At 33.6% G+C, this 288,358-nt stretch overlaps 2 protein-coding genes across 3 annotated transcripts; one reads left to right on the forward strand and one right to left on the reverse strand.

Annotated features, from left to right (window-relative positions):
- Positions 1–36,609: 36,609 nt before the first annotated feature.
- LOC129218236 (protein jagged-1-like) lies at positions 36,610–176,923 on the forward strand. Its single transcript, XM_054852461.1, has 21 exons — positions 36,610–36,963; positions 108,430–108,484; positions 113,912–114,160; positions 130,949–131,009; positions 133,577–133,710; positions 135,877–135,996; positions 140,355–140,468; positions 140,699–140,812; positions 140,890–141,224; positions 143,937–144,087; positions 146,324–146,482; positions 148,752–148,865; positions 150,285–150,398; positions 151,303–151,416; positions 153,287–153,403; positions 158,227–158,454; positions 158,894–159,003; positions 160,416–160,679; positions 162,701–162,829; positions 164,266–164,425; positions 174,558–176,923. The coding sequence occupies exons 1-21, from the start codon at positions 36,610–36,612 to the stop codon at positions 174,992–174,994; spliced, it is 3,633 nt and encodes a 1,210-aa protein (XP_054708436.1). The 3' UTR covers positions 174,995–176,923.
- Positions 176,924–185,219: 8,296 nt separating this feature from the next.
- Positions 185,220–214,682, reverse strand: LOC129218101 (5'-AMP-activated protein kinase subunit beta-1-like). Of its 2 annotated transcripts, none has more exons than XM_054852296.1 (8): positions 214,399–214,682; positions 212,348–212,536; positions 205,818–205,978; positions 194,146–194,239; positions 192,891–193,008; positions 187,253–187,386; positions 185,443–185,511; positions 185,220–185,364 (listed from the first exon to the last, which is right to left on the reverse strand). In XM_054852296.1, exons 2-8 carry the CDS (start codon positions 212,507–212,509, stop codon positions 185,287–185,289), a joined length of 816 nt encoding a protein of 271 aa, XP_054708271.1. In that variant the 5' UTR covers positions 212,510–212,536; positions 214,399–214,682; the 3' UTR covers positions 185,220–185,286. The 2 variants fall into 2 exon arrangements, with proteins under 2 accessions (XP_054708271.1, XP_054708272.1); XM_054852297.1 differs by lacking the exon at positions 214,399–214,682 and adding an exon at positions 211,857–211,892 and having other exon boundaries at positions 212,348–212,456.
- Between the last annotated feature and the right edge of the window lie 73,676 nt (positions 214,683–288,358).

The following is a 288,358-nucleotide window of genomic DNA, read 5'->3' on the forward strand; positions in this document are numbered from 1 at the left end:
TTTCCTATTCTCATAAAATTCGGTAAAAAGGACACATATCATAAGTAATCCTTCCAAATTTTAGATTTCTATTTTGAAAATTGTTCAAAATATAAACCTGTAAAAAACTCAAAATGTGAAAAAAAAGAAGAATAAATTAATAAAAAATAAAAATAAATAAAAAATTTAAAAAAAGTATGTTTTTTTAAACGACTGTAACTTCTCTTCTAACTATAGTAGAATAAAAATTCAAAACCAATTGTAAAGCGAAGAAATAGAGCTTTCCAAGGGTGCCCATATGGGGGGGCAAGGGGGGCTCGGGCGCCCCCTTTGAAATTAGAACTTCCTTGCTTTTAGTACTTTTTTCATTGCAAAAATGTAAAAACATTTCTTCTCCAGTCATTAATGAATAAGTTATTAGAAATGTCAAATTTTGATGACTATAATCCGTCCTGACATCAGTTCCCACGGGGAAAATATCCAGCTAAACCACAGGGAAAATATTTGAGTCCCCCCCTTGCAACTTTGCATATGGGCGCCCATGGAGCTTTCTATTACTTTTGGACATGATTTGCTTATGACAGATATAAGTTTCAAGGTCATTCACTATGACTTTTAACCTTGAATATCTCAACCCCCCCCCCCCCCACCCCTAGAAATCTTTTAAGAAATATATTTCATCGCCCCATCACTATTCTTCCTCTGTACTGAAAATTAGGCTGGCACCGTAACGGCAAGGCACTGCGAAAAAAAGGGAATGTTTATATGTTGTCTGTAGATGGTTTTACATAATCGCTGTTATACAACAATTATTTTTATTTTTCGGTTGCAATTTTCATGAAATATTCATATTTTGATAAATTGACAGATTTTTTTTTAATGTGATAGCAATTTTATTTAATAAGCAAAATTCTTATAACAGAAAGAGTATGTAATGAGTTTTCAAGATTTGGTTTTTCTTTTTTGTTCAGTTATTGTAATTAGTGTTTCTGGTGGGCATCATTCCAAATTTTTATTTATTTTTTCAAAAGAAAATTCTGAGTTTTTTATGAGAGTTATTGTAAGAGTTTTTGAGTGTTGTTGGGACAAATTTCAAGTTAAATAAAAGATTCCTGACAAAATAAGTCTAACTGCCTGTCAGCCTAGTTTTTGGTACAGAGGAAGAATAGTTTTAGAGCAATAAACTATATCATTTTCGAAAATTTCTGAGAGAAGGGGAGTGTTTTAAGATATTCAAGGTCAAAAATTATGGCGAACGACCTTGAAAATTAAACCTGTCGCAAGAAAGTCATGTAGCTCTACAATGGTTTTGAATTTTTATTCTACTGTAATTAGGAGAGATGTTACAGTCATTTAAAAGAACACATTTTTCCTTTTTTTGCACATTTTGAGTTTTTTTACAGGCCTATATTTTGAATAAAATTTCAAAATAGAGATCTAAAACTTGGCAGAATAACTATGTGCCCTTCATGCCAAATGTTATTAAAATTGGAAATGGTGAGGTCTAGAAGGTGATTGATCTGACGTGGAATTACTCAGCTCTTACTCGGTTACCTAATATTTGGACCTAATCATGGCATATGTGCCTGCTATGTGCTATCTCCCGAAGCATTTACTTTCCAGTTCTAATCTGGAGGAAAAAAAAAAACCTTTTTACCCACAATAGAACAGTGGTTTCCAACTTTTTGCACGTCGCGACTCCTTTTTCGCCAATTGAACAACCCGCGACTCCATATATGTACCCATAGGCATACATTTACCATGTTTTAGAAGACGATGATTCGAGGTATTTCAGATATTTTATTTATGCGTAATAATGCGTGTGAATACAATGGCTGTATGAATAAGAAAAAGATAACCACTATAATTTGAAACATATATTTTGACACTTTCAAAATTCTTCCTCTCAAATACATTAATTCTCGAATTTAACAGGCAATACATTTGTGGTAAAGACGAATCATGAAAAATCAAATTTCTGGAATTATTGAAAAGAAACACATATGCAATTAACTTGAATAAAATATGAACTCAATGACAACTTTTAAACGAACCACAATGTAGGGGAATGTGGGGCAAAGTGAAATGGTTAAGATGACTGAGGTTTTTCAAAATGAACAAATCCGAAATTTATTTTGAAAATTACCGTACGCAAAGAAAGAACATTGTATTTTATAGTAAAGCTTACGTTGAAACAGTATTTTTTATTTTTGGCAGATTTGAGTCTTCAAAAAAAAAAAAAAAAAAAGAAAGAAATATTCTTCTAATGAAATATTTTTTTATTCAATTATAAAACATATTTTTTATAAAAAGAATCGGTAAATAAAAAGGTTTTAATGAATAAATGAAGAGATAATGATAAAATAAAAAAAATAGTTAACTGAATAAGTCAATTAATATATGAAGAAAAATAAATGAGTGGATAAAAGATTGAATGAATAAAAAATAAGTGAATGAATGAGTTAACAAGTGAATAATTAAATAAAGGAATGTAAATGAATGAACTAATACACTCGGGAACACTGAAAATAGGGCCCCAAGAAAGAAAAAAGGCACAATTGTGATATTTTGCATATAAGAAGAGTAACATCTGATATGCAAATGATCCAAGTTTGGTGTCAATGCGCATGACCGTTTACCCTACAGGGCAGTAAGAACGCAGTAAGAAGCAAAGGGATGTAAGTGGACATTTTCAAGTTTTGAGTAAAACGCGTTTAAAGATAAGGTCCTGGTAGGCTTTCAGTGAAAAGTTTTTCTAAATTATGCTGTATAACAGCACCTACCAGGGCTACCAGTACTATCTTACCCCAAGACAGAGGAGAGGTTCAACCACCATTTGTGCTGATTATCTCAATTTTTAATTTTGCCACGTACATCCCTTTGCTTCTCACTGCCTCAATTGTTCTAGAAGCATTTGTTTCATGGAGTAGACGGCAACCAGTCATTTGTATTTTTCCCCCACCTTATCACAATAATTAAGAGCGCCATTAATCTTCGAAACCAGTTTCATACCGAGTTTCTCAAACACTCTTCAATAGCGGGAAATCAATTTCTCAAGTTCTCTGATACCGCAGAGAGATTTAGGATTTTCGTGAGAAACACTGTAAAAAGCTGTGAAAGAGGATGCCTGTAATCATTAGCGGAACAAAACTGAATTACTGAAAGATAGAAAAATGGAGATAAGTGTTGGTAAACGAATCCTTTGACGCAGCTCTTTAACCTTCACATTTTGAAAAGGTATCCTAACACTGATCTCGTCAAGAATTAGACTTCAGCAACGAGGATACAAACAATTTGGGGCCTTTTACCAAAACAATAAAATTACACCGCCTCCGCTTCGATGATTGATGATATCATTCTTTGTGAAACAAAAACTCAAAATTTCCATCTTTATGACTTATGGCTGAGACAATTTGACTTATGAGAGTAGCGCGGATAGTATGAAAAAACGAATACGTTTTGTGGGTTGTCGATTACCTTGGGATAGTTACGATTCCTTTAAAATTGACAATGGTTGAAACGTTTTGCGTTTAATGACCACTAACTGGAATGAAATACATATTAACTTGTTTCAGTCAGATTGATGATCGATATAGGAAATGTTTCTCTTAGTGACATCACTGCGAGTGAATGGAATACTTAAATATATGAAATAAATTTCTTCAAAAAATATGCAAAATATTTTTTTTTATGTCAAACATATTCATGAATGAGTAGAAAAGTTTAAAATTCTATAGATTCAATTGAGTTTTTTAAGTTTCAGTTTTCTTAAAATTTCTATTTTTTTCGTTGAGACAAGTTGACTTATGAGACAACCGCGAATAATATAAAAAGGCGAATGCGTTTAGGGAAGGGGGGGGGGAGTCAATTACCTTGTGATGGTTACTGTTTCTTTAAAACTGACAACAGCTGAAACGTGTTGAATTTAATGACCACTAATGTAACTGGAATGAAGTACATATTAACTTGTTTCAGTCATATTGATTGTAGATATGAGAAATGTTTTTCTTTCAATAAGTGACAATACTGCGAGTGAAAGAAATGCTTAAATGACAAACAATAAATAAATGTCTGTAAAAAATGTACCTAATACTTTTTTCCCCTGTTAAAGACATTCATGAATGAAGCTCTCCAAGAAGATTTTGGAATTCTATAAATTTCGATCACACAGTTTTATGAAAGTTTCAGTTTTATTAAAATGACAAGGTGAGACAAGTTGACTTATGAGACAACCACGGATAGCAAAAAACGCGAATGCGTTTCTTGGGTTGTCGATTACCTTGGGATTGTTGCTATTTCTTTAAAATTGATAATGGCTGAAACGTTTTGCGATTAATGACGGCTAACTTGAATTAAATACACATCAACTTGTTTTAGTATGATTGATTATCGATATGAGTAATGTTTATCTTTCAACAAGAGACATTACTGCGAGTGAAAGAAGTTAATGACAAATTATGAATAAATTTCTATGAAAGATGTAGTACTTTTTTTTCCTGCCAAACACATTCATGAATAAATTTCACCAAGAAGATTGTAGAATTCTATAAATTTAGATACGTCTTTTTTTTTTAAGTTTCAATTTTCTTAAAATTTCCATCTTTTCGACTTATAGTCGAGACAAGTTGACTTATGAGAACACTGAATTGTGCAAAAAGGGTGAATGCGTTTCGTTGGTTATCGATTACCTTGGGATAGTTACGATTTACAGTCAGGGCCCGATCAAGACAAACTGGTGCCCAGGTCCTGAGAAGATGGTGCCCTCCCCCCCCCCCATGAGAAAATCAGCACAATTTTAAAGTCAATGTTTTATACTATAAATCTAATATACTAGAAACCTACACATTACGACAGAAACCTAGGAATTGAATATCAAACACTTGATAGTCACCATACTAATCATAGTTAAAATTGCTTTACCTTAAGGTGAAAATGAGTTAAAAAACAATTTAACACTGCAAAAATAGCAAAAAAAAATCTAACTAATTCTGACAGCAAACTTTAAAAAGGCTCCTTTCTGGCGTAAACAGAGGCAAATGTGTCGATCAAATCATTGAAATCTAATTTTGATGTCACAGAATTTTCAATGGTCAATAAGGAAAACGCTTAAATTATCCTGAGAAATGCAGCTTCTCAAATGATTTTTGATTCTTTTAAAAGCTGAAAAGGAATGTTCACTGGAACAGAAAAAAAGGAAGGAAGTTAATTTAGGCTATTTTAGTGCCCCTAAATTTGTGGTGCCCAGGTCCGCGGACCCACTGGACCATGCGTTAATCAGGCCCTGTTTACAGTCGAGTCCCGACTTACGCGAGGGATGCGTTCCAAGACACCTCGCGTAAGTTGAAATTTCGCGTTGTAGAAAAGGGTATCTGTAAAAACTTTTATAAACATATCCAATTATTTTAGACACTTGTAAACACCACCTCAAACTCATAAAAACCATTTCTTAACTATACATTACCGTTTCTTACATAAAAAACTGAATTTTTATTAAAAAAAAACGTTTTATTCCGCAGAAAATACTGCTACGATGCACAAAATCAATGATCAATGAGAAAAAAAGATATAAATTAAACCAGGTACGCAAAGTATGTAGTAAAAAAAGCAAATGCACTATAGTTGTAATGTACAGTAGATCCAGTAATGATATTTGTAACTTAAAGTGAAGATGATGATGATTTATGTTGTGTGATCAAAAGGTTATTCTTATATATTGTTAAACACACAATACAGTTGCTTCACTTGTTTTTTTTAATAACGTTTCCATCTGTGGCAACACCCCACTTCCTGGTTTCTTAAATTCACAATACAAGAGCAGCTTCCATTTTCATAATTTTTGCATTTTGTTTAGATACTGCTCTGTGAACTTTTACGAATTTCCTTTTTTTTTTTTTTTTTTTTGACTTTTAATTGCATTCATATGGAAGATACACTCTTACCTAATTGTTGTGCTATCTTCGACGCATTTTAAAGTTGTTCAAGCACATAAAATCTTTAGCTTTTCTTTAATTGTCGGAATTTTTATCTTTTTCTATATTCACAAACTTTATATGAAAAAGTGCTCATAGGTGTTATTACACGAATTATATTTCATGAACTTTTACAATTAGAATGAAAAAAATAAATGGAAAATGAGGAGTAGAGTTATTTGTGTAAGCGATGTTCAGAAAAGTACGGTGTGGGAACATCTGCTGCGAGTGATGATAAAGGGATGAAGGTGCATTCACTAAAAGTGCATTTTTAGTAACCAATAACAAAGTCGATACTTACACACCGCGATTCTCTTTCGAAAAGTTTCGTGTTGCGGACGAGGAATTCGCGTTAGGTCTAAAATTTTTTACTAGTGGGAAAATCGCGTTATAGCCATTTCGCGTAAGTCGGATCGCGTTGTAGCGGGAGTCGACTGTATTCAAAATTGACAATGGTTGAGACGCTGTGTAATTAATGACGCCTGACTGAAATGAAATACGTATTAACTCGCTTTAGTTTGATTGTTGTATTGTTGATGTTAATAATGTTTTTCTTTTAAGAAGTAAGATTACTACGAGTGAAAGAAATTCTTAAATAAAAAAAAAATGAATGAATTTCATTTAAGGATGTAACATTTTTTTTTTCTGTCAAAATGAACCTCAACGAGAATATTTTACAATTTTATGCACTTAGATCAGTTTTTTTAAAGTTTAGGTAAATTACATTTTTAGCGATTTATTCTTGTCTCTATTTTAAAAAAAAATTAAAAAGGAAAACATTTGATAAAAAAAATTACAAATCGGTGCTGAATGTACCCAACCTCTAATGTCAGGGTTTTTTTTTTTTTTTTTCAAATTTTACAAACGTGATTTTATTGCACTTTTGCGTCAGTTTTCCAACTTCCTGTAGCATTTCTTCTGATTAAAAATTTCTAAATAATGAGTTGTGGTACTGTATGACCATTCTATTAACAAGAAATGAAGTTAGAAAAAAGTATTAATGCTCCCCTGTAAATTTTCCATTTTGACATTAGAGGTTGAATACATTCATCATCGATCATTGTTCAAGAAATAGTATTAATTAGTTTAAAATTTTTTAATCTATTTCATAAAAATATGTAGTATGTTTTATATACTTTTGCAGACATACAATAGCAATTGTAAGAGAAAAGTAATACATGTTTCTGGACGCATGTATTATTTGCCATCGTGTCCTCTTTATCGAAATATGAGGACTTAAAGTCTGCCGAAATTTGAAAAAAAAATTGCCAAGAGTTACGGTGTGAAATGGATGACATCTTTCACACGCAACTTAGATTAAAGTTGTATAAAACTACTGCATATCAATAGATAGCTAGAAAAGTGACTAAAGCACTTTTAAAATTCATTTCCCTCAAAACTGGAGGTTAAAATCCAAAAAATTCCAAAATCTTCAAACTTTACTTTTAAGGTGCAGTATCATGTAACATTGAATTTCTTGAAAACCACTGACAATTCTGAAATGGTTTCTCCCTGCAAAATACTGTTGTGAAACTGGTCAATCAATAATATGACAAAAAGTTTTCCTGAATAGCCATTTCATGGGAAAATTCATCATGGGTCAAACCTCCATGGTTTCCGCTGAGCTAGACCTCATCAATTTAGGAAATCATTGCTACACACACATCAAAAATGTAGGAAAATCCTTCTTCCCCCTTGCTCTCATTAAAATTCACAGCTACTCACGAAATGGAATCTCCTGCCGATGTAAATCAAAAACCGCGCCCGATTTTGCTGCCGAACAACTCCGATATCATGGAAAATTGCTTCTTAAGAAGCCAAGGCTTTAAAACCGATGTATTCTACCAACCTTTGTTCAAATCTTGCACGACTTACAGATAAGATGCTTTTACTGAAATAAGTTTCTGCTATGTAGGTAACGGGCACGTGAGAAAAGGAAATTTCCAGACCACGTTTCATATATGCCGTTCTTGTTGGCTTTTTTTTTTTTTTTTAATAACTCATGATCCAGTAAAAATATTTCAAAAATGTTTATATTATAAGCGTTAACTAATTAAGTCTTGATAATTAGGTTGATACGAAAGTGTTATTTTTCCGTTTCTTGGCTAAAATTATTTCCCCTTTATCTTTCCCGTTTACTGTAGAAGCCCTATTCGTGACTCGTTATTTTCTTGAAAATGAAATATCATTGATTTTGCTACCCGAAAATTTCGCGAATTTAATCTAAACAAAACCGTGTATTTTACAGAAGTGTGTCACAAAATGCTCATGGGTGCCCCAATGAGCGATACCTGTTGACCTCATAGAAAATTTCTTATTCGGTAAATCTTGTTTAACGATTCGGAAAATTTGGAGATGTTATTGCAATATTGCAATCGGTTTATCATTATCATTACTTTTAAAATGAACCTAATATCTTTTCTCATGAGGTTTAGATTTGGTTGCATGCTCCTATTTCGGTAAATTGAGAATTTTCACTTTCCAAAAAATCTAAATTTGGGGCGCCTTTTTTTGTGCTGCATTATATTCTGCTGTGCTCAAGTACTTTCTACACTTTATAATTATTATTTCCCTTAAGATACGATTTCGCTATAATTTAGGTGCAACGGTTCATGTGTTTACTTAGCTGTGTTCGACACATCTTCAAAAAGTATGACATTGTTAATGTAGGACGATTACTGAAAAAAATAAATGAAATCAAGAACAAAGCGACGTTGGTTTACATACTATTAGAACAAAAACGTTTCTGATAATGATTCATATCATTTCAGGTTTAATTTGCTTTTACCTTTAACCAGTTGAACCCATAAGCATTTGTACTAGAAATGTTTTATGATCCGAAGAAGGAGGATAGCATCGTTCTCAGCACTCAAAACAGACAATTTCACAGAATTTTTCGATACAAATTCCAGGGCTGTGGAGTCGGAGTCGGACTGATTTTGGGGTAAATGAGTCGGAGTCGTTAGAAAACATGCCGACTCCGGGTTTCTTTTTTTCTTTCCTTTTCACTGACTCTCCTTGCATTTTTTAAAAACTGACTATCAATTGGTTCGATTACATGTATAAAAAGATACTAATGAGAAAATAACTGCCATTATGGCAATCAGTTAGCTTGAATTCTTTCCAAACTTTCTGTAGCCGTCTCCTAGTTTGCTTACTTTTGAACTTCACTAATAGCAGCTGTCAGCAAACGGTTTTGTTGCCTAACATTTTCAAGTAATCACTTTCAAATAAAAATTGAAATATAGTGTTTTGTTCGATCTCAGTTATAAAATAGTAAAAGAAACGAAACAAATTAGTAAGTCGAGGCCCGTAGCTAAGGTTGAAACGTTTAAGGGTGATCGGTAAATTCAAAGAAGTTCTGGCGCGAAAGCACGAATCCAAAAAATTCGATGAAATAATCGAATGTTTTTTTTTCTTTATTAAGACTATTTCTATAAGCTTGGTTCTCACTAAAAAGTATGGAACAAAATAAGTGTAATTGATTTCTTGATTACAACAATAAATAATTGCAGTTAATCTTAAAATCTTCATATTAAGGTTAATTCTAAAGCAGTCAATAAAATTTAAATTAAAAATTTAGCGAAGAAGAAATATAGGTATAGTAAAAGCTATTCGTACAAATTTGTATATCGCCGCATTTTGTGTTAAATTAGCTCCTGACGTATATGTGCCCTATTTTTGTTGAAATTTTATTGATGAAATATAATTTAAAATATATTCGCGAAAATTTTCGGAATTAAAGTATTTATATTTTTTATAAGCTGAAATTAACTTTGGGTGTCATCTACCAGATGAGTGTCACCCGGGGCAAACCACCCCCTCTCAAGGACTTGGATTTAGAAAAAAAAGCTTTTTTTCTCTCAAGTTACAGCTTTCAAAAATTGAAAGCACACGATTTGATCAATATCTATTTGTTAAACATTAAAGGGGGGCAAATTACAGATAATACTTTTCAAATTTTTTAAAAGGGATTTTTAAGTCATCTCCCTTTTTAACTCGTAACTATTGGAAAATTTGATTTTTAAATTGAATTTCAAACGTTGTATGCGTCTTAGGTTTACAATAAAAAATAAAATGCGAAATTTTCATAAAAAGGAATCAATATTTCAATCTCTGTTTAGAGGTTTTCCCCCTTCTCCTAAAGGGAGAGAGGGAGTTAAAAAAATACAATTAAAATTTTTTTAAAAAATCCGGAGTCGGAGTCGAGGTCGGGCGTTTCAAAATCCAGGAGTCGGAGTCGGGGTCGAAGTCGGTCATTTTCCCTCCGACTCCGCACCCCTGACAAATTCTGGAAAAATCCGTGGATTCGAAGGCATACCATCAAGTTTCAAATTCCGCCTTCTGAATATGAAATGCTTCTGCTACAAATTATGTAGCCTTCCAACTCCAGCTGATTTCAATGGTCTAAATCCCCCCCCCCTCTTCTTAATAGACACTATGAAATTTCTACAACGTTGTACGGTATACGGTATAACGTTATACGATGACGTTAAGTTAAATTAGTGTTTAATTCAGGATTCGGTGGGTTGTCAGTTACGTTATGTAGTTGTTTATAGGAGGCCCCGACTTCAAAAGGTTATTAAAAATTAAGAGATCGTATGTAATTAGTTAGGTATTTAAAATAATTCATCGTATAGTAATTTAAATCAGTGTTTATTTTATAATTCGGTGTTCAGTTTAGTTGATTTTTGTACTGAAATTGTAAAGTAAATTTCATTTCTATGTTTGGGTAGGAAATAGAATGTAAGTGTAATAAGTTATTTTTTGCTTTTTAGTTCCTGGGTATTATTTGAAGGCGGTTATTTTTTTATTTAAAAGTAATTTTTTGTTCAAATTGTTAAACGACTTTTCTTTAATTTGTTGAAATTAATAATCTCCGAATGCGTTAATCAATGTAATACATTTTTTACAAGTTAGTCTCAATTAATCTCGATTTTGAATAAATTAGTGTGCATCTTGGTGAAAAAGATTTACCAATTACATATCATCTTAGATTTTTCTTTTCCCTCTAAAGATATTGGATTTTCAATCGATCGCTTTATAAAAAGATTGCATCGGGGAAAAAAACGAAAAAAAAAAAAACTTTTTTTCTCTTTCCCTGGATGTTATTTCTTCTTACTATCCTTATAATTGAATCAAAACATTAATCAAACCCTTTTTTCTTTTTCTAACAGACGATTATTTTCACCATTTTTAAAGACACTCTTCGGTAAAAGTTACTGAAAGATCAATTTTAGTATCATATGTTTTTACTTTATCAATTTTAAGATTAATAATTGATTAGCTACAAAGTAACAATTACAAAAGAAGTGATTTTTTTTAAAAAAAACTATTAGTTGTACGGTATTGGGTTCTGGACAAGAAAACCCAATTCCATGTAACTAATAGTTTGGAATTTGGAATATTATGGAGACCAACATTCGGTTTTGTGAAAAGTCCTAATGGCTGCCCTGCAAATCACTAACGGAGAGGAGGATATATAAAACCTCCTCTTTCCTTTTTTTTTCAGAGGCTCAATATATCGACAAACGGAAAAATTCAGATTTCACATGCGAAGTAATTTTGACATGAGACAAAGACGATTAAGTCCCTCCCTCAGAAACCGACCTAAATGAATAAACGGTATTAACTTTTATGTTTAATATTGTTTTTGTATCCTTTCTGGATGACTATAGAAACCGTACCAGCTTAAAACTCAAATGATTTCGCTACTTATTTCACGTGTTCCCCACAAATCTTCTAACATCCTCCCTTTTCCCATTAACCCTTTCAAGACCATGGGACATATGATGTCTCACAAAACAAATTCAAAATTTATTTTACAAATCATCTCATGGATATAACTTTTGAATTATATTTTTCCACGCTCAGAATCGTAATATTAGCAACGAATAAAATAATAATCCTCATATATATATAATAGCGAATGATCGAGTAATGCTCGGTACGTCATCAACAATGAAACTCGCTCCACGGCATGATAATTTGATGATAATTTTTGGTGATGTTTGACATGCAGGAAAATGCTTTATTTTGACGAGGCTGAACTGGATCCGGTATTTTAACTGTTTTACTGGTAAGACTGCCATTTTAGAAGAATGAAAAAACGAAAAAGTGGTCAACAATGAAAGCTATCTACTGGAGTTAAGCGTTAATCCACCAGCGTTAGAGTTTAAATTTCAACTGTCAAAACATCACCAAATAGGCAACTGCTTCGTTCAAATATAGAAGCAATTTTCATCCGTCATACATTGACGGGAGATTTCCTAGTATATTAATAATAACAATAGCTTTTTGCTTTAATTTTTTGAGCAATCACGATTGCTTATTGCTTTCATTTGACTGTTTTTGGCGTGCTATCATTTTATTTTCCAACCGCTACCCTCCGCACCATCACCGTCGACCGGCTCCTCACGATGCTGCTCCTATAGCGAAAGCCGTCTCCAGGTTGCATCCATGTCCTACACACACGCGCATACATACACAACTACACACACACACGCACACATACACCTACACACACATACACAAACACATACATACACACACACACAAACACATACACACACACAAAAACATACACATACACACAACTACCCACACATTCATGCCTGCACACAGACACAAACACATATGCCTACACACACACATACCCCGCCCCCACGCACACACATTCATACACACAACTACCCACACACTTATGCCTGCACACAGACACAAACACACATGCCTACACACACATAACATACCCCTACACACACATAGCATACCCCTACACACAAACACACATACCCCCACACACAAACACACACGCCTACATACACACACTCGTGATTGCGAAAAACATAATTTGAATTCAAAATGTCAAAATTCAAATCAATTTTTTTTTCTTTTTTTGGAAAAGAAGTCATCGCTAATTTTCATACTCAATCACAAAGCTTAAGGTCTTCAAAAGGTTAATTGGTTGCCAGCGGTCCAGTGGATGGTCTTGTTTATCATAACTGAAATCATTTGTTGACATTCTAGCCACGGGGGGGGGGGGATTAATGGTCTAAGTACATAACAAGGAAATAAAAAAAAGACATCAGTACTCATATAGCTGACTCGTTGAGGAAAGCAAAAACAAACTGCATAATATGACTACAGGTCAAGGCCATCGCGGATACAGGCGGTGGGTCATGAAGGGGGGGGGGGGGGGTGCATACCCCACCTGCCGTAAAAACTACCAAAAAGAGCCAAAACCTTCAAGCTGTATAAATTACCGGAGATGAATCCTAGACTCTGTAATTGTGCCTAAAAAAGAAAAAACACCTCCCCTTCTGATTTGTGTGCTTATATTTTAAAAATAACCCCTTTTAAAACCAGAAGCTGAGTCTGCTATTGGCGAAAGCATTAATGTACGCAGAGCAATCAAGAAAATTTTAAACGAGCTCGAAATTTCGTTTTCAAAGAAATCCCAGTTTCTCAAATAAATAACAGTAATTAATCTTGCGGGAAAAAAGAAGTTCACTTGACCGAAACGACCGAGTGATACGATCTCCAGAGGGTCTTCAGTTCCTTTTCCTACGCATCCTCCTTAGAATACTATTTAATGCGATAAATATAAAATCGCCAACTTTTCCCCTGAAAAGAAGAAAACCAACAGAAGTCGTGAGATAGCAACCATTGCCGAACACGAGTTTCATTGAATAATAATAGTTCATTAACGTATTTCCGAGACAAGTAAGAAGAAAATATTTAAAATAGCTGTTTTCAGTTTTCCAACATCCTAAGGTGAAGTCAGAAAGAAAAAGGATTTTTCAGTGGTTGTATAGATTTTACAAGCAGAAAAACTACATTTTTTGCTAGAGATTTGTCACTTTGGAAGTTTCAACGCATTGCTTCTATATTTTTCTTTTCCTACTGAATGTTTTTCAAACTGCTCCAAATGACACTCGCAATAATTTACTGATTAAATGGAAAATTTGATTTGTAGTATTAGAAGCAAGATTTCGTTCGCTTTTCCAACACTTGTAAGTGCAGGGTGGAATACGACCCGATGTTCCCAATTAGTTATTGGTCGTTTGAACGGGTATTCTCACTCCTATTAATTTGTAAAAGCAATTTAGAATCACCCTGTATGGTTTTATATGTACATTGTACAATGTACAGTAGGGGGGGTTCAAAAAAAAAATTTTTTTTTTCAGCTATAGTCCAGGACCCCCCCCCCTTTTTTTATACTCACTAATGGTATTATGCTGTAAAAGTTTTAGCTTCTTACTCAAATTTTAAGTAGATGCTCAATGACCCCTTAATTTAACATTAGCCATAGCATAGAAAATGCCACAAGTTTAGAAGCATTTAATTTCCCCAGCTGTTTTTTTTTTTAAATAATTATTTTATTGCGATGTATATGCATATTACTAGACTATATTATATTGTGCAGCAATTTTTTTTTAGTTCAATGTATTTTTTTAACTCCCTTCCCCATATTTATGAAGTTTGGGGGAAGGGGTTGAGCACCCTCTTTCAGTTGAAATAAGAAGCTAAAATTCTTCCAGTACATTACTATCCACAAGTCTAAAAATATTGAGGGTGTCCAGCTATCCAGGAGAAACTTTTTCTTTTTTACATTTATTTTTGAACCACCGTACAGTCACGGGAAAAAACGAGTCTCTCGCTCGTATTCAAAGACTATTACTACCAGAAACACGTGTAAGGTGTTGTTTTTTCTGAAATAATGTAATCTACATAATTATGTGACTTAATTGTTGTTAAGAGGTAACCTTCATAATAAAATATGCATCAACTTTCAAGTTTTATAGGCGAAATCATCTTTTTTTATCAGATAATTGTGATCAGCATCATTATTGAACTTTCTACACCAAGTTTGTTAATTTTGCTCCAGCCGTTGCTTCACAATTAAATTGAGAAAAACCGTCTCGTAATGTTAAAAAATTTCTGACATTTTTACATATAATACCTAAACCACCATGAGTATGGCAAAGACGTTTTTATATCAAAGAATGCGTCACCCCTCAAAAAAAAAAAAAAAAATCACTTACTATATTAAAAACGAAATTTTGATTATTTATGAATTATGCAATTAATGTCTGAAAAAAATATGACCTGGAACCATGCTTTATTTTGACAGAAAAAAAACCTAAAACAGATTATATACGAATATTCAAAACTTGAGCTCAAAATATTCATTAGTTTTTGCTAAAAATTCAATTTTGCTCTCGTTCGAGAATCCGTATAATTTTGCAAATTGAAACAGTTTAAGTTGATTTCTATGTAAAGAAAGAGGAAAATTGGTCAACAGAAGAATGTTATCACTTGTAATATTGCACCTTTGCACAAGAGATATTTTTATGTCATACGTTCCCGGCCCAGACAGATTGGTTTGATCCGGGAGAAGAAAATAGGATGCATGCAGTTCGAAGGCCTAGTAACATATCAGACTTAAATCGTGTATAAAATGTGTTGGCATCATAAATGAGGCAAACTTTACTCCCAGCAACTGCTAATGCAGATAAACCATGGATGTAGTATGACTAGATGCGCAACAGAGTCGTAACGGGGGGGGGGGGGGGGCTTGTACCCCGAGCGTAAGATTTTAGGCGTGCCAGAAAGACGAAGTATGTGCACAAATATATTTTCCCAGGGAAAAACTGAGGAAAAGACAACTTATGCGAAGTCTGCCAAAAAAAAAACTAAATGTAGAATGAAACTTAGCATGGGTTTAACGAAAAAAGGAATGGGATGAACTGGCATAGAGAGAAAAAAAGGGACTGGGCGTAGTTGTTGTTGTTGTGTCCGTAATAAACAACGACGGAAAGATTGGTGGCATTGCCTCGAAAGGTTGGACTTGATTAACAGATAATACAACACAAGAAAGAGTTACAGCGCATAGAGAGAAAATAACACCTAGGGCACCGGCAGGGGAATCGAACCAGTGACCTCTGGCATATGAAGCGAAGCTTCTACCTCACAGCCACGTAGGCCCCCGGGGAGCAGTAAATGGCATAATGTATTTTGACCAATACTTATCTAATTACCCCTTGCGAAGATGACTTCCTCAGCTTCCAATGCGGAGAGTATTCTCCACCCATAAGGGAATATCGCTAGAGCTTTCATTGCAGTCAACCCTGTCCTGTCAACTAGTGGGGGTTAGGCACTACCTTTAGCTAATCAAAATTTAAATCATTCCCCCTCCCCCCCCCCAAATTGCTCTTCATCGTAGTATCCTTCATTAGTTTTGTCTTTTTTGTTTCATCCTCTGTATTTACAATTCGATTTTAAACGTAAAAAAATATCAAAATGAATTTCTAGAAATGAAATTAGAAGAGCTAAAGAGACAGAAAAGAAGCTCCTTAGTCTTCACTTGACTATTTAGCTTCATTAAATGTTAAAGGTTCAAAAGGAGTCAGGTAAGACTTGTCTATGGGTGAATATACGGTAAATGAATTTTTTGCGTTCCCAAAGAAAAATTTTCTGTTTAATTTAACATTGCTTCACTAGTTGTCGTTATTTTTGTATTTGCAAAGATGAAGGCCAGATCATGTTTAAACGTTTTTTAGTTTTATTGGCACCAGGAGAAAATATGCCTTTAGGTGGTTAGACTATTGGCTTTCAAACTGCCAGAGGAATGACGCCAGAGAAGTGACAAATTCACATATATTCTATAGAAGCAATATCACGCGTTCTTTTAACCAGAACTTAAACGTAATCCGTGAAGTCTTCACACAATAGGCATTGCATCGTACAAACGTACATTTAGGTAACGATAAAATTAAAAAATATATACTAATCAGAGGAAATACTGAAACGACTGGCACAAGCACGCTTTGTTCAGTGCAAAGGAAATTGATGCAATATTATGTATTTGAGTTTTATTCGAACTCATTAGCTTTCTTCTAACTTTAGTCTGTATTTCGCTGGTCATTCGAGGTCAAGGACATTTTTTAGCAATTTTAAAGCTGAATTAGAATTTTTGAATTTCGCTTGGTGAGGGCGACATAATTATTATGTAACATGAAAATGAATAATTTTGTGTACGTTAATAAAAGTTTTTACAATGTTTTTTGATAAAATATGTTTTGATGTTTATTTCGGTGTATGATTATTGTAAAATACATTAAAAAGTAGAAAAAAAGGAGGCCAGGGGAGTATACATTTTAAACAATTTTCAGCTATAAATGCTAAAATAAAACAGTTATCGAGAATTGACTGTGTGAACCACATAAAAGACAATATTCTTCGTCAATAAAGCGTACGATAACAATAATATAATTTGTTTAACATAAAAAATTTCTATACGCCCTTGAAATTCAAACAGCGTATATTCACCCATATCTAATTTGAATAAAGCAAGACAAATTTCTTATATTTTACTCTTACTTAATTTTTCTTAGAGAAAAGTATTGAACAATAGTTATACTGATTCAAAGCTCGGAAGACAGTCGGCTTTTCCAGGGAAAACAGCAAGTTTTTTTTTTTTTTTTTTTTTTAAATGCAATAAATAAAACTGTCGGCAGTTTTGGGATTAGTATCGATCTACTCTTCTCACAGAAAATTTTAAATATGTTTTAAACACCAACGTTAATGCGTCACATATACATATTACAACCGCTGTCAATGCAAGTCAAATATTGTGTTCTTGAATAGAATTTCTTGGATTATTTTTAGATAGTGCTTAGAGCTAACTTCAACATTTCTTGAATTTATTTCCGAACACATCAATTGCATCGAACGATTTCAGCATTTGACTGAATAGGGAAAATAAATATTTAGTAGTTTTATTAAATACACATGCAAATGTTGAATACAATAAAAGTGATTAGTAAAAATTTAAAATATTTCTGTAATGTTCAGATAAATGCTTTATTATTATTATTATTATTATTATTATTATTATTATTAGTATTATTATCATGTATTATTATGGTTTTTTCTTTTCTTTTTTTTTAAATTTATGTTTTGGAAAAATGAAAAATATATATAGTCATTTTTTTTTTCGCAGAAAGTGGCCAGAAAACATTTTTAACTCAGTTATATAGCGAAACTTTCATTTTGAGTCGCCATTTTTTCCAGGATATTGAATTTAGTGAGAACAAGATGGCATTGGCGCTGTGTAACTTAATTAAAAGTGTTCTCTGGCCACTATGTTGCGAATTTTTTTTTTTTTTTTTTTTGAATTTTCAGGTCTGCCATTACGTAAAGAGTTCCTAAAAACTCTCATTTTTTTCAAATGCCTCTAAAATCTGTTAAACGAAAAAGTGGAAGCTCTCCTTTTCAGGGAATGTAGTGCTCAGAAAAATAAAATCTTCAAAAATGAAAATTTTTGAAATTGACATTCTTGAGAAAAATCAAAAAAACAATATTTTATACTTTTTTTCAAAAGACTGTGGAAAAAAAAACTAAAGCACATATTTCAAAATCTTGCATATGTTTTTAAACAAGAAAAAATATCCTTTTAAATAAAACAAACCGCCACAAAATATGTTCTACCGTTGATGAGATAATGGACTTTAAAAATTTAAGTTAAATTTTTTATTAAAATAAGTGAGAAATCATGACAGGACCGCCATCTTTGGCGGCCTGTATCACGGCCCAGGAATTTTTTGGGCAAAACAAAAAAAAACGTATTTCTTAATTTTTTATGAATTTTAACATACGTATGTGACATTCAAAAAAATCTGAGACCATCATGTTACGCCCTTGTTGAATTAACATGGATTCTAACATATATAAAAATTTAACCGACTTTAAAACAGTTGAGGAGAATCAATTTTGTTTTGCTCAGTCAATCTTCAAATCGAGCTTTTGTTCCTGTAACTGTAAATTGCGGGAAAAAGTGGAAGTGAAAATTAAAAAAAAATCTATGTCCTATCAATTTTTACTTTCAAGCATAGTTTTTAAAGTATTGGCGCAAAATTTATGAACGAAGTGTAGCGGTCATTACTCTGATATGTTGTTAGAAATAAAATAATACTTTTATTGTTTAACCGAACGAAAAATCGTTGAAAACTCTGGGTCCATTTAGACTTGTAATTGTAATTAATTTACTGTTACACATGGTGTTATGTACAATTTTTGTGCTGGTTTTAAAATACAGCGAATGAATTTAGTTTTTAATTGACAACTGCATTTTACAATAACATGAATTTAAGGGTGAGTTTCGGTGCAAATTATCTACAAGTAAAAGAATTTAAGAGTAAAATTAAACCTAAATTAATTTGTAATATTTGCTAATATTAACTGCTCTGTCAAAATTAAATACCCTGTTCCAAAGCAATAACACATAATCAATAGGATGGAGTGAAAAAAAATCAAAATCTGATAAACGTTAAGTAATAGCGTGGAAAAGTTACCTTTTGTAGAGATATTTAGTCATGCAAATGAATTTCGACAGAAAAAAGTGCCTTGAGGGGTCGCACGCGCCTTGAAGTTGACCATTATTGCATAAAACCTAGAAAAAGATAAATAATTTAATTCAAAAATAAAAAAAATGATAAATTTGATGTAATATCACTTAAGAGTAGGCTTTTGTGTGTAGATTACACACCGCATGTGATCATTTTATAAATTAACAATATTTTAAAGTTCCACACGTGCTTTGAATTTGACCAATATAGCAGGGCTGTGGAGTCGGAGTCGGAGTCGGAGTCGAAGAGTCGGAGTCGGACTGATTTTGGGGTGAAGGAGTCGGAGTCGGAGTCGTTAGAACACATGCCGACTCCGACTCCGACTCCGGGCTTCTTTTTTTCTTTCCATTTTATTAACTCTCCTTGCATTTTTTAAAAATTGACTACCAATTGGTTCGGTTACGTGTGTAAGAAGATACTAATGAGAAAATAACTGCCATTATGGCAATCAGCTAGCTTGGGTGCTTACCGAACTTTCTGTAGCCGTCCCCTAGTTTGCTTGCTTTTTAACTTAACTAATAGCAACTGTCAGCGAACGGTTTTGTTGCCTAACATTTTCAAGTAATCACTTTCATATAAAAATAGAAATATATATTGTTTTGTTCGATCTCAGTTATAAAGTAGTAAAGGAAACGTAACAAATTAGTAAGTCAAAGCCGGTAGCTAAGGTTGAAACTTTTAAGAGTGATCGGCAAATTCAAAGAAGTTTTGGAGCGAAAGCACGAATCCAAAAGATTTGATGAAATAATTTAATGTTTTTTTCTTCTATAAGACTATTTCTATAAATTTGTTTCTCACTAAAAAGTATAGAACAAAATAAGTGTAAATGATTTCTTGATTACAACACTCAATAATTGCAGTTAATCTTAAAATCTTCATATTAAGGTTAATTCTAAAGCAGCCAATAAAATTTAAATTAAAAATTTAGCGAAGAAGAAATATAGGTATAGTAAAAGCTATTCGTACAAATTTGTATACCGCCGCATTTTGTGTAAAATAAGCTCCTGATGTATACAAGCCCTATTTTCGTTGAAATTTTATTGATAAAATATAATTTAAAATATATTTACGAAAATTTTTAAAATTAAAATATTTATATTTTTTATAAACTCTGAAATTAACTTTGAGTGTCATCTACCAGATGGGTGCCACCCGGGGCAAACCACCCCCTCTCAAGAACTTGGATTTAGAAAAAAAGCTTTTTTTTTCTCTCAAGTTACAGCTTTTAAAAATTGAAAGAACACGATTTGGTTAATATCTATTTGTTAGACATTAAAGGGGGGGGGGGGGGCAAATTACAGGCAATCCTTTTCAATTTTTTTAAAAGGGATTTTTATGTCATCTTACTTTTTAACTCGTAACTATTGGAAAATTTGATTTTTAAATTGAATTTCTAACGTTGTATGCGTCTTGGGTTTCATAAAAAGGAATTAATATTTCAATCTCTGTTTAGAGGTTTTCCCCCTTCCCCTGAAGGGAGAGAGGGAGTTGAAAAAAATACAATAAAAAAAAATTTAAAAAGTCCGGAGTCGGAGTCGGAGTTGGAGTCGGAGTCGGACGTTTCAAAATCCAGGAGTCGGAGTCGGGGTCGGAGTCGGCCATTTTCCTTCCGACTCCGCAGCCCTGCAATATAGCCTCAAAATTGACCACAACATCGTAAGGGCTTCTTACTTTAAGAAAAAGTATCAGACGTCATTATTTGCAAAAAAAGTGCTTTCGTATTAATTAATCCTTACATAGATATCGAAAAATACTCATAAAAGTATTTTTGCTCCATTTAAAATTAAAAAAAAAAGATGATTCTTTACTTAGTTAATAACTTTAGCTCAAAAAGCAAAATTTGCCTACACTGTGAAAAATCTCGGAAAAAACTCAATATACAAAAAAGTTTTCCGTAATACACAGATTCGTACGCCCTCCGCAGTTTTCTGCTATAATCAAAAAGCTTTCCCATTTAGCAAGAAAGTAAGAGTCGACGCATGCGCAGCTCACACGGCAATTTTATAGTCCAGCAGCAAATTCAAACTGAAACTTTCGAAAGCACGCAATGAAAACAAGTGCTGACTCATGTATGCGAAGTAACACTTATCAAGGGGATTAGTAGAAGTTTTGTTCCTCGCATGAATTCACTGAAGATAATTTTAAAGTCTTATATTTTCTTGCTTATGTATCGTCATGAGATTGAATTTGAAGCTATGTCACTTATTTTTAAGTACGAAGTGCAAATTCTCGACGCATGCTCGCGGAAGAAATACAAACTGAAATTAAAAACCAAAGAACTGCCGAGAGGACGCCAAGTAAATTCATTGCGTCGCATAACTTGTGTAGGTAATTTACTTTTTTCTTGGATACTTTTCTTTTTTCTATACCAAATGGGTAATTTTTGTTGGCAGAATTTTATTCTGTCATAAAAATCACCTTTTTGGTGACCAAAGCCTGCAAAAGATCACCACCGACGAATAGGTAAGTCGCTTTGCAACTCTATTACTTTAAAGAGATTTAGTTCATATAAATCTCGTTAAAAAAAACTATTTTCTTCAGTATCATTTTTTCGTTGTGAACTATTGCAATTTGAAAATATTTTACATTACATAGAACACATATTTAAAGTGCAAGTGTGTCTAGTTTTATTCCGTAAAATTTATGAATTGAAGATTATAAAAAACTTTAAATAAGTGTTATTGTGTACTTTGTTTTTATGTGTCAATCTCAGTTAATATTTGGCTGAATATTTATGTATCAAGCATTATGAATTAAATGTTATAATATGCAAATTGTCAGGTTTGATAGTTCGTCTTTAAGGTTGCATGTTTTCATTCTCTTGTAAACAGTGTAGCTAGATTGTATGAAGTAAAAAAAAACTATCTCTTGTAATTAGGAACATTGTGCTTCAGTATTATCTAAATGACGATATCTCTTTAAATATTTGCATTAGCGAAACGCTTTAAATTAGTTAAATGTGTATTAATTTCTTTAACAAATAGATACCTATATGTATTTAAAAGTGTCTTCATTTTTATGGTGGGGGGGGGATTCTCGTATATATGAAATGGAATAATCATGTAATAGAGTTCAATGTTTTAATAAATAAAATATATAATGCATTTTGCGCACACTGTAAAAATAAAATCAGTAACCTATTTTGAATAAGTATTTATATTTGTGATGAGCTGGAAAAGGGCAAGAACAGAAGAATCAACCCGAATGGTTCCAGCAGGGGGACTTGGTGTCATATTTAAATTCATCAATTTCTCTGTTGGTACTTTTCGGTACACTTTGTTCGTCAGAGAAATTGACTTGAGGTGAACAAATTCCGGAACGCGAAGGGTAGGTAAGTCCTGTCAAATTTTATCCGTAGATAAAAGCTATCAAGTTTGATACAAGATATGTTTTTAAGTTCTGCATTAAAAATACAATATGTTGATAGTTTTGTCTTGAAAATATTGAGAGAAAAACTGAAGTTTAAGATTGTTTAACAAACAATCCCCACTTTTCAGAAGGTACCCCCACTCCAATTCCCCGACGATTTTGTGATTAGGAATGAAACTACTAGATTATTTCACAATTTTTCAAAAATTTATAACTGCGCATATGTTATGCTGTTAACCATGCTATTTGTCATTAGAAATTCCAAAAAAAAAAAAAAAAAAATCCACGAATGATTCTAAAATTGCTTGTATTATTGCTCTTAGATATGAAAGAATTGAAACTGATATGGTATGCAATACTATAATAAAGAATTATATTTTAGAAAAAATCACCGAAATTCTCGGAAACGTTTTTGAAAATTGTTTGGAGAATTCCGAAATACTCGGAAACGTTTTCGAAACTTTCATGAACCACAGCTGCACAGAATACTCAAACTTTTCTGGAAATTACGGAAAGAGGATTCCGAATTACTCAGAAACGTTTCTGAAAATTACAGAAAGAGGATTCCGAAATACTCAGACACGTTTCTGGACATTACAGAAAGAGGATTCCGAAATACTCAGAAACGTTTCTGAAAATTACAGAAAGAGGATTCCGAAATACTCACACACGTTTCTGGACATTACAGAAAGAGGATTCCGAAATACTCAGAAACGTTTTTGAAACTTTCATGAACCACAGCTGCACGATATACTCAGAAACGTTTCCGGATTTTTTTTACAGTGTACCACAGGGAACAATGGTTAAGTGTAAAAATTTGAAGATGTAAATGTAGCTTTAAACAGCCGACATAATCCACACCTCGAGACAAAAGAAGTTGCTAAATAAATTTTAATATTTTTGAGCCCTCAAACTGTAATCACATTACTATAAAATATAATTTGGCGTGCGAGTTGAACTATTTGACTTCTGCCAATTTTCGGTCTTAGTGTTATATTGTGGCGTATTTCTGAATTCTAATTTGACTCGAATAAAGCCATTTCTTGGTTATACAGGGTGCGAAAAAAAAAAAAAAAAAAAAAACCTCGGACAAAGTTTGCATCATCGAATGGAGCTAAACTAATTTCTTTTAAATGAGTGTCTTTATTAATTTTTGTCTCTCACTTTATTAGAAAATAATTTTAAATGTATCTCCTAGTTTATGTATAGTGTTTCGATTTTCTTACACTTTTAAGCAAAAGACCTGCTATTTTAAAGTTGTTTCACCAAGGAGAACGACAGTTCGTTTGCTTGTTGTGCCTCAGCAAACAGTATTTGATGCAATGTGCCGTTTGAAGTAGATTGGAAATGATAGTCGACGTCCAAGAAGTGTACAAAAATGAACAGTGAACATTTTTGTTAATCGTCAGGCCATCCAAAAGTGATTTTAATGAAATCGTTCGAGAGACGGGAATTTGTGACCAATAAGTGCAACTAGGGGCAAAAACAGAGCACGGACAGAAGCTTTACGAGTTCCAAAAAGTTCAACCTTTTTCTGAAGCAAACAAATTCGTATGACTCCAAAGATATAAGAAACATTTCAGACGTGCCGCAAGTCCGAAGTCGGGCTTCGTCTGTGATAGATTCAGCACAAGCGACAAAAAATCTGATTTCTTATGGATGAGGGTCGTAAAATGAATCAAGAAATGAACCAGAAAGACATTTTAGAAGTTTATTGTACTTTTGTGGGCCTAAAAGCACTTCAGCATGTAGAGACTGGATATTTTCCTTTAACTCCACACCGATTCATATGGCCAAAAAGACAAGAGTGGTCTAAGGCGCATTGTTTTTGACATGATATTTGTCGAGTGGACGCTCTACTCGATAGACCTCAATCCCATTTTTTCTCTGTATGGCCTATTTTAGAGTCAAAGGTATACGCTAAATTACATAAAAGTTTGGACTTTTGGACTATCTAAACCAATTGCTTCAGAGGGAATACTATTGATCAGAGGTAAAAGACTTGCGACCTTTTGCTGAAAATTTCAATAAGCAGTTGCAGCTCTCTATATCACTGCAAAAAGCGGCCAGTTTGAAACCAATGAAATTTATTGATTTCTGAAGGTCTACTTATATTATTATTATTTGCGTTTCGATAATTCCTTTACCTTTAATAAAGTAACATGGGAAATTGTTTGTCCGGGTTTTTTGCCGCACCCTGCAAAACACACTATAGCTAGAGCTTCTTTATCTAATTTTACCTATCGTCTCACTCTTTAGTATCACATATAATGTTTTGAAAACCATAAAATTCAATGCCTAACGTATATGACAACCCACCTATCCTGAGTTCAACACTAATTTAACAAAACGCGAAAGTCTTGAAAGCTAAACCTACTCAGTTACGTTATGTAGTAGAGTTTATAGCAGGCCCCGGTTATTAAAAAGTAAGAGATCGTATATAATTAGTTAGGTATTAAAATAATTCATCGCATAGTAATTAGAATCGATGCTTATTTTATAATTGGGTGTTTAGTTTAGTTGATTTTTGTACAGGGATTATAAAATAAATTTGATTTATACGTTTGGGTAGGAAATCGTATGTAAGTATGAGCAATTATTTTTTTTACTTTTTAGTTCCTCTTTGTTTTTCGAAGTAGGTTCTTTTTTTATTTGAAAATATTTTATAAATTCAACATTTAAAAATTCAGCCAAATACTACATCTAAGTAGAAAATTAGGAATCATCGTAGCTTATATGGCCCCCAATGGATAATCTACCTTACACTTCCGGTTTTTTTTTCTTTTCTTTTCTTTTCTCAATAAATATTAATTGAATTTTTAAGTTGTTTAAATACTGAACATTTTAGAGTTCATTTAATGGTGTTTTTTTTTCTTTTTTTCGTAATTAAAAAAGCTAGAACGTAAAAACCGTCAAAAAAAAAAAGTCCTGTTTTATGATCGTTTTAGAGTGGCAGCAATGAATGGGACACATTTTAACAAAAATAAAGTGTCTTTGTTGGGTTTATGCATATTTAATGATACACGAAAAAGGTTGAGAACCGCAAGGCTAATAAACCTCGGAAATTTTGTTTCTTTGTCTAGTTATACGGGACGATAGTTTTGTTTTGAGAAAGCAGTTTCTCGCGTAAATAGTTTAGTTTTTATAGCCTAATTTTACTACGAATAGATAGTTAAAAGCGTCTCTTTAGTCGAGTGGTCAAAATACTTCATGAGCAGTCAACTGTTTCTTTTCCAGCTAAAGTATCTGATTTCAAAACAACACAGGGTGTTGACACTGAATATTGTTATAAGGGGTCATTCTCAGCTGAATTAAATCAAACCAAAAAGGTGACGAGCATGGTGAGTAATGTGTTGAAAATGCGAAAATACGACAGTGGTTATTTACAAAAGGATGTTTATTTTACTGCCCAAGCGTGAAAACTTTAACGTTTATTTCTTTACTTTTTTTTTTTCCTTTTTTTTTTTGGAATCTGATACGAAGTTTTTGTTAACAAAACTTCAAAATAATTACTTCTTCGTAAACACAGTGAAACAAAACATCCTCCGCACAGGGATAATTTTGTCGAGTATCTATACTATTAAAACCTATGCGCGTCTGTCTGTGTGTGCCTAACCCTATCTCCTCCGGACTGGCATTGACTTCGAACCTGCTAATAACGAGCCCTGGTTTAATAAAAACCCGGATTTAACGAGGAAATAAGAATTATTGGTTGGGGGTACAATCTACAATGTTAAGTCTACGGGAGCTTAACTCGCTTTTAACGAGCAAACCCTGCTTAAAGCGAGCAGTATTTTGTGATTCCTAAAATTTCTGTTGACAGCCGGATTAACGTCTCCGAACATCTTCATCCTCTAACATTACAAAAGATCATTTAGAATGCAATTTTTAAGACGAAAAAGTAGAAACATTTCTAGGGATAGGACTCAGAATATTTGCTTCCAGTAACGTCACCAAAGATCGTCTAAAACTGCGTTTTTAGAGAAACAATTTCGAAAAATATTCGCGCTAGGTATCCAAAACCCCCTCTTCTTCTCATAATTAGAGCTACAAAGTTTGCGTTTTTAAAGTTTCAATGTCTAAAAATGGCCGGAACGGCTCCCCCTAATCTCTTATCTCCCTAACATTAGCGAAGATCATCCAAAATGTATTTTTAGAACTAAACTAATTAAAAATATTTCCATGGATCTTCCTTCGATTCTATCCTTCTCTTAGCATACCCGAAGATGTAGTCTAAAACTGTGTCTTAGAGTTATGATTTTGAAAGACTGATGAAGGAACACCTCAGAACTAATTCTTCTCATAACATTATAAACGATTGTCTAAAATGCATTTATAAGACTGGTTCGAATATTTTCCGGATGAGAAACCCCCTAAAGTAAAGGGTACTTCTGAGTAAATATTATACTAACGATTAGGTTTATATTGCCAATAGTACTTTGATCTAGTAATAAGTCCCTCTTGAAGCCAAAAAAAAAAAAAAAAAAAGGAAAAACTGAACCCATTCTCTCACTCTGTATTTAAAAGATACGTTTGAAATAATTATAATGGGCTGCCAATTTTTTGAACCCTACTTTTTTGACCCCGCGATGGCCCTGGGTTCCGGTTCTGTTAAATATACGAGTTCAGCAGCGGTAAAAGGTATAATATTGTACTTCTTCTATCCTGCCAGCTTCAAGTGCTTAAAATCATCCGGTAATTTATTGTTTCTTTGAATAGCAATTTTGTATTTGAAAAGTATTCTTCTAAACCCGACTATAATTGATTCGTTTCCCATTTTTATTTTTCTTGACCTAAAGGCAATGCCGTTTCATTCATGTAATAGAACCTACAATGTGCGTCTACACTTCCGTTATTTTCATTACCACATTTCGCCGGAGGGGGTGAAAAAGAAAATCATTGAAAAAATACCCCTCGATCCTCATAGGTGAAGCTTTCACGCACTCTCATTGAGGGTTTGCTACACCAAATGCTGTATCGCTCCTCTTTTGGCGAGCGAATTAATGATTTCGGAAATTCTTCGCATTTTTGATACATTGATTGCAAATTTTGAAGTGCTACCGTGTCCAGGGGCGTGCACAGGAGGGGGGAGAAGGGACACCTGCTGGCTCGAACCCGAGGAAGAAGGGGGCCCAATATTTTTAAAATTAGACGTGTAATATAGGAGTAAACAAAATGGAGGGAGACCTGGAAAAGTCATTTGTGACGGGCCCCAAAATTTCTGTGCACGCCCCTGGCCGTGAATAAAATGTTAAAGAAATTAAACTACTTTTTATGATGTTATATTTAAACTAGTACAAGCTTGTGGAAGAATTTTCAATGTGTGTGGCGAGTTTAAATGCTAATTGTTTAGAAATGCTATAGGGCTACGAAAAAAACGTAGTTTCTACGTACTACAGCCTTGAACTCCGATGTTACAAAAAGGAAAACATGTCCGAAACGAACAACTTCTTTTTTTTCTTTTTTTTTCTTTTTTTTTTTTTTTTTGTAATCCAAAGAAACTTTTCAATTATTAAATATAGTATCCCTATTATTAATCAATTCGATAATATTTTTCTTGTTCTTAATAGGGCTCCAAATTTTTGCTTAAATATAAACAAAAGGAATTTATCTTAAAAAATAATTTAAAAAAAATAAGAAATTAAATGTTTTTCTAAACTAAACTGTTACTTACCCTTTAGTAAATTTAAGAGTAAATTATTCACTGCGTCTATTACGTTTGTTATTAAACGGACCGCGCAAAACTCTGCTACTAATTTCGATTTTCAAAAGTTGGTAGCTTCAAGAGTGCCCCTATGGGTGGTTACGGGAGGTGACTGTGATCTAGCAAAAAATTATCTTATTCGGTAAATTTTGTCTGACGATTTGGGTTCATTCCATACGAAATGAGCAAAAACGGCAAAAAAGTGGTGACCACATGATAACAGATTTTTATGAAATATGGTATACAGGTTCCTTTTACGCATACATAAAAATATTTAAAATATTTTGGTTTACTATTTTTTATTTTAGTAGTTACATGTGATTGAAAATTGGTCAAATTAAACAGCATTCCTACAAATGCTCAATGTAGTATTTTATCAGTCGCTATAGAGGGGGAGGGGCGGTCCGCCCCGGGTGTCACCCTCTGAGGGGAGGGGTGACACCCCAAGTCTTTTTTCTTTTTTTTTTTTTTTTTGCTCTCCACAAAAGTTCTTTCGATCTGGCTAAAAATTTGAGGCTCAATTTTTGTAGGAAAATCCAATTGAAGACATTAATATATTTCAAGTATTGTCCGTTTCCCACGAGAAGGCACTTGACTCCGCCTTCCTTACGTGGTATCCGATGATTCTATTTCGCTGTTTTCAGCAGAAGGCATATTCGGTTTATAGCATTTTGCCGAATAAAAGCAGCAGTTTTTAAAATGTAAGAATAACGAAAATAGTATCAGACAAGTGAAGCAAGTGATGTAAAGGACACTATGACTGTTTTGCACATTGAAATGCGCGCCCAAGTAAAGGGCATATGGTTGTCTCATTTAGAAGCACGTGGATCTGTTAGATTTACCAATCACCTCCGCGAAAATGGAACTCTGCGTTCGAAAAGGCGGGGCGAAGTGCCTTCTCGTGAAAAACGGACAATAGTTCCAGAATCCAGACAAGCATCATCTTTAATAGGTCATGTGTACATCAATGACTGTTCATGTGAGTTCACTAACTTACGAAGAAATTCACTTATCTGAAAAAATATACAGGCATAAAATCAATGTGTAGAAAAACATTACCTAGCCACAAATAGATGCTATATGTATAACAAACAAATGAAATTATTGATATTGGATTTAGGCCTGATTTCTAAACTCTTTTTCTTCAAACATATGCTCCTTTCACTGATGAGTATGACTGAGATAAATGTGAGACAAGGAATTTAGGTGTTCAATTGTTAATGGAGATGAAACTAATGATAATTTCATGTTCTCCAAAATAGCTACTGGTACTTCATTCAATTGTTATTGAACCTATTTTTCAAGATTAATAAGTTTTACTGATCAGACAAAAAAATCGTAATTTTTGAGGTTGTAGTAGGCAGAAAGAAAGTATCGTTTAAGACATGCATTTATGACCGCGTTTTATCAACATTTTTTGGCCGGGGCGGACCGGTAAAAAAATTGCCAAACGTTTCGTGAGCGAACAGCTGTTTTTTTCCACAAAAACTTCATTTGGTGTTAACAAACCGCTACATAAATTTGTACATTTTGAGTGAGTTGCAACATTTTAATTATCATACTCCTGACAATAATATTTAAACATAAAGATAAATTACTATTGTAATTATTATACAAATAAATAAATCTTTGAGAAAAATCACCGAAGCTTATCAAAATAATCACAAATCCAATCTGTAAAAAAATAGACGTAACAAGAGACAACTGCCAATTTTCCTAGTAGAGCTGCGAAGTCGGAGGTGATAAAAAGTATTTTTTTTTTTTTTTTTTTTTTTTTTTTTGTGATATAAGATTTTTTATATGGAAAAGCCTTTTCCGAAAAAGGAACTAATGTTAAAAAAAAAGGAAAAAATAAAAAAAATAAAAGAAACCAAATCAAAGAAAAGATTTTGTGTTTTGTATATATTCTACATCAATAGATGTTTCCAAGAAAGTTTACTCAACGCAAATCCATAGTTCCTGGATTTATGCATGCTTCGACTTTCCCTGAGGGTGCTATTGTTCAGTTATTGTGAGCAGCTAAATAGAGAAAAAAAAAAAAAAAACGGTTAAAATAACTGTCTTTTTTTTTCTTTTTTTACTTTTAATTAGCCACAGTTATTTTCTGTATTATTGATGTTATTGTTAAAAATTGGGTTCGAAAGATGTTTATCTTTTGTATGGAAAGCAATATTTTGTTTTTCTAAAGTTGAAAATTTTAAGAGAAAGTCTGTGCAATCTCATTACACATTTAAAGTATGAATTGAAATTCACTCATGACGTAAACATGCGACTTCAGTAAACTGTTTTTCTCAAAATGTATCAAAGCTGTGATTTCTTTATATCTGTTCATTTTTCAATATGCCACTAACCCACCACCATCGTTAACATCACATTGTTCCTTGTGAAAGCTTTCAAAACGTTAATTTTGTTGTGTATAATTTTGTTGTCAATATTACTACGTTTTACTAAAATGTACAGGGTCCGGCATCCTAACCTCCCGTATTTAGGAAAAGCGTGAGTGAATAGGGAAGTTGCAACCGATTAAATGTTCATATTTTGGATATTGTTAATTGACCCTCAAAACTAAAAAATTCACCATCGCCGAATTTTAAAACACCGTGGTTGATTTTTAATGAATTTTTAAAACATCTACGCGCAAAAGTGCGCTCTTCTGAAACGTCACGAGCCTACGTCACAGGGCGCGAATGGGCAGCCTTCCGCCGAAGATTCCTTGTTTTCGCTACGGACATTTTGAGCGCGCTGATATTTTTATTTTTTAGAAATTCAATAATCCTTTTGAACACACTATGGAGACCGGATTCGTTAAAGCACAATCTAAATAATCTTCCTCAAGTAACATCAATGATGATATTCGAATATTTCCGAGAGGATGAGAGGTTTAATGTTCCAGAAACGCGAGGAGTTAAATGCGAGGAGATAAGCCTTTTACGTTTCGTCTTCGAAGTCGAATGCGTGACCTTCGGCTTCTCTCCTATCGGAAGAGCGCATGACGTCATTTCCTATGCCATTTGACGTCACAAGTGCTTGAACTTTAAAAATTAATTCAAAAAAAACTACTTATCGTATCGCAAAATTTTTTTCACCTATGATGTTCATACATGTTACTCTATCATATAAAAATAAAATTGAAAAATCGAAAACTTCCCAATTGTGGTGGGGATACGGTGATGCAAGTGGAAGTGGTGCCGATAGACAGCAGTATATGTACCATTTGCAGTAGTGGCAATGGCATGGCGCAATGAGCATCATCATGTGCTATTGAGGAGCGTATTCGAAATGGTATAGTTTTAGAAATGACTTAGCAAGAATTACCTAACATGATCCTGTTCCAAATAGAAAAAAAAATGATGTTCGGGTATCAAACTTTAGAGCCACAGGTAGGGTAACGGCACCTGTAACAGACAAAGGTTCAGTAACAGACAGTCGTAAGTTTGAATTTAAATAATAAGAATTTTAGAAAGGTAAAACTGGTGTTGCTACGACCCATGAATACGGTGCAACCATCTAGTGTTTATCAGGGCCGGATTAACATCTATTTACGCTCTAGGCTAAACTTAGACACATGTGTGACTCACACCCACCTCACATGTGTGAACTCTACCGAAATCGTACCCCCCCCCCCCCCAAGCCATTCCCAGAGGAGTAGCAAGTGACAAGTGAAGATTTCGCCCTCCCCCCTGTTTGACAAAATTAGGTATGGGTTTCTTTCTCTGCTTTCCATTGGTGACGTCCAAAAGTGGGGGTTCGGGGGTGCTTCCCCGGGAAATTTTTGAAGTTGAAGTCTTAGAAAAGTAATTTTTCACCATATAAGGCGATTTAGCGGGAAGTACTGGCATTTGGAACTCGCCTCGGAAAGTTTTTGAAACTGAAGTCCTTAAGTTATCTTTGATGATGTTAAAGAAAGGATGAGTTCGGGGATTCTTCTCCCCCCCCCCCCCGTAGAAATTATAGTCTTGAAAACGAAATTTTTGATTTACTTATGATTCTGGGGAATGGTGGGTGTCTGAAGAGCTCCCCTGGAAATATTTTGAAATTGAAGTCCTAAAGCGCAAGTTTAAACAATCTTTTTCTTTTATGCGGGTACGATTTGGTGACTCTAGCGAGAAAACTTTTCGAAATTGAAGACAAAAAATTGTAAGACATCTTTTATGACGTCCGGGAAATGGATGGGGTGTAAGCCCTTCTTGATCTTTGATGACTTTATATGGGAAGGGATGGGTAGATGGGTTTCTCGTTGAGTCTTACTCGGAAACTTTTTGAAATTGACGTTCCAAAAACATTTGACTGTTTTAGTTTTTCCATAATGGAATTTTCAAATTTTCACCTCAAATTTATGTCTGTTTGAAAAACCAACATTTTTAGTCCAAGAAAATAAAAACTTTTGACTTTGGGGATGAGGTGATACTTAGCAGTCATATCCTATGTAATTGTTCCCTTTTGATTTAAACTTAAACATCATGGCTCTTGAGTTTCTTGATGCACTTTTGTTTTCCCTTCATTTTTTTTTTTTTTTTAAACCTTAAAAGGATTTAGAACTGCTGGTGTTTTTTTCTTGCAATGTTCTAAATCTTTCTTTTGGTCCCTATTTTAATTTTTCTTCTATTTAAAACATGTTTCGGGCTTTCGGGGCACCCATGTATTTTTATCAACTTCGTTGTGATCTTCGTCATGAAATTTTGAATAGAAATATTGAAAAAATATAATACGTTGGAAGCAAACCCCGATAACCGACATAATTAAAAATAAAAACACATAAACTTGTGTATAATTACTTATTTATTAGGAACTTTCATGCAATGCATGTTTGTGTAGAGAATTAAAGCTGTCTTTGTTGAATATTTTGTGTAAAGGTGATAGAATTGGCAAAGGCGCCCCAATAGGGGACGGGGGGGGTCATGAGGTATCACTGTAACATCCCCAATATTTCCTTATTTCACAAGAAATGTCTGACAGTCCGGAAAATTTGGAGACAACATTATAATATTTCTTTTGTAAGGATGTTTAATTGCTTTTTTTTTTAGATGTTGGTCGTGTGCATTATCGTATTTTGTCATTCGGTAAGATTTGAAGTTTCAGACATTGTGAAGGTTACGCAGATCCTAATCACAGCATTACGACGCTGCCCGGATAGTTTTTCCCCAACTATAGTGTATTTCATATGCAATGAAAAAAAAAGTAGTTTTTCAAATATTTACTTTTAAAAAGAATTAATGAATTGAAAACATTACTGAAAAAATTTACATTTTGTTTATAAAATGTTTTAACATGCACCCGTTTAGAAAATAATTTTGTATGCATATTTTTTTCTAGTTGTTATCTCATTTTAAAACAGTTATTGAAACTTGTAAACGCATTTGGGGGAAGAAAATTAAAAATTACATTCCCCCCCCCCTAAATATTTTGCAGACTAATTAACATTCTCGTACTTTAATTACAAGTAATATAATTGCATATATTCAAAAGTTAATGTTTTAAAAACATTAGCTTTCTCTCACTCACTTTTTCTAGGACTAAATGACACTGGATTCTCGGTAATATTCCTAAAATAATGCGGTATATAGGATTTTACAACGAAAAAGTGTTTTTTTTTTAAATTTTAATTGGGAAATAAACGAGAATAAATTATTTTAAAATGCATTAATCAGAGATCGTACATTGTATTTAAAATTAGAATAATCTGTTTAAATTTCATTGGCATTTTTCTCTTATAACATGAGGATCCCACAAATATAAATCGCTCAGGGCCTCACAAGAACTAGAGCCGCCAAGATAAGAGCTCGAGTCCCAACTTTTCTACGCAACACCCAAACGTTTTTTCGCTCTTCTGAAAAGTAGTGATTATGTTACTTACGTTAGTTTGCTTTTGAGGTACAGAAATGTTCGTTTAGATCAGAAGTTTAGACTGTGGATTAATTAGCTATTAGTATTCAAATAGTTTATGTACTTTATCAAAATTTAAGGAAGGGGCAGGTCCGTCATTTCGAATTTTTCCATGGGAGGAGGGGAGGGGTTGTAAGGTACATACTCAATGCATATTAATTGAAAAACACCAAAACTCACACCCACATATAAGTATACGTTGATTTCACAATGCTTAGAAAAGGTTCTGTGAATAAACTTTTATGTTATTCCACTGATATTACAATAAATATTAATTTTTCAAAATATAAAACATAATTTAAAACTTCGATTGATATAGTTGGGTCAAAAAGAAAATCCATATTCTTTTATGTCATTTCAATTTCATGACACTTTAAGTCTTCCAACGGGATAAGTAAAAGACATAAAATTCTGGGAACGCTTTCTGGTAATGAAATGAGTATTATTAACATTATCAAGATACTATAATTGGAAGATTATAGTTTTGTCACTATTGAATGAACTCATATAAATCCATTGCAACACGTGAAAAATACCCTTTTCCCATTTGTTGTGTATGTAATGTGCCTGCTGCAGGGAATGTAAAACTTATGATTAATGCAGGATGTAAATAAATTCAAAAAAGATTTCGAATAAAAATGTGTTTCAAATGATTGTAAGAGTGAGTCTAAAAATTCAAAGAAAGAAGTAAGACCCCTCGTCCCCCATCACATGAAGAACTTGATTTCATCATTAACTCACACGTTTGTGCAAGCGATGGCTGAAAAATTTTAAATTAGAACCAGGTCTGTCATTTTGAATTTTCCCCGGAGGGGGGGGGAGCAAAGGGTGAACATTCGATGCTAATTTTAACGAAAAGACAGCAAAAGCCACGCCCACTTATGTGTAAACACATTTTTTTTCATAGCCAAGGGGGCTGCCCCGCTCCCCCCCCCAAATGAAAGAACATTTAAATCACCAACGAGCTTTTTGCAAAACTTTTCAAAAACGAGCTGATGTGTGCATCACATGACTTCCTTTTACTCCAATTTAATGTCATTTTGACATTATTGGCAGTTTTAATGTGATTCAATAGTTTACTCTCTAAATATCACCAACAGTGGCCAAATTAAAACCAGATTTAACAAAAAAATTTAAAAAATCACCAAATTTGTCGCCAAGTTGGCGAAAAACCTTGGCGACCAAAAGACTGGCGATATATCGCCAAGTGTCCGATAACACCACTTGAGTTTACATCGAAATGAACAATGATTTCCGCCCAAAAAGGGGCAAAAGACCCCTTTAGAAACACCCGAATGCAACCAAAAGTGGAGGTGCACAACTAGATCCCACTAGATATATACGTACCAAATTTCAACTTTCTAGGACACACCGTTCTTGAGTTATGCGACATACACACACACACACATACGCACGTACATACGTACATACAGACGTCACGAGAAAACGCGTTGTAATTAACTCGGGAAACTTCAAAATGGATATTTCGTGCGTCTATACGTTCTTAAGTACATATGTACGTGTGGTCGAGTCGAAAAAAAAAACTCAACATTCATTTGGGGTTGAGCAAAATGGAAATTAAGGCCGATTTTTGAGGAAAATTTTTTCCGCGAATACAGTACTTCCTTTTTTGTAAAAGGAAGCAAAAAGAGCAGAGAACTTGAATCAAGAAAAAGGCCTTTTAAATCATTGTTAGAAAGCGTCTTAATATTGTAAGAAAAAAATAAGAGCATTAAGACCCCTCCTCCCTTCACATGAAAGACTTACGCACACGTTTATGCAAGCGATAACTGAAAATCATAATTACAAATAGCGAAGCGAACAATTCTTTCCCCGTTTCAACAACGCGGCTTTTTCCCAACTCGGACTTCTCAACATCGCCAAGGAAAGGTATTTGGCGCCTCTCTGGGTTCGTGACTTCAGCAACCCTCACGCACTTGATGCGCGAGAGATCAATCCGCTTATTCCGCTTTCCGAAATCCCCGCGTTGGAGGGGAAGTTTTCACTGAGGAATTTTACTTTCGGATCCGCTAGTCGCATACGCGAGTTTTCCGTTTTCAGTTTGACAAATCGTGATGACACGTGCGTCTACCTGAACCGTGGTTGCCCACAAACTGATGTGTGTTTAAATTTTTCAATATCAACTTTCAAATGAGCGTTTGAAAATGAAAATGTATATTTGTGATTGCTGGTTTTAAATCGGTGCAGAAGAGATGTGTTTCAAGTTACGTAATTCTTAAACATTTTGGACCGCTCAAGTTTTAAGGATCTGTCAATGAGGTTATGAATAAACATGTATTCTTCAATTCGGTTTGTTGCTGTGTGCGTGCTGCTGTTATCAGTTTGTGCTGTGTTATCGAAATCAACCGGGTTATTTCAACTCCAGGTTCTTTCCATACATAATTATAGAGGTGAACTGATGGATGGCTCTTGTTGCGGAGGCTACCGTTCTGCTGGTGGTGGTTGTCCTTTGCAATGCAATACCGCCTTCGTGCTTTGTTTGAAGGAATATCAATCGCATATAACAACTGGAATGTGCACTTATGGTAATCTGTCAACTGCTGTAGTAACCGGCAATTCATTTTCCGTTCAGAATGAACCCAATAAAGAAATTCTTCTGAGTTTACCTTTTTCGTTTAGTTGGACGGTAAGTGCTTGTTTATTTACTTCTGATTTTCCGATCAAAACATGTCCGGAAAATCAGATCGACAATGTTACTGAGGTGTGTAACCAACACTATTGTGTATCTTATTTTCCGGACAGGTTTGTATTTTTTTTTTTCGGGATTCTTAGAGGGGCTGTCCGCAAATGATGTCATGCTTTGAGGGGGGGGGGTCGTGAAATTGTGACAGTTTGTGACAATGGGGAGAGAGGGGTAATATGAAGTGCAACATCACGTTTTTTTTAAAAGATTGTTTCACAAAATATCGTGACGTGTGTCAATGGAAGGGGGAGGGGACACGTTAAGTGTGTGACACTTTGTGAAAATTGGGGACGGGGTCAAATATGTTGAAGAAAAGTGAGACATCATTGATCGACAGCCCTAGATATAAAGTATGATTCTTAGAAGTTATGCATTAAAAAAAAAAAAAATAATAAAAATAAAGTTGCAATTACCCTTGTTTGAGAGTTAATTAAATATTGCATTAAGTTTTATTTAACTTTCGAGATGGCTCTAAAAGAAATTATAAAGTATGCTTTGCTTTAAAAAAATTTTTTTAACATAAAATTTAAATCAACCTGCATGTAAATTTAAATTTTGTGTACAATTGTTTTCCATTTCATAGCTTAATGTTACTGGCCTTTTGTGGATCGTTTTTCATTAGATTCATCCTCCATGTAAAATCTGATAGTTTATGTATGTTATATTCTGAATTCTTAGTTTCATTGAAGTAACATATTTATAAAGTTATAACTGCCGATTTTGAAAGCAAAATATTGTTTAAAATGTTGTTAAACTCTAAAGATGGGTCTTAAGAGAAATCTTAAAGTATGTTTTGAATTTAAAAGACATGCTTTTCAAATTGTATGTTCAAAGTCTCATAACATGCGTATTGATTTAAATTTTAGACACAGTTGAATGTATTTCATTCAATCAATTCTAGTTTGATTAAATTTTAAGGGCTTGTTATAAAACTTTTGGTTAAATTCATTTTTCATGTAAAAACTGATGGTATTTTAAATTTTAATTTACTAATTTCCTTCTTTTAAAAAAAAAAAAGTGAAATAAGTGATAGATTTTGTTGCTTACTCTATATTTTAGTGTATGAACATTTTGTATAGTTGCACCTAGTAGCTTTCTTACGGTAATGAATGATTTTTCTGATTAATTTTCATTTTAATTTGATAAACATGACGCAATAGAACCTGGAAAATCGAAGCTCTTTGTACGGGATTCTCGTTTAATCGACGTCAGTTTCCTAAAATTTTAGTGCATCGGCAAGTTAACATCTCTTCAAGGTCTCTGAATGGCAGACACTGAATTATTCGTGATCTTTTATCGCTGCTAACTTTTTTTTTTTTTTTTTTTGAATTCAAATTCAGCAGTTTAATTTTACAACGCTAAATAGTTCTAGTTAAAAAATGCAATTAAATGGGGTGGTTTCCTTCAGTCAAAGGTACTACTTTTAGTCATTGAAATGGATAGAATTAGCAAAAAAAATTACATGGACCCAGAAAATACTTTGATTTCCCCAACAGTTTTTTTTAAATAAATTTTTTAAAATGTCCGATTTTTCAAACAAGGCGTGGTCTTTATGACGTCACAAATGATGCAATTAGGCGCATCTTTCTACTACGTTTCCACGTTATGATAATCAAGCAGCGAATTAAAATTGCGCTCTACGCTTGCTATCAACCATATCGTTGCCAATACACGTGAGTAAAGATGCGAATTAAATATTTTGCGAAGAGAATGGCAACATTGAATGGCATACCATCATTTGTGATGTCACACGACAGAACTGTAAACAATGAAAGTCACCGATTTAAGTTTTTTTTTTTTTTAATATTAAACTTAAACAAATTATTTAAAAAATGGTCAGATCCTATGTTTTTAAGCATGCTCTTTCAGAAAAAAAAAATACTTTTAAAATATTGGAAACGACCCCATTCGAAAACTATCAAATTTGAAAGTATTGTACATTTTTATTAAGTAGTTATTTTTTTAACAACGCATTTTTGTGCTTAAAATTGAAGGACAAAAATTTTTCTTCGTTGTTAAAAGCGTAAATAAATTAAAATTTGCGGCATGTTTCATTAAGCTTTTATTGCATTTTTTGATAAGTGTGATATTTGACGAACAAATTTGTTAGTAATTAATATAAAGAGCTGTCCATAAATTATGTCACACTTTTTTTTTCAACATTTTTGACCCACTCCCCCCCCCTTTCGTCACACGTCACGCCATCTTTCTTAAACGTATTCTTATATTAAAAGAAATGCTTGGTGTCACACGTTTTCCTACAACTCCTTCCCCTTGTCACAAATTAACCATTTCACGAAGACCCCCCCCCCCGCAAAGCGTAACATTGTTTGTGGATAGCTCCTAGTGTAGAAAACACATGGCATATGCAGGGGCGTGCACAGAAATTTTGGGGCCCGTCACACTTCTCCGGGCCCCTATTCATATTGTTACCCTTATATTTCACCCCCAGTTTTAAAAATACTGGGCCCCCTTTCTCCCCCCCCCCTCCCCCTGTGCACGCCCCTGGGCATATAGCAGTCCTTTTGTAAATGTGTACACGTTTAAATTCAGAGTTTTCGTTTCTAAGTCAACCTAACAGCTACAATTCCGATTTACCGAAGATATTCGACCCCGAAACACTTCGGTTAATTAAGGTTCTACTCTATTAATATTATAAAATGAATAAGATGTTTAACATATCACACGTAAAAATATCAGGATCAGTAGTAGCAGGTAAATCAGGCCCGTCATTTCAAAGTTTTCCGTTGGGAGGGGGGGGGGGGAGGTGCAAAAGGTATATACTTAATGCATATTACTGGGAAAATTCATGCAAAATGCATAATTTCATTATGTTTCTTGAATCTATACCTGATCACCCAAATGGCGGGCTTGAAGCAAAATTAGTAGTACGTAGCTACGTATAACTTTCTAGTAAATACACATTTGGTTTAGAAATACGATATACGAAAGAAAATTTTTAGTCTTCTTAATGTGATATTTTCTCACCCATTCTTTGCTGCGTAGAGGGCTATATGAAGTAAAGGCACCTCTAAAATCAAACATTTCTCGACGTTTCTAATCAGTGTGGTTTAACATTACTTATTTTTCGATTTTCTTCTTTTTCTGGAATTTAATCTTGAGAGTGAAATCACGGTCTGTCTCGTGTAGAGGAGAAAAAGTAATTGGACACAAATTAATAGTGGCCCGTATTTCAAAAAAGTAGCTACTAATGAAACTGTTACTATTGGCAGTGCCTGATTAGTGAATAGGATAACTAGGTCGTGGTCTAGTGACCCCTCTCTTTAGGGCCCCGCAAATGGCTAAACTTGTTTTAGCTAATGGATAAAACTAAGGTTTGCTGACAAGGGCTCCCGAAAAAGTGTCTGGCTTAGTGCCCCTCGATATCTTAATCAGCCTTGACTATTGGTCACTGGTAAACAACGAATTTCCAAAGTTTTGTCCTTTGGACCTGTCCATATAAATGATGTCACACTTTTTTTTTCAACATGTTTGACACCCCCTCCTCTTTGTCACTTGTCACATTTCACCTTACCGCCTCTCCTTCTCTTGTCATAGTAACGCTTTTTTTTCACTCACATTCTGTTTTAACCGCATGATGTTACAGTTATTGTTGCCTCTTTCCTCCCCTTTATGACAGACTTACAATTTCGCACCCCCCTCCCGTCCCCTTCCAAAGCGTGACATCATTTTGGACGACTCTTTTACAGTCGACTCCCGCTACATCACGATCCGACTTACGCGAAATGGCTATAACGCGAGTTTTTCAGAGCAACGAATTTTAGAGCTAGAGCGATTTTCTCACTCTCAACACGAAAATATTTGGAAAGGAATCGTGATGCTAAGTTTCAGCTTTGTTGTTGACTACTAAGCATTAGTTCGTGAATGTACTTTCATCCTTTCAGTATCACTGACTGCGCAAGTTCCCACATATCGCACTATAAACATAGCATTGTTAGTGTGTATGTATCACCACTCCTCATTTTTCATTCATTTATTCTAAATATGAAAGGTGATGAAATATTGTGGCACTCATGCACGCGGTTTCATCTAAAATTTGAAGATGGAAACAAAAAGCGAAAATTTGCGGCAATATAAGAAAAGGTAAATTCTTGATAAGCTCGAACAACTAGAAAGTGGGTCGAAGGTAGCACAATTAGGTATGGCGAATCTTTCATACGTATAATTAAGTCAAGAGAAGGCTATCCGTATAAGTCCAGAGGGTCCCAGGACCATAGATGTAAATGTTATAAAAGTAAATGCGAAACTACTGTATTTAAAAATATATTAGAATGACGATCAGACTGCGCAGGATAAATCATCTTCAATTTTTAAGTTATAAATGTAACTTATTGTATCTACTGTATAGTACAAGTGCAATGCTTTATTATTACTACGTACTGTACGTACCGTACTGTTTTATTTTTATATATCTCTCTCCCATTGATCATTTATTTTGTGCATCGTAACATTATTTTATATTGAATAATACAACTTTTTAAAAAATACGGTAAAAATTCAGCTGTTAATGTAGGAAACGGTAATATATAGTTAACAAATGGTCAAAAACAGTTTAAAAGGTCTTAAATGTCTAAAATGATTGGGTATGTTAATAAAAAAGTCATATATGCAACACTTTTCAACAACGCGAAATTACGACTTACGCGAGGAGTCTTGGAACGCATCTCTCGCGTAAGCCGGGATCTGACACTCATATTACGATGACTTGTTTTTGCAATTAAGTATTAGCCGTTGACTGCAAAATTTTATGCCATCACTTCAATGGACACACGTGTGTTGCATGTTGCTTAGGCTGTCCCCTCCCCCCTCCATATACTATTGTGCCCCCTTCAAGAATGAATCCCCCTCTCCCCTCCCCCCAAAAAAAGAGAAAACACGACAAAAATACCCCAAAAAAATCAACCCCTAAAAATTCAAACTAGATGAAAATTCAATTATTTACATTTTTTTTCTTCTTTTTTTCAGTTTGCAACCCTGCCCCCTGTATCCTCCATACCGGGGAGGAGCAATCCTGTGTTGCTCTCTCAATAGCTTCAAAAGAAGTTCAACAAAATTTAAGGATCGTGTCCAACGTCCTAAAAATCCCTAAAAAAAGACATAATATAAAGTATTCTTACCCTTTAAAAAGTCCTTAAAAAGGGGACCTCAAAAAGGCAATGCTTTAAAAAGTAACTGGTCCTGCGCACCCACTTAATACAAAATGTCGTTTTACATGAAATATGTTTCTTCATAAATTTATATGTATATAATTTATATCTTATTTTATTGTTTTAAATTTAATCTGCCTTATGTGGCATTATGTAGCTGATTGGCTTTAATTCCGAGTTTAAAACATTAAACTGACTGCGCATATCTACGATAAAAATTTATCTAAATGTAAGTACACAAAATTACTGTAAATGTTTTGGAAAAAGTTAATCGACCTTTGGTCCTGTGGACTACAGAATTCTATTAATAGTTTGAAGCAGTTTTCAGTGGTCTCAGGCGAGCGAACCATTAACTATTTCGAACACTGAATCGTGAATCCAGCATTTCTTTTTGAAATGAAAAATCAAGTCATCTCGGTATCAGTGCACTTGTTTTATTTTATAGGCCTTCTACTTTTTCTTTCTGTTGTGAATAAAAGATTAAAAAACCATCCTACAGTGAACTGCAAAAACAGGTGGTCTATTTTGTTTCAACAAAAACTAATTGGGCCGTTCACTCATGCCTAAATCTAAACATTATATTTTGATCCACTAGAGTACTTCACGCAATGAAAATCCCACGCTTTGAATACGCCTCGAGAAATGTGGTCAAGCGTATTTTCACGCTTTGTATTTTAAATAAAAATTTAAATTGGCAGGAAAAAGCGATTGGAATTTTAACAAGAACACATTTGAATGTTTTATTTATTTTTATACCCAAAATGTCAATGGCTCCAAAAGTTAAACCGCAAAATGGTACACATTCATTCCAGTCCTTCCCCTTTCCTTTTCATTCTTGGGAAATATTTTTTTTTTTAATGACATTTATCTCTTTTATGGATTTGATTGTTTTCGTTCATACTTACGTTTCGTTCATTGTACATTTTTCCAAAACGAATATCACTCCTCAAAAAAATGTCAATGTGTATTTACGACCGGGTTGACATTTACAGTCCGGAGGAGATAGGGTTACAGGCACACACAGGTTTTAATACAGTGGTGGACAAAATTATAGACTCATTTTTTTTTCTTTTGTTTCAATTATAACATGACTCAGTTTAAATTATTTTCATTGAAGTTAAGATGAATAGTTGAAGAAATAGTTCTAAAATCAGTACATCTTATCACCTAAATTAAAAAATTCATGAAATTAGAAAATTTGCAAATTTAATATTTTATCATTACGTGAAACCTGGACAAAAGTATAAACTCAAAAGTAAAAAATCCAGGATTACAAGAAAGTTTTGTTCGAAAATGTTAATTTAACGCCATAGAATGAATAAATGTTGCCATCAGTGATTGCTAAAAGTTTTATTTTTGGAAATTAATGAGAAACATATAAATGCACCGCTGGACAAAATTATAAACTCATTTTTTTTTAAATTCTCTGTAATGGTTTGGGCTGGTTTCTCTCAACATGGTAAAGCAGGATTGGCTTTTCTCAATGGAAGACAGAACGCTGAAGATTACCAATTAATACTGGACGATCATCTCTTAACTTTTGCGCATCTGATTCCTAGAAGTAACTGGTTATTTCAGCAAGATACCGCGAGTGTACACACAACGAAAAGTACAAAAGAATGGTTCAAGCTCTGGGATATCAAAGTTATCAAATGGCCAGCTCGTAGTCCGGATCTCAATCCGATTGAAAATCTTTGTTAGACCATGTTTCGCAAAGTTTATCATGATGGGCACCAGTACCAAACCGCAGAGGAATTAAAAGGGCAATACTTTCAGTATAGAACCACATGCCACTGCAGCTGTTGGAAACTCTTGTGAAATCTATTCCCAGCCGCATATTCGAGGTAATTCAGAAAAATGGTGGCCCAACTCGTTTATAAAAGTTTGTAGTTTACACTGATGGCTAGATTTAAAGCAGTGTTAATTTATAAAACTTTTCAAAAATTGATTTTTTTTTTTTTCAATTTATCCATGTTAATAGCAAAATTACATTTTCCTAAATCTTTGCTTTTGTTTTACTAAAGTAATTGCAAATGTAAATTAATTAAACTCAAAACAAAAATAATTAAAATTTTATCAGCTTATAATTGTGTCTATGCAGTATCGTAAGTTTGTAATTTTGTAATTCATATTGGTTAATTTTTGGATATTAACTGATTAAGTATTTGAATACAACTCTACCAAACTTCAGAGTTTCTTAGTTTTGGGTTGATACTTTTGTCCAGGTTTCATGTGTTATTAAGACAAAAAAGTTGAGAATTTTTTTTAATGAAATTATTTATTCTATAAAGTTTATGAGTTATACTGAATTTAGGACTATTTTAGTGATTATTACCTTTACTGGAACATTTTTTTTTACTGAGTTAAATTATGATTGATAAAATGAAAAAAAAAATGAGTTTATAATTTTGTCCAGCGATTCATTTATATGTTTCTCATTAATTTCCAAAAACAAAACTTTTAGCAATCACTGATGGCAACATTTATTCATTCTATGGCGTTAAATTAACATTTTCGAACGAAACTTTCTCGTAATCCTGGATTTTTTACTTTTGAGTTTATACTTTTGTCCAGGTTTTACGTAATGATAAAATATTAAATTTGCAAATTTTCTAATTTCATGAATTTTTTAATTTAGGTGATAAGATGTACTAATTTTAGAACTATTTCTTCAACTATTCATCTTAACTTCAATGAAAATAATTTAAACTGAGTCATGTTATAATTGAAACAAAAGAAAAAAAAATTGAGTCTATAATTTTGTCCACCACTGTAGTATAGATGACGTTTTGAAATGATGCCCTTCTGTAATTTTCATCAGAGAAAGATGGGTGCGTCTCCCCCTTCACCTCTTCCCCCAAAAAACCTCAAAAACCTTTCTTTTTGATCAGAGAAAAGGTTAAAAAATTAAAATAGAATGGGTTTAAAAGGATTAAAAGAAGAATTTACCTTCCCCCCCCTCCCCCTAAATTATCAGAGATCTCTCCTTTTTTTGTGGCTATACGATTGATTTTCACAACATGTAGAATCGTACGTTTCTCTCGCGATCTTATTCTGACAAGATACATTGTGGAGTAACTCCATCGCGGTTTCAAGCTGGCTTTAATTAAGCTACCGGTGTTGGTGTGGAAGCAAAGAGCAGTTTCGAAACAAGGTTTCTGATTTTCGCAGGAAGCGATAACATGAATCTATTACTCGGTTGGATATCCGTCTTTCCTTCTACTTCTAGAGTTCTTAATTAGAAGATTTAGAAGCCACATACATTCCAGTCTCCTGCTGTTGCCCTTTGTGAGCTGGAAGTTGATTTCTTCTTTTGGGACCCGGATATATGATGTACTTACTTAGAAATCTCTTCATCTTTATCAGTCATGCTCTTAATTAAAAGTGTAGGTAGATTGTCCTTGAGAAAACCTGCAAAGAGCCTTTTTTGCTCGGAAAGGTGTTTCCAAGCAATTCTATTCACAGGTGACTGATAAATGTCGATAATAATAGCTTACTTTTTTTTAAATCGGAATTAATAATCACTTTCCTTATTGTCGTGAAGTGGGGAGAAAGTGTTCAATTAATTAGCTTATCAAACATTTTATTTAATGCGCTAATTCACATAATAAGCTGTAAATTCTTCTTCTGGTGCTTTTGTAGCTTATTTATTTTAGTTCATGGCATTGTTTTTATACAGCTCCATTTCTGAAAATTTCTGCGTTGAGGCACAAAAATAGCTCTTTCGGATTTTTTTTTTTCTGCTACTTTCTGAATCCATTTCTTCTCACATACCATGTAGATGACATAAAAGCAATTCGTTATTTCAAATTGTTTATTTGTTACAAACATTTTACCTAACTCCAATGAGTGCTACAGGGCACTAATAGTACAAGTTAGAATGAAGTTTACATCTCCAAAGAGAAGCAAATAACACACAAGGTGATGACGGGAATCGAACCTCCGGCCACCTTTACCGCGTGTAGGCAGCTGCCAAAGCTGTTACTTATGTCCACGTGGAGTCCCCCCCCCCCTTCTCTCAATTGTTCATTAATGGTAACATTTCTCTTTTCAATCTCTCAGTTTACCCATTTTTTCTCTTTCTTTTACAGCTGTTAGATTAACTAATTTCGTTAGTTTCACAAACTCTAATGATGTGACGTAATTGCGGAGTCAAATAAAACAGAAAAGCGACGTAGTTGTGAATCCAAATATTAGAGAATATCGATGTAATTGCAAAGCCAACCAATATATATTAGCGAATGGAAATGTTATGTGTGAGTTTAGTTAATAGTATGTAAAGTAACAGGTACTTGAAATTCATTTTTCCCCTTCTATTTTCAACCATAACAAAAGCATACATGTTTTTTGGTTAGATACTTTTAAAATTGGTCTCCAATGAAAGTGCCATTTAATAGAAGACCCTCCAAAGATGAATAAAATGATGAAAATTTTGAGTGTAAAACCACAATTACAAAGAATTCTAAATCGGAAATTAAGCAGTTCGTTAAAATCTGTCTATAAATTGTGACAAATTAAAGCACAGGTTTACAACATAGAAGAGTTGATTGTGATAAACTAAGTTGATGAACGAGTTTTCAATTACAAAGAGCTATTTGTATTTAGTTTCAGATGGTAAACAATTATTTGACCAATAAACTAGTTTAAAACGCCAGAAACCGGGACTGTGCATGGCTATTGTGAACAGATTAACAGCTTTAAAACGCAAAAGTAAACGTGGTTACTGGGCGAAACATTAACATTTAATTAATTTGACAGTCCGTTCAATAAAATTGAATTGCTTTTGAACAGAACTAGCAGCGCTCTAGATAGTATATGGACCGCAATTTTCGCGCGAAAAATAAATTATTTCCTACAAAAAATAATTTTAAAAGCAAGCAAGGAATATTGACCGCATGTTAAAGCTTTTGCAAAAGTTTTATGTTTACAAAAAATATTCATTGTTTCATAAATAACTAAACGAGATGTTTATATTTTCTCTTCAAATTTTGTAAGTTTTAATTTTGTAAATTTTTTTCAGTGGAATCAAACTAATGAGAAAATCTAACTGTGATTGTGTGTTTGTTTACCCTTTATAAATTACAGTCCCTCAAAAATCAGAAAATTTACAAAAAATGACATTTTTAGACTCTTGTAATTCAAAAGAGGATGGAATTAAAATTAAAATTTCTTAGTCAACTGAATATTCCATTCAAGTACTATGCATGTTATATATATATATATATATATATATATATATATATATATATATATATATATATATATATATATATATATATATATATATATATATTGTTTCGTGTATTTGGTTTGTAAAAAAATTACAGGCCTTTAAAATTGAGTAATTTTGCTAGTTAATTCACACACTAAAACAGAAATAAAAAGTGAAAACTTCATTACACCTTAAATTACGTATATTGTGCTCTATATAATATATTATACTGAAAATAAACATATAGTAAGTATAAAAATAATTATTTTTTATTGGATAACTTAGAAATATTTGGACATTTCCCCACCCAATTGCTACCGAGTTTTTTAAGGCGACGAACTCGGAAAATACACCGTTTTTTTTTTTTTTTTTCTCTTCCTTTTACAAAAAAGGAAGTATTGTATTCGCGAAAAAATTTCCACTCAAAAATCGACCGTATTATCCATTTTGCTTACCCCCGAATGAATGTTCAGTTTGTTTTTTCGACTCGACCACACGTGGATAAGTGCCTGAGAACGTATAGACACGCGAAATATCCATTTTGATGATTCCCGAGTGAGTTACAACGAGTTTTCTCGTGACGTCTGTATGTACGTATGTATGTCACATAACTCAAGAACGGTATGTCCTAGAAAGTTGAAATTTGGTACGTAGACTCCTAGTGGGGTCTAGTTGAGCACCTCCCTTTTTGATTGCATTCGGGTGTTTCTAAGGGGGTCTTTTGCCCTGTTTTGGGGGAAAATCATTGTTAATTTCGATGTAAACTCAAGTGGTGTTACAATTTGGCGGATACTTGGCGATATATCGCCAGTCTTTTGGTCGCCAAATTTAGCGATTTTTTTAAAATCTGGTTTCAATTTGGCCACTGTTGGTGATATTTAGAGAGTAAACTATTGAATCACATTAAAATGACCAATAATGGGAAAATGACATTAAATTGGAGTAAAAGAAAGTCATGTGAGGCACACATAAGCTCGTTCGTTATATGAATGTAACTGATCTTTTAAATAAAAAGGGAGGGGGGGAGGGGATTTCTCTTCAAAAATTGCATTTTAGCTTCACATATGAGGCGGTGCGAAGAAACGTGAAGTAAGTGGACGTTTTAAAATTCAGAATAAAATGCGTATAAAGTTCAGATATTAGGTAGACTTTCATTGAAAAAAATTTCTATTGCTGTACAGCAATAAATTTCTCCTGCTGAACAGCAGCCCGTACCAGGGCTACTAGTACTATCTCTTGCCCGAAAACTAGGAGGGGTTCTCAAATCATTTGTACTAGTTATCTTCATTTTTTAAATTTTAGCCCCTAATCTCTTTGTTTCTCTCTGCCACATACATGGGATTAGATTTTAAATTCAAGCCCCAAAAAGAAAATTGAATGCCCTATTCCAAGCCTAGTTTTTTTCATCGGGAGGTTTTCGTTATAAAACCTGTTTTTAAAATGAACTTAGCTAGATTTAAACCAGCAGAAAGTGCCATAGTGCAGAGTCATCAAGAGCCCCCCCCCCCCCTTCTTTGATGAGTAATCGTATTAAAGACAGGTGCCCCCCCCCTCTTTCCGCTGAAACAAAACCAATTTCTCCCGCGAACCTGATATCTCGGCTACTTCATCTCTCTAGAAATAACAAATGGGTTGAAAGATATTTTGTTTAAAAAACAAGATCCGCAGGAGGTTTTTGAGATGTTCTGCCCTGCGTCCTGTCCCTGACAGGCTGATGTTCAAATTTGTTTACAATGGGAAGTCAAGAATAAGTAACTATGGCGGGAGAAAAAAAAAAGTCTGGTAGCTTCATATTAGTTACTGCAGCAACCTCGGGCAACTTCACTCTGTGCTGTAGAGAACAGAGGGCGGAGAAGGAGAAGAGCAAATGGATATTTTCCTCTCAAGACAGATTCGACATGCTTTTACAGACAGATACATAAGGTAAATTGTAGGAGGCGTTTCGAATGCGTTAACGGAAGCATTGGAGGTGCGAAGACAATGGGTGACAGATGGCTTTCGAACTTAAGGCTTGTTAGGAAAGGGACGCACAGGGGAACTGGGTGCATGGGCGTTCGGTAGCTTTCGAAAGGAATGTTTTCTTTTTGGAAACTACAATCATCAAGTTGGAAATTTTCGAATTGTGGAGAGGAATATTTTGGAGATAATTAGATCAGGCATACAGATTGGACGACGAATTTTGTTTGGTGGCATTTCATGTGAAGTAAGTTTTGGTCTTTACGGAAATATGGTACAGTAAACTCCCGATTTTCCGTGAGCGGATTATCTGCGAGTCATTCAACAATCAGGACATGTATTTTCGCAGCAGAAAGCCAATACCAATACAGTAAAACCTGTGAAGTTGACCACCTGTCTAAGTTGAACGCTATTTTTAGGCACGGAATTTGCCCTTATCATATAAATCAACCTCTGTAAGTTGACCACCTGTTTAAGTTGACCACAAAAGTATGCACCGTGAGTGGTCAACTTACACAGGTTTTTCTGCAGCTGTTTTTTGTCGAAAAGTGGCAAATTTTAACTCAGAGTTGTGTTTATTTATTTATTCATTATTATTATTATTATTTCTTTTTGTGCTTTCTTCATCGTATATACTCGTACACGTGTTTTACATTGATGTTAAGTTTCGTTGTGCAATAATATAAAACATTTTTACCGTACTGTATATATTTTCATTGTTTGCAGAAAGTATTATGCATCAATACAGCTAAATTTTTGAGGAAGGACAGTTTTTACTTTATTTGTTCTTCATTTTAGTCTCTTTGCGGTTAATCCGCGATTTTTATTAGCCGCGGCACCCAATTCCACAGATAATCGGGAGTTTACTGCCCTCTTAAAAACCTCTTCTTCCATCAAATGGAGTAGAAATGTTTTTAATCCATGTTAGAGTCTAGCTTTGATAAAAAGACGCTTGACCTTAGACGAGCTCTTTTATATTCGGGTTGAAAGAGGGAACTCGTGCACTAGGCCAATAAACGTTATCAATAACGGCAGCCGTCTTTTCTGACCCCAATGTTAAAAAATGGAATCGTTTACACTTCAGTCCATCGGAAGGGAACTTATTAGTACATGTTAATGTTGAATAATCATGTGCGTTCGTCACTGGCTCGTCTGAGGATTTAGAATATGTGATTTGTTAATCACTTAGAACCTGTGATTCCAGCTGGGTATTTTATTCAAATAAGAGTATCTATTGACTTAGGAGTGCAGTGTCATTTTAACTACTACATTCATGGGACTAGTTCATCAAATATTGAAGGGATGTTATCATTTTCTTTCAGGCATACAAAATTTTACAATACGGTTAAAATGCTTCGTTACATCTCATACTTTGAGCTGTTCAAAGGGTTGCTAGTTACAACACGTCATTTTTTAGATTCTAAAAAAATACTAATTTTGCACTTTCTGATTGCTTGAAACTGTTTTGAAAACACTTATTGCGTCTCATATGAAAAGTTTGTGTCACGATTTGAATTCTACTTTTATAAATAATGTTTAATCTTTCAAATACAGTCTCTCCGTATATATGAACCGTTGAGAGCAAAAGTGGTGTAAGGGGCTCATTCAACTCTATTTTGTTCGATGCGATCGAATTATATCGACTATCAGCGTAGCGAGAAATTTTCTTCTGGATGGGAAAAAGGAAATTTTTGCTTGTGAGATTGGTAGACACGATTGATCGTATTCGATTCGATCGAGTCTGTTGAGTTGAATGAGCCCCTAAGTCAATAGCACAAAGCGAACCGACTTTGTGCTAGTTTCGTGGCATGAAAAATTAAGATTTAAAATTATTAATCAGTTCACTGTTTCGAAATTTTTAGTTGTCAATTCTGTTGCCGGGGAACGATCAAGGGTTGACATGAGCTAAGTGAATATGAGATAAAAATAAACTGACAAGAAGTAACAGAAATTATTTGACTTCAGTAGTGAAAAGCTGCTGATACTAACCCTTTATGAGAAAGTATTTCAATTAAAAAAAATCGCATTCCCGTGGTTAGTTAACAAAGTATTGTTCTTTTAGCGTAAATAGCATTGTTTTCTTAAATGAAGTCTATGCAGTTTTGCGTCGGCGAAAGCGTGCATCAACGGCAATATTACACAACATTCTCGAAATACTTAACGAAAGAAGTATTTGATAAATACAATAGAACCTCGTTTATGTGGATCAAATTTGTAGAGTTAAAAAAGCATATATTCCTTTAAAAAACGATTCTGAATTGTGATAGCAAGAACGAAACTATAAATGCTCCAAATATTCGCTCTTTAATTTCACTGAAAGCTGTTTTTGATATTTACTTTATACAACTGTGAGAAATATTTTAAAATCTACGAAGTTCGCTGTGAACTTACTCAACTAACATTTTATTTCTTTCCTTCATCCAAGCATATCCCATTATGATAAAACTGAGCTCCACATTTGCGTCCGATGACAAGATGACGAAAGTGATAACTGATTCAGCTGTCATCACTTTTTCATTTTCTGTCAAAGCTTAAACTGCAAAAAAACGTGTTTATTCCTCTGACACTGGTGATTGTTTTTTCTCTCTGCGTGTTGAACCAGAGCACTCCAACCATTGTGTTCTATTGTAAAAACTGCTCGACACGTTACATTATTAGACTTATTGTCAGAACAATTAACTGTTATCCAGGAAAAGTTTTCCCAATCTTTGCTATATTAACAAGTTCCTCTCTTACGTTTAGATATTTGCAGGAGGACAGGGAACTGTGTGAAAACTACGTACGTGGGTACCGGGATAACGCCTATCTGTTCATCGTACTATACTAAACAGCAAAAAATACCAAACACAATCAACAAATTATTATGTTGTAAATAAATATGTGCACTATTTTTACGAGAAAAAGAAAATAGTAATATGCTAAAATTAGTGAGCAACTCACTCAGATAATGAACGTATGGCAACCCTAAAAGCATATAGGTTAAAAGATACATGCATAGATGAATTTCTAAGTTTTCAAATACTTTAAGTTGAATTAAATTCAAGATTTTTCAGTAATTTCAACGTTGAATAGTGTTTCTAGGTATTTCAAGATATTCACGAATCATTTCTTTAAAAAAATGTAAAAAAACTTTTATTTTACTTATATTACATTGCAGAATGAATTCGTAACACAACTGCTAGGAAAAAATAGTCGGTTCAAAAGTGATAACATAAAACCAAATATGAGCGAATCAAAATGGCACTCAGCCTATTTGAAGAAGATTATTTTAAGTCATTCAAGAATCACCTGCTGCCAATAAAGTTACTTGAATTTCTTAACATATTCTTAGTTTAACTGAATTAGCAATAGGCTTTTCTTTCTGTCTCTCCTCTCTCTTTCTTTCTTTTGTGAGCGTTCTTGTATTTTTTTCACTATATATATATATATATATATATATATATATTAGGGTGGTCCTTATTTTTGAAGTTGTAGATATTTTGTACGACGCCCCCTCAATTTGTTCCATTATACAAATAAATGATTCATGCAAAGTTTTAAGTCAATCCATGAATATTAACACGTGCCCCTAGGGCCCCCTTTTTTGAGTTTTGAAGAAAAAATTGCGGATTTTCTCATTTTTATGTAAAAATATTCCTAGGTTTCATATTTAAAGTAATTTTGAACATCAATAGATGTTGTTACTTCCAGACCAACCATTCTCTCACTTTCATTCTGTAAAATTTTACATATTACATAGGGTACAAGTACACCAATGGCCTTGGGACAGGCATACCGCTATTCGCGCTCGTTTCAAACCAAGAGGCAGGGGAACATTTCTTTCCACCAAGATGGACACAAGGGATTCTAAAGGCCATTAATGAATGGCCTAGGCCATTTATGAATGATTTTTGACAACAACAAATTGCCTCCTCCAGGCTTTGGGTGTGTTGATTTAGAAAGTTTTCTGTGTATGTAATAGGTGTGGCAAATAGGGTCAGTAGGTTTCCATGCTATAAATATAAGTAATGACAATTATATTTTAATTCGCTGTTTTTTAGTTATATACTTAAATGTTTATACATTCTTATAATTTAAACTTTGAAAAATCCTCGATTACCCTACCATAAAAATAAACTCTATTTTCCATATCTAAAATATAAATTTAAAAACATTCCAGATCGGAACAATGTAAAAATCTATACTTTAAACTGTCTTCTATTTCAGTACACAATCCTTTATTATCATCAAATTCCTCTTGCATTTCACAAGATCTAGAAACCGAAATGGGTATCTATCCTAACATGTTGAACCATTTTTTCTATATCTGGTGTACCACAACGCAAAAAAGCTTGACAACTATTGAGATCTGCTCGCATTTCATCAATGTTAGACAAACGCCATATTAGGGACAAAGATGCTGCTCATTTATTAACAGCCTATGTAGATGCAGTAAATTTAAATCCAAATAACCTTATGATCAATCGTACATCCTTATGAGAGCAAGAGAAAATCTTCCAGAGGTAAAATCAGATTTCATTAATTTAAATTTAGGTTTTTTTATTTATTCCCTATGTGTTACAAAGCTACATCCAGATGTAACTGGAAAAAAACGCCCGATAGGCTTACCATGATAGCTTCAGGTTCCAATGTTGAACAGCTACTCAGAATTTCTGAGATATTTCTTCAGTTGTATATGTGTGATATCTTAGATGATTGCTTTTTATTGCTAACTGTTCAAGCTGTAGTGTTTTATACAGCGGCTTACAATACCGGCCGTATAAATTGTACATGTAATTTTTTAGAGCAAAAGCTGAACGGTGATATATCGCATTTGTATTGCTATCATCATGCACCTGAAATCATACTGCAGAGTTAAAGAAGTTCTTGCCTTTCTTAGTTCTAGACTCGATATTCCATTATTTAAGCGCTTCAAAATTCAAAATTACACATATCACTTAAATTCTAAAAGAAGAATTTGATGACATATTATTGTTCAGAGAAAGCGGAATTAAGAAATATTACAGAGAATTCTCATAACGTGTAATAATATTTCTTGGTAAAATCCTCGCTCCTACAGGGATATGTTTTCGGCAACCTGGAGCTTATCTGTGAGCCAGATGGGTGGCAAAAGGAATTTATTGTTTGAATATTTATATATTTAGGAAACAATTTAAATTGACCTTACATGAAGAGATTGCCCGTAAATGCTGTTTTACAGTTAAATGTTGTATAAAGATATAGTTTTTCGCAGCAACCCTTTCTAGGCCTTTTAAATTAATATAAAGTCTAGTGTCTAAAAAACCTGCAGCGTACAAAATGATGACAAACGTGCAGCAGAAGCAGTGATTGAAAAATTCGTAAATTACTTATGGTACTTAGTTGATGAACTAGTAGCTTTGTCCGTATTGAATGAAGGAATTAACTTTGAAGATAGGAAAAGACTACTTCAAAAAAATGCTTGCTGAATAGGAATACGTGTCTGATGACTGTATAAAAAATTTCAAATAACAGTAGATGATTTGGAATACTTTCTTAGTAAAGATCTTCTTCTTTATAGAATCAATTACAAGTCAATAAAACTTTGATAAGTTACAAACACCAAAAGATGTTTTCCTATTTGATCCTGATTCATGGCAAAATGAAGGAAGCTATTTAAAGGGAAGAGATATCTTTAAAATGCTGAAAATTGTGAATGATACAACTGAAAGAGGAGCACAATTAATCGAAGAATTTCACAATCAATTTACCAAATATGAGTCACAAACGTAATTTAGTATTTTACAAACACTCTAAGACTATCAGAAAAAAATGCACACGATTAAGATACATTGAGAAAAGCGTACGATTAAGGTAAAGTTTCTAAAGCAATATTTCATTCTTATTCAATGTAAAAATCTTTAAACAATATAAAGTAATTAAAAAGATTAATTTTAGTGCTACCTCGCTGTAAAATCATTTTGCAAACATAGGAGAAACGATGTATGGGATCTGAAGTAAAAACTCGAAGATTTGTGGGAAAATTATCAAAAGTGTTAAAATTCAACGTCGTAGGGGCACGTGTTATTATTGACCGATCGAGTTCAAATTTTGCACCGGTTACTTTTTATTATAGTGTCACAAAACTAGGGGGCGTCACTTATTGAATTCCGAAAAAAAAATTTCCCATATAAATAAGGACCACCCTAATATATATATATATATATGTATGTGTGTGTGTGTGCGTGCGTAGCGTGATAGAGAAACAATAAAAGTGCAAATAGCAAATTGATAACAACAATACATTGTAAAATGAAAACTAAAATTAAAATGATGGAGTTCGTCTCATCGGCAATGGAAATCTATAAGCTTGCGCATCCATAGGCTTTACGTAATTGGTACGTATTGGTCTTTTCGTAACTTTCAATATTTTATGTATTTATATATACATGTATATTGTATATACACTGTAAAAAAAAAATCCGGAAACGTTTCTGAGTATATCGTGCAGCTGTGGTTCATGAAAGTTTCAAAAACGTTTCTGAGTATTTCGGAATCCTCTTTCTGTAATGTCCAGAAACGTGTCTGAGTATTTCGGAATCCTCTTTCTGTAATGTCCAGAAACGTGTCTGAGTATTTCGGAATCCTCTTTCTGTAATTTTCAGAAACGTTTCTGAGTATTTCGGAATCTTCTTTCCGTAATTTCCAGAAATGTTTCTGAGTATTCTGTGCAGCTGTGGTTCATGAAAGTTTCGAAAACGTTTCCGAGTATTTCGGAATTCTCCAAACAATTTTCAAAAACGTTTCCGAGAATTTCGGAATCCTTTTTCCGTGATTTTTTTAAAAATATAATTCTTTATTACACGGTAAAAAATCTCGGAAAACTCACTGAATATACAAAAAAGTTTTCCGTAATACACAGATTCGTACGCCCTCCGCAGTTTTCTGCTATAATCAAAAACGTTTCCCGTTTAGCAAGAAAGTAAGAGTCGACGCATGCGCAGCTCACACGGCAATTTTATAGTCCAGCAGTAAATCTAAACTGAAACTTTCGAAAGCACGCAATGAAAACAAGTGCTGACTCATGTATGCGAAGTAACACTCATCAAGGGGATTAGTAGAAGTTTTGTTCCTCGCATGAATTCACTGAAGATAATTTTAAAGTCTTATATTTTCTTGCATATGTATCGTCATGAGATTGAATTTGAAGCTATGTCACTTATTTTTAAGTACGAAGTGCAAATTCTCGACGCATGCTCGCGGAAGGAATACAAACTGAAATTCTGCCGAGAGGACGCCATCTAAATTCATTGCGTCGCATAACTTGTGTAGGTAATTTACTTTTTTCTTGGATACTTTTCTTCTTTCTATACCAAATGGGTAATTTTTGTTGGCAGAATTTTATTCTGTCATAAAAATCACCTTTTTGGTGACCAAAGCCTGCAAAAGATCACCACCGACGAACAGGTAAGTCGCTTTGCAACTCTATTACTTTAAAGAGATTTAGTTCATATAAATCTCGTTAAAAAAAAAACTATTTTCTTCAGTATCATTTTTTCGTTGTGAATTATTGCAATTTGAAAATATTTTACATTACATAGAACACATATTTAAAGTGCAAGTGTGTCTAGTTTTATTCTGTAAAATTTATGAATTGAAGATTATAAAAAAATTTAAATAAGTGTTATTGTGTACTTTGTTTTTATGTGTCAATCTCAGTTAATATTTGGCTGAACATTTATGTATCAAGCATTATGAATTAAATGTTATAATATGCAAATTGTCAGGTTTGATAGTTCGTCTTTAAGGTTGCATGTTTTCATTCTCTTGTAAACAGTGTAGTTAGATTGTATGAAGTAAAAAAAACTATCTCTTGTAATTAGGAACATAGTGCTTCAGTATTATCTAAATGACGATATCTCTTTAAATATTTGCATTAGCGAAACGCTTTAAATTAGTTAAATGTGTATTAATTTTTTTAACAAATAGATACATACATGTACTAGTCGACCCGTGCGGAACTCCGCACTGTGCTTCGAATCGTTTCATAAGGCATTTCGCTCTTTAAAAATTTCAAAGGAAGAACATTATGAAGAAGAACCGAAAAAAGTAAGCGCAGAAGAGAAGGCATGTAATTTAAAGACATCAGCAACAAAACCTCGTTAAATACAACGTTATACGTAGTGACTCGTGAAAAAGCAATAATTGTGCATGTGAAAAAACACGTTGTGGCAAATACAGTCCTGCCCATGTGAGCATCTGACGGGAAAAAAAGGAACATTAAAGAGATATTTATTGGCACGGATTAGAATTGGCGCCATTCTGATTAACAGCCCGACACCCCGACAAACCCAGCAACTGCGTCTTCTTTTTCGAAAGCTATTCATTGAAGGAATGCGTAGTAAAAAACGCAAAAAAGCTTTTTGCTGAAAAAAAAATAAATAAGATCATGCTTCTATGTTTTGTCATTAACCAGCATGATACGATTTAAAATTATTCGTAAAGCATGGAATTTGATAAAGAATGACGAAGATTTCACGTAGCGATTGAAACAAACATTCTAGAGAAGTAATAAATTAGATTGAAAATAAGTGTTTTTACCTTTGAATATTGAACTATTTCGCATAGAAGGTTGCTTTAACCGTTACGGCTTAAATTCCCGCACATGTTTCTCTTTTAATCGAACACTTAAAATTCAAAACCAAAACCAGTTGAACTGAGTCCGTTTTTTAAGTGTCATTTTTCGAACGTAGACAAAATGTATTTTTTTTTTTTTTCAGCAGAAAGCAGAGGAGTAGAAAATGATTTCTTACTAATGAAGTTGATAATAATTTTAATGTTTTATAGCGTATTCGCGCGAATAAAAAAAAAATAAAGGTTTACTGGGTGAAACTCGTAGTTTTAATTTGGCGTAGTATTTTTTCATTTGTACAAAAGGTCGAACACTGCTATTAGAAACATCTATATTTCAGCATGCAATGAAAATGTTTTTCTGCAGAAAAAGGATTTCCTTGAGGTAAATCTAATATTTTTTTATGCTTACATTATGCTGAGTGGTCTGGATGTAGTTAAAACTTAAAAAAAAAAGGCAGATCACCCTTCGATTAACAGTCAACTTATCCGAATGATAACTGTAGCCTGCATAAAGGAGTCGAAACACCAAGTAGCATTCTCACTGCATTTATTTTATTACGTGTGTATGTTATGAGTGCATATAATGCGTAATATTAATGTAAATTTGATATTTACATTAATATCACGGATTTTGTCTGATAACCCAAGCTTGCTCGAAGTTCAGATAGTTTATTGCCGAACGCTCTACCGAAAAAAACATATCAATTTAACCGAACAACAAAGTTCAGTGCTTTTAAGCTTTATTAAAATACAAACACACACACACATGCACGCACGCACAGGCTATTATTATTTTTTTTATTTTTTATTTATTTATTTATTTTTTTTTTGCCAAAAGCGACGTAAAAAATTGGAAAATTGTATTAGAACTTTGCTTTAAAAAAAAATTGCATAAGAACTTCAAGCTGCATCAAGGTTTTGAAACAGCAAGACGCGTTTCCAAAAATTAATTTTTCGACCGTAAGTCTATTTTTCGTCATTAGTCAGCCTGACAAGTTTTAAGAGGGGAATAATATATGAGAAGGGAATAATATATAAGATTAGATATTAAAGAGAAATGTTTTAATTTTTGCAAAATTTTTACAATTTGATTCTGCAGGCTTCTTGAAGAGTTATAACATAAATGGCAGCACGTGTTCATCATTTAACAGCACGGTTAAAATACAAAATAATTTGAAATAAGCTCTTTTTTAAGCGTAGCTTTTCGAATACAGTAGAAATGTGATAGGCTATTTGTTTTTTACAAAAAGAAAAAAAATTAGTTTACCCTTCAAATTGAGGTAGTATTTTTTTTTATTTGTACAAAGAGTCAAAAACTCATTAGAAGAATCTTTATTTCAATATACGATTTTTTATTTTTTATGAACAAAAAACAATTCCATTGTTGTCTGAAATCTTAAACTTGTTACTTATATTTTCGCTTACATTATGCTTTAATTTTCTTACCAGAGCCGAAGCTTAAAACGAAAAAAAAAAAAAAAAACAAAAAACGTACAATTCAGAAGTAATTTAGCATAAAGTCACTTCAAGTTTTCATATCAGCAAGGAGGGTTTCCTTCTCATTTCTTCATAGTTGTTATTCACTTAAGCAAGTGCTCATGTAATGCGCGATATTTCTCTAATTTTTTTGTTGCAGAGTGTCCGGACGTGGGCCCGAACACGCATTCTCCTGGTTACGAAGAGAACGCTCTGCCGATCAAGCTATTCAGCTCTGTCGGTCATAGCGCAAATTAAAGTTATAAGTTTAACCGAAAACCTCATTCTGGTTCTTTAAAACAGGTTTTTCGGCTGAAAAAAACAGTTTTTAGACCGTGGGTCTATTTTTCGTCAGTAGCCAGCACCATAAGCTTTAAAATAAGGCGTAAATCAAAGAAATCGATCAAGAATTGAGGAAAATCTGGCGTAGAAACCAAAAACAGGCTACAGAAATAATATACAAGGATTTAAAAGTGTCTTCATTTTTTTCGTTTTACGAGCCTCAATTTTACCAAAAGCAAAAAAAAAAAAAGACTTAATAAAATAATTTTGTATTTTTACACCATATTAAAGTATTTGACTTATAATTTATATGATACTTTGATTTATAATGTATATGATGTTGCTTTTTCAAGGGGGGGGTGGGCGCTTCATAGCATTTTATGGGTGCACCATCACTCTTATGGTGGGGGGGGGGGTATTCTCGTATATATGAAATGGAATAATCATGTAATAGAGTTCAATGTTTTAATAAATAAAATATATAATGCATTTTGCGCACACTGTAAAAATAAAATCAGTACCCTATTTTGAATAAGTATTTATATTTGTGATGAGCTGGAAAAGGGCAAGAACAGAAGAATCAACCCGAATGGTTCCAGCAGGGGGACTTGGTGTCATATTTAAATTCATCCATTTCTCTGTTGGTACTTTTCGGTACACTTTTTTCGTCAGAGAAATTGATTTGAGGTGAACGAATTTAGGAACGCGAAGGGTAGGTAAGTCCTGTCAAATTTTATCCGAAGATAAAAGCTATCAAGTACAAGATATGTTTTTAAGTTCTGCATTAAAAATACAATATGTTGATAGTTTTGTCTTGAAAATATTGAGAGAAAAACTGAAGTTTAAAATTGTTTAACAAACAATCCCCACTTTTCAGAAGGTACCCCCACTCCAATTCCCCGACGATTTTGTGATTAGGAATGAAACTACTAGATTATTTCATAATTTTTCAAAAATTTATAACTGTGCATATGTTATGCAGTTAACCATGCTATTTGTCATTAGAAATTCCAAAAAAAAAAAAATCCACGAATGATTCTAAAATTGCTTGTATTATTGCTCTTAGATATGAAAGAATTGAAACTGATAAGGTATGCAATACTATAATAAAGAATTATATTTTAGAAAAAATCACGGAAAAAGGATTCCGAAATACTCGGAAACGTTTTCGAAACTTTCATGAACCACAGCTGCACAGAATACTCAGAAACATTTCTGGAAATTACGGAAAGAGGATTCCGAAATACTCAATAACGTTTCTGAAAATTACAGAAACAGGATTTCGAAATACTCAGACACGTTTCTGGACATTACAGAAAGAGGATTCCGAAATACTCAGAAACGTTTCTGAAAATTACAGAAAGAGGATTCCGAAATACTCAGACACGTTTCTGGACATTACAGAAAGAGGATTCCGAAATACTCAGAAACGTTTTTGAAACTTCCATGAACCACAGCTGCACGATATACTCAGAAACGTTTCCGGATTTTTTTTACAGTGTATAGTATTGCATACCATATCAGTTTCAATTCTTTCATATCTAAGAGCAATAATACAAGCAATTTTAGAATCATTCGTGGATTTTTTTTTTTTTTTTTTTTTTTGAATTTCTAATGACAAACAGCATGGTTAACAGCATAACATATGCACAGTTATAAATTTTTGAAAAATTATGAAACAATCTAGTAGTTTCATTCCTAATCATAAAATCGTCGGGGAATTGGAGGTGGGGTACCTTCTGAAAAGTGGGGATTGTTTGTTAAATAATCTTAAACTTCAGTTTTTCTCTCAATATTTTCGAGACAAAACTATCAACATATTGTATTTTTAATGCAGAACTTAAAAACATATCTTGTATCAAACTTGATAGCTTTTATCTTCGGATAAAATTTGACAGGATTTACCTACCCTTCGCGTTCCGGAATTCGTTCACCTCAAGTCAATTTCTCTGACGAACAAAGTGTACCGAAAAGTACCAACAGAGAAAGTGATGAATTTAAATATGACACCAAGTCCCCCTGCTGGAACCATTCGGGTTGATTCTTCTGTTCTTGCCCTTTTTCAGCTCATCACAAATATAAATACTTATTCAAAATAGGTTACTGATTTTATTTTTACAGTGTGCGCAAAATGCAATATATATTTTATTTATTAAAACATTGAACTCTATTACATGATTATTCCATTTCATATATACGAGAATCCCCCCCCCCACACCAAAAGAGTGATGGTGCACCCATAAAATGCTATAAAGCGCCCCCCCCCCCCCCCCTTAAAAAAGCTACACCCTGAAAATGTCAATGGCACAGTCTGCGTGGTGAACGCCCCTCGTCTTCTCCCCATATGTACATTGTATATTAATAACATAGTTTTTTAAAAATGATCACTTTTAAAACAATGACATGAAATAATATTACTTTTTATTTTGGCATGTAAATGCAGCTGTTCCATTTTTGCTACTGACTCATTCCTCCTGACTGTCCTACATTAAACTAGTATGCATGCAGTAGGTACTGTCGTGAGGAAGACAAATTATATAGACTTGTTTCTTAATTTAGCCGAGGTAAAAACCCCTACTTTTAATTTTAGGTTTAAGCTCTTGTTTATTGCATATAGTTTAGCATATGGTGCGTTTGGCTCAATGTAACGCATATATTAGAGCTTAAACACTCTCTATTTAGTAAGTAGTGTAATATCTTTTGGTCTTTTGACCATATTTATCGAATCTTCCACGGCTGATGAGCTCCGAATTCAACCTTTCAACTTTATTCTAATAATTGCTACTTTTAATTTTCTTTTTCTCATTGCTATTCATTGCTTGTGTTTTTCATATATATACAAAAATATATTATTGAGAAATAATTCTTGTTTGTTATATTTGCAGCTTCTTTCCCTTAAGGGCAGGTACATTGCAGCTAAAATAAATCGTACTAATGAAGCTCTGCTGAGATAAATAATATTTCATGTATAATATAAATTATAAATCAAAGTATCATATACATTATAAATCAAAGTATCATATAAATTATAAGTCAAATACTTTAATATGGTGTAAAAATACAAAATTATTTATTTTATTAAGTCTTTTTTTTTTTTTCCTTTTGGTAAAATTGAGGCTTGTAAAACGAAAAAAAAATGAAGACACTTTTAAATACATATATGAATCTATTTGTTAAAGAAATTAATGCACATTTAACTAATTTAAAGCGTTTCGCTAATGCAAATATTTAAAGAGATATCGTCATTTAGATAATACTGAAGCACTATGTTCCTAATTACAAGAGATAGTTTTTTTTTTTTTACTTCATACAATCTAGCTGCACTGTTTACAAGAGAATGAAAACATGCAATCTTAAAGACGAACTATCAAACCTGACAATTTGCATCTTATAACATTTAATTCATAATGCTTGATACATAAATGTTCAGCCAAATATTAACTGAGATTGACACATAAAAACAAAGTACACAATAACACTTATTTAAAGTTTTTTATAATCTTCAATTCATAAATTTTACAGAATAAAACTAAACACACTTGCACTTTAAATATGTGTTCTATGTAATGTAAAATATTTTCAAATTGCAATAGTTCACAACGAAAAAATGATACTGAGGAAAATAGTTTTTTTAACGAGATTTATATGAACTATATCACTTTAAAGTAATAGAGTTGCAAAGCGACTTACCTATTCGTCGGTGGTGGTCTTTTGCAGGCTTTGGTCACCAAAAAGGTGATTTTTATGACAGAATAAAATTCTGCCTACAAAAATTACCCATTTGGTAGAAAGAAGAAAAGTATCTAAGAAAAAAGTAAATTACCTACACAAGTTATGCGACGCAACGAATTTACATGGCGTCCTCTCGGCAGGTTTTTGGTTTTTGATTTCAGTTTGTATTCCTCCGCGAGCATGCGTCGAGAAGTTGCACTTCGTACTTAAAAATAAGTGACATAGCTTCAAATTCAATCTCATGACGATACATAAGCAAGAAAATATAAGACTTTAAAATTATCTTCAGTGAATTCATGCGAGGAACAAAACTTCTACTAATCCCCTTGATGAGTATTCGCACATGAGTCAGCACTTGTTTTCATTGCTTGCTTTCACGAGTTTCAGTTTGGATTTGCTGCTGGACTATAAAATTGCCGTGTGAGCTGCGCATGCGTCGACTCTTACTTTCTTGTTAAACGGGAAAGGTTTTTGATAATAGCAGAAAACTGCTGAGGGCGTACGAATCTGTGTATTACGGAAAGCTTTTTTTGTATATTCAAAGAGTTTTCCGAGATTTTTTACAGTGTATATACATATACAGCTGGTACATGAGAATTGACAGTCTAGTATATATGTAATCATATATAATATATATGATGTATCATATATATATATATATATATATATATATCATATATGATACATCATATATGATAATAGATGTGATATATGATGATAATATATCGTATATACGGGGTTGGCGAGCGAAGCGAGCAGTAGAATCCCCTAGTAAAAGAAAGTGCAAGAAACTAAAATGGGAAAGTAATATTATCACACGATTCTTGATCACGAAACAGACGCGGACTGGGTTCCCCCCAAGAGGGCGCAAAACTTAACTCCCAAATGGAACAAAAAAAAAAAAAAAACCGCACAGGTTTGAGGGCGCAAAAAGAAAAAAAAAGAAAGAAGGGGGAAAAAGCACAGGTTTGAGGTCGCAAATAAATGAATAAATAAAAAACAAAAGTGCACAGGGTTAAGAGCGCTAGAAGAAGCATAGGCCCACAGGTTCGAGGGCACAAAAAAAAAAAAAAAAAGCGAAGACTCACACGTTCGATGGCCACAAATAAGATAAAATTAAATGAAAAAAAAAATCAGAAATCAAGAAAAACAGAGGTCCACATGTTCGAGGACGCAAATGTAGTATAATGAAATAGAATTTAAAAAAAAAAAGGTTACAGGGCGGGAAGGGGGGAAACCAAGGCGCTCAAGCTCGAGGGAGCAAAAGAAAAGACGGAGCTTAAAAAAAGGGAAAAAACGAAGGCGCACAGGTTCAGATTAAATCGGTTCTAATCTAACATTCGTTTTAGCTGATATTTTTACGTTGCGAAGATCTCACATGTCTCACTCATTGAAACAAAAGTTTTGACAAAAAGTGCCATTTTTTATCTAATCCTATTCTTTTTGTGCTCGATTTGATTCATCCCACATGGCGATTTCCACCTCTGATGGTCTTGTTTGAAAACCAATAGTTGTTATTTTAACACATGGAATATGTGTCATTTTTTATGAAAGAAATGGTTTCCTTCTGTAGGATTTATTGGTATTACTATAAATTTTTAAAGATTAATGGAAAACAAAATGAAAACTTTAACAACTGTGTAAAAGTAAAAAAATGACAGCTGGGTTGGGTTGGTGGATATTGGATACGTTAGAAACTTAACATGTGAAGTGTATAGTAAATCAAAAAACTACGTCCTTCATATGCAACCACACTTCATGTGTAAACTTAGCGTGTGAAGTGTATAGTTAATCAAAGTGTAAAAAGGAAATTTATTTTTCCTGAAAAGCAGTATCAGAACGGTGTTCCGGCACTAAATCAAGTCTGATATACATATACAAAAGCAACATGCGTAATTTATTATTATTATTTTTTTTAAGGATTCAATAACATTTATTCTCTAATATTTTTAATATTCTCGTTTTATCTCATATGTACCATACTTGTAGATACGAGGTGTTTGTTTTTTCTTGTTTTTTTTTTTTCTTTACTTTTAAGTCTTAACTTCACACTTTTGGAAAACTGGTCCATTTTATCGTTTCGACTTATTTCGTCACTACTGCTATAATTGCAAAAACGTCATTTTCTCGTGAAATGCCAATTGTGATGCCAAACAAATCAAACATCAAACGTATTTTGATGGAACTTGCATTGTTAGTTAATGTTAATCCGGACGACGATCTTTAGGTGGCTGTACCTGGTGCATGCATAGCTAGCACCTGACGTTTGCGACCTTCGACCCGAAGTGAGTGACTGCTTCAGACAGCACTGATGGTAGCCACTCCACATGAATAGTATGCAATAGCATCAGCAGGGAGGGAATTCATGGCTACTAGTTCAGTCACCTTATTCCCAAATCTCAGCCCCCAACCACTTAGGGTTGCTTTCCCCCTGCGCCAAAATTAATGAGACTCGCCGCCAAACTGTCTGCTATTGTAATGCTTAGTTTCACTTCCTTCATGCCGTTCTGATTTTAAAAGAATATCTGTTATAAGGTATTACTAGTGTTTTGTTTGTCACAGAGATTTATTCGGATAGAGCTTTATGATATCCTTTTCAAAGTTTTCTTTTTGAAATTACTTTTCTCTTTTGAGATAAAATTATTGATATACAGGGCCTGATTACTGAATGGACCAACTAGGTCGTGGACTAGGGCTCCGCTTTTCAGGGGTTCCTAAATGGCTAAATTTGTTTTGGGCAATCGTTAAAATTGTAATATTTGACTACAGGGGGCCCCCCGATGTCTTGCCCTGTATACATCTGGCCCTGTATACATCTGGTAAACTTTATAGAAGTTCATTGTTTAATTTTATTTATTATTTTATTTTATTTTACTAAATGCTATTATATTTCAAAAAACTATTTAGAAAGATTAAATCATTATATTTAACTTTTTTTTCGAAGTTTGATTTTATGATTTAATTTCGAAGAAATTAATATGAATCATCTTGGAAGTTTTATTAAAGTTTTAAAAAGTCCCAAAAAAACACGCAACACTACAATTAGGGTTGATAGTTGCAAATCGTTACTTAAGAGCTATCTTTTTTAGATTTCATTAAAAGAAAAAAAACTTGGATATTACGAAAAGGTCACATTATCTTCAGATGCATCATTCTGTTGCATTTTTCATCAATTTAATTCCACAAAATTTAGTGGAATGCAATACCTTTCCATCTTTTGATTGAAAGAAAAAGGGTTCCCAAATTAAATTTATAGTCCTACTTTTCTTTATTAAAAATTTTTCTTGCAGTATTTTCTGTATATATTTGTAAGTGGGTATAGAACTCTCAAATATGACTCTTATGAGTAAAGGAACTTGATTATAAATGGTACCTTAACAATTCCTGTGGTTTTACTTACTACCAAATTTAAATACATATAGGGACCACTTTCCTGAGATCTGGATTAGATGGTACCTTTTAAGGGTTGAGAGAAAGTGCATTCTCAAAAGTTTTAAAATTTGGAACCCTGCAGTTTATTAGTGTTCCTTATAAGGCGGATGATTCACTGCGCAAAATCCTCAGACTGTGCCTACATGTTTGAATGAGAACGATAAGTGCGTACGAATAAAGCATTGCGAATGAATTTTAATGTAAACATATTAATACTAATTTTTATTTTATATGCTTTTTGTAATTACTTGATGCCATTTCGAAGAAAGAACGTTGAAAACTACTTTTGACTGTTTAATATATATATATATATATATATATATATATATATATATATATATATATATATATATATATATATATATATATATATATATATATATATATATATATATATATATATATAATACAAAAATGGAAAAAAAAAAACAAGATTTAATACATAGCTTTATTTTAATTTAGGGTAAAGAGGTTCATATACATTTCATAATAACAATATTCTTGTACAAAGTGGTTGTGTCAACATGGAAAATCAAACTATGTAAAATTAAAAATGAGCGATCCATAATAAGTTAAAAACTGAAGTTCAAAAAACATGTGCACATAAAACGTTATTACGTAAGGTACAAGTAACAATTCCTCGTACTATCGTAGCAGGCGATCTACCACTCTAATTATCTCTTTACTCAATAGATGAAGTCACTTGAACTATATATAACAAACAATTGATTTTATTGACGCTTTATAAGGAGTAACTAGAGCGGTAGATTGCTTGTTAACACTGACACCAAGTTATTTATTATAAAAATTATTTTGTAATTACTAGATATTTTTAAAAAAATCTCATTTCTTTGAAATGTATCCAAGTCTTATACCATTTTTCTAGGTCTATGCTATTGTTTAGAAATAAATAGGATTTCGTTCTTAACAGAAAATTAAAATGCTTTTTTTTATGTTATTTCGTGTTTTTTTATTTAATAAGAAATTCGAAACAATACTCTTGTCTCTTAATTTGCATGTTCATAAGAAAACAAAATTCAAATTGAAATGAACAATATGTTATAAGTTAAAAATTAGCAATTTTTAAAAAATCATATGCACATGAAAACTTATCAATGTACTGGTAAAATACAATTTATTGCTTAACTACTTCTATTTAAAGCCCTATGAATTCAAAAAATATCTCGTCGTTCTTTAAAATGTAATCAATATGTATAATTTTCCTAGATCTATTTTATTACCCAAAAGAAAATACGATGCTCATACGAACAGAAAACCTAAATGCGTTTTCAGAAATGTATTACTTGTTCTTAATATTATAACAAGTTGAAAACAGTTTTCAAGTTAATATAAATTAGGTGGTAATCAAAGGAAAAGAAAAATCGAATTAAAATTAAACGCACAATCTGTGAAAATTTTAAAACTAACCATATTAAAACACAATTATAGTAAGAAACGAAATTTATTTATATAGTCAGTGTCGTACCTAGCATGGGTGACAACTGGGGTGGTAATTTGTGGTGTCACCCCCCCCCCCCCGGAATTTTTAAAATATTTTAAGTCTTGGAAAATGCATTTTAACTTCATATTTTTCAAAAACTTGCAATTTCACTTTGGCTGTCACCCGGGGCGGACCGCCCTCCTCCTCTCCCCTCCGTAGTGACGCCACTGATATAGTGTATAAGTAAGTTGCAATTCATTTCAATGTGCTTTTTTGTAAAGTTAAAAAGTTAAAACTTCTTTCGTTTTTTATAATTTTTCAAAGCTGTATACACTTTTTCCATTTTCCATCCATTCTCTTTTTTTTTTACCATTGTCAAAGAGAAAATGATTTTATTCGTAACAGTAAATCAAACTGCTTAATTTCCAATTTATTGCGTGCTTTTGAGTTTATAACAAATTAAAAATAATACTTCTAAATGGGAGGGGGGATGCTAGATGGGAAATTGATCACCAAATTGGCATGTTCCAAGTTCTGATAATTACCTAAGAAATTGCTTTAAAATGTATATTATCCTCCAAAAAGTAAATTAGGTCTCAAGAAGAATTCTATTTTATTCAACTTGTATTGAGGATAGTTGTTATCAATTTTTCACTTTTGCACTCATCATGAAATCAAGATCATGCTTTTGATTTTTTTTAACTCTCAATATTTTTGATTAAACTGTGCATATTTTGCTTAAAAACTTTTAAATTCTACAATTTTGTCTGTTAATTAATGTCTGCATATGTACACATTAATTAAAATATTCAATGGTTTTTATTATTTAAATGTCGAAAACCCAAACTAGCGGTAAGTCAAACTTCTGATAAGTCGAAGTTTTTCGTCGGTCCCTTTAGATTCGAGTTATTGCGAACTGACTGTATATAAGTATAATTGTAAATAAAACGAATAAAAAATATGAAGTTCGTTTAGCGTTATAACTTTTAGAAACAAAGTGAGCACCTGGCTGAAATCCTTGATTGCAAAAACTTTTCATTTGTCAGAAACGAATGAAAGTTTTTTACCCCCCTCCCCTTGCTAAAATATAGTATGCACCCTCCCTCAAGAATCTGTGCACGTTGCAGCGACGCACTGTTTTTACTTATGGGTTATTCAATTTATTTTTTGATCAATTTTATATACACTGTTTATGTCTATTTTGCGAAACCGAAAATCACGAGCGATCCGCAAGAGATGCGCGCCGCTTCGAGAGAGCTGCTCTCCATCCTCTTCCTCGAAAAGGAGGAACTTAAAATTATTTTTTTTTTTTTGTAATTGAACAAATAAACTTGTGTTCATGAATCAATCATACGTTGTTTAATTATCTTGTATATTTTAGTACAAGATATTTATTTCAGATTTCTTTTCTTTACTTAAAAAAAAAAAAAAAATGCATTTTACGAAGTTAATAATATTTTCTTTGAAAAGAATATTCAGTAAACTCCCGATTATCAGCGGTCGGATTATCCGTGGTTCTTTTCACATTTTGTTTAACAACGATGACTTAAAACTAACCGACTGTTTCATAAAAAATTAAGATATGAACTAATATTATCATTAAATGTTTCTTAAAGTTATGACTGTGCTTTGTTTTTAGCTTTTTTATATATTTTTTACATTCAATGCTATCGTTTAAGCTATACTTTAAATGTATGTGTGAGTGCCATACATTTTTTAGCCATTATACACACTAGTACCGTTTGTTATCTATTATTACGATTGTCCGCGATTTTCGGTCATCCGCTTCTACCGTGCCACCATATTCTGCGGGTAATCGGGAGTTTACTGTAGTTAATAAATACTCCGATTCTTGTTAGTTCTCATCAGGGCCGCAGAGAGCTAAGGCGGGCCCCTTGTCAGTTTTGTCGCCGGGCCCCTTCCGCCCCCCACCCTCAAAAAAGAAAAGAAAAGAAAAGGGGGAAAGAAGAAAAAAAGAGGGAAAAGAAAAGAAAATGTGGAAAAAGAAAAAAAGGGGGGGGGGGAGGAAACAAAGAAAAGAAAATCAAAACTGCTTACAGGAAAACAATTAGCTCTATTTTAAGTGCCACAGCAAAAAATACCAAAAGAGTAAATTCGACTTAATCTTTACGGTTTCTCTTATTCTGAGTCCCCCCCTGCCTTCTTTTTTTCTTTTTTTGTGTCAATGTCGCCGGGTCCCTAGTTTCCGACGAGCCTGGCTCTCATCCGCTGAAATAGTTGTTCATTGCGAGACTCACTCCACCATTCATAAAATATTTTTTTTCTATGGACATCTTCGCCAAGCGGCGAAAACTGCCAAATCTGGATCCACCTCTTCACAGTCTCATCCCTGAGTTTCGGCAAGGTATTACGGTTGTACATCTTTGGAAGAAACCGGTCACGAAGTTTTTTAATTACATTTGCCAACCTAATAGCGTCTTTTGCCTTCTTCATCTTGACGAGCCTTCGGTGATTCGCTCCCACGGTCTCTCTCTTCTTGAAACAGCAATTCATTTTCCAAATGCACCTGTTGCTGGAGGTGTCCGCTACCGTATATGCTGTTGCGGTGCCCTGTAGACCTCTTCAGCATCTGCAAACATATCTTTCTTAGAACCGGGAAATGTTTACTTCAGAAAGTGTAACATTCCCCTGTTGAGCGGTACTTTATTACTGGGAGATGGATGACAAGTTAGGGGTTAAAATGATTATTTTCCATTAATATATAGACTATAATCCATTATATGTTTCAAATAAAAAAAAGTTTAGCGTTTTGTTTATGTGTTTAGTCGAGAAAAATAAAGAAGAACCTGATGTGTGAAGATCGTTTCTTGTTTTAGCATGAAGAGGTAGTTTGCGTGATAAGGAAATTATTTGTATCTTTTGCACATTGCGTCATTGGTCATAATTTTACCCCTTTCAGAATCACGATGATGTAATCTATTGACTTAGTTTTTCCTTTTCTTTTTTTATTTTTTTCTGCTCGCTTTTCAGGTGTTGCTTATTGTGTTTAAAAATTATATATATAACGTTTTTACTAGTAGACTAAAATCAAAATCCATTACGTTTTTTAAATAAAAGTGATAATTAAGAATTCTGAATATTGTTTTACAGTTTTTAATTGGCAGAAAATATAAGAAATCTCATGCAATAGCTTTTGCTCATTGTATCACTGAGCACTATTAAATATATATATATATATATATATATATATATATATATATATATATATATATGTCTTAGAAGAAAATTATAATAAAGAACTCACACACACACACATGTTTACGTATATTTGGGGAAAAACTTTTGAAACACTCTTTCTTTTTAACAGTGCGCTGGAGAAAATGTTAACTTTTCTGCAATACAAGTCTAGTTCTATAGACAGAGCTGCCAACTGCTGCAAAAACATCGCAGTTTCTACGAATTACAGCTTTAAACTACGACGTTACGAAAGCGGGTCCAAAAATTACGATTTTTTGTTTTTACTTCCTTTTACAAAAAAGGAAGTATTATATTCGCGAAACAATTTTCACTCAAAAATCGACCTTAATTTCCATTTTGCTCACCTTCGAATGAATGTTTAGTTTTTTTTTCAACTCGACCACACGTGGATACATGCCTAAGAACGTTCAGACACCCTAAATATCCATTTTGACGATCCCCGAGTTAATTACAACGAATTTTCTCGTGACGTCTGTATGTACGTATGTATGTGCGTATGTGTGTCGCATAACTCAAGGACGGAATGTCCTAGAAAGTTAAAATTTGATACGTAGACTCCTAGTTGGATCTAGTTGTGCACTATCCTTTTTGGTTGCATTCGGTTGCTCTAAGGGTGGTCTTTTGCCCCTTTTTTTGGGGGGGGGGGGGAGGGGAAATCATTGTTAATTTCGATGTAAACTCAAGTGGTATAATTTGGCGGAAATTGCTGATATATCACCAGTCTTTTGGTCGCCAAGTTTTGTCGCCAAGTTTCCGATTTTTTTAAATATATGTATATTTTTTTAATCTGGTTTTAATTTGGCCACTGTTGGGTATATTTAGAGATTAAACTATTGAATCACATTAAAACTGCCAATAATGAGAAAATGACATTAAATTGGAGTAAAAGGAAGACATGTGATGCACACATCAGCTCGTTTTAATTTCTAATCCCAAGAAAGAAAGAAAAAAAACTATAAACTGCATAAAAATTAAACCGTTGAATTCAGAAAATCAAATTTCTACACGTGTGCTGACGGTCCTATTTGTGATAGCGATTTTTCAGTTAAACATGGTGGTAGTGATTGCTGCAAGCATGTTTTACTTCAAAAAGATATGTGCCGATCGGGTGAAAGGCTAATGAGCTAGAAGTGAGTTTTTAAAATTAATATTTTATCATCTTAAAATATTCTGTAGTATAAAATTGTTTATTGCGTATTACTATTTTCTTCATCATATTTAAAATTTAGTAAGAATCATTGTTTTGTTCTTTATATTGTTGCCAGTTCGTTACTGTTTAAAACTGCGGCAGCGCCCCCCCCCCCCCCAACCCGCCGCAAAATGCTGCTACGATTTTGGATTTTCAAAAGTTGGCAGCTCTGTCTATAGACAATTAAAAATAGGAACTATTTCCAATGTGACAGATATCGCAATAACTTAATAATAATGTGTTCATCATAGCTGTAAACATTATTCATATTTTTAAGGATATTTTTCGTTCAAATATGAAGCATCGACATCGAAAATACATCGATCCTCAAACACCGATGGTAAAGTCATCGATGTTTTAACGAAAACATCGATGTCGCACCACTATTAGAAAGACTAGAACCCGATCGCGTTTCTTTTTCAAAGAAGTAGCTTTGAATAATTGATAGGGATGTGTCGTTCATGAACGAACGGGTCTAAAAGAACTAATCCTTAAAATGAACGGGTCAGCACGATTTCCTAAAATATGAACAACCATTCTTTTTGAACGGTGAATAGTTTGGAACAATGTACTGGTGCACTTGCGGGTGATAAAAATCGCGTTTTTTTTTTTTTTTTTTTTTTTTTTTTAAATTAGAAAGAACTATATTCAATTTTTAACTTTCAATTAATCGCAAACTTCCTTTTTCTCAATATAATATAATTTATTCATTTCGGACCATATACTTTTACTTTCTGCTTAATTCATTATTTTTCATTAACCGTTGTAGCTCATTTGCATGTTTTCAATGTATCCATTATTTGTATTATTATGTATAACTTGTTTAGGCTGTTAACAAAATATTTGGACTTTCCACTTCCTATCCTGCGCACCTGTTAAAATACTTCTCACGATTTCTGTCGCCAAAACTATTTCTAAAAATTCTTTTTTTCTCTTTTTGGTGATCCTTTTGTCTACTATCTATAACTAGGCTTGCTAGATTTCTGAAATGTTCAACCGGGACACCAGTACGCCCCCTCAGTTTCGCGAGTTCTCAAAAAGTTGCACATTCGTGGCTGGTTTTCAGAGTGTTTTAGAGGTTAGTTCATACTCAATGATATGAATAAATGATTGCTAATAATAAGCCTAAACCAGGGGTAATAATAAATGACACAAGCAGATAAAGTTAAACATTTTATTTCTTACATGTTAATATTTCTAAGTTACTTAAGTAAGAGAAACACTTCGAATGAGGGATAAAAATTTGAACAATATTTTGGTTTTAATCTTCGTGTAATAATCCTCACAAGGTTATATGATAAGTCATTTTACGAGTAAATGTTCAAATAACAAAGAATTATTCTAAGCAATCCTTCACGGTCAATAATTTTTAAACTTTTTTGGTCATTTGTAATCAAAATTATCTTTTATCGGGACGTGAAATAAACCGGCCGAGACGTCGGGAATTTGTCTGAAAACTGGGACTGCTCTGATCGGACCTAGACGTCTGGCCCTAAACATATTCTGTTAACTACCATCTACAGTCGGACCTCCATATATCGAAGTAGCAAATTGCCGGAAAAAAATTCGATATATAGAAATTTCGATATTTAGAAACAATCTTATTTTATCCTAAAAATCTCCTAAAACATTAAAATTAAAGCTAATTTTCGTGTATGAAACCTAATTTCTAATTGATACGAGCATCGAGTTAAACGAAAGTTAGTAATTAAAAATAGAACAGAAATTACATTTTTGCGCCTTCATACATCTTCATTCTTCGGCAGTTCAACTTGATCCGCAACATGAGGGGATTTTCGTTTTGACAAATCGAGAGAAAAGTAAAAAATTAATCTACTTAACTTGAATGATTTTTACTGCATCTAAAACGATTACTAACGATAATCAACAGACAAAAGGGATGACTTGAAACTGATTTTACTATGTTACTGGTTACAACTAAGATATTTGAAATAAACTTGTGGGAATTTAAGAATTCTAGAACGAAACAACGACCTATCTACACACCCCTGAACCCCAGATTTCTTATGAGTTTCGCAGCAACCTTTAGTGAACATAATTTGCTCCCTTAAATTTTATTTTTCATGAGACAAACAGTCTAAAGAGAGAAAAAAAATCTACGAATGCCTCGAAATTTTTTTTCGATATATAGAGATTTTTTCGATATATAGAAACAATTTTTCTATGTAATGAACATAGGAATTTGCAGGGATTTCGATATATAGAAAATTTCGATATGTGGAAGTTCGAAATATGGAGGTCCGACTCAATTTGACTTTCTTTCTAAGTAGCTGGGGGACTTTTAAATCTCAAATTTACATCAATCTTGAGAATTTCGATATATATATATATATATATATATAATATATATATTCCCCTTCTTTCAATACTAGCTGTGTTTTTTTTAAATATTTTTGTTATCCCATGGGTACACTGTAAAAAATATCGGAAAAAAACTCTGAATATACAAAAAAGTTTTCCGTAATACACAGATTCGTACGCCCTCCGCAGTTTTCTGCTATAATCAAAAAGCTTTCCCGTTTAGCAAGAAAGTAAGAGTCGACGCATACGCAGCTCACACGGCAATTTTATAGTCCAGCAGTAAATCTAAACTGAAACTTTCGAAAGCACGCAATGAAAACAAGTGCTGACTCATGTATGCGAAGTAACACTCATCAAGGGGATTAGTAGAAGTTTTGTTCCTCGCATGAATTCACTGAAGATAATTTTAAAGTCTTATATTTTCTTGCTTATGTATCGTCATGAGATTGACTTTGAAGCTATGTCACTTATTTTTAAGTACGAAGTGCAAATTCTCGACGCATGCTCGCGGAAGGAATACAAACTGAAATTAAAAACCAAATAACTGCCGAGAGGACGCCATCTAAATTCATTGCGTCGCATAACTTGTGTAGGTAATTTACTTTTTTCTTGGATACTTTTCTTCTTTCTACCAAATGGGTAATTTTTGTTGGCAGAATTTTATTCTGTCATAAAAATCACCTTTTTGGTGACCAAAGCCTGCAAAAGACCACCACCGACGAATAGGTAAGTCGCTTTGCAACTCTATTACTTTAAAGAGATTTAGTTCATATAAATCTCGTTAAAAAAAACTATTTTCTTCAGTATCATTTTTTCGTTGTGAACTATTGCAATTTGAAAATATTTTACATTACATAGAACACATATTTAAAGTGCAAGTGTGTCTAGTTTTATTCCGTAAAATTTATGAATTGAAGATTATAAAAAACTTTAAATAAGTGTTATTGTGTACCTTGTTTTTATGTGTCAATCTCAGTTAATATTTGGCTGAACATTTATGTATCAAGCATTATAAATTAAATGTTATAATATGCAAATTGTCAGGTTTGATACTTCGTCTTTAAGGTTGCATGTTTTCATTCTCTTGTAAACAGTGTAGCTAGATTGTATGAAGTAAAAAAAAAACTATCTCTTGTAATTAGGAACATTGTGCTTCAGTATTATCTAAATGACGATATCTCTTTAAATATTTGCATTAGCGAAACGCTTTAAATTAGTTAAATGTGTATTATTTTTTTTAACAAATAGATACATACATGTATTTAAAAGTGTCTTCATTTTTATGGGGGGGGGGGGGGATTCTCGTATATATGAAATGGAATAATCATGTAATAGAGTTCAATGTTTTAATAAATAAAATATATAATGCATTTTGCGCACACTGTAAAAATAAAATCAGTAACCTATTTTGAATAAGTATTTATATTTGTGATGAGCTGGAAAAGGGCAAGAACAGAAGAATCAACCCGAATGGTTCCAGCAGGGGGACTTGGTGTCATATTTAAATTCATCAATTTCTCTGTTGGTACTTTTCGGTATACTTTGTTCGTCAGAGAAATTGACTTGAGGTGAACGAATTCCGGAACGCGAAGGGTAGGTAAGTCCTGTCAAATTTTATCCGAAGATAAAAGCTATCAAGTTTGATACAAGATATGTTTTTAAGTTCTGCATTAAAAATACAATATGTTGATAGTTTTGTCTTGAAAATATTGAGAGAAAAACTGAAGTTTAAGATTGTTTAACAAACAATCCCCACTTTTCAGAAGGTACCCCCCACTCCAATTCCCCGACGATTTTGTGATTAGGAATGAAACTATTAGATTATTTCACAATTTTTCAAAAATTTATAACTGTGCATATGTTATGCTGTTAACCATGCTATTTGTCATTAGAAGTTCAAAAAAAAAAAAAAAAAAAAATCCACGAATGATTCTAAAATTGCTTGTATTATTGCTCTTAGATATGAAAGAATTGAAACTGATATGGTATGCAATACTATAATAAAGAATTATATTTTAGAAAAAATCACGGAAAAAGGATTCCGAAATTCTCGGAAACGTTTTTGAAAATTGTTTGGAGAATTCCGAAATACTCGGAAACGTTTTCGAAACTTTCATGAACCACAGCTGCACAGAATACTCAGAAACTTTTCTGGAAATTACGGAAAGAGGATTCCGAATTACTCAGAAACGTTTCTGAAAATTATAGAAAGAGGATTCCGAAATACTCAGAAACGTTTTTGAAACTTTCATGAACCACAGCTGCACGATATACTCAGAAACGTTTCCGGATTTTTTTTACAGTGTACTATGGAACAATTTTGAAGCTCCGTAATCTTCAGGTGAGTCCTGTTTTTAAAATTAAAATATCCTGTACCCCGGCTGAGTTGCTGATATTTTTGTTGTTTCTTTTTTCGTTATGTATGAACTATTTACAAAATATTTGGACTTTCCACTTCCTATCTCTAATGGATCACTGCTGTCTAATGAGACTGTAATGGAACATCTGAGCTTTCTACATCTGGACCCAAATAAAATGATTTTTGATTAATTTTTTATACCCATGTTTTCTTACGTTTAGGTACTTTTAGTTCTTTTTTAATAAATGTACACAAAATCTACTGAACCAAATTTCAAAATAACGTCTTCGTTTAATTGTTTTATGTATAAATACATTTCATATTCCACCACAAAGTTTATGGTCTTTAAAGGTTAAAAGAAAAATCTGGAAACTGGAATCAAATTCTCGCGATCAACAAGCACAACAAAGTTTATAAATTATTTGTATCCTCTTTTTTTTAAAACAAACTTGAACTTAGGGGACATATATGTCCCATACTGGTCTTTGAAGGGGTTAACAAGAACCACCAAGTACTCTTTAAACATTTTTTTTACATATTGTTTTCCTTTGGTATTTCCTTGCTTAAAATTCCCAAGAGGTGCATCTTTGTCTACGATGCCACAATGCAAAAACAGGTGACTTTTTTTCTCGGCTGGTTTTTGAGGTAAGTCATGAAGGTCGAAGATGATTTGCATATTAGTTCCATTTTCAGATCATTATTATTCGATTTCACTTCATGTTTTAGAGTTCGCATGAGTAGTTAACATTCTTTTAACTCGTCACCTCTTAACCTTTCCTTTTCTCTCATGGAAATAAACTAAGAGAGCATTTCCCGCTTACTATAATTACTTTCATTTTGGCGAATTTGATTTTGTTATGAGGTAGTCTTTTGGAAACGGGGGAGGGGGGGCTTTGAAATATGGATTCATTTTAATATAACGCATGTATATCATTCAGGATTACTCTGAGCAATGTCGGTTAACTTTGCACCGCTTTAAATTTGTTTTTAGTACACTGACTTTAAAAAAATGAAAACCCAGTACTGCACTCTCCCAGCAGGGTTATAAAATAAGTATTCTACTCGGTACTTTACGAAAAGAAAGTTGTCAATACTGTGCACAGTTCATTGCATCATTCAATAATTCTAAAGTAACTGTTTGGAAGCTGTTTTCTGATGTTGTTAAAATTGCTCCTACTATATGGTAATATGCTATGCAATATTATCAGTAGCGCACACAAGGGGGGGGGGAGGGTCCAGGGGGTCCAATACCCCTATATCAACCTCAATATTTTGTTGATAGTCTATAATCCTGATTATATAGCAATTATCTCATTACGTACACTCGTAATTTTCACGTGACAACCAAGTTAAAAAGTCTTTCGTCACTTGTATTTCATTATTCTACATGACTATCTATGCAACGCGAATATTCTTTCAATATAGCACAAATCCATTTAGATTTTTAGTTGTGAAATATTATTTTCAAATTATGTTGTAAAAAGGAGTGATCAAAATCATAAAAGAAATCAAGTCACATTGTTGTCTTTTGTGAAAAACGTGCGAGAAGACGAGAAACAAAATATTCTTGAAGTGAAAGAAGATTCTCGGTCTACCGCAAATGGTTTACCTTTTCTGTTTTTCAATTATAAAAAAAAGTAAATATGTGAATTATTGTGTTTTTTGGTAATTTAATTAAGTATTTGTTATCAACGATTCATCTGGTTAATTGATTTTGAAGAACTAAACAGTACTTAAAAAGTTTTTCTTCCGCTTTGTACCAAAAAACGCAGGGCTTCCGAATTGTCTTTGACACCATTGAAAAATTCATAGAAAAGCAACAAATGGACGTATTAATGTGCGGTTTGCGCCATACTACTAAAAAAAAAGAAATAATAAGAAAAACAAATTCTTTCTGTGACGATTAACCGTCAATGTAGATTACTTACAATCTTTTTTTTTTACGTTGTCGTACATTCTTGAACCTATGCATTACTATGACTGACTAATGAAGCTAGAAAGAATTGTTTGGTAAGTGTCCTATTTTTTCTTTTGAATATTTGTGTTTGGGGGCGAGGGTGGGTGGTAATATGCTCTTCACTATTTAATTGAGCTACAAAAGTATTAAATTATAAAAGGGATATAAAAAGGCAGTTGCGGTGCTAGGCATGTGTAAACAGTGCTGTAGCAGTGGGCTTGCACTACGAAGACTCATAAAATAAGTCTTTAGAGACTTGAACTTACTTATAGTTAGATTGGCCTTGGGCGTTACACATTTGTTAAGTTTTTACCGTAACCTACAATCGTGCAAAAACAGTTTTTTGTTACAAAGATTATTCTTGGCTCATACTTTTCCCAATATTTGAATGAAACCTGTTCATAAAAAAATCTTCTTTAAGAAGAAAAACAAGTTCAAGCAATGATAATCGACGATAAAGGAATAATGCATTAAGATGCTGTCTGTCATTCGTTTATTTATCATGAAAGAATGAATGGTTTCTGAAATGTGCTGTCCAATCTGATTAATATGATTGAATGCTTCAACTAAAAGTTTTGATTTTTAATTTATCGCTTGGGGGGGGGCTTCAAAAGTTTTATTTCTCTTTCTATCATCACAGGCTTGAGTTCCTTCAGAAATAATTCTTTTAACTGAACTGATGCTCTATTATGAAGTTATATTTTTTGTGACTTGTTATCAAATGAGGTCAAATTTTTGAGAAGTTTAATTTTTGTGGAAATATTAATAAACATTTTTGTTGCGAAGAAAATTGTAAATTCTCTTTTCTATTAATTTTATTCTTTCTATCTAACACCATCTAGTGATCTTTTGCTGTCATAAAACTAGTATCCAAGTAAGCAAAATTAAAAAAAAAAAGAAATAAAGTGAAAAGGAACAAATAATATTACTCGGAAACCTTTTAAATATGGCGCAAATATGGTGGCAAAAAGTTTCATTTTAGTTTTCAGAATTCCCTCGGCTGCTCTTCATAAATTTAGATTTTTTCACCCTCGGTTTTAAAATGTTCTCCACACTTCTCCGATTTTACCTCGCCATCTTCGTGTTTCGTAAAATTATTATCCACGTATATGCAATCTCAAAACGAAATGAAAAGAACAAATGAAAATAATAATTAATAATTAATAATAATTAATTTCAAAAGATAATAATTAAATAACATAAATAATAACTAATTAAAATTAACAATAATTAAGTTAAAGTTTTAGTTTAGTTTTAGAATTCGCTCGACTGCACTTAATCAAATTCAACCTTTTCCCCATTTGTCTCCGAATTTTCTCCTATTCTTCTCTAATTCTCACCATCTTTGACTTCCGGAAAATTATTATCCATACAAATGTAATTTTCTAAAAGAAAATAAGAGAACGATTAAAAAATAAATAATAATTACAATAAAATATAAATAAAATGGAACATTTGATAAAATTTTGTTCGTAGGGAAACAAAGTCTCCTTTAAGATTCATAAACCTTTCTGCACTCATCACCGATGGTGCTGCATCTGTGAATTGAGTAATAACCCTCTTCAATTCTCGGTGAGCCTACTACAATTGAAATCTAGATTAAGTTATTTTCAATCGAGTACCACAAAACACTCGTCAAAGATTATGAACAGACGCGTATACCTTATCCCCCCTCCTCCCGAAGGACTGAAATAATATCTGGATCGAGTGGGGGAAGTGGCTATTATTAGGTATCAATAGAAAAGTGAGGTCCCTTTCATGTTTTACGGTTCTGTTGGATTAAGAGAACGATCTATTACAGCCAGAAAAAAAAAAAAAGTTCCGATGTTTCCCATTTTTCTATTTTAACTCGATTTTTTAGGGGTTGACAAATGAAACCAGAATTGCAACCACATCGATTCAAAACGCGACAGACTTTGAGGAGGAGGAAATTGAAAAGAGTTTGATGGATAATACCCCTGGTAATACTTCAGAGGTTCAAAAACTATCCATGATCTAACCAAAGATGACAAACTGTTGTATAACACAAAGAACTGATGCATCGTCTCATCATTTCCAATGTATTATTTTATTTTGTTTAGAGCAATATTTAAAAAGGATTTATTTGAATCAAATTCCGTCACTTTCATTATTATTTTTTTTATTTACATACTCCACGCCCCCCTAATTTTTACTTATCTATTTATATATTATTATCATTATTATAGTTTATATTATTATTCTTGTTAATATTATTAATATTGCATTTTTAAAGTAATTGAACTTATAGTCACAATATCTGTTGCACATTTTGATTATATTTTCCACATTTTTCGAAATTGTTTGTAAAATAAACTTATTTCAATGTCAAATAATCGAACATAGTAAGGGAATAGTAAATTATGCTTTTAGGTATGATGGGTTTTTTTTTTTTGAATAAAAATAAGAGTATTTTTGTTCAAAATAAGAAATGCGTTTAATTGTAAAATGTGGAAAATCCTGAATACATAAGCTGACTTTAAATATGTGCTAATTAATTTTATTATACACAGTTAAAATGATCAAGAGAAGAGGCGGCATAAATATGTTCCATTTACCCATCTTTCTCTTTGATAACGTTGTAACACTTTGTTTCTCGTCTTTCTTTCTTTCTTTTTTTTCTTTCAATGTAAAGGAGTTTTTCTGACCTTGAAACAGAAATTTACATTTCGAAGAGTTTAATTGTGAACCACTACTATTGTTAGATGTTTAAGGATTTAAAAAAGCAATTTGATGAAAGACGTATCATAGTAATTTATTTATACTGTTTTCACATTCAAAATGCTGTCCGGATTAAGCAAAGTCCGGTTTAATAAGGTCCCCATTAATGAAGGTTTAGTGTATTCATTTCTTAGAAAATAAAACTAAGATATAGGGAATCCGAAATGTATAAGCTAACATTAATTATATACAAATTAAGTTTCTTTACACTGTTAAAATGAAAAAGAGAAAAAAAATGACATATATTTAAATGTTTCTTTACTCATCCTTCCCTTTGGTTACTTAGTAGAATTTTGTTACTTGTTTTCTTTTTCTTTCTTTATTCACTCACGTACACAGACGCAGTTTCATTTTGCTGGTAAAAGCATTCAATTAAAAAGTTAAATGATTTATTTTGATGTAATAGGTCATCTTGCTCAAAATTCGTAAACATGCGTTTTAGCTACAGACCTGAAACAATGTCGTGTTTTTTTAATAAATAAATAAATATAAAAGTGACATATTTTATCCTTGAATGTGAATCTGTTCTATTCGAAACAATAATTTCACAACATTTTAAAAATGTACTAAAATTTATATGTTTTTGCTATCTTTCCTCCAACTGCAGGAGTCCTTTGTACGCTATTAAAGCTGCCGTTATAGTTTTTCTCTCCTAACTAGGGCCAACCACTTTAAAGTAACGAAGATCAATGAAGATGAGTGAGAAACATTTTCAAACCATTGATGAGTTTATCAAAGATAAAATGTTAAGCCTATTTACCTATTTTGGAAAAAATATCACTGTAATTGAATATGTTTTATGCGAAATAATAATTTCACAACATTTCGAAAATATACTGCATATTTGTTTTTTTCTCTTTTCTTAAATGTATGAGTACTTAGCAGCACTGTGAGCTATTAAAGTTGCACCCCTTTCTTAATTCTTGCCGACTTTTTAAAGCAATGAAGATGAATCAGAAATATTTTCAAACCATCAGGGGGTGCCCACAAGGGGGAATTATGGCGCTAGTTGCGCCACCAAAATTTTTACGGGGGCGGGGTTAAATTTATTTATTGATTTATTTTTAATTTAAATTACTCATTTTATTTTATTGTATCTTGTTTATATTTCATTTCATTTATTTATTTAGTTTGTGTGTGTGTTTCTCATTGGCGTAGCACTGAACTTTTCTAATAAAATAATAATAACAATAGTAGTAGTAATAATAATAATAAATAAGTGAATAAATTTTTTAAAAAGTAAATGAAATAAAAAAAGAGAACTAAAAAATAAAAAATAAATAAATAACATTTAAAAAAAGTAAATAAAATTAAAAAAAGAGCTAAAAATAAAAAAGGAAAAGAGTGTTGAGATTTTTTTGGGGGGGGGGGGGATTTGCGCCATTGAACTTGGGGCTGATGGGCACCCCTGCAAAACCACTGACGATTTTATCCGTAAAAAGTTCAGCGTATCTATACCTATTTTGGAAAAACATCACTGGATGTGAATATATTCTATGTGAAATAATAAATTCACCACTGTATTTAGAAAATATACTACAGTTTGTTTCTGTTCTCTTTCCTCAAAATATGAGTTCTTATTAGCAGTGCAAATTATTTAAAGCTGCGTCCCCCCCCCCCCTCTTCTCTTAATTCCTGCGAGCCACATTTTAAAGCAATGAAGATGAATGAGAAACATTTTCAAACCATTGATGACTATCGTTACTTCTGTATTACGTCAAAAATTTCACCCTTACTGCCAAACAAGCGATAAGAGGGAAAATCTGGTTCTTGTATTTGTAATGATTACACAGGTTAGAGGGAAAATTTCCTCTCAGGTCAAATCAGTGGTTGACTGACTGACACTTAGGTCCGGGTAGGGACCTGCTTCTGGTTACCGAAGGGTGGGGCCAACTTGTAAAAGGTCTCATGCTCTATTGCGCAGATAATGGTGATAAATGTTACGGAATTTGATTCATTGCAATTTTTGTTGAACATTTTTGAAGTTCTTGACGATTGCTCCTCATGATGCTCTTCGATAAAAGAGCAAATAATAAGAAAGCAACTATGTGTGTAGGACAGCATCGCACTAAACTAGACTTGAAAGATTAATGCGGAATGCAGTTTTTCCCTATACATTCGCTGACTACTGAAAAGTAAACCCTTGCGGTTATTAGATGCTTTTTTGTTATTTATTTATTTTTTACATAATCTTGTGAAGAGAACGTTCAGAAGTGCCAATTCTCTTTAAAATCCTATCATGACCCAGTTATAAAAAAATAAGAACTACATATCGATTTACCACATAGGCGATTGTTGCACCGAAAAAGGAAGGAGTCAGAAGAAGGGGGACTGGAACGGGGCCCCTGACGTTGATTTTCTTTTCTTTTTGGGAAAATTGATTTATATTTTTGGTATTAACGTTACTGATTAAATTGATGCTAAAAATGTGGAATAAGACATCGAAAATCGGGACGAATAGCCGCTGCAGACTTCCTCTTTTCAATTCAAAGTTCCATTCTTATGAAATGACGTGAGAAAAATCTTATTTATATGGAATTTTTAGTTTTTTTTTTTTTTTTTTCGTGAAATAAATTTGATTCACCCTGTAAAAATAATTTTTAATAGATCATTAATTTTGAAAAGTAAGGGGGCAGTTGCCCCCCCCCCATGCGAGCCACCTATGATACACTATTTATTGTCATTTAATTGATATAAATAGCATTGTTAATCATAGCTTTTTTTAGTTTTCTACCTTTTCAACGAGCTTTATATAAAGTGCAAAATATATTATTATTATTATTATTATTATTATTATTTTTTTTTTTTTTTTACGAAATCTACTTTGATGAAAATTACATTAAAATCGGATAAACTGCTCGGTTTTTTTTCCCCAAGGCTTGAAAATACCCCTTACTATTTTTAGAGGAGTGAAATAGATGAAAACAATAAAGACCGTAATATTAATCAATTTCATAAAAATACTTAATTTGCCTTTTAGCGTTTAGAATGTTAGATTATCTAAATTAAAAAAAATATATATTGAAATGTGCTATTTTGAAATTTCCAACTGCTTTTTCCCCCAATTTTCATAAATAAATGTTTATTGAGCAGTCCAAATAATAAGCCAATTTTTCTTCTCATACACATCGCATCATTAGATCGACTTGCAAGTATTGGCATCCTGGCGCCATTCAAGAGTAATTCTTATCATTTTAAGGCTTCATATGTGTTTTACATGAATAAATAGTGTCACTGAAAAAAAAAAAACGCTACTTTTCGGTATTTTAAAATGAAAGTACCGCTGTTTGAATTAAAAGCCTCATTTTGAGGTTCATTGTGAAACTTTTTGTACCTCAACTTATTATGATAGTACTCAATTTACCCTTTTCATTAATAAGTTATGTAGCATTTCCCAAACGCAGGGCTTAATTCACACAGCTGCACTTCCTTTCATTTATATAAGAATTTTTACAAATTTGACGGAGTTGAAGTTATTCACGTATCAAAATACGTTCTGAGGACTATACAGCTCCTGCAGTTCATTTGTTACACATTTGGTTCTGCCCAAACATATTTCTTACAAAAATGGCACATATCGAATAAAATTTGAAAAGTAAATTTATCAAGACTTGATACCACAAAAAAAAAAAAAAAAAGCCACTGAAATGTTTTCTGTTAAGTGTGGCTATAAATTAAATTTTCATCCGCATTCGAAGTTTGAAAATGTAAAATGGAACATAATTCAACTAGTCTTTTGTAATTTTGATGTCGACGCTGAAGAGATTTGAATTTTCAAATCATCATAAGCTTGTTAGGCAGTCAGTAAGAAATTATTTTTACTTGGTTGACATTTCCCAGTTTGCGAAATGCGAAGCATCATAATCTTTCAAATTATTTTCACGCATTGTTTTTCTGTGCAACTTTAAAAAGAAATTGAAAATAAATTATTACAGCTTTACCGTTTTCATTAATGATGTTTGTTTCTAGTGATCGGTGGTCTTCCAACCACATTAAGCTTATCAGTGAACAGCAAGTCAAAATAAAATTTAAATACACGTGCAGTATTTAAAAAAAAATGAACCAATGCTCATCTTTGAAAATTCCAGAGCTAATTCAACTGGACATAAAAAATGATTTGCAAAAAGTGCCGCATACTACTTAAAAAATCCAAATCTTTAAGTATGATCAGAATTCTTTCCGAATGCTAATCTACTTAGAGAAAAAATTACAACAACCTGTCTCAATATTTTACCTGAAACAGGTTCCTTATTTGAAAAATGTGCGAGGTGGATTAGTGAGGGATAGTCCCCCCCCCCTTTTTTTTTCGAGCTTTGGAAAAGATTCAGCGGCTTCTGTGAATATACTCATCGATAACGGCTGTCTGCAATTCGTTTTGTTCTGCTCCTTCTTTAAAGGTGTGACTGGGGATTCAAAATTTTGCTCCCGGAATAGCAACATCTGCAGTTTGGTTGGGCTGATGGATTCATTCTCCCCCTTCCTAAGTCTTTGTTCTGGGGGATGGGCAGGGGGTTAGTTGATACCGTATACAACATTTTCTGGAGAGTTTCGCCCCTCAATCTTTTGTCACAGGTTGCGCTTCCATTCGAAGTTTTATGGTTTCCATTAATGGTGTTTCTGTGATCCTGCAAGTTTGTGGTCCCCAGAGGAATGCTGCGAAACCAAAATCTGGATGTTCAGTTTTTCATTTCTATTTCTTTCTTTTTCAGTACAATGCGAGTGAGGATTTGATAATTTTTGTGAATTGTACTTGCTCGACGTCAGTCGTCCTGTTTAAAAGCTTTTGATGACTTTATTCCTATTCTTAGGGAGCTTGCTGTTTGTTAAATTGCAGTTTCGAAATGATGCCTTTTGAACCAAACTAAGGCAGAACATTTTACAGTTTTAAACAGTTGTTTCCGCAAAGTTTAAATAGGTTTAAATTTGGACTTCAAAAGGCAGTGACTTTTCTTTTTTAATTGGATTCGGCCACATGTGTAATACATGAAATCCTTTTCCTTACTCAAAAACTGGAAGGCTAAAAGTTACGAGTATGTGTTTTAATGTAATTTATAATAATTTTTGATAAAAAATCCAAGTTTCTATAAAAATCTTTTTTTTTTTTTTAAATAAATGTCAGTAACAATTTCCTTCAATCTTTCTGCAAGCTTTTTTAAGAGAGTTTTCTGCAAATTTTGTGTTTCAAATACCTTTAAGGATTTTTTTTTTTTTTTTTTTTCAGATATGTTTTTGCCGAAATTGTAAAAACCGTTTCACAAAAGAGTCACAAAATGGTTCATCTTTTATTCCCATGCTTTAAAATTGGCTTCTTTATTTTCTAACCATACGATTTTTTAAATTTTCTTTCATGCAATCAAATGTACAAACGGAAGAGGAGTTTTTGAACTTTTAAATTATTCTTTGTTTATTCATGAGGAATGCAAAAGAATATGAGTATTTCAAATTCAATATGTTTTAACGTTAATTTCATTGCGTAAATATAAGTCGAAAAGCTTATGCACAAACCGCTGCACACAATCGAACACACCAAGAAATTCCGTTCAGAACTAAACGAGCCTACTTTCCCGTGCACCAATATCGACTTTCTAATATCTGATCAGTATTCTCAAAATTTGCTAAAATCGCAAATTATTTTATAAACATAACTTTTTAAAATTTTAACCTGCTTTCTAGAAACTAAATATGCCTTGCTCATCTGAAGAAAAAGATGCGTAAACAACAAATAAATAAATAAATTAATTAATAAAAGAATAAATTAAGTATTAGCACCAGCACCTTTTAAACAAAGCAGCTAATATATTTTTATCCATTACAAAAAAAAAAAAAAATCTTAACTCGCTTTCAAAGAGAAAAAAAAAATGAAAAATAATATGTTCATTAAAATAAATACATTATGACAAAAAAAAATAGTTTGTTTTTGCACTGTTGCCAAACAATGATTTTTTAAATGAATAAGTGTACCTTCAAAATAAACAAAAAACAATAAAATACCAACTTAAAGAAATAATTTTCATTGTCAAAAAAAAAAAAAAAAAAAAAGAAAGAAAGAAAGAAAGAAAGAAATCATCTGCGCATATCTTTATGTAGAAAAATAAAAGACTGAATTTCTCCGCCAAGCACGGAATGCATAAACTTTGGCGTGAAAATAAAAAGAAATATCAACAATAATTGTTTCCGAGTGAAACCCATGGCTGCCGAATCGGAATCAATCTCAATTTGCTGTAAAAGAGTTAGATTCAGGAGTCGAAGGTTTTTAATTCAAAGACTCAGAGTCGGAATCGGTCATTTTCCCTTACAATTCGCGACTCTGTTAATATTTGCGGAGTCGGAGTCGAAGACTTTAAATTTCCAAGAGTCGGAGTCTGTCATTTTCCCTCCGTGTCTCAATTTTTGCTAAAGCTATGGAGTCAGACTCGAAGTTGGAAATTCGGGGTCCGACTAACTTCGGGTGCAGGAGTCGGAGTTGACTTCCCTAAAATTCTATGAGTCGGAGTCGGGAGTTAGTCATCAAGAACTATTTCCAACAAAATTTGTTTGAAGTAAATCCGCCTTTAACTTCGGGATCGATATTGAATTTTAGTTTCTTCGTAGGTGCTAATGTTAAAGGATTTGAACTGTTCAAAATTGAACGGAAAATTATTCAAATCAAAAAGACATTTTCTATACATGTTCGTCATTAACAGCTATTTCCTACAAAGTTTGTTTGACGCTAAGAGCGGGATTTATATTTGCCTTGAATTTCCCAGTAGACACTAATGTTAAGTTCTTTTGAACTGTTCAAAATTGAACGAAAAATTGTTCAAATCCAAAAATGAAATATGGAAATGAAGTGTCCTAGCCGAGATCTTTTGAAAATTTGAAACGTTTTTGTTAGAAAGATGAACAAAAAATTTTTGTTCAGATCGAACTATTCTCTCAAAAGTTATTGGGGGGGGGGGGAGCAGACAGACCGACAGACATGTTTCCTCATCTTAATACCCTACTTTCCAATTTTTAATTTTTTGATATTTATTTAATTATTTTACTTATTTTTGACATTTTTAGTTTTTCGTGATATTTTTAAGATTTATTAAGCCTTCTTTCACCCTTTTTTCTTCCTTCTCTGAATTTTACTGGGAAAGTAGGCTAAGAAACCAACGTGGCCAATCTAAAAATAAAAGCTTCTACATGGAAGTAAACAGTTGTTTCAAGGTTTCGGACACTTTCAGTGCTGGACTTGATATTAGAATAATAAAATAAAAAAATAATAATAACTAAAAAACAGAAAGAAATGTAAATGAACAAAATTACATTACTTTTCTTTTTGTTTATTTGCTGGTATAGTTCAAAATTCTCATTTTATCTCAAAAACTTCTGTTCATTTTCGTTTATTGCTGGATTTTACGGCTATTTGAGCATCAGTGGAAAAAGGAGCTTCTGAACGTTTTGCAATTGTTTTTCGTTACAATATATGTTTGCATTTGATTCTCCATTTTTCAATATTTGAATAAAGTAACGTGTTAGTAGTTTTGAAATCCCAGCAAAAACAAATCTGCAAAAAATTATTTAAAAAAAAAATAAAATAAAATAAAGATATTTCGAACACAATTTTCGGAAGACCCTCTTCAAAGAGACTGCAGAAATTTTTAAGGTAACCGTTAAAGAAAGTGGACCTTGGGACACTTTTCATATTTTAATTTTTAACGTCAATTATTTAAATCAAATCTAAAATCTAAAAGCCACATTAAAATACTGCAACATATTTCTCTGCAATATATTTTTTAAAATTTACACAGTTTGAAAATAAAATATTGCCAGCCATTTAAAGTAAGAGTTCCAAACTGTCCCAAGGTACAACATCCTATTGTACCTTGGGACACATCCTGTTGTACCATAGAAAACTCGTGATGCAGGAAACATCCATATATTTGAACCAATTTTGCACCAAAAAAGAAAAAATGATTTTTTTTCATGGTAATGAATTAAATCATGAATAATGAATTATACAGGGTGTCCGAAAAGTCCTTGACACATTTAAAAAAATCACAGAAAACTAAAAATTGTCGTATGAATTTGTGGTTTGCTCCATAGTACTTCACAGGTTCAAGAGTTTTTATGACATCGGAAAAAAAAATGAAAAGGGGAAAAAAAGAAGAAAAAATGCATTTCGCAGGCAGGGTGTCAGTATATGCTATGCTTGTAATTCTTCGTTTAGTAATTTTCATTCCTTTTTGCGTTTTCCCTTGTCAACAAAAACGATTTAAAAGTTCTTTTAAATCGTTTTTGTTGACATTCTTCTTTTAGTAATTTTCATTTCTTTTTGCGTTTTCCCATGTCAACAAAAACGATTTAAAAGTTCTTTTAAATCGTTTTTGTTGACATTCTTCTTTTAGTAATTTTCATTCCTTTTTGCGTTTTTCCATGTCAACAAAAACGATTTAAAAGTTACTCTTAAATCGTTTTTGTTGACATAGGAAAACTCAAAAAGGAATGAAAATTACTAAACGAAGAATTACAACCATAGCATATACTGAAACCCTGACTGCGAAATGCCTTTTTTCTTCTTCTTTTTTCCCCTTTTCATTTTTTTCTTTGGATGTCATAAAAACTCCTGAACCTGTGAAGTATTATGGCGCAAACCGCAAATTCATACGACAATTTGTTGATTTTCTATGAATTTTTTAAATGTGTCAAGGACTTTTCGGACACCCTGTATTTTAACATTAAATGTGTTTAAAAGACTACATCAGATTAGAACTTTTTTCCATGTTCCTAACATATCTTAATTTTTAAGAACCATGCATATGTTGTACCTTGGGACATGTTCTAAGGTACAATATGTTTGGTTGTCCCCAATGTACAATCACCACGTGGTTTAAGAAAAACCAAAATAGTGGTCAATCTAGATGCACTATCATTATTTTCTCATAACCAAAACATTTCAGGTATTTCTCTTTTATAACAAAATAAAATTCGGTTGATTAGTTTTACAAATACAAAGATAAAAAATGAAATGAAAATGAAGAACATATTTACTTTGGAGTCATGAACTTTTCTTTCTCTCACAAAATCATCAATTTAACTTATTTGATGGTGAGTGTTGCTATGACATCAATTAGTGGTGAAGCTTACTATTAGGGTTCAAGCGATGGCATTTTTTGGCCGATGCCGATTGTTCAAAGATGGCCGATTGTTTTTCTCCAAATAGTCGATGGCAAAAAGAAAAAAAAATCAAACGGAAATAGATTAAGATTGTCAGGTATTTAAAAGATCATTTATTCATTTCACTTTTCTTCCTTTCTACGAATAGGGTATTGTAAGCACAAAAAAAAATCAGATTTCGACCTAAATTTCTATTTAACGATCACCCAATTTCAAGTTCACTAGTTTTTTCGGCACATCTGTACATGCATATGTACCTAAGAACATATAGATGACTGAAATATCCATTTTGGACTCCTCCTCAGTTAATTATCGCAAGTTCTCGTGTGATGTCTTCATACGTGTAAACTTGCGTCACTCAAAAACATTATGAACTAGTAAGTTGAAAACTCATACGTACGTAGTATGATCTAAAAGGTCGAGGAGGTGCGGAAGAAAGTTTTGACCATTAGAAAACATTTGCGAATATTCATTAGTATTAAGAGAAAGTATTTTTGAATCAAAAGTATTTTTACTGTTGTAGTATTTCATATTTTATTTTTTTTTAAATAATTTTAATGTTTACAATTGTTACAAAACTTTAAGAGCATCAATCAAAAAGAGTCGTCATCCTTGTGATTTCAATTTTATAAATGTATTTTTGTTTAAAGATTATCTTATGCATTCTAAATTTTATAGTTACTAAGTCACCGTTGATAAAAAAATAATCTTTCGCTAATAGGAAAGTTTTCAATTGTTCTATTTATATTTGAATAAAGTCAACAAATGAGTCTTACTCTGAAAAAAATGTTTGGCATTTTGACCTCAATGATTCATTTTTCGTTTTGGACAACTATTAAATAATGCAGTTTATTAAATAGTATTTTGGGGTGAGGGAGTCGAAATCGGGAGTGGATGGTTTTAAAATTCCAAGAGTCGGAGTTGGTCATTTCTCCACCAAGTCCTCAACTCTTCATGGGCTATAGAGTGGGAATGGAATGATTTTGAGGTGAAGGAGTAGGATTCGAAGACTCTAAAACTCCTGCAGTCGGTGTTGGTCATTTTCCCTCCGACACCGCTGCAGCCGAAAGCCAAGGAGGGTCCCTGTGCCAGTTTGGTCACCGAGCCCCCCCCCCCCCCCCATAACACATATAAAACATAAAGTACACCGATTCCAACCAGGGCCCCTAGTTTCTGACTAGGCTGGCATGACTTCTCGGCAGTCCTGTTTTCCCTCCTTCCTGTCTTTTTTATAGTATGATAAATGATAGAAATTAAACATATGTTATAGTGAACTCTCTGTTTTTAAAGCGATAACAAACTAAACTTCCATCATAAGGCGCATTTATTTTTGCAGAAAAGAAGAAAAAAAAATCCTTTCTATTGAGATCACAAGCAAAAGTTATATTTTATTTTAATGCCGTTCCGATTGATTACTTTCTACATCAGAATGAAGAATTGAGCTGTTGAGCAATACAACAGGTCTCAACAAAAGATTCGCACTCAAAGCCAGATTATAACATGTTCTGAATCTTCTTCAGTTTATTCTTCTCTGTTGTGAGAGACATAAACCACGTGCCCGGAGCTGTCAGTTGTTGAAAAGATAATACTTTCTACATACAAGAATGACTCCATCTGTCTCTATTACAGCATATATTTTCAGTGACTGGCAGTTATCTTGGGATTACCCAAGTTGTAGCATATGCTTCTTAAGTGGCATGTCTGAATCGTTTTATAGATAAATCTACAAAGCTGTGCTATGGGATAAATTCTGTCAAGATTTCTCTCTACGTGGGAGATCTTGGCAAACTCACTTGATGCTTCGCTTTGACTTTCTCTTTTCCTTTGTTTTTTTTTTTTGCTATCCGAAGTCGAAACTGGTTTTGATAGATCCTGAAAAAGTACGAGGGCGGTAAGTGATTTAATTTCAATGAGAACTGTCAGGGCATTTCGTTTTCGTACGTCTAAATTGATTTTAGGTCATCGATCTTTACATTTAGTGCTGAAAACTTGTTACTAGTGCACTTCTTCTACTTCACCTTGTTACTAGTGCCTTGTCACTAATGTTTAGTCGATTGCAGTGCTAAACACTGCTGTGCTTCTGTTTTTTTTTTTTTTTTTTTTTTTGGAATAATAATGTATACCCACTGCTTTTCAATGAATTTGATGTTTTAAATTTTAATTCAATCATTTTATTTTAAATATTAACTTAAAAATAAAAAAGAAAAGAAACGTTCCTCAGCAATATGACAGACGTCTGTATGTTTTTAAAATTTAATTATCATCATTCATTTCTCATTACATGTTGTTAGTTTATCGTAGTTTGTAGATGAATATGCATTGCGCTTTGCTGTACGAGTGGTATTTTTAGAAGAAGAAAAGGTAGGATAATATGTAATAAAAACTTTTATTAGCTATTATCTGTATTTTAGTCTGTTACTCATCCCTGCTCAAAATATTAACTCTTAACAACAAGTTTAATTAACGCGCTTTCAGCTACTGAGCCAGAAACGTATGTCTAATGATCTGTATAATTCATATAATCTTTCCTTTATTTTTTCTATTTTTATCTTGAGTTCTACATTTAAATTAATTATTTTTCACCTAAGTAAAATCAATTCGTGTGTTACATAACGTGACTGACATATCGGCTACGTATTAGTAGACTGATTCAATTTTAGTCACACCTTTTCTATTGCAACAAATTATTTCACGATTCTTCGACACCCTCAGTTGGTTGAAAGGCGCTTATTCAATTACGTCCCTTTTGAGGGCGTTTAATGGAGGGTTGTGGATGTTAACGATGGAGCCAATTTTTTACCCTCCTGGTCACGGAAATGTTAGGCGTCCGGTTGTTTCAAGTTCAGATTTTAGCCGACTTTTTCAGTAAAAGTCATCAAATTAAAACTACGAATTTTGAATCTGTTTCTGAGGTATGAAATTCTTATTTGAAGCATTTGTATTACACCTTTAAAACGTTCTTGTTTTGAAATTTTATGTTCTATGTACGTATATATATATATATATATATGTATGTCTATATATATATATATATATATATATATATATATATATATGTATATATTCCTAATGTTTCTAACAATTATAGTTTTGCATAAAGTATTTATTTATTTTAAACATTAAAATCACATTTTTTAAAAACGTAAATGCAATTGAGAATAGAATCTTGGGAAAACGTCCGTATTAATTTTCAAAATTCTCCTGCTGCAATATTCGTACATGCTAAACATTTTAATTAAATAACCAATGAGTTATCAAGAAATCAATAGAAAATATTCTGCTTATTTTATGATACAATCTGAAATGGATGTGATGTATGTCTGTGGGTGTGTATGTTAATCACACAAATCCAGTTTACGGCGGATCTTTGCCAAATTTGGCACAGAAGTCCTATGATGCCCAGGAATACACATAGGCGGATTTTCGCCAGAAAATTCGTGAAATGTAATGTTTACATCTATTAACATTCAACAATAACTGAATTTTTAGAATTAAAAAAATTCCAAAAAGGTGAAAATAGAAATTTTGAGTCATAAAACTGCTCATTTCAACACGTTGACAGGAAGTTTTCCACTCTTTGTATTTTAACTAAACCTGATTGATGAACATGCGCCAATTGAAGCAACTTTAATTTTCGAGGTAGACCGTGCAAATAGCTAGTGTTATATAATGGCTGAATATTTTAGTCTTATTTATCGTATGACAGCAGTAGATAATTATATATGTAGAAAATGAAGAATGTATTATTTGTAATGGTTTTTATTTTTCTATAAAAAAAATCACAGTGCAGTTTTTACTTAGTATCAGAGTTGAGAGTTTTTCTTCATGCCGGCAAGTTTCAATGCGTTGTCGTAGTCAGTCGATTGCAGTTAAAGCTCTTCATGTAGTAGATGGTCAAGCTATCCCTTCTTAACATGCACCCAAGTAAAAACTTTTGCACCAATCCACAGGAGACTGTTGAATAGCTCATCTTAATAAAAAAAGAAAGTCATAGCACAGGCGGTTCGTACGGGGGGGGGGGGGGGGCAGGGGCAGTTGGCCCCTTACTTACAAAAGTAAAGGGGCCTTGCCCCCTAATTTTTTAGAGTCGAAAATTAATAATCGATTGAAAAAATATTTTTTTATTGGGTGGATTAATTAATTTCACCAAAGTAAAAACTAAAAATTCTAAAAAAAAGTGGATTTGGCTTATTTCATAAGAATAGAACTTTGAAATGGAAGTTGAAAGTCTACGGTGGCCATCCGTCCCGATTTTGATGCCACATCAGTTTCTCAATCAGTGATATTAAAAACCTATTTTAATTTGCCCAATTTTAAAAAAAAAAAAAAAAAAAAAAACTTCAGGGATAACGTCCCCTGACCCCCACACTTCTTTTGATTCCCCACTTTTTTTTGGTGCACCAGCGCCTATGAACGATAGAATAGATAAATTTTAAACAAGTCGTTCATGACCACAGGTATTATATCTCGAGAATATTTTCTTTTTGCGAATTAGGTTCGGTTCGTTTTACAAAAGCGATGTGGTGATCCAAATTGCTTGTTTTTATTTCACAGAAAGCTTTAACATTGTATTGGTTATCGCGTCATTTATTTCTTTTTGAACTAGTGTAAACAGCTTCGGAAGTAGTAAAAGTATATAGAATGAATCAAATCTAAAGCTTTTCATGCATAAATTGCTACCTTGTTACATTGAATGAAACAAATTTTAACTAGGGCTGCGGAGTCGGAAGGAAACTGCTCATCTCCGGGAAAGTTCTACTCCGACTCCGAAGCACAAGGCAGAGTTGCGGACTCTGAAGGTGAATGACAGACTCCGAATCCTTTACCCCCAAATAAATCCGAGATTGACTCCGACTCTGTGGCCCTGACTACAACCCTGCGTTTTTCGTATATTTACTACAATAGATCATTTTTTGATATAATTCGACATTCTATTATTGGGCTGTCCAAAAATGTCACGTTTTGATGGGGAGGAGATTCGTGAAATGTCAAGTTTTGACGGGGGGAGGGGGGGGTAACAAGAAGTGTGACCACAAAGTTTTCATAAGAATATGTCGAGGAAAAATATCGTGACAAGGGGGGAAGTATGACACATTGTGAAAAAGGGGGGAGAGGGGCTCAAATATGCTGAAAAAATGACATTTATGGACCGTCCCTATGGTATTTCATAGCACATCAAAACTAAACTTGCTTCAAACTTGCCTCAAACCTGCCTCAAATTTGGCCTTCTTGTTTATATTTTGCACTAACAATGTGGGTTATTCTTGAAAATTTTTTACTGCTGCTGTTTAGCATCGTGTATTTACAATCTATTCTACATTCTAACTTTATTCTGAAACCATGCGCAAGTAAGTTAAGAATGGGCTGAATCTGAATGGAGTGCTTATAAATATATCTGACATGTTCACGTGTTTGTTTATGATTTCATCAAATGAAAGAGTTCAAGTAGCTTTATTAAATCAACCAACCCTGTTTTTTGATACAGCGAGTACATAAATTGGAAAGGCCGAGACGATTATAAAACTATTCACATATATACACTCAGGAATATTGAAAATAGCGCCCCAAGATAGAAGAAAGGTACAATCGCGAAACTTTGCATATAAGAAGGGTTACATCTGATATGCAAATGATCCAAGTTTGGTGTCAATGCGCATGACCGTTTACCCACAGTATTGGTGCAATAGGTACTATATAAACCAGTGGATAATGTAAGATTTATAAATGTTACGATTACATCCCGATTGTTGCAGAACCTTAATGAGTGAAGGATGTCAGGTAGGCGAGTTAGAAAACGTTCCTCACAGTTAAGCGAGTTTGAGAGAGGTTTGATCATCGGAATGAAAATTGCGGCCTGATCTATACGAGACGTGTTGCAACCTAGGTAGATCGTTCGCAGTGTTCCGTTAGAAACTCTTGGAGGCAGTGGACACGAAATGGTTCTTACGTGCGAAAAAACGGATCCGGAGCGACCTGGACGACGACGAGGAGAGATGATCGAAGGATCGTCCGGCAAGCACTCGTAGATCCCACAGTGACTCGTTCCACCATACAAGCAGGCGCAAGGGTAGCAGTTGTTCCACGAACCATTTCTAGACGTCTAGCGGAAGTGAATCTGCAGTCCAAGCGTCCTTTTCGTGTACTCCCTTTAACACCAAATCATAGGCATCTTCGTCTACAATGATGCGAAGCCAGAGCGATGTAGAATGTCATTGACTGGCAAAAGGTGGTGTTCAGTGATGAATCCCGGTTCGTTTTGGGGTAAGATGATTACCGCGCACGAATGTAGAGATGCCCTGGAGAAGGGTACCATTCCACCTATCCTATCGCACGACACACTGATCGAACCGCGGGTATAATGGTCTGGGGGGCCCATAACTTGTGATAGCCGGTCTACTCTAGTTGTGGTACGTAGAACCTTAACGGCCCAGCGTTATGTTTACGAAATTCTGAAACCACATTTAGGACCGTTCCTAAATGATCTCCCAGGAGCTATTTTCCAGCAAGATAATGCTCGTCCACATACAGTTAGAGTTGCTCAAGACTTCTTAGGTCCTTTTGAGATTCTTCCATGGCCAGCCCGCTCCCCCGACTTGTGCCTTATGGAGCATGTATGGAATCAGCTGAAACGCCAGATGCCACCGTGCTACTCTGTGCAAGATTCGGAAGTGACTGCTCAAAATTTGTGGGTCCATCTACCTCAGAACAACATCCGACAATGCCGGACTGTATTGCGACTTGTATTGCCGCAAAGGGGGGGGGGTCTAACGCGCTATTGAAGTAGCACTGTTTTTATCTCATTTCTTTGCCTGTATTTGTTTAATTGTCTTGATTTTGGGATCAAGTGTATCTCTTGCCTATATTATTCTGTATATTAAATTTCACTTTAATTCCGATGTTTCTTTCTTGGGGCGCTATTTTCAATGTTCCTGAGTGTGTTTGCTGTGAATTATTTCTCATACACACTCATTAATGTATACACCATTAAAATTGAGCATTCGCCTACATACAAAGAATCTATAACCGCAATTAAAAAATATAATCAACGCTGCCTACGTTGCATAAAGAAACATCATTTAATGTCTCGGAATCGAGACGCCTCTTCTTTCACAATATAATTGGTTGTATCACCATCGTTTCTATGTTAGTATCAACTTATAATTCAATGGCATAATGTATCAGCTTCAGATTCATTTGCTTCTTCCACGAGTACGCATTCTGTTAATGATGGCTTATATACAGGACACAATGTCTCTAAGTGTTTGAAGATATAAAAGCAAACTACACTAAGTGATTTGAAAAAACATACTGCCTTCTATTCTCCGTTTTTAGTTGCATTGACCACGCTGTCAGTAATTGAGCATAGCATGTTATCGGCCTGGTAGCAGAAACAGCGTGCTGACTATTTCTAAGTTTGGAGAGAAAAAACACTAACATTTTTAAAGATAAATTCCTAAATTTCAGCTAACTAAAATATATACCGTATTTCCTGCGATTGAATCCACAACTGGCATGTAATTATAATAGCATCTTATTTTAAAGCATTTCTCGGATTCGATTTAGATTTTAAGATCAATTTTATGTCGATTAATCTTGCAGACTAATTTTTGGTTTTTAATCTGCGCCGTAGACTGCTGAAAAAAAATCTGCTTCTGGGGTTTTTGGCTGAAAAAGTGGAATTTGTGATGCTGACTAGACTATAGTACCAAGAAATTCTAATGTTGTGAGCAGCACACATTGGTTTATTGGTCTTCAAGAAAAATACGTTCATTGTGCATCCATTTGACTGAAGCAGTGTATAGATAGTAATTCTTATTTCTATTTTGTAGCTTAACTTGATAAAATAACATTGTTTTAACACTTTGAATAACGATGAATTTTGGTCACTTTTAACCATTTTTTCCCACAAAAATTGTTGCATGAAAATAAATAGAAAATTTGATCTGAAAATTAAGAAAAGGTACTTCATATAACTTTGATTTTCAATACCACTAATGCTATCTCATTCTCTTTGATAGGAAATATACTTTTCAAGTTATAAAGAACAACATTAGAAAGTATGCGACATTTTATAAGCTCACTCTCAGAAATGGACTTTCATATTCGACGAAAATTTCTTCGTTTCTGACGAAATCGCTTCCAGGGATATGCTCCGAGCGAACATTTCGTCAAATTGAGGAAACTGCTTTCGTCTCTGGTTTGAAGATGCGAATTTCGTCAAATGTAACGAAATATTTCTTCATTCTAGTTTCGTCAAATCGACAATCATTTTCGTAGTTTTGAGAGAATTAGTTTCGTCAAATTAATTTCGTCATATTTGAGCATGTTAATTTCGTAATTTTTTGAGTTTATTTCTTTTATTTTTCTTTTTTCTTTTTTGAGCTGATTAGTTTTCTTTCTTTCTTTCTTTCTTTTTTTTTTTTTTTTTTGACGATACTGACGAACCTCGTTAATTCGAACACGCTTAAAAAGAATTACTTCTAAACGGACTTTTTTGTATTCTCTGTCCCATTGTTTTTTGTTTTTCGGATAAGACGAATTCTGTTAAGAGTAATCGATTTTAATGATCCATTAAAGTTCGTTTTAACGAGGTTCGACTGTATCTTATAAGATTTAGTCAAATCTTTACTTCAGAATCTTACCACCATAATTTCCCACTTTGATGCGCATAGTCACACTCACAGGCCCGTCATTTACGGGGGGGGGGGGTCATTTATGGGGGTTGACATTCCCCCCCCCCTTTGATTTTTGAACTTTTATTCTTTACGTACGAAAGGCCGTGTTTTTAGTTGGTTCTCTATAAAAATTTTGAAGAGTGTACACCTTTTTCCACAATTGGAAAAAAAAATCGAAATGACTGGCCTGCACTCCCCCCCCCCTCCGCCTAAAGCAAAAGGCAAGTATTTGTTGAAAAAAGAGACCATAAAAGATGTTAAATTTTTTTTTATTAATGTAAAAATACAAGCAGACAGTTTCTTTAAAATCTAAAAATAATTATTGCAAATTCAAGTTAAAGAACAATGTGAAATGATATCTGGGAATTAGGGCTTTACGATGCATCGATGCATCGTAAAATACCGATGTACAGTGCACCCTACATCATTACACCGGTTTAGAATAAAAACCTCTAAACCGATAGATCAGTGTGCGCCACAAGTTTGCTTACATCCAAGCTTTTTTTTTTATCCAAGCAAAAAAAAAAAACGGAAACCCGCATGTTAGTCCGGTCTCATAAACTCCCCGTGGTATCTAACTAAAACCCCATAAGGGGGATTTTCCTGCAAAAAATCTATTTTTTGCCGGATCTTTTCCATATTTGGCACAGAGGTTCATTCTTGATGCTCAGGAATACTCATTGAGCAGTTTCCTTCCCGCTATGGGGGGGGGGGGGAACAACCCTCATAGGGGAATCTCCTTATAAAAGCCAAGTTTTTGTCTGATTTTTCCAAATTTGGCACAGAGGTCCTTTGATGCTCGGGAATGCACACACAATGGTTTTAGTCCCTCCATTGGGGGGGGGGGGAAACACACATGGGGTTTCTCCTTACAAAAACCAAGTTCTGACGGATTTCTTCTAAATTTGGCACAGAGGTCGTTTGATGCTCGGGAATTCAAAAAGTAGTTATCGTCCCTCTATTGTGGGGGGGAGGGAACCCCATTGGGGGTGCTTCTTATAAAAACCACGTTTTTGTCGAATCTTTTCCAAATTTTACACAGAGGTCTTTTAATGCTCGGGAATTCAAGCAGGATAATTTTCGTTCTTCTAGGGGGGGGGGGCAACCCCTCATTGGGGTTATTCTTATAAAAACCAATTTCTGTCGGATTTCTTCTAAATTTGGCACAGAGGTCGTTTGATGCTCGGGAATTCAAGCAGATTAGTTTTCCTTCCTCTATGGGGGGGGGGCAACCCCATTGGGGTTCTCCTTATAAAAAGCAAGTTTTTGTGGGATCTTTTCTGAATTTGGCACAGAACTTCTTTGATGCTCAGGAATTCTCATTGGGGAGTTTTCGTCCAGCTATTGGGGTCTTTTTTTTTTCAAAAACCAGTTTTTATAAGATCTTTTAACAATTTGGCACAGAATTCCTTTGATGCTCGAGAGTTCCCCCATTTTAGTCCCGCTATGCATGGGGAATCCCCCGCGTGGGTTTTTGTCGGATCTATTCCAAGTTTGGTACATTTGTCCTTTGATGTTTGTGAATTCCCATAGGGTAGTTTTCGTGCCAAATTTGGGAAAATTCTGACAAAAGCTTCGATTTTTGCAAGGAAAACTCCCCTAATCGGGGGTTTGCCACCTATAGCGGGAAGAATAATTCAAACTGCTTCAACTACTCGCGATGTAAGTTTGGCGATGCATCACGATGTAAAAATTCCTACATCGTCCAGTCCTACTGGGAATATAGAAGTGCTACTTCTTCAGCAGACATTGGGTTCTGGAAGAATGAGACATAGGTTACTTTTATGCAGAGTTACATCAATATTTGCTCAAGAGAAAATTGCTGGGGATTTACTTCTTCATTGCATCGCATAAAAAATTCCAGAAAAAGAAAAAAAGATTTTTTTTTAAACTAATAACATAAATTTTAAAGAAATAGTGCAATAAAATGTACAGCTTTAAGTTTGTATATCTTTGTTCGAAAATTAGATACAGAAAATGAAATTAGATAATCTTGAAAAAAAGCTTACCTTTTTCTTTTTTTAATCGATTATTTGTCTTATTAATTTTGCTTCTATGTAGAATGCTTGTTTGGCAAAATTTATGTTTAATACAGGAAATGTATTATTGCATGCAGTACATACTTTATACTTTGAAGTACTTTGGTACATAATTCATATTTACCTGTCTGGAACTTCAGGGGAAATTAGGTACCTTTATATAACATAATTGATTAGAACTTTACTGATTTACTAAGATAGCTCCATAAGCATTAATGCAACCATGGCCAACGCCAAGACAGAATTGCAAGTAAGAGATTCAAAGGTATGTAATGAAAATAGTGACTAGCGTATCGAGAAAAGTTTACTAGTTTTTATCATATACTTTTTATTTTCCTTTCAATTTTTCAATTGAAATTTTACATAGACATTTTACTTTGTCTGCAGCAAAAACCATTACTCTAACTTAAATTTGGACTTACTAGTAGTTCATCTATGAAATTCTTCTGAAGAGAATTCCCTTTATTTTGCTGATAATTCCTTGAGGCAGCAAATATGGCAATATAATTAATGCTGTATTTATTTCAGCTGTAGAAACTATGTATAATGGAAAAATTCATAATTATCACAAATCAGGTAACACAAATTAACATAGAATTTAGCGTACTAAATGTAAAAATAAAGAACAAAGAACGCTTTATAATTGTTATTATTTTCAAACATGCTGCTAACTTATCTTTTTTTTTTTTAAATCAAGGTTACCTTCAATAACTTATTTTATTTTTGGGATAAATTGAAAAATTATTGAAAATATTTAGCTGCAAAGCACAAAGATATAGTTCTTTATAGAAATTAATGTTTTCTTTGTAACTTAAAATGCTTTGTTTTAAATTAATACTTACTTTATTTCATGTTTTATTTTGCAAGTAAAACCATTCAAAAGAAAAAAAGAAACAGACTCAACAAATAGTGAAGTATTGATACAACATAAACAAGAGACACCTGCAGAAGGGGATGACATTACATAAACAACATGGGGTGCGACTTTAATAAGTCCGGTCAACGAGCCTAACAAAAAAAAAGGGGGGGGGGTATCATTTCCGAACCGTAAGCTGATAGCCAGTTTGCATTTATTTTTAATTGCACTAAGCGCTTTTTTTCCTCGATTTTTGTGGGCTTGTTTAAAAGGTTGCTAAGCAATTATTAAAAAATATTTTTATGAACACTTTTGTGAGAAAAAGTTCTTAATACTTTCTGATTATTAATTTCTTCAAAATCATGTTTCATTTTGCTATTAAAATATTTCATGTAGTTTTGTTAAGAATTAACTATAAAAGATCTATTGTTTACCCATTTCAAAATATTAATCTTACCTAATGGGTAGAGCAATATTTCATTGAAAATGATAAGTGTTACGTACACTTTTGTGAGAGAGCTACTGTATAAATTATTATTGTATTGAATAAAATATTACATGTAGAGTAGAAGAAGAAAAAAATACCAATACTTAGAGAGGGGGTGGGGGGATGGAATATTTTTTTAGGAAAATAAAAATTGCAGAGGAAAAAAATTTTGAATTATTAAACAAAAACACTTCGTTCACCAGAATTATATTAGTAAAATTCATGAAGAAGAATGAAAACACATAACCATGAAACATATTCAACGTTGAAATTAAAAGCTTCAAAGTTCTATGCTATTTATCAAGGCGCTGTATTTATTATCTGCGTTGCTGTAGCGACGGTGGAATTTTTTATGTAAGTTTAAATTCGTAAAAATGCTTTGATCATCTTTGTCAATTGTCTAACGGGGGGAAATAAAGGAAGTACGTTTTCGGAAACAAATTTCAACAAACACACATTTTCATTTGCAAATAAAAAGTAACGCTAGTTAAGCCTAACGTGGAGGTGACTCAAAGTTAGTGTATACAGAATTCTAAACCAAATCGAACAGGTCGTTTTCAATTTTAATGTGTTTTAAATCCAACAATAAACACAACACTGAACAAAAATGTAACAAATACATAAAAGAAGGCACATTGCACATACAAATTTTAATAAATGCTAAATTTCTTTATGAATCCTTTAGAATAACTGCCGTAAAATATTTTAACGAGCAAGTACAAGACTGAAACGAAAACTCCCAGAATGCACTGCAGTGTGACGAAATCGGGACGAAATTATTTCGTGAAAAATTTGAGATTTTTGGTTTCGTCAAATATCACGTGATTCGGTGACGAAAGGATCGTAGAAAATAACGAAATAGTGCTCGAGGATTGCCGAATCGTCAAAATTGAGCGTTTCATTTTTGACAGTGCTGCGATAAATAAAATATCGATTTTACAATTTAAAGGTATTGAAATTCATATTTTAACCACACACAAAGACACACACACCTCGCTGATAGAAGAAATTAATGGGATAGATGATCGGAAGGTGAAAGTGTTCCGAGTTTTCTGCTGAATTTGATAAATTAATCTCAACCTGTGTGCTAACACTACTTTCTCTTTCCAAATCCCTCTAATCCCTCCTGGTGTATAATTTACCCAGGTATACCTCCATAAAACTAGGCACATGATCATCAATATCAAATATTTCCGAATCCCTGAATTTAATTACGATATTTGTAATTCTCACCTGCCCTTGCCGCTATGTTGGAGGATTGAAAATTATTTTTCCTCACCTTTGACACCAACTCCCTTCCGACAGTAAATTTAAACGTTTTTCCCCTCCCCATTATGGGTGAATAATCGGTTGATAATTATGACGCGTGTTTGGCATAAAACACTTCCATCTGACGATGCAACACCCCTTGGTCGCTCATTTTACACGGGCTCTATCTGTCATAATCTGTAACGCCCCAAAAGTCAGCTGTGTTCGGTGCAGATGCAATAAACGTGCTAAACTCGAGAACCCGAAATTACAACAAACTGTAAACGTATTCTGGATTTAGCTAATCTCTCTTTATAGAAACCGTCATTTTTATGTCAACAGAATGCTCAAATAAGTCTCCTTGATTGATTTACTCAGGATTCACTCGAATTCGTGTATCAGAAAAGTCGATTTATTCATTTGGATGGGGCTGTAGAAGGGGGGGGGGGCGTGTCACACAAGCACAGAGTACGGCAGTTTTTGAGACTGCACTTTTAACATTTCTTCATATACTTTTCCACTACATTCATTAAATATATATATATATATATATATATATATATATATATAAGAAACACGCCGACCGGATTGTCTCGTTTTGACCAGTCAATTCCGAAATATTGTGCATCTCTTTTCTTTTCCGCTATTTTTGTATTTCGATTAAAAATCGTCAAATCAATTTTAAAAAGATCATATGAAGCAGTGGGATGTGAGTGGACATTTTCAACTTTTGAGCAAAACGCGTTTAAAGATAACGTCCTAGCTAGGTTTTCATTGAATTTTTTTCTTCTAAATCATGCTGTATAATATCACCTACCAGGGCTACTAGTACTATTTCTTGCCCCAAGACAGAGGAGAGGTTTACCTACCATTTGTACTGGTTATATCAAAATTTTTAATTTTGTCATTACATCCCTTTGCTTCTCACTGCCTCATATTAGGTTCCAAATTTATTCTCGACCGGATCTATTGTAGAATTTGAAACGTAAAAATCTTTCATTAACAATGACAAATTCGTATAAAACTGAAATTATGCAGATGTAACTTTTTAGTACATTATGAGCGCTTTTACAACAAAGGAAATGTAGAAACCGGTTCAAAGCGGGAAACATGCGGGGGGGGGGGGCTTTCTCTTTTCACCTGCTAAGGAGAAGGTGAAAATTTTCCCAGCTTGAGGATTGTTTTCTTATCAGATACGGCAGTGAGAGTCGACTCTTTGGTCAATAAAAACGACCTCACCGTTCGGCGTTTCAGAGGAGACGTGCCCCGAACTTAAATTTTTGGGAGGGTGGTAATTCTCAATTTGCCGGATGGAACTCCAAATGTTGCTGAATGATGATAATTTTGCCGAATCGTCAGAAATTTTTTCCGAATGATGATAATTTTTGGAAGGTCAAAGTGACCCCCCGTGACCTCCCATCGAGTTTCAGAGATCATTATACCAGTACATAATAATATAATTTTACAAATATGCATTTTAGAGGATAAGGAGGTAAAAATAGAGGCAAGGCGAATGTGGGTAAAAATTTCTGTTGAAAAATTTTAAGTCCCCGCCTATAAATAATTCCGCACGCTGAAGATTCATCAAAGCAAACAGCGCATATGAGTGCGTGACGTCACTCAGACCGTGACGTAGTTCCCTGTCACCCCGAAACACATGTCTGCATTTTTTTTTTTTTTGCAAATTTGTGCGTTTTAGCATTGTATACTTATCTTTTATTTTTCAGCACAAAGGTACTTTTCATCTTTTTTTCACCTTTACGAAATAAACTGACAGCTTTATATTGGAATCAGTCCGTAAGTAAGCAGCCGAAAAACACCTCAATTTTTCCACAGCTGGACGTAAGTCTATAAAATACGGTTGTTAAAGGTACTTTTTTTAATAGAAAAAACATTGGGGATCTTGTTATAAACCTTGCACAGGTAAGTAAATTGGGAATATTATCTATCACCAATTTACGTTTTGAGTTCAAGAGGGACGAGAAGAAGCTTATTTTCTGCATAATTAATCCAGTTACACAGAAAAAGCTTGTACCCAAGTAGTTTTTTTTTTTTTTTTGACCAGTTTACCATGAGCGGGTGTTTTGGCAAGTTTTAAAATTTGGGTAAAAGAAAACAAGAGTTTTAATGCTTCAACTTTCAGGGCCGGATTTAGGGGAGGGCAGGCGGGGCTACTGCTCCGGGGCCTCCACAAAAAAAGGGCCCCCACAGTAAAATTTTTACAAAATATCCTAACTTTCACGGGTCGAAAATATCGGATATATACATATATATATATCAATAAAAATCGGATATATATCAATGTATCGGATATTTCCGAAAATGATTTTTTCGAACCCTGATTAGGGGTCTCCACACTTCCAAATCCGGCCCTGTCAACTTTAGATATTTCCCTTTCTTTTGGATGAATTGTGACACAAAATTTTGTACATTGTTTCCAAGACTGAGAGTAATTGGGTATAAAAAATTTGACTTTATGACTGTTTCTTAGGGAATGAAATCATGTTTTCTTTTACCCCAGCGCGTTCCCTTTTACCTCAGAGACTATGGGGGTAGATGGAAACACTTCATTTACTTCTCCATGAGGTTGAAAAGTAGATAATATCGCACTATGAACAATCCGTTTAAAAGCATAACACTTTCGGCCCCACTGGGAGTACAGATGACCCAAAGAATTTTCAAAACACCCTATCGGATAAATAAGCATGAAATTTGGAGAAGTGCATGTCCCATTGGTTTTCGTTTTCTGTGACTACACTGATACTTTTGTGTAACTTTTTGCCAATCTATACTGACTTTACATACTTTATTTAACCTAGTAAGGCCTTAATCTTTTGTTTTGAAAGGAAAAAAATGGTGTTGAAAGGGATAAGAAGTTTTTACCAACAGTACTCTTTGTGTCCCGTAAGTCTCACGCAACTGCTAAATCCACTGAATGTAATTTTAAATTATTTACAGAGAAAAAAGTCATACAAAAAATTAAACTATGTAAATATACACACACAAGATTAAATAATGTAAAATACACACACAAAACTAAATTATGTAAAATACACACAAAAGTGTCATATACATCAAAATGTGATCTTCCAAAAAAATAGGAAGAATGAAAAACTTAGTTGTTTCCATTTATCCCAGATTACAGCATTAATGGGGTAAATGGAAGCGCCTAAATTCTGATGAAGTTCAAAACAAATTATTTTAGTAACCCATCTCATGACAAATAAAACTAGTTGAAATTAGTTACATTTGTAGATCTGCTGGAGAGGAAAATGTAAGATCACCAAACTTTAAAAAACAACTTTTTTTCACAGTGTCATCTTCAAATAATGATGACCCTTAACAATTGTTTTGAATCGCGCGGAACTCTCAGAATCTCTTCCACATGTAACCTTATCATCACTCATCAACTGTTTAATTCCAAGAACTACCACAAGTAGTGTGGTAATAGCCCTTTGCCCCAATTATTAACTTTTTAAGTATCTAATTTAGGCGACAATCAATTACCCCATAGCATAATTTTCATTTTGTCCCATCATCAAGGTCATTAATAAATTGAAAACCTATTTGGGACATTATGACATTGATATTTCCCCCCTTTTAATGGGACTTAGAAGTCTCATCAAAAAATAAATGATACACTGAAAATAAGTCACCGAGAGCTTTTTTTATTTAATAACTTCCTTAAACTATTAGAAACCAAACAATTACTGTTTTATGCTGCATTACTTTAATTACCCCTCCCTCTTTAAATTTTTCTTAAAATAACATTTACTCTGCTTTAAATTATAGTGTACTATGATTTCTATGTCACTGCATATGTTTTGAATTGATTTTACATACAGACATGAAAAGGTAACTAATTTAGCATATATTTCATTTTTTAGAGGTCTTTCACCTTTATCTTGGACGCTGTTGATGTTACCAACTCTGATAGCATAGGTAAGTTTTTGGCATTATTGGGATGAATTTGCTTTTCTAGCAAAAGTAATTGTAACTCTTAACTGTTGAGGAGATTTTTTGTACCGCAAGGTGCGAGGTGGGGTCATATAACCCCAACATTATGTTTCGTGTATACTCCAAAGCAAATATAGTTCAGCAAATTAAAAGTCAAAAATTTTCCAATAATTTTTGAAAGTTTGTGTATTTAAATGCAATTGAAGGAAAGAGTACCGTAAGGGACATGCATTTCAGAACGTCAAATATCCGAACTAATTGGAACCATAGGTAATCGGATTTTCAGATTTTTGAAAATAACAGAGAAAATAACGATTAAGAAACTAATAATGTCATTTACTCTAATAATTGGTTACGCAATATGTACTTACGTAACATAAAATACTTGTATAATAACGCTATAATCTGTTATTACATTTTTTAACAAAAATTAACTATTTAATTGTTTAAAGGAAAAATAAAAAACTGTTACAGTGCTGTATGTACTCTGTATGAGGAGCTGTTATACAGTAATTAAACAAAAGTAAAAAAAATAATAATTAACTTCTGAATAATACAGACTTCACACAAAGGAAACTTCTGTATTGGGAGAAATACTGGCTTAAACTCTTCTTTCTGTGCACAGTTCCAGGGGTTCTCAAAGTGGGTTCCGGTGGCACCCTCAGGTGCCGCAGGGCGAGGCGAATGGGTTCCACGAAGTATCCACGATATCAAAATGTATAATATAGCAGATATAGCAGAGGTGCCCACCTATGGGGGCTCCTGGCACAGACTGCACCTTTGAAATTTTTAGGCGAGTTTGTTTAGAGGGGTATTCTTTTGGGGGGGGGGGAGGGCTTGCTCGTGGGGGGCTTTGCAATATGTAAGGGGGTGCGCCCTTGCTCATTGGGGGAAACCCGGGATATAGACAAGGGTGCCGTGAGAAAATTCTAGTTCTTCAAAGGTGCCGCGAATCGAAAAAGTTTGAAAAGTCCAGTACTATACGTATAAAGTCATATATGTAAACATTATGAAATGTTTGAATGCAAAAATACAATTCTTCTGAGGCTTAAGGCACCACATCTTACCAGGTAAAGGTTTAATTCAAACTAAAAGTTGTTTTTGCGTATGTACTTCGTTCATCTTAGCTAAAAAATTAAAAAAATAAATTCTTCCCTACTTTTTTTTTTTTATCATTCGGTCTTCTTAAATGTATCATAAACAATATAGATAGCAAATTTTTCTTATCTTTAACCTTTCTGAAAGAATAAATTACTTCTAGAAAAAAATATTTCGCTTAGCTCTAAATCACTTCCGATATTCCAATATAAATACAGGTTCCTTCATACTAGTGTGAGTTGTGGTGGATGTACGATCTACAGCACATGACGATGCTTACCGCGCTATGTCATTGCTACTTCTAAAAATGGCATATATACTGCTGGGCGCTCACCTCGGGGGGCGGGGTGTGATCATGGCACAGATTGCGCCATAAAATTTTTTAGGGGGGGGGGGGAATTGATGGGTATATTTCTCTTTTGGAGGGAAGGACTCTCGCTTTTATAAGGTTTTCATGGTGTTTTTTTTTTGGAGGGGGGGGCGGTGCGCTCTTGCTCTTGAAGGGATTGGCACCTCCTGTATATGTCGATGCCTTTTCCACTATCGTATCTCCACCACACGTTACGCAACGCCCTCTACAAACATGGGAGATTACCGCACCGTATATATACAGGGTGTTCCTTTTTAACCTGCAAGACCTTTATTTTCGCAACCGTTAGTCCTAGATGTATACTTCCAATTGCAAAATAGTTCAAAACCAGATGCAGAGTTAAGGTATTGAAAGTTTGAAGTAAAAATTAAAATGAGTCAAAAAATACAAAATTATTTTTTTATACGGGCCCCGTATCCCCTAACTTATGCTTAAAGAAATAATCTCCATTGAAAAGTAATTTCAACACAAAAAGTTTGAAATTAGTATGACCAATATTTACCGAGATGTGAAATGCAGCGTTTTGTGACTTACACCACTTTTCACTCGCTGTCAATAATACCTTTTGGGGGAAAATATAGCCGTTAACAAGGGTTTAAAATATGTGTGCATAGAGCGTGGTTTTCAAATTGATTGCGGCTTTGTAGTCTGTTTTTGCGCAACATAGCATAACATTTGCATTTATCTTTGAACAGCAATGAAAAATATAAATACTTTGTTTTTTTACTTCGACAACCTGTCATTCTTCTGAAAGGGCGATAAGTTTGAATCTCATCTTGTGTGGTCCCTTAAAACTTTGAAATGGAATATCTCCTTGGGTCGCACAAATGTCAAGTTTTTTTGTGTCAGTAATAGTTTTCAATGGAGATTATTTCCCTAAATATAAGTTGGAAGACTTGAGGCCCGGTATAAAAAGTTAAATTTTGTATTTTTTGACTAAATTTTATTTTTACTTCAAACTTTCGCTATCTTAACTCTGCATCTGATTTTGAACATTTTTTGCAATTTCAAGTATACATTTAGGATTAACGGTTGCGAAAATAAAGGTCTTGCGGGTTAAAACGGAACACCCTGTATACTCATGTAAATCAGTCTTTCATGTGGCAAACATTTGAAAATGAGGTTGAACCTTAAAACGTTTATATGGCATTATTTTCCGAGATTTTTCAGAGAATATTATACGAGCAATTTAGTTCATATATTATTAATGAAGTTTCATATGAGCATCTAATTTTTTTTTTTTTTTTTTTTTTTTTGGATCGTTTGAAAAGTTTATGGAGGAAAAAAAAATAATGCTCTCACGTATGTACAGATACACATATATTACAAATTTACGCCGATGAATTGCTGGATGAAGAAGTTTTACTTCTTCATTTTAAATTTGAAACATACACATCTCCCTCGAAATACGGAATTATTTCGCCCCCCCCCTCCAGGTTTAGAACCCCTGCCTTAAATTAATTTTTAATAGGAAGTAAATTTACTCACTCCCAAAGTATACCTATAAAGTTGGCTACATTAACTACGCTAAGGTAAGTAAAATAATTTTTAATAAATTTAGTTTCAGGATTAATCATACTTTCACAGTCACGCAAAATTGAGAGCCATAAATTTTCTGCTGTGGGTTTCGCGGAGAATCGCCTAGTGAAAGTGACGTCAAAGAACTTCCTTTCAGTGATCAGGTGGCTTTCCCCCTATCTAAGTGGCGCTGTTGAAGCGTGGATTGAGATAGTTTTGTAGAACTGGGTTTTGTTAGCGGTTTTCGACCTTATTGAAATTAATTCGTTTCAAAGCGCTTTGTGGTGTGATAGTTTACGCAAAAAAGTATCAAATTACGGATTTTTTTTCTTTTTTGAAAATTCATGGATTGAGCTTGTTTTTAAATTAAATGCCTCATATCATAATTTATAGTTATTTTCAATTAACTGTTTACCAACAGAAAGCAATGTTCTGACGATCCATTCCTTTTACAGTTGTAATAGCTAGATTAGATAAATCAAGGACAATGTAGCCCAAGGTCTACGTCATTCTGTCTAATTCAAAAATGAAACAAAGACGCATTGGGAAACAAATGAAGACGGGAATTCAATAACGAAACTACGTAGTTCCTAAACAATGCTCTGCGTTAGGAGCAACTTCATTCTCTTCCATAAAGAAGTGCCTCAATAGCAGGTTTTGCAGAATTTGACAACTCAAGGTGCTAATTGCCAATTAGCCGGGATAGGTGTGCACTTCAAGTCTTTCGTTTTAACTATTTCAAAACAAGTTTGTCCAAACTGACATCGCGTCGATCGACAAGTTGAAGGCATTTCGAAAGTCGAGAGATTTTTTTTTCTTTTAAATTGCAATGCTTGTTATACACATAAATACATGTATAATCTCTTCCTGTTTTAATTTTCAGATTAATGAAGAGTGTAGTGACATTTTTTTTTTTTTTGTCGTTTATTTATATACAGTCGGATCTCGATAACTCGAAGCTTATAACTCGAATATTTCTTTATATCGCAATTCTCATTGCATCCGAGTGCCGTAGAAAGCCAAAGCGGGCCCCTTGTCAGCCATGTCGCCGGGCCCCCCAACCCCCAATAAAAAAAGAAGGAAAGAAGAAAAAACGGGAGGAAAGAAAGGAAAAAAAGGGGGGAGAGAAAAAATCAAAACTGCTTACTAGAAAAAAATTAAATCTATTCTCAGTGCCTCAACAGTAAGTACCAAAAGACCTAAAATTCACTGAATCTTTACGTTTTTTATTTGGAGTCCCCCCCCCTTTTTTTTTCTTTTTTCCATTCTTTTTTTTCTTTCTTCCTTTCTTTTTTTCTTTCTTTCGTTTTTTTTTTTTGCGCCAATGTCGCCGGCTCCCTCCAAGGCCCGGGCCCATAGTTTTCGACTAGGCTGACATGACCTCTCGTCAGGCCTGGTGTGTCCCAAACACCAAACTCTTGAAACTGTTGTGGAAACATCCTATAACTCGAGCTACCAATAACTCGAACGTTTTAGCCGGTCCCTTGGGACTTCCGAGTTATTGAGAGTTGACTGTATTTTGTAATGAGTATGACCAACTTGAGTCGCATAATTCAGAGCTGCCTTTTTTTCCTCTTCAGATGTTTGTGGGCCAACTTCAATTTTGACATTCAGAGACATTTGTTTTTCAATTTATTTACAGAAACATTTTGATATAGATTTAATGCTATTATTGTATTTTTTGTATAATTTCAATATGTTTTTAAAATGTAACCTTCAAAAACAGTCACTTTTATTAACTGCCGAAAGTTTTTTCTTGTTATAGTCATCAAAGACTGGTAATCAACTCGCTCGGTTAGCTTTTTTCTCAAAAGTTGTTATTTTTGCATATTCATGAAGATTTTTAATGAGTTGTGTCAGCATACACGGAATTAAAGGAAAAAAAAAAACCACGAAACTAAAATGTTCCACCACAAAAAGAAAAAGTTAATATATAAAATAAATATAACCCTCCAAAATAAGAAGCACATATGAGGCAGTGAGAAGAAAAGGGGTGTAAGAGGCAAAACTAAAAATTTCGAGATAATTAGTGCAAATGTTAGGAGAACCTCTTCTCTGTTATGGGGCAAAACATGGTACTAGTAGCTCTGGTAGGTGCTGCTATAGAAAAAAAATTTCAATGAAAGCCTACCTACGATCTGAACTTCAAACACGTTTTACTCAAAACATTATGGAGTCCAATTATATCCCTTTGCTTCTCACTGCCTCAACTAGGATTAAAATTTAACTTGAATTTCACAAAATTTACTATTATTCTAGCATAAAAATACGCATAATACATTGAAAATAAGTTTTTCTTGTTTAAATTAACTATTCAAACTTCCCTAGTACATCATATAACTTATCGGAACTAGTGATGTTCAGTTGAGGCAAAAATATGTAATTCATACTAATGTTAGTTCGACTTTTTTTGGTTTTAGAAACAGCACCAATCATCGAGCAGAAACCTTATTCTGGGATTATTCTACCGAGTACTGAATGGCACAATGTTTTGTACACCGGAACGGCTGCCAAATTGACGTTCCGAATACGAGTGATATGTGACAAGAATTACTACAACAGTACGTGCACAGTCTTCTGTCGACCACGGAACGACAAGTTTGGTCATTACACTTGTAATGAGGAGGGCGAGAAAGTTTGCCTCCCAGGTTGGAAAGGACCAACTTGTGAAGAAGGTAACTATTCTGTTTTTCAGCAAATTGGATGTTTCTCTTGAATACTTAGGGGCCATTAATTAATTACATAAGGATGATTTTGGCGATTTTCGACCCCCCTCCCCCCTCATCCCATGTAAGGATACGTAAGATTTTTCAACCTCCCCCTATTCTTACGTAAGATTCTATTTCGTTTATCAAAGTAATAAAATAAGGTAGCTTACGTAACTGGAATCGTTATTAAATTCACTACCATTTTATAAAACCTTTTTGTGTGAAGAAATATTTAGTAAAAAATTAAAATTTAGACAATGTTTTTTTCGACTTTTTTTTTTTGTATATGATGCGATACTAAATAAAAATAAAACATGCCATACAAAGTGCGATTCTTTTATTATATTTTACACTTTTCATTCTTTGTCAAACAAATAAAAAACTGCTCCTCCTAATGCGTTTTTTTACCTTCCAGACGCAAATGAAATATGGCCCTCGTCAGACCTCTTGACCTCGCGCCTTCTGATATAAAATATCGACTTGTTAATATTACGTAAGAATTTGTTTGACCCTCCCCCTCCCCAAAGTAAGGGTATGTAGAGATTTTTCAACCCCCCCTCCCTCTCGGTACCCTAACGTAATTAATGAATGGTCCCTTATATGTTTGTTTACCATGTTCTAGACACAGAAGATCAAAGGCAGCCTAAATTGACTTCAGTTTTGGAATAAGTTCCGGGAAGAAACCTCAACCCTCTACCACCTCAAATTTCCAAAACGTGCCTGAAATTGCGATTTTTAACTTCAAGTATTTCTTCAAGTAGAGCTCTGATCCGTACTCCATCCTCTCCTCTTAACCCCACCAAAGATTGACAAAGATAGAGCTTTTAACACTAAAATTTCGAAAAATATTACTTCGCTAGGGATCCTTCGATCCTTCCCATCTCTATCTATTGTTTAACGTCACCAGACAGCCAAAAAAAATTGCACTTATAAGATAGTAACTTTTAGTATACATCTGCTCTCTAAGAAAACAATAAATTGCCCATAAAAAACTTCTCAGCTTTGAACTTATATTACGTTCCAGAAATTAATGTTACTTCTCTTTTTCTTTCTTAAAAAAATTGGAAACTTGAAGAAAGACAGAAAAGAGCAGCAGTTAAAAGTCTGCTCAGAAGCGTAGAAATTGAAGAGCACTGTGAACATGGGTGTATCCGTAAAACCTTTAAAAGTTCAAATAAACAGAAAATATAACCAGAAGTGGCCCGACACTAAACTTTTGAGAGGAGAGATATCGCAATTCACCTGAACTCCGAATTTTAACCAATGATAAAATATAAGCATGCTCACAAACCTGTATCATCGATTCGGAAGACAAAAATTGCCCAATAAGGGAATTTTGGGAGGTCAGTGACCTCTATCAGAAGGCCATTGAACAGGTACTTTTAGGGGGTAGGGGGGGGGGGTTAACTGCCCTAGCTAACTTTGAAAAATTAATGCTTTTATATATAAATGAGCGTGTTTTTTTTTTTTTTTTTGTCCATAAAATTTGCATGGGATACACGCTCTTTGACCCCCATCCCCCCGAAAAATGCAAAATGACGGTCCTGTCCCTAAATATAACTAAAGCAAAAAAAAAAAAAAAAATGCAGATACATGGGGTAAGGACCACGGGGCTCCGTCCCCTGCTTGTTTCGCTCGCCATCTGCAGTGGCTCAATGCCGTCTGTGGCGTGTGACATGACAATTGATGGTTTTAATGACTTTTCAGTGTGATCAAGACATCCATAATAGATGTCCTCAAGTCATTCTCAGCACTGTATGCGAGGCCTCTAAAGGTTTAGAGGGTTGACATAGGACGGAATCGTTTCCCCTGTATGTCCTGTATCGAACGATACCAGTATTGACCTGGTAGACTTTGACAGTCTGGAGGCTGAGCCTAATTACCGCACAGGTCGCCTGGGCCTCAATCTTTCTAAGGGGCCACAAATTACTTAAAGAATTATGCAGAGCGTTACAACTACACTCTATAACAAAAACATCTTCGAATCGACGCATCGCTTCGACTCAAATGACAAGCGATTCTCCTATTTGACCAACCGGCATCTTTCAATCCAATGATACGACCTCTTTTAAACTCTGACAGTTGCTCGTAATGAGCACGAACTATGCTGCGATGCATTTTTAAGTTGTTGAAAGGTAATCTGAATCGCAATCAAACCTAAAGTTTTAACAGCTGTTCATAGGGGGGCAAGGGTTGCAATTGTCCTCTCACATTCAACAGTAAAGGGACTTCGCCCCTCCACTTTTCTAAGTTCAAAACTATGGGTCGAATGAAAAATGATAGTGATGATCACGTGTTAGAGAAAGAACTGACTTAATAAGTGCTTGTTTTATGCTTTTACTTCCTTTTACAAAAAAGGAAGTATTGTATTCGCGAAAAGATTTTCACCCAAAAATCGGCCTTAATTTCCATTTTGCTCACTCCCAAATATATGTTGAGTTTTTTTTTTTTTTTTTCAACCCGACCACACGTGGATATATGCCTAGGAACGTACAGACACCCGAAATATCCATTTTGACGATCCCCGAGTTAATTACAACGAGTTTTCTCGTGATGTCTGTATGTATGTACGTATGTATGTCGCATAACTCAAGAACGGAATGTCTTAGAAAGTTGAAATTTAGTACGTAGACTCCTAGTGGGGTTTAGTTGTGCACCTTCCTTTTTGGTTTGGAGCATTCGGATGCTCCAAAGGGGGTCTTTTGCCCCTTTTTGGGGGGAAATCATTGTTAATTTCGATGTAAATTCAAGTGGTGTTATAATTTGGCGGACATTTGGCGATATATCGCCAGTCTTTTGGTCGCCAAGTTTTGTCGCCAACTTAGCGACATATTTGGCGATTTTTTTTTTAATTTTATTTTTTTTTAATTTTATTTTTTTTAATCTGGTTTCAATTTGGCCACTGTTGGTGATATTTAGAGAGTAAACTATTGAATCATATTAAAACTGCCAATAATGAGAAAATGACATTAAATTGGAGTAAAAGGAAGTCATGTGATGCACACATTAGCTCGTTTCATGCTATTATTACGTAAACATTAAAATGGAGCTTTGTTTTTGTAGGAGAGAATCTTCTATGGCCATATGGTCCCGATGTCTTAGTCCGTTTCTCGTATTTTCGGAAGAAGGTCAATTCATTAATAATGACGTAAAAATAATTGCCCAATTTTTGAAGAAAAAATTCAGTTTTAAGGGTGTGTTGCCCTACAAACCTGACCCACCCCGCACCTCCTTCGACCCCTACTTTTTTTGGGCACCAGCCGCCTATGCAGCTGTTGAAGAACTGCTCTTTATATACATCTGCTGGATGCACAGTTTCGATGCGCTGGAGATCAAACTAATTATTCATTGGACACCAAATTTTTATCATTTGCATATCTGGTCAAAACACTCATGCATACAAAATTTCAAAGCAATTGGATGATTGCTTCTTGGTACGTCAATTTTTTGTTATAGAGTGTATATGAAATATACAAGTGTTTTTGAAGCAATAATGAAAAAATATTGACTTGTTAATTGAAAAAAAAAAATTCGTCAAGAAAACTTTTATTGTTCATTCTGCCAGTAGCGAATTTACCGTATCACGATTATGAGGGGCCCCGAAGGAGATTCATTTAATGCACATGATAAATGATTTACATAATTCTGTGACAGACAAAGAGGTCCCCAAAAATGCATTCTGACGGGCTCCAAATCTGTAAATCAACCACTGCGTTCCACTTGTCTTCAGAGGGCCTCCAAATTATTATGGGCTTAGGGCCACACTTTTAGTTAGTAGGGCCCTGTCCACAGAGACGCGCACAGGTTATAATAGTACGGATTTGAACATGATCTGTGATTGTAATGTGCAAATGAGAAGAACATGAGCTCGTATTAAATCCACGCTGCTCGTACGCGCGGGGGGGGGGGGGGGGGGCAACTGCTGCCTCACTTTCAAAAGTAAAGGCGTATTGCTCCTCCACCTTTCTTTTAAACAATAGATTTCAAATGATAGTGTTGGATGTATCTTTAACATGTTTAAAAGAAAGTGACTTTATGTGTTTTATTTATTATTTTTTTTCATCTTATTTCATCAACGGTGATTTTACTTTGAATTGAAAAAGATGCTGTCTAATGTGACCATACGTATCCGTCCCAAATTTTGGAGAAGATCATTCAATCAATTTTACCGTTAAAAAGTTAAAATCCAATAGTTTACCCTCATTGTTCCAAAAAAGTCTCTTTTTTGAAGCACCGCTCACTTAGCTCCCCTCTCACATTTCCTTTGACCCCCCCCCCTCCCACTTTTTTTTTTTTTTTTTTTGTGTACCAGATGACTATGAGTGAATTGTTACGAATTTAATTTAAGTTCTTAAAACCGCTCAGTTGCATTCTTTCAGTGATGTTGCTTGTGCTGCTGACATCTATCGGCAGGTTTTTGAGTTACTGTTTCACTGTCCTGGTAGAAATGTGTGGAATTAAGAAGCAACTATGCAAACTGTTCTTATTTCTGATATGCTACTGCTTTGTAAATTTTCAAAGTTCCTGCGGACATTTCTCCCTCTTTGTGTATAAATTCATATAACGGTCCGGGTCCCCATGGACGTAGCCAGAGAGGGGCAACTGCCTCTCCCTAGAAGAGAACCTCTGACTCTTGCGCTCTTTCCAAATGTCAGCAAAGATGATTCAAAATTGAAATTTTAGGGCTTCAAATATGAAAAAATTCCGGGGGAGAGCCACATAACCTTTTTTCAGCCCTCATCTGACTAAAAATTACATAAAATATTTTTTTTCAAGGGGGGCGGGGACTAGAATTTCAAGCAGTTTTCAAGGTTCATACGGGGGGGGGGAGGCAATTAAAAACCACTATCTTGTTGTGCCTATGCTTCTTGCGGAACTAATGTTATATACCCCACCCTTGGCGACTTTTTCCAGCTGACTCCAAGAAAGCATCGCCAAGAAAACGATGTATGACGACATATGTCATAGCGATGCTTTTTTAGCGCCAACAGGAAAAATTCAGATAAAAAACATGATCAAAGCACCTCAGAACACAATATATATAAAAACATAAAACCACAAAAAAAAAAAAAAAACATCGCGAATATACGCTTCAAAAATACCAGAAACTAGAAAGTTTTTGTACACAAAGAACAATTACTAGAAAATATTTAAAATGCTTAAATTAAGAAATTACTATAACAGCTCACCAATGAAATATGTACCAATAGAAATAAAAGCTATTTTCCAACATGCATTTCATCGAGTAAAAACTTTTCTTATACTTTGCTAAAATAGAGCAAAGCGATTCACAAATTGGGATGTTTAAAGCGGAAAACATCACCAAAATCAATAACTGTTTCAGCCAAAAAACGCTTAGTTACTCAAATTTCAATGTATGAAAAGTAGAAATGTCTCAACAGAACATCCCAAACCATGGGCGTCGCTGACTCTTCGTTATTGGGGGGGGGGGGGGATTGATGCAATGGGGGGGGGGGGGGGGGGGGTAGAACAACCACCAAAAAGTTATATCCCCCCCCCCCCCACATTTTTTTTGGAAACGGAAACTTGAATTTCGTGATGTAAAAAGAAACGGGAAGCCTTCCATCTCAGAAATAAAAAGAATGAAATAATGAATATAAGTAAGAATTAAATAACTATCCGTGTGCTGAAAAGTAAAAGAAGATAAACCAAAGTTCATAGGCACAAATTTTCAGGAAACAGCAAGCACGTGTTTTGGAGTTACAAGAAACGCTTTTTCTATCTTAAAGAATGGAGTTTATGGATAGCTCATTTTTATAAAGGCGCTAAAGGAATCGAGAGTCCCCCAAGAGGGAAAATAAATTTGGGAGGTATTTTTCTAATGAGGATGTCTTCAAATATGTTTTTTTAAAAAAATCCAATAGCTGTACATCGTAATGCCTTTTTCAACGAAAAAAAAAAAAGAAAGCCGTACTTACCATAAATGAAATAAAATGGGCCTTGAAGTTTTGGAGAAATTGAGAATGATGGTTAATTCAGATTACAGAATTGTTTTTGACCGAAGATTGCTGTTCAAACAGCTCCGTTTTAATAGAAAATAACATACACCTTTTGCAAGGGGACAGACTCGGTCTTGATCTTAATTCTAAGAAAACATTTTCTTCTAAGACCATGTGATCAAGGGAAGGAAACACGAAGCGTACCCCAACGAAGGTTTATCACCCCCATCCGAGTGGTCAGAAAGATGGTGGGGGGATTTGAATGGTGGATCGTCGTTTTAATGAGTTTTGTTAGGAGGTGGGGAGTAAGATACAGGAAATAAGAAAAAAAAAGAAGTAGAAGGCAAAAAAGGCAAGTAAACGGACAGCGAACAGTGTGGGAATCAACTTTCAGATGGTTCCTCAAATGTTATAGATAAGGCAATGTTTGTGGGACAAGGGTTGTCATTTTCTGTTCGTTTTCTTAGATCAGCTGCTCTATTTTGGTCCAAAATCTTTTCTTCTTCTTTCTTTTTTTTTTCTAGTCACAAATGAATAAGACCAGAATTTTTTGAATGCGCATTTGTTGTTCTCAAATATTGAGGGGGACTTTTGGCGAGTTCAAAATATTGAGGGGGCCGTGTCCCCCTGTCCCCCGTGCCAACGACGCCTGTTTCCCAAACATAAACAATACAAAAATAACATACATAAATTTGCTATCCAGACATGCTTTCAAGATACCTATTATCTATATATATAAAAATGAATGTTTGTCTGTATGTCATCCATGAACTCAAAAACTACCCGGCCGATCTGGCTGAAACTTTCACCGTTTGTTATTTTTGGTACTGGGAATGTTTATAGACCAGTTCGAAAAAAATCCGATCGATAGTTCCTTTTTTATTCCAATTTAAGTCACAATCCATTGGATAAATACGAATAAAATTATCAGCTGCAGAAATTAATTCGCGTGAAAGATCTCATTGATAAGAAGTTAGCTGTTGCCATTTTTCTTGAGTTTGAACAAATAAATTCTTTCTTTATTGTTTTATGGCTTTCCATGCAACGTGGGGATTTAAAACTTTTTCTATTTGATATTTTTAGCGATTGATTGATCTTGCAAACTGCGTGAGTACAAAATTTGAGTACAGTCACGGCTTCACTTGATACCTGGACCGATTATTATGAAAATTGCAATATATATGTATTTTTCCACGGAGAAGGTGCATAATATATGCTCATTGAAGCCACTCGCCACCAGGTGGTACTGCAGAGTAGCAATTTCTGCCCCGTTCAACCAATTGTCATGAAAATCAGTACAATGATGTATTTTTTTGTTGGCGTAGCAACGCGCGTCGGGTACAGCTAGTATTTTACATAAAATAACACCTTCATATTTTTATAATATGATAGAGTCAACTTATTTTCAGAAATTCAGTACCTAAAGGAAGCACGTTTATAGAATATCTCTAAATAATTCGAGGCATCGATAAGAATTAACTTTTAGAATAAAATAAACGTATTATTTTTTGTAACATTAGTTTACATACAGTAAAAATAAAGTTAAAAACTACAAGAAACCCTCAACATTTTGTGAAAGCAAAGAATTTCGGAAGTGAGAGGGTTTTTTTTTTTTTTTTTTTTTTTTGAATAATTCTAAAGAAAAAAAGAATTTACCTTTTTATGGTATAAATCCTCACACTCAGTCTGTAAAAAGAAAAAAAAGAAAAAAAAAACATATTACAATGGCACCTTACAGATACACACCAATAAGTTGGACTTTGCTTTTAATTAACGTTCAAGTTTGAATAAACTGGCATTTTCTAATATTTATTCATCAAAACACAACTACTCAATTTAAACTAATATAAAATAAGCTTTCCTTTAAGGTATATTGCACGAAAAAACAAGAATCTCTCCTGCAGGAAACCGATAGCAAGTAAACATGTTTGAAGATATCTAAGATTGCCTTCGGGTTGCCAAACACAGGTCGCTAAGGATACCATGCTTAAAAAATTATCGCTACATTGGCAAGAAAAATATTTCAATTTTGTGCAAAACATCGGATTTCGCCAAATGGGGGGAGGGGGGTGTATCACATCCAGGGTTGGCTTTCTGCCGGCAGAAACTAGTTTTTGCCGTGCCAGTGGTAGAAACTGGTTATAACCGGTAAAAACCGGCAGAAACTGGCAAAAACTTAAAAATGTCTTTAATACCTCAAGTAATTAGTAAATGATATTTGTTTAAGTAAACTAAAAAATTAATCATTTCATCATTTAAAAAAATAAAATCCCATGCTATTGCCCTTGATTTAGTTCAGAAAGGGAACTTTCCAATTGCAGAGGCTCGTAGTATTTGGATTAATTTAACAAAGGATAAAAAATCATACAGGGGTGCTTAGGAAAGAGGAGTGACATACAGAATTAAACAGGCATTACTGATTGTAATTTGCTCACTTATATGCTTCCTCTAAATTGTTTGTGATTGAAATTATCATGTCATTTGCTTCAAGAAGAAAGTGCCAGAATTTTACTTGCCTAAATTTTGTACCTAATGTCACAGCTTTGCAAAACAAATTGGTCCCATTTCTCAAAACTTATTTTTCCAGTCAAATTTTTACCACAACCCCAGTTACTACACGGTGGACCAGTTATACAATAGATGAAAGTTTCACGAACATTGCTTGCTCCTTGATGCAGTGTCTGCTAGCCTCTTCTGTTTTAAGAATATTCCAAAACTTCTCATTTGTGAGCAGTAAATTGAGAACCTGTTTAGATTTTTGAAACCACCTTTTCTAAGAGGCAATTGCAAGGTCCAAACAATGTAACATTTGATTTCGAATTGTGATAATTTTGTAATAAAATTACAGTACTTTGGTTAACAATTATTTTTTCCATGCATTTTCTGTTGTATATCAAGAATTAATTTTTCATTTTGTGAGTTTTTGCCAGTTTCTGCCGCAAAGTGGCAGAAAGTGGTTTTTGCCATGCCGGTTTTAACCGGTTTCTACCAGTGGTTTTAACCGCCTTGGCAGAAACTTGCCAACCCTGATCACATCTGTACCCTGTTCTTGCCACTCCCTAATTGGAATCCTGGCTACGCCCATGATGATGGTCCCTTCCCCTGCCCATGGACGCTTCCGATCATACAGAGCCAGTCAGAAACAGGAGACAGAAGCATGACGAAATATCTTTGTGTCTAGTGTCTAGATAATTCGCAACTCCAACGAACTATAGGGGGCACTGAAGTCACTGTCTAATGGCGGAATTGAAAACTAAAACAAACGCACATGGTAACGAAGAAAATGCTAAAAGTGTTGTGATTTTTGTTCGTACGTATGAGTGTTTTGCTTTATTCTTTTTAAATTAATTTTCAAAGTCTTGTTGATATTCTGACCCACGTAGAAAGAAATGAGAATTCAAGAAGCATTACTAAACGTCAAACATTAATGCAAAGTACGTAGTTCGTAGTTCTAAGCAGCCATTTTCACGATGTTGAATTCGATATTTATCAATTCTTGATAAAACTAAATAATAATTGTGGCCTGACAAGAATAACAATTAATGCTAGAAAATTCAATATGACATTACAAATTGTTATCGAAAGATGATGATACTTTTTTGCTTTGCTTTGGCTAGCGCTTGTTTTCCATTTGTAGCTGAGTTATTTCTCTTGAATTCCCGAATCGGTTAATTTAAAAATTTTCTGTTTCGATTCTTCTAATTTCTGAGTTACGATTTAATTGTGTCATGTTATGCAAATCATCAACAAAATTCTCACGGATATATGGTGGTAGTTTTCTTTTCAGTTGATTGACAATTATTTCTTTTTACTTATCGAATTCTGTAATCTTACTACCATTTTATTCCACTCATGATAAAAATTGAAAATGGTTTAACTAAAAACGCGAAATCTCGCCAAGGCTACTTTGCTCGCACAATGCCAAAATTATAACCCTAAACAAATTTGGCGATACCTTTCAGCTGAGAATAAAAGGAATAAAGTAAATTTTTTCTCGGTTATTCATTTTGTTCTACGATAATATATTCAAGAAAATATTTTGCATACTGTCCATTCCAACTAAATGCTGCTGTAAAATATGGTAAGTTTAATTAATTTAAGATTAAAAAAACTCCCATATTCTTACAAATTCATACAAAACAATAAAATTTTTTACCTTGTAGAACGTTATCCAAGTTTGTTAATCCAGAATTTTCGCTTTCACCTATTATTAAGGAAATAATGAAAACTAACATTATTTTGAGGAGCTCGAGAATACTACTAAGGGACGAATTAATTTCTGTAGCGGAAAGCAAACTAAGACACATCGATTGCGTTAATAAATACTCAGAACAAACTGCCTGTGTTTACGTCAACAGACGCACATGGAACGCAACGTGGCAAAGTTTTAGTTGCATTCGCAGTTTTATAAATCACCGCAAGGTAGCGTATTCGAGCGCTGGAGTTCCGAATATCTTTGTGTTCCAGTTTCGAAAAAATCATTTTAATAATATTTCTTGTTGTTGTGTGATAAATGTTTCGCTCCTGTTGGGGGATGAGAAGTGAAGTGAGCTGAATAATAATAATGGAAGTAGAATGTAAACAAATAAAAAAACACGCTGTCTTTCATTGCCGGTGATATCAGATGAGATTTAACCATCAAATGGTATTGCGATGAAAATAAATTCATGTCTTTCAATAGAAATACAGTGAAGTCATTACAAATGCAAATAAATTTATTTTCTGGATTTATATTTGGGTCATTCCACGTCAATTCAACCAAGCCATGACACCCACCGACTCAGATTTTGATAAAACTTGGTGAGTTTTGTCCTTTAATGTAGAAAAGTATCCACATCAATTTTTTCTTCTCAATCTGCTTTAGTTTTCATTTTACAGCCAGTCAAAATTTTGAATTTTTCGTATTTTCCAAACTATGACGATTCTGCGCGTTGATTGAAAATAATTTGTATTTCATTTATTTTTCAGCCAATCTTTATGAAAATTTACAGTAATATTAATGAAAGTATGAGGATTTCAGAAAAAAATATAAAAAAAATTCTAAGTAATATTTTAAAAGTAGAAAAAAATTATTTTCGTATTTTTTTTTTCTAAAAGTATGAAATACGTTAAAGTCAATATCAACCAAAGGGAATGTGATAATCAAAAAAATTCTTTTCTCCTGATGATCTTAGATGTGTGTTCTGTCATTAAAAGAAATAAAATTAATGGCTTTTCCAGTTCTTTATATTTTTAGCTTAAAAATATATCTGCTTCATTGGTTTTCTTTTTCTTTTTTTTTAAATTTTATTTATTTATTTATTTATTTATTTTCCCACACTACTATCAAAAAATTAATGTATTAAAAAATATAAATATCTCAATAATTTGCTCATGAAATACCCTTAATTTTTATTTTAATCACAAAAATGCTATTTTTTTTACAAATTTCATTACATAGTACACTATTGCAGCCAGAAATACCTTCTGGAGGGGGTTTTTGGACCAAAAATACCTACTGCAAGGGGTTTTTGAACCAAAAATACCTTTTGAAAGGGGTTTTTTGATTAACAATACCTTCTGAAGGCGATTTCTTGATCAAAAATATCTTCTGAAAAGGGATGTTTTCATCAAAACAGTCCTTTTATATGCAGAAACTACTGTATTAGAATACACATATATGTTAAAACCAATGCCTTCGGGAGAATCTTAAAAGTGTGTTCTGCCATTTAAAGAAATAAAATTAATGGCTATTACATTTCTTTTTAGGTATGTAGGTATATATTTAAAACAAAATATTTTCGAAAAATTTTCATTACCCAATTTGTTTACATAGCTGTATTATTTGCTAGAATAAAGAGCCTACAAACAATTTTTAATGTATTATTTTATTAAACATTCAGCATCTATCAAATCAGCCTGTTATTCCTATTATTTACAAGATATTTTTTTATTTACTTTTTCTCTGAAATATTGATTCCACTTAAATGTTTTTCCAACTTCTTTATGAAGTATGATAATTAATATTTTATTACCTTTTGCAGAAATTCAAACTTTTTCAGAAATATTTTGTGATGCAGACAAATAGTTTGAATTCTTGTTCTGATTCAGTTCGTAGCTTTAGGAAAATTTGTTCATCTTCAGACAAATCATTAACATTTTTTATAACTTGTGTGCTCCATGACTAAATTTGTGACAGTGAGTTAATGTCAACTCTCCCACACTACATTTATCTTCCATTTAGGTAAACATAAGCAGCTCAAAGCACACAGAACATCTAAATGCAACTAACTGCAGTAGTTGTGGAATTAAAGTATCTCAAAGTTTGACTCGAATATCTGTCAGTTTCAGTCTTTATGTTCAGCAATTAATTTGCTTCTCTGTGTGTGGGAAAATACTTTTGCTCCTTGAAACATTGATCAAAAGAGAATATCAAATTTTAAGAAAACGTTTTTTTCTGACTCAACAGTATACTTATTTGTAACATTGAATCAGATGGCAATTAAGGAATAGTTTCAGAAAATACCTTTTAGAAACTCTCAGTTTAACAATATGATCCTTTTTCTTGCAATAAAACTAGAACAGTCTTGAAATTTATAACTTCTTGTACAGGATTATGAGTCTAGCTGTTTGGTAAAAATATACGGCGCATAATTATCATTTGACTGCAATTTCGAGTTTGAGTGCTTAAGAATTTTCTTTTATTTTTGAAAAATAATAGAATTGCTTTAATAACCAGATATTTAAAAAAAGGGTATTTTTTATCAACAAACATATTTGTATGCCCACTATTTCAACAAATTTCATGAACTCCTTTTTTACATACACTGCAAAGCAAGTTGCATAGTTTATTCCTTTGATTTTTTTTTTTTAACTGTGTAATTCACACTGTAGCAAGTTTCACCCAGAAAATTGATCTTAAGTAAAAATATTTTCCCCCATCCCTGATGTATTTTTGGGTTGCCAATCATTCCTTCTCTTTTTCATCACTAAAAGGTCATAGGAAATTGTTGCTAATAAACACGGCAACTCCTTGTCCCACTTTAATAGTGAAGCAGGCGTTCGCATATGCTCATTGTACTGTTTTCACTCAGTTTAATCGAATTTTCCGATCAAAAGCTACTGAGAAAACTATAGTATTTATATGCTTTCAACTTCATATACCCTGTACCCATAAGTTTAACTTCTTCAGCACTCTATGGAACTTGGCCTTGCAAGAGACAAATGAATAAATGATGAGTAAACAGCACATGAATTATAAACTTCCGCCATTACAATAGTATTTTTGAGAGCCCCCGTTCTACCCCTCAGCCCTCACGAACCCCTAGGGGTTTGCAAACCACTGGTTGGGAAACGTGTAGATGAAGAAGAATTTGTGTTTCACTTTTGAAGTAGCAGAACTTTTCACAGGCTGGAAGACATATGAGAGGAGAGCACTTTTAAATAGGCTACTATGTCAGTGGCGCAGCAAAGGGGGGGGGGGGTGAACCCCCAAGGCCAGGGGTCTGGCCAGAGCAAATTTGGGTCCGTTAACGGACCCTTCACAAAAATCTGATCAACCAAAACGGACCTTTCACAAAAATCCGATCAACCAAAACGGACCTTTCACAAAAATCCGATCAACCAAAACGGATCCTTCACAAAATTCTGGTAAACAAAAACGGATCTTTCACAAATTGTTTATTGAAAGAGCAAATCTCAAATTAAAATAATACAGCATATTTAAAGTTAAATTAGAGGAATCAACTTACACAAAATCAGCTAATTTTGCAAAAGAAAAAAAAATCGGCAATCTTGTGATACTCCTGCAAGCCATAAGTAACTACTACTGCCAAATAAATATAATGCCTGTTATTGGTTTCTTTGAAAGAAATTAACAGCTGAAAGTCAGTTTGGTTTATAATTTTGCTTGTTTGTTTTATGCAGCGGTGTTGTTGTAAACTTCTTTGGAAAAGCGTCAACATTCTCTGAATAGGCGTAGTAAGCACTTTTCTCCCCCCCCCCTCATGATTTAATCATCAATAATATACAGCGAAATGAATTTAGAACTGCAAAGGATAGTTTGGGTGGGACGGATGTGATCGCTTCAGATAGGGTTACAAAATGTAAACTTATCGCCACTTAGTGTCTGGTGGTGCGATGTTAAACTGTTATTTTGGGAGAAAGTTATATGGGTTTGGTTTTTCGATACTAAAAGGGATAATTAACTTTAAATAAACTTTTATTTACCGTTATTTTTTTCTATAGATGTCTACATTTTGAAAAACGCAATCTTTTTACATCCAATAGAGAATCATATTTTATTCTTTTTTTCAAGCTAACTTTGCTTTATTAGGATGCAAATAAATGAAAAGTCTCTTTATTTTTGTAACAAAGCTTATTTCAAGTTTTTAAAGGGGAATTCCATTTTCTCTTATGAGTCGATAATTAAAATGCTGAATCGATGGTTTTTTTTATTTATTTATTTTTGCTTCAACTCTGTTCAGATATTAATGATATGTTTATCATAGGACTCTAAAATGCAATTCAAAAGTAATTTTATCACAAATATTTATTTTACAAGCCGTTTTTATATTTTTGATTCCTTCACTTTGAGGATTGCAATCTCTTTGCATCCGCAGTGGAAATCTGATTTTTCGAATTTTCGATGTTTAGTACGCTTAGTTAAGAAGTAAACAAATAAAATATTTTTTTATTTTTGTGAAAATCATGGAGTTTATAAGGTTTGAACGAAACTCTGCTCTTAAGCAGTGTCTTGGGTTAAAAAGTTAAATGCTGAACCCCTGCCTATTTTTTTTTCTTACAGTTATTTTAAATACTATACAAAAAACATTTCTAGTATAATTTAACATGATGTAGAATGGTAGATATATATTGAAACTTGAGGGGTGCCCATCTCCCAGGGAGCGATGCCTCCCTCCTCTCTTCAAATACTAGAAAAACACTCAAGAATGATATTCTCAACAGAAAAGAGAGAAAACACTCAACTTTAAGTGTCAATGATGCAGTTTCCACCATCTCAAGAGTCTAAACTTTCGTTTTTACAAGAAAAAAATTTTTTTTTTAATTATTTGATTTTTCACAAAAATAATTGATTTTTCACAAAATTATTTTATTTTTCACAAAAAACGGACCTTGTGAAAAATCCTGGACAAACCCCTGCCCAAGGCATTGGTTTTAACATACATGTGTCTTCTAATAGTACAATAGTTTATGCATATGAAAGGACTGTTTTGATGAAAAAATCCCCTTTCAGAAGATACTTTTGATCAAGAAATCCCCTTCAGAAAGTATTGTTGATCAAAAAACCCCTCCAGAAGGTATTACTGAAGCAAAAAACCCTTCCAGTAGGGATTTGTGGTCCAAAAAACTCCCTCCAGAAGGTATTTCTGGTTGCACTAGTGTACAATGAAATTTGTAAAAAAATAGCATTTTTGTGATTAAAATAAAAATTAAGAGTATTTCATGTGCAAATTATTGAGATATTTATATTTTTGAATACATTCATTTTTTGATAATAGTGTGGAAAAATAAATAAATAAAAAAAAATTGAAAAAAAAAAAAAAAATGAAGCAGATATATTTTTAAGCTAAAAATATAAAGAACTGAAAAAGCCATTAATTTTATTTTTTTTAATGGCAGAACACACATTTAAGATCATCAGGAAAAAAGAACTTTTTTGATTATCATATTCCCTTTGGTTGATATTGACTTTAACGTATTTCATACTTTTTTTCTACTTTTAAAATATTACTTAGAATTTTTTTATATTTTTTTCTGAAATCCTCATACTTTCATTAATATTACTGTAAATTTTCATAAAAATTGGCTGAAAAATAAATGAAATACAAATTATTTTCAATCAACGTGCAGAATCGTCATAGTTTGGAAAATACGAAAAATTCAAAATTTTGACTGGCTGTAAAATGAAAAGTAAAGCAGATTGAGAAGAAAAAATTGATGTGGATACTTTTCTACATTAAAGGACTAAACTCACCAAGTTTTATCAGAATCCATGTCGGTGGGTGTCAAAATGCCATTTTTTTTGGTTGAATTGACATGGAATGACCCATTTCTATAATTCAATGGTTCCTACTTTTTTACATTTTCGTTATGTGCTTAGCATTTTGCTGATTTATTTAGTTGATTTTAATGTAAAACATACGTTTGGATACATTTTCATGTTTCATCATTTCTAGAAGGTTTTTTGTAGCTAGTCTAAAGGATGAAAAAAAATTGTATGAAATTTCTATGATTTTTTTCTTTGTCAAATCGTTCGCTAACATAACAGTGACGTGGCAGGGGTAAGGGGGGTCACCAGGGGGAGGGGGACTATAGTTTACAAGAAATTTCAAACATTTAGAAAATTTTAAATTTCTGGTTCAAAGTTGCATTATGTCTTATTTTTTTTTAAATGAAAAATTTGACCTTTTTAATCTGTATCATAAGAATCCACTTCTAAACCTGAAAATATACTTCTTGCCCCTCCATCAGAGCTGTCCAGAAGCCATGTTAGCCTATTCAGAAAGTTGAGGCCAGCCCATGGTGGGAGGGGGGGAAGATGGGGTGCTTGGAATATGAGTAGTATGTTTTATGGGGAAAAGGGGGGGGGGTGCAAGAATCAAAATGGACATGAGGCTTGCCTTGGCTCTTGGTGGCCCTGCCCTCCGCTATCTTCAATATTATGTGCAAGAATTAGAGTAAAGTATCATGTTATCAGTTATATGTTTATCCAAGCAAAAACAAAAAACCTTTATCATACTATAAACAAGCTAAATTTTTTAAGTTTAATAATGTTTACTTTTACATTTTACAGCTATTTGTAGAGAAGGATGCCATCCTGTGCATGGATATTGTGATCGGCCAGGACAATGCAAGTAAGTTAAAAAAAAATTATGTATCAAAAGAAAGGTTCCATGACAGAAACTTATTGGAAACAGCTATATTTTAAAGATAAGATTACAATCATATCTAATGACTTCTCCATTGCAATAATTACATTAAATGAATGTGCTGTTATAGCCTGATGGCAGAAATAATGCAACTTCGTGTGAAACATCATGCTTGCCTTCTTTCAAATGCACAAAGTTATAACATAAATTTTCTTAGTATTATTATTAGCTTGTTTTAAAAAGTTATTTCTTTTACTTTTAGAGGGATTTTTGAATTTTGAGTCTTTTGCAAAATTTTAATGATTTGCTACCACTGGACTATAGTATCAAAGATCTACCAGAGCAATATGATAACTAATCATCTAGCAGTTTGATATTTTTGGAACAGAAAAAATCTTGTAAAATTAATTTCTCCAAAATATTTTAAAGCATAACATTTCAGGTGGTACTTAGATGGTTCTAAAGACAAAAATATGCTCATTAACTTAATCTATTGGGTGAGTGCAAAAGTTCGTGCGGAGTTGCAATAGATGGCGTTAGAACGGGCGTAACGTGTTGTCATTAATACCACTATCTACGTAAGTCAGATCGTTGGAAAGGTGACATGTGCAGCTTTCATTCCAATCAAAATAATTTGTGCAGATACAAACTGCTTCGAGAAAGATTACTTTTAAAATGAGTGTTGATAAAATGCATTTACGGCATGTTATGCTTTACGAGTTTCGGAAGGGAATAAACGTTGCAGCAGCCGTAAAAAACATTCAAGATGTTTATCAAGATCAAGCACCAGCTAAACGAACTGTGGAAAAATGGTTCGCAAAATTTCGTTGCAGAGATTTTAAGCTAGAAGACGAGCTACGCTCAGGTCGACCTTCCGACATTGATGACGACGTTTTGCGTTCTTTAGTTCAGAATACTCCGTGAATTTCAACAGAGGAAGTTGCTACAGCACTTAACGTTGACCGATCAACTGCTTTTCGGTGTTTAAAAAAAATTGGATTTAATTTAAAGCTCGATATATGGGTGCCCCATTTGTTGACCGAGAGCAACAAAATCCAGCGAATTTCTGCTGCCGTATCTTTACTCACGCGGCTCAAAAACGAGCCGTTTTTGGATTGATTAGTGACGGGCGATGAAAAATGGGTCCTGTACAACAACGTTCAGCGCAAACGCACATGGAAACAGGCAGGTGAACATGGTGACGCAATGGCAAAGGCCAGTTTGCACCCGATGAAGGTGATGCTCTGTGTTAGGTGGGATTGCAAGGGTATAATTTATTTTGAGTTTCTCCCCGCCGGCCAAACGATTGATTCGGACAAGTACTGTCGTCAATTAACTAATCTGAACCGAGAAATCAAACAGAAACGTCCGAGTTTGTCAAATCGCAAAGGCGTAGTCTTTCATCAAGATAACGCTAGACCACACGTTTCAAGACAGACGCTACGCAAACTGAACAGCCTGAAATGGAATGTCCTAACTCATCCACCGTATTCTCCTGATGTCGCACCATCGGATTATCACTTATTCCGGTCATTGCAAAATCATTTAAATGGAAAAAAACTTGACTCTTTGAATGCCTTACAAAACATCGTGTCTTCGTTCTTCGAATCTAAACCACGCAGTTTTTATGATCGGGGCATCCGTATGCTGCCAGAACGTTGGAAGAAGATTATAGACAACGATGGAGAATATATCATTGATTGAATAAAGAGTTTTGCTTGCCTAATCACTGTATGACTTTCTTTCACAAACTCCGCACGAACTTTTGCACTCACCCAATAGTTTCATCATTGCATACAGTAGGTTTTAGGAGAAGCCATTGAGTGCACAACATTAGGTGACAACAAAAATGTGTGTAAAATGTTTGGACATATCTTCAAATCCATAAAAGGGTTCATGTGCAGATGGCAGAAAATATCTGGAAAACCTTATGACCTGGTTTCAAATTCTCCCTGTACAAACTTCCCCTTCTTTTGTAAACACAAATTGCATTTGCATGCCGCAACCGGTCGCTACCAGTCGTTTGGTCACATGACAGCCAATGATTTCAGCAGTTATTCAAATCAGCAGTGGTTAAATCAACCAATCAGCGAGATTAAATTGTGATTGACCGGTGAAGCTATAGAACGACTTCGGAAACAACCAGTTAACCGGTAGCTGTATTAGAACATTATGGTGAGTCACCAGTTGACCAGTAGCGGTATGCGAACAAAACCACAGTGGAACCTCGTTAAAATAACCTCAAATCGATTCATCTAAGTCTTAATTCTAGCCTTAGTCTATCTTATCTGAACAATAATTAATAACTAACAATAGGATGAGGATATCAATCGTCTGAAATACAATGAAATATTATTTGTGTAGACATTATTTCAGGTGTTTTATATCACCAAGACTATCCAGAATTAGCAGAATTTTAAAAGTTGTCTAAAATTGTTAATTTAATAAAAATAAAAGAAAAATACAGTGAACAAGTGTTTAAAATTTTAAGTTGACATGATGAATTGCATGCATATTTTTTGAATGAAAATGTGTTTTTTTCCTTTTTATAGTTGCAGACATGGGTGGAAATCAGAGCTTTGTGATCATTGCATTCCTTACCCAGGATGTAAACATGGATATTGTGATGGTAGTCCCTGGCAATGCATTTGTGATGTAAACTGGGGTGGAATACTTTGTGATCAAGGTACTATTTTTCTCTGTATATCATATATACATAAACTAAAAGTTATAAAGGAATTTATAACTTTACTTTAATTATGCTCAAGTACAGTTTATATTTAGAAAAGTAAATAGAAACCTCCAAGTAAAAGTAGAATATTGAACAAAATAAGTAATAATTTTGAAATAATTAGTTTAATAATTGTAATGAGACTGTTCTCATCAATGGTAGAAATCTCAAGTACATTAGTCGGGGGGGAGGGAGGATCATGGTCCAGACTGCCTTTGAAATGTTTAGGAGATGCTTTTAGGGATAAATTCATTTTGGGGGAAGTCTCATACTGGGAGGGTCTCACTGATATTTGGGGGAGGGGGGGACCACTGCTTTTGCACCAAATAAAACCAATACTATAATGCAAATGGTATTTTAGGCTAAACACACTTAAAAACTCCAAGTACAAGCAAACAATGAAGTGGCAGCTAATAGATAATAAAATAATTAAATAAGAAAATATAATTAGTATCAAATTGATATAATACTAAAAAGTAAAACAGTTCAGTTGTCTTTGGTTGGGGTTAAAATTTTCTTGTTCATTAAATACTAAAAATAAATACATCACTTCAATTGTTTATGTAGTTTAGCTGTTAAATATGTGCCTTAATTATTGAGAAGGATGATGCACATAAATATAATTTTCAAGAACATGTACACATTTGCAAAAAATTGTTGCTTTCAAAGACTTAAAGTTTCTAGTGGCTCACATTGTTGTTCATTTCCAAAAGTCAAACATGTTTGAGCTTCTTGGTTGTGGAAACAAATTGTCTGATAGTTTTTATGCCATTATTATTTCTAGTAAAAAAAAAAAAAAAAACTGCAAAAATTGTTATTTAATAAAGGTTTTTATTCTATTTTTGATCAATAAAGTATTAATGTGCAGTTTGCTGAAAATAACTCAAATACCCATACATAATGTGAAAATCTTTTTGATTGATTAAAAATAATTATATATATATAAAATCAATGGAATTAATAAGAAATTAGCTTAAAAGTTTTTAAATCTGAATCAAGTTGTATACAAATATGCCGAAGCAAAGTAATGATGTACAACTTATTTTACTTAAGATAATCAATAGTACAGGACTGTCACATAAAAAAAAATCACAATTTATAAGTATTTTCTGAAAAATATCTTCATCTTTCTCATATATTGTGAAAAAAATCTCCCCAAATTTATGTCTAAGCACTTCTGCTCATGTCACCTTTTAACTTCTTAGTATAAAGTGACCAGACGTCCCAATTTTTGCATGATAGTCCTCGCTGGCTGAATGTCCAACTAAAATGTCCCGTTTTCCCTTAAAGTACCGCTAAAGTTCTGCTTTTTTGTTAAAATTTCACCAAAAATGGGAAATATGAATAGATAAGACTTTTCAACATTTTTGCGTATCTTCATTGTTAACAGTTAAATATCGTCCTTCAACCAAGATACACTTTTCGTATTAATTCATGTAATCTTTAGATTTTTGAGAGGCAAAGAAAATTTGCTAATGAAAATTGCTTCCAATAGTACATATGACGAACACCTTTATAGTTATGTGCTGTGAGCTTCAGTTACTGACTGCATATGGAGTTACTTTTCAACTTACCATCTTTATAGGTACATCTGAATTACTTCTCATTTATCAATTATACTCTTTTTCAAAATTCAAGAACAATTGCTATGATTTCATAAAGTGTGTAAATTGTAAAAGGGCAGGCGAGGCTTAATTCAGAATCATTTTTCCTGATGACATAGTGAGCCTCTGAAAAAGAATAGTCATTACCCCACTTGTAAGTGACATGTTCCGAGTTTTAGTTTGAAAATTTTGGTCATATTTATCTAAGTATCTTTTTTGTTATACTCACTTTCTACTGCATTCTCTGCACTTAACAATATTTTGCTAGGAATTCAATCTATGTGACACTGAAATATTTCAAAGGTGATATAAATGGGACCACATAAGCAATTATAGTGTTACAGCCTAATCATATGTCTATTAATGCATTAGAGAATTTCTGCTTATTTATCTAGGAATTCAGAAAAGTAACATATGTGAGATGACCTTATATTGAAGTCTGACTGTATAAGAATGCATCAAGATATGTTATTGAAATGAAGCATAAAATGTGTACATAAAACATTTCTTTTTTTAGATCTAAACTATTGTGGAAGACATCGACCTTGTCAAAACTTAGGAACCTGTCAAAATGTAGCCCCTGATCAATATAAGTGTATATGTCCACAAGGTTTTTCTGGACGCAACTGTGAAATAGGTAAATAAGAAATCTGTGTTTTTTTCAATGTGTTTCTAAAGAATTATTAATAACTCAGGGTCTGTCCAGAGGAAATTTGGGTCCGTTAAGGACCCTTCACAAAAATCTGATCAACCAAAACCGACCTTTCACAAAATCCCGATCAACCAAAACCGACCTTTCACAAAATCCCGATCAACCAAAACGGACCCTTCACAAAATTCTGATAAACAAAAATTGATCTTTCACAAATTGTTTATTGAAAGAGCAAACCCCAAATCAAAATAACTCAGCGTATTTCCGTGTATAAAAATGATAATGTTCGGAACCTTTTTTAAAGTTAAATTAGAGGGATTAGCTTATACAAAATCTGCTAATTTTGCACAAAAAAAATCGGCACTGTTGTGATGCTCCTGCAAGTGATAAATAACTACTACCGCCAAATAAATATAATGCTTGTTGTTGGCTTCTTTGAAAGAAATTTATAGCTGAAAGTCAGTTTGGTTTATAATTTTGCTTGTTTGTTTTATACAGCGGAGTTGTTGTAAACTTCTCTGAAAAAGCATCTTCTCTGAATAGGCGTCGTAATCGCTTTTCTCCCCGCTCGTGATTATAATAAACCATTATATACTGCGAAATTAACTTAGGGGCCATTCATTAATTATGTAAGGATTTTGGCAATTTTTGACCCCCCTCCCCCCATGTAAGGGTAAGTAAGACTTTTCACCCCCCCCCCAATCTTACATAAGATTCAATTTCGTTTTTCAATGTAATAAAATAACGTATCTTACATTACTAGAATCGTTATCAAATTCATTATTGTAATTTTTTTAAAAAACATTTTTGAGCAAAGAAATATTTACTAAATATTTTTTGTATATGATTTGATACTAATTTAAAATAAGACATGCCATGCACAGTGTGATTATTTAATTATATTTTACCTATTCATTCTTTGTAAAACAAGTAAAAAACGCTCATCCTAATACGTTTTTTACCTTCCAGAAGCAAATGAAATATGATCTGTGCCAAACCACTTGACCGCATGATTTCTAATATAAAATATCGACTTGGAAAAATGTTACGCTAGAATCCCCCCTCCCCCTCGGGACCCTTACGTAATTAATGAATGGCCCCTTAGAACTGCAAAGTATAGTAAGGGTGGGAGGAAAATGTGATCGCTTCAGATAGGGTAACCAACTTTAAACTTATCGCCACTTAGTGTCTGGCCGTGCGATGTTTAACTGTTATTTTGAGAGAAAGTTATATGGGTTTGATTTTTCGATGCTACAAAAGATATTTTAACCGTTTTTTCTTTAGATGCCTACATTTTGAAAAACGCAATCTTTTTACATCCGATATGAGAATCATGTTTTATTCGTTTCTCAAGCTAACTTCTCTTTAATAGGATGCAAATAAATGAAAAGTCTCTTGATTTTTGTAAGAACGCTTATTTCAAGTTTTTAAAGCGTAATTCCATTTTCTTTAATGAGTCAAAAATTAAAATGCTGAAGCTGAAGCAATGATTTATTTTTCTTTTTTCTTTTTTTTGCTTCAACTGTGTCCAGATATTAATGATATGTTTATCATAGGGCTCTAAAATTCTAAAATAATTTTATCAGAAATTTTTAATTTATAAGTCGTTTTTATACTTTTGATGCCTTCACTTTGAGGATTGCAATCTCTTTGCATCCGCTAGTTTTTTTTTTTTTGTTTGTTTTTTGTAAAAAGCAAAGAGTTTATAAGTTTTAAACAAAATTCTGTGCTTTTTAACAGTGTCTTGGTTAAAAAAGTTAAATGCTGAACCTCCCCCCCCCCCTCCTGAATTGCTTTGCTACAATTATTTTAAATACTATACATATAACATTTCTAGTATAATTTAACATAATGTAGAATGGTAAATAAATATTAATACTTGACCACCCCCCGGAATACTCGAAAAACACTCAAGAAAAATATTCTCAACAGAAAAGAAGGAAAACACTCAGCTTTAAGTGTCAATGATGCAGTTTGCGTCATCTCAAAATTCTAATATTTCGTTTTTACAAAACTTTTTTTTTTTTGCAAAATTATTTGATTTTTCACAAAATAAATTGATTTTTCACAAAATAAATTGATTTTTCACAAAATTATTAGATTTTTCACAAAAAACGGACCCTGTGAAAAAGCCTGGACAGAGACCCCTGCAACTAGTCACGCATGCTTCTATTGAAGTTTTTGTAAAGTTTATAATTATGAACAATCATAAATTCTGCCCGCTCAAGCGTAATGAATCTTTTCGGCTGTAAGTCTAGTCTGATTTTAGTCACTTTATTAGTCCTTAATGAAGATAGCCTTCTTACAGCTATCTAACCCCTTACTCATTACAGCCTCTTGCAGTAAGCTGTTAAAGTGCCCACAACCCTACTACGGTAATTATTTTTCTATGTTAACCTGATACTTGAATAGCTTAAAATAATGACCCCTTGTTTTGCTTTCCATGCACAACAGTGATTGTGAAATCCTCATTACCACAACATTTTGGGCTGCTTAGGCAAGATGGAAGTTTTCCTCCCAATCAAAATATTTCCTGTAAAATATTTAAAACACCTAGAAAAATTTACAGTAGGAAATTCTGGCAAGCAATAATAGACTTGTGTTTGCACCCAAAGCATGCCACCTCAGAACGGTTGGACATGTACATAAATTCTGAGAACTACAGATTTTAGTCTGTGACATGAATGACAACAGAAAAGTTTCATACATAAAGTCAACATAAAGCACAGCTTCATATAACAACTTCAGTCAACATATGCTACTTCCCTCTCGGGTTTCAAACGTGAACTAGGGAAGTAGCAGAATAAGAAAAAGACTGATAGCTATCTTCAGCTGTAGCTGGTCATGAGAGAAAAGATAGCATTAACTCTATTAGATTGATGAGCATAGAACCTGGAAGTATAGAAAAGAATTAGAAAGTGTTCTTCATGTTCAAAAGATGGCAATTATGTGTTGGTATCTTCTCGGGTTCTGTCTAAAGTGAAGTGTTCTTTAATTGGTTCCTTTCTTGCTGATAATTACAGAAAAACCTTATGTTGTTCATTTTTTACAATTACACTTTTGTGATTCCTTTACGACGACACTTTGTGCAACACTCCAGGGTGATGTGATAAATTATGTTGAATAGTATATGTATAAAATAAGATTTTAACTTGCTTTCTATTTGAACTTTTTTTGGTAGCCCATTTATTTTTCTCCATGCTGATGATGTTTTGAATGAAAAAAAAAGAAAGAAAAATAGAAAACAAAAATATGTCAACAGCCCCCCATAAAGCTATCATGGCCACTGAAGCTTGTGTGGGTTTCTATAATGCGTTTAAAGCTTTTTATTTTGTTAATGAAATATTTGAAATGTACATTTCAGCAGCTTTTAGTTAGTAATCTTAATATTAACTCTCAGATATTCTTTTTCTTGGCTCCATTATTAAAAAAAAAGAACTTTCACAGAGAAAACACCTGTCACTTTTTATATATTTGCTAATTTATTTATTTTTTAACTTTTAACAATGCAAAATTTTACCTTTCAAACTCCACTAAATTGAAACTATGAAGCCCTGTTTTGAAAAATTGGATAGGTTTAAGGGATCTAGATATGCTATGTTCTTAATTAGAATGTCCTCACCATTTTCTTTCTTTCTTTCTTTTTTTTTTTTTTTGGCATCTCTAGCTATTTTAATGTATTCACAAAGTAATGAATTAAAAGGTAGTTTACTATTTTTGTAGGAATAGTTTTACATATGTTGGAAAGAATTTCGAGGGGTGGGGAGTCAGCCCCCTCTGGATGTGGCCTTGGGTGCAGGGATCTAGCTCTATTTATTTTCTAGGATCAAGGGGTTTAAGAAAGTCATCAATCCTCATTTTGATACATTCAGAATCTTCAAATTAAGGTTTGAAATTTACATTTAAGAGCATCAAAATCCAAATAAAAAAAATAATAATTTATGAGATTCAGTTGAATCTTTTATGCATATGTGGAAATATGATGATATGACCAATTATGCTACTGAAAAAAAGTGGAACAAATAACAATTTAACCAGGGGGTCCAGACTGTACCATTAAAAATGTTAGTTATTTTTTCATTTTGGGGACTTTGTATTATTTGAGGGTGGTGCACCATTACTGTTGGGAAGGGGGGGGGGCACACCTGAGTAACCATTAATGTTGTTATTTTATTTTAGTAAAAAGTTTTAAAAGTTTGATAATAATTCAATTTTTGGGACCCCAGTCTAGGACTCTGGGTTTAAGCCTTGTCCATAAATAGATCTGCACTTTATATGTGTATAATGAATATGAAATGGCTTATTTGTGTTACCAGGTATTAAATAAAGAAATCTTATTGCAGTTGATAATCCGTGCATTATGAGTCCATGCCTAAATGGAGGTACCTGTTCCGAAATAAGTTCAACATTTATTTGCTCCTGTGCTCCGGGATGGACTGGAACTCGTTGTGAAAACAGTAAGTTTGATTCTAAAAAAATAGCTAATTTCTTTTTCATTGATAAACTGAATAAGTTGCATGGCCAGATAAAGTGTAGGCACAGCCATTTCTTTTCCTGAGTGTGTAGGAAGAGGTATCCTCCAATCACTTTTTTTTGCAATTTTCAGGAAACTGCAGAATACATGACTTATTTTTAAATTAATTTTTTTATTGCACTATTATGTTGTAAAGCTATGCTTTTTTCCCAGATATTAATGAATGTGAGTCATCTCCATGTCTGAATGGTGGAACATGTGCAGATTTAGTTGATGGTTATCATTGTTTATGCACTACTGGCTGGGAAGGTTCAATTTGTGAAAGTGGTATGAATGCAAAAAACTTCTTTTTTCTTTTGCACTATTTTTTGAAGGCTTCATTGTAATTTGAATATATTTTTCAGATGCAAATGAATGTGATTGGGACCCATGTGCAAATGCCATTGCATGTCATAATAAAGATGGTTCTTATGAATGTGAATGTCAAGATGGATGGGAGGGAAAAAACTGCACAAAAAATATAGATGATTGCATAGGACATTGTCAAAATGGTGCAACTTGTGTGGATTTGATAAATGATTATCACTGTGCGTGTCTTCCTGGATTTACTGGCAGAGACTGTCAAACTAATATAAATGAATGTGCCAGTAGCCCTTGTGCAAATGGAGGAGAATGTATGGATTTAATAGCTTCATTTCGATGTATTTGTCCTATTGGTTATAGAGGCTCACAATGTGAGGTACAAAACTTTTGACTTGTTATGTATCACTAATACCTGATTTCAATGGATGATTTTTTTTCTCAAACATTTAAACAAAGTTGTTTTCTAACTGTACTACTGTTTGAAAGATGTTTTCAATGAAGCAAAATACTTTGCAGTATTTTAATTATTGAATTGCATGTAAACATTGAGATATAGATGTTTTAGATGTAATAAAAATAAAAAATGTTAGTCTGAGCTTTTTCATCTTTTTTTAATTACCATCTTTAATGTCAACATATTGGTTAATTTTTCAAAAAGAAAAAAAAAAAGAAAAAAGAAAAATGTAAAACCTCATTTCAAAATAATTTCAAAAGCATATTGAGAGATCATTCATAAGCTTTTTAAACAAAATAATAATGCAGAATACAGTAACTACTTTTATAGATTAAAACTGAATACAGAAAAATATATAAGCCTAACATTTTTGTATCTATAAAACATTATTGTAAGATGTTATTGTTTACAGAGTAAAGTTTATTTTTAAGACAATTTAATTGCTGAAAAAACCTTGAATCTCATCAACAGATGGATTTTTTTTCTTTGTTTATTGAATGAATCATTCAATTAATATCATTTTACATTCATTCTCTAGTTAAATAACCTGAGTAGTTAATAACATAAAGATCATAAAATTTCACTGTTTACATAAGCTTAAACTAGGGTATGGGGGGAGGGGGGACAGTTAGAACTTCTGATTTCAGAGAAACTTTTTATTGCATATTTAGATTGATTTTTCCACCGTTTTGTCATTAAATCCTCCCCCCTATATTTTAGACTCCAATAATGCCTGTAATGGAATAGCTTATATACAATACTAATGGGTGCTAATTGTATCATCATATTAGTAACTTTTAACATTGGTATAGTTGAGGCAGTGAGAAGCAAAGGGATGTAAGTACCAAAATTAAAAATTTACAGATAACCTGTACAAATGGAAGAAAAGGCTCTCCTCTGCGTTGGTGCAAGGGAGAGAACAAGTAGCCTCGGTAGGTTCTGCTGCGCAGCAGATTTAGAAAACATCAACAAAAACCTACCTAGGATCTGAACATCCAATGCATCTTTATCAAAACTTGAAAAAGTCCACTTGCACCCCTTTGATTTTACTGTCACAATATATCATTGACTACATTAGAAATGTGTTTTTTAGAATCAAGTTTTCAAGTATAGCTCTTTAAGTATATTTCTGGAAACATAAAAAATATCATAAAATAAAGAAATCCTGAAATAAAAACAAATTTTGATACTACAATCTACCTCTTAAGTGTTTTTCTAAAGAACAGTTCATTGCTCACTCATAATTTAGCATAGAAGCTTCTTCCCATTTTACCTGGTGATTTCATAGGAAATAATTTAGCATACATATACGATAGTATAAAATCAATGCAATTATTTTTCTTCGAAGTTCAGATACAAAAAATAAAACTACTAAATTAGAACTAGAATTCATGCTTTCAATTCTTAGGGTATTTATTTGAATATCATATAAATCTTTACCTGCACAATATGTGGGAATTCAAAATAAAATTTGATATTTTACACGAAATATAGATTAATACTATTAATTGTAAGTATGAATAATTTTGAAAAAAGGGAATGGATTTCAAATTAAAAAAGATTTTTCTTCAAAATTGTACTTTGAAGCATGATGAAATTTATGTGAATCAAGTACATAAAAATAACTAAGATAAGAAAACCATTTACAAATATTCTTCTTTAACTTCACATTTTTGTGTTTAAAACTGCAAGTGATTTGTATTTTGAAAAAATGATTTGATAAACTTTCTACTGTTATTAATAAAATAGGAGAAAAACTGTACATAAATAAATGTTTGTCAATTGATCAAAAATGTATCAAAAGTATAATGTTAGCAATGCTTGCTACTTTTAGTTAAAGTTAGTATGTACAAACTCAAAATAAGAGTTGCTATTTTGAATTAATTGCTGATTTATATTATTAATTATAAGAAAAAAAATAGAGAAAAAAGTAATGGAATATAAATCACAAAAAAACATAGTGCATAAAAATTTCATTATGAAGTATGATGAAACTCATGTGAATAAAGAAATACATAAAAATTAGTTGTAAAAAATCAGTTTACAGACATGATTCTTTAATTTAAGAGGTTTGTTAAACTGTAAGTTTTTTTTTTTTAAATAATTTTAAGAACTTGCCACTGTTATTAATAAAATAGCTGATTAGTAATGCAAGATATTAATTCAAAATATAAAATGACTTTGTATTCAAATTTCCAGTATAAACTATTTATATTAATTTTTCGAATAATTTGCTTAAATATAGTGAAGTCTGTATCTTTTCTACTCGACCAATATTTTACAGTCAAATTCTTTAAATCAAAAGAGATGAGTTTATTTTTGTGGCTTTGACATAGTTTATTTAAGTAGAATTTTTTATGCTGAAATCCTAACAGATATTACTCAAATTTAACCACTACTATGCAAGAAAGAGGTTGCTTTTTTTATGTTGAAGTGCATATGGAAGTTCACTAAGCCTGTCAGGATAAAGTTTAATGCCTAACTAGGTGGTAGATTTTTTTGGAAATATTGTTTCACTGATTTTGAATTAATTACTTTCAAATTTACTGCTCTTTCCAATGTTCGGACTGAACGGTTTAAAATTTTTTTTCTTGTGAATTGAATAATAATTAGTGATTTCTGAAAAATTTTTAGTTTGATGTCGACCTCTGTAACCCTAATCCGTGTGAAAATGGAGCCTCATGCTTTAATATGCACAGAGATTATTACTGTCACTGCTCTTCTGATTATTATGGAAAAAATTGCTCTCATGAAAGAGCTATTTGTACTCCACCATTCTGTGATGGTAAGACTTCTGTTGTTTTAGTATTTAATTAATTAAAGTTCAATTTAATATTTTGTAAAATGCTTAGGTGAAATTCTTCCTACCATGTTTATTCCTTTAATTCTCTCATAAGACATATTCTTGAGCATTGGCTCAAGAAGTAGTGTAAAACTATTTTTGGACAAAGCAAAGTTTTCAACATCAATGAAATTTGATGTGAGGGCTATCTATTAATGCTAAATACAACACACACCTGTCATACTGAAAGAAGCTAGAACCCATATTGTCTTAGATACTCAACTGCTAAGATTTGTCCAAAAAACCATTTTATTTTGTTGAAATTAAGTATATTAGTGGCAGCTTAATGCCAAGTTCCAACAAATATTGAAAGTCAGGGGATTATAATGTCAAGGAAAAGTTGGGAAATTTTTATTGAATTAGAGGATTGATGAAAAATTAGTCAGTGAAAAATTGATTCTGCCATCTGTTTTCAATCCTGTTGAATTGTGTGAATTAAGCTTCTGCATTTTCATTTTTCTTGTTCTTTCTGCTATTGCAAAATATTTACAGTCAGTGGTTCTATTTCAAATGCTCCTTAAGATCCCTAATTTATTATCAGAGGAGATATGTTCATTACTTCCCTATTATAATGGTACCCTTCCATTTCACCTGGCAATTTAAAAATTATATCAAACTCATTGCTGTGTTGTTGCTAATCTTGTGAAGTGGGGATCTAGAAATTAAAAATAACAAATAATTTTGGCCACTAAACAATAGAATCTTCGAAAGTGATTCAATGTCGAAAAACCATTTATTCTTAAAATCTTTGCAGTGTGAACAATCGACTAATAGAGCAGCAACTGCAAAGCTTCCCTGCATAGCTACATAAAGCTGCGAGCAAATTTATTACATAATATTAATATTTCAAAGCATCATTCATTAGTCACATTCTATTTTATATGTTTGATAAGCGATTTTTCATATATGCTGTTTCATTTACTCTTTTTCTTCTGAAAAAAATTATAAATTACTGTAATATGTTTTAACTTTAATATAATGACAGCAATTGTCTTAAATATGTTATTGATTACTGTTTAAAAAATAAAAATACTGTTACAAATTAAGGAGGAGAGATGGATTGTGAAGATCATTACTTTTAGGAACATTATTTTCTGCTTGTTCAAAGAAATCCTAGCTGGATATCTTAGCTGGTCAGGGAGTTTTTCAGCAATTGGTCAAGGAAAGGTGGGAAATTCATTGTGAAGTTTCCGTAGGCAGTGGTGGATTTAGCATGTTGCAATTGCAAGAGACCCCGTGACATAAAAATCCCGAACGTGATCAAAACTGCAAATAAATTTTTTTACGCTAGACAAAGAGCTCCCTAGAAATGCATTGCACCAAGCTCCACATGTGCAAATGCGTCAATGTCTATGAAAACCCTGTATTTAAAAATATATGTCTAGTATTTGCATTGAGATATTTTGAAACATTAAACATACAAAATTGCACTATGGTATACAAATATTAAATTAATACTATATAAATATTCTAGAGCTAAGTTGATTGGAGAAAAAAATTTTAAGTTTTCAATTCAATCGAGAGCTCATTAACAAGAAAACATTACCCAAAACTCAATTTTAGCAGAACTTCTTCATTCAATCAAGTTTTAAATAATGTTTCAACAGTCAATTAAGTTTCCAACAGAGCTGCATAAGGGAAAGGGGATGTTAAAGTAGAGCACTAACCCTCAGCTTCCTACAAAAAGAAAACTTCTTTTCTAATACATATGATTCTTGGTTAGTTATGTTATTCATGCCTTTTGTAGGTATGTTATCTCTATGCTTAGAAACATCTTTCTTTTTAAGTTTCAAGAACAAAGCTAGTGATATGATTAAATTTTTTTGAATAGATGGTGAATCAAGTTCAACAGAGACAAATTGAGCTAAACTTGATTTCAAGTTTATGAGTCAATTTATAGCTCACACGTAGACCTTATTTATTCCGACTTGGTTGCTGTACTTTTATCTTTTCCGATAAAATTATTTGTGTTTCATATCAGTCAAGGTTTTCCTTCTTGGTTGTTCTCTACAGTTATACTTATTGATATTCATCAAACATTTCATGACATTTACTCAGCTCTTTCAAATTTCAAAAAATTCTAAAAATAGAATATCAAATAAAGTTAAATGGTTTTTCAACTCTGAAGTAAAGATCAATATATTTACCATCACTAATGAATCATCTTTTGTACTTTAAGGTAAGGATAATTGTGTTGCATACATAACCACCAATGACTCAGCAGTGGAAATTGTGAAAACTACTGCATGTGGAATCCATGGCAAGTGCATAAGTGAACCTTATGCAGACTTCAGCTGTGTATGTGATTCTGGTTATACTGGAAGATATTGTCATGAAAGTATGTAAAATTCAAAAATATATTTTTTTAAACTGCAATTTCTCATTAGCATGACATGTAACTTTAAAAATTAAGGGAAATATTTTGAGACTAACTTAAAAAAGGGAAGAATATTATTTAAATGTTTTTCTTTAGCCCTTTCAACACCAGGGACATACATGATATACATCTCAAAATTTTTATCTCTTTTACAAGGAGATTGAGTGAATTTGACTGACAGTGAAGTAGATTCAGATTGGTACTAAGTGATATAAAATTCTGCAGATGATTGTGCATGATTCGAAAAACAAAAGATTGTTTTCAAAAACTTGGCTGACTAATATTTCTTGTTCAATAACTGACAATAGAAGGATGTACGACATGTACTTTTATCGTGCTGAAGGGGTTTAATGTTAATAAAGTTATCAAGTATACAAAACTGTGAAATTTTAGCTATTTGCAGGGGTGCCCACGAGCAGGCCCATCTGGGCTGCCACTTTATCCAAAAGAAAATTTTATACCCAATGGCACAGATTGTGACATTGAATTTTTAGGGGGTTAATTTGAGAAGGTTTTTAATCTCATTGGGGGGCTGCCCCATATGCCCCTATGCTCACTGCCTAAGAGCATTGACACACTCCTAAAATAGTACAGAACCCCTAAAGAACAAGATGCTCAAAAGATGGAAGAATGTCATTCTCCCTTGTAGACACTCATGCATTATGAGAGATGCATATAGCTTTTTCAGATTTAACTATTTTCCTGATCATTTTCCTAATAATCAAAAGAAAGTTACTTTTCAAATATTTGAAAGGTGGCTTTCTTTCAAAATTTTAAGTACTAGAAATAACTTTATACATGTTGGCTTGTGAACGCCAGGCTAAACCTTGACTTTAGATGACTTTTTTGTGATACAGATGATTAATTGCCAACCCTATTGTTTTTAGTGGATGACTCCCATTTTTACCATTTTCTCCTGTTTTTAGTTTTTTCATTCAATTATCAAAAAGTTTCACTTTCTTCTCGATAGATGGCTCGCGTTTCTAGTCACCCATCATTGCCAGAGGAGAATAGAACTCCATATAGTGCATAAGAATAGGGACTGAAACAAACCAAATTTCTTGTCTAGGATAAGAATTGTATGACAAATATTCAGGAGAGCACCAAATAGGTTTTCTGCACCAACTTGCAACAAACCTTCATTTATGGTCGATTCTGTACCAATTTTTTTCTTAAGCATAATATGTATGTATGCCAGAAATAAAGCTGTAGCTGCTAAATACTCCATTTTCCCCTTATTTATTTGTATGCTGAATCGATTTTTTTCTGTGAAAAAGGGACAATTTTCAAGTTTTTTTTCTCTTTTTTCAAAAAAAAAAAAAAAAAAAAAATTTTTAAAAATTGGTATCAAATTCAGTGTACTGAAGGAATTGGCTTGTGCAAGAGTTTTATTTAAAAGAAATTTTTCAATTATTAACTCATTATGTAAATGTTAGTTTTTGAAGCTCTCCACATTGCATGTTCTAAAAAGCATGTGCTTTGTCTAAATTTGCACTGCAAATTTCAATCCTTTTGCATTTTGAAATTATTTTCATTAATTTGAAAGTTCGAAGATGTTTCAACATGTGCTACCTTATACCTACTATTCTATATTTCATTTTAATAATTTATTGATACTTTCTTCTCGATTTTAGTAATTAAATTTTGTAGTTACTTTTTTGGTAGGGCCTGGGGAATATACAAAATTGTAAGCGAAGGTACTCCTTATTATTTGATTTTTCATTTGCAGTATTTTGTTTTTCTTGATGCTACCAATTAGCTTACATCTCAGAAAAAGCCCTATTTCACTTTAATCACCATTAAATTTAATATTCATGACATTTAAAAAAGCATAATATAATAATGATGATGTAAAATGTATCACAGGCAAATCATCAGTGTACCTCTAGTAGAATCTTCGAAGGTTGGCAAGTATTCAAATATGTAATGTGTTTTATACTTTTGAGTTAATGTATAGTATGCTAGCAACAAACGATCATTCTGTTTTGAACATTATAGCTTTATGTTTATGTAAATCCAACGCACTGCTTAAAAAAAGAAAAAATGATGAAAAATATAATTCAGAAGATTAAAAAAAAACTGTTACTGACTTTTTAAGCTGAAGTAGATAACAAATTAAAAATGCAGGAATCCCTGTTTGCTGGTACCACAATACTTTTCATTGCGTGATTATTCATATCATAACTGCATTTAATGTATTTCTTCTAATAATACATAAATTCTGTATCAGATGTAAATGATTGTGCATCTTATCCTTGTCGCAATGGAGGCACTTGCATTGATGGACTCAACTCTTATTATTGTGTTTGCAAAGAAGGATGGGAAGGATCACTATGCCAGATAGGTAAATCTTTGTTTATTAGATGCTAATTTGTTAGAGGATTTATGATAAGAAACTATTATAGACATTGCAAGGTTTTATTTCTTTAAAAACATTTCACCAACATAAAGGCCCAGAATCTGCTGCTGGCTGTGTCTTTTGAATTTGTAGTTTCTAGTCATCCATACTATTCTTCAACTATTTACTCTGAAACGTATGCTAACTAAAGAATGAAATTTATAAATTTAAATAACTTTTAACTATAATTTTGTTCAGATGAACTTTTTTTCAAAAGGTATACGATTTTCATTATAAAAGTTTATCCTTTCTTTTACCCTTTAAAATTTTTTTAAATTTGACTATGTACATAACTTGAACTGACCTGCATGCACTCATCTTAATGAAAATATAACACAAGCTCCAAATGTGTGTGTCCAGGGTAAACTCCAAACTACCAGACCGATTTTATTGAAATTCTCAGTTTGTGTTGGTTAATGCTGGGAAGGTTTGTAGATCTTTTTTTTTTTTTTTTTTTTTGAGGGGGGGAGGAGGAATGTGATGAATAGTTCTTTTTTTTTTTATTAAAAATTTCATTTTAAGGCACAAAAATAGGATTTTCTACTAAACATAATTATTGTACCGTCTTGATTTTAGTTTAAATAAGCATCCTATCATCTTAATTTTAGTTTAACTGGAAAGTGCAGAAAAAATACCGCCTTATGAAAGTTTCTACTTATAGTTCAAAGGAATGGAGGGCCTTAATTAGCAACGGAAAAAAAACTATGCATTTCAAGTAAGGGAAAATCAATTTTAAATTTGACATTTGAACCATTGTCATTATTACTCAAATGTAGGCAAATAAAATTCTTTAAAAAAAGGAAGAGATGCAATAGAAAACAAACCTAATGAAATTAGACTGTGGACATGCATCACTGCAGACATTGTTGCCATTTGAGACATTGAGGTAGGCTATTACTGTTTCCTTTTGGTTTAAACAAAAGCTGCATATTGCAACAAGTGACGGTGACAAGTGTTAGGTAACATCATTCTTTAATATCAAAATGCAATGCTGCATATGGTTGCTTTAATGTGCAAAAAATTGGAGAAATTTTATTGGACACTTCTAAAAACCTCCTGTACAGTCCAGATTTATCGCCTTGCGACTACAATTTGTTTGGACTGTTCTAACAAGACTTAGCAAGACAAAGGTTTGATGATGATACAAGTGTAGAAGAGAGGGCACAACTGACTCCACACATACATCCCTTTTCTTTCTATCACGACTGCATCAAAAACGTGCCAATTCGGTGTAGACAATGTGCAATAAAGAGAGGACTCTATGCAAGAAAAAAGGTCCCTTAAGTTTTTTCACTTCTTGAAACTTATGTTATGGTAAAAGTTAGTTTATATTGTTTCTGATGACATAATATTGATATTTTACAGAAAAGGATGAATGTGAATCTAATCCTTGCTTAAATAATGGAACATGTATTGATGCAGAAGCGGGATTTTGGTGTGAATGTAAACATGGATGGAAGGGAAAACTTTGCAACTTGAGTAAGATATTTATTTTGTTTATAGCTGACAGCAACATGCTTTTGTATTGTTATAGGTTTATGTTTTTGTTTAGATTCACAATGATTTGAGTTGAAATTTCAAATACAAGTAGGAACACAAATCTAACTTATAGATTTTCACAAAGATATAGATAGAGCTCAATTTCACACTTGTGTTTGTTTCAAACTAATGCTTCCTTATAATTTAGCATGAGAAATTGATCAATTTCTAAACTTTGTGCTTCGAAATGGAATAGATTTAAAGAATTACTATTAACTAGCTCATTTCAGTAGAAAACAGTACAGAATTATTTTGCTCTGATTTTTACTGCAACTATAATTGAACTGTAACTGATATATAACATTTTCTTTTCACTTGACAGCCCAGAATGTTCAGTCACATGATTTAATAAAATAGTTACACATGATTGAAATTTAAAAAGAACTATGATTTATAAATTGAAAGTTTTTACATTTTGAATTAAAATTACATGCTGAAAACTATAATCATGGAAAGAAGTTCATATTTAAAAGAAAATAAAAATTATGATGGTTTTATATAACATAATTTTATAATGGCAATTTTATTTTAATACAGAAAAAATAGAAATCATACATTTCTGGATAGACTGAAGTAAATATTTAATATTGACAATATAACCATGATGAAACACCTCAAAATATAATGGTATGTACATACTAAAGCAAGTTGTTCAAGAAATATTAAATATTTATAAAAAGTGCTACACATAGTAAAATTAGTTTTCTTTAATATATCCATAATGATTTCAATGATCTATCAGTCACTTTCTGGTTGAAGTAGTAAATTGATATGAAATTTCATTGTTAGAAATGTTACTAAATTTTAGGAGTTAATCGAGCATAAAAATTTTATTTTTGAATAGAAAACACTCACTGTGATGTCACAACCTGTCAAAATGGTGGAACCTGTCATGACTTGGGAGATAGTTTCCAATGTGTTTGTCCTGAAGATTGGGTTGGATATGCTTGTCATTTATGTAAGTAGACCAGATTTGGAGAAATAATTTTTAAATAAAAATGTTTGATATGTTATCTCAAACAAAAAATTTTTTTGAGAAGCTGGCAGTAGTAACTACAGTGTGCGCGTGTGTGTGTGTATATATATATATATATATATATATATATATATGGGACCCTCTTCAAAAAGTGTAATTTTTCTGTCGCACGCCTTTTACAGAAAAACCTTTAAGAAACAATTCATTTAACAATGCTTTTTAATTTCATCAAAAATGTATCTATTTATACCTGCCAACAATTTTTAATAATAATTTTTATTTTAGCATATTTTTGCTTCATAATATGTGAATTCTCACCTCTGTGGTATGTCACACACCTTGTGTAACTGTTTATGTTGCTTAATAGCTTATTTAATTAAAAGTATATGTTTATTTATTTGTTATTCCTTTCACAAGTGTCTCAAATACTAATTGTTTAAATATATTTAATTTTTTAATATTGTGTTTTAGTTCGTTTTTCTTAGATAAGTAGTCACGTCACACAAAAGTCTCACCTCCATTACCTAAACACAAAATGTCATTCCTCATTAACACCTGGCACTAATGACATCATATTTTATTTTCCATGATAGAAGGGAGCCCCCTTGTTTATTTTCAGCCATAGTTGAAGTTGTGAGATTTCGTCGAACAACAAGAAGACAGATTTTGCTTTAAAAAATTAGTGTAGTTATGCTGACTTCTCACCTCCCTGAATTCGAATTTCAGGGATGTAAATTAATGCAAAAAAAGAAGTGAACATGTTTTCATATGCTTAACATGTGCAGATTGTAGTAATGAAGAAAAAAAAACTCATAAAAAATGTATCTATTAGGTCTATATTAATGGAAAGATCCTCACCTCCGTGACAGACCTTATCCATCTCATTATTTCTGAGGTGAAGATAATTGATGGAGGGGAAATACATCAATAATAGGCATTTTACCAAAATTATAAATTGCCAGTATATCCTCAAATTTACTAAATACTATTTTTTAACATACATTTGAAACTACTAATTAAATCGTACTTTAATTAAGAGAGCTTAATATTATATTCCCACTAGTCATTAAATTAGCTGATTGTTTGCATAATTAACAAAATTACTACTTTGATATAAAATTGGCCTTGATTTTTAAATATTAAAAGTTTTTTTCTTTTTTTTTATTTCCGTGAACAAGGCATTTTTCAATTTTTTTTATTTATGAATAAAATAATTGGAACTTAGCTAGGCCATTGTTTATGTTTACTTCTAGTAGGTAACACTTTCATGTAAGAATGAAAAAAAAAAGAAAACAAAAGGTTTCGAATTCGAAAAATATTAGAGTTCATAAGTTACGTTTTCTGGAGAATGACCCATATATATATATATATACAGTAAAGCACCATTTATAAGTTTCTCTTTTATACGTTTTTATCAATTATACGTTTCTTAAATTGGTCCCAGCAGAGTCAAATACACATTAACCTATACCTATTATACGTTTTTCCATTTGTATGCTTTTTTCATACAGTCCCTTTAAAAACGTATAAACGGTGCTTCACTGTATGTATATATATATATATATATATATATATATATATATATATATATATATATATACACACACACATATACATAATGAGATCAAGGTTCTCTGAATTTATGCTTGGTTAGAAAACAAATATGATTATAGAGGCAAATTTCATCTTGTCTGGAATGTAAAAAGCATCATGGAAGGAAGGTTTTTGTACAAAATGTATTTCTATGATATGTAATGATTTATTCATTATTTATTATATATCATAATGAAATTGGTTCTGAATGTTAAAAAAGAAAAGAATGGATCATAAAGATTTTAAATTCTGTTTTCAGCTGTGAACCCGAGTTGTAAGTCTAATCCTTGTCAGAATGGAGCTACATGCATAGATAATGAAAGAAGCTATTCTTGTGTTTGTAGAGAAGGATTTGATGGACATCAGTGCCAACATAGTAAGAATTTTTGAAACTTTATATGTATCTTGCATTTTTCAGTTAAGTGAGGTAAACGTTTTTCTTAATACCAAAATACAACTTTTTGCTTTAAAAATGTTTAACAGTACTTCCTCATTACTGACTTATTTTATGAGTCTGTGAGGCTCTATCTTATCCATTGGGAGATCTAACTGGAATTGTAATTTCTGTTTTGTAACTAAAGATATTTTCTGTTAATAACTATCTTTTTAAGAGTGTATTTACACTGTGTATCTGAAGTAACTGCAGTTGATCTGAAGAGAAATCTCCTTAGAGAAGAAAAACTCATCTCGATAAGATCACATTGGCTATGACATAAGCTTTTTACAAAATGTTATTTGTTGCATTAGAAAATCACATTTTAATATATGTATATAAGTACAAGTATATGCAGAGTAGGGGTGTTTTGTTCACAAAGGAATGGGTCTAAAACAGTGATTCCCAACCTTTTTCAAGCCGCGACCCCTTTTTCACCAACTAAACAACCTGCGAAACTCTATGTGTCCCCTATTATATACATGTACATGTGTGTGTGAGAGCGTATGCATTGGCAATGCACATATTTTACATGATAACTCAAGGTGCTTGAGATATTTTATTTATGCTTATTGGAAGCAACACACAATGCTTGTAGAATTGGAAAAACAGGGAGTCACTAATACAGTTAAACATACACTTTGACACTTTCAAAATATCTTGCATCCTAGCAGAGGTGAATACAGGATTTGGTTTTCGGAGGAGCCGAGGTCATAAAAATCTTTTTAGTCTTAGCGTCTTCAACTTCCATTGGAGTGAATGAAGGCATTTTCTTTCAACAATGCCATCGCTAGATCAAAAAATTGGGTTGAGGACATTTGGCAGCCGCTTAATTTTTTTCAAATGTATATATTGCAAAAGAGAGTTCAGATTTTGGTTGAAGGGGGTTGGGTGTCATTATTAGCATCCGCACAATCAAAGTAAGAGAACTGTGTTATGTAAGTGGAGAAAGAGAACTAATAACATGAACCTATATTTGGGGCTAACCTAACCTGGCAGCGCCTTCACAGTGCTCACATGTTAGGTTTGCACCAACTATAGAGTCGTGGGTGTAACATTCGTGGAGGTCCTTCCCCGGAAAATTTTCAAAATTGTAATTCAAAAATTACAGTTTACACGATCTATGGTGATGTTTGAAAGAGGGGTTCAGGGACTTTTATGTACGGTTCAAGCTCAGAGATTCTGCCTTTAAAATTGAAGTCTTTAAAATGAAGTTTCACACGATTTAACGATAGGGAGGCGTGAGGAGGATCAGGGATGCTCTCTAATTTTTCAAAAATGAAAATGAAATGTCCAAAATAAGCTCAGTTGTAGACCATCTTTTTCTGAAGATAGAAGAAGAAAAGAGATTCAGGCGATCTTTCCCTGAAAATTTTTTGAATTTGAGGTTTTAAAAATGCAATCATTGGTTATCTTTGTAAACGTTAGGAAAAGGTTTGGATTCAAAGCCTCTTCCCAGAAATTTTTTCGAAATTGAAGTTCCAAAAACGAAATTTTAGACGAGTTTTAATGATGTGTGGGGGGGGGGGGGGGGGGAAAGAGGTTTGGAGGTATTCCTGAAGAAATTTTTCGAAATTTAAAAAAAAAAACAGAATAGTTGGTTATCTCTTATGACAAGGGGAAATTTTCAGAGACCCCCTCCCCCACCCCAGGAATTTTTTTGAAATTCAAGCAATAAAAACGAAATTTTTTACGATCTTTACCTATGTAAGGGGGTACAGTAGGCACTGCTGTGGATTTTGTTTTTTGAAATTAAAATCATAAAAACCCATTTCTTGGCTATTTTTGATAAAGTTAGTAGACGAGATGGGGTTTGGAGCTCTTCCCACAGTATTTTCAAAGTTAAGTCCTAACAACACAACTAGAAGCCTTTCTATCTTTCAGGATAGAAATTGAGAATTTGAGCAGCTTTCACAGAAATTTTCTGAAATTGAAGTTCCAAAGTCGAAATTTGACACGATTTTGAATGATAATGTTAGAGAGAAGTGAATTCGGCACTCTTCCGTGGAAATTTTTAGAGATTGAAGTCTCTAAACAAAAGTTTTAGATAACCTTGGAGGAGATCAGGAATTTTGGCATGAAAGGGGAGAAGAGGGGGGTTGCTGCATTCCTGTTGCTGTACTGCTAAATTCTTCATCGTGCTCAAATACTGATGCTACTCTAAAATGATGCTATTTTCTCCTATGTATTTTTATTTTTAAACTGTGCAATGATACATTTTTCAATCTAGGGATAATGTTGCAACCCCCTAAAAATTGCTTTGCGACCCCCTTGGGGGTCCCAACCCACAGGTTAGGAACCCCTGGTCTAAAACATACACCTTTTAAAATGATTGGTGCGATACGATCTCCTAACAAATAAACTGCCGTTCTTTTTGAACAATGATATTTATTTTATAGTTATCTCTGTCTCATTAAATTTCTTAATTTATTTTTTGAAAATATCTTTGGATATTACATTTATTTTACACATTCTAAATCACTTTTTGGTTTATTTTACCCTTCAAAATGGTTTATAAGATTGCATTTGGCATTTAAATTTTCTTTTAAAGATCAATTTTGCAATTTTTTGACATGTCGATTTTATTTATTTTTGACTAAATAAATTTAACTATTTAGTTTCGTACCATGCAGGAATCGAAGCTGGGATTTTTGAAATAACATGTCTTACCACTTGGTCACTAAGAAGTAGCTTACTAAATGAAATATAATTGTTTTGTGCATCTAAACCTAAATAAAAAGTTTCTTGAATATATTTTTATTTGCATATTTTCCAAGTGTTAAGTAGTTTTAGCTGCTTTTCTTTAAAAGAATGTAATGAAACCAATGAAACAATTTTAATGTACGTAAGTCTCATACAGATTTATCACCTGCAATTTTTTAAAATGAATTAAGTTGTTCAAATGAACAAGTTCAGTGTACGAGCAAAAAACATGAACGGTCCTCTGATGAATGGATCAGTAAAAAGAACAACATTAACACAGAAGGTCTAGTAGTTTAAATAATGGTCAGAAGATGGAGGTCTTCAGTGCTCTCCTGTGGAAAATTTTGAAAGATTAAGCATGAAATTAAGCATTTTTAAGACATCTGCAGCATAGAATTAGTGAATCTAAAATGTGACTGTATAAATAGTATCTATTTTTTTTTTTTTTTTTGAAACAATGGTGGTACCAGGATATCCCTTGTGGCCTACTATGTTTTTCTGCATGTATCGTCCGCCCTTTTTGTGTATCTGACTATGTACATACGAATGACATATGTCAAAAACATTCCTTTGTTATACATCTTTTCAAAAGAAGCATACATAAAAAAATAACTTGTCATCAGTACATTAAGCAGAATTATTATTGTTTTGTACTCTTTAATTACCTGCATGTAACATCAGAGTTGAATAACTATTTACAAATGCATGTGTTATTCAGCATTAACTAAATTTTCACAAAGTGAATTTGGCACAAGATGCAACTGCATCTTTGTCTGTTTTTCATCCAGCTTCAACCAACTTCAGATTCTGCATATGGGGCAGTTACAAAAGAATTCATATTAACTGCTGAACACAGCTCAAATCTTCTCTAGCCTCATGTCATATTTTCATTAGTGATATCCTTTTTTTTTTTCTAATCATAGATCCCACTGCATTTTCTCCTGATTTTTTTTTTTTTCAATACCTAAATGATTTTATTAGGAAATGGAAATTTATCCCACCTATGTGATAGCAGATTGATATGATTTAGATGGTAATAATGATGAGGAAATGAATTGAATCAGTCTTTTTTTTTTTTTTTGAAACTGTCTCATTTTGAATTTGCAGCCATTTTTCTCTTTTGTGTAAACTATGTTTAGTTATATTAGGTGAAAGCAATTAATATATGGGTAGATTATTGATTCAAAAGATCAATAGTATCATCCACATTATAGAATTACACATTTGAAACCATTTTACACCCACAAAAAAGGGGGAGGTGATCTCAAGATGATGAAATTAATATAAAAAAAAACATGCCATAATAAAAATAAAATATTAGTCATTTAAGAAGGTATGTACATTTTATATCAGTTTATATTTCAACAGTTATTGCACTTGACACAATACTATGAGTAAAAAACTTTTGTATTGAGAAAGGCAGATTGTAACTGTAAATTAAAACACCTGTGTTTCATAAATGTTTATTGCAAATAAAATGCATGGACGAATCTTTAAAAAAAATACATGTTGTAATCATTAGTAAATTTTAAGTAGCAGTTTGCTATTTAAAATACCCTGAATAAATGCTTTGAACATTTCAGAACATTTGTTTAGCTGAAACGTAAATAAAGAAGCTAGAATGAAAGATTTATACACAGCAAAATTTCTTTCATAATGGGAGAGAAAGAGATTATTTAAAATGTAGAACTAAAACTTACAATGGATATTTTTGTTTTTTGAAAATTTTGTTTTGATTTTGAAAACAAATAAGATAAGTTGAAAACTTAATTTCAAAGCTAGTTACCTAAGCATTCTTGCATAACAGCACTAAATAATCAGTGTACAAAATTTTGAGAAATCGAATTTCTCCCCATCTTTCCAATGTTAGTAAAATATTTAGAGCATGCAGAACAGCAAAAATGCCACACTAATGCCTATTTAAGAAGAAATAAGAAATCCTAATAAATTGAGTTAAAATGCTTATGAGGTGAATCGCATTTTTAGTAACCATGACTATAATCTTGATTACTTCTAGGTTTGGGAAATTAATGCTTCTAATATTGTTTTAATTTACTTTTTAGACATAGATGACTGTCTTTCCAATCCTTGTTTTAATGGGGCACATTGCATCGATGGTGATAACTGGTTTTTATGCGAATGTAGTCCTGGATTTTCAGGCCCAGACTGCCGTATAAATATAAATGAATGTGCATCATCACCTTGTCCTGAAGGTTCTACTTGTGAAGATGGTATCAATGAATATCGATGTATTTGTCCACCAGGAAAGACTGGACTGTTTTGTGAAATAGGTATTACTATGTTTTTTTTAAAATTGTTACTACATATTATTCAACTTTCAATAGAGACAATATAATAATTGTAATTAAGAATGTATGTTACCTTGCATTAAATATTTGAATTGTCAACCATAACTGTAAAACAGCACAAAAGCTTTAATAATCCTACAATGAAATGTAAAAATGGAAAAAAAGATAAAAGTGCTAAAAACAAGAAATATGAAATTTAGTAAAAATTTGGAATCAGGAACTATTAGTAGCAGGGAAATGAACTGAGCAGCTTTAAACTGTGTAGCATTTTATTTTTTAGCTACTATTCTACAGAGTAGCCAGTGCATTATTATGTTTTTATTTTTGTTGAGCAAAAGCATTTTTAACTCTGAAAATGTCTTACAAATTGTTGGCCATTTAAACTGCTTTTCTTTCATTTTAATTTAAATGCATGTTTCAGATGACATAAAAGTTTGTGATTTTCAAGGAATAAAGCATTCAGAAGGAAGTCGGTGGGAATTTGAATGTAATTCTTGTTTGTGTCAAAATGGAGAAGTAATTTGCTCTAGAGTAAGTGAAATGAAATCTCTTTTTGTCTTTAAATGAAATTTCCAAAGAAATCAAAAAATAATTTAATTTTATTAAATGAGTTATTTTTTTTACTTCAATAGCTGACATACAGCTTATCTAAAAGTTTATTTTAAATTTAATTTGCAGAATTCAACTTAATTTCAGCAACCTTCAGTTTAAATAAATTTTTTGTAGTATTAAACAAATGACAGCAGAAAAAAGTGTTGTCATGAAAAACTTAAGTAACTATTTTGTTGAATAGGATCATTTTAAAGAACAATATTGATAAACATTTTGATTAAGCACTTCAGCATCAGTTTTACAAATAATATTGACCGGTTAGTAGTTTAAACTTCAAAAATTACAAATTACATACTTAAAGTTAGGTAGAAATTCCAGTCAATAAAAAAATAAAATCTGAAATCTTCAGCAAATCTTGAAAATATGCAAAAGAAATTTTCATTAAGTTAATTTGGTTAGTAATTGCAAAAAGGAAATTAGATTAATTATGACGGAAAGTATGAGGAAAGCAGCATTTTTAATTATGCACATGTGACCAGGAAAAGTTTTACAGCTGGTTATTTTTATATATATATATTTTTTTCAATTCTTTAAAATTCGGTTCTACAAGAAAAACAATATTAATTACACTTGCAATTAAATAATGAAATAAATAAAAATAGTTAACTCCCGATAATCCGCGGAATTGGGTGGCACAAGTGCCAGGAATAAACCGCAAAAAAGGCTAAAATGAGGGACTAATAAAGTGAAAATTGTCCTTCCTCAAAAATTTGGCTGTATTGATGCATTTTACTTTTTACAAACAATGAAAATGTATACAGTACAATAAAAATGTTTTGTATTTTTGCACAGCAGAACTTACTATCAATAAAGAACAAGTGTATAAATGATGAAGAAAGCACAATAAATAAATAAATAAGCTAATAAGTAAAACAAAAACAACTGAGTTTAAACTTACATTTTCCAAAAAAAAAAAAAAAAAACCAGCCATTTGTATTTGCTTTTTGCTGCAAAAATACATGTTCCTGATTGTTGATTGATTTGCAGATCATCTGCTCGCTGATAATTGGGAGTTTACTGTATATGAAACAAAGTAATACCTATGAAGAATAATTGTTAATTGTGAAAATCAGAAATCGTCAGTATAATGTTTGTCTTTTTTTTTCTTTGTCATTACATTTATTGACTCTCTGGTTTGGATAAAAGTGTTGTATTCCAAATACAAAAAAAAAAAAAAAAAAATCATGACTGTATCTTTCCTTTTAGAATCATCAATCAAAAATTGGAACGTTGCTGTATTTTCAAACTTAAAAAACTTAGAAAATATTAAAACATTTAAAAATATCTTTACTAGTGATAATATGATAAATGACCTATTTTTTAAACTATAGGTGCCATGTGAAATCCCGACTTGCAATTTTAAGAAAAGTTTTTACAATCATAGTAAAGAATGTTCCCAAGGAAATGTTTGTGTACCAGTTTTTAATCAGCCTTGTTTGTCCCTGCCCTGTACTGCATCTGAACAGTGTGTGAGTGAAAAAGGTCTGAATTTATATTTATCTGAACGACTACCATCCCACTGCAAGCCAAATGACGCCATTCTTGGAAATAATTGTGTTAAGTTATCTGTGATGGTTGAGAGAATAAAACCTATAGTAAGTTTTTACATTTTTTTCCCTTTGAAAGCCAAGCGTAAAGATATAAAGTTTCTAATATTAAAGAAATTACAGTATGTTCGTACTCATGTGTCACCAGAAGAGACTGTCCCCCCCCCCAAAACCCTCAAATGAGAAAGACCTGATAATTAAATTCTAAATTATTTTTAGACAAAATTATGTTAAAAGGTAAAAAAAAAGGTAAACAAATTTAAAAGCAATAGTAGTTTTGTTGTAATGAGTTAATTTCCCAATGATTTTTATGGAGTTAAAATCCAATAGATGTTAAAACTTGCAAAACTTGAACTTTTGAAATTTTTTCTACTATGTTAGAAAAGTATTGTATGAATTTACAGTAGTACAGTTTTGTTTCATGACAGCATTTTCAAAGCAAATATTTATTTTGAAATATATTTGATTAAAGCATAAGTGATAGATTATAATATATTCTTATAATGTATTATAATGTATTATAATATTATATATTATATTTATAATATATTATAATACTAGATTATAATGTATAATATTAAAATCTCACAACTTCTTTATGGCTGAAAATAATTAAGGGGGCTCCCTTGTATCATTGAAAATAAAATGTGATGTCATTACTGCCATGTGTTAATGAGAAATGGCATTTTGTGTTTAGGTACTGGAGATGATAATTTATTGTGTGACATAATTCCTTATCCTACTAAAACAAACTAAAACACAATATTACACAATTAAATATACTTAAACAATTAGTATTTGAGACATTTGTGAAGGGAATAATAAATAAGTATCTACTTTTAATTAAACAAGTTATTAAGCAACATAAAGTCACACCAGGTGTGTGACATGCCACGGAGGTGAGAATTCACATGCTGTGAACCAAAAATATAATTATTGAAAAAAATGTTGGCAGGTTTAAATAAACATACTTTTGATGAAATTAAAAAGCATTGTTAAATGAAGTGTTCCTTGACGTTGTTACTGTAGAAGACGTGTGGCTGAAAAATAACACTTTTTGAAGAATGACCCATAAGGAACATACACAATCAAACACACCCATATACAGCTATTTATATATATATATCAGTGGCGTACCTAACATGGGCTGTTATTTGTGGTGTAACCCCGCCCCCCCAACCTACAAAGGCAAAAAAGAAAAAAGGGGGTTTTAATGTTCTATGAAAACATGAAACTCATACAATTTTCAGAAACAACTACATTTGTGTTATTATGAAATTTTAAGTGGGTTAATGTTCTTAAGACAAATAAAACAAGGAACGCTTTTTATGCAACCAGCCGTAGAGGCATATGTGCAGAGCCATTGCAAGGTCTAAATCATAAGGAGGTATATGAAATTGATGGCCCCTAAATTATTACAAACGTATCTCAAACAAAGGAAAATAATGGTTTTCAGTTTTTTTGGTTTAAGAGGAAGTCACTACTAGGTCTAAGTTTTGACAATATGAACCAAACCCTGAGTATAATATTCACTCCATGGTATGGGAGGGGGCTCCGGAATTTTTTAAATTTGCAATCTTAAAAATGCATTTTAGCTATATATTTCTCATGAAGTTTTAATTCCACTTTGGGTGTCACCCCCAGACTGGTTACACCCAGGACGGACCCAGCCCCCCCCCCCCCCATAGTGGTGCCAGTATATATAAATTGTAGATGGTTATTTCGGAATATTTTGATAGAAAAAAATGCAAATGGGAGACAAATATTGTCATATTTATCTTGTTTGATTAATATCCTTTTAACTCCATTTAGCATGCAATACATTAGAGATATATTCATGAAAATTTGAACCACTAATTCTTACAATAAAGATGTAGTACTAATAAAGTTTGTTTTTATAACTAAAAATTAGATGGATAGAATATTACCTAATTTTTATAATAGTAAGAAAAAAAAAAGATTGTTCTGGTTTGACAGTGAACTTGTCATGTTTATATGACTTATGGTAAAATAAAAGTATTTTACTAACATGATGAATGAATGAGAAATTTATAAACATTTAATTTCAGGTGCACAGTCTAAATCAAGTTTGTTTTGAACTTCAAAGATTTGTGTGGGCATTGGATTTTGTTTCTATGCCAGTATATGTTCAGTGCGGATTTCAAGAGCATGCATTTCACATAATTGAAATCACAATAGTAAGTAAAAAAATTCCTTCATTTTTTGCATTGACTTGAAAATTTCTTTAAATGTTCTCTTTTTATGTGCATAATACTTTAGAAAAAAAAATGTTTTTTTATGTTGATTATAAAGTTATTTTATGACAAAAATCGAACAAATTTTTAAATTGTGAAATTTTATTATTAACACTGAAAATTATTGAAAATTAAGTAATAATAAAATTTAGAGGCAGTTTTGTGAAGATAATCTTATTCCTACCCCCTGCCTCCCAAAGTTTATATTTTGACAAACACTAATTGGGTGCAACAGCTCATGCATCCAATTTCACACCAGAAAAATCGGTATATTGAAATTTTATTGATGACTACTTGTCACATGATTGTCACAGGAACTCTTCTGTATGTCTTTACAAACATAATTCTTTTGAATTATTTCAATTGCTATGATGCACAAAATAATAATTAAAAAAAAACATACACAAAAAATTTCCATTGTTGGCATATTTTTCTGAAATATACTTCACAGATAAGAAAAGGGATTACAGAGTATTATTAGGAATTTTACAAAGGACTATGATGCAATGTTAGACATTGTCATTACAATGTAATCTGTTTGTCAGTTTTCAAGGCAAGTCTGCAACTGGTCAAAGAATAATATACAAACTTTAATGTTAAAAAATAGCCTTAGATTTATCATGGATGATTCTGTTATTGGTTAGATTATTTATAAAAACTAGGAAATAGTTGCACAAACAGGTTGTTGAACAAAAGTATTTTAATATGATAGTGAAGTTCTTTTTTTGTGGTTCATACCTAAAAGGTTTATTTTAGACATGAAAACTAAATGAAAACTTTAAGCACATTTTTAAAATGTGTATGTTAAAGTTGACTATTACCATGCCAAATTAGGTATCTTGAAGGTACTAAGTCTTTCATAAGGGTCTCCTTACTCGTATTGTGGGGCACTGGTTAAACCTCGAACTCTTAGGCCACGGCCAACAGGTTCAAACTCAAATTAGTGGATTTTCAAGACACAGAAAATTATAATGAAGTTGATAGTACTTTAATGATGAATATAGTTGAGGAAGTATTATACAGCATCAGATGGAGCTGCACTTTTTGTATATATAATTCACAGAGGGTAAGACTTAAACTTATTAATTTCACTCATTTTTGAGCTGAATTATGTTTGATAAAAGCAAGTTAGTGAAAATAAAAATGTTATTTAGTGAACAAAACTTAGTGCTTTATGTAGTTGTATTTATGGCTCTTTATATAGTCTATTTCGCACAGGTTTGATTACAATACAATCACTATCAAGATTATGATTTAAAAGAAACTCTGTATGTTCATAAATATATAAACTTCTTTTTCAAATGTAAAACTTAATGTATACTTTTACCTTAGTTATCTGCAAACAATGTTTTTAAAGTGGTAATTTCTTCTAATTTTAGTCTAGTGAAATGCCACCAACACAAGAAATTCATACAGTACTCATAGAAATTATTCAAAAAATGGCCGAGTACATGAAAAAGAGAAAAAGGAATACACCTTTCTTAGATGCTGTTTCTAATGTAAAAATAGAAAAGCAACTCTCTGAAACTACAAAAAATGGTAAGAACTGTTTTAAAAAGTATTGCAATACAATATTTAAAAAGCTATTTTGGCTTTTTAATAAATAACTAGACAATAATTGTTACAGATAAATTTTGTTTTTTAAGCATTACAACAAAGAAAGACTAATGGAGTTTGGTAAAATTCATTGGAAAAAAAAAATCTTTGTTGTTGATACTCAAACCAGTTGGATAACTGAGCTGAAGTAGACAATGCTACTCAGTTTAAGGCAGAATTTACAGAAGACCACTGAGGTGGAAGCACCATCAATCAACATTTCATTCATTTTGATCCAAACCAGAAGCAGAACAACTCCTGGTTCAGCATCCCCAGAGGTATTGATTTGGCTTGGGAACTTAGAGGAGTTTGTGCCCACGCAATATATAATGTTCCCCAGTCACAATTTACAAACATGGAGGATCTTCGACCAGCTGGCATCAAGTCCAAAACTATCGAAATAAGAGTAACGCCTAACCGATCAAGCCACCACAGCCTTAAAGTTCTTTGATTTTGTTATGTAGTTACTTAAAATTAAATAGCTATATCACATGAATTACATCACAAATCAGACCTAAGAACAAAGAAAAATATCTATAGAAGTAGAAATTAAATGTTTCCTGGTTCTTGCATTTCTATTACAGGATGCAGTTTTAGTTAAAAATAACCCCCAAAGTTTTTAGCTTCTATGTTTGAGCGTATGTATGTATGTATGTATATACACTCCATGGTCCCTCATAACTACCACTATTTGTGGTTTAACCAGTTGGATGGGGCCCTGAAGACAGCCCTAATTTTTTTATCCAGACTAGAAGCTGAGCAATTCCTGGTCTAGCACCCCTAAAGGTTGGAGGATTTTGTAACATTGACATATTTAATGAGCCCCAGTCACCAGTGATGAACACAGAAGATTTTGGACCAGCTGGCAACAAACCTGGCACCCTTCAAGTATGAGTCCGATGCCTTACCGATTTAGACTATCATGGCCTTGGGTGTATAGCTCTGCCACGGAGAGATTGCAGATGAACTGAAAGTGGAAACAGATCACTTAATTTTGCCATAAGTAGGATCAGCAAGAATACTTGAGCAGTAACAACTTGACTGCTTGCCCGTCCTCACTGATCATATTTATCACGAAATAAAATGTTCTCTTTCCACCTCCAAGTCGGTCGTCATCTCTTTATAGCTCAACTTATATATATATATATATATATATATATATATATATATATATATATATATATATATATATATATATATATATATATATATATAAAAATTAAGCAAACAGAATTACAAATATTAAACAAATTATAAATAACAAATGATGATAAAAAGGAAAAATGCAAACAGCTATTAAGTAGGAATAGAAAAAGAGTGAATCCAGAGCTCATCAGCCGTGGAGGATTCATTAATTATGGTCAAAAGACCAAAATTTTAACTATAAACTAGAAGAGAATGCTTAAGCTCCAGTACATGTAATATAGAGTAACAATGGGCAAACGCACCACTTGCTAAGCTAAAAACAATAAACTAGAGCTCAAACCTAAAACTAAAAGCAGGGGGTTTCGCCTCGACTAATTAGGAAAACAAGTTCCGATAATTAGCCTTCCACGGCTGATGACGCTCTGGATTCACTCTTTTTCTATTCCTACTTAATAGCTGTTTGCTTTTTTCCTTTTTATCATCATTTGTTATTTATAATTTGTTTAATATTTGTAATTCTGTTTGCTTAATTTTATATTTACTTGGCTTTTTAGTTTTGCTGCATTGCGCATCTATGGGCTCTTGGTGTGGTCTTTTCAATATTTTTCACTTTTATTATTATTATTATTATATATATATATATATATATATATACAGTCAATCATGCAATAACTCGAATATTACTATAACTCAAAGTTTTTATCAAGTCCCGACCCTTTTGTCTTTAATTCCATGCTAATTATTCTCAATATCTCGAAGTTAACTTCCTTTAACTCGAAGTTTTTTCCCCAAGATTACTCGAAATGTATTTCCAAAGAACAAAAAAAAAAAGAACCAAGTGACTATGAGAAAAAAATTAATTCACCTTCACTTGCAATTCCTGCACAATAGACCTCTGAAGCAAGAAGAGCACCTGTTGAGCCAGGGGCGCCGACTTGGAAAAATTATTGGGGATGCCGGATGTCACCGGGGTCTAGGGAGTATGATAAAGCATACAGCCCCCCCCCCCTCCCGAAAAGAATTGAGATTTTTGTTCCTTGAAAATACCAACTTACATATTTTCTGGTGTGTATAATTTATGCAAACAAACAATATGTGACATGGCCTTTTCAAAGTAAAAATCTAAAAATTGGTACACAAATTTTCTGCTTCAATTAGATCATGTCACTTGTCTTAAGTGAGGGACAATTTTACAGTTCCATTTTGTGGGGAGCCGTGCAGTGCCATAGCTAGGCTACGGCACAATACAAGGTAGTGCACTTGACTTGCATGGAAAGGCACTCCCAATGGCACCGATTTTTAACAACTATAGGGGGAGGGTGGCATAACGGGGCCTTGCCAGGGGAATTTTTCTAAATTTGAGATGAAAAAATGGTGAGTTGTTTAAGCATTTTAGATTCATATGATCAACATTAGAACCCCAGAAACTCGACTCTCGGTAATACGACACTCTGAGAAACTCGACAAGCCGACACATTTTTTGGCTTTGGAAAAAAAAACATGCATGGTATTTTCGTAAAAAGCTAATTTAATTTACAGTAATAATTATGCTTTTAGTCTATTACAAAGCAGTGAATATAGCTCTGAAAAGATTGAAATGATATTTAAATAAATCTAAACTATCATTAAAAGAATAAAGCATAAAAGATTGCTGTCACACTTTGATTACTATACTATAAGTGAAATAACTAATTTAATTAAGCTTGCTTTGAATAAGGCTCAGAGTTCATTAAATAAAAAAATGTCTCAAAATTAATGCTTTAATAGAGTTAAAAAAATTAACACAGATTACTTTATTAACTCTAATAATTGAAGAAAACTATCACGCCTTCCGTTTAATGTACAAATCAAACCCTGATATTTTTTTTCCAGATCAGCAACACTTAGCTGAAAGCGCCGCTGACAGACTTCACCCGAAGGTTCACGCACTGGGACAAATTCTATGAGTGCTCTCAGCACTGTATAACACTATCATTATTCACACCACTCGTTTTCAATTAACCTGCTTACTACCCGCAATAGTTATTTGTTTTAATTCATTACTGAATGTATTTTACAATGTAACTATCTTCAAACAAGGAAAGTAAAAAATATCAACATAATTTTGTGATTTTAGAAACCATAATATGACAAATAATGTTCTTAAAAGAATTGAGGGGGCTCTGCCCCCCAAAACAAACTATTGAGGGGGCTCGGGCCCCCTCAAGCCCAATGGAGTCGGCGCCACTGTGTTGAGCTAATGTGCGATAAATGAGTTACATGTGCGGAAATGAGTTAGCTTGCTTTTAGCTATCAAGTTGTCAAGTCAACTGATTGTACCTTTATTCAAAGGCTGACCTAAGTTAAGATGCGTTCCCCTTCATTCTTCAGTTTGTCTCTCAGGAACTTATCAGCAATAATCAGAGTGAGTTTTGTTTACTATTAAAGATGTCTTCCGAAGAGTCGAAGTTTCTCCTCGGTCCCTTTAGGTTTGAGTTATTACGAATTGACTGTATCTTACTACTATTATATATGCGAAAGTTTGTCTGTATGGATGTTTGTTACTCTTTCACGCAAAAACTACTGAACGGATTTTGATGAAACTTTACAATAATATAGCTTATGCATCAGAATAACACATAGGGTAGTTTTCGTCCCGTTATGGGGGGCATAACCCCCTTAGGGGGGCAACAAAACACAATTTTTGTATAAATTCTCTAATATTGGGATGAAAAAATACATGCACATATTTACATTATATGTCCGTCGAAAGCTCTGATTTTTCTGCTGAAGATGGCACCTGTTCGGAATTTCTAAGTAGAATAAAAAACGAGTTTTGAGCTTTTTAGTTCCATGTTCGAAGGCTTTCCTCAACTCAATACAGTATTTAGTGTATCATCTCAACTCCCTGTCGATAGCGACAATTGTTGTATTGTTGACTATCTTTGCTTTTCGTTACTGTTCAAGGCTTTTCTCAAGTCAAATCTTGAAGTAAGATTTTTGCACAAGATTGGCAAATAATACATGATTTGGCTGATCATTTTCCACTTAAACGGAACTTTAATGTAATTAATGGTTTTTATTATTATTTATGCTGATTGAACACTTACTCATTATCCAATCAACCAGCAGATCGCCAAAATTTTTGCGGAGAGATTTCCGTAGCTGATGCATTTGGCAGTTTTTTCAACGTCGCTGTTTTTGAAGCCGAAGACTACGTCATAATGTTTCTCAGCTTTCACCATGTAAACAAAATATCGCCAATCAAATAATTTTCAAAAGACTTTTTTTACTGTGTTAAATAATCCAGCAACTAAATTAGGCAAATCCATAAACAGCACAAAAACTTCCATTAATTTTCCTTTTTGCACAATTTCAAACAATCACCAAATTTTACTACTTATTTTGGAAACATTTTGAATGAAACTGTTTAGCGCCATTTTATGGTGACCAAAAGTATCTCAGCATCTAGCGACGATATCTCTGTAACGAAAAATTAATATCATATTGTTTTACAAAGTAAGGAAAGAATGGGGGAGCATCATCAAAGGTACCCCAAAACGACTTTTGCAAATTCGGTAAAATCGCACCAAGAGCCCACAATGATTGAAATTTCCCAAAATAACTAAAGCAAGTATAAGGGGATTATGAGCGCAGCTACTTTTTTTAATCACTTCGTACTTCATTAGCCATACAGAGAAAGTTTTAGACTCCATGTTTAAAAAAAAAGTATCAATAGATTAATCTTTTTAAACATGAGAAGATTAATTTCATGTTTTGGAAATTTGTATATGCTTAAATATAGTACTTTCGCTTCTAAATCAATACTATTTTTGTTCTTTATACTTATTGCTATTTTAGTTTTATGGGTAAGGAAGAAACTCGATTCTTAATCACGTCAAAAAAAAATGTGTTTTAAATTCTTTCACTTAAAACAGAAAACAAAAGCAAGTAACGATTTTTTCTCATAATTATTACTTACCCAGGCAACGCCGGGTATTTTTGCTAGTATATGTATATATATATATATATATATATATATATATATATATATATATATATATATATATATATATATATATATATATATATATATATATATATATAAAATATGCAAGTCAAATACCAAATATTAAACAACTTATCTACAAACTAATGATGAGAAAAAGAAAAATTGCAAACAGCTATTTAATAGGAAAAGACAAAGTATGAATCCAGAGCTCATCAGCCGTGGAGGATTCAATAAATATAGTCAAAAGTTCAAAAAAATTTAACTATGAACTAAAAGAGTGTCAGTATAAGCTTCAGTATATGCAATATAGAGTAACATTGAGCAAAACGCACCACATGTTAAAATATAAACAAATAAACAAGAGCTGAAACCTAAAAATAAAAGCAAGGGGGTTTCGCCTTGACTAATTAGGAAAACAAGTTCCGAGTAATTAGCCATCCGCGTGACAGTACCTGCCAATAACTAAAATTATCTTACCTTAAGATCCATTTATAACAAAACCAATCCAATATTCAACTTGACAAAATTCATTCCAGTTATCAACGTAAAATCTAAAAATAATAAATCTATATCCAAAGAGAATAATACAAGAACATGCCAGTCGTCCATTTCCCACGTGCAAACAAACCGATCCACACCAGCGATCCAAAAAAAAAAATGATTTGTTACTGTTGTATCACACATTTACAGAGTTAAACGGTTTCAAGAGAAGCAAAATGTTCATCGAAGGCTATACTTAAGCAAATGTTTTCAACCAGGTTTTTAGGAAAGTTATTATTAAAAAGTATACTTTTGAGTACAGAAATTTCTTGATTAAAAGTGGAAATTGTATTGCAAATTCTTTTTATTCTGATAGCTTGTGAAACAATGATGCCAATAAAAACTTTTTTACTTAAGCGGGATGAAAAATCTTGTAAGCTGTTATCTTTGAAATTAAATTCACGCCTTTTATCATAGATTGTAGTGTAACAATTTGAATCAATTTGTATGTTAATGTCCAGGAAATTGAGAAAAACTAGTCTTTTTGAGTGTTAATGAATTATGATATATAGTTTGGTTTCTATGGTTACATATATATAGTTTTGGCCAAGTTCAGAAAAATTCGGAAAATTTATACACAACAGGTCATTAATGTATATACAACAAAGAGGTGCAGAAGAATTTTCAATTGAAAATTTCCTCTCATAATATTAAAGAAAAAGGTTGGCTAATGTAGTGCTAAAATTAGCTCCCATTGCAATGCCATTAATCTGAAGAAAACACGAAATACCATTTTTGAAAAAGTTATTGAATATACAAAATTTAAAAAGACAAAGAGAAAAAACTTTCCATTAAAATCAAGGGAGTCCTTAACCGAATTAAAAAGCTCTGAAACAGAGGAAAAAAGTTCATTGAGTGGGATATTGGTGAAAAGGTTTTCAAAATCAAAGGTTTCCAAATAATTTATATCGAGCATATTCAGTAAATTGATCACTTCAACACTGTTATTAACAATCCAAAACCAATTCTTTTGTTGAAATTTAAGTTGTTCCAGAATTTTTTTTGAGAAATTGTTCAAGGTTTACACTCAAATTTTTTCTAATGGTGTTGGTAGCAGAACATATAAAACAAAACTCAACAGGTGTTTTATGAAATTTTGAATTGCATACAAGTAAGGTAAGTTATCAGAATCAGGACGTGGCAATTTAAAAAATTTGTAAGCAGCAACGAATTTTTTGATGATAGAAGATTCATTAAGTTTGAGGAATTATAAGTGGTGGTTTTTCAAGTTCATTTTTCAAAATATTAGCATATAATTTTTTGCAGCAGATAGAATAATTAGAACTGGCTTTATCAGCAACTGTATAGACATAGACTTTTTTAAAATCTTTAATGGTATTATTTTCATCAGCGGATAGATGGAAATGTAAAGATTCTATGTTGACAATATCACGTAAATTGGATTTCAACTCAATTAAAAAAGTGGTGTCTGTATCCTTTTTCTTATCATTATTTTTATATAAATTGTTCAATGTTTGGTATTTGGCTTGCATATTTTTTTATATTTACTTGGCTTTTTAGTTTTGCTGTGTTGTGCATCTATGGGCTTTTGGTGTGGTCTTTTCAATATTTTTCACTTTTATTATTATTATAATATATATATATATATATATACACACACACACACACACACAGTAAAACCCCTCTGGAGCGGACATTAACAGGACAATAATTTTTGTCCACAAAGGAGGGTGACCGAAGGACGGGTTTTATAGTTTTATTCATTCATTTTACTTTACTCTCAACCATTTTTTTAAAAACTCTCAACATAAATATCTTAATATTATTCACTTCAACATCTGCATTACTTTTAATTTAACAATTTTTTTAATTGTGTAATAATCAACTCTATTTTATCAGGTTATATTATATCATGTTGCATTTCTGAACTGTACTTGGTGCATTAACAACCACTAACTTTCAGGTTCATCATTGTCACAAAATTCCAGTCTGACATAGCCTTATTTGAATAAAATGCAATGAAAGCTAGATGCAAATTGTTTTGGTTTAACTCCCGTCCAACTGTACTTTACTCAGCTGATCACATCCAAAGCATCAACTGTTTTGAGCAGTTCAACTACTACTCGTCTAAGTGTTTTTCCTTTTGATCCATTGCTTTATATCTAGCTGTTTGTAAGGAACTCTCAAGGGTTATTTTCAGCATCCATAGGTTTGATAGACCTTTCGACATTGTGTTTTTTGACAAGAAGATTGTCTCTATATTTTCTAAATGAATGTGCTTAAAATGGGAAGTTGCATTGTCCATGAAGGAAACAACATGCTTCAATTTTGTACTATCCATGCTGGCTTTAAACAAAATTATTAGGTATCTGTGGAAAATTTCTCATCAGAGCAACTTTCCATCCATTAAGACAAAGTTTACCTTGCAGGGCTCAATGAAACAAGTGGGTTTCGTCAACTTATGTAACATAAAAGGTCCAATGTTGAATTATTTAATTTTAAAAAATTTAATTTTTTATTCTTGAAATAATTTGTGTGCAAAAAAAGGACATAACAATGTAAATAACTCCCAAAATAGTGTCCTCGTTTACATTTGAGGGTGTCCGTACGAGAGGGGTTTCTAACACAATAGGCTTAATGTCTTGCAGTCAGGTAATTAATAACTGTCTGCTTAAGAGTGGTGTCCACATTTGAGGGGTTCTACTGTATATATATTTATACAGTCAATGTTGGTTATAACGACCACTTTTGTCTGAACAAAATCGGTGGCTATAGCAAGAGGTTGCGATAATGCAAGTGTGCAAGATACTGCTTATTTTTTTAGTCATTTTTGAAAATACTACAGTAGCTTTGGCAAGTTATGCTTTATTTTAAAACAGGATGAAGAAACTAAACTTAATATAGTTTTAAACAATACATTTAGCAAAAAATTACACTGAAAATGGCAGACAGAAATTGGTTACTTTTTAGTTAAAAGATAATGGTTTGCTTCTGCCTTGCTTGAGATTTTATATTTTAATTTTAATATTAGTCTCTATCTTTAGTATTTAGATATTGTTGAAGCTTCCCGCATTTTCGACTTTTTCCAAGAAAATTTCTTGATGTTTATCATTTTTGCATTGTTCTTAACAAATTTTTGACCCTTTCATCATCAAAAAAACTCGATAGAAATATTCTACCTTTAGAATAGTTAGTTAAATATTAGTTTTTGAATATGCAGTCTTGAAAATTACAATTGAGTTGAAACATAATTTTAGATGCTATATTGGAATGAACGGTTCAGTTTAGACATTCTAAGGGAGGTTAAAATAACATTACATCTATGGAATAGCTAACTGGACTTCATGCATCGGTCGCTATAACGAGAGGTTATTCTAAAGAGTGTTGATTAATTACAGAGTCGAACTCGATGATAATGAGCCTTAATTTAACAAAAACCCAGATTTAATGAGGAAATTAGAAATACTTGGTTGGTATAACATTATAACAGCATTTTAATAAGAAAACCCTAGTTTTAGCTATTAATATTTTAGTGATTCATAAAATTTTTGTTGACTTAACTCTTCAGCTCAGCTAATTTTTTCTTGGGAAAATGCAAAAACTTGAGGATTTACTGTTTTATGAATCATAAAAAAAGTTTTTTTCAGCATGATGAATTATTTTGTGAAAATATGAAATATGATTAAAAATCAAGATCTATTTTGCTTTTGATTAAACTGTGCATTTTTATTTGTAACAAAACTTATAAGTTCAGAAATTTCATCAGTGGTCTACAGATTAATTTAAATATCTGAAAACTTCATTACTAAGATGTTCAAAACTGAAATTAGTAGAAAGTTGAATTTCCAATAAGTTGAGGTTTCTCTTCGATCTTGCTGAAATCTTGTTATAGAGAATTCACTGTATATATTATAACTTTAAAAATATTCATATTGTATGATTTAAATTTCATCACTATTAATAGTATTTAAGTGTATAAATACCTTACTTGCATTTGTTCCATATGAGTTATAGGGTATACCAAAATTTCTCTTGATGGGAACAGAGAGAAAGGTTATGAGTACTCTTCATGGTTAGAAATTTTTACCAGGGAAAGATGAAAGGGAGTAGGAGAAACCAACATTTCCACATATATGCTGAGGACAGGAATTTTTAGAAAAATTGTTTCTTTGCAACTGAGTTTGGCAGGGAGAGGGAAAGTCCTGTGAATGGGCAATGTTTTCCAGATGATTTCTATAAAAATGACTACTGAAACTAATGTGCTCTCGCTTTCATAATGAATAAAGGAAATTTCAACTTATGAGGTACACATCTACTCTAATGAGTGCTTTACACAATTAATCAAAGATGTGTAATGCAGATTATCTATACTCCTATTATAGAAAATTGATTTAAATTTTTTGTATCATATGTTAATAAATTCTTTTTGTATTTCAGGAGAACAGAAATATTTAATCCCATTTGTTGCCTCTTTGTTAGTAGTAATTCTTGGTATTATCATTGCTATCCTTTTTTACATCCGCAAGCGACGATGTTTTCCAAAGGTCACCCTTGTACAAGAAACATCAAGATGTAATGATATAAAAGGGGAAAATGAAGCTTTAACAGAACCAAACAATCTGAAAAGAGACAACTGCGGAGAATATTCGAATAGCATACATTCAACATCACACCATAACTTAACAAATGCTTGTGATAATATGACCCAAAGCCAATTAAATTTCAGCAAAACCCCTGATCAAATACACAAAACATATGATCACACTGTGGAAAAGAATAACACATGCTCACTTCCTTTTAAAAAAAACTTTGATAAAAATGAAATAAACTTTTTGCAAAAGAAGGATATTCTTGAGCAAGATCTGGTTGTTTAACCCAGCACATGTTTTGTGTGTCAAGAATTGCGTAGGTTAATAATGAAAACCAATTACTCTTTCAAATAAGAACATCCATTTCACATCAGGATGCAACAACTTTTTATTCCAAACAAGTTCCAATGATTATTTTTGAAAGATAAAATATATCTGTGATAAAACTGTTTTATGTGAATTAAACAATTCTAGTGAAAAATACTAGCTGGGAAAGAATTTTTCTTTTCTTTCAACTTTTAAAAATCTATTCATTTTTCAAGGAATATATGCAAAATATTTTTATATTTCATCATGAAGTTATGAATAGGTGATGCAAATATTCAAACCAAAGTGATGTTTTCACAAGCAAGTCATTTGTGTTTTGTCATTATCTGTCCTTTTTCATTGTATTCATAACATTTATGTAAATATGTCATTTCAGGGTAGAGTTTTTATATTTTTATATGAATCAGTCATAACTGTATATTTAACCTGGTTTTGTAATTAATTACAAAAGAAAAAATAGAAACATGAAATAATGTAGAAAATAATTGTACAAAAAGTTCTGTAAGTAAAACTTCTAACAATGAGCAATGATGATGCTCATCAAATTATACCAGGTGGTTAGAAAATGAATATATATTTGAAAAATGAACAAGACATGAAATAACGTAGGTAAAATTTGACACACATGCTTGAAATGACATGGAGTTGTATTGTAACCAAGAGAAGTTATGCATAGGATTTTTATGTAACACCCCATACTGCTTGCACAAAGTTTATCGATGATCCTTTGCTGAGGCGCCACTTTCATCATGCTTGGCCTCCCAGGTCTCCAGATTACACTCTGTCATTATTGGCTCTGCAGATACCTGAAGTTAATAGTATACTGCGAGCAACCAACATCAATATGGATGCTAATAAGATAATATCCAACGCCAACGTTTCCACATAATTATTTTTTTTTTGTGGTTACAATAAAATCCTAAGTGATTTCAAGTATGTGTATCAATTTTTACCCATATTCATATATTAATCCATGCATTATTAATTTTTCAAATGTATATGCATTTTCTGATCCCCTAGCATGTGACTTTTAATGCAAAAAAGGACTTTTTATTTTGAAAAGAAAATAAATAAATTAAATCCCTGAATCTTTTCTGTGAAAGATCGGACATTCTTGCTCAATTTTATTCCCATTTGCATAGAAATACTTATGCAGAAATGTAACCTGATTGAAATTGATTTATTTTCATGTTTAGTGAGTTGAAGACAAATTTAAAGCAAATTTCAGTTTTGAAAAGTTAAACTTAGACTAATAATGATAAAACAAGAATTTCAATATATATTTTTTAAATACTTAAGATATAATATGTTTCTCTGATCATACACCTTGCTTCAGTTTTGAGCAAACTTTTTAGCACAAATATTGTACGTAAACAGTGTAATAGACTAAATCTTGTTGGGAACTTTTTTTTCTTATTTGTTGAAAAATAATACATTTCAAGAACTTTATTTAAAAAACATTAATGAAATGTTTGCTTAGTATAATTTAAATAAGTATGTAATTGGATATGATTTCAATATGAATGCAATCTAGTCAGTTCAGCATCAATGTATACTCAAGATGTAGCATGTTTTTCACACTATCATTATTTATTATGAAATTTTATTTAAATTTGTAATTTATTTCATTTTCAGTTTTTCCCTCAATACTTGTTTAACATAACTATTGTAACACACACAACATTCACGCTTTAATACAGCTCTTTAAACACAAGACATATTTTAGAGCTTACTGTAAAAATTTAATATATACATATTTTTTAATAAGTCTTTTGATATGATCTAAGTCTAATGTTTTGTATATGAATGTTTTCATGCATGTCACAAATGTAATTAACTTATGTTGTATAATTTTGAATTATCAAAAGTGCAACAAAAAATGTAAAAAAAAATCTGCAAGAAAATAAATCTGTAAAATAAAATCTGGCCTTGGCTTGAAATATCATCAAAATGAAATTTTTTAATGCGCAATGGGAGGGGGGGGGGGCGATCAAAAATTTTACTATTAAGACACTTTAAAGACACATAGAATATCTTCAGTTACACCGTGGGTTGGCGATTTCCTTAAAATTCAATACCTTCATATATTTTTAAATTTATTATTATTTATTTTTGTTAAGCAATCGTATTATCTACAAAAGTAGATAATTTATATAACTTCTTAGAGCATAATTTATGAATTTTTTTTTTCTTTTTTTTTTTGAAATTTTCACTTTGTAGGCTATCACAGGACTTGGGATGGTAGCTTCAAGAATTGAGAGGTTCCGATCCCCCCTTTCATATGCTTCCAAAGGTATATAAAGAGTAATTTTTTGAAGGAAGTAAAATTAACTTATTTTCTAATGGTTACTACACCTACCACATATTTTGTAGTTATCCAGATAAGAAGTATTTTGTTCTGATATTCCCAATTTTAAAAAAATACTTTTGTTGGATTTTTTTTCCATGCAGCAGTACGAAATCTGTGCCAACAAATATTTCTTTTGCCCAAAACAAGGATCAGGATTTGGAAAGAGTGAATATTTGCCTGGTCAAAAATTGCCCTCCCATGTTTGAGATTTCAATCCTGTCGCATTCTCCAAATGTTTCATGTATTTTGAATTTTGGAAGTTATTTTTATATGTAGCTCTAAATTAACTGATTTTATTTTATAAATTCATTAATATTTTAAAAATTTGAGCAATTATTAAAGAATTGATAGTTAATTGTTTAAGAAAGTACTACACTTTTTGTTTAATTTTTCATTTATTTTTAATTAAAATATTGCAAAAGTTTTATTTTCAACACATTTTATTTTCAACAACATTTTGAATTGATTTTTATGTGTGCTAAAGTTTATACTGCAGAAGTATGTGGTACAAAACTGGGCGGGGGGGGGGGAGCACCTTTATACATGTAAACTCCAACAGGAATCTGTTTATAATACAAATTTTAATTCAAAAGGAAAGCATAATTTTGTCTCAACTGCATATCACATCCTTTAGAGTCATTATATTGGTAATATGGCTCAATGGATTAAAACCTACCAATTTTGGTTACTTAGCTAATTCAGGAATCAGAACAAGATGGACATCACAAAAAGTAGAAAAAAAAAGAGATTTAAAGCTATAAAAAAGAGGCAAAAAGTAGACAAGAAAAACGTTTGAAACAAGGACGAAGCCAGATATTTTTCTCCTGCTAACAAAATATTGAAGCAAAGTAGATCAAAAAATTTAAAAAGGGTTGTTTCACTCTTTATTGCTGTAAGGCAATTCCCAACCAGTGGTTTGCAAGAGGTATAAAGGGGGTTTGCGAAAATATTGTAATGTCGGAATTTTAATGCTTTTTAGAGCTAAAGTCTCAAGTTCAAGCGGTTTCACGCAAATTATTTTATTCATCCTTAAACAAGCCCTGATTTAGAAATTTTAGTACAGTAAGCCAGGCGCACCTGCAGCCCCCCCCCCCCCCCGGGAAATACATTCGACAAAAGTGCTGCAGAGTTGCAACCACACACCTTTTTTCTAATTACTTAGGCTATAGGCTTGGGGTACACATAGCAGAAAAATCGATGTTTAAAGCTGCACTGCTTACACTTTAAAAATTGCTATAGATGATAAATATGGCAACAGACAAATTAAAGCCATATTTTAGCACAGATTTATATGTAGTCTGCCCTTTTTGGTGGACCGTAAGATGGCTTCATGTGTCGATAGGTAAATCAGGCCCAATCCTTACTTTATATGTCTCTCGCACATTCGATACTCAGCATGAAAATGTTAGTTTGCTTGCTGACATATTTTACGTTTCAAGAATTAACTCTGCTATTACAATACGCCAGCTTTACCGCTTTCATTGAGAATGATAGCACTGAGGTCACATCGAAAAAGCTTCTCTTTTGAATACAATGCCCTCAGATGAAAAAATATGAAAGCGTAGGTTTTCTCAGTAGCTTTGTATCAGAAAAATCAATTAAACTTGATGAAAACATTACATGGAGCATATTGTTGATTGGTACTATAATTATTTGGCTACATGGACCACAATTTACTTCAAGCTTTATTGTCAAAAAAGAGAAGTATGACTCTCAACCGAAAAAGTACCACATGAAGTATGAAAAAAAAAATTATTTTAGCAAATTTTTGTGCGAAGCTTGGCAGTGTGAGGTATATGCAGTAAAAAAAAAATAAATAGAAAAAAAATAAGCTGAAAGAATTGTGCAACTCAATTTGCACTGTATGTAAATAATGCATTCATGAAATTTGTGCAGAAATTTCTCTTGGTAAAACTAACCTTTTGTGTTTTAATTAGAATTAATTATAGTAGGCGTTTCTATTGTTCAATATACAAATTTTATTCTGCACTTATAGCATAAAGACAAGAAAATTCTTCAGCAATTAAACAATTAATGTACTCAGTATATTCTTACCAAACAGCAGAACTCGTAGTCATTTTCAATAAGACAGAAATTTAGAGACCTTTGTAGTTTTACCGGAAGAAAAAGAATCATTTAGTTAATCTCAGGGATGAGAGTGGTCAGAGAGCAAAAAGGAGGAAATCAAAAAAAAAAAAAAAATTGTAAAAGGGATGATATCCAAAAAAATTTCGTGAAAGGATGATATCCAAAACCGCATCAAAATAGAGCCTGGAAGCCATGATATTCAAAAATTCTATAAAAAGTGGCTAATTTATCAGTTTTGGTAATACGTATTTAATTACGTATAAGTAATAGCTTTGTGACAAAGTATGAATCCAGAGCTAATCAGCCGTGGAGGATTCAATAAATATGGTCAAAAGACCAAAAAATTTTAACCATGAATTATAAGAGTGTCTAAGCTCCAGTATATGCAATATAGAGTAACATTAGCAAAAAAATTTGATCTTCGGCTGACACTGAAGCTAATGTTTATTTTGAGGGTAACTTTTGAAAGCAAAATCATCTTGTTTTGCCCAATGTTACTCTATATTGCATACACTGGAGCTTAGATGCTCTCTTTTAGTTCATAGTTAAGGTTTTTGGTCTTTTGACCATATTTATTGAATCCTCCACGGCTGATGAGCTCTGGATTCATACTTTGTCTTTTCCTATTAAATAGCTGCTTGCAATTTTCCTTCTTCTCGTCATTATTTTTTGTAAATCGTTTAATATTTGGTATTAGGCTTGCATATATTTTATATTTACTTGGCTTTTTAGTTTTGCTGCATTGCGCATCTATGGGCTTTTGGTGTGGTCTTTTCAATATTTTTCACTTTTATTATTATTATTATTATTATTATATATATATATATATATATATATATATATATATATATATATATATATATATATATATATATATATATATATATAAACAATTGGTTACTTTATTGGAATCCAAAATTTGTCTTTAAAAACTTCCTAATATGATTTCAGAATCAAAAGAACAACTTGCAGCCGCCTCATTTAATCATGAAATCTCAACACTTTTTAACAGGCTGTAAAGCCTAAACAGTTTGAGATTCACCACAAATAATTTTTACACTATCTTATACACAAAAAAAGTTACCATGTCAAGTTTCAATAAAATTCGAGATTGTGGGTGCTATGCCACATTTTTTGATTGACTTTTGCATTTTTTCTAAAATAAATTAAAGAAATAAAAATATTATTGAAATGATGAATAAAATAAGCAGATATAAGGTAGCATACAGTACAAAACCACCCAACATCAAAAATAATTGAAATACTTGCAGGATGCAAAAAGATTGAAATCTCAAACGAAGCATACAAATTTCGGCGCAGCACGTGTTTGACATCGTTGGCATGATTCCAAAACACTTTTTTTTTTGTCAGATATCGCCTTGGATGAAGATTCGCGCCAGAAAAATAGAAAGAATAAGAAATCAGATTCCGAAAATTTAAAAAAAATCGTATTTATTCTCGATTTTTGAGAAAAATAAAGCCTGAAGAAGCAAAAAAAAGGAGGAAAAGGAGGAAAGGTTTTAAAAGTCAACAGAAAACGCCGGAATTCCAGCAAAAGCCGGAAAAATCTCATCTCTGTAATTTGAGAATTTCCTGAAAGGTATTTTTAAGGATCATTTTTTAAGTGACTTTTGATTTATCGATAGAGATAAATGTACCCATGCCAGAAAAAGACACTTTGAAATTTATTACCTTTTAGACTACATTTCTATGCGATGAAGGGTTTTCATCCTGAACAGAGATACACTGAAGCAAATTAAACGCTGAACCTAATGATATATTGAAACTGTCAGATATTTGAGTCAAACTTTAAGTGTCTTTTTTCCAAATATCTCATTAATTTTTTTTTCTTGGTTGCATGAAACTAAACAAAGAATAATCACTGAGTTTATGTTTTGGTGAATTTGTTTTGCCCTCATTTCTTAGCCATCATTTTAGTTAAGCAATATTTGTAATTCTAAAATTTGCAATTTCGTTTATGCTTTTCTTATTAACTATGGAGCAGCATCAAACTAAAAAAAATCTCCCAAATTTTATAGTGGGTATGTGTGCATTTCTTTCTTTTTTGCTCGCTACTAATTACTTTGTACCCAAGGGGTTCAACAACTTCTTTCGGATTTTGGAATAAGTTTGCAGGGGTAAAAGTTTGGGAACCGCTGCTATAAGGTATCAATTAAAAAAAAAAAAAAGTAAAATAAGTAATTAAAAAAAATTATTATTTAAAAAGCCATTTTAACTAGGGCACAATAAAATTATTTCCATAATTAAAAAGAACTGAAAAAATTATAGAATGCAGGAGGATTAAAATTTTAAACACATCAATATTTTCTGTGAACGATGTGTCCAATTACATTTTATCCTTACATACAATTTTTAAGAAGCTATTAAAATAATGAATTTCATTTAATTTTTAAAACAAATAAAAAGTTCAGTAACTTAGTTCACAAACTTACTGCAGAAAGAAAATTCAGCAAAATAAGAAGAAATATTCAAAACAGTCATTCAAAGCTAGGCAATGATAAAATAATTTTCAGATTTAAAAATAAATGAAAAATTCAAAATATTTTTTCAATAAGTGATTTGTTTAATTAAAAAACAATCAAAATAAAAACAATTGTTTGATCCTTTCACACTTGTTACTTCCCAGGAAAAAACATAGCTACCAACAACATATTAATTACTAAAATAAGAAAAGTTATAAAAATAAAAATGAGCGATTCTAAACTGATAAAATAATTCCCATGTTTTGAAACATTTGAAAAAAAAAAAAAGTTAGATTCGCTCTGAACCAAAATACTAGACACTAGAGGAGCAGATAGACATAGTCGAAAATTGGTGCAAGAATAGCGCATTTGAGAAAAATTGTATGCTTGGTGCCACATGGTACAATCAATCATGGTCAATCAATGCATTTTTGCAGTTTCAACCTTCAAATGAAAGGGTTGGAAAGAAATTCCCTAACATTTTCAGAAATTTAAAAGAAATGTGATCTTTCCTGACAATTTCGGGTTTTCTTGGTGTATGGCAATCGTGCATACATGTACATTGTGTGTGTATACACATAAAAATATCAGGAATTCCCCCTCCCCCCCCAAAAAAGTGGTGGAATTAAATTTTTCAAAGTATCTTTTAATATTTCTTTGGGCTAAACCCTTAGCAGAAATCAGTAATTTCAATGGCTCAAACTCTTTCTCCACAAGAACTGAATGAAATAAAAGTATAACCAAATTTTTAAAACATTGCAGACACGCGTTTTGAATTCAAAGAAATCTGAGCTAATGGATGCAAAGATACAGTAAAACCTGTTAAGTTGACCACCTTTGTAAGTTGACCACCTGTCTATGTTGACCGCTTTTGTCAGGAACGGAATTAGTCCTATCTTGTATAATGAAGGAAAACCTCTGTAACTTGACCACCTGTCTATCTTGACCACTAATGTACCCCAAATTTGGTTTGGAGTACTGTAAAAAACCCTTTGTAAGCTGACCACTTGGTTTATTTCTTTAAATCTTAATGTAGCAAAATATTTTATTTTATATTATTATTTATTTTATAGCTTTCCAAGAATATTTTCGATGCCAGATCAGCATTTTGCCAACTAAACAAAATAGCAGCATAACTAAACCTCCTTGTGAGTTTAACCACATGGCAAAACTACTAAGAACCCTTTTATTCTCCAAATCTGTTTTTCTTTTCTTCTATTTGAGATTGCCTTTTGTACTTTCTGTTCAATTAAAACATGTGTCAGTAGAAAAGTACAAAGTATTTTTTTTTCCAGTTGTAATATTTTGGGGCAACACTGGAATTGTGCTAGAGTAAAAGTTACTTGCATTGCAGTATTTCTGGTGCAAGGTATTAAGAAATAGGACATTTTCATTTTCAACTGCCTTTTAGAACTATGAGAGTCCAGCTTGTTGCTCTTTGTGTTATAGTTTCACATAAAATGGCTTCAAAAAGAAAGTTGAACTTGAGATTGATAAAAAGTATGAAATATTAAAATTAATTGAAAAGGGAGAAATCCAGAGAAAATTAGCTGACACATATGGAATTTCCAAAACTAGTGTCTAGTAAGTGTGCCAAACTTCAATAAGGAGTTATTTTGTTGAAAAGTAGATCATCATGGTTATAAATGTATTGAATGTATATGAGAAAAAAAAATAAGCGAAAAATTTGTTATTTTTGATTAGCTATGAATTTTTTGGAACTATTAATATCAAATAACTTTTTATAAACAATGATTTTTTTTTGATCAATTTACTGAAATTTTAAATTTACATGACACATTATAGGTCATTCTGAGAAAATAACCTCTAAAAATATTTGTATTACCTTTTTAAATTATTGTTTCAAAGTAATGTTAAACAATGAAAGTGAGTTGAACGGAAAGAGTAAGTGTCAATTAGTCAAAAAATGAATACATGGTGCAAGAAATGACAAAAAAAAAAAAAAAAAAATCATTACTCCCTTTATAAGTTGACCACCTGTCTAAGTTGACCACCAAAGTACTGCACCGCAAGTGGTCAACTTACACAGGTTTCACTGTATTTAAGTCTTTTTGCATTAAAAAGTTCCTAGTAACTCTGAAACACATGTCTGCATTTTTTTTTTTTGGGCAAATTTATGCTTTTTTACGTTGATTAAATTTTTACTTTTTAGCACAAACATATTTATTTATTTTGCACTATATGAAATGTCCCAGCAGTGATAGACAAAAGGTCTTTGTACCCCCATTGTCCATTTAATATTTAAGATACACTCTGCTTCTGCAATCACTCCATTTAATAGCTAATAGTTGAGTGTTTTGCACTCACAAAATTGCTCAATTGTGCCTTGAAATCAAAAAAGTTCATTACAATGGGGTGCCAAAAGTTTCAAGAAAATTCCATCATACCTTATGTAATAAGTACTGATTAAAATTATATACTTTGCCCAATCTCAAATTTTAAACTCTGGAAAAAAATGTTTTTCTCAAAAATAATGGTACCAAATCCCTATTAAAAAAATTATGAATATGTGTGTCCCAATAGCATGATCATGTACCCTAATGATAGTATTAGTCAAGCAGGGGGGGGGGAAATGGATCAATTTTTGAATAACTCAATGTAAGAACAGTTAAAATAGATTTTTTAAAACCAAAATTTGTAATAGTATTTCTTAGTGTACAAGCATATATCAACATCCCAGTTAAAAACCTAGAGAACCTGGTTACAAATATGCAATTTCTCCCCTCATTTCTGGATTCTCTAGTTTGGCATAGCCAAATGAAAGCCAATCTGAGCTAGAGGCAAATGTCTGCTCATTGAAGCTGCGATTAATTTATAGTATGTAATTGACAGCTTTAATTTTCATATTAATTCATCATTGCTTAATATAATATCTGTTGATTGTAGTTATTTCCTTCATAAACAGGTCAACCAATATTTTAAATTAACATTATTTTCACATAATGACCTTTACACCATCATGGACTAAACTGTTGAAACTTTTAGGGCTAGTTTTGGTTACCATAATATTTAAGTTTCTTTAAGTTATATTAATATTTTTAGAATGAATCTAATGCCAAAAAGCAATTTAAATGAGAGCAAAAAGTTTTTTACCTTACATTTTACCCTACTCTTTCCAATGCATTGAAAAGATTGAAGCATTAAATATACTAACTGAACTTACTTTACCCCAATAAGCAAGATGAAAAAGAAATTTTAGTATATGCAAAAGGTATTCAAAAGTCTTCAAAGAAAATAACACTTTACAACATCATAAAATTTATTTTGAATCTTTTAAAATTTATAAAATTTTTGGTGCAAAAAACATTTTAAATAGGCTTGTACAACAATGTAGTAACATACTTTTTCTTATATCGCAAGGTTGCACTGAGAACCATAACACCATCCTAAATATAACACAAAAAATATGATGTAAAAAACAAATGTGGGTGTAAAATGTATTATACTGAAATAATGGAACTTACTTTAATCGATAGAGCATACAGATGGTTCAGCATAACATGATTCGGTTCAGGAAGCAAAATAGGCTCATTCTGAAAAAAAAAAAAAAAAGAATCACAGAACGCAGAGTATGAATAAGGCAAATATTGCAAAGTTAACAAGGAAATGAGGACATCCTGTTGGTAAGATTATGATTGGTTTTTGGCTAGATCAACTTAGTGTGTAGCTAGGAATGAATACTCAAATGTTCAGGAAAAATATGACAAAATTACGCCGAAATCTGATTCCTTCGTATAAAATGCTTACTTTTCAAAACTCTTTGCAAATCCTAATTTTTAAATGAAATAGGAAAGGTTTTAGATTTTCTTTTCTTCCATATCAAAATTACAGTCAATTGCTGTATTTTGCACCAAATGAGCTGGTTTTTGATGTGAAAGTAGTTTATAGATGAATATTAGTACCTCCGCCTATTAGAAAAATAAGCTTGATTTACAATAATATGACTTTATTTTTACTCAAAAGCAAGAATATTGTAAGAAAAACATACCAAGTATGTAAAAAATGAAATTTAACAACAGACTGAGAATTAAATATGTAATTACAAAATATTTGTAGAATATCTTATAAATTGACCAGTGATTGCATATAAATGAAAAACTTGTGATGCAAAAAATATTTCCTATAGATGTCTTCATAAGTAATGTTTTTGTCTTTTTTTGTGAAACAAAGATAATTTTTGTGAAGCTACGATCAACTTTGAAATTTACTTTTCTCTCACTTTTTATTTTTTGCAAAAATTTTGATGAATAATCAATGAAAAGATAACCTAAGGTATACAGGAAGTCAGTGTAAAGCGGATAAAAATAACATAATATTTTCATTGATGCATTTAACTTGTTTTTTACAAATAAAGGTAAAAAATTGTGAAGAGTTCAGTTTCAATTTCTGCTGGGCGCTTTTTTTTGTCCTAAATGAGGCTTGAAACCGATCTACTTTAAACTGAGATAGTAATGATTTAACTTTTACAGAATGAAAGACTAACTTTGAGGGTTTTATTTATTTATTTGTAAAATTTTGTTTTGAATATTTAATTTCATACTTAAATAATATTTCTGTAAAAGAAATTTACAGAAATTTTTCTTTTTTGTAGTCAATTTTCTGGCTATTTAAGCTCTTTTAATTCTATTGGAGGATGATGTTGAAAACATTAGAATATAAAAATTTATTATAGAATATAACTTGTGCTGAAAAGAATGGTAATATTGCTTGTAATGAATAATACAACTAAGTTCCTAGTTTGTAGACCTTCATATATCCAAGTAAAAGTTAAACGTTGTATCAAGTTCAACTAAGAATTTGAAATCGCTACAATGCAATCAACAGAAAAATATTGGACGTGGCATGAAAACAAGGAAAAAATATTTTATTCACTAAGCTGATTCATACACTAGAAATTCAACTGTACATTAATTCAAGATAATATTTTACACTTGTACCACTGATCTTCCTACAGAATAACTTTTTTTCTTTAAAGTGATTTTTATTAGCATTAACCTACTTTAACATTTATTAATTTTCAATTCCAAATGCATTTTTCAAAATTTATTGACTCATTAAAATAGGCAATGAAGCATTAACCTACATTGAAATCAAGTTAAATTGCAACAAAATTTGTGTAAAAAAAAGATATTTTGAAATCAGTAATACTTCAACATTAACGACTAAAGTGGGAAAAGTAACATGAGTGACGAAACAGTGTAACATGAGTAACACTCAAAATATTAGGAACATATGTTACTTATATAAAAAAATTTATATTTAAAGCAACCTTACACTTAAAGAAACATCTTTATTCAAGATAACTTCAAGTAAATGAGGAGGTAGTATGGGAGGGCCTGTTGATTTATCATACAGTCGTCGCTGTGGAACTTCTTGAGAATAAGATTCAGGAGATGAGCTTGAAAATGCTGCAACCAATTAGATTACCAATAACATTCAAAAGACAAATACAATAACAATGCAGTGAAATTTTGAAAAATTTACAATACAACTGTCAAACACACACACACATATATATATATGTAATATGAAAAATCCTTTGCTAGGCCTTTGCCATATTAAGTTCTGTTCACTTATATGTCAGTGCATATGAGTCACAGACATTATTTATTACACACTTAAATGCTTCTCATACCATATATGGTTATGTTCTAGGCTCAGATGTGTTTTCCCTTAAAGTACCTACCAGACACTTTTTTTCCCTCCAGACTTAAGCCAGCTTCTGTCTGCGGTGCAAAGCCAATAATATTTCGTTATTGTAATCTGCTCCTCCTATATAGATCACGTGAGATCACATGATCAAAGTATAATTATCTGTAATCTTTTAATGATATTCCCTATATAAAAATCGTGGCACAACTAAACAAGTTGGTTAGTTAAGAGAAGTTCCTGCTGGTATATTCTATGTAAAAATAAAGATGTTGTGAATGTAGCTTTGTCCTCTTCCTACGTGGTAGATTATCACGGCACAACACTGCAACTTGCGAAAATCAAGATTCGTAATAAGAACCGAGCGGCAGTTCTTACATATATATATATATATGTGAGTTACATATGTTACATATATATACATATATATATATATATATATATATATATATATATATATGAATAGTATTAGAATGTTAATATGAATACAATAATTCCAGTCAACTGTGTCAAAAAAAAAAAAAAAAAAAAAAAAAAACTCATTGCATTCAAAGGGTGCTTTACAAATACATTTGAAGGAATGAGTTATTAGAATGAGAGAGGAATTCCACCTGCCAATAAAAAGTGTCTTAAATACTGAAGATGTCGACAAGTGTAGGACTTGCAGACTGTGATGAGGATATAAACCAGGTAAACTTATGAATCAATTTAATGCCATGGATTTACATACAGAAATTTTAAATGAAAGAGTTCAGGATGAGTGAAAAAAACCATTGATCTGCATCTGCCTTCCTCATGTATCTTGCTTCTTTGTTACCTAGTTTTGCCATCTCTGGATCATCATAATGTCAACAACCCTGATTTTGTCTAACTGTTCAGTGTATGCAATAGCAGCTTCAAAAATTTCTGCTATTATCAAGTGCAAAAGCTTCTTTCATCAATAATTACATCATCTCCTGAAAGCCACTTTCCTGCTTGAATCAAAGATGTATCCTCATATTCAGTGATATGTCTCAGAAAGGGCAGAATGTTTTACTACATTTCACACAGTTTGCTTCCAGCAGTTTTTCATCTACCCCCCAAAGCTTAATCTATATGACCTCCCAATTGTTTGGGCCACGATAGTGTCCCAGGCACTTGCGATCCAATAGATCACTTCTTTCAGATTTATATTTTTTAACTACTGAATTAAGTTGGCAGAATATTTTTCTATGAATTTTTGTTGCATTAATTAAAGAAAAAATCTAAATGCTGCTGGTGGAGTGGATGACTGTAGTGCAGATAGTAGGGACTCGAAAATATTTTATGAGATATAATGGAGATGGTTTTAGTTTTTGCAGAAATAAAATGAAAGCAACGCAAAATTTGGCTATAATAATTCCTGTAAAAATTGAGTACTTTGATAAGTTATCTTTTTAAAAGCTTTGTGCTTTTTAAAAACGGTATGTCCGTTCCTTAGCCAGAAAATATTCCCTAAATATTGCTTCTGGAAGCTTTCAAAAGTTAATTGCATTACACAGGATGTTCCGTTTTAATCTGCAAGACCATTATTTTCGCAACCGTTAGTCCTAGATCTATACTTCCAATCTCAAAAATGTTCAAAAGCAGATGCAAAGTTAAGGTATTGAAAGTTTGAAGTGAAAAAAAAAGTTAAAAAATACAAAATTTAACTTTTTATACGGGCCCCAGGTCCCCTAACTTATATTTAGGAAAAAAATCTCCATTGAGAAATAATTTCAACACAAAAAGTTTGAAATTAGTATGGCCAATATTCACTGAGATATGAAACGCAGCGTTTCGTGACTTACACCACTCTTCACTTGCTGTCAATAACACCTTTTGGGGGAAAATATAGCGGTTAACAAGTGTTTAAAATTATGTGTGTGCATAGAGTGGTTCTTGAAATCGTGTGATGTTTTATAGTGTGTTTTTGGGTATCACGGTATAACATTTGCATTTGTTTTTGAACAGCAATGAAAAATAGGAACACCTTGTTTAACTTACTCTGACAACCTGTCATTCTTCTGAAAGGGCAATAAGTTCCAATCTCATCTTCTATATGGTCCCTTAAAACTTGGAACTGGAATATCTCCTTGAGTTTTGGTCGCACAAATGTCAAGTTTTTTCTGTCAGTATCAGTTTTTAATGGAGATTATTTCTCTAAATATTAGTTGGGGGAACTATGGTCCATATAAAAAGTTAAATTTTGTATTTTTTGACACATTTTTATTTTTGCTTCAAACTTTCAGTATCTTAACTAGGACTAATGGTTGCAAAAATAAAAAAGGTCTTGCAGGTTAAAACGGATCACCCTGTATATAGAAGTAGAGTCTATGTTGTTCATTAAGTTCATGAAATGAAACAAGGATCTATCATATTTGTAGCTTTTGGAGGGTGTTTTGTGCCGCAATTGATAGATCTAGTGAAATAGAACGTAAACACATTTTTGAATAATTATGAAAATTGAAAATAAACCTCAAATAGAAAACGCCTAAAATTTAAACCCTAAAAGTTAATTTATATGGTGCTTTTCTCTCCTCAGCTCAAGGGTCACAGCTCTATTCAATGGGTGGTATCATAGACAAGTTAAAAAGAGAATTGCTTGCTTTTGAGGCAGTGTCTATTTGGCCATGTTTCTGTAGAGGTCACAGCTGCACTAATCATTTTAAATGCAGACAAGAAGCTGCATCACATGTATAAGAGATTTGAGTAGGAAGTGCTGGAAAGGATTAACAAAATGTCCATGATGGCATGCATATGAAAAAGGATACTATTGATTGTTCAAAACCAAACAGAACCCTAGTTTCAAATTGATCATTTAACAAATGAAAACAGTTACCACAAACAGAAACAGTAATGCAACACAAGTTTATACATTTAGTTTTCTGAGACTTTAGAAAATAGACCATTTAAGCAAGATAATATGTAATTTATATGTAAGTGATGACACACATTAGTGCCACCATAAAAAAAATTAAAACATTGGAGCCAGAGCAACCATCGTTCACCCCTCTAATTTCTTTATGAAAATTATGCTCAATAAGAAAATGGTACTTTTTTGGTTTTATTCCATTTCTTTTTGCCATGTAAGGTAAATTGTTGTAATTTGACAAACAACTGTAATTTCTAAATTTGCTCTGCTCAAAAATAAATAAACAAAAATAAAAATATTTACAAGGATATAGTTCCTTCCTCTCCATAAATAAGAATAGAAATGTGATTGAAACACAATTTAATACTGCACTGAAAGTGTATGTTTTTCAATCAAATTTAAAAATTATCTCATCATCTTATACATTTTAGCAAACACAATTCATCTTCTACTAATGATTTACTTTTCACCTGATTGCTAACTCTATAAACTTGAATAAAATACTTTCATTTACAAATCAAAAAATTATTTTTCATACAGATACTTTTCTCAGGTACCTTACAGTAAAAATAGAATGGTAAAGATCATGGATTAACATTTAATGAAAAAAGTAACATTATGTATCAGATGCAAATGCAACAGAACTGGTAGCAACAAGAAAAAAATCAGTTCATAAACAATGAAAATACAAAAGTGACAATCAGTAACAGGCTTCGGGTCAAGCTAGGATGTTTCTAGTCAGTTTAGCTATCCCCACTGAAGATCAATAGTAAGTAGTAATTTTTTCTTATTTCAAGATCAGCTTGGGATTTGAAAAGCTTAAAAAAATGACTCCTGGTCTAAATTTAGCCTTAAACAATCTGTTTTAATAAACTTAAATAATTGCATCATATCCTCCCTTACTCTCATTCGCTCAAGACTATACCTATTAAATATTCTAGGCCTGGAATTATAATCTAAATTAGAAGGCTCATTTAATAACCTCATATCCCTCCTTGGAACCTTTTCCAATCATTTGATGCCTTTCTTAAGATAAGGAGACCAAAACTGAACAGCATACTCAAATGAGGACTTAACAATATTGCACACAGCCTTAATTTTAGACATTCTTGCAGAGCACTAACAGAAACTATAGTAGCAAGAGAATAACAGTCAACCACTTGACATCAACTGCTTTTGTTTTCAAGTACACACCTAGCAATACCCAAGCTCTGACCGGCCACATCCCTTCATGTGATCAAAATTATGGGACAAAAAGTGAGAGACAGGTCTAACATAACCAGATCTCTCTTTGGTGAAAGAATAACTTCACTAAAAAAATTTAAAAAATGGCAGCTCAGATACAAATAAAACAGGACATACACACGTGATACAGTGTGTGTATTTTAAGTAATGAGAATATTTTTGCCCTGATGCAGCTGTACACCTGGTGGCGCTCTGACCAGATGGAGTCGGTAGTAAGGCCTTCAACCTTGATAATGCTCTACTCGGCAGTCGCCTGCTGGCTTGGGTTGAGGCAGGATCATAAGTGGTGTGGACGTCTTCAAAAAAAAAAGTGTGTGCAAGCTCAAAATGCAACCAAGCATTGAACAATCAAATTTTGCGCTCGCCTTGGAAAAACGGGTGCATCAACGCTGGAAATGATTCAGCAAACGTATGGCAGGGAAAGCTTATCGCAAGCTCAAGTTTTTAGAGGCCGGGAAAGTGTGGAGGAAGAACCTTGTGCAGGTCGCAGTCAACATCAAGAACCGCAGAAAATGATCAATGTGTGCAACATTTGCTGAACACGGACCGCCGTTTAAGTGTTTGCATGATTGGAGAACAGCTAGGAATGGATAAAATGGTTGTGCACAAAATCATCAGTGAGGATCTTGGGATGAGGAAGATTTGCACCAAACTTGTGTTTCGCGGTTGCTGAGCACTTGACAAAAAATGGCACCGTAACAATTTCACAGCCTCCTGACAGCCCCGACCTTGCCCCAGTAGACTTTTTCCTCTTCTTCAAAGTGAAAACCGCCTTCAAAGGGTGCCACTACAGAACCCTAGATGATGTCAAAAGGGCTTGCACGCATGCTCTGAAGGATGTTTCGGTTGGTGATATCCAGGGAGCGCACGAAGCGTGGAACCGACGTCTGCAGAAGTGTGTTGATGCTCAAGAAGCATATTTTGAAGACTATTAAAGTTTTGTAGCGATATCTCGAATAAATTATTTTTTGTGGACTTATTCTCATGACTTTAAATACAAACCCTGTATGTCTGGTAGTACTCGCCTACAATAAAGACAGGACATACAAATTGTACAGCTTGGATGTCAAAAGAGTTCAGGTATAATTATGCTGAGTGTTATTTGTTTATGAAATAAGTTTATATTATGTTTTTTTCTGTACTCACCAGATCCTCCACTACATGAACTCACACTATCTATAGCTAAAGCTTCAAATACTTCAAAATCTGACTTTTTCACACTTACAATATTGTTTTTTGATCCCATGTTATTGTCCACAGTTGGCTGAAAGAAAGAAAACTTAAATGAAAATATGTATTTTATTTTTAATTGGTAACATAATATTTAAAAGGTTATGGTGATAGAAGTTGTCACTTTTAAACAACAGTATATTCAAAACATATTCCCAAAATGATCACAAGCAATTCACAAAACATAGACTATCAAAAGGTATTCAATCAGATGTAGTTTCAGAAGCAAGAACTTAAGTCTAGGCATCATTATGACGCCTAATACAAGTTTCTAGGAGTCAGAATAAACAACTAGGGCAACATTTTTTATGAAAGAAAATGTATCCAAATATTAAAAAACATTTATTAAATAGGAATGCTACACATTGCTGATATCACATTTAAAAATATCTATAAAATATACAAAAGAAAATTATAGTTTAAAGACAAAATTTATTATACTTTTAAAAATAACTTTTACAAATTTATCCTTCTCTTCAATCATGGGTTTTAATCAGGAAGTATCAAGAAAGACAAGCTTAAAAGGGATCCAAAACTTTAGGCCTCAGGCACCCAGGGTAAGAAATCTAGGTGTTAAACCAAAATTTTAGGTTGCAAAATGCTACTAACAACTGCTTATTTCTAACAGCGATCAGAAAGGAGGAGAGGATGATTCATGTTCCAGTATCTTTACAAAGTCACCCGGATAAGAGATCTGCGAATATAACTCTCCACATTTATGGAGTCTGCGCTTCAAAACAGGGAAAAATTAATAAAAAACAGGTCCTGAAAAACGAGATCTTTTTTAAAATTAAGATTAGAACATAATATATCATGATGCTCATTGTTGTTATTTCTAATATACATGTGACCTGTGTAAATCATTACAGAATGACATGGTCAAATTTGCAAAACTCAAAAGCATTGCAATATTTCAAAAAAAAAAAAAAAAAAAGTTAACAAACCTGCAGAATACAAGAAAGGTGTCTTAAAGAACAGTGCCCAGATAGTACTAAAACATTTTAATTGTTATCTTAAACACTAATGTAATACGTAAGTGTCAAACAAACCTACACACACACATGCATTGGAGCATTTCCTTCATCTAAAAAAATAACAACAAAAACAAAATGAAAATATTACACTGCATATAGAAATATAAACAGCATTTTCTTGGGAAAAAAATATTTACTTGGTTTTCGGCATGTATCCATTGCCCATCAACTTGAAACTTATACTCATGCTGTCCTTCAGGAACATCAACAATCAAACCAAAATCCCCATGGCTGGAAGAAAAGAACATGTATTATAATGTTATAAAAGCATACCACAATGGTATCAAATTAGCTGAAAAAAACATTCTAAACAGAAAAATCTGAGCTACTATAGCATATCTTCTGAAAATGCTACAACGATAACTGAATGTTGATTTTTAAATTTTACTTAAAAAACAAGTTATAAATGCAGGAGTGCCACACAAGTTTTCTTAATGCAGAAAACTTTAGTTTTAGCAGCACAGAAACTTTGTAATAACTCTCCAGGATGCAAAAATGCAAATAAATAAATTTCCTAGCTTAATAACTGGTTTAAATTTATTTAACTTCAATTATTGTATGTATTTTCATTCCAGTTGATATCAAAACCTGACTAATGCAGACTATTATTAAACAAATTTAAATTCTGAATACTGTTATAGATTTAATACATGGTTTCTTTTACTCTTTTACTCAAAAAACCAGCTTTCATTTCAGTAAAAATTGGATAAACTTTACACAAGCTCATAGCTAATCCTTTTTTACGGGAAGGGCTGATTACTGATGAAAGTTTATAGATGGAAAGACATAATAAGCTATCTCATTCCACTGTTTTATTGAAACATTAGGAGCATTTGTGTTTCATGAGGGTGGGTTCAAGGCCATACCTAGACATGGGGGAGAGGGGGGGGGGAGATGTTCACAGGTTTTTTTAAGTTTCAAAAGATCATCAGACACTTTCTAGAACTAAAAATGACAATTTAAAAGGCACCAAGTTGAAAAAAAGAACAGCACTAAAGAAGAATCTGCTCTTGCATTTTTTTTTAAAAATAGAGTTAAATGGTATTGTTGATTGATTGAAGATAAGACTGACATTTCCATAAAATTTGTACAGATTAATGGAGTCCTCTTCATTTTGCTAGCAAAGTTCTGATATTTGAGGAATCCTATTTCCTCATGTACTCAATGTTGTGGACCATCATAGACAATAACTGCAATGACCAATCTCCCGTAATTCAGAGGAAGCTCTATTACTGTAATATCTTAAAAAAGAAATCTATTAATTCATTGAAAAAGTGCGTCACTGGACGCTCGGCAGAAGTGATAACTTTCATAGTGTTTAATTATTATCAGTATTTAATCCTATGAAACTAACAATTGGCTTATGGTAGCTATAATAAGCAACCAAATTTTTGCATTGTATGTTATCTAAAAATCTTGCAAAGACTGCATCAAGTACAGTTCCGTGACTTGTAGTGGCTTCTTCTGGCTTATTAATCATTTGTAATTGTAATTTGGATTGTATAAATAATAGTAAATTTTTAGTTCAATCAGAAACAAAATTAACATTAAAATCTCCGGTTAAAAGTAAAGGAACTGTATAATAATATTCATTAACTAAAGCAGAACCTGCTTGTGAATAATTTGAAAGCTGTTTATGAATAAATTGAATAATACTTGAAATACTTTTGCTTGCAGATATATATATATGTTGGCAACAATAATTTGTTTCTTTGCTTCATTGAGACATTCCATTATACACATTTCACCAATATCATTTTGTGTAGCCGTATTAAAGCTTGTAGCATTATTAACATGTAATCCTATATTTGGAGTGACAATATTTATGCAATCAAGATCATTCTGATAAACTGCTACGTCTCCTGCTCTTATATTTTGACGCTTTAATTGCACAATACGTTTAAGGAATGGAATAATTTTAGTATCATCATTTCTGCCCCCCACCCTGCAAAAATCACCAGGGACCCTAACTGCACACTTTATTGGATCTCCCCTTCAAATAACTAACTTTTTAATGAGTCATTGTTTTAAAGTTAAAGTCAGTTTAGATTTTATTCTGTGATGCACAAATTAAATGTTAATTTATTATTTTTTGTTTTCTCGGCCGTCCCCAACTCCCGCGTTGCGGAGTCTGCGGGGATGAAGTTCTTTTAAAATATGTAGACCTTATCACAGTTCAAAACCCAAAATGAAGCGGGATATTTTTAGTATAACTAATCGCAAAAATGTTTTTGTTTTGAAAACACAGTTGACTCTCTGTTTAACGACTTTCAATGGACCACAAAAAAACGTTCTCAGTTAGAAATCGTCCTTAAATAGAATGCTTTTAACACTATAGTGGGAAACCTCGTACCATGAAAAGACGTCGTTAAATAGCGAAAGTCGTTAAATAGAGTGTCGTTAAACAGAGAGCCAACTGTAAATTCAAAGATTAAATGCTGTTTTGAATATACACTGGTGTGCAAAAATTAAGGATGAGACGGTTTTTTCAATATAACTTTGTACAAAAGCTTTCCAAATCAACACATTTAATACCATAAGATCCCCAATACGTAAGGACATGTGTAATGTAAGCAACACTTACTAAAAGAGAAATCAGAGGGATAAAAAGAAGCTTTATTGAAAAAGTAGCATGGAGCGCAATGCGACTGAAGGCCGAAACATCCCTGTGATGGGTGTCCAGCAAGAAACATCCAGTCTTTAGTAGGGGATATGATCTCCCCCAACTACTAGGCAGGTTTCACAGCGTCTGCCCATGCTGAGAATGGGGGTGTCAATGAGTTGTTGAGGCATTGCTGCCCATTCGTCTTGCAGCGCCAATCAAAGCTTCCGAATCGTTACTGGTGGTAAGGTACGAGCTGCCAAGCGTCGGCCTAGAAAATCCCATACATGCTCGATGGGATTGAGATCCGGAGATCGTGCCGGCCTATCCATACGTTCAACATCCTCACTCTCTAAGAGCTGTTCGGCAGCTACTGTGCAATGACATGGTGCATTGTCGTCCATGAAAAGGAACTGCGGACCCATAGCGCCTCTAAAAAGACGCACATATGGAAGAAGAATCTCGTTACAATAACGGGTCCCGTTGACTGAACCTGCGTCGAAGATGTGAAGGTCTGTACGACTACCAAGCAAGATGCCTCCCCAAACAAGAACACCACGACCTCCATACCTGTCCCTTTCAATGATGTCCGAGGGATGATTGCGGCTTCCCCGCTCTCTCCAGATGAGTATGCGATGAGAATCGCTACTCAGACTGAATCTGCTCTCATCTGTAAAGAGTACTCGTCCCCATTCATTGTCTCTCCAATTCCGGTGTTCCCGGCACCACAGAGAATGCCTTCTCCGATGGGCAGGCGTTTAGAGGTACACACCGTATAGGGTGTCGTGCAAACAGACCACCACCGTGCAGTCTTCTGGCCACGGTAAAACGCGATATCGGTCGTCCAGTCGCCTAGGTCGTGTGTCTAGCGATTTCTCCCGCTGTCTGCCGCCTGTAAGACAATATACTGGTCATCTGCAGGTGTGGTTCCTCGTGGACGACCACTACTGAACCCCCGGATAGCTGTTCCTGTAGTTTGAAATTGTCTCCAACGTCGTGAAACGATGCTGTGAGCAATTCCGAACTCTGCAGCCACACTTGTCCCACTGCGGCCTTCCTCCAACTTCCCAATGATTTGACCTCGGGTAAAAGCATCCAGATGTCATCTAACAGATTGATTATTCGCCATTTCTCCCTGAGGCAGCAACTCGGTGTGATTTTAACTGCTATACAGCGTGCAATCTCTTTGCCAGAAATACTGATCTTACACCGACAACATGCTTTATACTACTCAGACACTCCCCCATTACGTCTGCCTGCATATCTGCGCATGTGCCTACCGTACATCTCCTACCGTACTTAATCTCTGATTGGTCTTTCTGTCCGCTCTGCCTCTTTGTTCAGCTGATATGCTAATTTTTCGACTTCATCCCTAATTTTTACACACCAGTGTATATTGTTTACAATGTTATTGCTATTATATTGTATTATTAAACTCACCTTTCGTTAGTAGATTGCGTTATGTTGCATCGATCATCCATCTTCTGCTAGTTTCATTACTTTTTCTACTATCACTTAACGTTTAAAGCTGACCCAAAGAGTAAAGAAACAAAATTTTCCCGACCATGCGCGCTTCTGTCGCATGCACGAACGAAAGGAATGCCAGACGAGAGTTGCGTCGTTATGCGTGTTATGTCACAAATCGGTTTACCCTCCCATAAGAAGTTATCACTCAAAAAATAGCATATAGCCTTCCTCAATAAATGGACTATTCAACACAAAAGAATTTTTTAATTCGAACCAGTAGTTCCTGAGATTAGAGCGTTCAAACAAACAAACTGTTCAGATTCATATTATTAGTTAATTATTAAGAAAAATAATACACTGATATGTATATAATATTTTTTTTTATGAACCATTTTTAGCATCTTTAGGATTTTCTCTGAAAAGTTCTCTCCAGATTTGCCTCATGGCTGACTCAAACCTACACCCACTGGATCGCAAAGCCCACACTTTCAGGTCAAGCAACCATAGCTACTCACATTCTGCATTCCAAACATTTTATATTATAATGTCCTATATTTCCCGTTTTCATTACATTTTTTATTGCTGCTCCACTCCTTTTAGTCATAGCGTGCTGTTATATAGCCTATAGCCTTCCTCAATGAATGGACTATTCAACACAAAAATAATTTTTCAGTTCGAACCAATAGCTCCCGAGATTAACGCGTTCAAACAAACAAACTCTACCACTTTATATTATTAGTATAGATAGATTATGCTTAGTTATCTGAATGGAGTCAAAACTTAAAAAAAAGAAAGAACACCCTTCGATTAAGGTTTTGCAGCAGCAAGGGGCATTTCCGAAAAACTGATTTTTAGACCATAGGTCTATTTTTTGTCATTAGCCGGCCCGGGTAAGCTTTAATATGAGGGGGGAATTTCTTCAAGAAAGAAGAAAGATCTTGCATACCGACAGAAAAATAATCCACACAAATAATATCTAAAATAAGGTATTGAAGAGAAGTTTTTTATTTTTGAAAATTTATACTTTTTTTTTGCTATCGCAGGTTGCTTGAACAGATATGGCTTAGATGACAGCACGTGTTTATTATTACATTTAGCCACACAGTTAAATACAAAATCAGTAAAACTAAGTTCGTTTTTAAGCGTAGCTTTTCGAATGTAGTAAAAATGTGACTGGTTATTTGTTTTTTCCGAAAGAGAGAGAGAGAGAAAAAAACCCCATCCAGTTGTTTGTAATTTTTATGTTTTGCTTCATATTCTAATAAATATTCATAGGTTAACTAAATGAAAAGCGTAATTTCAATTTGGGGTAGTTATTTTATTTTTACAAAGGGTCAAAAACTGTCATTAGAAGAATCTACATTTCAGTATACGATTTTTTTTCCCCGAGTAAAAATTATTCTATTGTAGTCTGAAATCTTAAACCTGATACTTCGCTCATATTATGCTTTAGTTTTCTGATCAGAGCCCTAAGTTTCAAAAACAGAAGAGAAAAAAAAATTCTTAGAATTAAAAAACAATTTAGCTACAGGTTGCATCAAGTTTTTGTAACACAAAGGAACATTCCAATCTCATTTATTTTATTGCCCGACTTGTGTTATTTATTGTATTTTAAATGTTCATGTAACGTGTGATTCGTCTGGTTTTTCGATACAGATAATCTGGGTTGGGCCCGAACACTCATTCTTCTGGTTACCAGTCGAACGTTCCGCCAATCGAGCCATTCAGCTCTGTCAGTCACAGCCCAAGTTAAACTTATAAAATTAAATGAAAACCACAGTCTGGTGCTTTAAAACAGGTTTTTTAACAAAAAAAAAAAAAACAAAAAAAAAAAAAGAAAATTTTTTTAGAACATGGATGTATTTTTCGTCATTGGCCTGCACCATAAGCTTTAAAATGAGGGGTAAATCAGAGAAATCGATCAAGAAATAAGGAAGATCTCGCGTAGGAACAAGAAACAGGCTTTAGAAATAATATATAAGGATTACTGGCTAATTTATAAGAAAAATATGACAATGATACATATATACTGTTTTTTACAAATCATTTTTAGTAATGCTTAGGATTTTCTCAGAAAAGTATCCTCGAGAATTGCCTCATGGCTGACTCGAACTTTCGCCCATTGGACCGTGATGCAGTTCGCAATGCCTGCGTCTTCAGGTCCAGCCACAGTGGCTACACATATCCTGCGTTCCTAGCATTCTATATTATAATAAAATTTACCCCATTACGTGCGTTATGTCACAAATTGGTTTACCCTCCCATAAGAAGTTATCACTTCAAAAGTGCTTAAAAGAAGGTAAGGAGGCTGGTAAATGGCTTTCCAGATTTAATGATTCTAGGGTTAAAAAGCTTAATATGTATAGTCTTGAGCAAAGGAGAGTGAATGGAGACAAGACAGTCCATAAAATATTTTAAAATAGAGAATGTAGATGGGCTAAATCCCCCCCAAAAAAACAAGTTCAAAAAGCAAAAAATATATACCAAATATAGCAAAAAAACAGGGGGTTGCTTATAACCATAAAAGAAGAAACTACAATAAGTTTCATGAAAATCCAAGATGGTAAGTATTGTGGTGTGTACTAACATGGAATAGGGTAGACCGACCAGTGAATGAACAGTTAAGCACAATTTCATTTTTAAAAAATCCTAGTAATTTTAAATTCTATATTATACAGATCGTGATAGTTAAAACATTTTAATTGAACTATGTGAATATCTCTAAAAAATCGCGGGAACTTAAATGGTACCACTTCCGACTTTTTTAGGTATTTAAAGAAAAAATGGCACAACGACCCAGTGAATGAACACCTCGAACCAGTGAATCCAGTGTCGTCCAGTGAATGAACATGATAAATTTTGATTCAAAAAGGAACTAAGTTTCTTTGAGATCTATCTATCTATCTATATAACTATCTATATCTATTTATCTATTTCTATAACTATCTATTTTTCTATCTACCCATCTATCGGTCTATCTCTATGTCTATTTACCTATTTATCAATGTACTTATCTATTTTTCTATCTACTTATCTGTATCTATCTATCTATCTATCTACCTATCTACTTATCTATGTACTTATCTATGTATGTATCTACTTATCTATCGATCTATATATCTATCTATTTATATATCGTATCTATCTATCTCTATGTCTATTTACCTATTTATCAATGTACTTATTTTTCTAGCTATCTACTTATCTGTATCTAGCTATCTATATATTTATTTATCTATCTATCTATCTACTTATCTATCTATTTACTTATCTGTATATATATCTACTTATCTATCTATGTATGTATCTATATATCTATCTATCTATATATATATCTACTTATCTATATATCTATCTATATACTTATCTATATATCTACTTATCTATTTATCTATATATCTATCTACTTATCTATTTATCTATATATCTATCTACTTACCTATTTATCTATCTACTTATCGATCGATTTATCTACTTATCTATCTACCTATCTATCCATCTATCTATCTATCTATTTACTTATCGATCGATTTATCTACCTATCTCTACTTATCAACTTACCTATCTACCTATCTATCCATCTATATTTCTATCTATCTATCTATCTACTTTTCTAAATATATATATCTACTTATCTGTCCACTTATCTACTTATCTATTTATCTATCTATCAACTTATCAATTTATCTATCTACTTATCGATCGATTTATCTACTTATATCTCTACTTATCTATCTGTCTATCTACCTAACTATCTACCTATTTATCTGTCTGTACATCTAAATATCTACCAATCTATTATCCTAATCAATTTATTTATCTATCTATCTACCTGCTTTTTTACCTGTCTATCTATCTACCTATCTATCTGTCTCCTTATCAGTATATCTACCTATCTATATCTATCCACCAATCGATATCTATCGGTCTATCTACCTGTCTATATATCTACCTACTATCTATCTCTATATCAGTCTCTCTACCTAGCTATCTATCTCTATATTAGTCTCTCTATCTACCTATCTATCTATTAACCACTACCTATCTATTTTTCTATCAATAAATCTATCGATCTATCTACCTACCTACCTATTCTATCTCTATTTCCCTCTTATTTTTTATATATCTATCTCAATTTCTTCCTCTATTTATCTATCTATATACAAACATACATACATATCTACCTATCTATTCTCTCTCATTGTATATACATTTCTATTTCTCTATCTCTCTATCTACCTGTCTATCTATCAAGAGAGATAAAGATATAGAAAGATAGATGTAGGTAGGTAGGTTAATATACAGATAGAGATATAGATAGAGAAAAGATAAAACTCAGTAAAAAGTGCATTGTTTACAAAGACAAAAATAAAGAAATTATAAAATATATAATGAAATACATAAATAAATAAGCATATTAAACTATCTGCATTACAAAAAAGTACGAAAATGAAAATATCTCAAAGAAACTTCAAATTTCTTTTTAAATCAAAAGAAATTTTGCCACTGTTCATTCACTGGGTTTTCGCAATTTTTTGTACCCAGTGACTGAACACCCCTCTACCTGAAAATCTACGCATTCTGCATTGACTGAAACAATTTAAATCCATAGCCTAAATATGTATACTTAATTTTTCTTTCGTCGAGTTAAAAAATAAAATTTATCGATAAAAATAATATGTATCAAAATAATTGCTAGCACGAAACCAGCCTCATTATTTTGAAAGAGAGAAAGAACGATTCACGGCAGTCAAAATTTCAAATTTTTTCCAGGAAAAAAATACGTATCCGAAGTAACCAATCAGATGTCAGATAGCTTAGAATATCAATAAAGAACGCTTTTGTAGTGAATTTATTCAGAAAAAAAATTTTGGAAGCTTATTTTTTTTTTAAAAAATGACGCGCTGTTCATTCACTGGGTGGTGTTCACTCACTGGTCGTTCTACCCTACACACCTTAATATACACTCCTGTTTGTGAAAATTGCAACACGATGAAGGAAGCATCATAGTTGAATGAAATTTAATACACAGTTGAGTGGTAATGGTACAAATATATAATTACATTTTCAAACCAAATTAACAATAAAAAGAGTTAGAAATTAGTATTTTGTAGGGTGACCATGCGCCGCAAAAAGAGCTGCTACACGACTCGGCATGGAGTGAAACAAAGTTTGAATATCTGCCTGCATATTGTTTGTATGTGCAACCAAAGTTCGTCTGTCAAAGCAACAGGACGAGGAGCACGAGTGAGACGCGATCCAACGAAATCCCACACATGTTCAATAAGTGACATATCCGGGGAATATGCAGGCCAAGAAAGAAGCTGAACATGCTGCAAATCAAGGTAGGATTTGACAGTCCTGGCGACATGTGCATGGGCATTATCCTGCTGGAATACAGTCCCTGGCAAACCTTGCAGGTTGAAAGAGCTGCTTGATGGGGAGGTTTCTACGAGCGACTTGTGAAAATTGCAGGAAAAGCTTTATTAAATTTTGAAGAAATGACTACATTGCTTACAGAAGTAGAAACTGTCCTCAACTTGTGATCAGTAACTTACTTCAACAATGAAAATAATGAACCTTTGGCTTTGACACCAATGCACTTCCTAAATTTTGGTCAAGAACCTCAATAGCCTACCAATTTCGCTGAAACAGTAGAAAATTAATCGAAAAGATCTTCACTTTTGAAATGGAAAAAATATCAATCTCTTCTTCTCCGGCAATTATAGATTAAATGGAAACAACAATAATATTTAACTGTTCATTCTTTGAATAATCCGTACAAACAACCGGCAATTAAGGTAGGAGATGTTGTACTCATCGAAGAGGATTCCAAAAACAAGCTACTTTGGAAACTCGAAAAAATTGAACGAATGTTTCTCAGGTGCGATAATAACATTCGTTCATACGAAGATATTTTTGATTTATTGGTTTGTTATTTTGTGTATTTGAAATTTTGAATTTTTTTTTTTTTGTAATTTATACATTAATTGAACTTGAAGTATTGATGAACTCTTGAGGGCTCATGGTGGGGAGTGTATGGAAAATTATTTGATTTGGAATGACAACAGCCCTTCAATGCTCCTTAGCATGAACTCGAATCGAGCATTCAGTCCGCACTGAATTACCGTCAATGAATGTAGAATTTCCATATTTTGATGTGACGAAAGTCACCCCTTTTGATGGAACTTAATGTTCCCAATCTTCGATATATGTTATTTAAGTGCACTGTATATACGTTTCAACTAACAGTTCTTAATTAAAATGTTTTTCTAACCTTAAAGAAGCGTTTGTCGTTTTTTGAACTAGATGTTGCAAGTTTACCCACTGAACTATTTTACAACAGTGATTGACAATGATTAGTTTGCAGATAATTTGGAGTTGAGTGCGCAGATAATTTATATTTTTATCTGACTGACATTATACATTGCTACCAACTTTCCTGATTTGTTCGGGAGATTCATGAATTTCGATACCTTCCTTTGAACTCCTTAAAAAAAGAAAATTATAATCTAAATTTTCCTAAAAACAAAATTCTCTAAACAGGATTCTCACTCTCTCAGTATATTACAAAATAAGGTTTTCATATGATATGGCCTTTTCCAGGCAAATTCCTAAGTATAAGACTGCTTCCAGAACTAAAATACAGTAATGTATTATTTGAAATGAAGGTTATGTGTAATAAAATAAAAATTTTGTAATACATACGCACACACATTCAAATATATTGGATATAGTGATACTTCCATAAGTCAAATTTTGATTTAATGTTAGTTGTTTCTTTAAAAAGCATGGAAACTCCAACAACCAAACACACAACCTTTCTGTTTAACACATCGTCTGAAACCCAGAGCTTTTTTTTTTTTACCTCTGAATGACTGCAATCAGGCTACAAGAATTTGAAAAGCAAAATTTTAATGATTCTAATTCACTGTAAATATTTTAAAAACTCATAACCACAAAAACATAATCTCAAGCCTTTGAAACAAGCCAGTGTAAAAATACGCATATTTTTACTCATAAACAATTTCTTACACTTCATTTTGATTCTTTTTAAAACGTCAATTACTGAAAACTAAGTTTTAGGCATTTAAATGGTTTTTCCTTTTAATACTTTCAAATTTAAAAGTATTTCTTCTTATTTTAAAATGCATAACTATTTAGTGCAGTAATTCTGGCTTTATAAACAATTACAAAGTTTTCTTTTAGCGATTCAGAAAACTGCGAAATTTTGATATCTGAGATGCCAATGGTTCAGAGCACTGTGAATAAGTAGTTCTCTATTGTTAAGTTAGCCCTCACCTTTTTCCGGGACTACACCACATGTTTTTCGCTAATTCTTGGATGAATAACATTTTAAGTCCAAATCTTAAATGTATGTATTTATTCAATTCTCAGAATTTTACTGCAATTTTTTTATTGCATGTGATTAGTTAAAGTCTGTGGAACAGAAAATTACCTATATGAAAAGTGTGGGAAACCAGATTTACAAAATTTCCAGTTTGATATATCATGTGGAATTAAGAGCTCTTTTCTTTTTCTCCCCCCCCCCTCTCTTAATGACTGTAGATAGGCAATACAAGAATTTGAATAGCATAATTTTAATGATATTAATTCAATGCAACAATTTTCAAAACTTGTAATTACAAAAACAAAACCTCACATTTAAAAAACGAACTAAAATATAACAGAGAATTAATAAAAGCATATAAAAACAAGAACAGTAAAACAAAGATTTACCTTTCAACCATTGGAATAGGTTTCCAATCAGAAAAGGTGCCACTTATATAAACTTCTTTGCCCCCACCTTCCCACTTGAAAACTGTAGGAAACTGAGGGATGACAGAGTGTGACTGTGCTGAACTAACAGTCAAAGACCTAGGCCTCGACTTACTTTCATCCTGTAAAACAATGCATTGGAAATGTTTATCACAATAATTATCTAGATCATTTATCAAAATAAATGATTAGCATAACATTAATACCATGCTAAACAGTTTTTCCTAACATCCAAATACAGTCTACTTTCACTTTTTCCACTATGTTTTTTGCTTGTACATAGTGAAGTTGCAGTTACAGTTAAAGGCTGCACCTAATAAATTAATTGTAATTTCAATTTAACTAACCTGAAAAAAATTTAAATAATTGATAAAAACTGTTAAAATGAAATTTCCATGCAAGAAAAATGCTTCAATGCTTTTTTTTTTTGAAAAAAAAAATGCATTTTTTTATGAAATTCTTTCAAGATTTAACTTCATTTGATTTTATTAACTTACTTTTCTAAGTATAACTAACCTTGAAATTGATGTTTTTAAAAATCATAAAAGCATTATATTTCAAGAATTGCTTTACCAAAAAACTTTCACGTTGTGAAAAAAAAAACTAATTTCAATGCATTTGGTTAGGGGTGACTAAAAAGGCTGATTACGCCTGTGAAGATAAAAGTAATTCAAATTTTAAAAAAGTGATTAAAAAAGTGTCCAGAGGACCCTTGAAATGCAATAAAAATCCTGCATCTCTCTACACTACTGCATATGATTTAAATCAAATTTAATAAATGGAAAATAGTACTCTATAAATTCAGGAAAAAAGGGGAAATAAACAAATTGGGCAGTTTTAGATGAATTGAAAACCAAACAAAAGGTTTTTCTTAAAACTTAAATTAGATTCTTACCTCCTTTTACATAGTAAAGGAAGTATTGTTTCGCAAAAACATTTTTAATCAAATATCGGCCTAAATTTCCGTTTTGCTCAACCCCGAATGAATATTCAGTTGTTTTATTGGCACGACCTCACGCGATATGTACCTAACAGGGCTGCAAAATAAAGTGGCCTTTTTTTAAAAAGGCCAGGCCGGCTGGCTTTTATTAAAGAAAGCCGATCTTTTTTGAAAAAAAAAGCCAGTCTTTTTAGCTTTTATAAATCATGTACTATATTCTTCATAATAATGAACTCTATATGTTTTAATAAGCTAACAAATGTCAATTTAAGTAATAAAACAATATGTTTGCTGAAAGTAAAGTGATAAGAGAAATATATACAAAAACTGAAAATCCTTTCTGACAAAACCCTTACGCTTCTGATGGATGATCCTCCACTTAAGCTGATGTCTTTAACACTGAAAATAACTTTCTTGTAACCTTGAAACACTTGTATGCAACAATTTGCCACTTTTCATTTTTCTTTTTTTTAAATCAATCTTGATTCTAAATTCTGCATTCAGTAAACATCATATTTTAGATTTCTGCTGCTATAGATTAGCACCTTAATGTAGGTGAAAACGTAAACTAAATGACATACTAAGTGGCTTAAATCGAAAAAAATCAGTCTTGTTTTTCTCGAGGTTAAAATCGGATATACCTATTTCAAGTACTTCCTTTTTCCCATAAACAAGTATTTCCAAAGCCCCAGAAATATTAAACTACCAGTTCCTGCTACTATACTGCCTAACGTAAAATATTTAAAAGACTTACTGCAGTGATCAGTTGGCACAATTTTTAGCACAGCAGCAACTATTTATGTTATGTATCTATTAACAATTGTAGATCTAGCTATCAGGGTTTTCGAGGGTGACAGACATGATCAAACAGCTGTCTCGAGACTCATAAGTGGTCATCTGAGGAACATGATTTTCGACTCTGGGTGTAAGATCTTCTCTTTGTGCAACAAATGCAATCTGAAACCGGCATCCCCCGACCACATCCTTGATTGTTTGGGGTTCACTCTGGCAGATGTCTGTGCTAGCCCACTACTGGTGCTTGACTTCGCTAGGGTTCATGGCATCATGAATCTGATCTAGCTGCCGCTGGATCAATGAAGGATTGTAAACAACAACAACAACAGATCTAGCTATGATTCCGACATAATTCAAATTCATTCACCCATGTGGTCATGTTGGTTTTCCTATACATATATTATATAGGAAACTATTTTTTCTAAAAATAATTTTCACTTTTCTTCGGAAAATAAGAAACAGTTTTGGCAATTAAAAGAAAAGGTATAAGTGCATTGTTATTTATAAAGTCTGAACCAAATGACTGGTATGACAACAGCAGTATCGCATGATACTTTGAATTTAACTAAAATTTATTCATAATCATTTAAATTCCATTGAACTAGACTAATTTCTAAATATAGAGCTTTTTTTTTGTACTGATCTATGTTGCATAACAACTATCAAATTTTTATTCGTGTTTCATGAAATTTGATTTAATACAGTAGTAATTACATTAAGGTTACAAAGATAATTTTCATTTTGATTAAATTACAATAAAAAAAATTCTAAAAATTTGTGTTTCTTAAAAAAGCCGGCTTTTTTCTAATAAAAGCGGGCATTTTTAAGCGGTTTAAACCAAAAAAGGGAAGAAACCTAAAATCGAACAGCCCTGGTACCTAAGAACATATGGACATCCAAAGGATCCATTTTGACAATCCCCCGAGTTAATTACCATGAGTTTTCTCGTGACTTCTGTTTGTGTGTATCTACGTAAGTACCTCACATTACTCAAAAACGGTAAGGTGTGGAAAGTTTAAATTTGGTTTGGGGTCTAGTTGTGCACCTCCCCTTTTGGTTGCATTCGGAGGTTTCAAAAAGGGTCTTTTACACCTTTTAGGGGGAAAATCAGAGTTAATTTCAATGCAAATTCAAGTGATGTTATAATTTGGCGAACATTTGGGGGATATCGCCAAGCTTCTGGTTGCCATGTTTTACCACTTGGGGATATATCACCAAGTTGGCGACAAATTTGGCAAAAAAAATTATTTTTCAAATCTAGCTTCAATTTGGCGATACTTGGAGAGTTAACCACTGAATCACGTTAAAACTGCCAATAGTGGGAAAATTAAGCTCTGTAAAACATTTTTACTCTGGTTCATGAAATCTGGGGAGGAAAATATTTAAAGTATTTCCTTGCTTTATTCTAAGGGACTATTATCATTGAATTAGCATTAAAGGAAGTCATGTGAGGCACACATCAGTTTGCTTTTATCAAAATCATATTTAAAACATAAATTTAAAAATAAGAACAAAAACGGCTTTAACATTATCTGATACAGATTTCACTATTGTCTGATAGATATCTCTTACAGATAATGATAACTATTAATCATTATCTGTACAGCTGGTACATTAAATTCAAAGTTTTCATTTTATTTGCCAGATTTGCTGTAAAAGAGTGTATGTATATTTAATGGTTATACATATGATTAACAGTATACATTTTACAATTTGCTTTTAAAACTTCTACCTTTTTATTTGATAAATATTTTAACATATTTTTTAAATTTACATGTTTTTTTTTTTTTTTTTAACAAGAATTGATGGTTGAAGCAACAAATTTTTAGTTTCCGTTTTTTAAATTTCATCACAAATATGCATACAATATAGCAACAAACCTCATTGGCTAATACGTTTCTTCACACTCACCTCTCTTTAAGATTTATTTATTGTTTTCATTAAAAAAAGTCTTAGACAAAGTAACTAATATACGGGTGCCCATATGGGGGGGGGGGGGCAAGTGGGGGGCTCAAGCCCCTCCCCTAGAAATTAGAACTTCCTTGCTTTTAGTACTTTTTCCTTTGCAAAAATTTAAAACATTTCTTATTCGGCCATTATTGAATAAGTTATTAAATATATCAAATTTTAATAACTCTAATTTGTACTGAAATCAGTTTCCATGGGGAAAATAACCTGCTAAACCATGCCTAAAATATCTGGTTCCCCCCCCCCTTAAAATTTCGCACATAGGCACCCATGAACTAATAGATTAAAAGTGTTGATTGATCACCGGGCAATAACTAAACATTTGAATTTTTAGGTTGAATGAAGATAAGTTTTAAATAGATAAGAACAGTGGTGCACACAAGGGGAGGGTCTTGACTCCTCCCTTTGCCCTTTGTTTTTTTATTGACAACAATCCTATGTAAGTAGTACATAAAATAATTACAAGCAAAGGTAACAATAATTTCAGATTTAAAAAATAAAATCAATTTTCTGTTTCTTCCTCTACAAAATCAAACTGTATGTGAACATAAATTGCTCTATAATAATGATTTTGCTTTACTGGTTTTATATTTAACTATGAAAAAAGTAAATACATTCATTCTTGTGCTTTCTGGTATTTTAATTAAGAATTTGCTTTTCATAAATTTATTTTATTAGCTAGTGCCAAGTAATTCCCCCCAAATTTTTTTTTGTCCCTGACAATTGAAAAAATCAAGATATATTTGGATGCAGGTAAGAGTATGATATGAGAATGGTGAACCTTCGATTTTTAGCTGTTGCTAAAAATTTTATGGCTTTTAATTGTTGTTTTTTTGGCTCCCCCCCCCCCCCCTTTTCAGTCCCAATTGCCGCCTCTGGCTGCACCCACATCAAGATGAATCTTGCGAGTCAGAATATTTTTTAAATTTAAATACAGTATAACCCCGATTTAACGATTATCAAGGGACCTTGAAAAAGTTATTGTTAAACCAAGGATATCGTTCAGTCGGGGAACATAGACATTCAATGCAGTCAAATCCGGACTAGTGAAATGTATTGTTAAATTTAGGAAATCCTTAAATCGAAGTTAAACTGTATGTTTAATTTTTAAAGATAACATGGGAAAACATGGAAAAAGGAAAGAAAATTACAAACCAAGAATTGTTGTCATTACTAATTGCTTATTTTAGTAATATAAAGTTTTTGTCTGGTTTCCAGAAACTATTTTCTGACTATTTGGCTTCAAATTTGCAAATATCATTCTCAATACCAGATGAAGATGATTGGTCATTTTGGAGTGCTACAGAATATAGTTTTTGATTAGTGATGCAGAATACAACAATGGGCTACATGGATCAGCTTAGAGGGTTTCATATGGCCAGAAGGGTTACAGGTTCGGCATCACTGTTTTATAGATGAGTAAGAAAGATAATTGTAAATAGAAAAATGTTGAAAATTAATTTCAATGGTTCCCCATATTAATTGCCAGCAGCAAAGTTTGTAAGTTTTAGATCATGTAAAAAATTTCAATAGAGAAATTAATTGCTTGCAGAAAGAGTGTTTTAGTACGAGTTAAGAGTTTTTAGAAGGAGAATTTGGGGCTGAAATAGTTAAGATAAATTACCTTTTTCCAAAAGGAACAAATTGAAAATTTCTTTTAAAAATTTCAGTACATAAAGAAAGAGCAAAGTATACTATGTATAATAATGTATAATCTAACTCGCACTGAAAGTTATTTTTTTATTTTTGGCAATAAATGCATGCCTAGAAAAATAGTATATTTCTTTCCCATTGGATGGAGTGAAAAATAAAATATTTTTCAATGAAATATTTCCTATTTGATTATTAAACGTATTTTTGATCAAAAGAATGAGTAAATAAAATAGTCAGTGAAATAAAGAAATAAGTGAATGAATGAATAAATACATGAATTATTAAATTAAGGATTGTAAATATATAACTAATAAATGGAAGTTATTTTTTATAGTGCATGATTAATAAATGGAAGTTATATTTTATAGTTATTCTGTAAGTGCTTTAATAAATAATCGAATAAGTAAACCAAATGAACCATTTCACTTTTTCCCTCATGTACTTGACTTAACTATACAAAACATTTAAAACAAAAATAAACTTAATATTAAAAAAATAAATGCTGATAAAAATATCAGTAGATCTCAATGTTTAAAATGTTGATAACTCAGATCTTGATCATTTTACAAATACAAAATTGATTTTTGACTTCAAAGCAAACTATTACAATATAGTTATCAAGTTTTGAAAATTGCTTGCATTACCATATGCTCTGATCTTCATAGATAACCTTTTCCTGACTGGAATAGAATACACATGTTACTAAATAGTTGGAATACTACAAGACATGGGTACTACAAAGAGTAAATATTTCATCATTTCACTTTGCCTCACATTACTGTACTTAAATATTACATATCAAAACATTACTGGACTTTGTTGAACAGTTTAAACATTTAGAAAAAAAAAAGGTTGTCCTTCAATACCCACTAATAAAAAATTTCCTTACGTGGCAAATTTTCCGGCGATTCAGCAGTTTGAAAACAGTATTGCAGCAATACTATGTTTCTTTATAAATAGTGGTCTTCTCATTAGATAAAAGTATGCGGCCATATTCATATACTCTATCATTTGATAAAATTCAGAATTTCATCCAGTAAATTGAGAAGTCCACCCTCCTTCTTCCCCAAAATCTAAGCACAGGGTGCCCTTGTGCACATGGCGACAAATGTATAAGAGAACAAATAAAATTTACTTTTGGAGCTTCATTATCATCAGCTTCTTCTAATGATGGCTGGTACAGAAACTTAGCTCTTGTATTTCCAAATTCAAAAACTTTATCCTTATTAGGAGATGAAGGACATTCAGTTTCAGAAGAATATGCTCGCTCTCTTTTACTTGAAGCTGTATTGCCCATTCCTACACAATTAGAAAGTAACTTCACCTAAAAGCAAAAAAACACATAATAATTTATCGTTTTGTTGTGAAACCATAAGTAGTAGTACAGTTATGGGATTGTGTGATACATTTTTAAACAAAATACAATGTTAAACAGTTCAACCTCCGTTTTTAGCAGTAAGCCAATCAGCAAACAAAGCCACAAAGTATTTTAATTATGTTAAACTATGCAGCTGTTTGAAATTGGGCTGAAACAAAATTTCAGAAACTTTTACTTTTTGTAAGAAATTGTTGAAATTTTATGTGACGGGTATGGCTCTTTCTGGACTTGAGTTTTAATTTGCTTTTTTATTTCTTGAAATTCTTGTGAAGATTCTAATGATTTATGATAATACATTTTTTTCTATTAAACGACATTCAAATGATTCTTAATCTTTTCTAATGTTATAAGTGCGAGAGTGAGTTTGTTTATAATGTTTTAAGTCCTAACTACTCAATCGAGTATCATGAAATTTTATGTACAAGTTGTCAGGGGTGCAGAATAGAACAAAGGGTACCTTTCATCCAGAAAATCCTACTGAACCTTTCAAATTTTAATTTTAGATTTTTTTCGCATAAAATGGCTCTTTCTGACCAAAATAATTCATATTGTCAATTTTAGTTTCATGAAATTACAGTATTTAGCTATTTCAATGCTACAATAGAGCACCAGACAACCAGTTGTGTGATGAGAGTACCAATTTAAATTCTATCACGACTTTTGGTTATGTGGTTGAGTTTTTTCTTTTTTTGCACTGACGAAGAGGCCTCATTGGTTTTTAAATAGCTATGCCTATTTTCTTGAGAATTTGTGCTTTATATACGTTGGTTTTTCACTTTATTCATATTGTAGCAAAGTTTATTTCATCATTTTTCATTTATTTTATTCCTTGAAAAAAATTTCAGGAATTAAGTACCAAAATAATTCAAGTGTGCCGAATTTCTTGAGAAACAAAAATGCTTTAATCTTCTTCTTCATTTTCAAGATTATTTTTAATTATTTTAAGCATTGCCACACCTATCACAATGATTTTGTCATACTCCTCACAACCAAATCTTCTCATAGAATAAAAATTTGACAAGATTTAAAGATTTCACTCTTATTCAGACTAGGCAATAAATTATAGACTTTTAGGAAGTTCCATGCTTTTTCCATGGCAGGATGCATTTGCTATGAAAAAATGCCAAATCAAGCATTTTTTTTCTCTGATGGGTTTGAGAGTGAGACCTTATAATTTTATTAAAAAACTTTGTTTAACATATTTTTTGAAGGAAAAAATATGTTTTTTGAATGATAAACTAGTGTCACAAATACTAATACATAAACATTCAAGCAAAATTATGCTGGTTTGAATATTGCTCCAAGATGAATGAAAATAAACCCTGTTTTCCTAATTGTAAGTTTTTTACATTATTATGCAAACTTTAGGCTGAAATAAATAATAAAAAGATCAATTTCTCTGAAAATGTTCTTTATAATTTCATACTCCCCCTCCCCCCATTATCACTTTTACTTTGATAGATTACTTGTATAGTTTATATAAAAAAAACTAATTTCAACCCCCATGTACATTTGACATGCCCTTATTAATTTCAGTTAAATGGGCAGTTGATTTAGCTTCCCTTTTCAAAATGGTTATTTCTTTAACCACAGCAAAAAAATTGTTTAAAAGACTAAAAATTAATAATTTATGGTAACTACTATTCTAAATAATTTATCTAAAATATCAGAAAACATAGATTTCTAAAAATACAATGTTAAATTCAAAATTCTTTTTCATCTAAAAAGTATGATGCTCAAAAACATTCTCTGTTGATAGAAAAAAAGAAGAAAAAAAACAGGAGAGAAACATAGAATAACCTTGTTACCTTCAACTTATCACAGAAAAGTGACTAGACGACGCAGTTTACACATAGTATTACAAATTTAGATAATGAAAAAGTTTTACTGCTTTGAAAGCCATAAGGGGATTTAGAAACCAAGTTTTTCTTCAAGTTAATAGAATATGTAAAAAAATATTGCAAACAATTTTTAATTACACGCGTAGACACACACACTATACGTTTTCTTTTCTTAACATCGCCGTGACTCTTTTTTTTTCCCCTTCTTTGATAACAACAATCCAAATCCAAACAATCTAACGCCTAGTAGCCCGTCTATCGTCTAATAAGAGGCTTGCCTTGCGCGTTCGACGAGCTCAACGGGTAGCTACCGGTTAACCGATAACGGGACAGTTTATGATCACGTGCTTCAATCAACCAATCAACAGCGTAATCAGTAGATGATGGAAATGATGCAACCATAGACTAATAATAAGAGTAGACCGAGCTTTCTCATTCTTGCTGATGAAGAAAATTGGTTCATAGATGTATCATGTGACTAGTGGAAGGGCTTGGCGAAGACTTTGGCAGCATGGTTGCTAGATGGCAGCATTATCTATAGTTTGGCACTCGACATGTATTTTAAGACAATGTGTTTTCATTAAAAAAAACTTCCAGGTGCAGAGATTGAACTGTTTTTCTTTTAGTTATGCATTATTTTGACATTAGTAATAGTTTTTGATCAGTTTTCGGTAACTTTTATTTCATTTCGAGCTGTCAGCGTTGGCGTGAACGAAATGGCGTAAACGTTTTGCGTTAACGCAAAAATGTACTAATCGGTATCTTAAATTGAAACTGTAGGTAAAAATCTTACCGTTTGCTGATTCTTCTTAGTCGCTTGCATCTTTTATTGCTTAGAGAGTTATTGAAATTGACTAAAGAAAATGCACAATACTATCTAAACGAAAAACTCACTATATTAACAAAATATTTACAACTTAGAATAACAAATTTACAAATCGGACTCCATAAAAGATCATTCTTCTGTGTTCCATAAATTCTATTTATTTTATTTCGCTGTGGCGTTGATCGTCTGCTACGATTAACGCCCGCTGTTGCTAGGATATCCACCAGTCACATGGTTTGGTTTATGAGCAGCAAAAGGGTTGCCATAGCTCGGTCTACTCTTATTATTAGTCTATGGATGCAACGCTACGGTTAGTAACCGGTAGATCGGTAAGGTTTGTCGAACGCAACCAGAGTGTTAGTGCCGGTGACCAATCGGAGAGGTAAAGGGAGGAGCCAAATCTTTGCTAACTCTGGACAGCGCTTGGGCCATTTGGGTGAAAACAACATGGCGGACAACGAAGGGAAATAATGTTATGTTGATAGAGCTGCAATTTCTAGAAGATAATAGCGATTCTGAAGAAAGCTTATCGACTGAGGATGAAATTGTAATTATACATGCATCAAGGAGAAGAACTGACGTACTCAGAGTTCGGGATACTGCGAGAAAATTTCCAGAAATGCTGGATACAGACTTCAAATGTCACTTTCGAATCAGTCGCGAAAGTGTTTAAAGAGTTGGGAAGAATGGTACAATGTACAATGAACTTACTGGTTAATTAGAAAATATGTAACACTGATCATGTAACATTTCATCACAGTGATTGATGGTTTTGCATATATTTGGACTTCCCGTAACTTTTTATAGGTCTTAGAACTTAACTCAAAATAATTTTTAGCGGATTCAAGAAAACATTTTTCTAAGTGTTTCTTGGTTTAGTTTAATTTCTTTTTATGTGCATTAAACTTTTATTTGTGCAGTTTAGCATAAAGTACGTACTGAAATGGGATTTTGCATAGTTTTTCCCTGTAAGGGATAAGTGCCCAGTAAGCAAAACATCTTGCCTCTGTATTGCATAATGGTTGACATGCAAGAAAAATCATCTTGCATTAATGCTGCCTCAATGTTGTTATGTTACTCCATTTATGCTGTCAGCAGGCTGCCACAATATTGACTGACAAGGTGTATGCAGGATAATATCAGGAAAATATCAAGGTAGGCTGCTTTTGTAATATTGCATACGTATTGATATGACAGGATAATATCAAGATGTTGTCATGACAGCATGAAATCAAGATCTAGGCAAGATGATCTTGCTTTTGTAATCTTGCATACGTATTGATATGACAGGATAATATCACGATGTTGTCATGACAGCATGAAATCAAGGTCTAGGCAAGATGATCTTGCTTTTGTAATATTGCATACGTATTGATATGACAGGAAAATGTCAGGATACATTGACATGACAGTATGAAATCAGCACGTTTGCAAGGTGTTTTATCTATTTATTTATTTGTATTATTTTCACTTTAACCTCGAGAATTAAATTTCATTCTTTAATTATTTCTGTTATTCTTCAAGAGAGTTTTCTAGCCTAAGAATATTTTCTTAAAGCTGACATCTGATCGGAAATTCATATAAAGGTATTAATAGTACTCGCAATTCAATTTAAAAAATGAAAGTTTCTTCGTTTTGCGTAATACTTGACTTATTTTTTAAATTCATGCTTCTAATTGTATTATAAAGACATAAAATGCCTAGTTAGGAATAATTGCGGAAGTTTTTATAACACATTTAGGAGTAAAGAAAGCAAAATAATAAATAAGTAAATAAATACCATTAAGTACCAGAGCATTTTTTAAGGAATTTTTACTAGGCGACACGAGTTTATCATATAAAGGCTGTAACATTCCCAATAATTTCCCTTTTTTTCAACAAACGTGTGCATATATCGTCGCCTCAAAGAGGTATTTCTGTAAGTACTGTTTTTTCTGAGGTGACTCTATAGAAATTCTGATTTAAAAGGAAGCAGATATGAACCTAACCGTAAGTATAATATCAGCTCCGAAGTAAAGGGGGTCCGGCGAATTTGTAGTCTTAAAAACGCATTTTAGACGATCTTTGGTAATGTTAGGTGAGATGAGGTTTGGTGAAGACGTCACCAAACCTCACTATGACGCTCACTTATCTATTTTTCGAAATAGTAGCTCTAACAATGCAGTTTTAGAAGATCTTTTTTGATGATGTTGGAGTGAGGAGAGATTTGAGCGAGCGCCCATCCCAGGAAGTTTTTCTGATTTGTAATCTTTGAAAGGCATTCTAACTGTCTTTCGTAATATTAAGCGCTCAGGTGCGACCCCCTCCCCCCGCCCATTTTTTAAAATTGAAACGTTAAAAACGCAAACATTATGTCCAATAATGTTCAGAAAAGGGAGGTTCGGGGGTTCTCCGGCGATTTTAAAATTGTAGCTCAAAAAAGGTTGTTTTAGACTATTAAGGAGATTGTTAAGGAGAGGAGAGATTAAAAGGCCCATCCCAGGAATTTTTTCTAATTTATACGCTTGAAAACGCATTCTAGACTATCTTTGGTAAGATTAGGAGTAGAAGAGATTCTGAGGTCTACTCCCAAAATTTTTTCAAATTGCAAATGTAGCCAATCCATGATTCATGAGTAACTTTTAGAGAACCATCAATTGTTCAAAATTGAGCTCCAAAAACGTACTTCTTGAAGATTTTCAATGATGTTAGGGAGGGAGGAGTTCTCCCCCGGAAACATTTTGAAGCTCAAGCGCTTAAAACAAAATTTAGGCTGATCTTGAACGACGTTGGCGAAAAGGAGAGGTGGGGGACCCTCCCATGGGGAATTTTACAAGTTCTTTTTTGAAACGCAGTTTGTGGACGATCTTTGGTAATTTTCACAAGAGGTGTGATTTGAAGGGTCCTATATTAAAAAAGGAATGAAGAATAATTACATAGCACAGCATAAAGCCAGTTTTGTTACTATTCCTAAAATATATGATCAGGTGCGCAAGCAAGTAGCTATAGAACTTTGTTTAGGGGGAGGGGGTCCAAGGCTGAATGAACTTTAAAAATGGGGGAATACTAAATCAGAAGTTTTAGCTGTTAATTATATTAATTAGTACTATTTAAATAAAGACTACAATTATTAAAGCATGATAATTAGCTTCAAATTAATTAGCTAATCAAAATTTTACGGCATTAATAAAAGGTAATTAATTAAAAAAAATTTAATCACCTCTACACATAGTATGAAATGAAATCTCCAAAAAGTGTCTGTGTGTTTAAACGCGCAAATCTAGAAAACTATCCTGCCGATGTCGCTGAAATTTTTAGTTCGTTTCTTGATGCAAAGAAAAGGTTTACAGACCAGTTCGAAAAAAAATTCAAATTTTAGTTCTTTTTAATTCTAGTTTAGGCCCAATTTTCACATAAATCCCCGAATAGGGGGGTGAAAAATTACCCGCTCATATTAACATAATATATTGTTGGAAAGGGCAGATTTTTCTGCTCTCAATGCAATTTTTTCAATTCGTTAACTAAATTATGATGAGAATTATTTGCGTTCAAAACCCGAATTTTTCAAGGCTTCGCTGCATTTCAGGCACTACTTCGGTAGGTTACACTTTTCAAATCCTTCCTTTCTTTCTTTTTTTATTTCAATTTCTTAAAAGTATTTCATTTTGTAGTGATCCATAACCCTGCCTAAAAATTGTGAGTTTCCGGGACACAGCGAACAAATTCGTGAAATTCGTGATTGAAAAAATTATGTAGTTCGCAATCGCGAATTGCGATACGACCCTACTCGTTGGGTAACTTGTTTATTCAAATGGAACGGAAATGGTCCAGAAATTTGCACCCGTGATGGTACTGGTGATTTTTTATAACAGGTAGCACGAGGGATATCCATGAAAAAAAGAAATGGTAATTAGGATGCATAAATATTATTTACAGCGTGCAACGTTATGTATTTTAGTTTCTTATCAAACTTAAATGATGAGTATAAATAATCTGGAAATAATAAAGATGATTAGATGACATTTCGCTGTTTAAGTTAATCTATATAGGCGTTTTTTCAATTAAAAAAAAACATAATTTTACACAAGAAAAAAAAAACTTTTTAAAACATAAAGTTTGCTTGAGTTAAGGCCTGAATTAAACATGAATAAAATCAAACCGCAGACGATTTGTAACTATGACAAAGAAAATATAGCTCTCTAAATAAATATTAAAAATAATTGTCGTTATAGTAATCTGGAAAATCAGAGCAGCATATTTTGTTGAAGTGAAGATAATAAGCTATTCGTGATTGATCAATAATAACACTATGGCAAACTACAGGACTACTGCAAACACAAGGAGTGTGCAGAATAAGAATATGTTACTTATTCGATGCTATTTTTGTCTGAATGTAATACAATTTAGATGGGAAACCAAAATAAGGTGTAAGGCACAAAATTGTAAAAATAAAACACTTTTCAAAAAAATGCAATACAACTTACCAATTATTTTTGGAGTGCGTTGAATTTTTTTCTTCTGCATTTCGATTTTTTAAAAGATTTTTTTCATAATTTGAGGAAGAAAAAGTTTGCTACCAATACCAATAATGACGATGCATTGTGCGACCTCAGAAACTCACACGCCTCCTGTAGGAGCCCCTGGCATCTTCAAAAAATGTGGTGGTGTCTACAATAATAATGGCCCCGCTGCGGACAGCCCCTTCCCTGAATTAACGCAGAAAAACATCCCAAGGTCACTTTCCTTCCGCTATATGACCTTCTCTCAAAAACATTCCTACAAATGAGAATGGGACGATGACGATTGGCTACTCATCATTGATGACCCATCAATCTTTCGGAAAGTCACAATGAATGAATGTTTGTTTACACGCTGCTGGCAATTTTCACATGCTGAGATTCTCTCTGGTGTTTGGAAAAAGATAAGCAAACTACTTTTGCTGTCCCGTCCCAAAGTCTGTCTTGGTCCCAAGTAGCGTTTCTATACACAGATAGCCGCGAAAAGCTTATCGGCTATCATCAAGGGAAGCGCTAATGAGGTGAAGTGCTAATCGATTGCTTATGTCGCCGAGTGCGAGGTGGCCCGATCTACGGGCAGGGCCTTTCTACAAGGGAACAGAAAAAAGTCTTTCGGCAAGTACGAGTCGGCGGTTTTAAAAAAGATCAGGGGCTTTCTGACATTTTACAGACATTTGAAATTCGTTAACTAAAATGAGTGAACCAATCTTGGATTTTCCAATGTCACCCAGTGGTTTGATTTTGCATCTTCTAGGCGACAGATTTTTTTCACTAGGCGACATTGGTGTCGCGTAGTTCCTATGTTAAAAAATGCTCTGGCTCTTAGCAACTGAAATCGTGACTCATCGGACCAGGCCACGGTTTTCCATTCATCTAGGGACCAACCGATATGCTCACGTGACCACGAGAGTCGCTGAAAGCGATGTCGTGCTGTCAGTAAAGGCACTCGAGTCGGTCTTCTGCTGGCATAGCCCAAGGAAGACAAATTTCGCCGCACAGTCCTACCGGACACGTCCCTCGTACGTCCCACATTGATTTCTGCGGTTATTTGACGCAGTGATGCTTGTCTGTTAGCATTCACAACTCTACGCAGACGTCGCCGGTCTCGGTCGTTAAGTGCACGCGGTCGACCACTGCGCTGTCCATGGTGGGATGTTATGCCTGAAATTCGATACTCTCGGCACACTCTTGACACAGTGGACCTGGGAATGTTGAATTCCCTAACGATATCCGAAATGGCATGACCCATGCGTCTAGCTCCAACTAACATTCCGCGTTCAAAATCTGTTAATTCCCGTCGTGCGGTCATAATCACGTCAAAATCTCTTCACATGAACAACTTGAACACAAATGAAAGCTCTGCGAAAGCACTGCGCATTTATACCTGTTCTACGCGATGCTACTGCCATCTGTATATTTGCATATTGCTATCCCATGAATTTTGTCACTTCAGTGTAAATTAGCTTAAAACAATGGGAATAAAAAAAATTGACCAAACAATCAACTTTAATATAAAAAAGTATGGGGTGCTCTCCATTTACATTTTTGCAAGGATTCTGAAAAAATTATAACGTCTAAGCCTGCAATGAGAAATCTAAGACATCTCATACCAAGCACCTCAAACGATTTATGTGATACGATACGTTAAAAGTTTGGGTTTTAAAGATTTTTTTTTAAAATAGTTTATTAATAGTTTTGCTAAATATATTTTCATAAGTTATTTTTTCTTCGTGAGGGAGTGGGATTTTAACATTGTTCGAAATAAATTGAACTTGTTACTTAAATTCTATTTTTTTAGGGGAGGGGGTAGAACGGAATTTTCATTTTTTCTAATCGTAGCAATTATTTTAATCTGATTTTTCCTAAAAGGCATAAATCTTCGCGATCCAAATAAAATTCCGCAAGAATCTTTGGAGGTTGTTGAGCGTCAACGAGCAGGGGGCGGGGCCCCTAGTAATTTAAAATTAAATTCAAATCTCTTCAATGGAATAAATTTTCCTTTGTAAAACAGGGGTGTCCATCTCCTCCAAGAGCAAGAGCACATCCTCCCCTCCTCCATTATCACAAAAACCCCCCAACTCGGGTGTCCCCCCAAAAAGAAACATACCCCTTAAAACACCCCTCTAAAAACTACAGTGGTGCAGTGGGCACCACTGTGTAAGACAAATCTTACCTATTAAGGTATTACAATGACCTCATACACAAGATAACCATTTAATGGTTGCAAAATCAGTTAAGGCAATTATAGATTATAGTTGTAGAAGTTTTTTTGTTTTTTTTTCTAACTGAAAAAATTAAGAAAAAATAAGTAAAAAGTGCAGTTACACGCGAAGGTTGGGAGGGGCCGAGGGAGAGTAAGAGTGCTTTTATGAGGAGCAAATATGAATAATAAAACTTAAAGAAATGAAATGGAAAAAGCAAAGGGCCGCTTTCAACTACATTATGGACTAAATCAGTTCATTCAAAAAACTTATTATTACTTACTTTTAATGTTGCTGAATGAAGCAGCTTTTCTATGCAGCTCCTCCAGTAGTCTTTGGCTTTGAGCATGAGCTCTAATTAATAATAGGAAAAATTTCTGTTAACACTCAACTGACAGCCGACGAGTAAGAAAATAGAATCAGACGTTTTCTCAGAAATGTATCAACTCCCCTCTCTCTCTTTCAGCATTGCTCTAATAGGGCTCTCAAGGTCACACTCGGAACAAAAACCCCTCATGCAAACTGGACACACCAGGCAGAATTCTATTAGAACAAGTGATGGTACCACACAAAGACACAGGGCTGCAAGCAAGCCCTGGCTGCAAGCACTGCTTGAGCCCCGTCCCGTACGATGTACTATCAAATGACAACTAGACGTGGCGAGAACTACAGATCCGCGGGCTATAAAGCAATTAGTCCCTTCGATTTTCGACACAAAATAGCATCTTTTTTCTGCGAAAGTCTAAACAACGAGAGTTGTATCCGGTTGTATCCAGTTTTATAGCTTGTGTAGCCAAGGGGTGGAATAGGGAGTTCATACCCCCCCCCCGCATATAGCAACAAAATGACTTGAATGAACACACTGCAAGTGCCTAAAATTGCACTATCCGACCTTTAATTTTGAAACATATTATATGACCCCCCATCTTCCCTTCTCTCCCAAGGAAAGTTTCTTGAAGCACCACTGCGGCAGTGTACTGTAAATCTGAAAATGTTGCGCGTATTTATGCAGTACTTCTTTTTTCAAACACGGGATGATCGATTTGTAAAATCCCGTTCACGCGGCCCCACTTATTAGTGATATATTCGTATTTTCCGCATCGAATGTCGCCTGAAAAGAATCTTAGCTTTTTTTTTTTTTTTTTTTTTGCGGCCCCATTTATAGTTTTTTAATAGCTGAAAAGTAGCGAATGTTTAAGATTTCAGGTATACTGATGTTGCTAGTTATGTTTTAGTTATTTTATTTTTCTTTTAAATTTCAAAGAACCCTGCCGCAGCTTGAAACAGATTAATGTAATACTTCTGCAAAAGGAATTGATTCATGCCTACTCCACTTAACAGATTTTACCAAAAATGTTGGAGTAACTTTTAAAGTTCTCGCACGTGTTTACACAGTACTTTTTTTTCCTAATAAGGGACGACCGGTATGTAATCGTTCCCGCGGCCCCCACTTGGCGATTAATATTCCGCATTTTTCGCAACGATTCTTAGCTGTTTTACGCGGCCCCATTGATTGTTTTTTTTTTTTTTGGTGACTAGGGCCGAGATAGATGATAAGTACCGGATGTTTTAGATTTCAGGTTTACTGATGCTGCTAGATAAAATTTTAATTATATTTCGTTTTTCTTCTAAATTTCATTTAAGAATTCTTCGCATTTTTTTTCATTTGCGATTTTATTCCTTACATTAGAAATTAAAAATAACGTAAAATCGGCGGCCCCTTTCTCCAAAAAAGTGGAGGGGTGTCACACCCCCCCTTGCCGACGGCCCTGAACACAATGTTCCCTAACACTGTATTTTTCTTAAACTATGCTATGCTGTCGGGAAATCGGCATTTATGTACTTTGATAGTTGAACATTTAAAATTCAGCATATTTATTTGACTTATTATAAGTTATCTTGTGAGAAATTCTTGAGGAATTTTGCTTGATTAAAAGAACTATATGATGCGGCCTGCGGCCGCCCCTTGCTTTGGCCGCCCTTGTGCGGTGCACACGCTGCACACCTGCTAGGATCGGCCTGTAACGGATTCGGTGCGACTTCCACTTTCTTGAAATGAAGACACAGTTCTTGATAAAAACACAGGAAATTTATTTACACTATGTACAGGAAAGATCTTCAACCACTGCTAAATTATTCATCAGCAATTAAGCAATTATCACACAACACCGTAAACTCAACGTTTACACACGTATTTACTTCCAAATACGAAAACAACACAGCGAAATGCCTCGCTATAAACAGAGCTAATACACACACTGAGTTCGAAATCTGAATCGAAACTAACTGTTTATCCATCGCTAACGGCTTTTATACACCGAAAAGAATTTTCCACAACATTCTTACCTCTTCGCGAAATGCGTAGACCGTTATCAACGAAAAGAAAGAAAATAGGGGTCGTATACTTTAGCCGAATGAAAAAGGGGTTGTATATTCATTACGGGAAACTATTTACAGGTTACGTTCCTACAATAATTACTATTTACAGAGTTTGTAACATTGCCCCCTTCCTAAGGACTGCACGTCCCGGGCAGTACAATCCCCAGAAAGGGTGCCAAACTTCTATCACAAGTTTACAAATATACACATTAATTAATAACTAACAGATACAGAAAACACGATAATAACAAGAAATATTACTAAACATTAAAAGCAAAAATTATCTACAACTTTTATGTTATCAACCATGGTTGCTTACGTAATACTCATGAACTATGGCCATAGTATGGGGCTAACCGATCATAATGTACAACCCTAGGTTTTGCATTAGGTGATTTTTGGATCCTCACTACGACGTCATTCAGTCGGTTAAGGACTTTGTAGGGTCCATCCCAATGCGACTGCAATTTGGGTGACAGACCTTTCCGTCGGATGGGATTCCATAACCAAACCTTGTCGCCTTCGTTGAATTCATGTCCAGTAGACCTTGTGTCGTATCGGGTCTTCATCTTCTCTGCCGCGATGTTGATTCGCTCTCGTGCGAAGTTATGAACGTCTTCCAACCGGGCCTGGAGATCCTGGATGTACTCCTCAGGCGATGAAATGCATCCGGAGGACGACCGAAGACGAGATCACAAGGTAGCCGAAGCTCTCGTCCAAAGAGCATCTGAGATGGGGCATATCCGGTAGTCTCGTGGACAGCACTGCGGTAGGCCAGCAGGAACAAAGGTAGCTTCTTGTCCCAATCCTGTTGATTTCTGGATACCATAAGTGAGAGATTATTCAGGATTGTGCGGTTAAATCTCTCCACCATGCCGTCTGATTGTGGGTGTAGTGGTGTTGTCCTAGTTTTCTCAATTCCGAGAATTTGACATAGGCCCTTAAACACAGCAGAGATGAAATTCCTCCCTTGATCGGAATGAATCTGCAAAGGTGTTCCATATCTCGAGATCCAGTGTTGGACTAGAGTCTCTGCTACGGTGGTAGCCTCTTGATCTGGAATGGGATATGCTTCCGGCCATTTGGTGAAGTAGTCGATGGAAACAAGAATGTATTTGTTCCCATCAGCAGTTCTTGGTAGAGGACCCAGGATGTCGATCCCAATTCGTTCGAAAGGAGCTCCAACGTTGTACAGATGTAGCTTCCCTCTGCTTCTCTTCTTCGGTCCTTTACGAGCAGCACAGGCGTCACAAGAATGGCACCACTTCTCCACGTCATCCTTCGCCTTGCTCCAGAAGAAGCGCTCCCGAACTTTATTGAGAGTTTTCAAGACACCAAAATGTCCTCCAGTCGCACTACTATGTATTTCTTTCAGAACATCTGAAATCCGGGATCGAGGAAGTAGTAACTGCCACCTAGATGTCTTTCCGTCGTCAGATTCCCATTTCCGGTGTAGCACGCCGTTCCGTAAATGGAGTGAGTTCCATAAAGCCCAGTATCTTTTTGTTGCAGGACTAAAGATGGAAACGTCCTGCCAGCTAGGTCGCCGACTGTCACTTTCCATGAACTCCAAAATTGGTTTTATGTCGGGGTCTTCTAGTTGATCTTTTCGAACTTGGTCGTCACTCCATGGATCAGGTTCTGATGATGTTGGAGTCACTGTCACCTGATAGGCAGTAGGGCTAGTCGTTCCATACTGTTTCTCGATTCGGGAACAATAATTGCAGTTCTCAGGACAGGGTCTCCTTGATAAAGCGTCAGCATTACCGTGAGACAACCCTTTTCGGTGCTTGATATGCATGTCATATTCCTGGAGCCGCTGTATCCATCTGGCTATCTGGCCTTCTGGATTCTTGAAGTTCAAAAGCCAAGTTAACGAGGCATGATCTGTCCGAAGCAGAAATTTTCGGCCGTAGAGGTAATGATGGAAGTGTTCTACAGCTTTCACTATGGCCAGTAACTCCTTTCTGGTGACGCAGTAATTTCGCTCCGACTTTGATAAGCATTTGCTCCAGTAAGCGATGACATGTTCATTTCCGTCAATTTCTTGGGATAAAACAGCTCCGATGCCCTCGTTGCTCGCATCAGTGTCCAGGATGAAGGATTTTTCAGGCTGAGGATAGGCGAGGATAGGCGTTGATGTTAAAGCCTCCTTCAGTCGTAGAAATGCATCTTCGCATTCTTTGGACCATTCAAACTTTTGCTTGCTCTCCGTCAGCTTATGCAAAGGTCGTGCAATGTTGGAAAAACCCTTTACAAACTTCCTGTAGTACGTGCAGAGCCCCAGGAAACTTCGCAGCTGATGGATGTTTTCGGGACGACTCCAACTCTTGACCGCAGATACCTTTTCTGGATCGGTTTGTACACCTTCAGAAGAGATGATGTGACCAAGGTAGTTCACTTCCCGGCGGAACAAATTACATTTGGACGGGCTTAACTTCAGATTGGCTTCCTTAAGCTTTTGCAGCACCTTCCTAAGATTTGCCAGATGTTCTTCGAAGCTGCGTCCCACGATGATGATATCGTCTAAGTAGACCAGACAGGATTCGTAGGAAAGTCCTCTTAACACTGTCTCCATAAGACGCTCGAACGTAGCTGGTGCATTGCAGAGGCCGAAGGGCATCACTTTAAACTGCCATAAGCCTTGTCCAGTTGTAAATGCTGTCTTTTCTCGGTCATCAGGGTGTATCTCAACCTGCCAGTAGCCGCTCTTCAAGTCCAGGGTCGAAAACCACTTGTGTCCGGAAAGTGTGTCCAAGGTGTCGTCTATCCGTGGAAGAGGGTAACTGTCTTTCTTGGTGATTTCATTCAGCCGTCGGTAATCTACACAAAATCTGGTGGAGCCATCTTTCTTTCGGACCAAGACGATGGGAGAGGCCCAAGGACTGGATGAAGGTTCGATTACATCATTCTCCTTCATCTCTTTCAGGAGGGTCTCAACCTCTTCCTTCTTGGCGAACGGTAGTCGTCTCGGATGCTGTTTAATAGGGGGGTGTTCTCCAGTGTAAATCCTGTGCTGCGTTAAATTCGTACGGCCAACATCCTCCGATGTAGATGAAAACAGATGCTTGAAGTCGTCCACCAATTCTTCCGCAGCAGTTCTTTGATCTTTCGATAATGGCGCACTCCCAATTAACTTCGATGTCAAGGACTCAGAAGACACAGTCTCGGGGAAATTGATTCTTCTAATGATGCAGTTTACTGGAGTACAAGTTGCTAACACTTCACCTTTCCGAATATTCCTTGGCCTTTCACTCACGTTGGCGACTCTCACAGGAATTACATCCTTATAAAGGTCCACAAGCGTAGATGCTACCAGCACTCCTTTTAGGCTATTGCTTAGGTTAGGGTATTCAATGAGTCCAAATCGAAAACTATTGCTTTCTTCAAGGGAGCCAGGTATTAATGATTCTGACCTTGAGGGAATCGATAAATCGGTTTGGGCTATTATTTGATGAGCGGATTTTACATCACTTTCTGCAGGGAAAACGGCTATGTCTTCTCTCATCGAGTGCAGCTCATTAGTCTTGAAGTCGAGAGTGAAGTCATATTTCTTCAAAAAGTCCAATCCGAGAATGAAGGGGTCCGTGATATTAGCGACGAATGCCGTATGATGGTAGGTGGCACTCCCAAACACTATTTCCAAGTCCACTTTACCGTCAATCTCGATTTTGTCACCTGTCACAGTCTGGAGACTTACGCGTGGCGATGTCCACAGCAGTTTCAATCCAAATTCACGAGCCACATCTGTCCTAACGATTGTCACATTGGCTCCAGTGTCGACAATCAGTTTGCAAGGATTCCCATTTACATGGGCGTAAATGAAAAGTCCATCACTGCCACTACTAGAAGAGGAAATCTTCAGAGCTCTGGTGGTGGTGATTTCCTTCCCTCGCGTAGCTTGGCGAGCCGGACAACTCCTTCGCAGGTGTCCTTCACTACCGCATTTCCAGCACTTCTGCTCTTGTTTCTTTTGGGCTGTTATGCTGCTCAGATGTCTTGCCAAGTCACCGAGTTGTCTCTCGAGTTCAGCGAGGTGGGACGACCTGGAATCAGACTCATCAGCTTCCAGAGTTCGGATGGGATGGCGATCCACACGGGTTGCTTGCTGGGCGGCCTCCAACTTCATCGCATACACAACAGCAGAATTCAGGTCTTTGACATCCGCCATCCGTAGAGCTTTCTGGATTTCCGGATCTCGAACCCCGTCGATGTAGTAGTTGAGTGCCAGGTTGTCCCGAACATCCGCAGGACAGTCGCAAAAAGCAAGATGAGACAGTCTCTCGATGTCCGCCGCGAGCTCTTGCAGGGTTTCCCCGGTTTTCTGGAAACGGGACTTCAACTGGAGTCGGCTGAAATCTTTCTGGCACTTCTCACCGAAGCGAAGCTCCAACGCAGATGTGAGGGCGGCGAAATCCAGGCGCTGGCCGTCCGGAAGGGTCTGAAGAATGTCCGCTGCATCACCTCTCAGGGATGCTGCAAGATGGCAGGCCTTGGTAGCAGAGTCCCATCCGTTCGCTTCCGCCACTATCATGAACTGAGTTTTGTAAACCTGCCACGAAGTTTTCCCATCAAAGGTGGCAAGTTTAATGGACGGTCGAGCAACCGATGTGGGAGCGCCAAACTGTACAGAGCTGCTTTCCGCGGTCGCCAATCTCCTTTCCAGGTCTTTAAAGATGTCTTCTTTAAGTTGATGAAATTTTCTATCTTCTTCTTCCAGTTTATTCTCTACAGCATTGCATCGGCCTTCAACGGAACTTAATTTTTCTTCAAATTTCTCTTCGATTTTATTTTCCACTGCGATGAATCGGCCTTCAACTGCCTCAAACTTTCCTTCAATAGCATCAACTCGATGCTCTATCTCATTAAATTTATTTTCCATCACAGTCTTTACCGAAGTAAGATCGTTTTTAATTTCCTCTTGGTTAGAAACTAGGTCATTTTTCAGCACCGTTAAATCACTTTTCAATTGGTTTTGATTAGCCGCCTATCATTTTTTAATTATTCTTGATTAGCTGCCATATCATTTTTTAATTGTTCTTGATTAGCAGCCATATCACTCTTCACAGAGGTGATTGCGTCAAGAAGTTGTTTTAGTTGTTCATCCATTGCGCGAGTAATCACCATAAAAAAATAAAGTCCTAATTCAAAAAAAGTCTTTATGAAAAAATGTCCAAAGTCACACTTACTCCAAGAAAGTCCAGAAGAAGCCCCACGTTGGGCGCCAAATTGTAACGGATTCGGTGCGACTTCCACTTTCTTGAAATGAAGACACAGTTCTTGATAAAAACACAGGAAATTTATTTACACTATGTACAGGAAAGATCTTCAACCACTGCTAAATTATTCATCAGCAATTAAGCAATTATCACACAACACCGTAAACTCAACGTTTACACACGTATTTACTTCCAAATACGAAAACAACACAGCGAAATGCCTCGCTATAAACAGAGCTAATACACACACTGAGTTCGAAATCTGAATCGAAACTAACTGTTTATCCATCGCTAACGGCTTTTATACACCGAAAAGAATTTTCCACAACATTCTTACCTCTTCGCGAAATGCGTAGACCGTTATCAACGAAAAGAAAGAAAATAGGGGTCGTATACTTTAGCCGAATGAAAAAGGGGTTGTATATTCATTACGGGAAACTATTTACAGGTTACGTTCCTACAATAATTACTATTTACAGAGTTTGTAACAGGCCCTGTCCTTTAAAGTTTAATGTAACTGGATTTCACTGTATTAACCACATGACAGAAAAATCATATCAAATGCTGTATTTATTTTGTAAAAAATGTAGTGCAGTGAAATTCCGTTGCAACGAATGCCACTACAATGAAATACTCATTTCAACAAAATACATTTGCAGTCCTTATTACAAGAATTCCATTACAACGAATATTATTTAAGGTCCTTTAAAGTTCAATGTAACGGAACTGCATTGTATTAGCCACATGATGATTCACCTGAAATGATGTATTAATTTTTTTTTTTTACATGTGAGAATTTTTATGGTTTTGCATCAAGGTTTTTTGGAAGGGGGGGGGGGGTGAAATGAAAAAAAAATGTTCCGACCCAGAGAATGAACACCTCAACCAGTGGACAAACACAGCATTGTTTTGTCATCTTCTTTCTGGAGATGGGTATAAGAAAGTTACTACTGTCAATTCACTTAAAAAAAAGTTTTAAAACCTTATTTTTTTCACAAAACGTCTGAGGTGTTTATTCACTGGATAGTGTTCACTAGTTGTTCTTCTCTACACAAAATAGCCGTATTCTTTGATTCAAGTAACAGTAACTATATTTGAATACTTTTCTGCAATTGAAACTCTCATTGTTTTCTTACATACTCATAAATATTAAATTTTAACTACTTGATATTGGCAGAATAAAGAATCGAAATTGGTCCGAGTACATACCAAGTACTCAGTGCTGCACTAATGTGTACTATCATCTCATCTCTCTTATACAATGTTTCGCAGCAAACAAAAATAAAAGAAGTTTTGGTAAAAAATGGATGCTTCACTTGCATGCCATGCAGTTGTGTAGTGAGTGACAAATTTTTAATAGAGGGTAGGGGCACAAACAACACACACAATGCAATAGCCAAACCATACAGTGCCGAACCTACTCTGTTGATCTGACTGGGAAGATAGTTAAGGGTTCACAATGTCCAAATAAAAAAAAAATAAATCTAACACATTTTACTCTTTTAAACTGAAATATTAATTAATGTTTGTGCAAAAAAAAAATTGAAAAGTTTGATGAAATTCCGTTAAAATCATATTCCGAATACTGTTGTAGCATTTAATAGTCTTGGAAAAAGGTGGACGACGCTAGTTAATGAAATTAAAAGAGTAGGGGAACTACGCCCCTGAAATATCCACTTCTATATGAATATATACAGTGCCGGATCATGGGGGAACAAGCTGGGACCTTTGCCCCGAGACAAATTCAATCAATTGCTGTTTAATTTTTCTTGAAAGTCGATATACTTTCAATTGAATGAAAATGGAGCGAGAGCAGCATTTTTAAAACAGCGAAAATCATTTTCCATATTCCCTACTTCTACAAAAAATAACTGTTAAGTCTGTATTCAACTTCTACAAAAGTTCATTGTTAAGTCGCTGATGTTAATAATTTGCCACCCTTTATTTATGGCTTTAAACATTAGAACCTCTTTAATCCGAATTAATGCAAGTACCGATTAAACAAAACAACCCATTAATTGAACCCAGGTGCATAAACTACTGCATTGCCGTGTGCAGGTAAACGGCAATATCTGTAGAAATGAGTTTTCGAGACATTTGGAGATATATGTGGTGGATTCAATACTAACAATAGGAAAATGTTGGAATTAGATGTTTTTTTTCAGCGGAAACCAAGTAAGCGAGCATGTATATAACGTACAATAGATGACAAAAATGCAAAAAACTAAAAAAATTTGCAGTTACTGCCCCTTACCTGCAGACAGCAGTGTACTTGAATGTATGCCAGCATTGTTTTTTGTTTATTTAGCAAAAAATACCAGCTATTTGCTCTCATTTCATTTTGCAATTATACCTGAAAATGAACCTTTGACATGTATAACTCTCAAATTAATCCACTGACCACCTAATTTATTTACCTTGGCGAGAGTAATTTTCTTAGTCCCGCTTCCATCTTAGGACATTTTCAAAAGCCAAATATCTATCACTTAGACGAAACGCTAGCACCCTTAAATATATTTCTAGTGTAACCAAGGACACATCTGCAGTATAACCAATTCCTTACTGTGCAAGTTGCAAGAAACCAAGTTCTACTTAAAATTAAAACTGTACCATCCTTTACGTTTTACAATATTAAATTTTTATTTTATAGTAAAGATTTCTTTGAAACTTTACTGGTAATTAGAAATATGCATTGTTTAAAATGTTTGATATAATAAATAAGGACATATACTTTATTTAAAATAGGAGTTCCCAACCTGTGGGTCGCGACCCAAAAAGGTTCTTATGGGGTAGCAATATTATAGGACACTTCATAAATTTTCGAAAAATTGGAGAGCATCCCCAATTATCCGAATTGATTGGAACCGGACCCCTTTCAGATAACTAGACTTTTCTGAAAAAGGGGGTATATTTTAATCAGTACCGTATGAATATTGAAAATGGGGAAACAAAAAAAGCTTTCAATTAATCCAGTAGAAATGCAGGGCTTTTTATGCTAAGCGTACTAACAAGTGCTGTCCAGGAGGGAAGGATAATTGCGTGCCTCGTCAGAATTATTATTATTTCGCGAATTGCAACAAGTGCTTTAATAAACTCACTTTAAATTTTTTGCTCAAATTCTTAAAGCGAATTGGTAGTTTGAAGTTTGGATAATTGGAGGTCAGTTATATATGTTTATGTATGGCACACAATAACAAAAGCTTAGAGTTTTCAAATACCATTTTATCAGTTCAATTTTTCAATGCATAGTACTTTTGTCATTTACAAATCACAAAACCAGATACAGTGTACACGTATACAGCACATACAGGAGTCTCCACTTAATGCGATTACTTAGACAATGATTTGGAAAATTAACCGATTAATATGAAACGTATCATGAAATCACCAAAATTCACATTTTAAATCAATTGCATTTTAAGATTTAATAGCAGTTTTTCAAAATAAAATGAGGAAGCTCATCTTATGTTTAAAATATTACCAGTAAAATATTAAAAACACACATAATTTTTAAAAAGTCATCAAATGTTGTCTAGAATTTTTCAGAAACTCCTTTATAAATCGCTCATAGTTTTTTATGTCATCAGAATATTGCTGTAGTCAATGCAGGGGTGTATACAGACTACTATTTTACGGCTAACGAATCTACAGTTTTGGACACGAAAAATTTCTTCAAATGCATGAGTATCAATAAAAAGCACGAAATCGGTCAGGAATAGGGCTCTTAATTGGCATAAACGTAGCAAATTAATATAATAAGCACTGAAAAGAGAAATTTCAAAAATATTTAATGAATTGAAAAGACAACTGAAATCGTTTACATTTTATTCAGTGTTTGAACACAATATGGACAATTTAGGGGGGTCATGATGCCCATGACCCTCCCCTTTTATCTGCCACTGATGTTTCAGCACTCAATGCATTTCTCATTTGAGCATTTGTAGAATCTGGCTAATCATCAAGTGGCACGCGTCATCTAACTCATTGATTTCATAATCTGTCTATTTTCCTATAATTATCAAGTGTAATAAACAATACCTAAGTAAAACTCAAGGAAAATGAGGTTTGACATAAAAGAGTTTTGGATAATGGGGTCAGACCCAGACAGTATAGACAAACAGGCGAACGCCATTGACAGAAAAATTTTCAAAGTTTTTACAGACAATTGCTATATTTGAAACAAATTTATGTATTACTAGTTACTACACTTTAATGATAAGCGACAAATGTTGGTTGCAAATTTCGAGTTTTCCCCCAATTAATAATAACTTGCTAGACTCATTGTGGAACTCTACTCACTTTCAACTTCATATTCTTGCTGTGGGCCACAATATAAGACTTGGGAGAAGTAGTGTTTTTTTGCAGAAAATTTTAAAGATATTATTTGAGTTCGCAAACAATTTTAATTCTATCTTGCTCTGTTCGAGGTGGCACTTAAAATTGTTGTTTTTAATTTCCAATGAAATCCATCGGCTTTAAAGAGCGAAACATGCAACTAAAAACAAGTAATTTCATTCGTCAATGGAGTTTTTTTTACAAAAACAACAAACAATATCAAAATATCTTAATCATTACATTACGTAAACAAATAAGACTTAACAGTCGCACATTAAAACACCATAATTGAAATTACATTGGACGAGAGCTATTCTCACCTACCACAGTCACAGCATGCAGTGTAGCATATAAAACAAAAAAGGTCAGCAACAGTGTATGTAGATTTTAAAGTATATTAGCATACTCTTTCGCTGCCAATTTGTAATTGATATTTCCATAACAAGGTTAGTTTGATGCAATAGTTTTTTGTTGTGTAACTCCACATTCAAAAAAAAAATGATGCTATCTTGAAAATAAAAAAGGACTGCACGCAAAATAACATAAATGGACAATACTAAAAATTCTAATTACTACTTCAAACTGAAAAGCAAAAATTTTTTTAAAGACCTTCTTCGATTCTCAATTAAATAAGAGCTTCTTTCTTAGTATAATAGCATAATTATGCATTTACTTTCTTTACCGGCTTTTAAGAAAGGTTACGTTGTAGGTATTAATGCCGCAAAAATTTTGTCAATTTTCTCTTCATGGAGCTGCGTAAATACTAATAAATGAGCGCATACACTGAGATTTTCCACTCGAAAGTTCCATCATTTCTTTCCAAACAAATATGAGCAACAAAATCTTCTTGATTCGAAAATAATAATAAGCGATCGCAGCAAACAGCATTACAAACTTCTCTATTTTCGAACTCGAACGTGTGAAAAGTTGACAAATAAGAAGGAAAATTTTCAGTCAATGAACATCTTCCTTTGCGAATGTCCCAAACACGTGACCAATCTGCCCTAGCTAAATTTCTTAGGGACTCTAGGCTGCTTGCACTCTGTCTCGAGTGACTCGGGAGGGACACTACTCTGGACAGCATCTAGGACATTTGGTTTCTTCGAACTGCTACTCTGGACGCTTTGGGACATGCCCCGAGTGTCACGAGTGCCGTTAACTCTGACTCTGAACGCACCCAATATTTGTTTTGATGCTAAATTCATGTTCCCTCGCGTAATGGATGTATTCCGGGCTATTTATTTATTTATTTTTTCAACTTTTTAAGTTTGATGCATTTTGTTATTGTAACATAATACAGTTCGGTCTCCGTAAAGTGAACACTCTATTTAGCGAAGTTCTCTACATAACGAAACATGTTCAGTGACACAGAAAGTTTAAATAAAAAAAAGCATGCAAATCTCTCTGTCTTTAACGAATATCAAAGGGTCGAATTTCTCTATAGCGAACTTTTTAAGGGGGAGAAAGTGTCGATATTCCGGAAAATAGACGTTTTTCTTCTGGTGCTGTTGTTGAGGCTTAGGCACTCTACAACTTAATTATCTTGTCTTTCAACATTCCTTTCTCTTTGTCACTTGTGGTGCTGGAAGGAAGTGGATTTGAAAGCGTGAGTTTCCTGGAAATGTGTTGATGCTGCGGTGGAGTCTCTTGAAGCGACAACGTGCACGTTTTGCTCATTTTCACCTTGCTCTGCAACGTGGTGCATTGTTCTCAAAATGTTGAAGAAAAATCGTTTGACTCAAAAATTCACTTGTCCATTATGTTGGAAACGGCATTAAGAGGAAAGATGTAGCTGCAAGTATGGAATTACTGCAAAAAGTGTATCCACTCTATACTAAAAAATGAGAATTCCATTTTAAGTAAAGTTGGTGAAATGTGCAATTCTAATGGAAAGCGAGTACGATTGTGCATGTATGACGACGTTGATCAGGTCGTTTTAAAATGGATTTATACTGCGCGTAATCAGAAATAACCTTTGTTAAAAATTAAGTACAGAAATTTACTACTTTCTATTTTGTGAAGTTTCTTTATAACGAACCTACTCGAAGGTCACTTGCGGCTTCGTTATATAGAGACTCGACTGTACGCAAGTAAATGCAATTTTAGCAAATAATTTAAAAAAAAAAACTAGCATAGAATTTAGATTTTAGAAAAGTAAGATAGTGAACGTTAAACAAATTTATTCACTTTCAATAGCCACTTTTCTTTTTCTTTCGCAGGGGCGGATCCAGACAGAATTCTCGGAGGGGGCCATTTAGAAAAATACGATGCTTTGGAAAATTTTAGAGTTAGAGGGAGGAAAGATTTGAGGGCCCATCTAAGGAAATTTTTCTGATTTGTAATTTAGAAATGTATTTTGACTGTCTTTCGTAATATTAAGGGCTCAGGTGCGAACCCCTCCCCGGTCATTTTTCGAAATTGAAACGTTAAAAACGCAAACATTATCTCCAATAATGCTAAGAAGAGGGAGGTTCGGGGTTTCTCCGGCGGATTTTTTTTTTTTTTTTTTTGTTTGCCATTGCAGAGACCAAAACGCAGTTTAATACGATCTTTTCGTGATGATACAAGGAGGAGAAATTCGAGGGCCCATACCAAGAAATGTTTCTGATTTGCAGTCTTAAAGATGCATTCTAATTATCTTTGGCAATGGTAGGGGAGAAAGGTTTGCATCGCTCCCCCAGAAATTGTAGTTCTAAACAGGCTGTTTTAGGCTATTTTTGGTGATGTTAAGGGAAGAGAGAATAAAATGCCCATCCCAGAAAATTTTACTAATTTAAAGACTTAAAAACGCATTCTAGACTATCTTTGGTAAGGTTAGGGGTTGAAGAGATTCTGAGGTTCACTCGCAAAATTTTTTCAAAATTGAACTCTTTAAATTGCAAATGTAGGTAATCCATGATTCGTGAGTAAATTTTAGAGGACCAGCAATTTTTCGAAATTGAAGCTCCAGAAACGTAATTCTTAAAGACTTTCAATGATGTTAGGGAGGGAGGAGTTCTCCCCCGGAAGCATTTTGAAACTCAAGCGCTGAAAATAAAATTTAGGCCGATCTTGAACGATGTTGGCGAAAATGAGAGGTGGTTAATCCTCTTCTGAAAATTTTTACAAGTTATTTTTTAAAACGTGGTTTGTAGACGATATTTGGTAATATTAACAAGAGGAAGAGGAGTGGTTTGGAGGGTCCCATATTAAAAAGGGAATGAAGAATAATTACATAGCTCTGCATAAAGCCAGGTTAAAACTTAAATCTAACTTTAACTTGATGCGCAATCATTAAATGTATAACTTTTTATCGGACACTTGCTAACACATATCCCTTTTCTTTCCCCCATGAAGGAAGTAAATACATCGAACAAGACAAGCCCATTATGCAAATGACCCCAAATATTTGGTATACATTTGATATTTTTGAAATTTTCATGGGGTGGCCGTGCCTTCCCTCTGGCATTGTTTCTATTCTTGTTAGACTTCACATGAATTACAATAAAGTTTTTTTTTTTTTTTTTTTTCAATTTAAGCTAGGAAAGAGGGTTTAAAAAACTATACTTGAAACTTCCTCAGTGTGGTTTTATGGCTCCCCGGCGTTGTTTTTATAGTCTTGTTAGACTTCGAGGAATAATAAAGATTTTTTTTAAATTTAGCTCTAAAAAAGGTTTTAAACTATTTTTGAAACTTTCTCAGGGTGGCCAATGGCCATGCCCCCCCCCTCATTGTTTTCCTTATTGTTAGGCTTTGTATGTATTATAAGGGAAATTTTTTGCATTTTTGCTCAAAAAAGGGGATTTTAACTATTTTTGAAATTTTCTCGGAGGTGGCCGTGGTCCCCATGGCCCCCTCCGATGACCTACCTGGATCCGCCCATGTTCTTTCGCAACTAATGTAGTTCTACCAGCAAAATTACAACAATGAAGAGAATTTAATTATAATTTCCTATCACAATCGTAATTCATCTTGTACTGTTGTTCTAGTTGGTTTCTTCAAAACGAGGAAGTATAGTGTAATAACTATGCAGAATATTATTATGCCATCAAGTATTAAGTCATAATTAAAATAAGTACTGCATTTGTGGATGAAAACAAAGTAAAATTGAAGAAGTATCGCATATTTTAAGTAAATAAAACTAATTATACTTCCAATTCAAAATGAAGGCTACTGCAAATACGCTACTGTAAATAGAAACAAGTCTTGAATTGAGTTGCCAATTTAGAATTGAAAAATTTTGACAATAACATTTCATTAATTCTAAAATCAACTATGCATTCAAAACAGACGCCATTGATGTTTTTCTGCACTTGCAAGTGATTTTCCTAACTTATGACAGCTCGAGAGCAGTTGCAATTTTTGAGAGAGAATCGGTACTGAAGACAATCGCAATGTTACACTTGAATTCAAATTGGGGAAATAGCGATCGCATCTGTGCATTGCGATCGGCCGTGTTTCACTTGAATCCCTGTGTAACACAGGGATTCAAGTGGAACCAGGAAGGTAGAAGGACTCCTACTCCGGGGGGGGGGGTGAGTGAAACACTGCCGATCGCCGTGTTGCACTTGCTCTCGAGCTGTCATAAGTTTTTTCGAACAATGTTAAAATCCCGCTCCCTCACGAAGAAAAAATAACCCTTGAAAATATATTTAGCAAAACTATTAATAAACTATTAAAAAAAAACCTTTAAAACCCAAACTCTTAATGTATCGTATCACATAAATCGTTTGAGGTGCTTGATATCAGATGTCTTAGATTTCTCATTGCAAGCTTAGACGTTATCATTTTTTCAGAATCCTTGCAAAAATGTAAATGGAGAGCACCCCATACTTTTTTATATTAAAGTTGATTGTTTGGTCAATTTTTATTCCCATTGATTTAAGCTAATTTATACTTAGCTGTAGCGCTGTGGGACATCCTCTCCCTGTTGAATGTACTTTACATTTAAAGATTCTTTTTTACTTTTTAGTTCATTTTCGTACAAGAGCGTGTCAATTAGTTTTTTAAACTATTGTTTTATTAATATTTTACTTAGCTATTTCTAAGAGTCATTGCTTTAAATGAGTTAAAAATTTTTGATATTTAAGCAGGGCCGACAGAAGTCATGCCAGCCTAGTCGAAAACAAAGGAGCCGGCCCTTGGAGGGGGGGAAGGGTTCGGAGTAACAGTAGTAAGTTTTATGAGGGGGGGGGGGCTGGCAAGGGGCCGTTGGCTCTCGGTGGTCCTGTGTTTAAGGCTGGAAGGTCTGACTTTTTAACCTATGTCCCTCTTGCAGGCAAGCCCGCGTCACCTCTCAAGATATTTCCTAGGGCAGTTTCTATACTGTTTAAAAACTAAAAACTCGTCGTGCAACAGTATGTCCGGGGAGGGGGGTGGCGCATAATGAAGCGCTTAGATCTTTTCTTTTTTACTTTTCTGGTGGAAAATGTAACACTTTTCCGATCTAAATTTTCAATTAAAAAAAAATCATATGTAGAGAAAATTTCACGAGATAGTACTTTTTCTCCAATAACTCCCTAATGTACCTACCTTTCAGCACGAATCCTTAGATTTGTCATAAATCACAAGAGAAGTAGTAAACTATTGCCATGACCCATGCCGCATGCCCGAGTTCGAGCTCAGTTCGTCTCGGTGAAAAAAAGCTACCCTATCCATTAGAATTCGATCACTTGTGACTTTTCCTGGCAGACATTTTGGCTGTTAGAGACTGTTCTGGCAGAAATTTGCTCTGTATTGAAATAAGATGTATTCAGCTGGTAATTAATGGATAGGGGCGACTCCAGGGTCGTACAGTCTGGGCAGCCGCACAGGACCCCGCCGCTGGTGGATTCCGCGCTGACTTACAGTAAATATATTGGAATAAGAAATCTACAGTTTTCGAAAAAAAACAAAAACTAAAAGTTTCTTACAAGTTTAGAACAACTTGGTAAAACGATTAGAGACTGGAAAGTGCTTTAAATAAATGTATTTATACGAGAGTCCTTGAAAATAATTAAATTAGTCGTTGAGTGTTCAGTAAAACCTGTAAAGTTGACCACTTTTGTAAGTTGACCACCTGCCTATGTTGACTGCTTTTGTCGGGAACGGAATTGAACCGAATATAATGAAGGAAAACCTCTGTAACTTGACCACCTGTCTAACTTGACCACTAATGTACATCAAATTTGGTTTGGAGTATTGTAAAAAACCCTTTGTAAGCTGACCACTTGGTTTATTTTTTTTAAACAAGCAAATTATTTTATTATTATTATTTTTTTTAAACTTTCCAAAAAATATTTTGATGCTTAAGACCAGCATTTTACCAATTAAATAAAACAGCAGCATAAAGCTTATGCTGCTCTTTATTCTCCGAACTTGTTTTTCTTTTGTTGTTCTATTTGAGATTGCCTTTTGTACTCTCTGTTCAATGAAAACAGAAAACAAATGTCTGTAGAAAAAGTACAAAGTATTTTCTTCCAGTTGCAATATTTTGTGGCAACACTGGAATTGTGCTAAAAAGAAAAGTTATTTATTTCTGGCGCAAGTAATTAAGAGATAGGACATTTTCATTTTCAACTGCCTTTATGAACTAGGAGAGTCCAGCTTGTTGTTCTTTGTAAAAGTTTTACATAAAATGGCTTCAAAAAGAAAGTTAGTTGAACTTGAGATTGATAAAAAGTGTTACGAAAGGAGGTAAATTATTTTCCAAAAGTGTTGGCAACCTTAATTTGCATTAGTTTTTTCTCATTCGCTCTTTCCTTCTTGCAACAAGATAGCGTCAGCAGAATATGCAAATTGCCAATAGCATTTAAGCTCCCGGCACTTTGCCTCATGCTCTTCCCTTCCTATTTCAACCCAAGTCAGACTTGGTTGTTTTTTTCGGCAGCTCTGTTGAGTCTGTCAGTTTTTGCCGATAGCTTCGGCTTACTGCTCTTGACGTGAATATCATAGCTCAATATGATTAACGTTTCATACTTTGACTTAGAATATTGGTTTCAGAAGTCATTTAAAGTATAATGAGCTACTTAATATTGTAAAGAGCGTATTCTCAACATTTCGTTTAACATGTCATTGTATCATAGCCATAATAAACGAGTTACTTTTAACTTTGGCTCTTCTTGATGTTGCACAAGATAAATATGTTTTTTCAAGAAGTATCACACGTCCTGGTTGAGCTTCCACTAAAAGTTAATAAGATGAGCACTTTTAAAAGCTCACAGTTTAACATGTTTTATGAAATATTAAAACTAATTGAAAAGGTAGAACGTCGGAGAAAATTAGCTGACACGGATTTTCTAAAACTACAGTGTCTAATTTAGTAAAAAACGAGGGGGGAAAAAACAAAAATATTTGAATAACATTTTTAATTATTGTTTCAAAGTAATGTTGAACAATAAAAGGGAGTTGAACAGAAAGAGTAAGTGCCAATTATTCCAGAAATGAATACATGGTCCATGGTGCAAGAAATGACAAAAAATAAAAAAAAAAATCATTACCACCCTTTATAAGTTGACCACCTGTCTAAGTTGACCACCAAAGTACTGCACCGCAAGGTTTCACTGTACTTGAAAAGTGCTTCAATTTTATTTCTTATCTAGTGTATAAACTTTAAATTGTTTGAATGTCAAGGATTTACTCTCTCGTTACCTACTTTTTGAATCTCCACACCATTTCTTTTAAGAATTTTATTTATTTTTTACTAGTTATTTTGTTTGTCGTTTGGTTAAGGGGGATAATCAGAAATTAACTCTACCAAAGGCCGATGTGAGCAAGTGACGATACGTTGTCCATTCTCGTCTCTCTCGATCAGTGTCGACGATTTGCCGAACCAAAGAAAAATTATTTTGCAGTTTCTTAATTTGCAAAAAGAAGTGTGAAACTTGTAAAAAGTTATGGTTTGTCTATTTTTTTATTGATATTTTTCTAGTTCGAATTATGCTGGATAAGGCCTCAAAACGCAAGATTTTACATCTATTTTTCCAAATTTTTCACGGGGGAGAAACCCCAGGACCCCCTCAAGCTGAGTATTCTATGTCGCATTTAAGATCGTCCTCTTCTCAAACCCTCTCCTGATACTCCCCTCTTTCCAGAGCCTTGTCCAAGGGGAGGGTTTTAGGGGTTAAACCCCTCCCATTGAAAAAAAAAAATCAATGAATCATTAAACGATTTTCCAAAACGTATTTTAAGTTTTAATTAATTTTAGAGTTGAATGATGCAGTATTCACCCTCTTTAATATTTCTCAACTCTAACAATTAATATTTTCCTCAATTGTAGGATTCCCAAGCACCTTCGCATCTAAGTGCTTGAAAAAATGGAATGGTTGGAGAGTCCGGGAATACTGTAAGAATGCAGGGGAAAATTATTTAAAAAAATATTAGACAATGACCGTAGCCCCCTTCCCCCCCCCCCCCCCCAAAAAAAAAACTTAGGGCCAGGGAAAATGGTTACTTTGCTTACTGTTTTTTTATGGTACGCCTTTAGTTTTGGATGAATTACTCGTTTCACACAGTAGAAAAATGTTTCTATGGGAAACAGCATTTTTTTTTTAAATAAAATTTTTATTTTCATTCAATTCCTGTTCAATGTTATTTGATGGAAAAAAAAAACGAAAAAAAAAAGAAGGAAAATGAGGTGGCATAAAAGAAATATGTGTGCTTTTACAAAATGTTCAACTGTACAAATAAGATTTCATTTAAAAAAAAAATATTAAAAAAAAAAGCCTAGTTATCGAACTAAAATTAACTATTCAACACGCGTAGTTAGTTTTCCTTTGACAACGTAAGTTACAAAGGGAAAAGGTTTCAACCCCTCCCTTTATGAAATCCTGGACACGGGCCTGCCTCTTTCCAAGTTCAATCGTACAAAAAATGTATATGTATGTGGAGGATTGCATCGAGAAAAAAATGCTTTGCTAATCTTAATTAGGTATAATTAAGATTAAATTATTATTAATACAGATTTGTTTTATTTATAAATTAATAGGGGAGGGGGGGGGCATTAATAATAGGATCTACGTTTCGAAAACATTTTTAACGATTGAACTTTTATCTGCATTTCCTTTAAAGCTTTTCACTCCTTTACGGCATGCAATCTCAATGAAAGACCACGGGAAAAAAAAACCATAAGGATAAAAAAAGATACTGCCTCACGATTGTCAAAGTTGATTATTCTAGGATATACTCAGGACAAAACGCCAAAGGGTAAGATTTTAACAAACTAATTTTGAACTTCTTGCATTTACATGATATTTGTACAAATAGTTCTTCATTTCAGTTGAAATTTTTTTGCATATACTTGAAAACAGTAGAGCTGTTTAGGGCCGCCCAGCCCATCAGTTTAAATTTTTCCAGGAGTTGGGGACAAAGGGCAATGCAAATTTTATCGGAAAACAACAAAAACCACACACACTTATATGCAAAAACATTAATTTTTCAATACCTGGGGGAACGGGGGCAATAGACGCCTTTAAATGATCGACGAGGGCCGCCAATTGTCAACACCCCCCCCCCCCCCCCCAGATATTTTAGCTAGCGACGGCCCTGCCTAGCTAGAAGTTCAAAATTAATTAACTAGATCCTACAAAACATAGGTTCCTGTGAAATTAATTCCAATATAGAAAATTTACTTTTCTCCTCCGTTCAAAAGGATGTTTTTCCCATCTAATCAGTTTTATGTATATGTATAGCAATGTAAAATTTAAATCAAATTATTACTGCTTATATATTTGCATTTTTAAAATAGCCAAATTGAAAAAATTTAAATCTTTCTTTTTAATCCTTTCTTACAACGAATATTCGTAAAGATGGTTTTAAAAAGAAAAGAAGGGAAGAAATTATAATTCTAAGTAATATTCCGTGTTCAAATGAGCTAATTTATTCATTTGAACAAATTTTCGTTCAATCTTCAAAACGGTGTGTGTGTATGCTTTTTATTTATTTATTTTTTAAAAAGTAGCGAAGTAGGGAGCACATTTCAAAAGTAGTTTGTAGTCGCTTCATTAAAAACAAAATAGTTGTGGTTGTAGTTAACTACATTTGTGATAGATTAGTTGTAGTTGTACTTCGCTACAAAAAAATAGTTTTTCCAACGACTGGTAGTGACATTATTTCTATTTTAGAGTTTGTGGACTCAGTTCTTAGACCGTTAAGTAAAAAAAAAGCATAATTTCTATTCTCCTTTGTAGCAATCAGGCCCAAGACTAGGATTTCTCATAAAATTTTGAGGAATTAGTTCTAAAGAATTTTCCATCCTTGGTGACAATACCAAAAACTAAAAACTGCAATTTAAAAAAAACTAATAAAAATAGATAAATAAATGAAACGAAAATAAATTAAAATTTTTTTTTGATAAAACTTATTAGGTAATTTATTGACGTTGAAAACATGCACTAATTTTTCAGACTTCTTTTAACAAAGCTCTTTGTTTTCCACACAATTTGGGAGTGTCAAAGAATATATACATAATGTAAATGTATCGGGAAATCGCAAAAATCATGCCCACTTGTACGTAAATACATAATTTTTTCAAAAGCAGAGGTGGCGGGCTATTGTTCCCTCCTGACCCCTCTAAATGACGAGCCTGAATACTTTTATTTTTTATTCTTGCTAAATTTTACATAAGACAAAATTCATCTAAAATCTCCTTTCAGAAGAAATAAAAGTATTCAGACGTTTAACTTTACTAGATCAGTCTGGTTCTCAACCAGTTTTTCATCATTGAACTTCTCTGATTAAATTATTTTTTACTGAGAAGGGCTAAGCTATAATGCAGAAATATACGCACTAACCTAATTTTAATTACTTTTAATTTAGGTATCACTATTTTACACAAGAAATACAAATATTAACCTAAATGTTTGCCAAATTGATTCAAAGGTAGTTTCATCATTGAGTTTCTCTAGCTAAACTTCATTTAGCTGCGAAGGGGTAGGATATATTGCTGAAACTTACGCAGTATCTCTAATTTTAACCTAAATTAAAAGTTAAGCTATTTCTTCAGTTAATTATTGCTCCAATGGAAGTGATTTGAGCCCTAAAAACCTCCCATTTGGCACGGCCTTGATAGCAATGTTAACGGCGGTTAATTTTATCAACTGACGTATATTGTTTAAAATTTTGTTTAAAAAGCTGTCATTGCGTTCCTATTTTCTCAAAATTCGTTATAATTTTGTGTATTAATTTTGTAACTTAAAAAATATATATATCTTTTATGATTCGTTAAAACAACATGTGTATGTTGAACCATAAAATTAATATTTGATTGCAAAACCTTTTAAAGTGTTGAAAATATTTTATAAAATGTATATTAGAGTAGTAGCAATTTCTTTTTGACTTCTACTGTCATTATGTTACCCACATTATTACTACACAGTGGCATTCATATCTGTACATGCCAAAAAATATGCTGAAGCGAGTATCTCGTTCATGGAAAAAGAATTTATTTTTCAAACAAATGTTCCTACAAAAGGGACAAACTATTTTATTTTGTTGTTTGTGTATGTTATGGCGGCAGTAAAAGCAGGATTAAACGCAAGGATGAAAGTGAGACGGAGAATATTCAAGTGACACTGGCCAGAGTGACTTAAATTAGATGCAAATTTAAAATTATTAATGAATGATATTAATGTTAGACATTCAAGTAATCAGTATGGTCGTTGGGTAACTTTCAAAGCTTTATTTTTAATTTTAAATTTACTGGTTTACTTTTCCCTTTCATTTTTATGATCATAATATATTTGGTGGCGAAATGGGTATGAAGATTTTAAGGCATCCACGCATTTATTTGCTAGAAGTCTCCCATTGTTTGACAAAACTTGTAATTAATACCTAAAAATTTCAAGAAAACATTTTCAGCAATTTTTAATTTTAAAATCTTGCATTTATCAAAACAATATATATCTTTTAATGCCAAAATTCAAAACGAGAAAATGTAAAAAAAAAAAAAGTTGAACTTTTGAAAGAAAAACTATCAGAAATAGGCAAAAATAACGACACTACAGTTTTATTCTGACTTGATAATACCAAATGAGCTTCAAGCGATACATTTACAAGTTTTAAATTACTTTAAAGTTGAAAAAATACAAAAGTTTTAAAAAGAAACGCGAAGGAATTACAAAAATTGTTACCAGAACAACTCAACTTCAGCGGCCTGTAAAAAAATAATGTGCAACTATTTTCGTGGGAACATTGTATTTTCTGACCTATTATGCCTCTAGGCCTCTGGAAAACACTTTTTTTCTTAGTTACCGAATGTGGTAAACAAAACTTGATTCAAACGAAAAATGTTCAAAATCAGATGCAGAGTTAAGATATTGAAAATTTCAAGTGAACATAAAAATGAGTAAAAAAATACAAAATTTAACTTTTTATACGGGTTTCAGGTCCCCTAACTTATATTTAGGAAAATAATTTCCATTGAAAAACAATTGCAGCACAAAAAGTTTGAAATTAGTTCGACCAATATACACCGAGATATGAAACGCAGCGTTTTGTGACTTACACCACTTTACACTAGCCGTCAATAACATCTTTTGGGGGAAAATATGGCAGTTAACAACTGTTTAAAATTATATGTGTGCAGAGTGTGGTTTTTCAAGTTGTTCGAGGTTTTGCAGTGTGTTTTTGCGTATCAAGGCATAACATTTGCTTGAATTTTTGAATAGCAATGAAAAATATAAATACCTCGGTTTTTCTTTTTTTTACTTTGACAACCTGTCATTCCTCTGAAAGGGCAATAAGTTCCAATCTCATCTTCTGTATGGTCCCTTTAAACTTTGAACTGGAATATCTCCTTGAGTTTTGGTCGCACAATTGTCAAGTTTTTAGTGTCAGTAACAGTTTTCAATGCAGATTATTGCTCTAAATATAAGTTAGGGGACCAAGGGCCCGTATAAAAAGTTAAATTTTGTATTTTGACTCATTTTTATTTTTGCTTCAAACTTTCAATATCTTAACTCCACATCTGATTTTGAACAGTTTTGCAATTGGAAGTATGCATCTAGGACTAACGGTTGCGAAAATAAAGGTCTTGTAGGTTAAAACGGAACTCCTTGTATGTATAAGTGATCAAAAGAAAGAAAAAATGATGTTTCCACAAACGTTTATTGCTTTTATTTACAACGTGAATTGTTGGCGAGTAATTATTTTTAATCATCCCTTTATTCATTTCACCTCCTCACTCCCAGCATATAAAATTTTCTGTTAGTAAATAAAATGATTATTTTGAAAAATTGTCCTTCCAGTTAAACATTTTTCAATGTTTTTTCTTTATGTTTTTCATAGTTTAAAAAGTACAATTACACAAAACTGATCATTTGCTTTTCTGTGGTGTTTTCTTTTTAGTGTTTTTTTTTTTTTTTTACTTATTATGCAGCCCACTCTTTTGCTTGGGGGCTGTCTGTATAAATAATATCACACTTTTTTCCAAGGCGCAAAGTGCCACACTTCACCTTACTCCCTCCCCTTTCCTTGTCACATTATATTATATTATGTCCTGTATTACATAAGCATATTGCTGTTTTGAAAACTGCGATGTCACACTTCTTGTTTTACCCCCGCTCCCTCTTGTCATAATCCCCCCCCCCTCCCATCAATGGCTGACATCATTTTTGGACGACTGCTGAAAATCAAACCTTTAAAATAGTTGCTCATCATCAATTTTGAAATTCTGATGGTTTTCATATTTTCCTCAAAAGATTGGTTTTCACAATAAAAAAGTCGTTAGTTTTTTTTAAATCTGAAACACTTTTGTTAAGTTTTTGGGAGACCTTCATGCTCTCTTTTTCGCTTGTTACGCATTGGGACTCCTGAATGAATGTGAACATTTTTTTCCCCAAAAATTTTGGCTGGTTAGTTTGAAACTTACGAGTTTTTACCGCAGTTGTTGCTATTTCAAACGCTACACTAATCGAAATACTATTTTCATAGTCAATGAATACACGAGAAATAATTTCTCTTTACGTGTTTTATTCATTCTCCTAACATTATTTCGAAATGAGATGAATATAAATGCCATAAATATATTTTTCTTCTCTCTTTTTCAATGCTTCTAGAAAATTTAGCTCCCCCTCCCCCACCCCTAAAAGAAAACCGCTCTCGCACACACATTGGCGCCGACAGAGGGATGCACTATCTTGGCTTTTGAGAAAAAAGTAGTTATAATTTTTGATATTTTAATAAAAATTTTAAATACACTCAAACCTATTTTTGTGCGTTTTTTTTTGGGGGGGGGGGGCTGTATTTGAAACTTTCAATCATATTGGGAGTCAATTGACGAAATTATTTATAAAAAAAAACGAGTGCTAGGTAGTATCTCCACGGGACGACAGGGGCACCCTGATGGGAGGTCGCTGTGACCTCCCAAAAATTTCCTTATTCGGAAATTTGATCTGACGATTCGGTAAAATTATCATCACTTGGTTTGTTTTGATTTCATTTAAAGACGCGATTCCTAGTTATTTCTTAAGTTCTTTGGTTATTTTATGCGTGAACTTTTTTTATGTGGTTCCTATCCACCGGATTTAAAAAAAAAAATGATTGTGTTGCGTAAAAATTTTTTTATAGCTACTTGTGAAATTTTGAACAATTTTTTAGGCAATTTTTTTATACGGTCCCTATTCACCGCACAAAAACAGGTTTGAGTGTAACTATTTCTTTTTAACCGACTTCAAAAAAGGAGGTTATGATTTCGGCTTGCGGCTTTTTATGTGTGTTTTCGTATTACTTCAAGAATACTTGACCGATTTGAAATTTTCTTTTTTTGTTTGGAAGGGTGTATTCTTCCCAGATGATCCCATGTTAATTTTGTCTGGATCTGTTGAGGGGTCTCGGAGAAATCTAAGAAATTTTAAATTTCACACGTTGTGGCTACGTAGACCAGCTTTCGTCACTGCGCGATACGTCACAGGAGGTCACGTGGGTTTGGCGTGAACGGTGCATTTTTTCGACGGAGGTATTTTCTTTTGAACAATACGTATATAATTCTCTCGCATCGGGGTTTGATTTTCACGGCGCCGCCCGCTAATTTTAATTTTGTCTTACTAATGTATTTCTTACTCATGTAGCGAATCAGTAAATTAAATGCATTTTGCTACGAAGATAGTTTAATTAATTAATTTATAATAGTTTTTATGCTAATAAATAACTTCATTTAGTCATGAAAGTTTTTTTTTTTAATATTTCAGTTTTGAAATATATTTAGTGTTAAATTCAAGGGGAATTTAAGACGAAAATCCCCCCGCCGTTCCCACTGAAGATTAAATTTATGTCCCTTAATAAATATATCGTAACTGGCGTCCGATTTCTGTAATTTTAACTAGTATTCTAGATTTAATACTTCATGACGCCGTCAGCTTAATTTACAGTTAGGGTAATATTAATTTACAGACTTAGTTGGAATTTTTTTTATGGACTATGCTCCCCGATTACTAGAAGACGCCTGTACAAATTAGGAAAATTCTTTTTCTGTTTGAAACGGTATACTTCTCCCTGTCGTCTAATGGTCTTCAAGTACGGGTATAAGGGATCCTGGAGAAATCGAGGGAGAGGATAGATTTAAAGTCTAATTTCGCGTTTAGTTAAATTAGTGCTCAACTCAGGTGGGTTGTCAGTTACGTTATGTAGTAGTTTATAGAAGGCCCCGACTTCAAAAGGTTATAAAAAATTAAGAGATCGTATATAATTAGTTAGGTATTAAAATAATTCATAGTATAGTAATTAAAATCAGTGTTTATTTTATAACTGGGTGTTTAGTTTAGTTGATTTTTGTACTGAAATTATAAAATAAATTTCATACTCACGCTTTCTTGTTTGTAAACTCATAGCGTCTCACTTAAAGAAACGATTTTTATGGGGTTTTTTTGTTTAATGCATAGACGATCTAACGATCTAACTTAACATCTAACTATCATACGATCTAACTTAAGACCCAAACCTTTGCTTCACCATATTTGTTCTTTAGAAATAAGTTATAGGCAAAAAACAATAAACTTCATTCAATTTCAATATCAAACGATTAAATATAAAATCCATTGTTAAAGAAAGTGCCCCCCCCATAAAAAAAGGTACTTTCTTTACTCAGTGTTAAAGAAAGTACCATAAAACATTAATATTAGTCGGGGGTGCCCCCTTATGGGCGAGGGAGGGTGTTTTGAGGGGTATTTTTCCTTTTTAGGAGGGCTCTTCCTTCGGGGGAGTACCCTCCTCCCTAACTATTTCCCCTAACGTATTATTGTGAAATATAAAATAGTTAGAAAATCATTGACATTTAAATGGCTCTAACTAGATTAACGCACAAATAAATCCTGTAGAGGAACAAAGATCAGTTTTTAGTGCCAATCGTATAAAATGTTATGCGCATAAAGAATTTTTCTTTTTTTAAACGACTTCAAAAAGGACGTTCTCAATTCGTCAGAATCTTTTTATATATGTCCCCTGTAAACTCAAACACGCATAGACCAATTTGGATAATTCCTTTTTTTTTTCTTGTTTGAAAAGGTATATACTTCCCAGGTGATCCCATGGTCATCAAATCAGTATCTGAAGCAAGCTGGAATCCTTGAAAAATCAAGAAAACTCTTCAAATTCTATGGGCAAAGTCAAAGCGATTTAGGTTGTTTTTTAGTGACTCGTGAATTGTTTTCGGAAAGCATCCTTTAATAACGTCAAACTGATGATGAAGACAATTTTCTTTGTAAATAATTGCGCATTTGATAAAGCATTTCCTCACAGTCATCGGAAGTCTCCTAGACGCTCTGCTCTTTTTCTTTCCCTATTTTGCTCATCTTAGCTGTTTTCAGACTCCTGTGCTTTTTCACTCGAGATGTACGTAAAGAGTGAACCACATACTCTACCCTACGTACTTATTTTATATTTACACCACTAAAAAGCAAAAAATAAATTATTTTCAAATAAAAAAAGAACCGACTTCAAAAAACAAAAAGGAACTGAAAAGTAAAAAATAATGGATCATACTTACATACGATTTTTTACCCAAACGTATAAATCAAATTTATTTTACAATTCCTGTACAAAAATCAACTAAACTAAACACCCAATTATAAATTAAAAACTGATTTTTATTACCGTACGATGAATTATTTTAATACCTAACTAATTATATACGATCTCTTAATTTTTAATAACCTTTTGAAGTCGAGGCCTCCTAACGTAACTGAGTAGGTTTAGATTTAAAGACCAATTTCGCGTTTGGTTAAATAAGTGTTCAACTCTAGTGGATTGTCAGTTACGTTAGGTAGTAGTTTATAGGAGGCCGACTTCAAAAGGTTATTAAAAATTAAGAGATCGTATATAATTAGTTAGGTATAAAAATAATTCATCGTACGGTAATAAAAATCAGTGTTTAATTTATAATTGGGTGTTTAGTTTAGTTGATTTTTGTACAGGAATTGTAAAATAAATTTGATTTATACGTTTGGGTAAAAAATCGTAAGTAAGTATGATCCATTATTTTTTACTTTTCAGTTCCTTTTTGTTTTTTGAAGTCGGTTCTTTTTTATTTGAAAATAATTTATTAATGATTAAATTAAATTCAATAAGAGATAACTATATAACATATTAACGGTACAAAGTGCAAAGACTTTAATATTAATCTCATGTTTATGTCTATCCGTGCCAACAGGGAGGGGGCTCATTTTCACCCCCTGGATTTAAAAATAGAATTCAATTCATGCTTAAAAATATTTTTTATTCATTTTAATAATCACTAATTTTAAATGACTAAAATAAAATTAATTTTAAGCAAAGGACAAATTATAAAATTACAAAAATCCAATTATCAGACATCAGAGAAATAAAACTTATAAAAATTTTTTAAAAGATAAAAGTTGTAAAAAAATTCTTTTTTAGTAATTTCCATGCAGGAAAAATGAAAATAAATTTTATTTATTGACTACTTTCACAGCCAGCCGCTAGATGGCAGCATGACAGGTGCTTTTTGCAATCTTTAAGAACCTTTCCTAATATACTGTAGAACCTCGTTTTTATGGTCCCCGTTCATCCGAATCAAATTTCTTGAGTTTTTAAATTTTTTCATATTCACTTAAAAAAAATTTTAAAATTGCAATAGCAAAAACGTAACTTCAAAGTAAGTCAAACATTCGCTTTGCATTTTGATTAAATGTGCAATTCCTGCGTAGCTCGTACAATATATTATATTATATAGCCATCTAACAAACAGTCTGATTACTAACAGGCCAATTAGACTGTGCTCTACGCCCCCTCCCCCCATTTAAGGCCCTCAAAGGGCAAAAAATGTTTCAATCAATGACCTCAATTGAAAAGTTTGAATAAAGGTAGCCCCAAAACATTTTGGCCATGGGTCCCCCTCAGAGATGTGCGCATAGCTTCAGTAATGGTGGTACCACTAATACCAGGGAACCTGGGGGTTTATATAACTACCAGAAAAGGGGTGCATAGTGGAGCAGGGCCGGATTAGCCATAGAGCAGAAGTAGCAAATGCTACGGGCCCCGCGCTTCTAGGGGCCCCGCGCCATAAGAAAGAAATTCCAGAAACTACTACTTTCTCGTACTTTTACCCGTTTAAATTTTTCTATTTAGAGCTAGCTTTTTTAAATGTTCAGGTAAATTAAGAATGCTTAACGCGCCTAAAGAAGTTTTCACTTCAAAAATTTTATCATAGGTGCAGGGAGGAACGGAGGAGGGGGGGGGGGGGCTTCTTGCATCATTTAGAGACGGTTGGAGCCTTCAAACTAACAAAGATTGAGAACCCTCTCTACCTTATAACTCCACTTGTCACATGTATGTCCGTTAGCCTATCAAGGCATCAGAGGCTTTGAAGTAACAATATCTTTAGTCACGTCAGAGGAAGCACGAAGGGGAGGAGGGGGGATCGCTGGATGCCTTCCAGAAATTTCTCTTAGTTGAAGTCTTAAAACCGCAATTTTAGTAAATCTTTCTTAGTGTTGGGAGAAAAAGGTCAGTTATGTCTGAAAATTTTCTAAATGATCTAAAAACTACAATTTTAGGCAATGTTTGGTAATATTAGGAGAACAGATAATAGGGTTTTCTCTTAGATTTTTTTTTTTCAAAATTTAAGTCAATTAAGTTAGGAAATTTAAGGGAAATAGGCATCCCTAAAACTTTCATCTATTCAAGCCTAAAAAAAAGCAAATTTAGGTTGTTTGATAACAATAGAGGAAAGAAGATGGGGTTCTTTCCGGAAATTGTGTTCAAAACTGTAGCCAATAAGGCTATCTTTGGGAAGAAAGAGTTTGAGACATCGATCTAAAGTCTAGCTGAAAACAAAATTTCAAGCAATGTGGGAAGCTTAGAGAAAGGGATGAGGGGCTGAACTCCCCCAGAAAAATTTCCGACTTAAAGTTTCAAATCGCGATTTAAGATTATCACTGGAGACGTTATTCGGGCGGGGAGGGGGGGGGGGTTACAGTTTAAAGCTCTCTTTGGCGATATTAGACAAAAGAGGGGGAAAGGGTTACCAGGGGCGGACTGGCTCTAAACTTTTAATGTGGAAAAAAAATTCATGCCGGCCCCATCCAAAAAAAGTTTGGATGTAGTTTTTCAAACCTAAAAAGTTTCTAGTGTGTTTTTTCAAAAAAAAAAAGGTTCCTCCAGCACCCCCTTACCTCTCTCCCCCGCTGAAATACCAAGATTTTTTTTTTTTTTTTTTCAGAAATCCTAATTTAACTTTTCATTTCAAGCAGACTAGTTAGGCAGATTGATTTAAATCAAGCGTGCAGCAAACGCCCATAATATACAGATGATATTTCAAGGATCTAACTTTCTCAAAAATATTTGCAAGCTTAAATTGCTCTACGCAATAAAAAACCACTGTGAAAACTGTGTGACTTCTTTGAAAATCCGCATTTAAGAGTATTTCGTTTATGTAAAAGTGAATAAAAATCTTATTTAAAACAAAACATAATACATTTGAGGCAGTGAGAAGCAAAGGGGTGTAAGTAGACATTTTCAAGTTTTGAGTAAAACTCGTATAGAGATCACATCCTAGGTATGCTTTCATTGATTTTTTTTTCTAAATCATGCTATACAGCGGCACCTACCAGGGCTGCTAATACTATCTCTTGCCCCAAGACAGAGAAGGGGTCCACCTACCATTTGTACTGGTTATCTCCAAATTTTTAATTTTGCCTCTTGCATCCCTTTGCTTCTCACTACCTCATATGGCCATGAGCGATACTATTTACCCTTTAGAAAAACTCTTTTTTTTTTCTTAAAATGGTATTGTACGTATTCAAACTAATGAAAAATTTCATGTAAACCAAACGTAATATATCCGTTCAGAATGAATACATCACAGATCATGAGACAGTGAGAACTGATCGAAAATATCGGATAAGCCCGAATTACTCTACAAAAAAAAAAAAAAAAAAAAAAAAAAAAAAAAAAAAAAAAAAAAAAAAAAAAAAAAGAGTTTCGCCCGAAAAAGTCGCCATTTGTCTCAGTGAGAAAACTGATTTTCAAAGGTATCTCTCAAAATCTTATCTAGTGAATGAAATTTATTTGTCAGGTTCTAGAACTAAAGTAAAAATCATGGGATATACACTTGGGGTGGGGGGATTGCGGTCTCCTCCCCGGGCCCTTGGTTTTAGCGTAGATTTAGAATGCCAATAATTTTAATACGGTAGTTTATATGCATATAAAGATAGTTATGATCAAACTCCCCTCCTCTCTCCACAGAAGGCAAGTTCTTTCCGCGCTTGTACTTTATGGTATATGTGTGGCCTATGCTACGTATTAACTTGCCTTTAATAATAATATTCCACTGACTCTCAACGCTTTCAAGTAAGAACAATTTATCTATCAGTTTTCTTTTTCGTAAGTAAATATGTTCAACTAGAGTTTAACCTTACACTTTATTAATCGGTTTTAAGAATTCATTAAGATTGTTTATATGAAACATAAAACACCAACTTAATATAGGAAATTATGATTGGTTACTGTAGCGTAAACCAGGGGCGGCAAATAGGGGGGTCAAGAGGGGGCGGTTGCACCCCCAAATTTTTCACTGTGAATAATAAAAAAAAAAGGGTAAATTTAATTTAGATAACTTAGAAAATCATTTGCCGGCATTTTCAAAACAAAAAAAACTGATGGAGAATAATGGTTTGCCTTAACTAAAGAAGTAATCTCTTCAAATGGGTTAAATATTTTAAAATTGTGTAATCTGTGTTATGATGGTGCATCTTGTATGAGATGCCTGTACCGTGTTGAGACCGTGCAAATTTTACACGTGAACTCCATGTCATCTTACATGAATTTAATGCTCATGTTATAACTTAATGCTTAACTAGTAAGTGCTCATTGATTCCCTGTACTAGAAACACATTTTAGCAACTCGATATATTATATGCTTTCATAGAAATTTTTTGTAAAGATATGCTATTTTTGAAAAACTTCCCACACCAAAAGATACTTTCATATCCACTAATATATCTTGAGGCTCTTTACTTGACAATATCTGAGTGACACAAATGGTATTCAAGAGCTAAACCTGTATGCCAATGTAGAAGAGGTGACAAAACTCACATGAAGTTGTAGTCAAAATATAAAATTAATATTTTGAATAAAAATATCAATTCAGTTTCTCAAGAAATTGAGGCAGGATTTGATGAGATACATTTATCATTAGTCTTAAGTTCAATATTATGTAAGTTGGTTATAGAAAACATATTACACTTATACACTAGTGCAGCCAAAAATTCCTACTGGAGGGATTTTTTTTGATCAAAAATACCTTCTGGAGTAGCTCTTTTGATCAAAAATACCTTCTGGAGGGGGGGGGGGTGATGAAAAATATCTTCTGAAGGGAATTTTTTGATCAAAACAGCCCTTTCATATGCATCAAGTAATGCATTAGAATCTGCATTTCTGTTAAACCAATGGCTTTGGGGGGGGGGGGTTCACCTCCCCTTCAGAGCCACCCCTTCCTTGTGTTACTGCACTTATAAGAAAAATTTATAGTATGAGGGAAGAGGGATTGTTTTGTGAATTACGACTATACTTTTTAATGACGCAAAATAAATACTAAACCAATTTAATAAGCTTTCTTGGTTATTTTTAAGAGAGAAATCTGAAGGAAGTGTGTTTTTTAACATAACTTTTTCTTGCTTCTATTGTTTTTTGTCTGTTTCAATCTGGTTAGTCATTTTAAAGATGACTTGTGTGTCTCAGAAGATTAAAATTACCTTTGAAGAGCAATGTGGCAAGCAAGACCTTGATCTTTAGCTGTACTGGAAAAAGTCAAGATAAATTTAAAGCTTTGGTCGCAAAAATTTTAATTGTTATTAACAAACCTATTTATTCTTAGCATTAAAACCATTTTATTATTCCTTCCTGTTAACCAATATTTACTTTGTACCACACTGAGGAAATTCATGTTCAAGAAACTCGACCCCCCAAACAAAATGCTGAAATGCCGCCCCTGGCGTAAACCCTTCCTCACTTTCTCTCTCTCTCTCTGTTTTTTTCTTCTTTAACTAATTTGTTTATTTAACAGCAAAACTGAAATTTACTTCAGGAATGTTACCACGTCATAAAATTTAAAGCTAAATGTAAAATCAATTCATGAATTTAATAGATGTACCTATCTAAAAATGTAAAACATTTTCTCTTTAAGAATCAAAACAAATCACATAAAAGTTTATGGATAACTTTCAATACGAATTAAAAATTCTGTAGCATAATTGCTGATTGCCAACTGAAATTTTAAGTTGATATTCATTTTAAAATTAACAAAAGTCCTCAAGAGAACATTATGAAAAGGGTGTTTTGCTTTTTATTTCTAATCAAGTGAAATATCCAGTATATTTTAAATCAGTGGTTTCCAACCTGAAGCGATTACCCCCAAAAGGTTGATTTGGTTCCTCCAGGGGGCAATGAACATTCAAAACAAAAAATTTAAATGATAATAATAATAATAAACATAAGTAATAAACATAAATCATTATATTTTTTCAATTTTTAAATTCTAATTATTTGTGTTTATTAATAATAATAAACATAAATCATAAGAATTTAAAAATTGAAACAAAACAGCAGATACTGAAAGTGAAAACGTATGCAAAATCGATGGTCCAGAGTTTAGACAAAAAATCATGAGTTTAAAAAAGAAATGAATTAAATTCAGGAGGGCCATGCACATCCTCATATCTTGGACAAGCATACGAATTGTATTTAGGGCAGGTTCTGGATACCGGAACACACCATTCTCTCTCTTCTTTTTTTTTCTTCAAGTTTAAACTGACAAAGTTTTTTATTCTTCCAAATCCTAAATTTTATACCAAAAAAAGGAAAAAAAGAAAAATGTTCTGCTGTCTTTGAAAAGTACATTAATATAATCTTAGTTTATTATCTCCCTTCAAAAATTAATTACTCTTCAAAAAAAAAAACATAAAAAAGGTGTGTAACAATAAGTGGATCACACAGGGTGGCGACAGGAACTGTGAAAAAAAGTTCCCTGACTTTTCCCTGATTAAGTTCACCAAATTTCCCTGATTTACGTTACCAATGATAATGGTTTTCTTTCTTTGCTTTACTTGAAATCCATTGTAGGTTTGTATAAAATGCAGTATTTTAAACGTTTTAAGTTATGTAAAGTTGTTAAACTAAAGATATATTTTTAAAAAATGCTACTTTTTTAATAAAATGGTTCAAAAAAAAAAAAAAAAAACCACGACAATTTGGGAGGGGGGGGGGGGAATGACCTACAAAACAGTATATTAAATTTTTATACAATGGAAAGATTATAGAAAATTAAAATAAAAAAAAACTTTACTTCCAGAAACCACTTAGCAAAAGAATTAAGGAAACTATTAAAATTACTTTTAAAAACATGTGTATTTATGATAGTTCAAAATAATTTCAATTACTTTTTAGTTCTAAGTTTTCAAACAGTATAATAATTGTTGTAAGAATAACAAGTAATAGTAAAAGAATAGATGTAATGTAGTTATTCTTATATAACTAATTGACATATTTATGCAAAACAGATGAAACCCTTTGACAACCATTCATAGGGAGCTTTTCTCTAATCAAGAACATAGGTTTTAATGAATGAATACAGCATTTTAACAATAAAAAAATAAAGATATTTTCTTAAGTACACAAGTTAACTCTATTTCAAATGATTTCAGTATGTAACGAGAAAAAATCTTAGATTGCTTTTGTAACAAACAACTCTGAAATGCAAGGAAAAAAAAGCAATTAGTTAATTTCAAAATATATAAAAGAAGAATACAGCTTGGTTATCAAATCAAAGAATCACTAAAGTCTGAAGAAAAGAAAACTTTTATAATCTGCGGTGACAACAAATAGTATAACGGCAAAAAACAAAGTTTTTTTAATTGAAAGTTCAATTTTAGCAATTCAATTAAAAACGCGAAGAAGTAATAACTTTTGAGCTTTTATTGAATTAATTCAAAAACCAAAGATTTCTTCTTGAAATCGTGATTATAGTACGCTAATTACTTTGAGACAATGGAATAAAGGCAAAGGAGCTAAGGCATAATTGAAGGCTTCCTCTTTGCCTGTATGGTTGTTTATTTTACGTAGGATTGAAAGCGTAAAAGGCAGGGCTGCGGAGTCGGAAGGAAAATGGCCGACTCCGACTCCTGGATTTTGAAACGTCCGACTCCGACTCCAACTCCGACTCCGGACTTTTTAAATTTTTTTTAATTGTATTTTTTTCAACTCCCTCTCTCCCTTCAGGGGAAGGGGGAAAACCTCTAAACAGAGATTGAAATATTAATTCCTTTTTATGAAACCCAAGACGCATACAACGTTAGAAATTCAATTTAAAAATCAAATTTTCCAATAGTTACGAGTTAAAAAGAAAGATGACATAAAAATCCCTTTTAAAAAAATTGAAAAGGATTGCCTGTAATTTGCCCCCCCCCCCCCCTTTAATGTCTACCAAATAGATACTAACCAAATCGTGTTCGTTCAATTTTTAAAAGCTGTAACTTGAGAGAAAAAAAAGCTTTTTTTCTAAATACAAGTTCTTGAGAGGGGGTGGTTTGCCCCGGGTGGCACCCATCTGGTAGATGACACCCAAAGTTAATTTCAGAGTTTATAAAAAATATAAATATTTTAATTTTAAAAATTTTCGTAAATATATTTTAAATTATATTTTATCAATAAAATTTCAACGAAAATAGGGCTTGTATACATCAGGAGCTTATTTTACACAAAATGCGGCGGTATACAAATTTGTACGAATAGCTTTTACTATACCTATATTTCTTCTTCGCTAAATTTTTAATTTAAATTTTATTGGCTGCTTTAGAATTAACCTTAATATGAAGATTTTAAGATTAACTGCAATTATTGAGTGTTGTAATCAAGAAATCATTTACACTTATTTTGTTCTATACTTTTTAGTGAGAAACGAATTTATAGAAATAGTCTTATAAAAGAAAAAAACATTCAATTATTTCATCAGATCTTTTGGATTCGTGCTTTCGCTCCAGAACTTCTTTGAATTTGCCGATCACTCTTAAAAGTTTCAACCTTAGCTACGGGCTTTGACTTACTAATTTGTTACGTTTCCTTTACTACTTTATAACTGAGATCGAACAAAACAATATATATTTCTAATTTTATACGAAAGTGATTACTTGAAAATGTTAGGCAACAAAACCGTTCGCTGACAGTTGCTATTAGTTAAGTTAAAAAGCAAGCAAACTAGGGGACGGCTACAGAAAGTTCGGTAAGCACCCAAGCTAGCTGATTGCCATAATGGCAGTTATTTTCTCATTAGTATCTTCTTACACACGTAACCGAACCAATTGGTAGTCAATTTTTAAAAAATGCAAGGAGAGTTAATAAAAAAAAAAGAAGCCCGGAGTCGGAGTCGGCATGTGTTCTAACGACTCCGACTCCGACTCCTTTACCCCAAAATCAGTCCGACTCCGACTCTTCGACTCCGACTCCACAGCCCTGGTAAAAGGAAATTTCAAGCTAGGTAAAATAAACAACCTAACAGACACAAAAGCAATCTTAGGAAGTTCATCCTGTGGTTAATAAGTAAGATTCAATACTTTGACGTTGAGGAAAAAAGATGCACAAATATGCGGCAGTGTATAACCGCACCTCATTAATTTTACCCTTTTTCTTTTCTTTTTTTTTGAACAGATAATTGGCGGAAAATGCGAAGGGAATTAAGAGTACTTAATTTTGTAAAGCAAAAAAAATTTCTTTCTTCAAAAAATCAATTTTCCCTGATTTTTTGTTATTTTTTCAAAATTCCCTGATATTTCCCTGACTTTTCCCTGATTAATAAAGTTCCCTGACTTTTCCCTGATCTCCCTGATCTGTCGCCACCCTGAATTGGTGTTATGACTCGGTAGGCGCTTTCATTAATTGAAGCGGAATTTTCCATTCTTTTGTTATATTCGTCTGTTAATTTACCCTGTATAAAATTTGAGTTTAATTCTTCTTCTGGCCGTGCTTCCAATGCTGTAATTAATGTATCATAACTTGGGGGTAAGGAGCATAATAAGAGAGCAGATAAATGGGAATCTTTGATATCTTCACCAATAGCTTTGAGCTTATCAGTGATCTCAAGAATTTTAATAATATGGTTATTCATATTACCGCCCTCTTCTAATTTTGTGCTGTATAATTTTCTCAGCAAATATAGTTTGCTTGATAAATTAGATCGTTCGTGGATCTTTTTTAATGCCTCCCAAGTACTTCGAGCAGTGACTACATAAAGCATGTAATAATGACAACACTACACAATTAAAGGAAATATAAAATGATTATAGAGAGAAGGCCCAACGTGAACAACAGATGAACAAATGAAGGTAAGCTCTTTGCTTATCTATTATCAATCTTGTTTTATTTAAATTGATTTCATATAAATGGATAATTATCATTAGAATGGCCTACCGAGTCATAACAGATTATGAGACTGAAGCGCTCTTTCGCTCGGATCTCATTTAAAGGCAAAAGCTAATTAATACAATTGAATTAAATTATTATAATATCCAAGCACATCTAATAAAGGTCAGAAAAACGGTATAATTAAAATGGCTTCTTCTTCAAAAGAAAGCTTTACAATTGATAAATTAAATCAAAACAATTATGCCGTGTGGAAATTCAAAGCTGAAATGCTTCTCATTAAAGAAGATTTGTATGACCATATAATCGGTAATCCACCGAACCCTCTAACTGAAGCTTGGACTAAAAAAGATCAAAAAGCAAGAGCGTTAATAAATTTATCCATTCATGATAAACAAATAGTTCACGTAAAAAATGAAGTCTCTCTCGAACCACCGTAGTGTGTAGACATGTGATGTAACGTTAGCTAATAAATGTATTTAATTTCTTTATTAGTTAAATTATTGAGCAGTGACTACATAAAGCATGTAATAATGACAACACTACACAATTAAAGGAAATATAAAATGATTATAGAGAGAAGGCCCAACGTGAACAACAGATGAACAAATGAAGGTAAGCTCTTTGCTTATCTATTATCAATCTTGTTTTATTTAAATTGATTTCATATAAATGGATAATTATCATTAGAATGGCCTACCGAGTCATAACAATTGGTACAGTATTTAGGTTTCAAATTAAAATTAAGTACAGTAAAACCTGCAAAGTTGACCACCCTTGTAAGTTGACCACCTATGTTGACCTCTTTTGTCAGGAACGGAATTAGTCCTATCTTATTATAATGAAGGAAAACCTCTGTAACTTGACCACCTGTCTATCTTGACCACTAATGTACGCCAAATTTGGTTTGGAGTATTGTAAAAAACCCTTTGTAAGTTTACCACTTGGTTTATTTTTTAAAACTTTCTTCAGTAAATTATTTTATTTTATTATTTATTAATACATTATTATTATATTATTATTATTATTTGACAGCTTTCTAAGAATGTTTTTAATGCTTTGATGACGGACTAGCATTTTACTAACTAAACATCAGCATAAAGCTTATTCTGCTTTTTATTCTCCAACCTCATTTTTCATTTGTTATTCTATTTGAGATAGTTTTTTGTACTTTGTTCAGTAAAAATAGGTGTCAGTAGAAAAGTACGAAGTGTTTTCTTTCAGTTGCAATAGGTTGTGGCAATACTGAAATTGTGCTAAGGCCCGGATCTGTACATTTTGGGCCCTCTGCAACAAAATGGGTAGGGCATCTCTCTAGTGGCCAGCAATGTTTATTTGTAAAGTTAATAAGTCTTAATGCGAGTTTTTCTTTCTTTTTTTTCTTCAATTTCTAGGGCCGTTAGCCCCCTTGAGGAAGTGAGCCCCCCGCACTGCGGGTACGCAGATATGGGCTTGCTAAAGAGGCCTTCTGGCTTATTTCGGGTGCAAGGGATTTTAAGATATAGGACATTTTAATTTTGCCTTTATGAACTGAGAGAGTCGAGCTTGTTGCTCTTTCTGCTAAAAGGGTTACATAAAAAGGCTTCAAAAAGAAAGTTAGTTGAACTTAAAATTAATAAAAAGTATGAAATATTAAAATGAATTGAAAAAGGAGAAAGCCAAAGAAAATTAGCTGGCCCATATGGAATTTCTAAAACTACGGTTTCTAATATAATTTAAAACAAAGAAAAAATAACAGAACTATTTGAACAATACTTTTAATTATGGTTCCACTTTCAATAATGTTAAACAATGAAAGTTAGTTGAACAGAAAGAGTAATAAAGGTGAATTCCTCGAAAAATGAATACACGGTGCGAGAAATGACAAAAAAAAATTTCAAAAAATCATTACTGCCCTTTATAAGTTGACCAACGGTCTAAGTTGACCACCAAAGTACTGCACCACGAGTGGTCAACTTACACAGGTTTCACTATATGCAAAAAATACCTAATATCGATTTTACGTTGCTCTAAAATTTGCATTTTTAAAGAAAAAAGGTAAGTGGGTGACGGATAAAAAATGTTGGAAATCACTGTTTGAAATATTTATACTGTTTGTACTTTTGTGAATTTTATCTTTGTTAAACGAAAATAGATGAATTGGACGGTGTTATACAAAAATGAGTTATCCAACAAAAATTTTCAAAAAAATAATGAGTTACTCACATAGGTTGGCCAGGGTTGGCAAGTTTCTGCCGAGGCGGTTAAAACCACTGGTAGAAACCGGTGCCTAGTGGCATGGCAAAAACCACTTTCTGCCACATTTGCGGCAGAAACTGGCAAAAACTCACAAAATGACAAAAAATTAATTACTGACATACAATAGAAAATGCATGGAAAAACATAATTAGTTGTTAACCCCAAAGCACACTTTAATTACAATATCTTCACAGTTAAAACTTAAATGTGACATTGTTTTAACCCTGCAGTTGCCTCTTAGAAAAGGTGCTTTCTAAACAGTTTCTCAATTTAATGTGCACAAACAAGAAATTTTAGAATATTCTTGCTACAGAAGAGCTAGTAGGCAATGCATCAAGGAACAAGCAATATTTGTGAAACTTTCATCCATTGTATATTTTTCTAAACTGGTTCACCATGTAGTAACTGGGGTAATGGTAAACATTTGACTGGAAAAATAAGTTTTGAGAAATAGGGCCAATTTGTTTTATAAAGCTGTGACATAGCGACAAAATCTGCGTTAATATTGGCAAGTAAAATTCGGGCACTTTCTTGAAGCACACAACAGTTTCAATCACAAGCAATTTAGATGAAGCATATAAGCAAGCAAATTACAATCAGTGATGCCAGTTTAATTTTGTATGCCACTCCTATTTCCTGAGCACCCGTATTATTTCTCGACCTTTGTTATATTAATCCAAATTTTTCGAGCATCTGCAATTGAAAAGCTCCTTTTCTGAACTAAATCAAGATCACTAGCATTGGATTTTATTTTTTAAAATGATGAAATGAAGTTTAATTTTTCAGTTAACTCAAACAAATATCATTTAATAATTACTTTGGTTAGTAAAGACGCTTTTAAGTTTTTGTCAGTTTCTGCCGGTTTCTACCAGTTATAACCAGTTTCTGCCACTGGCACGGCAAAAATTAGTTTCTGCCGGCAGAAAGCCAACCCTGAGGTTGACAGATAAACTGATACACTACGGGGATACAAAGACAATTTAAGTCAAATTCTGAATTAATATGTCATCTATGAAGTTCAGCTTAGAACTCAATTTACTCAAAAGTACTGCTTGGTGGGTTGACTCATTTTTGTGTAACACCGTCAATTTGTTATAATTATAACCGATAGTTCAAGTTCTTATTATTTAAAGTGCTGATGACAAAAAAAAAAAAAAAAAAAAAACATGATGATTAAAAATATTAAACTTACCTAAAAATGATTCTTGTCACCGTTGGATTTAAAACACATGCAATCCCATTGAGCAGTCAACACGGTGTATAACAAATTACTCGTTTTTTTCCTCGGAAACGAAATTGAGGAGATCTCAAAATTATCTAATTGGTTGAGAAAGTCATGGATCTATCTATTGCAAAGTGCTGGGAAACATAACAAAAAAAAACGAAGGATGAAAAGGAAAAAAAAAAAAAAAAGAAAGCTTTTTAGCAGATGTTTTGCTCCTAAACATTCTATTCTTAGGATGGTGCCTTTCTCTTATTTCATTAGAAAAAGGTTCAATGTAATCTTATCCCAGACAGTCTCGGGTTGTCTCAGATGGTCACAAAAAAAGATCCCCACCCCCAATAAAACTCCTTACCAGAATTCCAGGAAACATCAATCCCGAACAGATACGAGAGACACCCATGGACCCTGAAGGCTTCGCTTCGAACGAAGACTACCCAACAAAGACATTGTTTCGTTTTCCCTACGTAACAAGATACGGTAATAGTTAGGCAAGAACAGACTAACGTCTTGAGAGTGACCGTTGGAAAAGGAGCGGCTGTCATAGGCGGATTTAGGCCGAAAGTTTTGGGGGTGCAACAATAACGGGGACATGGAGGGGGGGGGGTATTGCTGGAATAACAAGGCATTGGCGAAATCAGAAAGTAATTTTAGGGCGGGGAGCACTTTTAAGTCTAAAAAACGCGATGTAATCCATATTTAGTAATATTAGGGGATTGGCAATTCTTAACATTTCAAACTGCAGAAAGTCTTCAACGAAAGTTGATGTTGTTATAAGAAGCAATGGGTGAATCCAGCTTCTGGTTTGGAAGGGCATTCACGCCCCCCCCCCCCCCAAAAAAAAATTGCAATAGTAGTTTTGAAAACGCATTTTTACAGTTATTGGTGATATTTTAGGGGCAAGAAAGGTACGTGGGGCTCCAGGGCTATTTTTAGAAATTTTAGTCTTATAAATGTGATTATAGTCCATATTTATGGTTTTGGTTAGGAATGATACTTATGGACTGCCTCCAATCGATTTTTTAAAAAACGTATAGAAATACTTCCCCCCCCCAAACTACCTCTTTAATTTTTCATAATTGAAGTTCCAAAAACGCTATGGTGGACAAGTTTTGATGCTGTTACCGGACGGTGTGTTCTGGAGCTCTCCCCTGGAAAATTTTCGAAATTGAAATCCTAAAAATGAAGTTCTTATGCAATACTCCATGGTATTAAAAAAAGGATTCTCCCACTAAATATTACGAAATAATAGTTTTCAAAACCAAAATATTAACAATCTTTTGATAATGTTAGAGAAAGGGGGTCGGAGGCCGTTGTTCGAATATTTTCCAAAATTAAAGTCTTAAACACATGAGTGTAAGACCATATTTGGTAACGTTAGGGACACTGCAGTTTTTCAAAACTGAAGCTCCAAAAAGGCAATTTTAAATGATTTCTAATGTTTTTAGGTGATTAGAGGATCTTTCTTGGAAATTTTGCGGAAGTGAAGCCCAACAAACAAAATTTGAGATGCTCTGTAATAACTTTGACTGGAGAGAGGCTTCGGAGAAGAAAAATTTTGAGAACTATTAGAAAAAATGAAAACGAAATTTTAAAAATGAAAAAAAAAAAAAAAATTGAGGAGATATGAAAGAAAGGATTGTGCGAGGAGGGGGGGGGGAGGAAGCACACAATTCGTTTTAAGATTTTTTCCCAACATTCTTTTTTTTTTCTCTTAAAGTAACTGCGTTTTCCCAAAATGAGATCTTTTCTTCCATTCAATAATAAAGAATATTGTTTTTCAAAACATCAATTCAGCATTTTGTGGGGAGGGTCACCAGTCTTGTGTCCCCTCCCCCTGGATGCAGCATGGCAGGCAGGGCCTGATTACTGAATAAGCCAACTAGGCCGTGGCCTAGGGCCCTCAAATGGCTAAAATTACTTCAGTCTATGGCTAAAATTGTTTCAGCAAATGGCTAAAGTTATGAAGTTTAAATACAGGGGGGGGGGCCAAAATGTATTTGGTCTAAGGACCCTCGATGTCTTAATCGGGCCCTGACTGCAGCAAAATGTCCGGGAGTCCTCCTTCAAAAATTTTTGGAAATTTATTTTAAAAATGTTGTTTTTAGTTGATTTGGGAGTAGATTTCATTGATAAAATTTGTTGCAACATTCATGTTTTTTTTTTTTTTTTTGACTTTATTAGCCATAGTTGTTTCAAAATAGAAGAATTGCTATTGATATACGAATTAATACCCAATTACAGAACAGGCAATTATTCTATACAATAACACAGCACTGAAGAATAAATTATTTTAGAAATTTCCCCCGTAAATCCGCCTATGGCGGCTGTCCTCCTCTCCCTCCCCCCCCCCTTTAAAAAAGATCAGTTCTGGCTGCAGCCCTCGACACAAGAACGGCCGGCCTAGCTAAGAACTTTATATATATATAAAAAAAAAAAAAAATTGAGGAAAATGGTACGTACACATTGATTGCACAGAAGACGGCCCATGTGGAATTTTCCACATCTCACACGTGGCCAGTCCGCCCCTGAGGGTTACCATCCAGAAATTGCTTGAAAGTGGCTTTCGTCTTAAAGCTTTCGAAATTGGAGTCCTGAAAAGGTAATTATTAATCATCCTCAAACTCTGTTTGATCTCTTAACTTCATGTCAATTTGTCACCCTCAAAAATTGCCGCCGGCGACACTGTAAGCAACAATGAGCAAAAACCTTTTTCTTTTGCAGCACCAAAGGTAGCCGAAAACTTTTTTATTCAAACTGAAAATTCAGAAAAATTCAGGGAGAAAATTGTTTAACATAATTGAAAACCCGCTAAAACTGCTTTCTGGAACTTCAGTTTCGAAAAATGTCCATGGAGGAAATCCCAAGCCCGATTCCTTCCTATAATGTCATCTAAAGGAGGCCTACAAGTGCGTATTTTGGACTATAATTTCAAAAAATTCATATGCGGGTGTACCTCACACCCTCCAGCATTGTAAACAATGGTCTAAAATGCACTTTTAAGATTTCAAATTTAAAATTGTTTCGGGTTGCCTTGGAGAATGCCCTGAACCCCAATTTATACTAAAAGTAACTAGCGATGGCCTACAATCACGTTTTCAACACTTCTATTTCGAAAAATCTCCAGGGGATGGCTTTCGTGAACTCGACCCACCCTCACCCCAAAATCACCAAAGATCGTATAAAATTATCCTTTTAGAGTCGACGATTTCGAAAATGCTCTGCTCAAAGTTGTGTTTTTAGATTAATAATCTTTACTAATATTACTAATATTATAAAGAGAGAGGGCGGATTTTTGTGTGTTTATATGTTCGAGGTAATGTCTGGAACTATTGCAACTATTTGAAAAATTCTTTCACTGGATGAAAGGTGCCTTCTTACTGATTAACATAGGCTATAATTCGAAACAATTCCGATAAATAGTTCTTTTTTTATTCCAATTTAAGCCCAGATTTCACATAAATTGCCCATTATTGGCTATTAAAGGGGTGAAAAATTACTTGCACCTATTAATATTTTATATCGTTGAAAAGGGTAGAATTTTCCGCGTTCTAAGCAATTTGTTTCAATGCTCTAACTTCATTACGACGGGAGCAATTTGCGTTTTTATCTCGAACTTTTTTAGGTTTAGCTGAAATTTTGGCAATACTTTCTTCATTGAATCTATCAATAAAAGGTGAAGGAATTGTCCCACAGTTTTCTTTTTGACACCGTTGGAAAAGGCGACATTTTTTACTGCAGAAATATCTCGACCCTTGGTCGAAAAAAATAACCTTCTATCTCCAAAGGAAAAAAAGTTACAAGCCGTTAAAAATAAAGTTCGAATAAATCTAATCTCCATTAAAATTACTGATGTTTTGTTTCGCATTGCCATGGTTACGTCTTTTAGCTGCTTCGCTTCATTTTAATTTCTTAAAGATCCACAAACTTGGCGCCACAGAATTATAAGCAATGGGGAAATGTTTTCGCGAATTCTGCATACTTTACGATCAACGTTATGATAATTCCCCCAGACAATGTAGAAATTGGGGGAAGAGTTTAAAAACTAGGAGTCTTAGCAATTTTCCCATTTGTCGCCAAATTTGTGGACGCCAAAGACCAAAGGCTAATGTACTTCGGCCATGACCTTGCTGATAGTGACAGAAGCAAACAATTATAGTCCATAATTGACGATAGCGCCAAACCCCCCAGTTATCGAAATATCTTCGAAATTACTAATGAAAAGAAACCAGTGCATCTTAAAAGCAGGAGGGATGGAAGTTGTATTTGCACGCGCTTTTACATTTAATTCTAAAGAACAATATTACTATGATTTAGCTTTCGAAACTTAATGATATCCAAACAAAATATCAATGTGAAAAGTAGCCAAGTTCGATCGAAATGCGGTTCTGGGTAGACGGTGTCACCGAAAAGATTCTGATCTCAACGGATAACAAGTTCCATAGCAGTTCCTCATGGAAATTGGACTGCCCCGTGTTCTTCAATTCATTTTGAAAACAATTTTTTACTTTCTTTGATCTCGGATTTAAACTTGGCTGTAGTAAAAACCGCTTCACTCGCTAAGTAGAGTTTTAAAACAACTGTAAATCTCATTTAATGATTTGACGAAAAGTTTTAAATTCCAAAGAAACTTTAATAGTTTTTTTTTTTTTTCGAAAAGGTGTGTATGCATTGTATACAAAGAAAAATAATCATTTCACATTAGAGGGGGAGGGGGCGTCAATTTTCTTTATTCAACGGACTTCCGTTAATTTTTTAGCACGGGCATCGCTGTGCGGGTTCTGCTAGTGAATAATAAATTCGAAAATTTTACAATGGGGCCTCCTTGAACACCCCTCTCCCCGCAACAACATTAAAGATAATACAGTTCTATTTAAGACTTCAGTTTAAAAAAAAAGCCTGGAGAGAGTCGCTGTGCACCTAAAATTTTCCCTTTAATTTTACCTAAGATGGAATTTTTGACTTCAGTTTCAAACGAGCTGATGTGTGCATCACATGACTTAATTTTACTCCAATTTAATGTCATTTCTCTATTATTGCCAGTTTTAATGTGATTCAATTGTTTACTCTCTAAATATCACCAACAGTGGCCAAATTGAAACCAAATTTAAATTTAAAAAAAATTTGCCAAATTTGTCGCCAAGTTGGCGACAAAACTTGGCGACCAAAAGACTGGCGATATATCGCCAAGCGTCCGACAAATTATAACACCACTTGAGTTTACATCGAAATTAACAATGATTTCCCCCCCAAAAAGGGGCAAAAGAGCCCCTTAGGAGCATCCGAATGCAACCAAAAGGGAAGGTGCACAACTAGGCCCTACTAAGAGTCTACGTACCAAATTTCAACTTTCTAGGCCATACCGTTTTTGAGTTATGCGAGATACATACACACATACGCACATACATATACGTACATACGGACGTCACGAGAAAAATCGTTGTAATTAACTCGGGGGTAGTCAAAATGGATATTTCGGGTTTCTGTAGGCTCCTAGGCATATATCCACGTATGGCTGAGTCGAAAAAAAAAAACTCAACATTCATTCGGGGGTGAGAAAAATAGAAATTAAGACCGATTTTTGAGTGAAATTTTTTTTTGCGAATACAATACTTCCTTTTTTGTAAAAGGAAGTAAAACATCTCCGAATAAGGGCCTCCGAACCTTCTCTCTTAATAATATCATAAGGGGTCGCTAGAAATGAGTTTTTAGAATTGAAATATCGAAAATTTTCCGGGGATAAACCCCCACCCCCTCCCTTTAAATCGTTCAAAAATTGAGTTTTTGGAATTAAAAGTTAAAAACGTGTAGTAACAGGAAAACGGGGCGGCAATATAAGGGGGTCATAACCCTCGTAAAGCTTTGAAATTATATCCATATTTATGTATTCATGCATATTATATGTGCACCTCCCGTCTCCATGAAGAAGTGCACTATTGTTGTTCTGATGTATACCATATGTACTCATGTAAAAACGAGGGCCCTTGAAAACATTTGCTACGAGCTCCGCGCTGGCTTAATCCGGCACTGTAGTGGAGGCGAAGTCAAAAAATTAGGCGATTATATAAAATCGGTGGTATCTGAATTCTTTCAAAAAGCATCTTAAATTATAGAAAGAGAAGATAGCTTCTGGTTTGAAATGGAGTTAGGGAGTCAAAACTGGATCTAAATATTAAAAATATGAACCTAATCGTAAGCATAAGATGCACTCAATTCTAGGGGTTTCGTTTTCTCCCCCGAAAAATTTTCGAAATTGTAATATTAAAAGTGCATTTTAGACTACTTTTGGTAATTAAAGGGGAAAATAGTTCAGGTACCCTTACCCCGTCCCTTTTTCGAAATTTTTAAAAACGCAGTTGTTATCTCCGATTATGTAGAGAATTGGGGGGTTAACTGGCTCTCCCCTAGGAATTGCTCGAAATGTAGCTCTAACAATGTAATTTCAGACGATCTTTGATGATGTGGGGAGGGGAGATTCAGAGGCTCTCCCTCCGAAGGTTTTCGAAATTGATCGAAGAACTTAAAAAGACGTTTAAGACGATTTTCAACGATGCTAGCGAGGGGAGACGCTCTCCCGGAAAATATCCGAAGTTAGCTTTTAAAGCGTAGTTTTTAGAGGATCTTTGTTAATGCTAGTGGGCGGAATCGTTCGCGGACCCTCCCTCGATATTTTCCGAAATTTAAAACCCAGAAAAGCAATTGTAGATAATCTTCAATGATGTTATGACGGAGTTCGTGTGCGTTCCCCGGAAAAGTTTCGAAACTGAAACTCCAAAATAGAAATTTTAGACTTTTTTTTGATGATATTAAGTTGAGGGGTGGTTCTGGGATCTCGGGAAAGTTTTTAAATAATTTCAAACTGAGGTCCTAAACACGAAATTTTAAACATTTATTAAGGATGAATAGGGTGCGTTTCTCGCGGATTTAGGTTGGGCGTTTCTCTTTGATTTGAGTGGGAGTAATATCCTTGAAGCTTTTGGGAATTGACGTTTCCTAAATATGTACATAATTGTAAGCCATTTCTGATGAAGATAGTGGAAAAGATCGGGCTTGGGAACTCTCCTAAAGAATTCCTTCAAAATCAAAGTTTCAAAAACGCTCTTTTAGTCTATTTTGGTAACGTAAAATAAAGGGATAAGTTTCGGGGACTTCCCTCCCTTCCCTTTCTTTGCTATGTCCCTATCTTCTTTTTTGTATTTACACTCCTGTTTGTGAAAATTGCAACAGCACGAAGGACTTACGCGAGTGAACTGAAAATTGCAAGAAATCTGAAGTAGGGCATGATATGCAAATTATTAGAATTGCAGACCGGTAGCGAATGCGTATGCTGAGCAGCGCCCTCTGAACGGCGGATCGAACCGAATATAAATAGACGGCTGTAGCGAGGCGTGTATGATTATCGGTGGTTATATGCTAGAGTAAACGTTAACTGAATCTTTACTATGCCTCTTCAACGAAAGAAAGCGAAATTTGAGCAAATTTTGGAGTTTGAACGGGGCAGAATCGTAGGCCTTCGTGAAGCTGGACTGTCTTATCGTGCAGTAGCCGCTCGTGTGCAGCGTAACAGCAGCACAACCATGCGTGTTTGGAAGCAGTAGACGGACGAGGGTCGGACAGCTCGGAAATCCGGGAGTGGACCCCGAAATGTGACGTCAGCTCGCGATGACAGACCCCTGGTGCTTATTGCGCTGACGGACCGCACAGCTTCTTCTAGACAATTGGCAGCACAGAGGTCAACAGCTACAGGTGTTTCATTGTGTGCTTCATCAATGTGCGCGTAAGGATTCCTTTATACAGGATTCCTCTCACGCAAAACCATCGACGTTGCAGCTACAATGGGTCAATGTGCATAGGGGTTGGCGTGCTAATTTGCAGCAGGTCGTCTTTTCTGACGAATCCCGCTTCAATTTGTGGCACCATGATGGCCGAATTCGTGTCAGGCGCTATGCCGGTGAACGGCACATTCTGGAGTGCATTATCGAAAGCCACAGTGGACGAACACCCGTAGTTATGGTTTGGGGTGCCATAGCATATCATGGACGATCACAATTGCTACGAATTGTGGGCAATTTGAACAGTACCCGATACATAAACGAAGTTTTACAGCCCCAAGCTATTCCTTTCCTGCAAGGATTGCCAGGGGCTGTATTCCAGCCGGATAATGCCCGTCCACATATCGTCAGGACTGTCAAATCCTATCTTAATTCGCAGCAGGTACGGCTTCTTCCTTGGCCTGCATATTCCCCAGATATGTCACCGATTGAACATGTGTGGGAATCATCGAACATCGTTGGGCCGCGTCTCGCTCGTGATCCTCGTCGAGATGCTCCGACAGACGAACTTTGGTTGCGCATACAAACAATATGGAATACTCTTCCGCAGGCAATTATTCAAACTTTTTTCACTCCATGCCGAGTCGTTTAGCAGCTCTTATTGCTGCGCGTGGTGGCTACACAAAATACTAATTTTTATCTCTTTTTATTGTATGTTTGGTTTGAAAATGTAATCATTTATATGTACCATTACCACTCAACTGTGTATTAAATTTCATTCAACCATGATGCTTCCTTCATGGTGTTGCAATTTTCACAAACAGGAGTGTAGATTATTGATAAAAATATTGTGGAGACCCCTTCCCGAGTTTTTCTTTTCCAGAATCATTTGAGTGCTTTCGTTTTAAATAATGAAACTTTACATTTCCAGCCTGATATTTTTATTTGTTTGAAATACGAGCATTTGCTGTCTCAGTAAAAATACATTTAACATTGTTAGATTGATGTGGTACCTTTTAGGGATACAGGAGTGACTCTCGCCAAGGGTGCAACAGGAAGAGGGGCCGTAAATTGCAAGATTATTTCGAAAAAATATTATGAATTTAAAGTTGATTACTTTAATGATTTTTTCTTAGAAGATTAAAAGGACTCGACCGATACATTGGCCTGGCCGATGCATCGGCCAATTTAGCCATCGGCATCGGCATCGGCGGCCGATGCTAACTTGCAGGAAACATCGGCCCATCGGCCTTAAAAACATCGAAAAGCCGATGGAATTGGCCGATGTTTTCGAAAAAAACCTTTGCTGTTTTACTTTTTAATGCAAAGTAAAGAGAATTATTGTTTTCATATAAAATTGTTTATTTAAACTTCAGTATGAATTTCTATTTTAGTCACCCCTGAAAGAATTTAATACTGCATTCAGGTACCAAACAAGTTAATTATTGCGTTGTTTCTTGCGGCTGGATATACTAATGTATCTCTCATAAGTCATAACTCAAAAATGGTATGCTGTAGAAGGTTAAAATTTCGCATGTGGTGTGTGCGTACGTTTCATTTGTGCACTTCTCTTTTTGTTTTCGATCGGGTGTTCTAAAAAGCCTATTTACTCATTTTTTGTTTCTATTAATTACTTATTTCAATGCAAAACTAATATAGCGTCTCAGACTGACTATCATTTGGTGATACACTCTATAACAAAAAAATCGACGCACCAAGAAGTGATCCGTTGAGACGAAAATTGGTGGATCGGAAGACAATGCACAGAATAATAAATGATTAAATTCTTAGAACAATTGAATAGTTTATGCCAGAGTTACAGTAACAAGTTCAATAAGGTACTGACCCGCCTCTAGCCTAGATACAAGCTGAAGCACGACGAGGGAAACACCGACAAAGCTCCCGGAGGTTGTCCTGCAGTATTTCCGGCCAAATTCGCTCCAATTGTCGGACAAGGTTATCAACATTTCTTGCCAGATGCAATCGTCATCCAATCATATCCCAGACATGCTCGATGGGAAAGAGATCTCACGATCTAACAGGCCACGGAAGAGTTTGACAAGCTTGCAGACAGTTCATAGCAACACATGCCGTATGTTATCTGAAATTGTCCTGCTGAAAACAAGTCGAGGGTACTGAAAAAGGAACGGCAAGAAAACAGGTCTTAGGATGTCGTCGACGTACCACTGTGCAGTAAGTGTTCCTCTAATTACGACCAAAGGGGTCCAGTTATCAAAGGAAATGACACCCCAGACCATTATGCCTTGCTGAGGGCCAGTGTGGCGTGCACAACAGAGCATTTTTTAAGGAATTTTTACTAGGCGATATAAGTTTAAAATAATTAAATGTCTAACTGTTGCTATATATATCTTCTTATATACGCCGTGAGATAAAAAACGTAGGGGACGTATGAACTGGCGGCCCTTTAAATATTTCAAACGTATCTTAAATACATGCAAAGAATATAGGTTCAGCTTCGGGTTTATGAGTAAATCTTTAATAGATCTAAATATTGACAAAAAGAACCTGATTGTAAGCAGTCGAGCTTTCTTATTAGATTGCCGGGAAAAGAGAATATCTTGCCTTATAATATTAACTCCGAATTAAGGGGGTCCGGGGGTTTCTTCCACGAAAATTTTTCAAATTTGTAGTCTTAAAAACGTATTTTAGACGATCTTTGGTAATGTTAGGGGAGAAGTGGCTCTCCTGTCTATGGAGAGATTTCAAGGCCCTTCCCAGGAAATTTTTCTCATTTGTAATCTTAGAAATGCATTCTAACTGTTTTTCGTAATATTAATGGGTCGGAGGACCTCCCACCCCCTCGGCCCTCTCTCGCTCATTTTTCAAAATTGAAACCTTTTATTCATAAAATGTATGATTTTTGTAAAAATAAACACTTAAATACTTCGTAGAAATACTGTCATGTTGTCCAGTAACACTCATGAGATTGAAAGTGAAAAATTTACTTTTAAAGAAAAATATCTCTAGTTGTATGAAATACTAAGCTCAATTGAGGCAGTGAGAAAAAAAGGGATGCAAGTGGACATTTTCAAATTTCGAGTAAAGCGCGTATAAAGATAACGTCCTAGGTAGGCTTTCATTGGATTTGTTTTTTAAATTATGCTATAGCAGCACTACCAGGGCTAGTAATATCTCTTGCCCCAAGACAGAGAAAGGGTTCACCTACCATTTGCACTTGTTATCTCCAATTTTTAAATTTTGCCACTTGCATCCCTTTGCTTCTCACTTCCTCAAATATGATTGTACCCTTAAAAATAAACTATTACAAGAAATTTTTCCCGAAATAAATAAAACAGTTGATGATATTTATGTTTGAAATTTTTCAAATGTTGTTTAGGCAAAAGTTTGGAAAATGACCCTGGTCATTTATTTCTGCATAACCAAGAACAGACGCATCAAATATGCACATTTGAAACGAAACAGATGTGCTTGTTACAAATAAGAACATAGAACAATTAGTATTTTTTAAATATGTCGAGTCGTGATACAAACGAACGTTTGGCTAGCATTTATCACTTTCTGGAAGACAAATACATGCATGGTCGGGTCCAGCTTTTAGTTTCGAAAGGGATCATATCGTCATATATATAACAGCAAATGATCGAGTAACCCGCGTGTTTCAACAATGAAACTTGCGCCACGGCATGATAATTTGATAATTTGTTTTGGTAATGTTTGACATGCAGGGAAAGACTCTATCGTGACAAGGCTGAACTCGATCCGGCAACTAAACAGTTTTACTGGTAAGACTCATTTCAGGGGAATAAAGAAAAGAAAAAATGGTCAACAATGGACGCTACTTACGGGAGTTTTGGGTTAATCTATTGGAGTTAGGGTTACAATTTTAAGTATCAAAATATCACCGAACAGGCAATGGCTTCGTTCAAATGTAGAAGCAATTTTCACCCGTCATACCTTGACGGGCAATTTTCTAGTTAGTAAATAATATTCATGAACTTATAGAAGTAGATTCATATTGACCAGAAGGAATAATAAAAAAAATAAACAAATAAATAAATAAAACATTTTAAAATAAATTCATGAAAACTTTGTTATGAAACATCGAATGTATGTGTGTGGGGGGGGGGGCATTCAATTTACCGGGCCCCCTTCAAAAGGTTTTTCTGTATCTGTCCCTGCCCCATGCTACTGAGCGGGAACCAGACATAACGTCCAGATCATGGACGTTTTGGATTTGGACGTTATGTCCGGCATTCCTACTGAGCGCTTATTCTAAAAGGAGTTATGGATGAATGTGGCAGGTTGAGGAGGGGGGGGGGGGTGCGAACTAAACCATATGAACTAAAGTATTGTTGGCCCGCCTCATCTCCAAAAACTTGCAATGTAGCCCATGAGTAAAAAAGGTTAAAAACCCCCGCCATATCCCGACATTCTTCTTATTTATTCAGACATAAATTAAAACAAAAAGCGTATGTATTTGAATTAAATAACAAATTAAAATCAAAGCCTAATCATATATTTCGCTTACCTTTTTGATGAAGGAAAGAACAACGTTTCATGCTGAGTGGTGGCGAGAAAAAAAAAATTCTCTCAACGAAAACGCCCTTCGTTCGTAAACTGCCCATTTTGTTTATAAGCCCTCAAGTTCCCGCTAAAAATCATCACACCCCGAGTGAATCACTGTCTAGAATTTACACTACTGAGTCTGCCCGATGTACAATGATGACTGGATGGCGACAACGATTAGCACCCCTTAAACCCGCAGGGGATGACATGTTTTCGAACCCAGTCGGACGGTTTTAAACGAGTAGGAAAAAAAGAAAAAAACTGCTTTGGTTGACTGCTGGAAAATGCCCGATGTAGTTCTGTTGCTCAAGAGGAAAAAAAAGAAAGGTTTGAAATCCGTTTACAAAAACGAGGAGTGGAACCATTGTTGAATTTTCCAATGTCGCCCAGTAGTTTGATTTTGCATCTTCTAGGCGACAGAATTTTTTCACTACGCGACATTGGTGTCACGTAGTACCTATGTTAAAAAATGCTCTGGTGCACAAGTGAAACCAGGATCCCTCCTCTGCCCTGGGTGTCTCCAAGCACGTCTTCGATGATCGTCATGACGCAGTTGGAAGCGGGATTCGTCGCTAAAGAGTATACATCCCCAGTCGGCATCATTCTAACCTGATCGAGCCATGCACCACTGTAATCTGGCTCGGCAGTGTGAAGGCGTCAGTGGCAGGTAGCGTAACGGTCGGCGCGAGCGTAGAGATTTCGTTGTCCCAACCGTCTGTAAATGGTCATGATGAATACTAGTGTTTGGGGTTAAATGTCTGATGGTTCATATAGATGAAGAAAGCGCTGTGGAAGCTGATCAGACAATCACTCTGTTATCACGATCTGTTGTGACCCTAGGTTGACCGTTAACATGCTGACTCTGAACTCTGCCATTTTCCACCCATCCTTGCCAGCATCTTCGAATCGCCGCATCGCTTCGACTCAAATGACGAGCGATTCTCCGATTTGACCAACCGGCCTCTTTTAATCCAATGATATGACCTCGTTTAAACTCTGACAGTTGCTCGTAATGAGCACGAACCATGCAGCGAGGCATTTTTAAGTTGTTGAAAGGTAATCTGAATCGCAATCAATCCGAAAGTTTTAACAACTGTTAAAGAACTGCTCTTTATATACATCTGCTGGATGCGCAGTTTCGATGCGCTGGAGATCAAACTATTCATTCATTGGACACCAAATTTTCATCATTTGCACATCTGGTCAAAACAATCATCCATACAAAATTTCAAAGCAATCGGATGATTGCTTCTTGATGCGTCGATTTTTTTTGTTATGGAGTGTATATTGCCGAATTGGAGACCATGCAAACAAATATGAGATGGCGAAACCGGATGATGAGATGGTTCCCTGTATTTATGAAATTAAACTCTTGTTGCACTTCCGAGTTGTTTAAAACTAACACCATTCATAAAATTAGGGTTTTTTTTTCAAACTTAATCTATTGTTTAGGAAGAATTTAGAGCATTAATGTAAGAAATTGATTAAAGACGTTTTGCATGGTGACATAATTCGGAAATCAAAGGGACTTTTGAATTTTTTCTTTGTTGAAGTCGACTCAGAAACTCTTCCGAGGCATTGGTGGTTGCGGTTCTGTACTAAACAAAAGAGGCCGAAGTTGGGAACGAAATTTAATTTTGTGAGTTACTCCAAAATCAGCGGGTGAGCCCCCCCCCCCTCCGCCCCTCTCTCGTCGTTTCAAGCATTTCTTAAATATTTAGCGATTTTTTTATTTTGCTCAAGAAATGTCATTTTGCGTATTCCTCATTCTTGTTTCATCTTTATTTCGTAATGCGCCATTTTTTTTTGTGCATCATTTATAGCGATTGAATTTTTTTATTGTAAGTAACTATTTTCATGTATTTTTATAAAATCAATGAACTAGTTACTTTTGTTTTCATCATTTTTTTTAATAATATGTTACAGAAAAGTTTCAAGAATTTTCTATTAAGCAATTTTTAAAATTTCAGCAAAATATTGCTAAATTGAAAAATTTAATTTGAACTTGTTTGTAGTGCTTCATCAAAGATTTTAAACAATCAAATTGTTCAATATTATAAGTGCAAACATCAGATCAAGAAGTATATGTATTCAGTTATTATTAACTTGGAGTAAATATCGAGTTTGTTTATTGTAGGTGCGTTTTAAGAACCTCACTCTTTTCATGGCTATTTCTCTTTTCAGAAAAATTTATGTCACTGTTATAGCTTTTATGAAAAATGCAAATTTTTCTATTCATAAATTTTAAATAAGTATAAAAATATCCCTATTATGATTTAATAATGTAATTTTTCTGTTACCTTTTTTGTTTAATTTCATGACTAAAAAATGTCTACGTGCAATCTTTCCACTTTAATTGCATAATTTGTTGACGTTTCATATTTTTATTCCTAAAATTGTTTTTGAATGATTAAACAACATAATTTAAAGTTTTTTTTAACTATGTATAGTGTACATAATCCATACATTATTGCAATATTGCTGAAATCTTAGTTATATGTTCAATTAAAAAAAAACAAATCAGTTGGTTATTAAACAGTGTCTTTGTTTTTCTTCCTTTTTTCTTTCTTTCTTTCTTTCTTTTTTTTTGGCTGTTGTTCTTTCTCTATCATCATACAACAGTCAGAAAAGAGAAGCATAACTACATCCTGTATAGATTGTACGTAGTAAGATCCAAAATTTCATGGACAAGCTGTATAAAAATTAACCCAGAATAGTTCACATTACCGAAGCACATCCACCATCAAAGAGTCACCTTAAGGCACTAAGTTCTTCTGCCAGTGTTCATATAACTTTTGGAAACACTCCTGGAAGCCTTTTTCGCAACCTACTATGATGCAGCTTTATCTTCTCCTGACGGAAGAAAGCGGCGTCCATGCAAATATTTTTTTTGCTGGGAACAGGTAAGAGTCACACGGTGCTAAGTCCGACGAAACATTATGTTATTTGTTTGTCATATCAGAGCATTGATCAATTAAACCGTGCATCCGGTTCGCCGTTCCTATACTAGTATTGGCAGTCCTGTTAATATCTTAGGACTGGCAGTCTCCCTCCCCTGCTCGGAAATTGGCAAATTAATATTTTTATTAATATACCGATAGATGTGTAGGGGTGCTCTGCCATTCGGGAAACACGGGCGAGTCATGTATTACGATGTTTTTCTCTAGCGCCACCTGACCCGACCTTTATTGATGCAATTCTACAGGACTGAGGCGAACGCGGAGAAAAGTGCTCTCTGTTGTCGCCTCGGCTTCCCATCTTCGACTGACCCCCATTCTTACGCGGGATTTCGCCACCAGGGTGGGAGGAGCCATCCTCTCCTCTGATTGGCCTATCCACTCACTTCCTTTTATTTTTTACTTTTTAAATTTTTTAGTCGTTTTTAATTTTAAACTTCCTATTAGACATTTTTATACAGGGAATTTAGGAGCTCTAAGCTCCAGGCGTTCCAGAAAAGACATATGTTCATGTTCATGAAAGTCGCCTTCTTCCCCACGTTGAAGTTAAAGTAGCAGCGCAAGAGGCCCTACAGGAGGTTGCGAAAAATGGCTGCCTGGAGTGCTTCTAAAAGCTATGCGAACGTTGGCTGAAGTGCATAGTCGTTCAAAGTGATTATTTTGTAGATAGATGTGCTTCGGTAATCTGAACTCTTCAGGGTAAGGTTTTATGCTGCTTGTCCTCGACCTTTTAAATCATACTACGTACGTATGAGTTTTCAACTTACTATTTCATAACGTTTCTGATTGACGCAAGTTTACGCGTATGAAGACATCACAAGAGAACTAGCGATAATTAACTGAGGTGGTGTTCAAAATGGATATTTTGGTCATCTATATATTCTTTGGTACATATGCGTGTACAGATGTGCCGAAAAAACTTGTAAAATTTAAGTTGAGTGATCGTAAAATAGAAATTAGGTCAAAATTTGATTTTTTTAATTTATTACAAGTCCTTATCTGTAGAAAGGAAGTAAAGTGAAATGAATAAATGATCCTTTAAATCCCTGATAATCTTATCGATTTATTTCCGTTAGATTTTTTTTTTTTTTTGCCATGGGCCAACGGCAGCGGCCATCGGCCCTTTGGAGGAAAACAATCGGCAATCGGCCAACAATCGGCATCGGCCCATCGGCCAAAAAATGCCATCGGTCGAGCCCTAAAGATTAACAACAATAGAGCTAGAAGGAAAACAGAGACAATCCGTAATGCCTCCCACCCTGTCAAAAAAAAAAAAAAAAAATTGCAAATATGGGTCTACTCATTACTTCTACACTGCAGTGACGTATCTGGGAGGGTTTAGGGGCGTATTTCCGCCCCGGATAAACTCTCTTTTTCGAAAAGGGGGCGGCATCTTACCTCTAAATGGAAAAAGAAATATTTTGAAACATTATTCAAACAAGATACACTATATTGTTAGAGTCCAGCCACTTCAAGAAATTCTTTAAATGACGACACAGTTCTTGAGAAAACACAGGAGATTTATTTACAATTATGTATAAGAAATATCGTTAGCAACTGCTAAATTGACCATAGCAATTAGGCAAAAATCAATTAACACCGTAAACTCAACGGTCACACACGTATTTACATCAAAATACGCAAAAACACGGCGCAAAGGCTAATACACACTTTCCAGAGCAAGGACTAGATCCCGCCGCCGGCCGTGGCTATTTATAAATCTCGAAAGAAAACTCTCAAACATTTCACGTGATTCCCGAGTTTTCATTTTATTTTCTTTTTTTATTCTTTCACAAATCTTATCCTTCAGAAATGGAGGTACCATATACTTCATTCGAATGTAAGGGGGTTTTATATTCATTATAAGAAACTATTTACAGGTTACATTACTAAGATAATTTTTGGTAAAAGATACTGGCATAAACGCCAAATTTAGCCAGATTACAACAAATTAATCATAAAAAATTACTATTTACAGAATTTGTAGCATTGTCACCTTCCTAAGGACTGCACGTCCCGGGCTGTACAATCCCCAGAAAGGATGCCAAACTGATATCACAAGTTTACAAATACACACTTAAATAATAACCAATCTGACACAGATAACTCAATAATAAAAAGAAATATTACAAAACATTAAAAGCAAAAATTATCTACATAATTTACAAATAATTTACCATGGGAGTTTTACATGATTGCTTCTTAACTATGGCCATAGTATGGGGCTAGCCGATCATAATGTACAACCCTAGGTTTTGCATTAGATGATTTTTGGATCCTCACTACGACGTCATTCAGTCGGTTAAGGACTTTATAGGGTCCATCCCAATGCGACTGCAATTTGGGTGAAAGACCTTTCGTCGGATGGGATTCCACAACCAAACCTTGTCACCTTCGTTGAATTCATGTCCAGGAGACCTTGTGTCGTATCGGGTTTTCAACTTCTCCGTCGTGATGTTGATTCGCTCTCGTGAGAAGTTATGAACGTCTTCCAACCGGGCCTGGAGATCCTGGATGTACTCATCAGGCGATGAAGGCGCATTTGGAGGGTGACCGAAGACGAGATCACAAGGTAGCCGAAGCTCTCGTCCGAAGAGCATCTGAGATGGGGCATACCCGGTAGTTTCGTGGACAGCACTGCGGTAAGTCAGCAGGAACAAGGGTATCTTATTGTCCCAATCCTGTTGATTTCTGGAGACCATGAGCGAAAGATTATTCAGGATTGTGTGGTTAAATCTCTCTACCATGCCGTCCGATTGTGGGTGTAGTGGTGCTGTCCTAGTTTTCTCAATTTTGAGAATTTGACATAGGCCCTTAAACACAGCAGAGATGAAATTCCTTCTTTGATTGGAATGAATCTGCAAAAGTGTTCCATACCTCGAGATCCAGCGCTGGACTAGAGTCTCTGCTACGGTGGTAGCTTCTTAATCTAGAATGGGGTTCTGATGATGTTGAAGTCACTGTCACCCGATAGGCAGTTGGGCTAGTCGTTCCATACTGTTTCTCGATTCGGGAACAATAGTGGCAGTTCTCATTACAGGGTCTCCTTGATAAAGCGTCTGCATTACCGTGAGACAATCCTTTTCGGTGCTTGATCTCCATTTCATATTCCTGGAGCCGCTGTATCCACCTGGCTATCTGAACTTCCGGATTTTTGAAGTTCAAAAGCCAAGTCAACGAGGCATGATCTGTTCGAAGCAGAAACTTTCGGCCGTAGAGGTAATGATGGAAGTGCTCTACAGCTTTAACTATTGCCAGCAACTCCTTTCTGGTGACGCAGTAATTTCGCTCCGACTTTGATAAGCATTTGCTTCAGTAAGCGATGACATGTTTGTTGCCGTCTACTTCTTGGGATAAAACAACTCCGATGCCCTCGTGGCTCGCATCAGTGTCAAGGATGAAGGTTTTCTCGGGCTGAGGGTATGAGAGAGTAGGCGTTGATGTTAAAGCCTCCTTCAGTCGTAGAAATGCATCTTCGCATTCTTTGGATCTTTCAAACTTTTGCTTGCTCTCCGTCAGCTTATGCAAAGGCCATGCAATGTCGGAAAAACCCTTCACAAACTTCCTGTAGTATGTACAGAGCCCCAAGAAACTTCGCAGCTGATGGACGTTTTCGGGACGACTCCAACACTTGACCGCAGATACCTTTTCTGGATCGGTTTGTACACCCTCAGAAGAGATGATGTGACCAAGATAGTTCACTTCTCGGCGGAACAAATTACATTTGGACGGGCTTAACTTCAGATTGGCTTCCTTGAGCTTTTGCAGCACCTTCCTAAGATTAGCCAGATGTTCTTCGAAACTGCGTCCCACGATGATGATATCGTCTAAGTAGACCAGACAGGATTCGTAGGAGAGTCCTCTTAACACCGTAAGACGCTCGTACGAGGCTCGTGCATTGCAGAGGCAGAAGGGCATCACTTTAAACTGCCATAAACCTTGTCCAGTTGTAAACGCCGTCTTCTCTCGGTTATCAGGGTGTATCTCTACCTGCCAGTAGCCGCTCTTCAAGTCCAGGGTCGAAAACCACTTGTGTCCGGAAAGAGTGTCCAAAGTGTCGTCTATCCGTGGAAAAGGATAACTGTCTTTCTTGGTGATTTCATTTAGCCGTCGGTATTTGACACAAAATCTGGTTGAGCCATCATTCTTTCGGACCAAGACGATGGGACGGGATCGTCCAAGGACCTCGTCCAGTCCTTGGACCCTCGTCCAAGGACCGGACGAGGGTTCGATGACGTCATTCTCCTGCATCTCTTTCAGGAGGGTCTCAACCTCTTCTTTCTTGACGAACGGTGGTCGTATTGGATGCTGCTTAATAGGGAGATGTTCTCCAGTGCAGATCCTGTGCTGCGTTAAATTCGTACGGCCAACATCCTCCGATGTAGATGAAGACAGATGCTTGTAGTCGTCCAACAATTGTTCCGCAGCAATTCTTTGATCTTTCGATAATGGAGTACTCCCAATTAACTTCGATGTCAAGGATTCAGAAGACACAGTCTTTGGGGAATTCATTCTCCTAATGATGCAGTTTACTGGAGTACAAATTGCCAATACTTCACCTTTCCGAATATTCCTTGGTTTTTCACTGACGTTGGCGACTCTCACAGGAATTACATCCTTAGAAAGGTCCACAAGCGTAGATGCTACCAGCACTCCTTTTGGGTTATTCAATGGAGCCAGGTATTAATGATTCTGTTCTAGAGGGTGAAGTCCTTTTGTGCTATTATTTGATGAGCGTATTTTACGTCATTTTCTGCGTGGAAAACGGCTATGTCTTCTCTCTTCGAGTGCAGCTCATTAGTCTGGAAGTCGAGGGTAAAGTCATATTTCTTTAGAATGTCCAATCCGAGAATGAATGGGTCCGTGATGTCAACAACGAATGCCATATGATGGTAAGTGGCATTCCGGAACATTATTTCCAAGTCCACTTTAAATGTAATCTCGATTTTGTCACCTGTCACAGTCTGGAGACTTACGCGTGGCGATGTCCACAAAAGTTGCAACCCAAATTCACGAGCCACATCTTTCCTAATGATGGTCACATTGGCTCCTTTGTCGACAATCAGATTGCAGGGCGAACCATTTACATACCCGCAGATGAAAAGTTCATTACTGCCACCCACTACTAGTAGAGGAAATCTGCAGAGCTCTTGTGGTGGTGATTTCCGTCCCTCGCGTAGCTTGGCGAGCCGGACAACTCCATCGCAGGTGCCCTTCACTACCGCATTTCCAGCACTTATGCTCTTGTTTCTTTTGGGCTGTTATGCTGTTCAGATGTCTTGCCAAGTCACCGAGTTGTCTCTCAAGTTTAGCGAGGTGGGAAGACCTGGAATCAGACTCATCCGCTTCCCGAGTCCGGATTGAAAGGCGATCCACACGGGTTGCTTCTTGGGCGGCCTCGTATTTCATCGCATACACCAAAGTAGATTTGAGGTCGTTTACATCCGCCATCTGGAGGGCCTTCTGAATTTCAGGATCCCGAACTCCGTCGATGAAGTAATTAAGAACCAAGTTATCTCGAACATCTGCAGGACAGTCACAGGAAGCCATATGAGAGTCTCTCGACGTCCGCTGCTAGCTCTTGTAAGGTCTCTCCAGTCTTCTGTAGACGAGATTTCAGCTGGAGTCGGCTAAAGTCCTTCTGGCACTTTTCACTGAAGCGAAGCTCCAACGCAGATGTGAGGGCGGCGAAATCCAGGCGCTGGCTGTTCGAAAAAGTCTGTAGAATATCCGCAGCGTCACCCCGCAATGATGTCGCAAGATGGCAGGCCTCGGTTACACAGTCCCATCCATTTGTTTCAGCAACTATCAGGAACTGAGTCTTATATATTTGCCAAGCACTCATTTGTTGTACGAGGCGAGCTTGATTGATGAATGATGATCGCCTAGCAGTAGATGTCCCAACACCGAGTCACCAACACTGCTTCCGGTGGTGGCCAATTTCCTTTCTAACTCTTTATTTTTTCTCTCCATATTGTTTTCTACAGCCACTATTAGTTCCTTTACGACACTAAATTTTTCCTCCATGGTATAGACTCTGTTTTCTATGGAAAAAAGGTTGCTTTCCATAACGTTCTTGACTGACGCAAGGTCGCTTTTAATTTCTTCCTGGTATGCAGAAATATTGGATGTTAATTCTCTTTTCAGTTCTTTCTGATTTGCAGTGAGCTGCTCTTGATTTGCCGCCAATTCATTTTCAATTGTTCTTGATTTGCAGCCAAATCACTTTTTAATTGGTCTTGATTTGCCATAAAACTTTCAGTCAAGTCACTTTTCACAGCATTAATTGCTTCCAGTAATTTCTTCATCTGTTCCTCCATTGCACGAGTTATCACCATAAACTCAAGTTAAAATACAAATAGTCTTTATGAAAACAATGTCCAAGGTCACAGTTATTCCAAGAAAGTCCCGAAGAAGCCCCACGTTGGGCGCCAATTGTTGCGAGTCCAGCCACTTCAAGAAATTCTTTAAATGTCGACACAGTTCTTGAGAAAACACAGGAGATTTATTTACAACCATGTACAAGAAATATCGTTAGCAACTGCTAAATTAACCATAGCAATTAGGAAAATATCAATTAACACCGTAAACTCAACAGTCACACATGTATTTACATCAAAATACGCAAAAACACAGCGCAAAGGCTAATTCACACTTTCTAGAGCAAGGACTAAAACGAGACTAACTGATCCCGCCGCCGGCCGTGGCTATTTATAAATCTCGAAAGAAAGCTCTTCATTCCACGTGATTCCCGAAGTTTCATTTCATTTTCTTTTTTTATTCATTTACAAATCTTATCCTTCAGAAATGGAGGGACCATATACTTCTTTCGAATGTAAGGGGGTTGTATATTTATTACAAGAAACTATTTACAGGTTACATTACTAAGATAATTTTAGGTAAAAGATAATGGCACAAACGCCAAATTTGGCCAGATTATAACAAATTAATCATAAAAATAATTACTACTTACAGAATTTGTAACAATATGTTACAAATTAAAAGGGGAGCTAACGCCTCCCAGAAATATTACTAAAGATCGACTAAACCTGCGTTTTTAAAGCGACAATTTCAAAAATTTTTGGGAGATCGCCCTCTTTCACCAAAACCATTTAAGATCGTCTTAAGTTTTGGCTTCAATTTCGTATATGTTCCGATAGAAAGTCCCTGAAAACTCCTTCCCTTCAGAAGGTAAGCCAAAATAACATTTTTGGAGCTTCAATTTCGCAAAATTTCTAGAGAGAGCCTTGAATCTCTCCTCCCTCTAACATCACCTGAAGTCGTCTAAAACTTCGTTTTTCGAACGGTGATTTCGAATATTACTGGGGGAGAATCCCCTGTAGCTCCCTCTCTCAAAAACAGTCGAAAGTAATCTACAGTTGCGCTTTTAGAAATTCAATTGCAAAATTTGCCGGGGGGGGGGGGGGAGAGTTCCATTTTCAAAGATCATCCAAAACTGCTTTTTTTTACACAACAATTTCAAGGCTTTTCTAGGGAAGAAATCCCCGGATCCCTCTACTTCTGCAGGAATATTTTACTTACGTTTAGGTTCTAACGTTTCATAATAAATTGCTAATATTATTTTCAAAAATGAATTTCTTTGAAACGGTATGGGGGGATTCTTAATGTTCACAAGAGAGACTAGGAAGGATGTCAAAAAGAGCTCCCATTCAAATTAGCCTGGCTTGATTTAGCGAAATATATGTTCTTCCTCTCTCTGCAGCACCGTTTCATGAAAACATTAAAAAAAATTGTTAAAAAACTTAATTTGAATTTTTGGCATCTTGAATTCAAATTATGTTTTTCGCAATCACGAGCGTGTGTGGTTGTGTAGGCGCATGTGTGTGGGTGCGTGGGTGCGTAAGTGTATGTATGCATGTGTGTGAGTGAGTGTTGCGTACGTGCGTGTGCGTGTAGGTGTTCGTGTGTGTGTGTGTAGGCGTTCGTGTGTGTGTGTAGGCATTCGTGTGTGTAGGCGTTCGTGTGTGTGTGTGTGTGTGTGTGTGTAGGCGTTCGTGTGTGTGTGCAGGCGTTCGTGTGTATGTAGGCATGTGTTTGTGACTGTGTGCAGGCATGTGTGCCCTAGTGAAAATGACCAGCTTTTACCGCCTTAAAGGCGGTTTTTGGACAGGCGGCAAAAGACGGTCAATGCCGGCTTTGACCGTCTTTATCTCAGATGGTAACGACCGGCTTTAACCGTCTTAAGACCAAGACGGTAGAGACCGGCTTCAGCCGGCTAAGGCAATGAAAGCCGGCATTGACCAACTGTTACCGCCTGCCCAAAAACCGCCAGCTTACTATACTAATGACAAGGATAAAGCTTATGCAAATAACACAAAAGGTTACAGTTTTAATGCATCTCACAAAACAATTCCTATTTTACCCTGCCTAAGTATATGATTTTTACTATTGTATTTTAAGATTTGAAGAAGATGGATTCAAATGCAAAGCGGTTATATAATCCCAAATATAATAAAAAACAAGGTGGTGCTTAGGGTAATCTCATACAATACTGAGATTACATACAACATTGTGACATTTAGCAACAATAGATTAAAAAGCAACAACTAAATGCAAACAGGACACTTAGTTCCCCCAATTGGGGGAAAATATACTTTAATTTTAAAAAGAATGTAAAAAAAAAATTATATTAAGTTTAAAGAATACAATAAATACAATTTCAAAGCAATCAGATTAATATTACTTTTATACCAATAATGAAAACACTAAAGAGTTTAGCTTGCTGTTGTAAGCCAACAGGAATGTGCAACAGTTATTTCAGGAACTTCTAACAACGGTCGGAAAAATATTAACAAGACAGATTTAGACACTGCTGGTCGGTTGGTCAGTCTTTGAATTTGCCTACAGAGCCGAGCTCTTTTACCCCAAAACTGAAGGAAGTAAATCTTTGTAT

The sequence above is a fragment of the Uloborus diversus genome, chromosome 3, assembly GCF_026930045.1.
Source record: "Uloborus diversus isolate 005 chromosome 3, Udiv.v.3.1, whole genome shotgun sequence".
NCBI classification, from domain to species: Eukaryota; Metazoa; Arthropoda; class Arachnida; order Araneae; family Uloboridae; genus Uloborus; species Uloborus diversus.

Bases quoted from the DNA above. Each gene is read 5' to 3' on its own strand.
- LOC129218101 (XM_054852296.1), bottom strand. From the start codon at position 212,509: ATGGGCAATACAGCTTCAAGTAAAAGAGAGCGAGCATATTCTTCTGAA. The intron at 205,979-212,347 runs GTAAATTTTATT...ATTGTTTTACAG, and splicing joins ATGATAATGAAGCTCCAAAA to GATGAAAGTAAGTCGAGGCC. The intron at 185,365-185,442 runs GTAAGTTCCATT...TGTTATATTTAG, and splicing joins TGTATGCTCTATCGATTAAA to GATGGTGTTATGGTTCTCAG.
- LOC129218236 (XM_054852461.1), top strand. From the start codon at position 36,610: ATGTATTCTTCAATTCGGTTTGTTGCTGTGTGCGTGCTGCTGTTATCA. The intron at 131,010-133,576 runs GTAAGTTAAAAA...TCCTTTTTATAG, and splicing joins GATCGGCCAGGACAATGCAA to TTGCAGACATGGGTGGAAAT. The intron at 151,417-153,286 runs GTAAGTAGACCA...TTCTGTTTTCAG, and splicing joins TGGATATGCTTGTCATTTAT to CTGTGAACCCGAGTTGTAAG.